The sequence below is a fragment of the Cololabis saira genome, chromosome 5 (assembly GCF_033807715.1).
Source record: "Cololabis saira isolate AMF1-May2022 chromosome 5, fColSai1.1, whole genome shotgun sequence".
Lineage (NCBI taxonomy): Eukaryota > Metazoa > Chordata > Actinopteri > Beloniformes > Belonidae > Cololabis > Cololabis saira.
In genome coordinates, this window is record NC_084591.1 from 50,164,561 (window position 1) to 50,452,918 (window position 288,358).

At 44.0% G+C, this 288,358-nt stretch overlaps 2 protein-coding genes and 1 pseudogene across 2 annotated transcripts in view; all 3 read right to left on the minus strand.

The window, feature by feature from the left end:
• lonp2 (lon peptidase 2, peroxisomal) overlaps positions 1 to 11,835 on the minus strand; it is a 176,563-nt gene extending 164,728 nt beyond the window's left edge. Inside the window, exon 1 of the mRNA XM_061722335.1 lies at positions 11,541 to 11,835. Within this exon, the coding sequence (XP_061578319.1) occupies positions 11,541 to 11,773 (233 nt within the window). The 5' untranslated portion in view covers positions 11,774 to 11,835. The remainder of the gene's footprint in view (positions 1 to 11,540) is intronic.
• A 7,582-nt stretch (positions 11,836 to 19,417) lies between these two features.
• il34 (interleukin 34) lies at positions 19,418 to 163,981 on the minus strand. Its single transcript, XM_061722340.1, has 8 exons — positions 163,704 to 163,981; positions 136,380 to 136,646; positions 89,239 to 89,342; positions 81,382 to 81,459; positions 81,071 to 81,148; positions 61,368 to 61,475; positions 51,236 to 51,419; positions 19,418 to 23,955 (listed from the first exon to the last, which is right to left on the minus strand). The coding sequence occupies exons 2-8, from the start codon at positions 136,423 to 136,425 to the stop codon at positions 23,882 to 23,884; spliced, it is 672 nt and encodes a 223-aa protein (XP_061578324.1). The 5' UTR covers positions 136,426 to 136,646; positions 163,704 to 163,981; the 3' UTR covers positions 19,418 to 23,881.
• A 120,326-nt stretch (positions 163,982 to 284,307) lies between these two features.
• On the minus strand, positions 284,308 to 287,484 carry LOC133444922 (uncharacterized; annotated as a pseudogene).
• Between the last annotated feature and the right edge of the window lie 874 nt (positions 287,485 to 288,358).

A 288,358-nucleotide genomic window follows, 5' to 3' on the forward strand; every position in this document is an offset into this window, starting at 1 on the left:
CTGACCTGCACCTCCCAAAAAATGTACCGTATTTTCCGCACTGGAAATTATTAGTGCACATTATAAGGCGCACTAAATATCTGGTAAAATACTGTACCAAAGTGGCTGGGGTCGATTTAGCATCTACCTGATGGAGCTGCGCTACAGGAAATTCTACAAAATCCTACAGCAAATGCAAAAAAAAACAAGAAGAAAAGTACCGTATGTCAAACTTTATTAACAAAATAAAAACCAGCTTTGCTCCCTCTTGTCAAAGTCTCCATTATGCGAGTCAGCGTCGCTGCTGTTGTCTTGAACGTCTGTGAAGATTCCTGACATTTTTAGCGCCGTTACTTCGGCTTCACCAACTACATTACCCACAATCCCCCTGACTACAGTAACAGAAATTACCGTAAGGCGCACTACATTATAAGGCGCACTGCTGGTTTTTGAGAAAATTAAAGGCTTTAGGTGCGCCTTATAATGCGGAAAATACGGTAACTACGCGTCGAGGCGACGCAGACCGAGAGGGCTGTGATTGGTTTGATTGGTAGCAACGCATTTCCGGTTCCGGTTGGTGAAGCAGTCGTGAACTTTCATCGCTCTTTTCTTCGTGGGTGTGTGTGTGATTTTAATTTTTTGGCTGGTTTTGGTTTCTTGCACAATAGTTGTCCTTATCTCTTTGAAGCTAAACAAAGTATCAACTAGTGTTCTGGGGGGGATTGCGCCACGGTGAAATGGAGTGACGGAGAAGTCTGAAGGTTCACAACGGCGTCACGGCAACGGCGTCACGGCAACGGCGTCACGGCAACGGCGTCACGGCAACGGCGTCACGGCAACGGCGTCACGGCAACGGCGTCACGGCAACGGCGTCACGGCAACGGCGTCACGGCAACGGCGTCACGGCAACGGCGTCACGGCAACGGCGTCACGGCAACGGCAACGGCGTAGGCATGGCGTTGGTTTAACGCAGAACCTTAAATCAGGCTTAAGACCCACAACTACTGCTGAGGCTTTTGATGCAGGACTAAGTTTGGTTTAAGTGGGCATTAACAGATTTTCTGACTGGTGTGAAAAGGCTTTAGGGTTTTCAGTTTTACAAACTGGCTCATATTCCAAGTCTTTTGTCTTCCTTTTTCCATCTGAATCTCTGTGCCTTAAAAAAGTTTGAAAAAATATTTGAGTAAATTATGCAATATGAGACTTCTTGTGGTTTTATCATCGATGAAAAAAATGTTTTCTCTTGTGGATCATGCAGCAAAAAAGAAAAAAAACTATTATGAAGAGTTTTAGTTAATTTGTCCTACTTGAATGTATAACTAAGAAAATGAAGAAAACATGTTCCGTCTTGTGTAACTGTTTCAGCCTGTTTGGAACTTTTTGGATACTACCAAAGAAAAAAAAAGTATCCACCCAGTTACATAATTATGCCTAAAATGGGAAAGCTCGGTTTAAATAAACAAATTTTCATAACCAAACATGTCTTTTGAAAGCAATAATCTACCTCTAATGAACACTACCTTCCTCTAAACAATTGCATTACAAACATAATTAGTACTACTGATTAAATGGCTGCATTCAATTTATTATGTACAAATAAAGGCAACAAGCAGCACTGGTGCCTAACAGCAGGTCTCATAATTTTATTTTGAACACTGCCAAAACTCAAATATCTTATACTTTAACTTAAAACTTAACTAGAATTTAAAATTTGCTTGAGACAAATGAACGTTCAATTGAAACACGTGGGAAAAACACCTAACCTTTTAAGTGATGTGTGTTATCAGGTGTAATGGCATTTTTAGGTTAGAAATAAGAACATTTCTTGGTAAGATCTTTAGTTTTTTGAGTGAAGGCAGTGAATTTGGTCGACTGGTGTAAGTTCAGGGTTTTTAAATGCACAACCATGAACCTACTGGATTATATAATTTAGTTTTAGTAATGTCAATTAACTTCTAACATCTTATGTATATTTATAATTGCTGTTTAACTAAACAAAAAATATGTTTTATCCGATTACTCGATTAATCGATGGAATTTTCAGTAGAATACTCGATTACTAAAATATTCGATAGCTGCAGCCCTAATTGTCTGTTTTCAGAGTCACACTGATAATATTGGGTCAGAGAAATGAAAAGATCATAGTTGGGGAGAAAGCCTGACACTTCAAGTGGAACAGCAATACAGTAGCTAATCACAAAGCATATTCAATTAGCCAATTTCCAAAGAAAGTTTAGAAGGTTTAATGTAAGAATCCAAAGTTTCTTGTTAATGAATAATAATAATAATTATAAAATTTCAAATCTGTCTGGCCAAGATAAATGGGTTTGTATCTGATGTGGCTCCTGAAGATGCTGTGGCTGTAAATAAAAGACAAATGTTTTTATCTGCATCCCTGATTGAAGCGCCCACACTTCATGGCTCTTTATCCCCTCACATCTATGCTGCATTACTAGCTTTAATGTTTCAAGCATCGGAGGCCAACCGATGTAAATTGCATTTTGGTTACGTAACGACGGGAGCAGAATCTTATTGGCTCGTAGATCCACATCACACTGGACGATCATCCGGGCGGCTGGACAGACACTGCAGAATTTGGTTGCTTTCCAACTTCTCTGAGTTGGCAGGCTGAGGGGAGACCACTTTATATATGTTAAAGCAAGAGAAAAACTGTTTTTCAGAATAGGTCCCTAAGTAAAGTAGCCAGAAAAAGGAGAATGGTAAACTACCTAAATATGAGATTGTCTTGAGTATTAGGGCCAGGCAGGAGAAAAATAAAAATAATATTTTAGAGGAAGATTTTTTTTTCATTATGCACTTCGAGAAAAAAGTCGAAATGCTGAGAGAAAAAAGTCAGAATTTCGTGAATAAAGTTGAAATGTTGAGAAAAAAGTTGAAATGTTGAGAAAAAGTCAAAATGTCGAGATTAATGTTGAAGTACAACTTTGAGAAAAAAGTCAAAATGTCGAGAAAAAAGGCAAAATTTCGTGAATAAAGTTGAAATGTGAAAAAAGGCTAAATTTTGACTTTATTCTTGAAATTGTATTTTAACATTAATCTCGACATTTCGACTTTTTTCTCGAAATTGTATTTCAACATTATTCTCTGAAGTTAAAGCAAGAGAAAACTTGTTTTTCATAATAGGCCCCCTTTAAATGAGCGCCTTTGTCAATGATTAAGTTGTTCTTTGGCAACATTTGTGTTTTCCAGTTGTCATGGGCAGTGAGGACAAACTGTCCACATATGTCATGGGCTTGTTAGCAACAGAGAAAGCCAGTGATGACAGAGTAAAGTCCACTGTCTGTGCCTGCTTGTGTTTCTGGTTCTGCATGTTTCTACAACTAATCACTTTGTAGCTTTTTCAAAGAGTAACGTTCTCACTTGAAATTGAATCATTGGATCTAACCTGCTAAAAAAAGGTTATTTGAATTAGTTGATTAAGTTTTCCCAAATTAGGATGATGGATTTGAGTGGGATGAAAACATGTTTTTAAAATTTTTAAACATCAGAACACACTAGTACGTTTGCACGGCCCAAATCACAACAACTGTTTTCCCTCAGAACTTAATTCTCAACTGTAGTTTCTGTGCAGCCTTCAAACTTATGCTGCGTCCCAAATTCCACACTTCCACCCTAATGAGTAGCAAAAACAGTATGTGAGATTTTTTAGTGCGTCCGAAACATTATCCATACTCATTCTGGAGAAATGTATTAGTATGGATTAGTATGAAACTTCCCACAATGCAATGCAGCAGTGTTTGGTTGCTAAGTACTGCGCAGATACGTATATGTCATAAGTATAATATTAAGTATAATATTAGGCCGCGTTCAGACTGCAGGTAAATATCCGATTTTTAGCCCATCCAGACTGAAACTGGATGACTCTTTTGAATTCTGAACAGTCCCAAACCGCATGAGATCCGATTTTTGCAAACCAGATGGAAACCACCTCCAGGAGGTAGTTTCATATCCGATCCATATCGCATTTGGGCAGATGCGTCTCAGTCTGAACAGCTCCAAACACTCAGATCAGATCGGATATGACCACCCGCCCATTTCCAGTTGTGGAGCTACTCATCGGCCCAATCCCAAACTCCACCCTAAACCCTCAAGCCCTGAGCCCTCACAGACTTTCAGTGACGTCAGCGTCACGTGATCAAGTGTGCGAGGGCTCCAAATGGTATAAATAGGAATGGGACACACTTAGCAGAAACCGGAAACAAGTCAGATAAAAACGTCTGTTTTTTTGTTTTTTTTTCAATAAACTTTATTTAAAATTTCAATTTACAAAATTCCTAGTCAGATCAAAATGTTACGTACCGGTATTATAAGTTTAGGAATGATCATCCGGATGTTTGAAAACAAAGTGGTAGCCTATATAAAGGAGCATAAAATTCAACAAAGAACACAATTTAAACATGCGCACAGTACAATATGTATTTCCTTGTTAACATTGTCTTTCTTTCAATCTATACCAGCGCATCCAGTATGCCAGGCTCAATCGCCGAGTAATTTCTTTTTTGTAAGCGCGTGTAAACTGAGTTAAATATTCCAGCTGTGTTATGACCATCTAATATTACTTTCCATTTTTCAGCATGATGTCATTTCATTTTTGTAAGAGAGCGTATAAATTGATGGTAACCTGAGCTAAATATTTCTTATTATGGATTATATTATTACTATCTACTGCAACGTTTTTGTTCAATTTGCTGAAATTGTTTAAATTTTGTGGTCATAAATAAATGAATAACCAAATAACTGCCTGACTTGTTTGTGTTGGATCTAAAACTATCTTGCTAGTATTTACATGTATGCATTTCTGTTAACATAGGGAATCTTAATTCAAACATTGTACTCAGATTAAAGAAAAGCAAGTCTTGTTTATTCAACACCAGCAGGTCAACTGAGGATTTGTCTAATACAGTGCTTCTCAATCCTGGTCCTCGTGGGCCCTGTCCTGCATGTTTTAGATGTTTCCCTGCACCAACACAGCTGATTCTAATTAAAGGTCCTCATTAGCTTGTCACCAAGGTCTGCACAACTCTGTTGATGACACAGGTACTTTTATCACGGTGTGCTGAAGCAGGGTAGCATCTAAAACATGCAGGACAGGGGCCCACGAGGACCAGGATTGAAAAACATTGGTCTAATATAAAATGAAAACAAATGAAATTGAACCTCAAATTATGAATGAAAAAATGATGAAGAAAACTACATTTTGTCCTCCATCTTCCCACAAATGTCAATTAACTTAGATAACTGGTCATCCCTCTTCCTTCAGCCTCTCTTTTTGTCTTTAGTCTTGAAGAAAGTCCAAAATGTCATTTGTCCTTTTTTTTGGTTTTCTTCCCTCCGATTGAATGAATGAATGAGTGAATGAAAAACTTTATATATATTTAAACCAAAGAACGATAGTTAAATAATATGTTTGTTGGTCGCTCCTTGTTTGTAAAGGAAATAATAGGGCCGTTGAAAAATCATCACGGGACAACAGTTTCTGAATTTAAATCACCAGTGCTATGTATTTATATTTACAGGTGAACTTCTTTCGTCTCGCAGTCGCACATGGTTCCTTTTCCTCCGCCCCCTGTTTTGTTTACATTCTCCCTGGTAACCTCCTTTTATGTCACAACGCAATGAACTGTGGGTAATTCCCTTTCCCAAAGTGTGCGGGGATGCTGACTTACGGGAAGGGGGCAGTAAGGGCTCAAAATGGCTACCGGGAGCCCTCGCGCACTTGACCACTTGAGGAATGGGACAGCCCTAAGCCCTTACGCAAGGTGCGGGAGCGCGCACGTAAATCTACGAGTCTGCGAGGGTGGAGATTGGGATTGGGCCATCCTTTCACAGAGAGCATGTACAATATCTGATGTCACGTCAAAAACTATTATTTGTAGTTTAAGTGTTGCAAATTCACATTACAAATCATGTTTTAATAGCAGAAAAAAGACCGCATTTCCACGTACGGTGCGGGTCGCCGCGTACCCTACGCCGTAGGTCTGCGTTGGTGTAACGCGGAACCATAAATCCGCCTTCAGTCGCGCTGTGAGCCTGAACCTGCAGCCCGTCAGCTCATTTGTTGTTCCTTGCTGGTTCGTTTTGTTAACTCTGAGCTTTGTTGGTTGGTTTGTTAGTTTGCTGGTGGTTTTGTTCTGAACACTTTTCTCTGTTTCTCATTTTGCTGGGACGTCGGGTCCCTCCGCCGAGACACAACTTTTGCGGTATGCGTTCATTGTTATGTCTAAAAATTATGCGCAGTGCCGACCCAATCAGAAACGGTACAGATATATATATATATTTTTTTTATATATATATAAAAAAATAAAATTATAAAAAAATAAAGGATCCCCATTACCTTTGATCGGGTGGGCAGGACACAGCCCACCCCTGCCCCAAAACCAGCCTCGAGTTCCAGTAACAGAGGTGCGACGGGAGGATTAGAGTAAGATGGGGCAGTGTCAAACGATTTAAAATATTGCACAGTGTATGCCCAGCTTTACAGGTATGGAACAGCATGTGAGCTGGCTCCATATTGTTTTTTTTTTTTTGATGTCGCAATTACATGACTTCACACAATACACGCGCTGGGTGACGCCTCCGCTCCGGCGTCGTTGCTACGGCAACCCGTCAGATCAGTCAATGTGGCCCAGTCTGAACAGAGCCAGATCCGATTTGGACACTTGCTAAAAACAGTGTGGACAGTCAGCCCTGAAAATCGGATATGAGAAGGAATCAGATATATATCAGATTTGCCTGCAGTCTGAACGCGGCCTTATTATCATACAATATTAATATTATAATATTGGTATATAATAATATTATATAATGTGATCATTTTTGTATGGACCGACAAATAACGGGGCCCCAAAAATGGTAATAATGGAGTAATGGAAACACACCAAATACTGGACCGGACCGTACCGAACCGCTCAGTGGAAACTGGGATTTTGTAATGGTGTCATGAGGAGAAAGCAACACAGAGCTGGCAAAGAATCTCTGGTGACTGATGATATGTTTTCAGTGGTATAAAATACACGGGTGCACCCGGTTCGAATGCAATCAGTCCATTGAATGGGAATTTATCAGTGTAATCAGAGCTTTGAATGGTGTGAGTAGACGGGATACTGTCTACCCGGTAGATTTTTTATCATGATTCTTTGGGTTGATAATGGCTTTCTCTATGCATTTTAACCCAGCTACTAAAAATTTCCAAGAATGCTTTACGTCTTCATTTGCAGACTGAATTTAAAAAAAAACACGGCGGACATTTCTTATTTTTTAATCAATATTTTGAGTTAGTTTCTGCATAAAAATGCGTTTTGAATACATTTCTAGCGACATTTTACTTTCATAATATTCACCGCTCTGATTACACTGATAAATTCACATTCAATGGACTGATAGCATTCGAACCGGGTGAATACAGAGCCTTTTCACATTTAGAGTTGTAAAAACATTCAGTCGGCTGTTGAATCTCAATATATCACTAGTATCAATATGCTGCATAATTACACAGTCATATAATTCATGCAACAGCTCAATAAAAATTTTTCAATAACACTAACCCTGAATCTTAAGAATCGGAATCAAATCGATTCTTGACATTTGAATGGATCCCAGGCCTGCTGGGAAGGATTCCTGCCTGCCGTCTTTTACAACACGGTGTCACTACGGAAGAGTATCAGGGCCAGGCAGGAGAAAAAATATTTTAGAGGACGAAGATTTTTTTTTATTGTGCACTTCGAGAGAAAAGTCAAAATTTTGAGAAAAAAGTCAAAATGTTGAGATTAATGTTGAAATACAATTTCATGAATAAAGTCAAAATTTCGTGAATAAAGTCGAAATTTCGAGAATAAAGTTGAAATACATTTCGACCTTTTTCTCTAAATTGTACTTCAACATTATTCTCGACATTTCAACTTTTTTCTCAACATTTCGACTTTTTTCTCGACATTTCGACTTTTTTTTGCTCGAAATTGTACATCAACATTAATCTCGACATTTCAACTTTTTTCTCGAAGTGCATAACGAAAAAAAAAAATCTTCCTCCTCTAAAATATTATTTTTATTTTTCTCCTGCCTGGCCCTAATACTCTTCTGTAGTATTCCCATATTAAAAAAATATATGTTTCAACAAATGAGCTCTGGTGTAAAAAGAGAATATTTTAGCAGGTGTCGTGGGATTTTATGACCACTAAAAATCGTCCTCATCTAAAATATTATTTTTTATTTTTCTCCTGCATGTCCCTAACTCTTCCGTAGTTTCTCTGAAGAACAACTGCATTTCATCTCCTCTGTTATGCTGTGATCATCCTGAGGTCCGGTGTTCTGCTATTTTTTCTGCTGCTTTGCCAAAAATGCTCCCTAATGGTTTACCACCTTTGCAGAGCTACAATTTTACTGTGTTTTACTCCCTAAACCATTTCCTTTCCCCCAAGTGGTCCTTGTCTCTTGCCAGGCCGTCATTGTAAATAAGAATGTTCTTAATGACCTGCCTGGTTAAATAAAGGCGAATGACTGAATGAATATCAAATAAAGCGATATAATTGTTTTTTTTTTTCTCTCTTTAATGTATAATGTTCACAAAGTGTAATGCAATTCATGTCATGGGTAGTTTATTTTGAAGGATCAAATACTCAACATCCCATATTATCAATAGGGATTGGTCACCAAGGTGCATTCTGGGACGCGGTGGCCGTGTTGGCAGCCTCGTGAGTGTAAACAAACAGCAGTGTAGTAGCACCAAATGAACAGACGGAATGCAAAAAAAGATGTTAAAATGCCAGAAAGGAACTGGAATTTACCGGGATACCTTAAACAAGGAAGCCAGGAACCGGTATATGGAGAAAATGATTATTAACGGTTTGGATCCATATGAAATCTCTATGAAAGCTCCGACGAGGAGCTCCACTCTTTAGTAAGGATTTACTGCTGCAGTTCTGCACAACCCACGTCAACGGCTACCTTGTTTAGGAGTGTTTGGCAGCTGCTTTGGTAAATGTTTGACTCGCCATGTGTTTCAATAAATTTGTATAATAGTACAACATACAGTACATGTTTTGTATTACTCTTACTTTTTTCTTTTTTGACTGCTATATTATGCTGAAGAGGCTCCGAGGCGTGAGCAAATATTTTTGTTTTCCTCGTGGGATTATTTTTTTCCTCTGCAGCTACAAATAGAGTTAATATTTTTTCCTCAACAAACTAGTTTTATCTGAAGATTGGGGTTAATTGCACCGCAGAGAGCTGGCCAGCAACTGCGTTTAGCTGGAGAAGTGGGAATAAAACCTGTATGAATGATCCGACCCCGGTCTGTGTGAGTGTTTGTGGTTTACTGTGGAAGGTTATGTTTGGTCGTTACAGCCGCGATCCCACCGAGCCGACGACTCTTTGTTATCTCAGATACTTGGTCTCCGTGGTTCTGCCTCCGAGCAGGAAAGCGGTGAAAAGTTAAACCATTATTGATCTTTTCCCCACGTCTGTTATGTGTGGAGCTGCTGCAGCTACAACACAGCAACGGGTTACCATGGTTTACAGAATAACGGAAAGTAACGATTACAAATACCGGTAGGCTAAGACAAAACGAAGAGGGAGCACGTCTGTACACAGTGCTCAGTGGTCCGAAGAGCTGCTCAGGTAGTTTCCAACATGGCGGCTCCGCCAGGTGATGACGTCAAGACGACCAAGCCCTATTTAACATCGTGCAAGAAATGATTGGCGTGGCAATCAAACTTTGAAAATCGACTGTGCGCAGAACCACAAAGTAGTATTTCTTGGCAGGTAGCAAGGATTGGCAGAACACCGGGTTAACGACCCTGGGAAGAAAGGATCCTGCCTGCTGCCTTGTACATAGGGTCCCCACCCGTCCCGTAAAATACGGAATTGTCCTTTATTTGAGAAAAAAATGTTGCGTCCCATATTGAACTAATACGGGACGCGATTTGTCCCATATTTTCATTAACGCCCCATACACACGTCTGTCACACACACACACCAACACTACATTTAACAACAATGAACAAAATAAAACACAGGAAACCAGCAAAATCTTTGTGGCGGGACAACAGGACCTGCTGCGCTCTGGGCCAATATCTTTCTATTTTATTATTCTTATTATTATTATTATTATTGTATTATATATATGTGTGTGCCAGACAGCGGGGAGGACTCGGGCTTCACCTCCACGTTGGAGCTGGGAATTGGGAATTAAAAGTTGCGTTCCGTATTGAACCAATTACGGACATATATTATGCTCTTATTTATTGATGTCATTCACAGGTGAAGGTTGGAAAATTTGAATATATTGAAAAACGTCATTCGTAGTAAATTGAACTAAAGATGAAATAAATATATTATTTCCCACTACATTCAAAGTGAGATATTTCAAGCCTTTATTTGTTATGATTTTGGTGATTATGGCTCAAAGTTTATGAAAACCCCAAATAAAAAATAAATTAGAGATTATTTTATGAAATCAATAAACAATTTCATCATCAAAATTATAACAAATAAAGGTTTAACATATCTTGCTTTGCATGTAATAAGACTAGGTAATATATTAGTTTCACATTTTAAGTTGAATTATTGAAATAAATTAACCTTTACACCATATTCTAGTAGAATTATTGAAATAAGTTAACTTTTACACCATATTCTAGTTGAATTATTGAAATAAATGAACTTTTACACCATATTCTAGTTTAATTATTGAAATAAATGAACTTTTACACCATATTCTAGTAGAATTATTGAAATAAGTTAACTTTTACACCATATTCTAGTTGAATTATTGAAATAAATGAACTTTTACACCATATTCTAGTTGAATTATTGAAATAAATTAACTTTTACACCATATTCTAGTTGAATTATTGAAATAAATTAACTTTTACACCATATTCTAGTTGAATTATTGAAATAAATTAACTTTTACACCATATTCTAGTTGAATTATTGAAATAAGTTAACTTTTACACCATATTCTAGTTGAATTATTGAAATAAGTTAACTTTTACACGATATTCTGGTTGAATTATTTAAATAAATTAACTTTTACACCATATTCTAGTTGAATTATTGAAATAAATTAACTTTTACACGATATTCTGGTTGAATTATTTAAATAAATTAACTTTTACACGATATTCTGGTTGAATTATTTAAATAAATTAACTTTTACACCATATTCTAGTTGAATTATTGAAATAAATTAACTTTTACACCATATTCTTCACCTGTAGGTTATATTCTACATCTTGGCTGATGTGGACATACTGTACATATCATAGGAGGATATTTCATTTACTAGTATGGTTGTCTGTACAGTCATGCAAGTTCAATGCTATTAAAGCACTTTAAACTTTAAATTAAAGCATTTTGTTTTTTTCATATAAAATAAACACATTTTTATGCAGTTTAGAAGTTTTGGGGCTTTTTTTTTTGGCTCCTGCGCTGCTGAAATAGGGGCGTCCCTTATTTCTATTTCTGAAAGGTGGTAGCCCTAGGTGTGACAGCTCCACACAGCCCCCCCCACTCTCCAGCCGGACAGCTCTGTGATTTACTTGTGCAGCGCGGGCAGGTCCTCGGAGTCGTGCTGGGGGTCTCTGGTGTCGGGGATCAGCCCGATGATGGTGCTCTTCAGCGAGGTTCCCCGCAGCAGCCGCTGGCCCACCAGCTGCATGTTCCGGGGGGAGTGCACGCTGAAGCGCAGCGTGGAGCCCGGCAACAGCACGCCCTCCTGGGTCAGCAGCAGCGGCAGCCGGCCCGGGATCCGGATCCCGCCGCTGGACGCCATCTTTGTTTGTCGCTCACAGCAACAGGTCACTGTACTCTCCTCTCTGTCCCGGTCCCGTCAGTCTTCCAGGTGTAAACAAACAAGCTTCCGGGTGGAACTTTCAAAATAAACTTCTGATTTACAAAACCAAACAAATTGTTAAATCCCACAGTGAAAAATACACCAAATGTGCGTGTAGCTCTTTTTTATCATTTTCATCACTTTTATACTCCCCGAAAATAGACTTTTCAGTTCAACGTTAACAATCATTCATATTCCTCAACGTTTTTATTTTCATAGGCTACGGCAACAACATAGGGACAAACGTGCGTCTGCTTCCTGCGCCATTCTAGTCAGAGCTTTGTGCGCTACAATGAATGGATTGCAGTGAAAAGGCAAGGCAAGTTTATTTGTAAAACACAATTCAACACAAGGTAATTCAAAGGGCTTTACATCAACATTAAAAGCGGCAGGACATAATTAAACAATAAATAACAAATAAAATGATAAGAAAAGAGGTAAAATAATAAAAAGCACAAGTTGCTGAAAAGAATGGGCAGTAGAGTCCAGCAGGCACACATGTCATTCGTGGTTTTCAAAAAGTATTTAATTTAAGAGTACGCTTAAATAAAAAATAAAATGAAATAAAATGATAAGAAAAGAGGTAAAATAATAAAAAGCACAAGTTGTTAAAAATAAGGGCAGTAGAGTACAGCAGGTAAGTATTTAATTAAACAGTAATGTTTTTATCCTGATTTTAAGGAGCTGACAGTTGGAGCAGACCTCAGGTCTACAGGAAGTTTGTTCCACCGGTGAGGAGCAGAATAACTGAACGCTGCCTCACCTTGCTTGGTTCTGGTTCTTGGGAACCTGGTGTAATGTGGTCCAGTTTCCTGGTGTAATGTGGTCCAGTTTCCTGGTGTAATATGGTCCAGTTTCCTGGTGTAATGTGGTCCAGTTTCCTGGTGTAATGTGGTCCAGTTTCCTGGTGTAATGTGGTCCAGTTTCCTGGTGTAATGTGGTCCAGTTTCCTGGTGTAATGTGGTCCAGTTTCCTGTTGTAATATGGTCCAGTTTCCTGGTGTAATGTGGTCCAGTTTCCTGGTGTAATGTCTGTGGTCCAGTTTCCTGCTGTAATGTGGTCCAGTTTCCTGCTGTAATGTGGTCCAGTTTCCTGGTGTAATGTGGTCCAGTTTCCTGGTGTAATATGGTCCAGTTTCCTGGTGTAATGTGGTCCAGTTTCCTGTTGTAATATGGTCCAGTTTCCTGGTGTAATGTGGTCCAGTTTCCTGGTGTAATGTCTGTGGTCCAGTTTCCTGCTGTAATGTGGTCCAGTTTCCTGCTGTAATGTGGTCCAGTTTCCTGGTGTAATGTGGTCCAGTTTCCTGGTGTAATATGGTCCAGTTTCCTGGTGTAATATGGTCCAGTTTCCTGGTGTAATGTGGTCCAGTTTCCTGGTGTAATATGGTCCAGTTTCCTGGTGTAATATGGTCCAGTTTCCTGGTGTAATGTGGTCCAGTTTCCTGGTGTAATATGGTCCAGTTTCCTGGTGTAACATGGTCCAGTTTCCTGGTGTAATATGGTCCAGTTTCCTGGTGTAATATGGTCCAGTTTCCTGGTGTAATATGGTCCAGTTTCCTGGTGTAATGTGGTCCAGTTTCCTGGTGTAATATGGTCCAGTTTCCTGGTGTAATACGGTCCAGTTTCCTGGTGTAATATGGTCCAGTTTCCTGGTGTAATATGGTCCAGTTTCCTGGTGTAATACGGTCCAGTTTCCTGGTGTAATATGGTCCAGTTTCCTGGTGTAATATGGTCCAGTTTCCTGGTGTAATATGGTCCAGTTTCCTGGTGTAATATGGTCCAGTTTCCTGGTGTAATGTGGTCCAGTTTCCTGGTGTAATGTGGTCCAGTTTCCTGGTGTAATGTGGTCCAGTTTCCTGGTGTAATATGGTCCAGTTTCCTGGTGTAATATGGTCCAGTTTCCTGGTGTAATACGGTCCAGTTTCCTGGTGTAATATGGTCCAGTTTCCTGGTGTAATATGGTCCAGTTTCCTGGTGTAATGTACTCCAGTTTCCTAGTGTAATATGGTCCAGTTTCCTGGTGTAATATGGTCCAGTTTCCTGCTGTAATATGGTCCAGTTTCCTGGTGTAATATGGTCCAGTTTCCTGGTGTAATATGGTCCAGTTTCCTGGTGTAATGAGGTCCAGTTTCCTGGTGGAACATGGTCCAGTTTCCTGGTGTAATATGGTCCAGTTTCCTGGTGTAACATGGTCCAGTTTCCTGGTGTAACATGGTCCAGTTTCCTGGTGTAATATGGTCCAGTTTCCTGGTGTAATATGGTCCAGTTTCCTGGTGTAATATGGTCCAGTTTCCCTGTGTAATGCTGTCCAGTTTCCTGGTGTAATATGGTCCAGTTTCCCTGTGTAATGCTGTCCAGTTTCCTGGTGTAATGTGGTCCAGTTTCCTGGTGTAATATGGTCCAGTTTCCTGGTGTAATATGGTCCAGTTTCCTGGTGTAATGTGGTCCAGTTTCCTGGTGTAATATGGTCCAGTTTCCTGGTGTAATATGGTCCAGTTTCCTGGTGTAATATGGTCCAGTTTCCTGGTGTAATATGGTCCAGTTTCCTGGTGTAATATGGTCCAGTTTCCTGGTGTAGTATGGTCCAGTTTCCTGGTGTAATATGGTCCAGTTTCCTGGTGTAATGTGGTCCAGTTTCCTGGTGTAATGTGGTCCAGGTTCCTGGTGTAATGTGGTCCAGTTTCCTGGTGTAATGTGGTCCAGTTTCCTGGTGTAATATGGTCCAGTTTCCTGGTGTAATATGGTCCAGTTTCCTGGTGTAATGTGGTCCAGTTTCCTGGTGTAATGTGGTCCAGTTTCCTGTTGTAATATGGTCCAGTTTCCTGGTGTAATATGGTCCAGTTTCCTGGTGTAATGTGGTCCAGTTTCCTGGTGTAATGTCTGTGGTCCAGTTTCCTGCTGTAATGTGGTCCAGTTTCCTGGTGTAATGTGGTCCAGTTTCCTGGTGTAATGTGGTCCAGTTTCCTGGTGTAATGTCTGTGGTCCAGTTTCCTGCTGTAATGTGGTCCAGTTTCCTGGTGTAATGTGGTCCAGTTTCCTGGTGTAATGTGGTCCAGTTTCCTGGTGTAATATGGTCCAGTTTCCTGGTGTAATATGGTCCAGTTTCCTGGTGTAATGTGGTCCAGTTTCCTGGTGTAATATGGTCCAGTTTCCTGGTGTAATATGGTCCAGTTTCCTGGTGTAATGTGGTCCAGTTTCCTGGTGTAATGTGGTCCAGTTTCCTGGTGTAATGTGGTCCAGTTTCCTGGTGTAATGTGGTCCAGTTTCCTGGTGTAATGTGGTCCAGTTTCCTGGTGTAATATGGTCCAGTTTCCTGGTGTAATATGGTCCAGTTTCCTGGTGTAATGTGGTCCAGTTTCCTGGTGTAATGTGGTCCAGTTTCCTGGTGTAATGTGGTCCAGTTTCCTGGTGTAATGTGGTCCAGTTTCCTGGTGTAATATGGTCCAGTTTCCTGGTGTAATATGGTCCAGTTTCCTGGTGTAATGTGGTCCAGTTTCCTGGTGTAATATGGTCCAGTTTCCTGGTGTAATATGGTCCAGTTTCCTGGTGTAATGTGGTCCAGTTTCCTGGTGTAATGTGGTCCAGTTTCCTGGTGTAATGTGGTCCAGTTTCCTGGTGTAATGTGGTCCAGTTTCCTGGTGTAATATGGTCCAGTTTTCTGGTGTAATATGGTCCAGTTTCCTGGTGTAATATGGTCCAGTTTCCTGGTGTAATGTGGTCCAGTTTCCTGGTGTAATGAGGTCCAGTTTCCTGGTGTAACATGGCCCAGTTTCCTGGTGTAATATGGTCCAGTTTCCTGGTGTAATATGGTCCAGTTTCCTGGTGTAATATGGTCCAGTTTCCTGGTGTAATATGGTCCAGTTTCCTGGTGTAACATGGTCCAGTTTCCTGGTGTAATGTGATCCAGTTTCCTCCTGTAATGAGGTCCAGTTTCCTGGTGTAACATGGCCCAGTTTCCTGGTGTAATATGGTCCAGTTTCCTGGTGTAATATGGTCCAGTTTCCTGGTGTAATACGGTCCAGTTTCCTGCTGTAATATGGTCCAGTTTCCTGGTGTAATGTGGTCCAGTTTCCTGGTGTAATGTGGTCCAGGTTCCTGGTGTAATGTGGTCCAGTTTCCTGGTGTAATGTGGTCCAGTTTCCTGGTGTAATATGGTCCAGTTTCCTGGTGTAATATGGTCCAGTTTCCTGGTGTAATGTGGTCCAGTTTCCTGGTGTAATGTGGTCCAGTTTCCTGTTGTAATATGGTCCAGTTTCCTGGTGTAATATGGTCCAGTTTCCTGGTGTAATGTGGTCCAGTTTCCTGTTGTAATATGGTCCAGTTTCCTGGTGTAATGTGGTCCAGTTTCCTGGTGTAATGTCTGTGGTCCAGTTTCCTGCTGTAATGTGGTCCAGTTTCCTGCTGTAATGTGGTCCAGTTTCCTGGTGTAATGTGGTCCAGTTTCCTGGTGTAATATGGTCCAGTTTCCTGGTGTAATATGGTCCAGTTTCCTGTTGTAATGTGGTCCAGTTTCCTGGTGTAATATGGTCCAGTTTCCTGGTGTAATATGGTCCAGTTTCCTGGTGTAATATGGTCCAGTTTCCTGGTGTAATATGGTCCAGTTTCCTGGTGTAATGTGGTCCAGTTTCCTGGTGTAATGTGGTCCAGGTTCCTGGTGTAATGTGGTCCAGTTTCCTGGTGTAATGTGGTCCAGTTTCCTGGTGTAATATGGTCCAGTTTCCTGGTGTAATATGGTCCAGTTTCCTGGTGTAATGTGGTCCAGTTTCCTGGTGTAATGTGGTCCAGTTTCCTGTTGTAATATGGTCCAGTTTCCTGGTGTAATATGGTCCAGTTTCCTGGTGTAATGTGGTCCAGTTTCCTGTTGTAATATGGTCCAGTTTCCTGGTGTAATGTGGTCCAGTTTCCTGGTGTAATGTCTGTGGTCCAGTTTCCTGCTGTAATGTGGTCCAGTTTCCTGCTGTAATGTGGTCCAGTTTCCTGGTGTAATGTGGTCCAGTTTCCTGGTGTAATATGGTCCAGTTTCCTGGTGTAATATGGTCCAGTTTCCTGGTGTAATGTGGTCCAGTTTCCTGGTGTAATATGGTCCAGTTTCCTGGTGTAATATGGTCCAGTTTCCTGGTGTAATGTGGTCCAGTTTCCTGGTGTAATGTGGTCCAGTTTCCTGGTGTAATGTGGTCCAGTTTCCTGGTGTAATGTGGTCCAGTTTCCTGGTGTAATGTGGTCCAGTTTCCTGGTGTAATATGGTCCAGTTTCCTGGTGTAATATGGTCCAGTTTCCTGGTGTAATGTGGTCCAGTTTCCTGGTGTAATGTGGTCCAGTTTCCTGGTGTAATGTGGTCCAGTTTCCTGGTGTAATGTGGTCCAGTTTCCTGGTGTAATATGGTCCAGTTTCCTGGTGTAATGTGGTCCAGTTTCCTGGTGTAATATGGTCCAGTTTCCTGGTGTAATATGGTCCAGTTTCCTGGTGTAATGTGGTCCAGTTTCCTGGTGTAATGTGGTCCAGTTTCCTGGTGTAATGTGGTCCAGTTTCCTGGTGTAATGTGGTCCAGTTTCCTGGTGTAATATGGTCCAGTTTTCTGGTGTAATATGGTCCAGTTTCCTGGTGTAATATGGTCCAGTTTCCTGGTGTAATGTGGTCCAGTTTCCTGGTGTAATGAGGTCCAGTTTCCTGGTGTAACATGGCCCAGTTTCCTGGTGTAATATGGTCCAGTTTCCTGGTGTAATATGGTCCAGTTTCCTGGTGTAACATGGTCCAGTTTCCTGGTGTAATGTGATCCAGTTTCCTCCTGTAATGAGGTCCAGTTTCCTGGTGTAACATGGCCCAGTTTCCTGGTGTAATGTGGTCCAGTTTCCTGGTGTAATATGGTCCAGTTTCCTGGTGTAATATGGTCCAGTTTCCTGGTGTAATACGGTCCAGTTTCCTGGTGTAATATGGTCCAGTTTCCTGGTGTAATATGGTCCAGTTTCCTGGTGTAATATGGTCCAGTTTCCTGGTGTAATATGGTCCAGTTTCCTGGTGTAATGTGGTCCAGTTTCCTGGTGTAATGTGGTCCAGTTTCCTGGTGTAATGTGGTCCAGTTTCCTGGTGTAATATGGTCCAGTTTCCTGGTGTAATATGGTCCAGTTTCCTGGTGTAATACGGTCCAGTTTCCTGGTGTAATATGGTCCAGTTTCCTGGTGTAATATGGTCCAGTTTCCTGGTGTAATGTACTCCAGTTTCCTAGTGTAATATGGTCCAGTTTCCTGGTGTAATATGGTCCAGTTTCCTGGTGTAATGAGGTCCAGTTTCCTGGTGGAACATGGTCCAGTTTCCTGGTGTAATATGGTCCAGTTTCCTGGTGTAACATGGTCCAGTTTCCTGGTGTAACATGGTCCAGTTTCCTGGTGTAATATGGTCCAGTTTCCTGGTGTAATATGGTCCAGTTTCCTGGTGTAATATGGTCCAGTTTCCCTGTGTAATGCTGTCCAGTTTCCTGGTGTAATATGGTCCAGTTTCCTGGTGTAATATGGTCCAGTTTCCTGGTGTAATATGGTCCAGTTTCCTGGTGTAATGTGGTCCAGTTTCCCTGTGTAATGCTGTCCAGTTTCCTGGTGTAATGTGGTCCAGTTTCCTGGTGTAATATGGTCCAGTTTCCTGGTGTAATATGGTCCAGTTTCCTGGTGTAATATGGTCCAGTTTCCTGGTGTAATGTGGTCCAGGTTCCTGGTGTAATATGGTCCAGTTTCCTGGTGTAATATGGTCCAGTTTCCTGGTGTAATGTGGTCCAGGTTCCTGGTGTAATATGGTCCAGTTTCCTGGTGTAATATGGTCCAGTTTCCTGGTGTTTGTAAGGACTCTGGCGGCAGCGTTCTGGATCAGCTGCAGCTGCCTGATAGATTTCTTGTTAAGGCCTGTAAAGATGCAATAATCCAACCTACTGAAAAGTAATGCATGAATGCAAAAAAGAAAAGAAATTAGGTATGTGAAACAATACACAGCACTGTGCAAATCTCTTGGAGTGTTGTAAAGATACCCCTTTATTTGATGATGAAAAATTTCCATTTTTATTAATTTACAAAATGCCTAGTGAGTGCACAGGAGAAAAACTCTAAATCAAAACAACTGTGGAAAAAGAACCTGCCTTCCTTTTTTTGGAAAGCTGAGTTCAATTTCTGTTTTGTATTTGAAAACACAATACAAAATGTGTATAAGGTACACTACTTTAAATAACAAAAAAACAGCATTACATTTTGTTAATGAGTTAGGGGTTGCAGGTCATAGATATATTTGCCGCCTCCAAAGCTTCTTGTTTCTCTTGGAGTTTGTTGTTAATACATGTTAAAACTTTACCTGTATAAAAATACTATGTCAAATACCTAGAAAACTGTTCCTTTGTATTTATAAAAAACCCAACAGATTTATACATTATCTTTCAATAGTCTAATAGATCTTAGAGGGTTAAAGTGATTAACTTTGGACTGAAATAGTCATGTGAACAGTCAGAACTTGAAAAAGAGTGGACTCAGCACAGAGGTAGTTGATAAAAATATTGATTTATTTTTGCATTTCTTTTATAAAAGCATTGTCACATAGCATTATACCCCCCCCCCCAAAAAAAATAAAATAAAATAAAAATAAAATAAATATTCAATATCACGTGTATTAAAAAAAAGGTTCAAAAGACATGTTTTTCCTTGAAGCTGTGGGGAATGTTATGTTATTGTCACCATAACCACTTATAACTATACAGTTTCATATGATAAAACATAATAAAAATACATTCTTTAGGATTTTATTAATTTACCAACATGAACCATCCACTCTGCACAACACTGTAATCTCCTAACTGCATAAAGGAACATGTCTGTTTTAATCTAATGCTCTGTATTAACTGAAAATCGTGCTTATTCTTTGACTTCCCAGACTTTTATGTGCACGTTACGGGACGACAGGACTGACTTGGGGAACTGCTGCTGCAATTTGAATACAAACATAAATCTGTCACAAATAGTTACTTTATCCACTTGTTGGAGTAACTCAGGTTTTAATTAGACAAATATATGAATCTTATAAATGTAACAGGTTACTTAAATGGCACAATAAATAATAATTCATGTAATGCAAAATTTGAAAAAATAAATTTCTAGTTGAATCTGACTGTATATTATATTTAAACTCACTTTGAACTGTATTTCACTTTTGATCTATTCAAAAGGAGCATCAGTTACAATGGGATTTAATGAAATTTTTTTTTTTTTTTTACACAAGTTTACTCTTGATAACAATCTTGAAACATGACCAGTTTTTCCTTGTTTGCACTGGGAGTTTTGTACAGAAGATTTATTGGGGCCATGCAGGAGAAAAAATATTTGAGAGGGAAATGTTTGTGCACTTCGAGAAAAAAGTCGAAATGTCGAGATTAATGTTGAAATACAATTTCGAGAAAAAAGTTGAAATTTCAAGAATAATGTTGAAATACAATTTGGTGAATAAAGTGGAAATGTCTCCATCAAATCCAGTTAGCAGAGCGACTGACAGCTCTGCAGCAGCAGCAGCCGTAACTAACTAACTAACTAACCTATACCCTTGGAGTGGAACGTTAAGGGGACGTTTCTGAACTTATGCAACTGCATATGTGTGATATGTGTTTCAAATCAATATCGTAAAGCCAATTCTTGTATTCTTTTTTCTCGAAATTGCACTTCAACATTAATCTCGACATTTCGATTTTTTTCTCGACATTTCCACTTTTTTCTCTAAGTGCATAATGAAAAAAAAATCTTCTCTCCTGACTGGTTGAGAAACGCAAAGTCATTTTTTTTTTAATATCAGAAACAGTATATTTTAGTAGCCAAAAGGTACACGTGCATCTCACACAACTGATGTTGCAAAGCTTTATCAAGAAACAGGGCTATGGTGTAACTTTATATCCTTCATTGAAAAACTTCTTCTGTCAAAATGGTTTACCATCGTCCAATAAGTGACAGAATCTGATGGAATTAACCTATTCATAGATATTTTATGTTAGATGAGGAGACGTTTCTTGCCTAAGCTTACTGCCTCTCAAGTCATTATTTTTAAAAAGACTGTCATAAAATCTATTCCAGACATTTCTCTAGAAATATGACCCAAAGACAAACAACACTTTCAACTCAAGTCTTAGAAGTAGATGAATAGAAACCAACTCAACAAATGAGACTAGATTATTGTTATGTCAAAAATAATTGCAGACAAGTATGAATTGGTGCCTATTTTATTGAAATAACAATCAGTCTGTGTGAAGTGGTGGAGATAAGACTCAGGCTTTATCCACACCAAGACAAAACACTTATATTTCAAAAACCTTCATCATAAAGACACACGTGTGTCAGTACATGAGTGCGTCCACATGAATGTAGTCAATAGGCCCGAAAACGCAGTAAAATGGATGGATGGATGGATGGATGGATGGATGGATGGATGGATGGATGGATACAGGCCTGGGCTTAGAAAGCATTTCATGACACAGAACTAGACTAGTCTTGCTTGATCACGCTCTCAATTTCTCTATCTATCTAAACGAAGAAGACAACAACACTAAAGATACATCTTTAGTGTTGTTGTCTTCTTCGGAGGAGAAGAAGAGGAACCTGGAGGAGATGATAGATGTGCTGCTGGGTCTGTGGCTTGTGTTCCATATCAAGTTAGAAAATGATAGAGAGAGAAGTTTCAAGCGGTGACGCTTTTTTTTTGTTAGTTTGTCTCTGCGCTGCTGAAAAGTCAGCTGGAGCCGTGAGCAGCAATGAAGAGACATATCTCCTGGTAGATCTGATCGTTCCTTATCTCCGTCTAGATCCCTTTTTAATTCTCTCCTCAGCATCAGGTTTATGAACATCTGCACCTCAGAGTTGGACCAGAACAGACTTCTGCTGCCGTTGCTGGTTGAATAAAATGAACCAGAAACCACCGTCGCTGATGTCACATCCTGACTCAGACGTCTGACTCCAACCCCCCGACCAATCGGTGGCCTGTAGTGTGATGCTGTCAGATACAGCCGACTCAGCAGCTTAGAACCTCAGCAGAATAGATACAGAAAAGTATCTACTCGGTACGTTAGACCCCTGGTGGAGAAGAACCAAACCGAGTGGAGGAGAGTCGAGCTGAGTAGGTACTAGTGGAAAAGCACCATAAGGTTGTACTGTACTTACCTCATTTTAACACCTCCCAACATCCAGATGATTTGTACTATGACATGACCTTCAAAATTAGAGAAAAGAGAAAGAGTGTGCACTTTTCTGTTTTTCTGTGAGTAGAGTTGTGAACTGCATGTTGCCTCCTAAACACGATCCCCGGTGTCCACTTGGTGTGAACACTTGATCTTTCACAGGTCAGATTTCTCAAACATAAACTGTAATTCCTGTGCGTGTCCTGCACAGGCAACTGTTGACGGCTTCCCACTGCTTTCATTTTGACGACGGTAGAGAGATACTCCATCCAACCACCCAAACCACCCCAACCGCCCCCCTGCTAGTTTTTTTTCCCTCTCCAGATGATTTTTACAGAAGACACGCAAGTTTAGTATGTTATCCCCCTGCTGCTTCAACGCTTCAAACTTTCCTCATCTTTCAGCCCAAGCGCTGCAAGCAAAATGAACCGAATGACCCATAACTTAGTCGGGCGATGCATAAAGACACCCAGTTGAAAAGGAATGTTGGCAGCTGAAATCCATGCGGGTGAGTACCATCTTACACACACTCAACTTTGCAGTTACATTATTAAAAACATCCAGCAGTTTCCTGCAGCGTCTGGCCCAGGAATGTTGGCAGCAGATCCTTAGGGTGCCCCGGATGATTCGTTGCTAGGCTTGTTCCACCATGACATGAGAGTGGGGGTCAGGTCAGCGACCTGCGACCTCTGCAGGAAAAGCTTTTCTTTGGGGGGAGGGTGCTGTCATTATAGTGCAGGATATCCTAACAGACCTCTCTATTACACCTAGATCATCAAAATAGACCTGGTTGTTTGTCTTTATTCCTCAAAACCTTGGCGGAATTTAAATTTAAAAAAGAAAAACAGATAAAAAAAAAAACCCAACAGAAACAAAAAAGAGCCGTATCAAGAGGCCAAACAGAAACAGAAAACCTGGTAAAACTGGCATCCTTCAAAGTGAAATCTCAGGCAGAATAGGTTGGAGTGAAACGGATTGTTAAGAAGAACCTCCTAACACGTCCTTTTCCTGACAACATGTGGAAAACCAGGAGGTTCAGATTTCGTCCAGTCATGCATGCATTTCCAACATGCTCATACTGTAAATCACAATTTTTGCAATCCATCACCATTTACTACACACTTTTTTTGTTTACCTAAAAAAAATTAAACACAAATGGAATATGACAAACAATGAGCACACTTGTAAAAATGTTTAAAATGATGTTTGATAGCTGAAAAAGGCAGTTTGTACAAGAGTTGCTTGGCTATGGTATAAAGTGAGGTGAAGTCTCTCATGTTAGTCCCCAGAGTGAACCGTGCAGATTCACATCAACCCATTTTTAATGACAAAGAGTCAGCAAAGCCAACACCTTCAGGTGACCTTTGCTGACAAAGATTAAGTAGCTGCTTCTTAAATAATCCATCTTAGAAAAATAATGTATAGATCATACATCACTTTTGTTAATATGTGAGAAGATGAACAGATCTCTTACATAACTAAATACCAGAGTAACGCCACAATACTCCGAAATTGTCAGCAACGAGATGTATCTTAGCCGCCCCTTGACTGGCTGAACTGGAAAATCTTTTGTACTGAAGCGTTTTCTCAAAAATGAGCCGTATTTCAATTTCATAGAAAATCCATATGCTCATTAAGCGATCAGAGGCGCTTTAACGGCGCCAACGTTTTCCGTCCACTTTCAGTGATGGAGCTGTGCCAGGGTTCCAGTCAATAAGACAATCTTGGCTCTTTTTGGTATCTTTGGGAAAAAAAATGTGGATATTCTTTCATTGTGAACTGTTCTTTTACCCTTCCCCCTGTAGCTCGAGGGAGATAGTAATTTGAAAATGGCTGATCAGAATCAGCGATCAGCGATCAGTGAGCTCACTCGCCTGGCTCCACCTCGGTTTCCAGACTGGTCTTCTTTCTGCCTTTCCTCCGATGTGAAACTCCACAGTCTGAAAAACACATGAGATGATTAAGTCAGTTAAACAATCATGAGTGTATTTCTCTCTAAAGGAGATATCAGAATAAATACTCTCTTAGCGACTTTTTTCTATTTTTTTTTTTTTCTATTATTATGACAATTATGACTATAGATTGTTGTCGCTCGCCTTTTGGATATCCAGTCTATAGCCGAACTTGAAGTGAGACGCAGACTTGGCGCAGAGACGGAGCAGAGCAGGGAGCAGAGCAGGGAGCACCTGCGTGCATCGCGTACATATTTAATGCAAGTTGCTTGGCGACCAAAAAAAAGTTTCATAACCATATATTGATAAATGATTCAGTTGATCCTGATATGAGGCATGGAAATGTCATATTTTATTTTAAATTAACATTTTATTGTTAAAAGAGCAAAATAATATCACATTTCTACCACTTTTAAACACACCAGGTATGTTCAAATTCTGGGAGATTTCTGTCTACTTTTGTCCCTTTTTATTGATGTCCCGATAGGCCTGCAGTCTCATCCCACAGCTCCTCACACAGACTCACAGCCAAGATCATTCTTTCTTCCATCTTGATCGTCTCTGATCTACAAGCTGCAAGTTTTTTTTCTCCCTCCGCCCCTCCGCCGAGATGCCGTCACAGGGCGCACGGTGAGATTAAAAAATGTTTCACTAGCAAGGACCACGCCATCAACAGGATACGAAGATGATAACGATGACGATGACGATGATAATGGCGATGACGATGACAATGACGATGATGATGATCTATGGATCGGTCGAAGCGTTGTGGGGAAGCTGGTAGGGAATCCGCCGCAGCGCCCGGGCAACGACGAACCCCCTAGGAATCTATGGGGTAGAGAAAGAGAGGGAAGAAGGAGAAGAGAAAAGGGGTGGGGGGGAGGGGTGCAGAGAACGAGAGCGAAGAGGAACTGAGGGTTAGGCTGGTATTTGAAGGTTTGCCGGAAGAGGCGTGGTGCTCGGAGGAGGCGTGGTTGAGGTGTGGTCCTGCTCCCGAAATTCGCTGGTTAAGCTCCAATTCACTAGCAAGGACCACGCCATCAACAGGATATGTTTAAATGATTTATTGATACGAAGATGATAACGATGACGATGACGATGGTGATGATAATGGCGATGACGATGACAATGACGATGATGATGATCTATGGATCGGTCGAAGCGTTGTGGGGAAGCTGGTAGGGAATCCGCCGCAGCGCCCGGGCAACGACGAACCCCCAAAACCGTGGATTATTTAAGGAGATGAGACTGAGCGGATCTGAGGTCGCTAAGATCTGAGCGAATGTAGCGATGATAGTTGGGAGGACCATCGGCCCATGAGCTGTATGAGGTGCTCTGGGATACGTGGCGGGAGGCTGAAGTGGCGGCTCCGATCCTAAGGTTACTCCAGTTACCGGAGTAGTGCGTTGGAGAGATGCCAGATAAGGAGAGTATATGACGGAAGCGATGGTGAAACCAGAAACCGGTGACGGCTGTCCTGACTCGGACGCAAGGATCTGTCGAAGATGTGCTCTGTGTTTTCCGGAAAGACAAGTGGTTGGCCAGGGTCTTGAAGTATTCAGGGGTGATTGGTCTTCGGGGATGAGAAACGAGAAAGAGAGTCGGTGATGGTGGTGGAGTGACCGGGGACATGTGCTGCACGGAGGATAAATTGATGTATGGCTGAGTGCCAGACTAGACGGCGCATGAATGGCATGATGGATGTGGAGTTGGAGCGTCCTTTATTGATTATGACGATACTTATCGATATGAAGATGATGGCGATGATGGTGGCGAAGACGATGCCGATGATGATGGCGATGAATGATGATAGCGATGACGATATTGGCGATGACGATGGCGATGATGATGGCGAAGACGAAGGCGATAACAATGACGATAACGATGACGATAACGATGACCATAACGATGACGATGCCGATGACGATGCTAATGACGATGCCAAAGATGATGGCAATGACGATGGCAATGACGATGATGATCTATGGTTCGGGCGATACGTTGTGGTATTCGTTTGCACGCTCTGAGGGCCATCCTGCTGCGAACCATCTGCCATCGTAAAAGCCCCCAAAACCGATTGAAGGAGCAGCATCAGTGTATAGATTGATGTCGTGGGGGTGAGCCAGTTGGTCATCATGAAGAAAGTGATCCCCTTCCAGGTGGCAAGGAGGTTGAGCCACAACGAAGCTCGGCACGGCTCGAGTTGTCTGGGGAGATGGGGGACAAGAGAGATGGAACAGCGGAAGTGATGGACGGCAAGTGGGAGATGAAGGCCCGCACTTGGGGAATAATGCGCAGGGCAAAATTGAGGTGGCCCAGGAGGGAGAGGAGTTGGCGTTTGGTGCAGCCTGGGGCTAAGAGGAAATAAGAAGACCGATAAGGTTGAGCTTTTCGGTTGGAAGAGAAGTCTGAAACAGATCCGTATCGAGAGTGATACCGAGGAATTCGAGGGAAGTGGAGGGGCCCACCGTTTTCTCAGCGGACAATGGAACCCCGAGTTCGGAGAAAACGGAAGTCAGGGTGACCAGGCCGGAAGCAGGTGGCGATGAGAGAGGGGTAACGATGAGGAAATCATTCAAGAGATGGACGAGGAAGGAATGCCGTGGTTGTTTGGAGAGGATCCAGCAGAGGGCCTCTGAAGGTGTCGAAAAGTTAGGGGCTGTTCTTGCAGCCGAAGGTGAGCCTGACTGCAAGTAGTATGCACCTCGCCAGCGGACGCTGAAGTACACCAGGCCGGAAGCGGGTGGCGATGAGAGAGGGTGCCAGAAACCCTGGCCGGATCTAGTGGCTGTAGTTGATGGAGGTGGGCTGAGGGGGGCATGGGCATCCCGGTGCCAGTAACCCTGGCTGAAGTTAGCTGTTGTAGGTGCTGGAGGTGGATTAGGTGCTGGAGGTGGGCTGGGGGGGGCTAGCAACCCGGTGCTAGTTACCCCGGCCCCGAAGTTAGCTGTTGTAGGTTTGTTTGTGCAGGTTTGGCCGGAACCGGAGAAGTGCGGGAAGCGAAAGCGTTGGGATGACGGGCGGCGGGACCTGCCGCGGACAGGGCGAAACGAGCAGCTGCCCGCGGGGCCGGAATGAGTCGAGGAAGAAAACCGGGCCGAAATGCGGTGGGAGGGAGGCCAGGCACCAACCCCGATGCCGGTGGCCCCCAACCGAGGTAACCTGCTGGGACTGATGGAGCTGGGAAGCAGAGGATCCTGGCAACCCGGTGCCAAGAGCCCCTTCTAGCGCTGGCGGTTGAGGCTGCTGAATGAGCATAGCGGGGGTTGCTAGCAACCCGGTGCTAGCAACCCCGGCTGGATCGCTGCTGTACTTGCTGGAGGTGGGCTGAGGGGGGAGCTAGCAACCCGGTGCTAGCAACCCCGGCTGGGTCGCTGCAGTACCGCGGCTGGCCACTGGAAAAATCTTCTGAGTGCGAGACCTGGGGGTCGACGTCACGGCGCGCCGTCGGAGTTGCCGTGATGACGTCATCCGGAATAGAGCAGGCGTCGGCGGGGCTGTGGGCATGGCAGGCTGGCATGAGATGGTTGAGAAGTTTTTTTTTTTTTTTTTTTTGTCCACGCGGTGAAAAGGGACTCCTCCACTAGTCAGTGGCCCTATGGAGGGTGGCGACAGTCCAGCCCGAAACACCTATAGAAGGCGGGCCGTCTGGCCCCCCCGCCGGGGCGTGGCGAGACCGCCGGGGATTGCGCAGCCTGCGCTGTTGGGTCAACGGCGAGGGATTGCCCGCGTCCCCGCCGATGACGGAGGCGGTCCAGGGGACGGGGAGGGCACCTGCGGGCGGGCTGCCGCGATCCCGGAAGTTCATGAGAGATGAACCGGACGGGATGGACCACTCGTTTCTGGGTGTGTGTCGCTGGAGCGGGGTTGACAGCGAGCTCCGCAGGTGGCTGAGGGAAAAGAAAAAAGGGTTTGGGAAACACGTGCGTTCCGGAGGAATAACCGCCGCCAGAGCGGCAGCTGACGTCGGAGGTCGGCGGGCTCTTTGGCGGGACACCGGGGCGGATGGGGCGGCTCGGTCTCGCGGCGCGGCACCCCCGGTGGTGGGGGGGGGCGGCGGATTGCGCAACCTGCGCTGTCGGGTCGATGGCGAGGAGACACAGGAGAGGAGTCGGAGATCTGCGGCGACGATCCCGGATGTTCAGGAGAGGTGAACCGGACGGGATGTGGATCACAGAGGATACGGAGCTTGACCGGCTCCCCGGGCGGCCGTGGGGGCCCGGAAGAGCGGCGCTTCAGGCACGGCGACGGCTGAAGAGTTTTCCTCCTCCGGATCCCGATCAGCTGGTGTTTGCTGGTGGTACCCTGCAAACAGATCATTGTCTGATGGCGATAACGACACGAGATCCATGCCGGCCGTCGGGGACCCCGCCGGGACCGGCGGATTGCGCACCTGCGGCGCTTCAGGCATGGCGACGGCTGAAAAGTTTTTTCTCCTCCGGATCTTGATCAGCTGGCGTTTGCTGGTGGTCCCCTGCAAACGGTTGTCATCCGATGGCGATAACGACACGGGATTCATGCCTGAATGGGTGAGTAACGATCTAAGATACGAGCGTGTAGTAGTGTTGTCGTGCTTGCGGTTCTGGTTCGGAGAACGAGAGCGAACGTGCTGCAGAGAACGAGAGCGAAGAGGAACTGAGGGTTAGGCTAGTATTTGAAGGTTTGCCGGAAGAGGCGTGGTGCCGGAAGAGGCGTGGTGCCGGAGGAGGCATGGTTGAGGCGTGGTCCTGCTCCCGAAATTCGCTGGTTAAGCTCCAATCAATTCGCAGCGGCAGCATGGGCCGTCTTGCGTCGTCTTGCGCTCTTGCTGCGACGGCAACCCGGCGGCAACCCGGCGGCAACCCGGCGGCAACCGGGCGGCGTGCGCCCTGTTGCGTGCCGCCGACCTCGGTGCAAAGCCCTGCGCCCTTGCGCAGCGGCAGCACATACACAATGAATGGGAAAACGGCGCCAGACGGAAAAAAACTTTTTTCGGTCGCCAAGCAACTTGCAACGAATATGAGCGCTGTCCTGCGCCGAGTCTGCGCCCACTCGCCACCGACTCTGCTCCACCTGCGCCGACTCTGCGCCGAGTCTGCGCCACCCCGGCGGTGTTGCCGGGTTCTATGTGAAAGTAGCTTTATACTCTTAAATGTAGTCAAATCATATTAAGCAAAAGTAACTCTGCCAATGGGGTAAGAAAAAAATAAATAACAAAAGAATTTTCACTAAAATTAAAAAAACTAGCAAAATAGTCAAACCACTAGACAAACCAAAGACACATTTTGATACTTTTTTCTTACTTCAGGAAGAGAAATCTTCAGAAGTATCTTTGTACCCACTGCGTTTTTTTTTTTTTTTTTTTTTTGTTTTGTTTGTTTATTCCTTTTCTTTCTTTTTCGCTGTATAGCTTCTTTGTTTTGTTTTACTCATTGGTCGCTCCGTGTTCTTTGATGAAAATGTTCTTTTGGAATGTATAATGTGCCTTGCTTTTTTGTAAAATCAATGAGAAAAAAAAATAGCACACACACGTCACTTCCTGCTGAGAAAAAAAAAGAAGAAGAAGAAGAATTTCAAATTTAAATGAAAGAAAAATGTTATTGGACGCTAAATTTCACTAGCAATCCCTATTTCCAATGTTTTTTAAATGATTTCAAAGTTTTTTTTGTTTCTATAAAAAATATTAAGTCAAATAACTGCAAAAAAAGTATTAACCGATATATCAAAGTATGTTTTATTTTAAGTCTCTTCTGAAATGTCGATGCTATTTGCTTTAAAATGACTTACTGTTCCTTTGTTATTAACTTTACTTGTCTATCTTATTTTTGTTTATGTCTCTTGTTCATGATACCTCCCAAAATGTTCTATTTCCTTTTATTATATTTCCTCTACAAACATTCATTCATTCATTCATTCATTATCTTACCCGCTTTATCCCTTGCGGGGTCACGGGGGTCTGCTGGAGCCTATCCCAGCTCATTTTAGGTGAGAGGCGGGGGTTACACCCTGGACAGGTCACCAGTCCATCGCAGGGCCACATATAGACACACTGTTAGACTGTTAGACTGTTAGCCACATATAGACACACATGCTCACAATCACACTCACGCTCACACCTACGGGCAATTTAGAATCACCAATGAACCTAATATGCATGTTTTTGGACTGTGGGAGGAAGCCGGAGTACCCGGAGAAAACCCACGCAAGCACGGGGAGAACATGCAAACTCCACACAGAAAGGCCCCTGCCGGGCCTGGGAGTCGAACCGGGGACCTTCTTGCTGTGAGGCAACAGTGCTAACCACTAAGCCACCGTGCTGCCATCCCTCTACAAACAGTTTGTATAAAATGTGTTTTTCTTGTTTATAAATTGTGTTCAATAAAAAAAAATAATAATTCACTAGCAACAATTTTATAGAAAAAGAATAATCCTAAATCCATTGATAATGTCTACTAAACTACTGTTTTCATTTACAAACATATCTTCTCAACATTCTATGTAAGAAAGATCATACAATATAATACATCACATAAGAGCACAACTGCATGATATGCAATGTTAACAATAAAGAGTGATTTTTAAAAGTTCTAAGACTATGTTTTAAATGTTCTTACACTATTATTTCTTTGAAAACTGTGTGTATTTCCATAACATGACAATTCTGAAATTGAGACAAGGTAGCGCTGCGGGGGCCGGTGTATCTATTGACCACTATCTTTCTTTTTATGGGTATAACTGTCCTACAATCTCATCTTGCTAATTGACAGATTTATCCGGTTCTAGGTTATTTGTTTATATACAGCAATTTACTTTATTTCATTTTTTATTTCGGGCCTACAACGATTTCGTTTTTGGTAATATGTGGATACGACCACATGGGCAAGTGAATACTTGAAAACAAGACAGAGCTGCATTCACAAATACCATTTGAAACTGTCATATGCAAAAAATGAACCCTTATGCGAACTTTGCCCAGACGCAGCGTCGATGTGTCTGGGCCGGGAGGCATCTGCCACGGATCATCACGCTGGAAACTTGTACTGTGGTGAGGTGGAATACGATAAAAGAGCTTTTTCTCAAGAACTGGGCAAAATGTCCTCTGGACCAAAATGAAAGCTGCTATCAGAAACAAGGACACGAACCAGACACCGTGATGGGAGTGGACTGTACCAGTGCCCGTCAAAAGAGTCATTTGCACTCATGACTCAATGGCAGAATCAAAGCAAAAAATCACTTACATATGCCACATATTCCACCACATATTTCCCAGTGATGCCTGTACATTTTTCAACGAGACAACGTAAAACCACATTCAGTCCATCTTAAAGAGGATAATGGCGGTAGATGAGGGTGGTGCTGGCCAGAGCTGACCGTGTACGAGGGATAGGGGGAGATATCGTGAGACAGAACGTCACAATGTCAAAATCATAGAGCATTAAAAAAATAATTTTGAAAGTGTCGCAGCTCTGAAATGCAAAACTTCAAAAGCTGAAGACAAAAAAAAAACATGGTTAATTTCAGAATCACAGCATTCATTTTTTCTTGTTTGCAATATCGCCTTTCATCCCATCTTTTTCTGATTTGGGGGTGTAAAATCTGTTGTAAATTACTGTTGTAACTGTTGTAAATCTGTTGTCTGTTACATGTCTCAACTACACAATTAGTGGCTTGTGGCACCGCCTTTCCTCTGTATCTGCACTTTACATTCAATTTTTTGTGTTTTTCTTTGCAGTTTTAGCCTGTATATGATTTTTTTCAGTTATCATTATTTACATATAAATTAGAAGCAGATTGCAGAAACTTTATTTTACTGTTTCTCGTGAACTTCCTTGCAAATTCATGTGTCTCCTCTTCAGTCTGCCTCTCATTAAACAGACAGCAGCTGGGTGGGGCTGGGGCCGCCACCAGTTTGAAGTTGAGAGAATCTTAACTTTATGCAAATGAGCAGCAGCGACGCCGAGGCAGCGTCCAATCACAGACCGGGATTCCCGAAGCGAGAAGCCTCAATGCAGATTGTACTTTCGTGTACACACAAACCTACACTCATTCACATGCGTACATGAGCATAGCTGTGCACTAACACACTTATTTTATCAGGAATTAATATATTTCATCCAGCAAAATGACATTTTTGCTGATTTGACTGCTGTTTTTACCTGAACTAAATGTTTTTAACTGAACTCTGCTCATGTAACTGAGGGTTGAGGAGCTGGATGGTCTGAACTATTTTATTTTGCTACATCGATCCAATGCAAAATAATTAAAAACAGTGCTTATTAATCACAAAACAGAGTTTAAATAATATGACCAAGTTCCCTACTACCTGGTATGTATCAGTGTTCACCACAGACAGACTGCAGCTTCACCAACGATGATGTTGATGTTGATCCAGGACCGACCTGGTTAAGGATCAAACTCACTCTTATCTACGCGGAAATAAAGCTGTAACCAAGCATCGTAAAAGTGCAATCCATATATATATATATATATATATTGTATATATATTAGGGGTGTAACGGTACATGTATTTGTATTGAACCGTTCAGTATAGCGTGTTCGGTTCGGAACGGAGGCGTAGAGCGCTGCTGCAGCTGCACTGCATAGGCAGTTGCGCTCACACAGAGAAAGTATTAAGATTAAAGAAAAAAGCACTAACTAATGAAGAACTAAAGAGCTAAGCACATAATTGTGACAAGTCCAGTGTTTCCCTTACCATTGTTTAGGCCTGGCAGGGCCGCCAGGCCAACGAGACCCCCGCCAGGCCTAAAAAAAAAAAAACAATGATCATTTACGTTTATGAGCGCCTCTGCAGCGCTGTTCTGCAACGTGAGTCAACCTGCTTCGTTGCCTAGTAAAGCCTGAATTATGGTTCGGCGTTAAATCGGCGTAGAGCCTACGCCGTAGGGTACGCTGCGACGTGCACCGTAAGGCCGCTCGCTGCGTACCCTACGCCGTAGGATCTGCGTTGGTGTAACGCGGCACCATAAATCAGCCTTAACGATGCGAGTACCGCTGCTGAGAGCGCGGGCATATTATTATACATTATGGGATGTATAGAGTTTGTAGCCAGCCAACTATGGTGCCGGCCAAAAAAAGAAAAAATATTGCGGGCGACAGACAACATTATATAAAGAAATGTTTCTGCCAGGTACGTGTGTTTGTGTTTGCATGTGATGCTGCAGAGAAGCATGAAGCAAAACACAGCCCGACGACACACCATGCGTCCGCGGGGTCCTAGTGCCGGCACACGTAGAGCCAATGTTATTTTGTGTGTGTGTAATAAACAACTAGCACGTTTATATTTTGCATTTTGTTTTCTTACTGTACCGAAAATTAACCGAACCGTGACCTCCAAACCGAGGTACGTACCGAACCGAGATTTTTGTGTACCGTTACACCCCTAATATATATATATATATATATATATATATATATATATATATATATATATATATAATCTCCTCCAGTTCTGCAGCTTAGCTTGAAAGCCTCGCCTACTGCCAGCTCCATACCTGCCTCCCTCCCCTGCAGCTCTATCTCCTCATGTCACTATGGTTTCTCCATCCTTCTAATCTACTTATGCATTCTACTCCCAGCCAGTCACTGCCAGATTGTTCTCGTATCATTCCTGACTTTCCAGCGGTTTTTCCTGGACTCGTCAGCTGTTGCCGACCATTCCTGTCCCCAACCTGTCCGCCTGTCTCCGTCCTGTCCCCCGACATGTTGGCCTGTCTCCGTCCTGTCCCCCGACATGTTGGCCTGGCTCCGCCCTGTCCCCCGACATGTTGGCCTGTCTCCGTCCTGTCCCCCGACATGTTGGCCTGTCTCCGCCCTGTCCCCCAACATGTTGGCCTGTCTCCGTCCTGTCCCCCGACATGTTGGCCTGTCTCCGTCCTGTCCCCCCACATGTTGGCCTGTCTCCGCCCTGTCCCCCCACATGTTGGCCTGTCTCCGTCCTGTCCCCCGACATGTTGGCCTGTCTCCGTCCTGTCCCCCCACATGTTGGCCTGTCTCCGTCCTGTCCCCCGACATGTTGGCCTGTCTCCGTCCTGTCCCCCGACATGTTGGCCTGTCTCCGTCCTGTCCCCCGACATGTTGGCCTGTCTCCGTCCTGTCCCCCGACATGTTGGCCTGTCTCCGCCCTGTCCCCCGACATGTTGGCCTGTCTCCGTCCTGTCCCCCGACATGTTGGCCTGTCTCCGCCCTGTCCCCCGACATGTTGGCCTGTCTCCGTCCTGTCCCCCGACATGTTGGCCTGTCTCCGTCCTGTCCCCAGACATGTTGGCCTCTCTCCGTCCTGTCCCCCGACATGTTGGCCTGTCTCCGTCCTGTCCCCCGACATGTTGGCCTGTCTCCGTCCTGTCCCCCGACATGTTGGCCTGTCTCCGTCCTGTCCCCCGACATGTTGGCCTGTCTCCGTCCTGTCCCCCGACATGTTGGCCTGTCTCCGTCCTGTCCCCCGACATGTTGGCCTGTCTCCGTCCTGTCCCCCGACATGTTGGCCTGTCTCCGTCCTGTCCCCCGACATGTTGGCCTGTCTCCGTCCTGTCCCCAGACATGTTGGCCTGTCTCCGTCCTGTCCCCAGACATGTTGGCCTGTCTCCGTCCTGTCCCCAGACATGTTGGCCTGTCTCCGTCCTCCGTCTTCCGTCCAGCCTTCTGTCCCCGACCACGAGTTCTGCCTGAGCGTCTCTGGTTTCTGTTTGCTGCTCCCTGAAGCGTTACCATGATCCTGAGGTCTGAACTCTGCTCTACTGCCTGCTGTGAGCTTTAATAAAGACTTTTACCGAACCCTCCGCGCCAACAAGCGTTGACGGAAGCGACCTGAGTGAACACAGGTCGATTTTTGGTGCTTTAGGTGTGAATCTGAGGTTATTATGAGGCAAAGCCAACTCTCTCTGTGTGTGTGAATTCATCTTGTGATAACTGTTTGTTTTAAAAAAGGTTGCTATATTTGTCTTTGGTCTAAAGACAGAGAGCGCGAGGGGTTTGGTTTGGGACTGAAGGTTATTCTACTATTACTCCCAAGACAAGAAAATAAGTCAACATTAAACCATTACTCAAATCAGAAAATGTAGGGAAGTTGCTCCTTCTGCCACACAGAACAAAAAAGCATATGATGGATCTGTTTTTCATGTGACGGTATTGGGTCTGTTAAAGGCCCAACTCAATCAGTACATGAAGGCTGACTCCTCCTGATTAGAACCAGACAAATGGTTATGTAAAACTAAAGCATGAGCAAAGTGAAAGAAAAAAGCCTTTAAAAAAAAAAAAAAAGAAGCTAATTGCATGTGAAATAGTTTCTCGTAATACGTTCTTGTAACTAAGAACTCTGAGATTAGAATCACAGAAAATATGTTGCAAAATCCTGACTGGAGCTTAAAAATATACAGTTGTGTGAAAGTGTTTGCCCCCTTCCTGATTTCCTTATTTTTTTTGCATGTTTGTTGCACTTAAATGTTTCAGGTCATCAAAGAAATTTAAATATTAGACAAAGATAACACAAGTAAACACAAAATGCAGTTTTTAAAGGAAGGCTTTTAAAGGAGCATGAGGCAGGATTGAGGCAGGATTTATGAAAAAAATTCGTATACGTTTTAAGTTTTCTAGTAATAATGTCAGATGAAGCGTTCCAAACCAAAAAGATTGAGCCCTCTAGTGTATCTCTCTGTTGCCTTGAACAGGTTGCTGCAAAATGTGCTGCAATTGTGACCCGAATTTCCCGCGCTGTCCTGCGGATGTGACGTCACATGACGCTGCATGCACGTTCTCCCCGTTCTCCCGTGCCGGCTTCGTGGCGAAGGGTGGCACTAATGAGTCTCATTTCTTAAAAGGAGCCTCATGCTCCTTTAAGGGGAAATACAAATCCCAACTTACCCTGTGTGAAAAAGTGATTGAATTATCTGTGGTTTATCACATCTTTGGAAAGCTGAGTTCAATTTCTCCAGCCGCACCCAGGCCTGATTACTGCCACACTGGTTCTCAATCAAGAAATCCCTTAAATAGGAACCTGCCTGACAAAGGGAAGTCGACCAACAGATCCTCAAAAGCTAGACATCATTCTGCCGTCCAAGGACATTCAGGAACTAATGAGAAACAAAGTAATCAATCTATCAGTCTGGAAAAGGTTCCAAAGCCATTTCTAAAGCTTTGGGACTCCAGCGAACCACAGTGAGAGCCTTTATCCACAAATGGAGAAAACATGGAAGAGTGGTGAACCTTCCCAGGAGGAACCGACCAAAATGACCCCAAGAGCAGCGGCGCCTCATCCAAGCATGGATGTATTAAAGAACTGGATGGAAGACCAAAAATGGCCACCCATTCATTTCAATGCATTTTGCTCAGCCAGCGCATGTGCCGAAAAAATCTCTGACTTCCGGGTTTACTTCCGCGTACACGGACCCATAGAGCATGCGCAGTTGAGTCACCTCCCATGATGCTCTGGGGCCTCCTATCATGCCCCGGGGCAATGGCGCGAGTATTAATATAATATGTATTAATATAATATATTAGTTCATGTATATTATTACATGTATAGTATTACATATATTATTAATGTATTAATATAATATAATGACATAATATATATTAATATAATACATCCATGGAATGCACGGACACGGCTGTGACGTCAGCTGTGACGTCACGCCCAGAAAGAGACTTTTCTTTGACTTTTCTGGCCGTTATAAAACATTTTTGACGGATATAAAGTCCATGACTTAAAAATATAGAATACAAAGATTAGTAATTGCCGGTGATTCAAAGCTGGAGCTGTCCTGTGAACAGTTTTTTGTTGCAGTACCGCGGCTGGCCACTGGAAGAAGAGAGAAAAAAAAAGAGAAAAAAGGGGGGCCGGCACAAGAAACTACAGGAACGATGGACAAAAATGATAGCTATGAGATATTTATAATAAATAAAAATGGTAATGGAGAAGAGAGGCAGGGAAAAGGAGAGGACAAGAAGGGTGAGAGGCACCGCCCAGTGGATCATGTCACTGCTGAGCAAAAACAACATAAAAGACTCGTCTCAGTTTTGCCAGAAAACATCTTGATGATCCCCAAGACTTTTGGGGAAATACTTTGTGGACTGACGAGACAAAAGTTGAACTTTTTGGAAGGTTTATGTCCCATTACATCTGGTGTAAAAGTAACCCGGTATTTCAGAAAAGGAACATCCTAGCAACAGTAAAACATGGTGGTGGTAGTGTGATGGTCTGGGCTGTCCTGCTGCTTCAGGACCTGGAAGACTTGCTGTGGTAAATGGAACCATGAATTCTGCTGTCTGCCAAAACATCCTGAAGGAGAAAGTCAGGCCATCTGTTCGTGACCTCAAGCTGAAGCCACTCGGGTTCTGCAGCAGGACGATGATCCAAAACACACCAGCAACCTCTGAATGGCTTCAGAAAAACTAAATGAATTTTGGAGTGGCCTAGTCAAAGTCCCGACCTGAATCCCATTGAGATGCTGGGACATGACCTTAAAAAGGAGATTCATGCTAGAAAACCCTCCAATGTGGCTGAATTACAACAATTCTGCAAAGATGAGTGGGCCAGAATTCCTCCACAGCTGGAAAAGACTCATTACCAGTTATGGCAAACGCTTGATTGCAGTTGTTGCTGCTGAGGGAACAACCAGTTATCAGGTTTAGGGGGCAATCATTTTTCACACAGGGCCATTTGGGTTTGGATTTTTTCTCCTTTAATAATAAAAACCTTCATTTAAAAACTGCATTTTGTTTTTACTTGTGTTATCGTTGTCTAATATTTAGATTTGTTTGATATGAGACATTTATGTGCGACAAACATGCAAAAAAAATAAGAAATCAGAAAGGGGGAAAACAGTTTTTCACACACTTGTAACTTTAAATAGTTTTGTTTTAGTTTGCACTTTATATACTATTTTTTAACCTTATATTTCATGTTTATTTTATTCTATCTATCGATCGATCGATCGATCGATCGATCGATCTATCTATCTATCTATCTATCTATCTATCTATCTATCTATCTATCTATCTATCTATCTATCTATCTATCTATCTATCTATCTATCTATCTATCTATCTATCTATCTATCTATCTATCTATCTATCTATCTATCTATCTATCTATCTATCTATCTATCTATCTATCTATCTATCTATCTATCTATCTAAATTAAGACTTTAGTTGCAATAACTAACAGCAGTTATACAAAAATATAATTTAATATAAAGAAAAGAAAAAGGACTGTCTTTTACATTGCTCAGGAAGAAAGATTTCCCTTGGTGCAAGTTTGGTGTTTTTAACTTGCTGAACTGCTGTTAAATGCTGGTATTGTAAAAGAAGGTCTAATAAATCCTGGACTGCTGCAGCATGTCCCACCAACCTAAGTGAGCTTAAAAAACACATCCTGATACGGGCGCTGGATTTCACAACGACAAAGCTGAAATAAAATATTGCGCTGGCCACAAATGAGTTTACTTCGAGTCGCACAAAGACTGGAAATAGCACAAGCAGTCAGAATAGCTCGGCCCAAAGGCTTAAACCTGCCATGATTAGTGTTGCTTCCTGATTGTTGTGTGCCGTTTCATGCTGGTTAAAAGATGCACAGCTTCTCGGCTGAAACTAGCCACCAGGCCAGATCACGTTTCCAGCAGGTTCCTGCTTGTCACATTAATCAGTACCAAGCGGAGCTTCAAAGGTGTTAGCAGGTGGCTTTTATGACTCTTAGAAATACCCATGCGAGCTCTGTAAGCTGTCACTAATGTCGTCATTAAGAGAGAGGAGAAAACCAAACAGTTCCCACATCAGAAATAACGTTTCCCAGGCATTTTTCAAAAGCCCCCCTTAAAGCTAATCTGTATTTAAAAGGTTATCTTGGAAACGATGTCACTTTACACCCGCATGACCACACGCTTGCCTGAGGAATGCAGCTGCCGTATGCGTGCCAGATGTGAAGTAGGAATGGGCCCACGGTCCCCACGGTAAGAATTTGTCATCTCGCGGTAAAAACGATAAATTCCCGTTGATGTGTTTTTGTGTAAAGCCTGATTTACGGTTCTGCGTTAAATCGACGCAGAGCCTACGGCGTAGGGTACGCGGCGACGCGCAACGTACGGTGCGTGTCACCGCGTACCCTACGCCGTAGCTCTGCGTTGGTGTAACGCAGAGCCATAAATCAGCCTTACATGGAGGAAGGCGGATCTGAGAGCGAGGAGCTCGTTGTTAAATGAGGCTCCAGCTCCGTTATCTGGAACTGGTTTGGATTTAAAGAGTGACGAGGAGCAAACATCCTCTATTATATCCAGAGTCTGCAAAAAACAGTGAGTGCAAAGGATGGCAATACAAGTCATTTATTATATATTTTACATTATATATTATTATATATAACATTTTATTATATATAACAGCCGCTGCTGGTGGAGGTCTCCACCAGAGTGGTGTAATAATTGGTGTAGTTTAGTAGCATTTAGTATTCTTTTAGAGCAGTGTTTTGGGGGCTCCAAAGACTGAATGTGGTGATAGATTTATAGTTACAAAGATGGAGTTGAATTGGTATTTTTTTTATCGTCATTTTTATCGTTATCGGGATAAATGCCAGAAATTATCGTGATACATTTTTTAGTCCATACCGCCCATCCCTAATGTAAAAGTCATATATTGCAGACACTGTCACATCCTTACAGTGACAGATCATCGCCGTGTCTGGATCTGCAGCCGGTGCAGGACATCATTCTGACTTCCAGCAAACACAAGCCGCATCTTTATCACAGCAGTCTCATCTTCCCTGGTGTGCTTTCACTTTTATTTTGGGCTTATATTGTAATCATGTAATCATGCTGCCACCAGCATCACCTCAAGAAATTTAAGAAAGTTTATCATTACGCAAGTAAGGGTGCTTTCAGACCTGTGGCCCGTTTGTTTGGTTCCGATTCAGGGACTAAATCGATACAGTTGTTTCGTTGTTCGTTTGTGGAGTTCGTGTTCACAAGGCAACCGTCTGTAGCGGTTCAAAGCTGATAACAAATGCCATGAACCAACTGTTCTCTCATTGGTCAGAAATGAACGCAGAAGGAGTTTCCTCTTCCATACGCCGGGAAAAACAACAATAGTTATAACCCCATTCACATAGAGGGTGGAAAGCGCAGAGCGTCGCCGGCTTTCCCATTCATTGTGTATGTGCTACCGGCGCAAGAGTGGACCGCTCTGCGTCCGAGCTCGGCTGCCACGGCGTTTGCGCCGCGCCTGCCTGCCCCAATTGAACATTTATTAATTTCACTGCGCCGCGCTGTGACGACATCTCCATGCAGCCATCCATGTCCAATAGGAGAGAAGGGAGAAGAGAGAAAGTTGTGTCCAATAGGAGAGAAGGTGGTGGAAGCTCTGCGCCGCTCTACGCCCTACCCGGCGGTGGGCGCGGCGCAAACCGCGATCTACAGTACCAGTAGCAGCTTAAGCTTGAGTTATGGTTCTGCGTCAAATCGACGAATGGTTTATCCGACTTTTCCAGTCACTTTTCCAGTCACAGTGAATCAAAGAGATAAGGACTATTGTGCAAAAAAACAAAACAAAAAAAAATCACACATACACGAAGAAAAGAGCGCTGAAAGTTCACGACTCCTTCAAACTGGAAACCGGAAATGCGTTGCTACCAAGCGAACCAATCACAGCCCTCTCCGTCTGCGTTTGGTCTGCGTCGCCTCGACGCATAGTTACAATTTTCGGGAGGTGCACGTCAGTGACGCCGTCAGTGACGGCGTCAGTGGACAGGTGTGAAAGCACCCTAAGATTTGAGGCAATGACATCTGCAGAAATTGTGGAAAGCAGTGGCTTTCTTCATGTGTTGGTTTAAATGGCGATTGGAATAGATTGTAGGTGTGCGTTGGAGCGTGCATGTGGTTCTGGTGTAAACTACATCTGGCCTTGTGTCGGCTCAGACAGACACTGAACACGATGCAGTAGGTGAAGAAAATCAATGGATCTCAGTCTTGCAAAGATGCATAATAATGATACGCATGGCTTGCAGAAACGCTGACAGATAAGAGCTTTTATCATTCTTTGGTTCATGGTTCATCATCTTTTTGCATGATTTAGAGATTCTACACATTTCCATCTACTTGGTTTGAAGAAATCTGTTATTTACTATTTTTGTGAATTTTTTTGACACAGGCTTTACAAAGTCAGACATCATCTTTCACCGATGAATGAATACCCTGAAGAAGAAATGAATCCATATTTTCATCTAGGGGATTTTTATATAAATATCAGTTTGAAAGAGAACAGATTCAACTCCTACTAGATGCAAAAACAACTGCAGGATTTTAACATTCTGAAGATTTGGGCGCGTGAATGCCGAAGAAACTTTGACACATTATCCAGATGCCTGACTCCCTACTGCTTTCATTCATGTTTATTTATGTTGTGTCTGGTTTAAGTGCTTCCATCTCTGCACAGTGTCAGTGGAAAGCCACACAATGATGGAGCGGTGCGAGCTGTAGTTTGTTTTAACACTAAGAGAGTGCTAATACTATTTAAACTGTACTAGCGCAAATGAAAACATCAGGAGCAAACAATCGTACATTTGGCATAGAGAGGAACGCTTGATAAGTTCATCCAGTTCATCTGTTTTCTCCTTGTTACATCTGACAGAATTGCATAGAGAAAATTATGCCTGAAGGGAAAGAGAACAAAGCTAAACTAAAAGGCACTGCGTAGAGGTGATGGTGTAGTGTCTGGTGTTGTGGTTTTGCATTTGTCTACATGGTTTTTTGGTGTTTGCTGTTAGTATCTTGTTTCGGTTTAATGTTGGTGTTGTTGGGGTCGCCCATATGCCCATGTGAACTCTGAACTTATAAAATGTATGAACATTTTGTGAATGTGTATATTCAACTTTGAAACTGCTCAGCTGAAAATCGGCTGTAATGTGCCTCCAAAAATGGCCGCCTGGCCATGAACTACAACCCCCAGCATGCCTTGCGTGGGGGGGGTGGCGCCTACAAGCGGCGCGCATCCAATCGCAATGAGGCACCGATGACGTCACCGCAGCGCGCGTAGGATCAAAACGCCGCGCTGCTCCTCCATCTTTCTCTTTTTCCTTCATTCAACTGGCGGGTCAGCACGTCTTTCTGGCTTCGGGCCAAAGGGACCACGACCTCCCCCCCCCCAAAGGGGGGGATAAGAGGAGAGGTCTGCAGCGTGGTCTGGCCGGAGGATCAGCGAGGACCCGCGGCGCAGACAGCGGCGCTGCATCCCTCTCTCTCCTTTTTCCTCTCTCTTCCGATCAACCTCTCTTCCTGAGCAGCAGGACCTTTGGCTCCGGGCCAAGGTCCCATCTTCCTTTCTCCCCCCGGCTGGGGGGAGGTGTAAGGCCCCCATCGGGCCGCTCCGTTGGACCTGCAGCCCGTTGAAGCCGCGGTGCGCGGAGCCGCTCCCATCAACTCTCGGTCTCAACTTTTCATCCGGAGCTCCGACTCCTGCTTCACGTGTCCCCGGTCCCTGGGAGCTGGAAAGGGGGGGGAAGCCGCTTCGAAGCTCGGCCGCGGCCCAGGGTGAGACCCGTTCCTCTGTTCTAACCTCTCTCTCTGCTCTTGAGCTTCACCTGAAAGGATCTGTGGACAGCTTGCCCCGTGCAGAACCGAGACGCATCCCGCCGCCCCGTCCCGGGGCCATGCGCTCACCAGCCGACGGGCACCCGCACTCTGAAGAAGTGGACCGGCCCCGCGCGCACCCGAGACGACGTGATAGCCTCCGGACCGGGGGGTGAGCGCCGGCTGCTTCCCGCTGTACCCCCGTCCTCTCGTGATTCCAGAGTCAGGAGGAGGAGCGGGAGAAGCGGGAGGACTCTTGGATCGGACTCCGACCAAAGACCCGGCAGGAACCCCTGATCGGCACCCGGAGACCCGAGGAGGCGTGAGGTTTTGAGACCTGGGTGTATGAGTTTAACTGGGAGTGTTACAGAGCTAAATCTGTGTTCAGAGCTGAGATTACATCAGCATCATTATCATGACTGTTGTCATTAATTTGTAGTCACTACTTTCTGCTAGTCATTCATGCTTTAAAGCGCCGTTTCGCCAGTTGATCACGGTTTAAACCCCGGGATCACCATCCGGTCTAGATTTGCACGTGGCTTAAAGAGGGTTCCACCATCCTTAAAATACCACAGGAGCCCCGGCTTCTTTAAACACTGCAGCCACGTTTGAACTGTAGATGTTCTGTATCATTTTTATTATTGCTTTGATTTCTTTTTTCCATTCCATGCATTTAACTTTCATTTCATTTTTATTGATTGTTGTTTTTCTTAATTAATGGTTTTATAATACTTAAGTTCTGCCATCAGGTTTATTTGGGGTGTTGCGTTTATCATCTTTTGACACCTGTATGTAAATAAATCCTGATTGATTTTTAATGAGTGGTTGTTGTTGTTTCATACAAGATTTGGTCACAAATTGATTTGTTTAAGCAGAACCAGTGCTCGGATATCACTCCTTCAACTGTTATTCTGTAAGTGATAGTAAGATTTGCTGTTCTGCAGGATAATCCTAATCATATGAGACTGATTTTCTGCTGTTTAGTTATCATTTGTCCCCGGAGTAAGGCCCTGGGGTGGTGCCCCTACGAGAATTATTATCATTTTGATAATTCAATTTGATAAATAGTCGACTTTATTAATTATTAATAATTCTTTAATAGAATTATCATTAGCCTTCGATAACTGATCAGCTTAGCTACCTGTGTGGCACAACAGTGTTCTTGGGTCTTGTCTTGTTTTTCTTGCCTCTGACCTCGTCTGTTTCTGTTAACTTCACTTCCTGTTTTACTTTGAAAGTTTACCATCGTGTTATGATCCAGGTCCTGGTCCTGGTCCAGGTCCTGGTCCTGGTCCAGGTCCAGGTCCCGGTCCAGGTTTCTTCCCCCCCCTTATGATCCTGGTCCTGGTCCAGGTTTCTACCCCCATATGATCCAGATCCTGGTCCAGGTTTCTACCCCCTTATGATCCAGGTCCTGGTCCAGGTCCCCCCTTATGATCCTGGTCCTGGTCCAGGTTTCTACCCCCATATGATCCAGATCCTGGTCCAGGTTTCTACCCCCTTATGATCCAGGTCCTGGTCCAGGTTTCTACCCCCTTATGATCCAGGTCCTGGTCCAGGTTTCTCCTTATGATCCAGGTCCTGGTCCAGGTTTCTTCCCCCCCCTTATGATCCAGGTCCTGGTCCAGGTTTCTACCCCCCTAAAGGGGAGTTTTTCTTGCCACTGTTTGGCTTAAGCCTTGTGCTGTCTTTGGGTCAAAATGACCTAATTCTCCTTCCTTCTTCCCTTCCTCTTTTCTCCCTTCCTTCCTTCCTTCCTTCCTTCCTTCCTTCCTTCCTTCCTTCCTTCCTTCCTTCCTTCCTTCCTTCCTTCCTTCCTTCCTTCCTTCCTTCCTTCCTTCCTTCCTTCTTTTTCCCTTCCTTCCTTCTTTCCTCCTGCTCTCTCCTTCCTTCTTCCCTTCCTCTTTTCGGGTTCTCAGTCCCAGGGGAAGCGACGGCGTCAGCGTCAGCCCCAGCCTGCTCCAGCTCCAGCGGTGGTCCTGGACGCATCGCCCCCTGTTCCTGCTCCAGCGGTGGTCCTGGACGCATCGCCCCCTGTTCTTGCTCCGGCGGTGGTCCTGGACGCATCGCCCCCTGTTCTGGCTCCAGCGGTGGTCCTGGACGCCTCAGCTCCTGCTCGAGTTCCTCCTCCGGTGATGGTTCCGGACCCCCCTCAGCCAGCTCCGAGGACCCGTGTTTCCTCCCAGCCCGCCCTGGATGTGGACTGTGGGGACATCTGGGATCTGTCCCTTGAGGGGGGGCCAGCGCCCCGGACCCGGGTACCCCCGCAGCCGGCGCCTCGGACCCGGGTACCCCCGCAGCCAGCGCCTCGGACCCGGGCTCCCCCGCAGCCAGCGCCTCAGACCTGGGTACCCCCGCAGCCAGCACCACGGACCCGGGTCCCCACTCGGGCAGCTCCGGGGATCCTCTGCCCCCCGACGCCGGCTCCCCGCATCCTGTCTGCTCCTGTTCCGGCTCCCCGCATCCTGTCTGCTCCGGTTCCGGCTCCCCGCATCCTGTCTGCTCCGGTTCCGGCTCCCCGCATCCTGTCTGCTCCGGTTCCGGCTCCCCGCATCCTGTCTGCTCCTGTTCCGGCTCCCCGCATCCTGTCTGTTCCGGTTCCGGCTCCCCGCATCCTGTCTGCTCCAGTTCCAGAGTCCCGTCCAGTTCCAGAGTCCCGTCCAGTTCCAGAGTCCCGTCCAGTTCCAGAGCCCCGTCCAGTCCCAGAGCCCCGTCCAGTCCCAGAGCCCCGTCCAGTCCCCGAGCCCAGCCAAGTCCCCGAGCCCAGCCAAGAGTCCCCGTCACGCCCCCCGGCAAGACCCACGCCAAGACCCAGGCCTAGGCCTCGGGGACGCCCCCCTGTCTCGCCGGTCTGCCCAGTCCCGAGGACGGCCCCCGGAACTTTGCCCGTGTGTGGCCTGGGCCCTCCTCCAGGCCCCCTCCGCCCGCCCTGGGTGACTGTTGGGACATCTGGGATCTGTCCCTTGAGGGGGGGTACTGTCAGGGTTTGACACTTCCCCCAGTTTGACTTTCAGTTTCTGTCTTGCCCCGCCTGTGTCCCATCTGCCCTGATTGTGTCTGCACCTGTGTCTCGTCATATCTCGTTATCCCCTCAGTATATCTTGTCTTGTCATTCCTTGGTTATCGGTCGGTCCGTACTGGTTCTTCCTCCATGTCTCCTCGTTGTTTTTTCCTGTTCCTGGTTTTTGTTTATCCTGCTCTGCAGCGCCTTATTTTTTGCCTTTTTGTGGATTAAACCCTTTTTGTTGAGAACTCCTGCCTCCGGCCTCCCTCTCTCCCCTGCACTTGGGTCCTTAGAAAACCACAACCTAACACCTTCCTTCCTTTTTCCCTTCCTTCCTTCTTTCCTCCTGCTCTCTCCTTCCTTTTTCCCTTCCTCTTTTCTTTCTTCCTTCCTTCCTTCCTTCCTTCCTTCCTTCCTTCCTTCCTTCCTTCCTTCCTTCCTTCCTTCCTTCCTTCCTTCCTTCCTTCCTTCCTTCCTTCCTTCCTTCCTTCCTTCTTTTCTCCCTTCCTTCCTTCATTCCTTCCTTCTTTTTCCCCTTCCTCCCTTCTTTCCTCCTGCTCTCTCCTTTCTTCTTCCCTTCCTCTTTTCTTCCTTCCTTCCTTCCTCCTGCTCTCTCCTTCCTTCTTCCCTTCCTATTTTCTCCCTTCCTTCCTTCCTTCCTTCTTTTTTCCCTTCCTTCCTTCTTTCCTCCTGCTCTCTCCTTTCGTTTCCCCTTCCTCTTTTCTCCCTTCCTTCCTTCCTTCTTTTTCCCTTCCTTCCTTCTTTCCTCCTGCTCTCTCCTTTCTTCTTCCCTTCCTCTTTTCTCCCTTCCTCCCTTCCTTCCTTCTTTCCTCCTGCTCTCTCCTTTCTTCTTCCCTTCCTCTTTTCTCCCTTCCTCCCTTGTTTCCTCCCTCCCTCCCTCCATTCCTCCCATCCTACATCTTCCTTCCTTCCTTCCTTCCTTCTTCCTTCCTTCCTTCCTTCCTTCCTTCCTTCCTTCCTTCCTTCCTTCCTTCCTTCCTTCCTTCCTTCCTTCCTTCCTTCCTTCCTTCCTTCCTTCCTTCCTTCCTTCCTTCCTCTTTTCTCCCTTCCTTTCTTCCTTTTTTTCCCTTCCTTACTTCTTTCCTCCTGCTCATTCCTTCCTTCCTTCCTTCCTTCCTTCATTCCTTCCTTCCTTGTTTCCTCCTTCCATCCTTCCATCCTTCCTTCCATCCTTCTTTTTTCCCTTCCTTCCTTCTTTCCCCCTGCTCTCTCCTTCCTTCTTTCCTTCCTCTTTTCTCCCTTCCTTCCTTCCTTCCTTCCTTCCTTCCTTCCTTCCTTCCTTCCTTCCTTCCTTCCTTCCTTCCTTCCTTCCTTCCTTCCTTCCTTCCTTCTTTCCTTCATTCTTTTCATTCTTCCTTCTTTCCTCCCTTCTTCTCTTCCTCCTTGCTTGACCTGAAGACAGCACAAGGGTTAAGGTTTTTCTCCCACTAGGGGAGTTTTTACCTGCCATTGTTTATGTAATAATTACTCGGGGGTTTATGTTCTGGTCTCTGGAAAGATCCTAGAGACAACTTCTCTTGTAATAGACGCTATATAAGCAGACTTGCAGATCTTCAGCAGATCCCATTATTATATAAATAAAAAACCTTCAAAGGCTGTCCTTAGAGCAATTCTTTAAGAGCAACTATTTCAACGATCTATTACAACAGTAGCAAATCTGTATCATATATGTATGAACAATTATAAAAAAAAAACGATTGATGAGATTAAACTATGTCCTTCCTTTAACATACTTTTCTAATACTGGTTTCATGTGATAAGTTGCTGATTGATAGAAGTAACTCGTTCATCATATTTCTCAAGTCAAGTAGGTTTTCAAAGCGCCTGCTTCCCCTTTTTCAAAACACTTATTAGTGGCAAACTTCAGGATACTTCTGTGCAACAAGCCAGCAAGTACGTAAGGTTGCAGATTACTACAACTTTGTAGGAATCTAGAGAGACACAGTTTGTCCAGATGTCTTGGCAACGGGTCCGGCGTGACCCGGGCCATCAAAGGCTGCGAGGGCTTTGATCTGGAGCTGGAAAAGACACTTGAAGCTCACATTAGGGCTAAGAGGCCACGGCAAGAGCTGCATACGTCCCACTCTCACATCGGAGCTGATTTCCTGGTAGTACGTCAATTTTAGTCTTCAGAGTCTTGGTCATGTGATAATGCTGATGGGCTTCAGAGTGCAGACACAAATACCTGCTTTTACCAGGTATTATCTTCATGTGGTAAGTTAATGAAAATGAAACGTGGAATAACTTTTTTATGCATGAACTCTAAACTGTGCCATCTGAGGTTTTATAATCTGAATGAATCTGAATGTAGAAAGATGTGAAACGTTGTACGATTCAACAAAATCATACGTTATTGCATTTAATTTGACTTCAATTTAACTCCAGAAAATATGAATCCAAGATTTAATCGTTTATCTCTTCAACTTAACTTCATTAGTTCATGAATTTAGTTTCTAGTAATAACATTTGAGGCGAAAAAAAATGTTCCAGACAGAGGAAATCACTTTGTGACTGATTTGGTACAAACTTAGTAATCAGGAAACACTGAATTCTTCAGATGCCACTTTAATGTACAAAAAACCCTTCTATCAACCTTGTTCAAAGGTGGCGTTGACGTCTCCGGGCTCGTTTCTGCAGTCTTGTGCAAGTTCATACTTCTCATGAACTAGTTCAAAGTTCAGTTCACATACAGGACTGTCTCAGAAAATTAGAATATTGTGATAAAGTTCTTTATTTTCTGTAATGCAATTAAAAAAACAAAAATGTCATACATTCTGGATTCATTACAAATCAACTGAAATATTGCAAGCCTTTTATTATTTTAATATTGCTGATCATGGTTTACAGCTTAAGATTAAGATTCCCAGAATATTCTAATTTTTGAGTTTTTATTTAAGTTGTAAGCCATGATGATTAATGCAATGATTAATGCAATATTAAAATAATAAAAGGCTTGCAATATTTCAGTTGATTTGTAATGAATCCAGAATGTATGGCATTTTTGCATTACAGAAAATAAAGGACTTTATCACAATATTCAAATTTTCTGACACAGTCCTGTAGTTTAAAAATGAACTGTTCACGTTCATAGTTCACTATTTTCATTTTGAACCAGTTCAAATTCAGTTAATTTCAATATTTTTAGATGAGAAGTACGAATGAAACGCCCCCCTATCCTTAAACTGTTCACTGTAAACTATCATGTTTTGTCCTACTGGCTTTTCAACTTTACTCAGAGGATAAATCTCCAACAATGTCGTCCATTATCAGTGTTTCTACCTGCTGCGTGTAAATCCTCCCCCTGAAGGTGCAGCAGTGGGACTGGGGTCGTTCGGAGCTGTCTTGGTCTTTCCTGGTGACTTTTTTTGATTGTCAAGGACTTGCAGATTAGTGCTGAACCATTAATTGCATTTGCAATAATATCGCAATGTGATAAAACGAGATTTTCTAACCGAAAAGGCTGCGATTTGACCAGTCATGTGATCTGGTCACGTGATCTGGTCACGTGATGAGTTCTGAGTTCCCTGTGAGGAAGGTTTTTTTTGTTCCCTGTGGGAGTTTTTTGTGTTTTTCTATTAAACTACGCCTCGTTTTGGCTAAAGTTTAACCCGGTTTGATGTCGTGTGATTGGGTTCAGAGAGAACGACCCATAACACTCGTCTGTACAGACGTGTGTAGACGTGTTAAAGAGGTAAAGCCACAGATTTGTTTTCTTTATTGTTGTAATCTGTGCTTTAAATAAATCTGACATTGTTTATTATAAAACAGACTGATTTATTGCTTGTGTAGTTGAAAAATACATGAGAACAGGACCTTGAAAAAAATAACCGCATATTAAAACGCAATTGCAATATTGAGGAAAAAAATCGCAATTAGATTATTTTCAAAAATAGTTCAGCCCTATTGCAGATATTTTCTCACACTGGACGGATGCTTTAACTCCACATGACGGTTCTAATGTGAAGTTGACGAGGCAGACGCTCAGACTAGTGTTCTCAGTGCAGGTGGACATAATTTGCACAGAAAGGTTAGATTTTTACCGTCGGACTCTTTGGGAGACGATGTGTAAACTTAACTAGTCTCTTCACTGGACTAGTAAAGATGCACCGGGCTCGGGCCACCGTTGCCATGGAGCTGGTGCCCGTTGCTATGCTAGTGTGCACTGCATTGTGGGTAATGTGGTGTGAAGTCGTCGTCTCGTCGAGTATTTTAAATGTGCTGCCCGCTAGTGAAATGAGACATATACACACACATACACACACACACACACACACACACACACACACACACACACACACACACACACACACACACACACACACGCATGATCATATACATAACACGCATGCACACACATAGACATACACACTGGCTTGTTCACCTGCATGCTGGTTCTGTAGTTTTTGGGGTTAGTTAGCGGTAGCTTAGCTCAGACTGCGATCAGATCTCAAGATTTGGGTCGATTGCTGTTCGTGTTTTGGTCGGCTCCGTGCCGGTTTCGTGTTTTGTTTGTGGTTTTTTGTTGCAGATTTCCAGTGCTTGACGTGTGTCTCCGTGTGTTCCTGCTTTCTGGATTGGCAGTGGATGTCGTCACCAACCCCACCCCCCCGCCCCCCAAAAAAAATCACTGGGTTTGTATGTGTATATTTATGTATGTGTATGCATATGTATGCGTATATATATGTATATATATTAAATACTAATGCACATATATATATACCTTTGGTTTCTACCGTCATGGTATCAATCATTAATATGTGTGCAGACAAGGTGAAAAAAAAAAAAAAAAAAAAAATGAGAAGGAGGATTATTCCGTAATAATTGGACCTAAACAGTGAAGCTGAAACAGTTTGTTGAATGAACGCGTTGATTTGAACTGCAAATGCACATGCACAACACTGCGTATCTGGGATGCACCGACACACACTACAAACATCTTTTTATTTATTATAAATATCTCATAGCTATCATTATTTGTCCATCGTTCCTGTAGTTTCTTGTGCCGGCCCCCCTTTTTTCTCTTTTGTGCATGTTTGCAGGCTGGAGCCTCGGGAGCTGCGTTCCGGCCTGTGTTCCCCTGTGTTCCCCCCCGGCCTGTGTTCCCCCCCCCCAATTCAATTGAATTGAATTGAATCTGTGGTGGTCAGATGAATCAGTATTCCAGATGTTTTTTTTTATTTGTGGAAGAAGTGGGTGTTGTGTTGTTTGCAGAGCACGTTTCTGCCTCTAGCCTACGGGCTACATTAACACTTGCTCCCTCCAACATGTTATCCCCGCCATGCATCTTTCCAAGTCACTGCAAAACCACACATTTTACACACATTACAGTGGGATGATTGAAGAAGAAGATCTGTACTGTTGCACAACTTAAGACGAGGTTGTTTCTTTCCTTTTTTTTGGAGAGAGGGACAATTTAATTAAAATCCTCCATTGTTTAATATCCTCAATCAGAATGTCTGTTGTGAGAAACATTGTAGGTTGTACTAGCTTGACTATTAAAACCCAACGCAAACTTTTTAGGACTGTGTTTCTGGATTTAATTGTGTATATTAACAAATATATATCTTTTTGGTTTAAATCGTATTGCTTTATTTGCATTTTCCATACCTTTCCAACTATTTTTGGATTTGCATTGTATACTGCAGTTATATTACATCTTTTGGGTAAAGAAACACTGGAGGTTCATGTCGTACTCACAATCCTGTTGATCTTCTGTGCTGGCGAAGCACTCGCTGAAGAGGCAGAGCATGGTGTGGCACAAGTTGTCCATGAGGGACTTTGGAGAAGCAAGTCGCCAGCTAGAATCTGCTATTAGGTCGGGCTCTTCTGTTAACTGATCCCAGATGTCCTGGACCGTCTCTGGAAGCTCCTCCTGGAATACCTGCAGAAACAGCAGAGCATGCACATGCACTCAGTTTTCTGGGAGCAAAAAAAGGAGAACATGGATCTGTTATGATCTTCAATGTTGGCGTAAAACATAAATCACTTGTGAATTAACATTTACACTGAGTTTTTCAGAACTTGTCTCTTTCAAAAAGCAAATATGTGCATACATGAGCTCAGGAAAATGCATTTTTACGTGCTTTATTGCTGAGTTTCCGGGCTGAGCTTGTGACTCTCTTGTGACTCTCGGTGCACTCTAGCTTGTTTGGTTCTGATTCAGGGGCTAAAACCATACAGTTGTTTCGTTTGTTCGTTTGTGGAGTTCGTGTTCACAAGGCAACCGTCTGTAGCGGTTCAAAGCTGTTAACAAATGCCATGAACCAACTGTTCTCTCATTGGTCAGAAATGAACGTGGAAGGAGATTCCTCTTCTGTACGCCGGGAAAAACAACAATAGTTATAACCCCTTTCACAATGACTGCGTTTCCATGCATCACTTACCCTTTTAAAACCTGAATATTGGCAATAACCCGAATTTGCACGGCCATGTAAACACCAATAACCCCTTTGAATAACCCGAATTTGCTCATATTCTGGTTTTTAAAAACCCCAATATGACCGCTGGGTTACTCCTTTTAAAACTGAATATTTGGTCATGTAAACGCCAAACGGAATATTATCCCCATCAAACGGAACAGGAATTTGTTTTCTGCACATGCTCTGTTCACAAGGAATCCTGGTCTTTTGAGTCCAGGAAGTTCTTATAAACACGGAGAAACCAAGACCAGGAGGAGACTATCCATCCATCCATCCATCCATCCATCCATCCATCGTCCGCCGCTTTATCCGTTCCCGGGTCGCGGGGGCAGCAGCCTCAGGAGGGATGCCCAGACTTCCTTCACGCCAGACACTTGCTCTCGCTCCTCCGAGGGGAGTCCAAGGCGTTCCCAGGCCAGCCGAGAGACATAGTCTCTCCAGCGTGTCCTGGGTCTTCCCCGGGGTCTTCTCCCGGTGGGACATGCCTGGAACACCTCCCTAGGGAGGCGTCCAGGAGGCATCCGGTACAGATGCCCAAGCCATCTCAGCTGACTCCTCTCAATGTGAAGGAGCAGCGGCTCGACTCCGAGCTCCTCCCGGGTGACTGAACTCCTCACCCTATCTCTAAGGGAGCGTCCAGCCACCCTGCGGAGGAAACTCATCTCGGCCGCTTGTATCCGCGATCTTGTCCTTTCGGTCACTACCCAAAGTTCATGACCATAGGTGAGGGTAGGTGCGTAGATTGACCGGTAAATCGAGAGCTTCGCCTTTCGACTCAGCTCCCTCTTCACCACGACGGTCCAGTACATCGACCGCATTACTGCGGACGCTGCACCGATCCGTCTGTCAATCTCCCGCTCCATCGTTCCCTCACTCGTGAACAAGATCCCGAGATACTTGAACTCCTCCACTTGATGCAGGACTTCTCCACCCACCCGGAAAAGGCACGCCACCCTTTTCCGATGGAGAACCATGGCCTCGGTTTTGGAGGTGCTGATTCTCATCCCTGCCGCATTGCACTCGGCCGCAAACCGCCCCAGCACATGCTGAAGGTCCCGGTCCGATGAAGCCAACAGGACAACATCATCTGCAAAAAGCAGAGATGAAATCCTGAGGTTCCCAAACCGGAACCCCTCCGGCCCCTGGCTGCGCCTAGAAATCCTGTCCATAAAAATTATGAACAGGACCGGTGACAAAGGGCAGCCCTGCCGGAGTCCAACATGCACCGGGAACAAGTCTGACTTACTGCCGGCAATGCGAACCAGACTCCTGCTCCGATCATACAGAGACCGGACAGCCCTTAGTAGAGGGCCCCGGACTCCATACTCACTGAGCACCCCCCACAAAATGACACGAGGGACACGGTCAAATGCCTTCTCCAGATCCACAAAACACATGTAGACTGGTTGGGCAAATTCCCATGAACCCTCGAGCACCCTGCGGAGGGTATAGAGCTGGTCCAGTGTTCCACGACCGGGACGAAAACCGCATTGTTCCTCCTGAATCCGTGGTTCAACTATCGGCCGTAATCTCCTCTCCAGTACCCTGGCGTAGACTTTCCCGGGGAGGCTGAGAAGTGTGATCCCCCTGTAGTTGGAACACACTCTCCTCCCCCTTTTTAAACAGAGGGACCACCACCCCGGGTTGCCACTCCAGCGGTACTGTCCCCTTCCTCCATGCGATGTCGCAGAGGCGTGTCAACCAAGACAGCCCTACGACATCCAGAGACTTGAGGTACTCAGGGCGAATCTCATCCACCCCCTCTGCTTCCTCAGTGGAAGGCATGTCAGTCGGGTTGAGGATATCCTCGAAGTATTCCTACCACCGTCCGACGATGTCCCCAGTCGAGGTCAACAGCTCCCCACCCACACCATAAATGGTGCCGGCAGAGTACTGCTTCCCCCTTCTGTAGCGCCGAACGGTCCTCCAGAATTTCTTCGAGGCCGACCGAAAGGCCTCACCGAACTCCTCCCAGACCCGAGTTTTTGCCTCCAGGACTGCCCGAGCCGCGGCTCGCTTGGCCTGTCGGTACCCATCTACTGCGTCAGGAGTCCCACAGGCCAACATAGCCCGGTAGGACTCCTTCAGTCTGACGGCATCCTGTACTTCCGGTGTCCACCACCGGGTTCTAGGATTGCCGCCACGACAGGCACCGGAGACCTTGCGACCACAACTCTGAGCCGCCGCGTCGACAATGGAGGCAGAGAACATGGTCCACTCGGACTCAATGTCCCCCGCCTCCCCCGGGATCTGAAAAAAGTTCTCTCGGAGGTGGGAGTTGAAGATGTCCCTGACAGAGGGCTCGGCCAGACGGAGGAGGAGACTAATCACTTCATAAATGTAATGAAGGATATGAACATTTCTGCATTTGTAGATGGTAGAAAGTACCGGGATAGACAGATTTACGGTGAGCGAAAAGTTGCGTGAAGCAGCATTTGTTTTGAATTTGGATACAGGAAGAAGAAGCAGAAATGAGGGGAATTGCGTCATCACGTTCTCCGTGCGTCGCTGGTTTGATCCAAATATCTGGGATGATTAATTACCATGTAAACGGAATATTCTGAATGTTTCAGTAACCGGAATATTAGCAATAACCTGAATTTTGACTGCATGTAAACGTAGTCATAAAGGGCGCAAAGCGCAGACCGTCGCCGGCTTTCCCATTCATTGTGTGTGTGCTACCGCGGCGCGAGAGCGGACGGCTCTGCCGCTGAGCTCAGCGGAGCGCGAGAAGGCGCCTGCCGCGGCGTTCGCGCCGCGCCTGCCTGCCCGAATTGAAATTTTTTTAATTTCACTGCGCCGCGCCGTTACAACATCTCGGCGCGTCCAATAGGAGAGAAGGTGGTGGAGGCTCTGCCCCCTACCCGGCGGTGGGCGTGGAACAAACTGCGCTCTATGTGAAAGCAGCTTCAACTGTATCTTAATCCTGCAAAAACGTTTTATCAAAATGATTACATTTTCCAATAGACTCACTAGATCCACCCCATTGTTCCAATGCCTAAGTATTCTCCCTATTTCTGCTGTAAATGTTTTTCAGATTTGTCTTTTTGTCTATCAATCCACAAGCTACTTCCAACCTGTTTTCATTCTTTATTTCAATTCAATTCCCAAATTCATCACTTTAATACTAGGTCTGCAAATAATCTCCATCCCACCTTTTCCAGGTCTACTTTTTCTCAATTTTCAGTTAGTTTCAGAGGTTCCTCTTTATTGGAACACCTTACCACTCAATATTAGAGAATGCTCCAGCACAAATCATTTCAAAAAACAAATCACAACTTTTTTGCTAACCCAGCTTAGCAAAGCTTAACAACTCATTTCCAGAACTTCTCTGCACATCCTCATCAGATTCCTGTTTTTCTAGTAATTTACCTTATTCTCCTTAGTTGTCCTATGTTTTACATATCTCTGTAGATATTGTTTCATTATAGGACCACTCGACAAGCCCTTATGGGTTTTTTGGTTCCTCCTGCACATTTTTTTCTGTTAAATTGTATTTCTTTTTTGTTGTTTCCTTTTCTACATACTGTTTGTCTGAATTTTTGGCGGTAGTTTATTTTTTTATGTGCAAATAAATAAATAAATAAAATAAAATAAAATAAGCTTATGAGTGAGTTGTGTGGGTTCCTGTGTGCATTCTGTTCTCACTGCAAACGAACCGCTCCAGGTCTGGAATGGCAGTGAGCCGAGAACCGAACCCTAACCTCTCCAAGGTGATCTCAGCTTGCTTGTTTTATTGCTGCATCCGAGCGCGATTGCTGTGTTCACATGTACCAAAGGAACTGATCTTTAGGGGGAAACGCTCCCTGTTTGGGAACAACTGCTCCAAACGGGACAGGAGTGAAAGCTCCCAGAGTGTGTGGATAAGATGAATCTTTATTGTCTCCCTTAGGAGAAATTTGTCTTGGACACGAGGCACGGCGACAATCATACTCCAACAAACATATAAACAACCCTGAAGTCTTTGCCCAAACATAGAATCAACCACACTATAATTAACCCACATCAGTTCCCACTCCCAGAAAACCCATTACACAATAGAAGAAGAAACTTATTGCACAGAGCCCGTCTGAACTTATTGCACGGATGTCCACATTATTGCACTGACCTACACAAAAGAACCTACACATTATCACAAAGCCCGACTAAACATATTGCACAAATGTCCACATTATTGCACTGACCCACACAGAAAAACCTACACATTATTGCACATTTCTTTCCTCACGTCACTCCCAATCTCACACACACACACACACACACACACACACACACGTGTGGACGAATCATAACATTCAGAATATTTGCTTCTTTTTTTTTTAGTTCACTTTGCTTCATACTTGATTGTGAAAAGGGAAACCCCTTGGAACTGATTGGTTTTCTGCATTCAATTCAGATTAAATGAGATCTTGATCACAGTCACTATAACAGACAAACACAATGGGCTGATATTATGCAAACGTTTACGATTTCTTTTTTCTTTATTGAGCATACCCATTAAACCTTCGCAGTGCTCGAGGAAAATGTAACTGAATCCTTGGAGTGGATTAACTGGTTGAACTTTCTTGGCAGCACTGCCTTTAAGCATGTGCTTTTAGTAACATTAGTGTGCATTGGACATGCACAAACTTCAGGAGCAATTTCTTTCCTGAACTCCTTTATCTCAGACACATTAGTAGTCTGGTTGAAGCAGCTCTCCTGTTACACCGTCTCTCCGGGGCTGAGGGCTGGGCTCATTCCAAGATGGGTTTTTTTTGCTGTGTTGTGTTGTTTTTTTATAGCCACCCTGCTATTAACCTGCAGGATATTTTGGTAAAATTGGTAATTAATTAACCTCTAATTGATGGCAAATGGTTTGGATCCTGAGACAGCAGAGCAAGTCCACCATAATTCACTGATGGGATGATGTAAGTCAGATGTGCCCTTTTTGTGCCATTCTTAATGCTGAGCATTCTTCCTGAAAATGTCAACTTTTATTAAATCTGTCCACAAAACCCTTTCCAGCAGAAGTGCAGACTGTCAGAGTGACTCAAGTTTGTCAACAAACCTGGGGCAAACAGCGATGTCCTTTTACTTTGGAGAGCAGTTTCCCTAGTGTGACACAGACACCGAGGTAGATTCATGAACAGAGACGTTCCCTAGTTCCTGTCACATCTCCAGGTCTTTCTCTGGAACTCGTGGGTTCATCTTTACCTCATTGAGGATTCCGTGTTTCATTCAACCATGGACTGCTGGACTTGGAGCTGACTGTACTCTCAGGCGTTCTGCAGATCAGTTATTCCTGCTCACGTGTCTTTACAGATCTCCTGTGTGTGGTTCACGTGGGCCGATACTTCCCAACAGCAAACCTTAAATATTTTAGGGTCCTTTATCACACTGGCTCTAAACCATTTCACCCAACTCTTATGGCACTTTTCCACTAGTACCGACTCGTCTCCACTCGCCTCACCTTGCCCTCGTTTCTTTTCAACACCCAGATCAGAAGTAGGAGGTTGGAGTGAAGCTGCTGTGACGTATTTGATTGTGTGATCTAAACGAAGAAGACAACAACAGTAAAGATGTAGAACCTGGAGCGAGGCCGGTTTTAGGGGGGGCAGGGGCGGGCTGTGCCCACCCAATCAAAGGTTATGGGGATGCTTTCTTTTTTTATAATTTTATTTTTTTATATACAGGACTGTCTCAGAAAATTAGAATATTGTGATAGTCCTTTATTTTCTGTAATGCAAAAATGTCATACATTCTGGATTCATTACAAATCAACTGAAATATTTCAAGTCTTTTATTATTTTAATATTGCTGATCATGGTTTACAGCTTAAGAAAACTCAAATATCCTATCTCAAAAAATTAGAATATTCTGGGAATCTTAATCTTAAACTGTAAGCCATAATCAGCAATATTAAAATATTGCTGATTATGCTTTCCCGGGGAAGCTGATAAGTGTGATCCCCCTGTAGTTGGAACACACTCTCCGGTCCCCCTTTTTAAACAGAGGGACCACCACCCCGGTTTGCCACCACCGCGGTACTGTCCCCTTCCTCCATGCAATGTCGCAGAGGCGTGTCAATCAAGACAGCCCTACGACATCCAGAGACTTGAGGTACTCAGGGCGAATCTCATCCACCCCCGGTGCCACTGAGGAGCTTACGAACCACCTCGGTGACCTCGGCTTGGGTGATGGATGAGCACGCCCCAGAGTCCCCACTCTCTGCTTCCTCAGTGGAAGGCATGTCAGTCGGGTTAAGGAGATCCTCGAAGTATTCCTTCCACCGTCCGACAATGTCCCCAGTCGAGGTCAACAGCTCCCCACCAGTTTTTTAATTGCATTACAGAAAATAAAGAACTTTATCACAATATTCTAATTTACTGAGACAGTCCTGTATATATAAGAAAATATCACAACATATCGGTACCGTTTCTGATTGGGTGGGCACTGCGCATCATTTTTAGACACAATGAACGCATACCGCAAAAGTTGTGTCTCGGCGGAGGGACCCGGCAGACCCGCAGGACCCGCAGAGCACTAAATGCTGATTTATGGTTCTGCGTTAAAGAGCCACGCAGAGCCTACGGCATAGGTTACGCGGCGACACACACGCAACCCTACGCCGTACGCGCTACGTCGATTTAACGCAGAACTGTAATTCAGGCTTGAGGGAGAATGAGCCGCGTGGAAAACCCCCTACACATAACCTTAACGCCTCCAGCAACAGATCCACCAATCAGGAGTTCTACATGCTCAAACACAGAAAATGAGAAAATACATTTCAGTGTTTTTTTGTCTAAAAGAAAATAAAGTTTATAATCACTGCCTCGGTGCTCCCGTCTGCCCACTCTGCTGGAATCAAGAAAGAGAGCGGCATCGCCGATTCGCCGACATGCATCGTTTCTTTAAGCAAAAGCCTCCGAGACGCTTCTCTCCAACACCGGTGCGGGTGGCGGTGCTGCGGTGCCGTGCAGGCTCTGGAGCCCCCAGCCTGCACCGGGAACTTTTAAATCCACGCCTACGTCGTAGGGTACGATTGATTGATTAAAAAAAAAAAAAAAAAAAGCAAACCAAAAAAAAAGCAAAAAACATCAAATAAATGCAGCCTCAACTGTGCACAAGCCAATGTCCTATTAGTGCTGGTCCCAAGCCCGGGTAAATGCAGAGGGAAGTGTCAGGGACGGCAATTAGGTTAGCATACTGTTGGTACTGTTGGTATATGATGATAGCATAGTTTTCTATGCATTTCGGGGGTCTGACCCCCCAAAATTTAACGCGGCACAGGCACCCTTCGCACCCGTCGCCCACCCTACATTTCAGTCTGCCCATCTTAGTGGGCCTCGCTAAATCTGGCCCTGACCTGGAGGAGATGATAGATGTGCTGCTGGGTCTGTGGCTTGTGTTCAATATCAAGTTAAAAATGAGAGTGAGAGAAGCTTCAAGCGGCAATGCTTTTTTTTTTTTTTTTTAGTTTGTCTCAGCGCTGCTGAAAAGTCAGCTGGAGTCGCGAGCAGCAATGAAGAGACAGAGCTCCTGGTAGATCTGGTCGTTCCTTATCGCCGTCTAGATCCCTTTTTAATTCTCTCCTCAGCACCAGGTTTATGAACATCTGCAGCTTCACTCCATCCTCCTACTTCTGATCTGGGTATTGAAAAGAAACGAGGGCAAGGCGAGTGGAGTGGAGTCGGGCTGAGTAGGTACTAGTGGAAAAGCGACATAAGTCTTCACTGTAAAGTTTTGAAAATTTAGAAAAGAATCACAGAGCACAAGTCCCACAACAACGTGTTATTATGGACGATCACAGCGCCACACTCTGCTGTCACTTTTTATTTAGCCCCCCCCCCCCCCACAATTTCTGGAGTTTATTAAAATTGTATGACTTTTACAGGGTGTGCATGACCATGGCCATGGAAACTTCCTACCAAACCCCATGAATTAATTTATAAATATGCACAGAAAAAGTAGTACCGTAATTAAAGAAAAAAAAAGGTAGCGCAGATATCAGCTGAGGTAAATGAAATGACAAGTTCCCTGTCAGCAGCTAGAAGAGGCAAGTATTACCACCTCTTTACATTGTTCCCTCTTTGTTTCTTTGCTGCCAATTGCTAAAATCCAAAAAGTTAATTTTGTTTCTCATTAATGTAAACTCAGCACTCCATCTTGACAGAAGAAAAACAGAAATGTAGACATTTTTGCAAATGTATTAAAAAAGAAAAACTGAAATATCCCATGGTCATAAGCACTACATAAGTGTGAACAACTTGTCTCTTCATTCCCAAGAAGATTCATGGCTGTAGTCGCTGAAAAGTAGGCCTGTGTTGAAAAAAAAAACGTTTTTTTTTTCATCATTACATTACAACTTTTGGTATTTCTTTGTTTATGCTTAAAAAAGAACCGTTAGTTGGACACAAGAATAACTGGTGCCATGTTTTTGCCTTTAAATATGTTTAAAGGTATGAAAACATTAAAGTTTTCAGTTATAATTGCATAAATTGTCTATATTTCATTACTTTATATACTGTCTTGGGGTTACATTTGCATAAAATGCTAAAAACCAAATTCTCAAAAAACGAAAAATGGAAAAAATTAAAACGGTATGTAGGAAAAATTAAAACCCATTTCATACGGCCTGTGTTTTCTGCCTTAGATCTAATGAATACTTGCTGTTGAATCTCAATATAACACTAGTATCAATATGTTGCAGAACTACAGTCATATAAATCATGCAGCAGCTGAAAAAACAGTTTTAATAACACTAACCCAAATCAATATTGGACTCGGATCGAATCAAATGTTGATAATCGATTCTGAATCTTAAGAATCAGTAATGGAATCGATTCTTGACATTTGAATGGATCCCCAGCCCTGCTCAGTCTGAATACTTATGACCATTGGATATTTCAGTTTTTCTTTTTTAATAAATGTCAAGATGGGGTGCTGAATGTACATTAATGAGAAATAAAATGAAAGGTTTCAATGAATGAAAAATGTCGAGGTGTGAATTGCAGCCTAATCTTACTGGCTTTAGACTGTTTGCGTGGTTACGAGGCCGTGGTGCCGGTGTAGCGACGCCTCACAGGGTCACTACACAAACTCAAGTAAACCACTCATTCAATACTGGCTTTTGGAAACTGATTGGAATATTGGATTTTTTATTTTTTTTTTCGTTTTAAATACCAGCCCAAATAAGTCATGAGTGAAAAACTAGCAGACAGGACCAGCACTTATTCCCAAATTCACCTTGTAAATTTGCTTCCTGAACTCTAGTTCAATCATAAGTAGGAGCTACTCCCAATTTCCCACTGATAATAGTGGTCCTTCCCATACTAAAAAATAGAATCAGTGTGACATTAGTTACTGAATTGCCTCATTATGATGTGGAAACTGTATCCAGCTGTTGTGCAAATATGTGAACTGGGTTTTACCTCAGAAGGATGTGACTGCACGAAGACTCCCTCAACATCCTTGAAACGCCTTTCCAATTCAGCTGCGTATGAACGCGAAGGATGTCTTTCTGGCAAGACCCGGATGATCTGTAACGTAAACTTGTTTTAATTTATAGCAAAGTTAAATATGTGCCGATTGACCAAGCACAGCAAAACAGGTCAATTATGCTATTAGGTCATGTAAAAATAACCTTGTAAAAATAACCTGTTTGTTTTCCTTTAAAGTCATTATGAAATCAAATTGGGTTTAAGTGTTTTTATTCATATATTATTGAAGTTCAACACATCCCCATGTATCTGGTCACACAATTGTTGCTATAACCTCAATTACATAATTGACGCACGAAAGGTGAAAAAGTGTGTGATGACAATGATGGATTTGCATCTAACTTTCGGTCAGGTGACCTATGAACTGTCAATCATGCATCAAGCTCCACAATTATCATGTTAACATTAAATCAGTTAGATTTGTCTGGGACATTTCTCTTGCGGGACGAGAGAAGACACAAAATCAATGCATCTCTATTATTGTGCATGAATTCATGAGTTTTGCGGGAGTGGATATAAACACTGCGGTAATGGTCAGAAATTCAGCGGGAGCGGGATGAAGAAAACAGTCCCGCTATAGCAGGGCTCTACTACAATGTATAGAGCAGTAACATACAGTATTGGAATAAACTTCCACCACATTTAAAGGAGCATGAGGCTCCTTTTAAGAAATGAGACTCTCTAGCGCCACCCTTCACCACGACGGCCGTTGGGGGTACTGCAGCCAACAGCGAAGCCGGCACGGGAGAACGGGGAGAACGCGCATGCAGCGTCATGTGACGTCACATCCGCAGGACAGCACGGGAAATTTGGGCCCGAATTGCAGCACATTTTGCAGCACACAGCCTGTTCAAGGCAACGGAGAGATACACTAGAGGGCTCATTCTTTTTGGTTTGGAACGCTTCATCTGACATTATTACTAGAAAACTTAAAACGTATATGAATTTTTTGCATAAATCCTGCCTCAAGCTCCTTTAACCATGATAAACAATAAAGCTAGATTCAAAATTAAATTAAGAAAAGCAGAACTTAGCAAGGAAGTCCGTTTTAGTTAGTTGGTTTATTCTGTAATTCTGAGTGTGTAAAATGGAATATTTTTGTTGTTTGGTTCTGGCTGGTTTCAACAATTTAAGGGTTGAATTTCATCACATCTCAGATCATTTTTGTTTACATTTAGTTATGTTTTAATTGTAAGGATTGTATTTTATTGTTTTATGTGTGCAATGTTGGACCCCAGGAAGAATAGTCTTCACTGCAGGGAGGACTGATGGGGATCTGGAATAAATAAATAAACAGTAACTTGGAAAAACTGCTCTCAGGACCATCTGGACAAAATAGCTATTGGATTGGCGAATGTTATGATAAAAAAACAAGTAGTGATCTGCTATTTGTTGTTAAGTATCTCTACGCCTCACCCCATCTAGCCATTTGTGCAACACCGACAAAACCAACACAAAAGAAGTTAGTTTGGATCCTTATTACAAACTTTAGTCTACGGCTGATTTATTCAAGGATCAAAGCATACAATAAGAACCACAGAGGGGTAATATCTAGAACTGATCCAAAGGTGACAACAAATCAAATGCCAGCACAACCAAAGTGCTCCCAGTGGAATCATTCAGACGGAGAGGTGTGCAGGTCCGGGACTTAAAAGAATTTTAAAATGCACTGTGCGTGACCCGACATAAGAGCGAGGCCTTGAGAGCAAGTCAGATTCTGTTACTAATAAACAACATTAACAAAAGTGGGGATCAAAGACAGAGGGGAGTTTGTCAATTTCTACACTTGCGTGTAAAAAGCACAAGTGTCTGTTTATCTTTAAGTGCATTCATGCGCCTGTCGGCTCCGTAAGCATGTGAAAGAACTCACCGGCAGCTTTAATGGACGTGGAGATGCAGCTGGCAAGCTCAGGGGACAACACCACTGCTTTATTTCTGGTTCATGTGACACCTCAATGGCTACATGGAAGTACGGCCAATCATAAAATGATTTTTTTAAAGAATGCTGTCAATAAGCAAGATGACCGATTTAAGGGAGATATACACAAACATGGATTTTTGATCTCTGATCAAACTGAACCAGAAAGGCACATGGCAAGAAACAAAAAGAGAAACTGTAAGTTTCTGTCTAAACAAGACACGGAAAAACGTATTCATGCATTACTTTTCAGTAGGTTGGATTATTGCATCTTTACAGGCCTTAACAAGAAATCTATCAGGCAGCTGCAGCTGATCCAGAACGCTGCCGCCAGAGTCCTTACAAACACCAGGAAACTGGACCATATTACAGCAGGAAACTGGACCATATTACACCAGGAAACTGGACCATATTACACCAGGAAACTGGACCATATTACACCAGGAAACTGGACCATGTTACACCAGGAAACTGGACCATATTACACCAGGAAACTGGACCACATTACACCAGGAAACTGGACCATATTACACCAGGAAACTGGACCATGTTACACCAGGAAACTGGACCATATTACACCAGGAAACTTGACCACATTACACCAGGAAACTGGACCATATTACACCAGGAAACTGGACCATGTTACACCAGGAAACTTGACCACATTACACCAGGAAACTGGACCATATTACACCAGGAAACTGGACCATGTTACACCAGGAAACTTGACCACATTACACCAGGAAACTGGACCATATTACACCAGGAAACTGGACCATGTTACACCAGGAAACTTGACCACATTACACCAGGAAACTGGACCATATTACACCAGGAAACTGGACCACATTACACCAGGAAACTGGACCATATTACACCAGGAAACTGGACCATATTACACCAGGAAACTGGACCATATTACACCAGGAAATTGGACCATATTACACCAGGAAACTGGACCATATTACACCAGGAAACTGGACCACATTACACCAGGAAACTGGACCACATTACACCAGGAAACTGGACCATATTACACCAGGAAACTGGACCACATTACACCAGGAAACTGGACCATATTACACCAGGAAACTGGACCATATTACACCAGGAAACTGGACCACATTACACCAGGAAACTGGACCATATTACACCAGGAAACTGGACCACATTACACCAGGAAACTGGACCACATTACACCTGGAAACTGGACCATATTACACCAGGAAACTGGACCATATTACACCAGGAAACTGGACCATATTACACCAGGAAACTGGACCACATTACACCAGGAAACTGGACCATATTACACCAGGAAACTGGACCATATTACACCAGGAAACTGGACCATGTTACACCAGGAAACTTGACCACATTACACCAGGAAACTGGACCGTATTACACCAGGAAACTGTGTGGTCCAGTTTCCTGGTGTAATATGGAAAACTGGACCATATTGCACCAGGAACCTGGACCATATTACACCAGGAAACTTGACCACATTACACCAGGAAACTGGACCATATTACACCAGGAAACTGGACCATATTACACCAGGAAACTGGACCATGTTACACCAGGAAACTGGACCATATTACACCAGGAAACTGGACCATATTACACCAGGAACCTGGACCGTATTACACCAGGAAACTGTGTGGTCCAGTTTCCTGGTGTAATATGGAAAACTGGACCATATTGCACCAGGAACCTGGACCATGTTACACCAGGAAACTGGACCATATTACACCAGGAAACTGGACCACATTACACCAGGAAACTGGACCATATTACACCAGGAAACTGGACCATATTACACCAGGAAACTTGACCACATTACACCAGGAAACTGGACCATGTTACACCAGGAAACTGGACCACATTACACCAGGAAACTGTGTGGTCCAGTTTCCTGGTGTAATATGGAAAACTGGACCATATTGCACCAGGAACCTGGACCATATTACACCAGGAAACAGGACCACATTACACCAGGAAACTGGACCATATTACACCAGGAAACTGGACCACATTATACCAGGAAACTGGACCATATTACACCAGGAAACTGGACCACATTACACCAGGAACCTGGACCATATTACACCAGGAAACTGGACCATATTACACCAGGAAACTGGACCACATTACACCAGGAAACTGGACCATATTACACCAGGAAACTGGACCACATTACACCAGGAAACTGGACCATATTACACCAGGAAACTGGACCACATTACACCAGGAAACTGGACCACATTACACCAGGAAACTGGACCATATTACACCAGGAAACTGGACCATATTACACCAGGAAACTGGACCATATTACACCAGGAAACTGGACCATATTACACCAGGAAACTGGACCATATTACACCAGGAAACTGGACCACATTACACCAGGAAACTGGACCATATTACACCAGGAAACTGGACCACATTACACCAGGAAACTGGACCACATTACACCAGGAAACTGGACCACATTACACCAGGAAACTGGACCACATTACACCAGGAAACTGGACCATATTACACCAGGAAACTGGACCATATTACACCAGGAAACTGGACCATATTACACCAGGAAACTGGACCATATTACACCAGGAAACTGGACCACATTACACCAGGAACCTGGACCATATTACACCAGGAAACTGGACCATATTACACCAGGAAACTGGACCACATTACACCAGGAACCTGGACCATATTACACCAGGAAACTGGACCACATTACACCAGGAAACTGGACCATATTACACCAGGAAACTGGACCATATTACACCAGGAAACTGGACCATATTACACCAGGAAACTGGACCATATTACACCAGGAAACTGGACCACATTACACCAGGAAACTGGACCATATTACACCAGGAAACTGGACCATATTACACCAGGAAACTGGACCATATTACACCAGGAAACTGGACCATATTACACCAGGAAACTGGACCACATTACACCAGGAAACTGGACCATATTACACCAGGAAACTGGACCACATTACACCAGGAAACTGGACCACATTACACCAGGAAACTGGACCACATTACACCAGGAAACTGGACCATATTACACCAGGAAACTGGACCATATTACACCAGGAAACTGGACCATATTACACCAGGAAACTGGACCATATTACACCAGGAAACTGGACCACATTACACCAGGAAACTGGACCATATTACACCAGGAAACTGGACCACATTACACCAGGAAACTGGACCATATTACACCAGGAAACTGGACCATATTACACCAGGAAACTGGACCATATTACACCAGGAAACTGGACCATATTACACCAGGAAACTGGACCACATTACACCAGGAAACTGGACCATATCACACCAGGAAACTGGACCATATTACACCAGGAAACTGGACCATATTACACCAGGAAACTGGACCACATTACACCAGGAAACTGGACCATATTACACCAGGAAACTGGACCACATTACACCAGGAAACTGGACCATATTACACCAGGAAACTGGACCATCTTACACCAGGAAACTGGACCACATTACACCAGGAAACTGGACCACATTACACCAGGAAACTGGACCACATTACACCAGGAAACTGGACCACATTACACCAGGAAACTGGACCACATTACACCAGGAAACTGGACCACATTACACCAGGAAACTGGACCACATTACACCGGTCATGAAATCACTACACTGGCTTCTAGTGAGTCAAAGGATAGAGTTTAAAATCTTCTTGCTGGTCTACAAAGACCTGAATGGTCCTGGACCGAAATACAAGCTGGATCTGTTAGTTCCTATGAAGCTCCTTCCGGGTCTTTTCGGTAAGATGTACAAAGTTTAGAGTCATTATTCAAAATGTGCACAAACGGGTCTACCGGAAACTGTATCTCCGTTAGGTCCGATATAATCTTTATAACCTTTCCCCAAAACTCAGTGATTCCTGGGCATTCCCATAGCATATGTAGAAATGAGCCCAGTGTTCCGGGGGCACAAAATGTGCAACATGGGTCAGGTGCTAATCCCATTCCATATCTGATTCTGGGTGTTACATCGGCTCTGTGAGGGAGCGGGTGTTAACTATGAGCACTGCTCGTCCCTGGAGCAAAGTGCCTGTGTGCTCCTGACGATGATTATCAAGTACCACATGATCAGAAAATTGTTAAATTATCACATTTCTCACTCGGTTACAGAATGGGGGGGATAGCCCTTACATACATGACCGGTGTCTCCTTTTTCACACTTTTGACCAAAAGTACTGTACTGTACCTGGGAGGTGCAAAAAAATAAATGATCTAATTTCATGCCTTTGTGGAAAGCAGCTCTTTTAGTGACTGGCAAAAGGGGGAAATGTTCCTCAAAAGAAATGCCAGAATGGAAGTACCTAAAGTACCTAAGTTAAAGAAATCCATACCAGCTTGATGTCCCAGGATTAATACAAATGTTTTTTTCTTGTTTTTTGAAGGGGATTGCTGCATTACATATATTTTCTGTCAAAGTCAAAGATTCAATTTAAGATTTAAAGATTTTTATTTCTCCCATGCTTACAAGATGGGCAGTGAAATGAACCGAGCTGTCCACGGGCCGTGTAAAAATGTACAAACCAAAACAAAAATAGTCATATAATTAAATTTAATTAAATAAGTATGAAGAGCAATATTATTAAAAGTAAGAACAATGTAATAAAGAGCAAGTTGAATTTGAAAGGAATGTGTAATATTTAAATCTCCAAAGATATATGTAGTCTGCAACGTGTAAAAAGGTGCTTGTGCATGTTTCATGTTCACAGTTCACAGTTGTGACAGCCTGAAGAAGGAAACTCTCTCTGAGTCTTGATGAGGTGCAGGCGTCTACCAGTAAAAAAATCAGGGGGGAATGTGGATTTTATCATATGGGGACAGATAATTTGTGCTGATTACAAATAATATAATATATTACAAATAATAGCAGTGACCAAAACACCTGCAGAAATACTGCAGGAATGACATAGCAGCAGTTAAATGCAGCCTTCTGTAAGCTTTAAATATCCACTGGGCTTACATCAAATACATCAAAACACAACAATAAAAAACACTTTTCTGAACTTATCAATATGACTCTGTCCTTCACATGATAAGTAAAATGGATCACTGCAAAAACTCACAATCTTAACAAGAATATTTGTCCTATTTCTAGTTAAAATGTCTCATTTTAGTAAAAAAATCTTATTACACTTAAAACAAGACTCATCACTGGAAAAAACAACAATTTTCACCTGTTTCAAGTACATTTTCACTTGAAATAAGTAGAAAAATCTACCAGTGGAACAAGATTTTTTTGCTTGTAATAAGAAGATAAATCTTGTCCCACTGGCAGATTTTTCTACTTATTTCAAATGAAAATGTACTTGAAACAGGTGAAAATTGTCAAATAAGTTATTTTTCTGGTGTTATTTTTCTGGTGATGACTCTAAATGTTGAAATAGCAGTAAAACCACATTCATTGATGAAATGACATAAGGGATGGAAAGGAGGGATGGCAGTTTTACAGGGGGGATGATTTGGACCGTTTTTATTTCAGGGGGGATGATTTGGACCGTTTTTATTTCAGGGGGGGGTGATTTGGATCGTTTTTATTTCAGGGGGGAGGATTTGGACCGTTTTTTTTCAGGTGGGGATGCCATCCCCCCTCATCCCCCCTCAACTCAAGTACTGGTGACTACACCAACAGCTTGGGGCTGGGGTGGTGGGGGTCCTTCCTAATCCCTCCTGGTGTAGGTGTCCTGGAGGGGGGGGGGGGGGGGGGGGGCTCTGCTGACCTCAGCACCCTCTGCAGGGCGCTTTGGTCACAAGCAGTGCTGTTCACAAGCAGTGCTGTTCCCGCACCACTGGGTGATGTTACCAGTCAGCACACTCTCCACCATTCCACAATAAAAAAGTTCGCATGATTTCCAACGAGAGGCTGATTTACCTCAGCTGTCTCAGGTGATGAGCTGCTTCTTCACCTGATTGTCTATGTGTGTTGTACATGTCATGTCCTCAGATACAGTGGGGCAAAAAAGTATTTAGTCAGCCACCAATTGTGCAAGTTCTCCCACTTCAAAAGATGAGAGAGGCCTGTAATTTTCATCATAGGTAAACACCTGTTTTAACTGGTTATCAGTATAAAAGACACCTGTTTTAACTGGTTATCAGTATAAAAGACACCTGTCCACAACCTCAAACAGTCACACTCTCCACTATGGCCAAGACCAAAGAGCTGTCAAAGGACATGAAAAACTAAACTGTAGATCACCAGGTGGGAAGACTGAATCTGCAATAGGTAACAGCTTGGTGTGAAGAAATCAACTGTGGGAGCAATTATTAGAAAATGGAAGACATACAAGACACTGATAATCTCCCTCCATCTGGGGCTCCAAGATCTCACCCCGGGGGGTAAAAATGATCACATGAACGGTGAGTAAAGATCCCAGAACCACACGGGGACCTAGTGAAGGACCTGCAGATAGCTGGGACCGGAGTAACAAAGGAACATCAGTAACTCACTACGATCAGGGACTCAGATCCTGCAGGGCCAGACGTCCCCCCTGCTGAAGACAGGACATGTCCAGGTCTGAAGTTTGCTAGCATTTGGATGATGCACAAGAAGATTGGGAGAATGTTATATGGTCAGATGAAACCAAAATAGAACTTTTTGGTGGAAACACAACTCTCTGTGTTTGGAGGAGAAAGAAAGCTGAGTTACATCCAAAGAACACCAAACCTACTGTGAAGCACGGGGGTGGAAACATCATGCTTTGGGGATGTTTTTCTGCAAAGGGACCAGGACGACTGATCCGTGTAGGGAAAGAATGAATGAGGCCATGTATCATGACATTTTGAGTGAAAACCTCCTTCCATCAGCAGGACATTGAAGATGAAATGTGTCTGGGTCTTTCAGCAGGACAAAGATCCAAACACATCGCCACGGCAACCAAGGAGTGGCTTCATAAGAAACATTTCAAGGTCCAGGAGTTGCCTAGCCAGTCTCCAGATCTCAACCCCATAGAAAATCTTTGGAGGGAGTTGAAAGTCCGTATTGCCCAGCGACAGCCCCAAATCATCACTGATCTAGAGGAGATCATGGAGGAACGGACCAATCACTGCTCTAGAGGAGATCTGCATGGAGGAACGGACCAATCACTGCTCTAGAGGAGATCTGCATGGAGGAACAGACCAATCACTGCTCTAGAGGAGATCATGGAGGAACGGACCAATCACTGCTCTAGAGGAGATCATGGAGGAACGGACCAATCACTGCTCTAGAGGAGATCATGGAGGAACGGACCAGTCACTGCTCTAGAGGAGATCATGGAGGAACGGACCAATCACTGCTCTAGAGGAGATCTGCATGGAGGAACGGACCAATCACTGCTCTAGAGGAGATCTGGAGAACCTTGTGAAGACTTACAGAAAACGTTTGACCTCTGTCATTGCCGACAAAGGGTATATAACAAAGTATTGAGATTAACTTTTGTTATTGACCAAATACTTATTTTCCACTACAATTTGCAAATACATTCCTTAAATCAGACAATGTGATTTTCTGGATTTTTTTTTCCGTTTTGTCTCTCATAGTTGAGATATACCTGTGATGAAAATTACAGGTCTCCTTTTAACAGGAGTGTGTCTTTATGACACACTCCTGTTAAAACGAGTGTGTCATAAAGACTACTACCTTTATTGCAGTCAAGTCGTAAATGTATTTAAGTGGGATAACTTGCACAACTGGTGTGTGACTAAATACTTTTTTGCCCCAGTGTATGTGCACTCCCAGTTATCTGAAGCTGCCTCTACCGGCGTCCCGATTATCCTCAGCGTGCTTTAGTTCCTTTGTTGCTTTTGCCCAAAGTCCATAATCAGCTCCTTGGTTTTGCTGACGTTGAGGAGGTACTTGTTGGTCTGGCACCACTGAGCCAGATTTTCAACCTCCCCTCGTACGGTCGTCATTGTTGTGGACGCACCCAACCACCATCAGAAAACTTCACTATAGTGTTGGAGGAGTTGGTGGCCACACGGTCATACGTGTCCAAGTCCAGGATCCAAGCACACAGGGAGGTGTTGAGTCCTAAGTTTGCCAGCTTGGAGTGGAGTTGGATGGGGACTATGGTGTTGAAAGCTGAACTAAAATCAATGAACAACATTCTCACATATTCCCCATGGGGACTTGGTAAGTAAGTATAGAGGGTCTGCATTGACGTCACTTCCCCACTGGACCAGCCCCCTTACTGACTCTGAGTGGCAAAAACAGCTGCAACTAGTGGAGAAGACGGGATAACAGCTGATTATCGGCTTAAATTAAAGGCAGTTGGACTTGACAGTGACCCGTACAGTTACCCCAAGAACCAGTGGTCCATGGACATTAATATTTGGTACAGTTACCAAGAACCAGTGATCCATGGACATTAATATTTGGCCACCAATCCAGTTTCCTGATATTTATATGTACTTAATTTCTAGGCCGGGGAAATACACGAAGCAAAGCTTGAAGGCTTACAAAAGTCTTGACGCTTGGTCCGACTTCAAGGCAGGATTTGTTGGTGAAATTAAAGTGATGAGGACACCGAACTTTATGATTTGACCGTTTAATGTTAGCTACCCAAAAATCCAACATTACTTGACACAAAATGGGAACCGCAAATCCACGTTTCGGTGCCTGGAATCCAGTTGTTTCTGTGAATTGCAGCGATCCATTTGTCTTTCTTAAGCTTATTTTTCGTTAGTCTGTAAAACGATAACTCTTTCTTGCTAAATCTATGAGTACAGTCGATCGCACAACAGCTCTTTCCCATTTTAGATGTTTTCCAGCTCAAACTGAAAATTTAGGCTGCCACTCAGTCTTTCTGACACTCAGTCTTTCTGCCACTCAGTGGGCTTAACCCGCTGTGAAGTCGCATCTGTGACGTCATGCGCATTCCCTTTATACTGTTCTAATAACCTCTTCTGACTTTATGTAAGATCTAAAAAACACTGTAATGTTTTTCCCATTAACCTATTCATAGAAACACGTATACAGTATAAAACCTTGTATTCATCCAGCACCCGCACCATCAGCACTGGCGCCCCCCAGGGGTGCGTCCTATCACCACTGCTCTTCTCCCTCTACACGAACGACTGCACCTCAGGGGACTCTTCTGTGAAGCTCCTGAAGTACGCGGACGACACCACCGTCATCGGCCTGATCCGGGAAGGTGACGAGTCCGCGTACAGACGGGAGGTGGATCAGCTGGTCCACTGGTGCGGTCGGAACCACCTGGAGCTGAACCCGCTCAAGACTGTGGAGTTGACAGTGGACTTCAGAAAAAACCCACCGCCACTCCCCCCCCTCACCATCCTCAACAGCACCGTCTCCTCCACAGACTCCTTCAAGTTCCTGGGGTCCACCATCTCCCGGGACCTGAAGTGGTCCACCCACATCAGTTCCGTCAGGAAGAAGGCGCAGCAGAGGTTGTACTTCCTGCGGCAGCTCAGGAAATTTAACCTGCCACAGCAGCTGCTGATCACATTTTACACTGCCATCATACAGTCTGTTCTCTGCTCCTCCATCACTGTCTGGTTTGGATCAGCCACCAAACTGGACAGGCACAGACTGCAACGGACCATCAGGACTGCAGAGAGGATAACTGGGACTAACCTCCCATCTATCGACGACCTGTACCGGTCCAGGACCAGGAAACGGGCAGGTCGAATCTCTGCCGACCCCTCACACCCGGGACACAGTCTGTTCCAACTCCTCCCCTCTGGACGGAGCTACAGAGCACTGTACGCGAAAACCTCCAGACACAAAGACAGTTTCTTCCCGCAAGCGGTAGCTCTGATGAACTCTCACAACTAACAGTCTCAGAGTAACCAAACACGTGCAATAAAAATCATCCAGCACCCTCTTTAATAATCATGTCTGCCTCACTCTGCTGCACCTCTCACTTTTGCATTTCCTTTGTATAATTTCTTTTGTATTTTTTGTATAATTTGTCTGTTAAAATTGTATATAGGTTATACTTATACTTATTCTTATTTTTATTCAGAACTGTCCTTCTCACTACCTCAAACTGCTGCACCTTAAAATGTTTATACTGTAGATAATACCACATTTGTTTATTGTTTATTGTTTATCTTTACTACCAAAGAGCGAAATAACCGGAGTCAAATTCCTTGTTGGACAATGTTCGAACCTGGCCAATAAAGCTGATTCTGATTCTGATTCTGATTCCACGCATCTATGTTCAGTATACTACAGGCCCATGTATTGTTGACTAAGAAAATATGATACGGGTTTTGGGTGGCTCATTAGTGTGGCTCTCAGGTCACAAAACTGCACGGATAAAACAAGTGCTGTATACATGTGTTTGTAGCATAAAAACACTTTGAATGGTAAACGTGACTAAAAAAAGCACAATATAATGGCCATCCATTTACTATTTTAAATCACCAACACTATGAGCCTTGTATAACCTTTTACCCACAGGACAGACTCAGAAAAATGCACCATTCAGTGCAATGCTTTGAAATCCAAACTCAACTAGTTCTGTACAATTTTGCAAAATAACTTCAGGCATGCAACCAAAGTTCCAAAGGATATTACAGTTTTCGCAGTTTTCACTCCAATTAAACCTGCTGTTTCTGACATTCAAGCAGAATACAACAACAGGTAATTAAGCTCAATTTATGATGGTCAAAAAAGTGTATGCCGGCCTCAGTGCTAACAGCTGGACTGATGTGCTGCAGCTGACTGTAATGATTGATCAACTCAATAAGCTCTAAATACCAGTCAGTATTAGGTTAAGTGTGCATCAGATGTGGTTGAAGGGTAATATTTTTCACAAGTGGTGCATACTTTCCTAAGTAATTGGTGACGTGTGATTCTAAGTGTGTCGAACCAAAAGTTTGATAAAGAGCTTGTCAGAACAAGAGTCGGCCAAAGGGAAACCAGAATTTCAGTGATGATGAGTCAGATTGTGGAACAGGTTTTTTTTAATATATAATTAATATTATAATTAATCTAGAGTGTGAACTGCAGTGGTGTTTGGTATCAAGGCTATAAAAGGGAGAGCTTACAGAGGACACAAATGTATTCTCTGTGAGACAAAAACCAAGCATGCAGACCGATGATGGAGCGATCATAGAAAAGTTGAATGAGCAGCCTGTGCTGTCAAGCAGCCAAGATTTTCATAAATCTGATGCTGAAACCCTTGTGCTGTCTTCGGGTCAAGGAAGGAGGAAGGGAAGAAGGGAGGAAAGAAAGAAGGAAGGATGAAAGAAAAGAAGAAAAGAAGGAAGGAAGGAAGGGAGAAAAGAAGGATGGGAGGGAGGAAGGAAGGAAGGAAGGAAGGAAGGAAGGAAGGAAGGAAGGAAGGAAGGAAGGAAGGAAGGAAGGAAGGAAGGAAGGAAGGAAGGAAGGAAGGAAGGAAGGAAGGAAGGAAGGAAGGAAGGAAGGAAGGAAGGGAGAAGGAAGGGAGAAAACAAGGAAAGAAGGATGGAAGGGAGAAAGGAGGAAGGGAAGAAGGAAGGAGAGAGCAGGAGGAAAGAAGGAAGGAAGGGAGAAAAGAAGGAAGGAAAGAAGCGAGTAAAGAAGGAAGGAAGGAAGAAAGGAAGGAAGGAAGGAAGGAAGGAAGGAAGGAAGGAAGGAAGGAAGGAAGGAAGGAAGGAAGGAAGGAAGGAAGGAAGGAAGGAAGGAAGGAAGGAAGGAAGGAAGGAAGGAAGGAAGGAAGGAAGGAAGGAAGGAAGGAAGGAAGGAAGGAAGGAAGGAAGAAAAGAGGAAGGAAAGAAGGAAGGAAGGAAGGAAGGAAGGGAGAAAAGAGGAAGGAAAGAAGGAAGGAGAGAGCAGGAGGAAAGAAGGAGAATTAGGTCATTTTGACCCAAAGACAGTACAAGGGTTAAGATAAACAATGAGAGGAATTCATGACGTCAGACTGGAGTCAATAAGGTTTTGAACTTATAATATTATAATATAATACTTATAATATAGTAATGTTACCGTGTGAGTGTAAAGTTTGTGGCTATAATTCGGCTCTGTTTACCCTCTGTAAAAAAAAGATAAAAATATGTTTAATGAATGTAATTTTTTGCATGTAGACATATGATTTGTATTTGTAAAGAAAAAAATTGAGACTACAAAAAGGTGCCAAGAAAATAAGTGTTTTTTTTATGAACATCTGTTCATATAAAACAGAAAACTAAAAAAAGTTCAGAAGTGTCCACATTGTGCGTGATTCCAAAAGAATGTTTACCTTTTTTTTTTTTTAAATCGCTCAAACTGATTGGATAATTAGAACTCAAACGAAAATCAAACTGCTCGATCCGACAGTAGATGTTTTCATTACCTTCAACCGTAATTATGAAATTAAGCAGTTTCCCTTGGTTACTTTCTATTTCAGAAGTCCCTATTTATCTTTTTTTTTCATCTAAAAATAAAGATCTGGATTAAATCCTACAAACTAGGATAATATGTAAACATAAATTCATAAACACAAAGTGAATTCAAATCAATATATACTCCTTAAAGCCACACTATGTAGCTGTTACACTTCAAACAACAAGGAAGAGCGTAGCACAAGAAAGTTCACGTCAGTTTCTGGCAAAAATCACAACAAAGTGAAAGTACAATGTGGTAATTTAATCTGATCGTGTGAATGTGTTTGAATGTGTATGAATGTTGGTGGTGGTCGGAGGGGCCGTTAGGCGCGATATGGCAGCCACGCTTCCGTCAGTCTGCCCCAGGGCAGCTGTGGCTACAAATGTAGCTTACCACCACCAGAGAGGATGTGTATGAATGAATAATGATTTCTGTAAAGCGCTCTGGGTGCCTTGAAGGGCGCTATATAAATCCAAGTCATTATTAATCTCTCCCAGACCGTCCTTGCTCAGTAGCTTCAACAGAGCAAACGTACATCCCACCGTGTGGTCAACAGTAGTATATTAGAGGGGCAGGATTACATTTAAACCCAGAATATTCAATTAGTAATTTATAAGCAACTTTTAAATATCTTGATGGGAATAAGATCTTATTCACAGTGAAGTCAATAACAAGTGTCTCTATAGCAAACAACCCAGATTACTCAGCCATTCACATGGGCAGAGACGTGAATCGGCCTGTGTTTTAGTGCTAGATAGACACATCTTTAGTGAAGTATTAGGGCCAAACTAAGACAAAAAGAAAAATGGAAATTACGGGAAATAAAGTCATAATATTGCGAGAATCAAGTCGTAAAATTATGAGAAAAAAAGTCATAATGTTGCGAGAATAAAGTCATAATATTGCGAGAATAAAGTCGTAATATTACGAGAATAAAGTCGTAATATTATGAGAATAAAGTTGTAATATTACGAGAATAAAGTCATAATATTACGAGAATAAAGTCGTAATATTATTATGAGAATAAAGTCGTAATACTACGAGAATAAAGTCATAATATTGCGAGAACCAAGTCGTAAAATTATGAGAAAAAAAGTCATAATGTTGCGAGAATAAAGTCATAATCCATCCATCCATCCATTGTCCACCGCATTATCCGAGTCCGGGTCGCGGGGGCAGCAGTCGGAGCAGGGATCCCCAGACTTCCCTCTCCCCGGACACTTCCTCCAGCTCTTCCGGGGGGACCCCAAGGCGTTCCCAGGCCAGCCGAGTGACGTAGTCACTCCAGCGTGTCCTGGGTCTTCCTCGGGGCCTCCTCCCGGTGGGACATGCCCGGAACACCTCCCTAGGGAGGCGTCCAGGGGGCATCCTATACAGGTGCCCGAGCCACCTCAGCTGGCTCCTCTCGATGTGGAGGAGAAGCGGCTCTACTCCGAGCTCCTCCCGGGTGACAGAGCTCCTCACCCTATCTCTAAGGGAGTGCCCCGCCACCCTGCGGAGGAAACTCATTTCGGCCGCTTGTATCCGGGATCCCGTTCTTTCAGTCATGACCCAGAGTTCATGACCATAGGTGAGGGTGGGAACGTAGATCGACCGGTAAATCGAGAGCTTTGCCTTTTGGCTCAGCTCCTTCTTCACCACGACGGACCGATACAATGACCGCATTACTGCGGCCGCCGCACCGATCCGCCTGTCGATCTCGCGCTCCGTTCTCCCCTCACTCGTGAACAAGACCCCAAGATACTTAAACTCCTCCACCTGAGGCAGGAACTCTCCCCCGACCTGGAGGGTGCAAGCCACCTTTTTCCGGTCGAGAACCATGGCCTCAGACTTAGAGGTGCTGATTCTCATCCCAGCCGCTTCACACTCGGCTGCAAACCGCCCCAGTGCATGCTGAAGGTCCTGGCTCGAGGGAGCCAACAAGACCACATCGTCTGCAAAAAGCAGAGATGAAATCAAGTGGCTCCCGAACCGTACCCCCTCCGGCCCCTGGCTGCGCCTAGAAATTCTGTCCATAAAAATAATGAACAGAACCGGTGACAAAGGGCAGCCCTGCCGGAGTCCAACACGCACCGGGAACAGGTCTGACTTACTGCCGGCAATGCGAACCAAGCTCCTGCTCCGGTCATACAGGGACCGTACAGCCCTCAGCAGAGGGCCTCCGACCACATACTCTCGGAGCACCCCCCACAGGATGCCACGTGGGACACGATCGAAAGCCTTCTCCAGGTCCACAAAACACATGTGGACTGGTTGGGCAAACTCCCATGCGCCCTTGAGCACCCTGCGGAGGGTGTAGAGCTGGTCCAGCGTTCCACGGCCAGGGCGAAAACCGCATTGTTCCTCTTGAATCCGAGGTTCGACTATCGGCCGAATTCTCCTCTCCAGCACCCTGGAATAGACTTTCCCCGGGAGGCTGAGGAGTGTGATTCCCCGGTAGTTGGAACACACCCTCCGGTCCCCCTTTTTGAAGAGAGGGACCACCACCCCGGTCTGCCAGTCCAGAGGCACTGTCCCCGACTGCCACGCGATGCTGCAGAGGCGTGTCAGCCACGACAGCCCCGCAACATCCAGAGACTTGAGGTACTCAGGGCGGATCTCATCCACCCCTGGTGCTTTGCCACCGAGGAGCTTCCGAACTACCTCGGTGACTTCAGCTTGGGTGATGAATGAATCAACCTCTGAATCCTCAGCCTCTGCTTCCTCGACGGAAGGCGTGTCAGTGGGATTGAGGAGATCCTCGAAGTATTCCTTCCACTGCCCGACGATGTCCCCAGTCGAGGTCAACAGCTCCCCTCCTCCACTGTAAACAGTGTTGGCGGAGCACTGCTTCCCCCTTCTGAGGCGCCGGATGGTTTGCCAGAATTTCCTCGAGGCCGACCGGTAGTCCTCCTCCATGGCCTCCCCGAACTTCCCCGAGTTTTTGCTTCCGCGACCGCCCGGGCTGCAGCCCGCTTGGCCTGCCGGTACCCGTCAGCTGCCTCGGGAGTCCGCCGAGCTAGCCAGGCTCGGTAGGACTCCTTCTTCAGCTTGACGGCATCCCTTACTTCCGGTGTCCACCACCGGGTTCGTTGATTGCCGCCACGACAGGCGCCGGAGACCTTACGGCCGCAGCTCCGGACGGCCTCGTCAACAATGGAAGTGGAGAACATGGTCCATTCGGACTCAATGTCTCCGGCCTCCCTCGGAATCCGGTCAAATCTCTCCTGGAGGTGGGAGTTGAAGACCCCCCTGACAGGGGAATCTGCCAGACGTTCCCAGCAGACCCTCACGATACGCTTGGGTCTTCCAGGTCTGACCAGCTTCCTCCCCTGCCAGCGGATCCAACTCACCACCAGGTGGTGATCAGTTGACAGCTCAGCCCCTCTCTTCACCCGAGTGTCCAAGACATACGGCCGGAGGTCAGATGACACGACTACAAAGTCGATCATTGACCTCCGGCCTAGGGTGTCCTGGTGCCACGTGCACTGATGGACACCCTTATGCTCGAACATGGTGTTCGTGATAGACAAACTGTGACTCGCACAGAAGTCCAACAACAAAACACCGCTCGGGTTCAGATCGGGGAGGCCGTTCCTCCCAATCACACCTCTCCAGGTAACACTGTCGCTGCCCACGTGAGCGTTGAAGTCCCCCAACAGAACGATGGAGTCCCCAGTTGGGGCACTTTCCAGCACCCCTCCCAGGGCCTCCAGGAAGGCCGGGTACTCTGCACTGCCGTTCGGCCCGTAGGCCGAAACGACAGTGAGAGACCTATCCCCGACCCGAAGGCGCAGGGAAGCGACCCTCTCGTTAAGTGGGGAGAACTCCAACACATGGCGGCTGAGCTGGGGAGCTATGAGCAAGCCCACACCAGCTCGCCGCCTCTCACCATGGGCAGCTCCAGAGTGGAAGAGAGTCCAACCTCTCTCAAGGAGCTGGGTTCCAGAGCCCAGGCTGTGCGTGGAGGTGAGCCCGACTATCTCTAGTCGATACCTCTCAGCCTCCCGCACAAGCTCAGGCTCTTTCCCCCCCAGCGAGGTGACATTCCATGTCCCTAAAGCCAGAGTCGTCATCCGGGGATTGGGTCGCCGGGGCCCCCGCCCACGGCTGCCACCCAAATCACACGGCACCTGTGTCCCCTTATGAACCCTCCCGCGGGTGGTGGGCCTACGGGAGGGCGGGCCCACGTCGCTCGTTCGGGCTGCGCCCGGCCGGGTCCCGTGGGCCAAGACCCGGCCACCAGACGCTCGCCTGCGAGCCCCGACCCCAGGCCTGGCTCCAGGGTGGGGCCCCGGTGACGCCAGTCCGGGCGACGTACACTTCCTTGTTGTTTTTTCTTTCATAAGGGGCTTTGAAATAAAGTCATAATATTACGAGAATAAAGTCGTAATATTACGAGAAAAAAGTCGTAATATTATGAGAATAAAGTCTTAATATTACGAGAATAAAGTCGTAATATTATGAGAATAAAGTCATAATATTACGAGAATAATGTCCTAATTTATTAGAACTCTCCCTGTGTTAAAATGAGGAATATTGAGCATCTTGGGAATTTATATTTTGGTATCAGTTTCACAAATAAGGAAATACTTAATCTTTTGGCACATCAGCATTGAATTATTATCAGTATAAGGACTTTAAAGCAATTGTGCAAACGACTGTGTCTATTTCGAAAAAGGAACCACAGACTTGGAAGAAATTGCGTCTTTTGTGGAAGAGGAAAATCTTTATGATCATCCTCATTGTTTCCTGAGAAACAACAAAACCTCTTTGAATGTCAGCAGATGGAACCACCGCTAGTATTCTATACTATACTATACTATACTATACTATACTATAGAATACTATACTATACTATACTATACTATACTATACTATACTATACCATACAGCTCCTCTTCCACAAAAGACGTATTTGCTCTTCCTGTTAGAGTTCTCATAATATTACAACTTTATTCTCATAATATTACAACTTTATTCTCATAATATTACAACTTTATTCTCATAATATTACAACTTTATTCTCATAATATTACGACTTTATTCTCATAATATTACGACTTTATTCGCGTAATATAACGACTTTATTCTCATAATATTATGACTTTATTCTCATAATATTATGACTTTATTCTCGTAATATTATGACTTTATTCTCGCAACATTATGACTTTTTTCTTGGAATTTTAAGATTTTATTCTTGTATCATTATTACTTTATTCTCGTAATTTCCAATTTTTTTTTGTCTTAGTTTGGCCCTAATACGCTTTCCACTTTAAATCATCATTGAAAGAAATATATAAGTACATATGAATATGCTGCAACTTAAAAAGCTGTAAATATACCTTTTTTAACACGCCTTGGTTGACTTGAAACCAGAGCCTCTGCAGAACCAGCTCATCCAATTCCTTCACCTTTAACCTCTGACAAAGAAAGAAAAAGAGAAAGAGAAAGTACAATTAAGCAAGGATCGGTGAATGCATTTCAAGCACCGAGCTGAAAACACACTGTTAATCTTAAAATCTAAAGGTTCTGGTCTAAATCTCTGGTCTTGACGTATATTTGACTGATGGGATAAGTTCACAGACAGGAATCACTGAAGAAAGAAAGGCAAAGAGTCAAAATCAATCATTGTAGTAGAAGGAGAAAGGCTTACCAATCTGCTGATATTTGTGAGTTTAAAGATTTCCTCATGATAAACCCTGACAGAGTAGTTAATGGGAAAGTTGTGCTTCTGTAACAGAGAGCAAGACAGATACAATTGATTAAATGCTAATTAGTAAATTATTATGTTTCAGAGAAATGTATTCAGCATTTAACTGTAAAGTCACATCCATTTAAAGTAACACAAACGGTGTAAAGGTCTAGTAATGATTACGTTTCCATGAGAGTCAAACACAAGCAAAAGTAAAACACGTTAAGTCCAAAATGAAGTTGCATTTCTTTTTTTTTTGACTGCATATATATATATATATATATATATATATATATATATATATATAGATAATGGTTAATACCATGTTGGTAAGAACCTAAGGCATACATGGTAGGGGGTGACATCCGCTGCTAGTCCAAGACGCGAAAAACACAAGGAAACAAAGTTGTACAAGCAATTTAATGGACACATTTGTCACTGCAAACTAAACAGTCCTTTACATACATCAGACATCTATTTCTCTGTTTCTCTTTGTTAGAAAAGTGTCACAAACTCAAAAGTCCAGATAGTAGAAAGAACTCAGAACCTAACAGTTTGAACCGACCTTTCCTCAGAGCTATGGAATGATTGGTGTTTGGCCAGTGGATTGTTCCTCTATTCGTAGGTAAGTTGAAGTTGTCGAGTTGAAGCACGGGCAAAGGATAAAACCATTCAATTTCAACTAGGGCTGGGGATTGATTCAAATATCAAGAATTGATTCGATTCCGATTCTTAAGATTCAGAATCGATTATCACGATCCGATTCGATCCGATTCGATTCGATCCGATATTGATTTGGGTTACTGTTAATACAACTGTTTTTTCAGCTGTTCCATGAATTATATGACTGTCTAGTTCTGCAACATATTAATACTAGTATTATATTGAGATTCAACAGCAAGTATTGCAGCTAATGATGCTGTAAGGACCAATCAGCTCCCAGAATGCTGATAGAACTGCTTTAGGAAACATCGTGTAGGCCAGAATTATCAAACACATCCAGGGAGGAAATGAGATGGAGGAAATCGGTTTTATTTTTTCCCCATTTATGAGAATTTGGTTTTTTTTTTTTTTTTTTTTTTTTTTTTTAAATATTTTTATCCCGGTTTTTTTCCCATTTTTACCACCCCGTGCTCCTACCTACTGACAGTCCTGGGCATTGCCATCCTCTACCAACCCCGGGAGGGCCCTGCACTGAGCTCAGGTCTCCTCCTTAACCTGAGGAGTGAGCAGGCCGCATCTTTTCACCAGACAGGGTGGGGTTTCTCCGGCCGAACGTAGCGCGTGGAAGGATCACGTTATTCCGGCCGGATCCTCCCCACCTCATCTGGCGCCCCGGTTGGCCAGAGGGGGCATGTATAGCCCAGGACTGTGTGCATGTTTTTGTGAGGGTAGCTCCCATTAGCTACCCAGGGGAGCATGGGGAGAACATGCAAACTCCACACAGAAAGATCCTTTCGCCAACCCCACCCATGGTGTGGGCACCGAAGTCATGGGGGAACTAACACGCACTTCAGCACCCACAGCGTCCCCCGGCGGGAATCGAACCCAGGACCTTCTTGCTGTGAGACCGCTGCACTACCAGCTGCGCCACCGTGCCCCCTGAGAATTTGGTTTTTAACATTTATGCAAATGTAACCCCAAGACAGTACATAAAGCAAAGAAATATAGACAATGTATGCAATTATACCTGAAAACTTTAATGTTTTCATGCCTTTAAACATATTTAAAGGCAAAAACATGGCACCAGTTATTCTGGTGTCCAACAAAATATTCCTTTTTTGGGCATAAACAAAAAAGTACCAAAAGTTGTAATGTAATGATGAATTTTTTTTTTTTTTTTTTTTTTTTTTTTAAATCGATCTTTAGACATATGAATCGATTTTTAGGAATTAATATGAGAAATCGATTTTTCACACAGGCCTAATTTCAACATTTGTTTAAGTAGGAAAACACAGCACTGGCCTTGGCAGGGGACGGTTTTCTGACAATACCAGCATTGTTTTAGAACTAAATTGAATTCAATTCAATTTTAGTTATATACAGTACTCGAGTTGTAAAAAAAAGATCAGGGGGGATGGTGGATTTTATCATATGGGGACAGATAATTTGTGCTGATTACAAATAATATAATATATTACAAATAATAGCAGTGACCAAAACACCTGCAGAAATACTGCAGTAATGACATAGCAGCAGTTAAATGCAGCCTTCTGTAAGCTTTAAATATCCACTGGGCTTACATCAAATACATCAAAACACAACAATAATGTTTTCTGAACTTATCAATATGACTCTGTCCTTCACAGGATAAGTAAAATGGATCACTGCAAAAACTCAAAATCTTAACAAGAATATTTGTCTTATTTCTAGTTAAAAATGTCTCATTTTAGTAAAACAAATCTCATTACACTTAAAACAAGCCTCATCACTGGAAAAAACAACAATTTTCACCTGTTTCAAGTAGATTTTCACTTGAAATAAGTAGAAAAATCTGCCAGTGGAACAAGATTTTTTTGCTTGTAATAAGAAGATAAATCTTGTCCCACTGGCAGATTTTTCTACTTATTTCAAGTGAAAATTTAATTGAAACAGGTTAAAATTGTCAAATAAGTTATTTTTCTGGTGTTATTTTCTGGTGATGACTCTAAATGTTGAAATAGCAGTAAAACCACATTCATTGATGAAATGACATAAGGGATGGAAAGGGGGGATGGCAGTTTTACAGGGGGGATGATTTGGACCGTTTTTATTTCAGGGGGGGGGATGATTTGGACCGTTTTTATTTCAGGGGGGGGATGATTTGGACCGTTTTTATTTCAGGGGGGATGCCATCCTCCCTCATCCCCCCTCAACTCCAGTACTGGTTATATACTGTCTACTAGGTGTAATGGTACTTGTATTTGTATTGAACCGTTCGGTATAGCGTGTTCGGTTCGGAACGGAGGCGTACCGAACGAGTTTCCAAACGGACATATTAAGTAGAGGACCGCACGTTGTGGAGCAGAGCGCTGCTGCAGCTGCATTGACATAGGCAGTTGCGCTCACACCGAGAAACAACAACAGGGGCGGGCCTTCAGGAGGGGCTGGAGGGGCGGCTGCCCCTGGGCCAGAGTCTCTAGGGGCCAGGGCTGGCTGTTGATGTTTTTTTTTTTTTTTTTTTTATTTATTTTTATTTCATTTCATTTAGATGTGACGGTCGGGCCCTATCATATTTACAAGGGCCCAGTAATAAATAAGTACATTTAAAAATGTATTTAAAAAAAAAGTTCAGTGAGTTTATGACGCTAGAGAGCAGAAATATTACATCAAAGCGCTTATGTCCCACTCGCTGGTCCTCTCGCCACGATGCGCTTGTTGCGTTGAGGCACAGATATGGAGACATTATGAAGGCCCTTATCAAACTATCCCTTACAAGTGACAAAAAAGATGAGCGTGATGAAGCAAGTGCCCTCAAGAATGCCATAAGCAAATTTTCATTCATATGTTTGGTCAACGTGCAGACCAAGATTTTGGAGGGCGTAAACGCTGCCTCGCAGCAAGCGAAAGACACTGATATCCTCAAAGCATCTACTCTACTGAAAAATCCTGTCAGTGTTTTGATGGAGTACAGGGAGCAATTTGATGAGGTCAAGTCCACCTCTCTTGCTCTAGCCACTAAATGGGGCAGTCAAACACAGTTTGAAAGAAGCAGGACGAGAAAAATTAAGCGTCACTTTGATGAACTCTCTGAAGACAGCCGCCTCACTGACGCAGAGAGCAATTTTAGAGTAAACGTTTTTAATGCCTGCCTGGATATAATCATCCAGCAACTGTCCCGAAGATTCAGCAGCTAATTTGGAACAGCAAACTTGTTCGAGGCCATTCACCCCAGCACTCTGCAGCACGCACAGGATGACGAGTTATACCGAGCTGCCCGGCGGCTTACTGACCACTACATTCGGGATATCGCTCCCAGCTTCCCTGGCCAGCTGCTGTCCTTTAGGACATGTTTCAGGGACATTATGCCAAAGCAAAAAACTGTCACGGATCTAGCCAAGGTGCTGATTGTAAACCATCCAGCGGTGACTTCCACATTCAGCGAGGTTTGCACAGCCTTCATGCTCTTTCTGACTCTTCCCATCACTGTTGCAACCGCCGAGCGGTCATTCTCCAAGCTAAAACCGATTAAAAACTATTTGAGGAGCACGATGGGACAGGAGAGACTGAGTGGACTGGCCATGTTGTCCATAGAAAATGATCGAGTGAGGAAATTGGATATACAGCACATAGTGGATGAGTTCGCGGAGCGCAAGGCACGTTGCGTGCCCTTCAAATAGTGGTGAGTAAGCCTGGGACATTAAACTGCATTAATACAGAATTAAGGCGAGTGGGTTTCAAAATTATGTCAGGGTCCGACGTTATATAGCCTATATATATATATATATCACGTCTTCTCAGGAGGAAGTGCTGAGAAAAAAAACTCTCACACTGATTCATTTACTTTTTATTAATGAACTACGCCAAAACTGACAATCTTCATTGGGTTTAAAGGTCCCGGTCCTTTGCCCCGCCCCCCGGCCCGCCTCTGACTCGTTCCGCTACTGAACAACAAGCAACAGTTGTAGCCGACGTCATGGCTAATGCCGTAAGTATTGGCAATAACCCGTGCTTATTAATCACAAAACACAAGTTAAACATCATGACCTAATCCGCTCCGACCCGGTGCGTCAGTATCAGCGCAGACAGACTGCAGCTTCGCCTGAATTATGGTTCCGCGTTAAATCGACGGCGTAGGGTCGCGGTGCGGTGTGCGTCGCCGCGTACCCTACGCCGTCGGTCTGCGTTGGTGTGACGCGGAACCATAAATCAGCCACCGGGAGCAAAGGCTCGCTGGGTTGATGTTGATCCGCGGACCAAACTTGTTAAGGAGCATCAGACTCACTCTGATCTGCGCGGAAATAACGCTAAAATATAAAGAAGGCGTCCCAAAGTGTGATCTATGGTGAAATAGGAAAATTAAGATGTGTACGCTATGTGTGTAGGCTGTTCCCACTGTTCCCTCCACCTCTGCAGCGCAGCTTGAACGAAGGCATCCGGGCTTGATACGTTTACTACAAAACTTGAATCCATCAGTGTTTCATAATGATGTGCAGGAGATTCTCAGTTATAAACAAATGTGAGCAACAGCTCAAGTTTGCTGCATTCCCTTCTGTCAATGACTGACATATGCTTCATTATACATATTTGTGTGACCTAATAAATATGTCAAAACAAAGCAACTGTTTGTAGAGCCCTACTATAATAGCCACATTAATACATATCACTAACTCTTTTATGATTTAAACTGGACATCTAATCTTTCAAAAATTGCTCTGGTGCATATGTTAGTAACAACTGGAAAATCCCGGGTATGGAAGAGAGGAGAGGGACCACAACTGAGACAGCTGAGAAGCACTTATATGACGTATGAGACAGAAGTCAGCATGAAACACCATATATAAAGGTAACACATAATAATAGTGGTTTTCAGACACGGGTGAACAAATTATAGCTTTTGGTCATTCTTGTTTCAGTTTGTGCTTGAATAGTATAGGAGGAAGAGTATGTTAGTTTAAATGAATCAACGTCGCCCGGGCCGAGGTGGAGGAGTAGTGGCGATCTATAACTCCAGTCTTCAAATAAAATCAGAACCTAAATGTGACTATATTGCGTTCGAAAGCCTTGCTCTTAAAACTCCCGAGCTGGAAATCAGAGAAGCCAGTTTTGTTAGTGGTAGTGTACCGGCCCCCTGCTGGTGCTCATCTCCAGTGTCTGTTTAACATTTTAAACTAGCATTGTTAAAATGCTAGTTTAACAATGCTAGTTGTTAAACTAGCATTAAAGCTTGAGATTATCGCTGTTGACAGCGATAATCTTAAGCTTTTAATTCGCTTCTAGAATCAATGGGCATCTCACAAAAAGCAAACAAACGGACATATTGTTTTATTCACACCCTCGATCTCGTTCTCACTTATGGTGTAGAACCCGATAATCTGTTAGTGTTGCCTGTAAACTTCTTCCTATCTGACCACTATTGAATTCAACATTTGGATTTAACATTGTCAACGTTGAAGGACAAAATAGGAAGTATTACTACATAGTAGATGTTTATTCGATACAGCTATTGCTAAATTGCTAAAATGGAAGGGAAGTCGTACTCTTGTAAGTCTGTAGACGCTTATCGTGAATGGAAAGATAGTCTAATGGTATATAAGAAAGTCCATGAGCAGTCTGCGTGCATAGATTGCACAATAGAGAGCGCAATTTAATAGGCTACAAGACAAAATAATTAGACAGTAAAGTGAAGTCATTAACTTAAATGATAATTAATAAATCCTATTTTGAAAGATTCCGTGCTGACTCTCTCATATGTATTTCTTGCAACATCCATACAAAATAATGCAATACACAGAAAAAAACAAAATGGTGTGAGAGACTTGGTGATGTCAAACTTCATTCCATATATTCAGACTTTCATTCCATACATTCTGTATTTATACTTTTATATACATCTTATTTTCCTGAAAGGCTTGCACTAATATACATAGTATTTTAAAGTGTACACTCCTAGCTTTCATTTAGACCTAGTTTTGGGCCTTCTTGAACATCTTGAACATTCTTGGGACATCTTGAAACTTTGTTTTTCGAATACAAGCCCAGCGTGGAATATAATCGTCATGGAGACAGACGTGCGAGGGAATGAGCAGCGCAGAAAGACCGGAATTAATTTAAAGCGGAATGAGTCTATACATGATCGTGGAATTATTCTATTCGGATTTAAAATCGGAATAAACCAGTTTACTTCGGAATTAAATTTAATTCGGAATGGCCATTTTCATTCGGAATTAGGTGTTTACATGGTCATTTTTACTCATTTTAAATCGGATTTAATTTTAATTCTGAATTAAAGAGGAACGTCTACAGACGCTAAAGCCTGGATTATGGTTCTGCGTTAAATCGACGGCAAGCGTGAGCCGCAGGTTGCGCCGCGTTGAGCACCCCACGGCGCACGCTACGCCGTGCCTGACCTGCACCACCCAAAAAATTTAACTACGCGTCGAGGCGACACAGACCCAACGCAGACCGAGAGGCTGTGATTGGTTCGCTTGGTAGCAACGCATTTCCGGTTCCGGTTCGTGAAGCAGTAGTGAACTTTCAGCGCTCTTTAACTTTGCCAGAGGTAACAGCATAAACTAAATCTTGACCGAAGGAAGAAGTGAACCTTTGTACCCTTGGCGATGTGTTATCACTTCCTGTGGTTTTACCTGTTAGGAGTGTCTGGATAAACTCTACAAGACACAGAGGAATGCAGTTCATTTCTTCCAGATCTGGCACCTGTGGTGGCCGTGCTTGACTTCCTGTTTCTGAATATCATTCTTGATCTTCAGTGCCACTTGTGATATCATATCTCTACCTGTGTTTGATTTGAACAACTTCTGTTAATCTTTAAGCTCCTGGATAACGTTTACAAGTTCATCCATTTTCATATTGTCAGGGTATTGTCAGGGCTTCCTTTTAACTTGTAAGCCTGGTGTGTTTGTTTCTTCAGAGTTTGAGACATAAAATAGTCTAAGCCAACAGCTCAAAGCTTGAAGTTTTCCAGAAAACCCTTGAAGGGTTGTTTTTTTTTTCAAATGAAGCCTTAGGTCTGAATAAGTTACACCTAAACCCTGATATTCTTCTCTGCAGGTCAGGATAACAGGTTTTATTTATGTCCATTGCTTAGACCTCCCCATCTGGTCCACATACTGCTGACCTTCCAACCTCATGCTTGCAAGCGTAACATCACTCTCTCACCATGTACCGTCTCCTGTGGCTGAGACTGTCGTTGAGCGTCCTCAGGGGGGTGCACATCCTGGCCGGGTTTGAGGCCGTCAGGACAGGAGCTAGCACCAGTAGGCCTGCAGAAAACACGAGATACAGATCATGAACTGGACCAGCATTTTCCTTACAATTTATTTATTTTTTTATTTATTTTTTATGTTTATTTGATATGGACATAGCAATTACATTGGACAAACCAGATGCATTGTTTAAGTGTTTTAGCACAAGTGCTAATTCGCAACACTTGTCCATAGGCAGCTTTTGAAAAGAAGAGAGAGCAATAAAATATTAAGATAACAAGAATGGGAAAAAAATAAAAATAAAAAAAATAAATAAATGAAAATGAAAAACAACAACAAAACAATTGGAAAGGAAATCAAAGAAATACAAACAATTTTCAATTAGAAACATAAAAAGACAACAAAGCAAGCAGTCAACAAGTTAAGAACTATTCATGTGTACACTGCTGATTAGATTTTAACCGCTGTTTGAGTCCTTTGTTAAAAGCTTTTGTATCGGCCTCTAATTTTAACTCAGTGAGTAGAGAGCTCCAAAGTTTTGCCCGCTTTACAGAGAGAAGTGTTGCATTGCATACAAACATAAAACGTATCAATGCCCTTCCCCCGCACACACACAGACAGACACAAGCACATCACAATTCACCCAAGTTACACACACAGACACACACACAGACACACTGGTGTATGGTTGTGTATGCTTCCGTGCAAAGGTTAAAATGTTTCCAGCATCTGTTTTTGTGCAATCATGTTGAGACCAGAAGAAACATAGAAAGAAAAAAAATCTGTCGCAGCTATATCAGAATAAGTTGAGAAAGAATCAGCCTATTGCCAAAAAATGTGTGATTACGAACCTCAGGGGACTTCTATCTTTTAATGACATTTGTTTTTATCTTTGAAATTCTAATTGTGGTAGGGTGGAGGAGCTGCAGCCACTCAGGCTGATTAGGGCATAGGTGGGCCCAATCAGCCTCTCCACCCTGCCAGCCTTCATAAGGCAGAGCTGGACAGCAGCAAAGGGGTCGGAGGAGCTGCTGGTATGCTGCTGAGGAGCTGGGTGCTGCACGTGTGTTCTGTGTTCTGTGTGTTGGATGTTTGGCGAATAAAAGGGTCTGCACAAAACTCCGTGTCTCTCCATCCTGTCGGTCGGGCCCCCGTGGCATTCACACTGCTACACTAATTAAGAGGTGTAATTATCTGACTGGGACATGAAAGTCCAAAGACTCCCAGTCAACTATCAACACAATGAACCAACATTCACTAGCATTGATAACCATCAGGCACCGGCTGCAGGATGCCAAGTTGTCTGGTGAACACCTATTCCTTTTTTCTTCCTACAAGATAATATGATGTTGTTTTTTAATGATCACTGGGTGCCCCTTCTAAAAACAACCTTAACCATACATACATTTTAGGTTTCAATATTTCATATTTTGTACAATCAGGTGCAAATATAACTCAATTGCAACGTGTTGAACAACCATGTGAGTTTTTGCCAAAATGTAAACTGAAAGTTTCTCAAAGACAAACCAATGGCTTAATTCACGAATGATACAGCATTTTTCCTATAAAAAGTATATTGGCTATGAAGCCCCTCAGGGGACATACAGTATTAGAAGATGCAGTATATTTCACTATACTGAGTAAATAATAGTTTAACATGTTTTAATTTGCTTTTTTTAGGGCATTCATTGACACACATTGTAAATATCATGCTTGTACAGAGCAAGTTTCAGAAATCAGCCTTGTGTGTGTGTTATAATTTTTTATTCATTTTTTAACGAGATTAGTATTGTTTTCAGTGTGCCGTATGATTAGATCATCACATTTTACAACTGGAAACAAAATAAAACAAACAAGTGTCTGAGAAAATAGCACTAAATGTGCAGCATTAGATATCAAAACCCTTCAAATTCTGTCTTGAAAAACCCTTTGTGTTTAGAGGAATGCTTTGCTTTGCTTTGCATGCTGTGATCCAAGTGAATACAATAAATAAATTAAAGCTGCAAGCAGCGATGAACGGGCCCTCGCACTCATGGCCACCATAAGCATATCAGAAATGACACCACCCACGGCTTCCTATGTCAAACCATTCAAAAGTTATGGCAGAAAATAGGAACTATCAGATATCGACCAATCAGAAGAAGGGGCGGGGCTAATTTGCACCAATTATGGTCAAGGACTCAAAACCATGTCCGATGACACCATCCACGAGTCTTTATGTCAAACCATTCAAAAGTTATTGCGGAAAATCAGAAGTATCACATATCGACCAATCAGAAGAAGGGGCACTTTTGACTGAGAAAAGTAATGCGCGTCGTTGCAGGATGGAGACGCACATTTTGATGAATAACACACCTGGGTGCACGGTAGGGTTCGGTCTTTGAAGCGGCTGAAGGAATGGCATAAATTGTGCCAAAATGACACGATTAATTCAAAATGGCCGACTTCCTGTTGGGTTTCGGCCATGGCGCCAAGAGACTTTTCTTTAAGTTGCGACATGATACAGGTGTGTACCGATTTTCGTGCATGTACGTCAAACCGTATCGTGGGGCTTGAGGCACAAAGTTTTCTAGGGGGCGCTGTTGAGCCGTTAGGCCACGCCCATTAATGCAAACCACGAAATATCAAAATTTTCGCCAGGCCTGGCTTGGTGCAAAATTTGGTGATTTTTGGGGCACGTTTAGGGGGAAAAAAGGCCCTCCTTTTGTCAGAAGGAAAATAACAATTCCTACAGATACAATAGGGCCTTCGCACTGTAAGTGCTCGGGCCCTAATAAAATGAAATAAACCTTTATTCCTCTTGCACAGATCAGCTACATGAGCAGCAGTGTGACAACACTACAGCCAGTAAAGGTTTCCACCAGCAGGAGTTCAGGGTTTGGCCCCTTCGGCTGCCGTGACTGAAAAAATCCCATCCATTGTTCTTCTTTCATAACTGCATCAAATGTGCTCGTAGCAAAATGTTTCTTGTCAAAATGCTTAAATTGTTTGTGGTCACATGATTTAAGTTCAGGCTGAATATAATTTTCTGCTTTTAGAATACCCAATCAGCAGCCCACTCACCAGGTAGCCTCTCTAGGCTGAAAAAAGGCAGTTTTTTGGACCCGTAAAGGTTCCCTGAAGGAACATTACAGGGATGTTCCTGGTAATGGAAACACACGCAAACGCCGCAGCCTGAAACATCTACGTGGAACTCCTGCTAGTGGAAACGGCCCTATAGAGGGAATGAGCATGACATCACAGATGCGACTTCACAGCGGGTTACGCCCACTGGGTGGTAGAAAGACTGAGTGTCAGAAAGACTGAGTGACAGAAAGACTGAGTGTCAGAAAGACTGAGTGTCCGAAAGATCAACTGGAAAACATCTAAAATGGGAAAGAGCTCTTGTGCAATCGACTGTACTCATAGATTTAGCAAGAGTTTTACAGACTGACGAAAAATAAGCTTAAGAGAGACAAATGGATCGCTGCAATTTACAGAAACCGCATAGGCCAGTTGACTGGTGACAGTCAAAATTAAATTACTAAATAAAATGTTACTTCTAAAATGAAGTGTCAGTTCTATCTGCTTGATCATATACAGGACTGTCTCAGAAAATTAAAATATTGTGATGAAGTTCTTTATTTTCTGTAATGCAATTAAAAAAACAAAAATGTAATTATTTTAATATTGCTGATCATGGCAATATTAAAATAATGAGCTTAAGAAAACTCAAATATCCTATCTCAAGAAATTAGAATATTCTGGCAATCTTAAACTGTAAGCCATAATCAGCAATATTAAAATAATAAAAGGCTTGCAATATTTCAGTAGATTTGTAATGAATCCAGAATGTATGACATTTTTGTTTTTTAATTGCATTACAGAAAATAAAGAACTTTTTTTTGAGACAGTCCTGTATTTACTTCTAACATTTTATGAAGTATTTATTCATTTCATAATATTGCATAATTGATTATTTATATACACTACGATATATTTGCTATTGAATTATATGGCATTCATATAAGACCAATGTCAATTCAAGGCAGGAGATGCTCACAATCTGCTCCTCTGTATATTTCTATACAGGCAGCATCATTCAGCAGATTCTGACGTCAACACTATCATCATTCAGCAGATTTTGACGTCAACACTATCATCATTCAGCAGATTCTGACGTCAACACTATCATCATTCAGCAGATTCTGACGTCAACACTATCATCATTCAGCAGATTCTGACGTAAACACGATCATGCAGGTTGTGAAAGACTGGGGACTAACGTGGTTAGAATTTACAACTCTTTAACTGACTCATTGAAATAGTGATTGTGTCATAAATAACCCATAAGTATCTAAAAGCACATGACACGTTGTGGTCTGATAATCCTCTACTGATTTATGTTGCCTTAAAACATCCGTCTTAATCTCAACTGGCTGAATGATTAAATCAAATATCTGGAAAACCTCAGTTAACTTCTAATCCCATAATGATGTCTCCACAAGCACCAGAAATACTCCAAACATATTAGTCTGAGAGACAATCCCAGAATGAGGGATCCACTGTCACAGAGAGAGGCTGATAAATCACACACATATTAAAAAAACAAGAAAAAAAGCTGTTGAAATACCACATCCTTAAATCTTTGTCTCCTTTAAATCTATAAAAATGTTTGAAGACACTTCAGATAAACTATTAATCTTCATAAGGGAAAAACTTTAAACTATCAAAGTTCTTACTTGGACAAATTACACATAAACTAAGATTTATGTTACAACCTTTCATAATGTTTTCCAAGCCAAAAGGTTTCTGTCATTTGTATGGCCCAAGCAGTTTGGCAGCGCCTTCTGCACTCATTTACACACCCTTTGAGTATAAAAAGATTAAATAAAATGTGCTAATGATGATAAACGATGCGTAGATCTCTCAGGGATATTTGACAGGAGCAGCTATATCTCCCTCCACATCAACCATTATGTTTTCAATGAAGAGATAAAGTATCTCATCTGGTAGCCGTTTCATTCACACGCACGCACGCACGCACGCACGCACGCACGCACGCACGCACACACACACACACACAGTTGCCGTGCATGAATCTTGCGCAAGAAGCAACACTTACCAGAATCCACAAAGATGAAACTGTTACCAAACACAAAACAGGAGCTTAAAAAAGCAACAAGGCAAGAAATCCAAGATTACACGATGAAAAAAACATCTAAAACCTTAATCTTAAACTCTTTTTTTGCCCCTGTTCCCTGAACACATATGGATCATGCAGGCAGACGTCAATTCATAAATATGGTTTTTATTGTCGTTTGTCATTTTCATTTTGTTCTGTCATTTGCTAAGAAAGTTGGCCTCACAGGGAATAACTATCTGACACGAGGAGGAAAAAAAGGTCTTAATTTCTTTGATGGTGAGGAATTCTTAGCAGGAAGACCTTTTAACCCTGTTTCTCACAGCTGAAATCTCAACCACATGGTCCACCTTCTGCAACACCTGCAAATTAAAGACATGAAGACATGATAGAACATACCGATAACAAGCACCATATGCTGAGGCTGCATTTGCATCACATTTGGAGATGTTAGGGGGTGTGTGTGTGTGAGGCGCGAAACATGAAAAAAAAAAAACACACATATGGTTGTAAAAAAAAAAAAAAGCTCCTTCAATGTCAAATTTGAGTTACATATCAATTGATTCATTTTATCTGGGCAGTCAAGGCTAGAAAAACCTGACAGTGATGTAAAAACAAACGGCCACTGTTTAATCAGTCATTATAATGTTTGTGTCATGCTTAATGGTTCTGGCTGTTCATGTCATTTTATTCTGGAGGTTTGTCTCTGTAAGCTATTCCCTATCCGTTCTTAATTGTGTCACTTGTACTTTGCCAGGCTGTTTGTGTACGGTATATAGTCCCTTTTCCCCTTTTCCATACAGTATTTCCAGTCTATTTCTTGTTCTCCTCCGTTGAGTCAAAATGTTGTACTTCCTCATACTGCTCTCCTGCTCAGCTTCAATTAGGATTTTAGTTCTTCTGATATTCTGCCGTGGTAGCGTTTATAGTTTGATCTCCTGTGTTTTGCTCCTTCAACACACCTCTCCTCTCCTCCAGTAGGAGAGTTCATCACTTCTTTTAGAAGGGAAGGGGAGTTCTGAGCTCTGGAGAGGAATCATCTCATAATTATAGGACATCCCCCATAAAGGTTGGAAACTGACCTTGTTGCCTATTAGACCTCTTATCTAAAGGTCTAAAAAACACTCTGTTTTATTTTTACCAGGTGTCACCAGCATCATGTAACTGTACATGAAAAATAATGGAATAAACACTCTCATATTCAAGTAAAACACACACACCCACAAACACACCCACAAACACACACACACACACCCGCTCTGTCTCAAAAAAGAACATTTGAGGATTCTACTGCATTATTCTGCACACTCCTCTTATGGCGCTTTTCCACTAGTATCTACTGAGCCCCACTCGGCTCGGCTTGGTTCTTCTCCACTAGGGGTGTAACGTGCCGAGTAGATACTTTTCTGTAACTATTCTGCCGAGGTTCTAAGCTGCTGAGTCGGCTGTATCTGACATCATCACACTACAGGCCAGGAGATAAGGAACGACCAGATCCAGGAACTCTGTCTCTTCATAGCTGCTCACGACTCCAGCTCACTTTTCAGCAGCACCGAGACAAACTAACAAAAAAAAAGCGTCGCCGCTTGAAGCTTCTCTCACTCAATTTTTTTTTTTTTCAAATTCAAATTGGCTTTATTGGCATGAATGATAATAATCATTGTTGCCGGAAGCATACATACAATAAATCACGAGACAATCATACGAAACACCAATACAATTACAACAAATACCCAACATCAAATACCTAACACCTGCATACAATATATATATATATATATATATATATATATATATATATATATATATATATATATATATATATATATATATATGCACATATATAGAGAACTATTTTACATTAATAGGCAGGGAGACTATGGATAAGGAGACTGAGTTGTCTGGTTGTGTTTCTCTCCATCTATGACATGCGCTGATGTATTTAGCGGCTTCTAAAGAACTTTCCTTTTTTTCTCCAATTAAATGTTGGATTTTGTCCTGATCTGGAAGGGAATCAAAATCCTTTTTTTTTTTAAATATTTTTATCCCGGTTTTTTTCCCATTTTTACCACCCCGTGCTCCTACCTACTGACAGTCCTGGGCATTGCCATCCTCTACCAACCCCGGGAGGGCCCTGCACTGAGCTCAGGTCTCCTCCTTAACCTGAGGAGTGAGCAGGCCGCTTCTTTTCACCAGACAGGGTGGGGCTTCTCCGGCCGAACGTAGCGCGTGGAAGGATCACGTTATTCCGGCCGGATCCTCCCCACCCCATCTGTTCCCCAGTTGGCCAGAGGGGGCATGTGTAGCCCAGGACTGTGTGCATGTTTTTGTGAGGGTTGCTCATATTAGCTACCCAGGGGAACACGGGGAGAACATACAAACTCCACACAGAAAGATCCTTTCGCCAACCCCACCCATGGTGTGGGCACTGAAGTCATGGGGGAACTAACACGCACTTCAGCACCCACAGCGTCCCCCGGCAGGAATCGAACCCAGGACCTTCTTGCTGTGAGACCGCTGCACTACCAGCTGCGCCACCGTGCCCCCGGGAATCAAAATCCTTGACTTGTTGTTTAATTTTAGGAAAGAATTTAGATCTAATGTCTTTGTAATGTTCACACTCTAACAGGAAGTTTTGTTCTGTTTCCAGCTGTCTGTGTGGACAGAGCCGACACAGCCGGTCCTCTCTGGGCTGCCAGGTCCTGGTCCTGGTCCTGGTCCAGGTCCTGGTCCAGGTCCAGGTCCAGGTCCAGGTCCAGGTCCTCTCTGGGCTGCCAGTCTGCCTGTGTCGACCCGTCTCTATGGCCAAGCTGTGATCACTGAGTCTGTACATGGTCAAAGTCTTTCTAAGTGTCTGATCAGTCACGCTGGTCAGATAGGTCGCCATTGTATATTGTCTTTTTAGAGTCAAATAGAATTGTAGTTAGCTTTGGGTTTTTGTGGTAGATGTCCAATAGTTAATGTAATTGTCTTTTTCTTTGGCTATAATCTGGTTGGGCCGGATTGTGTGAGGGCTGTCCTGAGGCCTGCTGTTGGTAGAGCAGGTGAGCCTCAGGACCAGCTGGCTGAGGAGACTCTTCTCTAGCTTCTCCTCTTGGCTGTGGAGAGCTTTGTAGTGGTAGGAGTCGGGGTCGCTTGCTTTTAGTTGTTGGTAAAATTTGATGGCTCTTTTTTGTATCCTAATTAAAAGGGGAAATTGTCCCAGTTCTGCTCGGCATCCATTGTTGGGGGTGTTCCTATGGACTCTGAGGATGCTCTTACAAATTTCAGTGTGCAGCATTTCAATTGGGTGTTTGTCCCATTTTTCAATGTCCTGATTAATAAGAGGGCCCCACACCTCACTACCATACAATATAACAGGTTCAATTACAGAGTGGAATATTTTTAGCCAGATTCTTACAGGTATATTTATGCTTGTAGATTTTTTTATGGCGTAAAAAGCCCTTCTTCCTTTGTCTCTGAGGTCATTAATTGCCAGATTAAAATTTCCTGTAGAGCTAATTTCGAGTCCCAAATATGTGTAGTTGTGTGTGTGCTGTATGTCTGTAGAGTCCAGGAGAAACCTGTGTTGGTTCTTCTGACATTTTTCGCTTCTGGAAGACCATGACTTTGGTCTTTTCCAGGTTAACAGTCAGGGCCCAGGTCTGACAGAACTTCTGTAGGTGATCCAGCTGCTTCTGCAGAGCCTCCTTAGATGGAGCAAGCAGTATTAGCTCATCTGCAAAAAGTAAGCACTTTACTTCTGTGTCAGACAGGGTGAGACCAGGGATATCCGACTCCTCCAGAGATTTGGCCAAATCAACAATATAAATATTGAACAGGGTGGGGCTGAGACTGCAGCCCTGCTTTACCCCTCTACTTTGGGGAAAGAGGTCAGTTTCCATGGTTCCAATTTTTACACAGCATTGATTATTTATGTACATTGTCTTAATAATGTCGTAGATTTTTCCTCCAATACCCTTTTCCAGTAATTTCAGAAACAGGCCTTGATGCCAAATTGAGTCAAATGCTTTCTTGAAATCTACAAAACAAGAGAAGATTGTGTTTTTGTTTTGGTGGACGTGTTTCTGAATGAGCGTGTGGAGGGTGTAGATGTGGTCAGTGGTTCTGTGTTGTGGTGTAAATCCAATCTGACTCTTGCTCAGGACATTATGCTCACTGAGGAAGTCTTGCAGATGGCTGTTTAAGATGCTGCAGAATAACCCAGGTTGCTGCTGACGCATATACCTCTATAATTGTCTGGCTCATATTTGTTTCCACTTTTATAGATTGGTGTGATAATCCCTTGGCTCCAGGTGTCAGGAAAATGTCCAATGTTCAAAATGAGATTGAATAATTTCAATATGGCATTCTTGATTTTACGGCTAGTAAACTTGAGCATTTCATTTAAGATGCGATCAGAGCCACTGGCCTTCCTTGGCTGCAGAGCCTGGATCTTCAGTAGCAGCTCCCCTTCACTGATTTCATAATCTAAAGGATTTTGGTTGTCTTTAACGACTGATTCCAAGATTTCAAGTTTGTTGAGCATATTATTTTGGGCTGAATCCAGTGTGAATGAATTGTACAGATTTTAAAAGTGTCTGTTCCAAATTTCACCATTTTGAATAGCCAATTCTTCCTTGTTTGGTTTGTTGAATGAATGCCATTTTTTCCAAAACTTATTTGAGTCGATGGACTCTTCAATTTCTTCAAGTTGGTTTTGTTCATGTTGCTTCTTTTTAGTGCTCAGTGTTTTCCTATATAACTTTAGGGTTTCCCAGTACTGGAGGCGGAGCTCATGGTTGTCAGGGTGCAGATGTTTTTCATTAGAGAGTTTTCGGACTGTTTTTCTCAGACACCTGCAGTCAGAGTCAAACCACTTTTCATTAGCTGATTGGTTTGAATTCTGATGCTGAGATTTGTTCAGATATGATAGAAATGCTGCGTTATCGAATATGTCATTAATATCCTCGACAGCCTGATTGATGCTGTCGTTACTGTGGGGATAAGTGGTGGAGAGAAAATGGTCCAACTTAATTTGGATTGTTGGATGCCCAATTGCTTTCTGGTAGTTATCTTTGCTATTACTTGTCCATCTATAGGGTTGTTTAGAGCGGTTGAGTTTATTGGGCTCTGCTGCATCAGGGTCTGTTGGGGTCTTACTAATGTACAGGGTGATTTTGCTGTGATCAGATAGAGGTGTTAGGGGGCTGACAGTGAACGCTCTTAGATAGAGGGGGTCTAGGTCTGTGATACTATAGTCCACGGTGCTGTTACCGAGAGGAGAGCTGTGTGTGTAGAGACCAAAGGAGTCCCCTCGAAGCCGGCCGTTGACTATGTACAGACCCAGTGTGCGACACAACTGCAACAGTTGATGTCCATTTCTGTTGACAGTTTTGTCAAAGTTGTTCCTGTGTCTATGTGAGGGGTATAAAGGAGGTGGGGGGGTGTTGATCTGACCAGGTATGTGTTTGTCTCCCTGTTCATCAATCAAATCTGGTTCTGTGCCTGTTCTAGCATTGAGATCTCCACAGATCAGCACATTTCCTTGTGTTTGATAGTAGCTGATTTCGTCTTCCAGAATGGGAAACATGTTTTCATTGTAATAAGGGGACTCTGATGGGGGGATATAGGCTGTACACGTAAATATGTCTTTGTCAGTGGAGACTACCTCTTTTTTTATTTTAAGCCAAATTCAAAAATCTCCTTTTTTGATTAATTCTATTGAGTGTGTGAGGTTCACCTTGTACCAGATCAACATCCCTCCTGAGTCTCTGCCTTGGCCACACCTGCCACACCACAGCCTATTAACCCCAAGCCAATGGAGTGTGCAAGCATTTTCACGCTGCACTGCAAGTGGTGCTCCAGGCCAGCCTCCAGGATGATTGCTTGCTGGATCATTTGCCTTGGCCATGGCCAAAACCGAACAGGAAGTCGGCCATTTTTAACATTTTGAAATAATCCCGTAATTTTGGCGCAATTTATGCCATTCCTTCGGCAGTTAATACAGCCCGAACCGTAACGTGCACCCAGGTGTGTTATACATCAAAATGTGCGTCTCCATCCTGCGACAACGCGCATTACTTTTCTCAGTCAAAAGCGTTACCGTGGCAACGCTAGACGCCAAAAAGCGCGCCCCCCCCCTTCATCTGATTTGTCCATATTTGATAGTTCCCCAAAAGTCACCAAATTTTGCATGCAAGCCAGGCCTGTTGATAAATTTGAACTTTTGAACGGGTTGTGATAAAGACTCGTGGGTGGTGTCATCGGACTCGGTATTGAGTACTTGACCTTCATTGGCCTGAATTAGCCCCCCCCTTCTTATGATTGGTCGTTATGTGATACTTCCAACTTTCTGCATTGACTTTTGAATGATTTGACATAAAGACTCGTGGTGTCATCGGACATGGTTTTGAGTCCTTGACCATAATTGGTGCAAATTAGCCTTGCCCCTCCTTCTGATTGGTCGATATTTCATAGTTCCTTTTTTCTGCCATAACTTTTGAATGGTTTGACATAGGAAGTCGTGGGTGGTGTCATGTCTGATATGCTTATGGGGGGCGGTGGCCATGAGTGTGAGGGCCCGTTCATCGCTTTAATTATTCTTTATTTTCCTTCTGCCTGCGGTCCCCCACTCCCCTCTGGTCATCCCGCTGCTGCTTCCACCTGCCTGTCATAACTTTTGAATGGTTTGATATAGAGAGTCGTGGCTGGTGTCATCCGCTAAATGTCCAGGCCTGAAGAATCTACATGCAAGTCATACAAGCTTCCACTGCAGCCTGAACGTGCACAAGGGCGGAGGGCCCGTTAATCGCTGCTTGCAGTTTTAATTTTGTATTTTTTCTGTATTGTTACCGCAGCTCTGTGAGGCAGTGGTGCAAATGCTGTGGGAGCCGTATGCTAACAATACATGTATCCATTAACAAGCTTTACCTACTGTAGCTCCTGGAGTCACCTCAGCAGGCAGAGTTAGCAGCACTTCACGTGCTTGGTTACACATGCATTCATAAACCATGCAGACTACCTGGCTCCAACCAACCCACTATTTATTAACAAACACCCTAAATTGGAGGACCTAGTGGACATTAATACAGTTTGAATCATGTACAAGGCACACAATAATATACTCCCACCCTGCATGCAGGAGCTGTTTGAAGTTAGGGAGTCCAAATATCCACTTAGGGGGTCATGTATCTTTAAGAAAATGGGTGTACGGACCAATACGAAGAGCAACTGTATATCAATAAAGGGGGTACAGCTATGGAATAATTTAGAAAATGAACTAAAACTATGCACTACTGTAACCAAATTCAAAAATAAGTTCAAAAATAAAATATTAAATAGTGAAAAAACATTGATATGATAATATTATAATAATACCATGAAAGTAGCAATTTGAAGAAAGTGTTTGCACGACCGCTCTCCGCGGCCGTTTAGCCGAGAGTTGGTGAAGCAGCACCACATCATACCAGGTGGACCTGGACCAGGACCTGGACCAGGACCTGGACTAGGACCTGGACCTGGACCAGGACCTGGACCAGGACCTGGACCAGGACCAGGACCTGGACCAGGACCTGGACCAGGACCAGGACCTGGACCTGGACCAGGACCAGGACCAGGACCTGGACCTGGACCAGGACCAGGACCTGGACCAGGACCAGGACCAGGACCAGGACCAGGACCTGGACCAGGACCAGGACCTGGACCAGGACCTGGACCTGAAGCAGCACCACATCATACCAGGTGCCCTGTAAGCCACTTGGTATGTTCAATTCTTTTTACACACCCTACTCTTAACCTCTGCTCTCCGCGCTGTACAGTCTCTAGCCAAAAACCACTTAATTTATCACTCCTTGTAATTTATACTATGTTTTTTGTTTTGTTTTTGTCTTTGTTTTTTTTTGTCTTTGCTTCTTGTCTAGATACCTGTTACTTGTCCAATATATCCATTCTTTTTCAATGTTTGAATCCAAATTATTAGTTTTGTTCTGTATAAAACCTCCTGAGTTGAGGTTCATAAAAGGCTAGGCATAATAAGCCTTGGCTTCAGCCTATACCTTTTCGGTGCCATTTAAAATATTGGACTATTTTTATGTTGTATTATGTTGTATCCAAATGGACCGAAATAAAAAAACTCAAAATCAATCAAGATCACACAGTTTGCCTTAAATGCAACAGATTACACCCGCTGTCACAATACATCTCCAAAACTCTTACCTGCCTGGTTATGCGTTAAAATTAGTAAACAAACTGCAAAAGAAAAATAACAAAATGAGATCCTTCTTTTTCCACAAAATTACTTAGATTAGGTCTTAAAATAACACATTTCAATGTAACTTAGAAAGACTTAGGCCCTTTTTACACGTAGCAAATACGGTGGTGTTTTCATGCGTTTCGGCCATTCGTTTACACGAAAACAAAGCTCAAAGTCTCCAAAAACCATCATTTCTGAAAACTCCGGGCCAAAGTGGAGATTTGCAAAAACTCTGTCTTCACGTTTGCCTCTGTATCCGTGATGCGCAGGTAGACTTAGAAACATTTTCCAACCACAAGTGGAGCAGCAAATTTTGATAACACTAAATAATACCCAATCTGCTACGCAACCGTTATTTCTTTTTCTTTCAAGATAAAATAAATGTACGATTTTGATTAATCATTGCCTAAGGTTATATGAATGGCAAATACAAGTGCTGATATGTTATTTTGCCTTTATGCATAAAATCTATAGATGTGCATCCGATATTTTACAGCAAGACATTATGTCAGCATTATCATAGGGTTACAGCTTATTATCCAGACTTAAAAAGAGATTTCCCATCTGTGACCAATTCATGGATATATCAGAAACATATTGTTGCTGTTATCCATAGAGTCAACCATTGTTAAGAAATGTCTTTATTAATCAGAACTTTCAAACACGGATTCATTCCAACAAACAAAACCAATTATAGCTGAATTATTAATTATTATTATTAATAATAATAATAATAATAATAATAATAATAATAATAATAATAATAATAATAATAATAATAATAATACGTATGGGACTAAAGTGTGCTGATAACGCCTCAATAGATGGGCTGATAACAGTCAAATCAGGTGCGGAAACCGTGGGGCAGACCTAGAACACGCCAGAGAGATTAGGTCTCTCAACGAGTTTGGAAATACTTGGATATTCCCATGGAAGAGCTGGAGAAGCTGGGAAGAGAGAGGTCTGGACCGCCTAGTTCAGGCTGCTGCTCCACGGTCAGTCAATTAATAAAGGAATGCTGTTCTTGTAATATTTCAGCCATTTTAAGTGTTATACGGTGAATGATGAAGTGAAGCTTGACTTTCAAACATTATATCGCAAATCAAGTTGCGGTTGTTAGAAATATCACTAGTAGATATTTTCACCAAATCTAAAGAGGTTTATAGTTGGGTCATTTATAGCAGTTCCGTGACCGCGGAGAGCGAAGGTTGGTTTCTCACTGGATTTGTCATCTATGAAGGTTAAATAAGAAATTGAGCCGGGGTGCCCCTCGCAAAAATGTGGGGAAAATTTGTGAGAGCCCTAAATCCAAAATGGCTACTGACAGCCGAGCTGGAAATTAGCTTTTTGATGGTTTGGCCCACAGTGCTGCATAATACATGGTTTCTGAGACTATTTGGGTCAAGAAATTCATAAATGATATAAATTTATTGATTTGACCTATTTTTGACCTTCAAATTCAAGATGGCCGCCAATTTTAGGCTCTTTAAATGTCCATTTTTCAAAATCGTCATAGAGCCTTAATATTAGGCTCAAATTAAAGCTCTGCTCATACTGAGTTCAGTTATGGATAGTAAAATTACAAGCAGACTACACAGAAGTCAAAAAGATCAAGGTTTGTGGTTGATGAGAAACAAACTTTGCTGATGTCCTATGTTTTCCATTAGTTAGCTGAACTGTGTTGATCAATTGGTCCCATCATTTCATTATGAATCAGAAAATAATTTTACACTTCTCAGTAGCATAAAATATCTCTAAAGTTGTCTTCTGCAGTGATTCAACAAAAAATACCTCACTCCCAATCAGTTAGCCCCACATCCATGTGATGTGTGAGCACGCTCTCTCTCTAATGTTTAAATTTCCACACGCTCATGTCACTGGACAATTCCTTGCTGCATTGAGACACTTTGTTTGAGGTAAGTTCTTTATACTCAACATTACTCACTAGTCCAAAGAGAATTGTATCGTTATGAATGTATGACAGCAAAGAGATAATGTTATGTGCAGAAGTCATCTGATAAAATCAACCAAAGAAAATGGGACAGCTTACAATCCAAAGCCAGAAACTGGTCAGGGCTTGACAAATTTGGTCATGTTTACACCACCACTTCGTGGACAGATGGGCCAGGGAATCATTACATACATCAGTCATGCTATATCTCAATCTCATCTTCAGACAAGCTTGAAAAAGCCAGAGGGCGCACAAAGAAAGACAGTGACATTGCTCAGTGTTCAAGTTCTGAAATGCCAGCTCAGAAGGCTCTGTGTGATAAAGAACCAGAGGAACCATCACCAAAGCGACTGCGTTCATCTGTGGGTGGGCCTCTCCACGACAAGACCAAGTGTGTGTGGTGCATGCAAGGTGAGGACATGAGGCACCCAAATAGAGTGAGAAGCAAGCTGTTTAGACTCAACACACAGTCAGCATGGCACTCCTTCAAGCGCCACACAGTCCTCATAGAAGATGAACAGTTGAGGGGCCGTCTCACAAGGCTCATTGAGTCAACATCAGCACTGTCAGATCTTTTTGCAAATGACATCATGTACCACCATGTCTGTTGGATGAAGCACGTCCACCATCCACATTTCAAGCCAGATGATGAAATGCATCTCCAGAATGTGTCGCTTCCAGAGGCAAAAAATTTGTTCTTTAGACATGTTGATTCTGTCATCTTTACTGAGCGTGAGATCCGTTCACTACAGTCTCTTTTAGCAGACTACAAACGCATTGTCAGTGAGTATGGCTATGCAGTGGGCGATGTTAAATCATCTTACGTCAAGGGGCTGCTCATTAATGAGTATCAAGAGAAAATTGACTTAAAGAGAGAAGTGAGCTTAACAAAAGCTATGATGTTGGGGGGGGGAGGTGACTACATCGAGGCTGCAGTCTCATCCCTTGGCATCAGTGATGAGCAGCTCCTCCAAAACTTGGCACCACGGCTATCGAAGGTGATCAAAGACACACCTACTGTTCCCTGGCCACCTCGCATTGATCATCTTGAGGAAGATGAACGGTTGTGCGAGTTGCTGTTGAAGCTTTTGACTTGGCTAAAACAGCCTCAGAGAAAAACAGCCGACCTCAGCCCAGCAACACTCAGTCTGGCCTCCATGATCACCTACCACATTACTGGACAGCGCACTACCACTGCTACCAACCTGGGTGTAAATGTCCATGGCATGACTAGGAGTAAAGGTCTGGTAGACAGTCTACACAAGAGTGATGTCTGCATCAGCTATGCAGACATGCTGCTCCTTTATGACCACTGGGCTTTGATGGATATAGAGGCATCAGCAACCTGCCCACAGGAGATTGCAGATGGCAAGCCAGCTATAGTTATTATCGACAATGATGACTTCAAGATTGACACCCTGACAGGCAACTCAACAGGAGCCCATCGAACAAATGTTATGTATGTACAGCCAGAGAGCTATGAAAAGAAACCAGATAAAGAACCTGCTGCAAGGCTCTCCAAGAAGCAGGAAATCTCTGCACAGCTGAGGCAGAAGTATGCAGAGCTGACAAAGGTACATCAGTACAGATGCCCACCTAGTAGCAGGAGTGAGCCACCAGCTCGTCCAATGGTAGATCCACCAGTGAATGGCACAGTTCCACAGCGTGCTCACTCTGTTATACATGCACTGTCTCGCATACACACTGATGGTTCAAGACCACCACCTCAAGAGCAGCAGGTTCCAGGATACAGTGGTGCTCAGTCCTGCCATCATCTACCATCCAACAAGAGCAAGCCTTACTACCACACAACCTACAATGAACCTCCAAGCAAGTCAGTGGTGCATGACATTATGATGAAACTAGTGAACGCCATGCCCAAGAAGAATATTCCATTTTCCTTTCTTGTTGGTGACCTGCCCACCTACAAGATGATCATTCAGCTCAAGGCAGAGAATACACAAATGTTCAAGGACATTGTTCCAATCCTCAGCGCTTTCCACCAACAGATGTCCTACATCTATGCTATCTACAAGAGATTCAAGGGCTCTGGAATGGCAGACACTCTTGTTACAGCAGGGGTAGTAGTGGAGAGGTCTGTAGACCAAGCACTACGAGGGAAGCACTACAGGCGGGGCGTGCGCTGCATCTTCCTCTGAAAACATAGGACATCAGCAAAGTTTGTTTCTCATCAACCACAAACCTTGATCTTTTTTACTTCTGTGTAGTCTGCTTGTAATTTTACTATCCATAACTGAACTCAGTATGAGCAGAGCTTTAATTTGAGCCTAATATTAAGGCTCTATGACGATTTTGAAAAATGGACATTTAAAGAGCCAAAAATTGGCGGCCATCTTGAATTTGAAGGTCAAAAATAGGTCAAATCAATACATTTACATCATTTATGAATTTCTTGACCCAAATAGTCTCAGAAACCATGTATTATGCAGCACTGTGGGCCAAACCATCAAAAAGCAAATTTCCAGCTCGGCTGTCGGTAGCCATTTTGGATTTAGGGCTCTCACAAATTTTCCCCACATTTTTGCGAGGGGCACCCCGGCTCAATTTCTTATTTAACCTTCATAGATGACAAATCCAGTGAGAAACCAACCTTCGCTCTCCGCGGTCACGGAACTGCTATAAATGACCCAACTATTAGCTGTTTATCTAACAATGATGCAACAAATAAGCATTAGTCAGTTTTTTTAATTGTTTGATTCAATAAAAATAATCTGATTCATATCTATTGGCTCATTTATGCTCAGTGCAGAAGGCAAGGCAAGTTTCAGCACATTTCAGCAACAGAAGCAGAATTTACCATCCAATGGTCGAACAGATCCCTGCTGTCTACTGTGGTTCCTCTTTTTATGTCTCTATCTAATGGCGCTTTTACACTAGTACCTACTTTTTGATTGTGTGATCTAAACGAAGAAGACAACAACACTAAAGATGTAGAACCTGGAGGAGATGATAGATGTGCTGCTGGATCTGTGGCTTGTGTTCCATATCAAGTTAAAAATGAGAGTGAGAGAAGCTTCAAGCGGCAACGCTTTTAAATATTTTTTAGTTTGTCTCAGCGCTGCTGAAAAGTCAGCTGGAGCCGTGAGCAGCTATGAAGAGACAGAGTTCCTGGTGGATCTGGTCGTTCCTTATCACCGTCTAGATCCCTTTTTAATTCTCTCCTCAGCACCAGGTTTATGAAAATCTGCATCTCAGAGTTGGATCATGAAACAGACTTTTGCTGCCATTGCCTGTTGAAATAAATGAACAACAAGCCGCGAGTCGCTCTTTCACTGATTTCCTCATCCTGACTCAGACGTCTGACTCCAACCCCCCGACCAATCGGTGGCCTGTAGTGTGATGATGTCAGATACAGCCGACTCAGCAGCTTAGAACCTCGGTATCTACTCGACACGTTAGACCCCTAGTGAGAAAGCACAAAACCGAGGCGAGTCGAGTCGGGCTGAGTAGGTGGAAAAGCGCCATTAGTTTATTATGTGCATCATCATGATCTCCTCCACCATCACCATGTTTGCTGAAACTACTACTTCTTCCTTTTTTTCCTTCTGGTGTTTTTAGGTGGTTACAAACAACTGGTTGGTGGCGGAAATGCACCACTGCAGTGTCTGAAACTGATGTCAATAGTTGGAAGTGAACTCTGAACTCAGCACTGCCCACTAGGGGATGAATTGACTTAACAACCAAGCCAACATAAAAATCATGGAAATGTGAGGCTGGTGACATATGACAAAGCTTGAAAAAGATGTGCCTATTTACATATGTAAGGGAGTATAAATGTGCCTTCAGTACTAAGGCAACAACATGTGGGTGCAATGAACCAAACGTTTTAAATAGTGGTGGGACTCGATTAAAAAATTAATGTAATCAATTAGAGGCTTTGTAATTAATTAATCGCAATTAATCGCATATCAACATTTGACACGAGAAGCAACATTTTTCAATTTAAATGGATTTTGGTATATGACTGAGTCATTGAATTGACACATAAATGAGCTTAAACAACAAAATTGTGTTTATTTTGATAGCTGAGTGTGGGAGCGTCGTCTGTGCTAGCTGCAACATGTTTGGCATTGAGGTGGTAGCGGAGGCTGGAGGAGCTCCGGTGATAGGCAAATTCTTTCTTGCACAATTTGTACACAACTGTGCTTTTATCCAGGTTTCCACTCGGTAGTTTTTTTAAACTATAATTTCCGCCCACCAAACCCAGCAACAACTTCCCATCGGTTTTGGTTTCCATTGTTGTTTGTCGTTGTGAATACCGTGCATTAGTGTAACGGGTAACTTATACCGGGAACTCGTGCAATGAGAAACGTTCCGCACTGTTTGGAGTGCAAAAATAAATTGCGATTAAATGCACTATTTTTTAGTCGCGTTATTTTTCTGTAATTAATGAATTTAATGCGATAAAGTCCCAGCCCTAGTTTTAATATTTCTGCCCTAGCTGTCGGATCAACCTAGTTGTTTTCTTTAAACTAGATTCCTGTGAAGGGTTCATCTCTTGTTCAATCATTTTGGGTCGAACCCAACATAATCCGCATCTATTCTGTGGGCTGAAACATTATCAACTGGATTTGGCCTCAAAGTCCACAAAGTCAACCTGGTCAAGTCAAATGTATGTTACCAACTCTTAAAATTTATCTCACATACTCAAAATGTAGAGAAACAAAAACCAAATTCCTTGGAAGAAAAAAAAAAGGAACGCGTTCCATATGTGGCCCTGCATTACGTTTGCAGACATCTGTCTGTTAGTACGTTGAACATGGGTTCATCTCCAGCAGGTACAGGATGTGCAGTGATAGAAAACGTCTCTATCCTTCAGCTCAGCTCTCTCTTCATCTGCAAAGACCGGTACAGCCTATCAGACTGCATGTCATCTGTCTGATTTGTTTTACCCCCAATTGTGAACAAAATACTTCCACCACCAACAGCCCAGAGTTTCTAAATGAGGACCATGACCTCACAATTAGAAGTGCTACATCTATTCAATTCAATTCGATTCATTTTATTTGTATAGCGTCTAATACAACAGATGTTGTCTCTAGATGCTTTCCAGAGACCCAGAACATGAACATAAACCCCTCTCATCATCAAGCCAAGCCTGGTGGAGGTCCGGCCCTTGACGAAGCCAATGGGACCAAATCATCTGCATTAGAGGGAATGCGCATGACGTCACAGATGCTTCACAGCGGGTTACGCCCACTGAGTGGCAGAAAGACTGAGTTGTAGAAAGACTGAGTGGCAGAAAGACTGAGTGGCAGAAAGACTGAGTGGCAGCGTAGACTTTCAGTTTGAGCAACTGGAAAACATCTAAAATGGGAAAGAGCTGTTGTGCGATCGACTGTACTCATAGATTTACCAATCTGAGTTATCGTTTTACAGACTGCCGAAAAATAAGCTTAAGAGAGACAAATGGCTGAGAGGGCCAGGGGGGCGGCTATCATTATACATAGGAACGTTTCTTTTGAGCTTGAATCATCTGTACTTGACCCTAACGGCCGATATGTCATCGTTTCAGGCAAATTGCAAAATACTCCCGTGGTTCTGGCTTCGCTATATGCACCAACGGGATGATGACAAATTTATATCCAGATTCTTTTCCACCATACCCAATTTGGATGATCACCAGATTATAATCGGTGGTGATTTTAACCTGGTTCAAGATATAGACCTTGACAGATCATCAAGGAAACAAACTTCTTTATCCAAATCTGCCAAAGCTTTAAAATTTCACGCCAGTCAGCTCGGCTTGGAGGACCCCTGGAGGGCCAGATTTCCATCCAGCAAAGCTTTCTCTTTCTTTTCACATGTTCACCACTCATACTCCCGGATCGACTTTTTTTTACTGGATAGTAAATTGTTACATAACGCTGTCACCAGTGAATATCATAGCATAGTTATTTCAGATCACGCGCCAACCACTGTTGATATTAAGTTTTCTGGTTGCAAAGCTCCCTCAAAACACTGGAAATTTAGCTCACATTTGCTTTCAGAAGCAGGATTCAAATCCTTCCTCACTTCGCAGATTAAATTCTTCTTTGAGACCAATGATACGCCAGGCATCGGATCTGACACGCTCTGGGAGACTTTCAAGGCTTATATTCGGGGGCAGGCTATCTCTTTCGTTTCCCATCTTAAAAAATCTGAACAGACTAAGATGGCAGACATTTCAATTGAGATCCGAAACTTGGACACTCAATACGCAGAAAACCCTTCAGCGGCTCTGTATAAGAAACGGCTTCTGCTGCAATCGCAATATGACGTGTTAGCCTCCAGTAAAGTTGAAAGACAGCTACTACATACCAGACAACATTTTTTCGAACAGGGAGATAAAGCAGGTAAACTGCTTGCATACCAGGCTCGTTCGGCTAGCGCGTCTAGACTGATCCCCAATATAAAATCGTCCACGGGTAATATCAAAACAGACCCCACCGAGATCTGTAATGTTTTCTCCGACTTCTATTCTTTACTCTACTCCTCTGAGTCCTCTTCACAGGACTGGGGCAGCCGTAACCCCTTGGATGACCTTACATTTCCTCAAATCAACTTGGAAGGCGCTGACGATTTAGGTGCACCACTGACCGCAGCAGAGGTAACAACTGCCATTAAATCTTTGCAAACTGGGAAATCTCCCGGCCCTGACGGGTACACTACAGAGTTTTACAAAGCTTTTGCAGACTTACTCACTCCGATCCTGGTCAGAATGTTTAATGACGCTTTCCAGAAAGGCCAACTTCCACCCACCCTGACAGAAGCCTCAATTTCTCTCTTATTAAAGAAAGACAAAGATCCGTTGCTGTGTGGCAGTTACAGACCCATATCCTTACTGAATGTGGATTTTAAAATAATGGCTAAGGTCCTTGCCACCCGCATCCAGAGAGTATTGCCTGCTCTTATTCATCCAGACCAATCTGGTTTTATCCCTGGTAGACATTCTTTCTTTAACACCAGACGGTTATTCGACATTATTTACACCCCCACCGCGGACTCTCCCGAAATCGTTCTTTCTTTAGATGCCGAAAAGGCATTCGACCGGGTGGAGTGGAGGTACATGTTCTATGCTCTCAACAGGTTTGGTTTCAGCGCTAATTTTATTTCCTGGATTCAGTTACTCTACACATCCCCGGTTGCTTCAGTCAATATCAATGGAATCCGCTCCAACTCGTTTCCGCTCTCGCGAGGTAATAGACAGGGCTGTCCTTTATCCCCTTCTCTGTTTGTGCTCGCCGTGGAGCCGTTGGCTATCTGGCTCCGTAATGAGGGTCGTTTTGACGGTATCATGCGCCAAGGGTTAACTCACAAGTTGTCGTTGTACGCGGACGACCTCCTGCTATATATCTCGGACCCCCCGAATTCCCTTCCTGTAATTTTGAACATATTAGAGGTATTTAAGAAAATCTCCGGTTATAAACTCAATCTTGATAAAAGTGAATATTTTCCAGTTAACGATCTGGCAAATGCTCTTCCTCAAAATATTTTTCCCTTTAGGAAAGCCTCGGAAGGGTTCAAATATTTGGGTATCTTTGTGAGTAAATCCTTTACAGAACTAGCTGCCAAGAACTTTGATCCCTCAGTTGAGCGCTGCAAAGAAGACTTAGCCAGGTGGTCCTCCCTGCCTTTCTCTTTAATGGGACGTGCTAACCTGATCAAGATGATTTCTCTACCGCGATTTTTATATCTCTTTCAGCAAATTCCGATTTTCTTACGCAACTCATTTTTTCTCTCTCTTGATAAAATAATTAATTCATTTCTATGGTGTGATAAAAAGGCTCGTATTAGGAAGGAGATTCTCCAACTCCCCAAGGCAGAGGGTGGCCTGGCGCTGCCAAGCTTCCGTCATTATTACTGGGCGTGTAATATTAATAAACTCCTCTTTTGGAACTCCAAAATTGCACAAGCTGGCTTACCCCAATGGGCTCAAATGGAGATATCCTCATCCAGGCACTCACTGTGGTCAGTGGTTTGTGCACAATTACCTCTGCCGCTCAAGGTCTCCATTAACCCGATTGTGACTAACACCTTAAAAATCTGGAGCCAATTCAGAAAGCACTTTGGTTTACATGTACCATCAGGTCTGGCTCCTATTTACCGCAATCATTGTTTTGTCCCTTCTCACTCAGATCCAACATTTCGGGATTGGCATGAGAAAGGTCTACATTCTGTCAGTAGCCTATACATTGATGGGATTTCCCCTCAATTTTCTGCTCTGGCTGCTAAATTCACTCTCCCAAACTCCCATCGGTTTCGTTATTTTCAGGTTAGACATTTTGTTCAGAAACAATACCCGCAATTCCCTAGTCAGCCCCCAAACTCTAGTTTAGACCCGTTTCTATCTCTGAAGACAGACTCTAAGAGGTTGATTTCTATCATTTATAGAAACATTTTTGCGGTTAATCCAACCAGACTGGACTCACTTCGAACTGTGTGGAGTCAGGACTTTGGGACTGATATCACTGATGATCAGTGGGATCATATGTTAGATCTGGTACACGCATCTTCTATATGTGCAAGACACTGTCTACTTCAATGCAAAATCCTACACAGGAGCCACTACACCAATGCAAGATTAGCGAAGATTTACCCAGATAGGGCTGACTCATGTAACAGATGTAAATTATCACCGGCAGATTACATGCATATGTTTTGGTCATGTCCGAAATTGTCTTTATTTTGGTTGGGGTTGTTTGATACGCTGGGGAGGGTTTTGGGTAGCACAATTGACCCCGACCCCCTCACTGCCCTCTTTGGAGTACCACGACACACTGGGATGCCTAACACTGCGAAACGAGTTATAGCCTTCACAACTTTACTCGCTAGAAGGCTCATCCTCCTCAAATGGACACATACGCTTCCGCCCACACACAATAGATGGATACATGAAATCCTATACTGCATTAAGCTGGAGAAGATTAGGTTCTCCCATCGGGGTTCCTTGGAAGCCTTTAACAAAACTTGGCAACCTTTTGTTGACCACATTCACTCACTCAGCATTGATGAAGAACCTGAGGACTAACTAGAAAAGCTGTGAGCAGAATAAACCCCCCCAAAGAACATCCAAAGAACCTTGTTTATTCTCCAGGTCTACATGTCAAGTCTCTTGGATTACTTGTTTAAAAGAAAGAGGTAGGAAAAAGGTAGGGTGATCGATTGACTGGGTGACATCTTTTGATATTTGAACAAATCAGTACAAAACACAGAAAGCAAAATCATCCCTCCAATGCTTCCCAAGAAAGCAGCATGCCCCGTCATGCACCCACCCCACACACACACACACACACACACACACACACACACACACACACACACACACACACACACACACACACACGGCAATTTTCAATTTAACTAAAAAGGTTTGAGGTGTCTTTTTCTTTTCTTTCTTTTTCTTTCATATCTGTCATAACCTCTTCATAAATATTATTTGTTTGACTCACATGACTACCACATAAACAGTAGGATGTTTCTAGGAACAAAATAAGCCCAAAAGTAGGAACGGTTTCTTTGAGACTTCTTTTTATTCCGTCTTTTTATTTTGTTGTTTTCCACTTTCCAATATTGTTCCCTTTTAGCAGCAGTTACTGTTCATTAAAGCCATGTGTACCATTCCTAATAGAGCAACAATATTTACTTGATTTAAAATAAGTCACTGTACTTGGAGTGCATTTTACATTAATGAGATATCATATCACATAATCATGAAAAAACCGCTGCAGAGTATATACATATGTAATATTAATGAAGAGAGAGATTTTTAGGGGTTTTTGGGGGTCGAAACTCCAAAGCAGCCTTTCCAAGTAATCAGAGCGTACGTTTTAAGAGCTGCCACAATGTGACACAGAATCCGTGAGTGTCTGAAATGAAGTAAAAATCATTCCTCAACAAGTTTCTTCTTGAGTTTTTCCAGCTCCAATGTGAAGCCACAGACTGTTAACCTTCAAAGAATCAAATTCTTTTGACAGTAAAATATACACTTGGAAAACATGCTCGGCCCTGTTCTCAATATTTCCTGACAACAATGCTATTCCTCAATCTTCCATCCCCACTCCCACTTATTGTACTCAAGGATGAAACACAGCTGCATCCCATCATAGTAGCCTCAAGGAGGAGGCAGGAAACACACGGAACAGGCCCTTTGACATCCCATAAGCAACATTCACTTCCCCCATATGTGCATTGTTGCACGGGCAGAAGAAAGCTTTATGGAGGCACAATCATCTACATCTGAGAAGAATCAAATCAAAGATGGATGAGATCAAAACATGTCAAACCTTGAGTTAATAAGTGCTAATGTGCTGATATGAAACAGCACCACAGGAATCAAGTAGGCAGACTAGTACATGTTCACAGATGCTGGAGCCCAGAAGAACTACATCAGTCGTGATAAAAATGCATCATCAGTTACCAGAGCTGGGTAGAGGAGCCAAAAATTGTACTCAAGTAAAAGTACTATTAATTCAGAATAATATGACTCAAGTAGAAGTAAAAAGTAGTCCTCCAAATAATTACTTGAGTAAAAGTAAAAAAGTATTTGATGAAAAAACTACTCAAGTACTGAGTAACTGTTGAGTAACGTCTGATTTATTTTTTTAACACAACCATTCAAACAGACAAAAGTACAAAATAATCATCTTCAGGCAAATTCAATCAATAAAACACTCACTCACTCACTCACTCACTCACTCACTCACTCACTCACTCACTCACTCACTCACTCACTCACTCAATCATCTTCTTCCGCTTGTCCGTTGCCGGGTCGCAGGGGCAGCAGCCTCAGCAGGGATGCCCAGACTTCCTTCACCCCAGACACTTCCTCCAGCTCCTCCGAGGGGAGTCCGAGGCGTTCCCAGGCCAGCCGAGAGACATAGTCTCTCCAGCGTGTCCTGGGTCTTCCCCGGGGTTTCCTCCCGGAGGGACATGCCTGGAACTCCTCCCTAGGGAGGAGGGACATGCCTGGAACACCTCCCTAGCGAGGCGTTCAGGAGGCACCCGGTACAGATGCCCAAGCCACCTCAGCTGACTCCTCCCAATGTGAAGGAGCAGCGGCTCGACTCCGAGCTCCCCCTGGGTGACCGAACTCCTCACCCTATCTCTAAGGGAGCGTCCAGCCACCCTGCAGAGGAAACTCATCTCGGCCGCTTGTATCCGCGATCTTGTCCTTTCGGTCACTACCCAAAGTTCATGACCATAGGTGAGGGTAGGTAGGTTGACCGGTAAATCGAGAGCTTCGCCTTTCGACTCAGCTCCCTCTTCCCCACGACGGTCCGGTACATCGGCCGCATAACTGCGGACGCTGCACCGATCCGTCTGTCAATCTCACGCTCAATCCTTCCCCCACTCGTGAACAAGATCCCGAGATACTTGAACTCCTCCACCTGAGGCAGGACTTCTCCACCCACCTGGAGAAGGCATGCCACCCTTTTCCGATGGAAAACCATGGCCTCGGATTTGGAGGTGCTGATTCTCATCCCTGCCATCCCCGCACTCGGCCTCAAACCGCCCCAGCACATGCTGAAGGTCCCGGTCCGATGAAGCCAACAGGACAACATTATCTGCAAAAAGCAGAGATGAAATCCTGAGGTCCCCAAACCGGATCCCCTCCGGCCCCTGGCTGCGCCTAGAAATCCTGTCCATAAAAATTATGAACAGGACCGGTGACAAAGGGCAGCCCTGCCGGAGTCCAACATGCACCGGGAACAAGTCTGACTTACTGCCGGCAATGAGAACCAAACTCCTGCTCCGATCATACAGAGACCGGACAGCCCTTAATAGAGGGCCCCGGACTCCATACTCACTGACCCCCCACAGAATGGCACGAGGGACACGGTCAAATGCCTTCTCCAGACCCACAAAACACATGTAGACTGGTTGGGCAAATTCCCATGAACCCTCGAGCACCCTGCGGAGGGTGTAGAGCTGGTCCAGTGTTCCATGACCGGGACGAAAACCGCATTGTTCCTTCTGAATACGAGGTTCAACTATCGGCCGTATTCTCCTCTCCAGTACCCTGGCGTAGACTTTCCCGGGGACGCTGATAAGTGTGATCCCCCTATAGTTGGAACACACTCTCCGGTCCCCCTTTTCAAAAAGAGGGACCACCACCCCGGTTTGCCACTCCAGCGGTACAGTCCCCTTCCTCCATGCAATGTCGCAGAGGCGTGTCAACCAAGACAGCCCTACGACATCCAGAGACTTGAGGTACTCAGGGCGAATCTCATCCACCCCCGGTGCCCTGCCACTGAGGAGCTTACGAACTACCTCAGTGACCTCGGCTTGGGTGATGGATGAGCACGCCCCAGAGTCCACACTCTCTGCTTCCTCAGTGGAAGGCATGTCAGTCGGGTTGAGGAGATCCTCGAAGTATTCCTTCCACTGTCCGACAATGTCCCCAGTCGAGGTCAACAGCTCCCCACCCACACCGTAAACGGTGCCGGCAGAGTACTGCTTCCCCCTTATGAGGCGCCGAACGGTCCTCCAGAATTTCCTCGAGGCCGACCGAAAGTTTTCCTCCATGGCCTCCCCGAACTCCTCCCAGTTTTTGCCTCCAGGACTGCCCGAGCCGCGGCTCGCTTGGCCTGCCAGTACCCATCTACTGCGTCAGGAGTCCCACAGGCCAACATAGCCCGATAGGACTCCTTCTTCAGTCCGACGGCATCCTGTACTTCCGGTGTCCACCACCGGGTTCTAGGATTTCCGCCACGACAGGCACAACTTCGAGCCGCCGCGTCGACAATGGAGGCAGAGAACATGGTCCACTCGGACTCAATGTCCCCCGTCCCAATAAAACAATCAAATAAATTTAAATTAATAAAAAATGGCTTAAATTAAAATAATCTTAAAGTAAATTCAAGTACTTTAATAAATAAAATAAATAAAACAACAGAATAAAAAAATAAATTAAGCACAAGTAGCACAAAATTTCAAGCCTTTGTACTTTTCTTTTTTAAGCAAGCAGCACTAGAACAACATGAACTCATAGAAACTCTGTGTGTGTGTGTGTGTGTGTGTGTGTGTGTGTGTGTGTGTGTGTGTGTGTGTGTGTGTGTGTGTGTGTGTGTGTGTGTGTGTGTGTGTGTGTGTGTGTGTGTGTGTGTGTGTGTGTGTGTGTGTGTTTGAGTCTGTGTAAATGTGACAAAACATGCAAAAACAAACATTTTTCCCAAAGAATCACTCAGTGATGTCATGAGAGTGGCGCGTACGTGGATAAAAGGGATAAAAGAAAAGTAACAGCTCAACGTAGCCTAATGTAGCGGAGTAAGAGTAACAGTTTCTCCTTCACAAATCTACTCAAGTAAAAGTAAAAAGTATAGTGATTCAAAACTTCTCCTAAAAGTACAACATTTCCCAAAACTTACTCAAGTAAATGTAACGGAGTAAATGTAACTCGTTACTACCCACCTCAGTCAGTGACATCACAAAACACCAAATGTGTTGCGGTTATTACAAAAGCGATAAATGCAATAACCGTTAAGAAAGCCTGGATGAACAGAGCAGGGAGGGCTCCATAGCTGATAAGGGAGGGATAAGAAAGCAGACAACAAATATCAGAGGAAGAATGAAAGCTTGGATTAATTAGACTTGACGTATTCCCTCTGGTGTGGATCTCATCCGTGAAAACCAACCACTGCTAGTTACGGGCACCGTTTTTAACTTTTTTTTTCTTAAAAAAAAAAAAAAAAAAAAAAAAGAAATTCACCCAACCTACCTTCCCTTTTGCTGAAATTTGATGGGATTGGTTTAATTTTGTTCATCTAGTTTTTTTTCGTATACCGTTTACTGAAGCGTACTCTTAAATTAATACTTGTGATTTTTGAAAACCGCGCGAAGTTACACTAGTGATGGATAAGCCCTGAATGCAGGCATTGTGACGGAGAACTGTCAAATTGGTTTGATTCACCACACGAATCAGCACAGATTACTTTTGTAATACTGAATTTGACCCGGTCTTTGTACGTTTTGACTGTATAGAAACGTAATTCTCGTCAGTTGTGTGAAATAAGACCTGGAAACAGACATTGTGGCATAGAATTGTCAAATTGGTTTAATTCACGTACGAATTGTTACAGATTACTTTTGTAATACTGTATTTGACCCGGTCTTTGTACGTTTTGACCGTATAGAAATGTAATTCTTGCCATTGTAAGAATGAGATGTACCTGCTGTACTCTACTGCCCTTACTTTTTAACTACTTGTGCTTTATATTATTTTACCTCTTTTCTTATCATTTTATTTGCTTTTTACTGTTTAATTGTGTCTTGCAGCATTTAATGTTGATGTAAAGCACTTTGAATTACCTTGTATTGAATTGTGCTATACAAATAAACTTGCGTAGCCTTGGCTATATAATTTATGTCTTATACTAGAAAACTCTTCCATAGTGGAGCAGCAGCGCTCCACCCTGATAATCCACACTGATAACAGCAGGAGCACATACTCTGTGACTAAACCTTATTGGATCTTGAGCAGAACCACACAATAATGAAAAAAAAGACAATGCTGTTTTTTCTCAAGATTATTTAAATGTATTTGGAAAGAAGACTCTGTAAGGCTAACTCAGGGCCCTGGCCAACCAGAGGCCATGGGAGGTGGCAGAGACCAACAAACTATTGGTAGTGATCAATAACTGATAAGGGAGACTCATACTTGGATCTAAGAAAGGCCTGGCAGCCCTGACACATGGAGGGGAGGCACAAATGACACTAAAGTGCTGCCTGGACTTTGTTTTTTCACATCAAAACATCAGTGTGACCCAGGAAGAGGCTCTGCGGTCGCCTAGAAGAACAACACCTAATTTAATAAATGTTCTCCAAAACTTTAAACTGTCCACTGAAATTTTGTATTACTCTATGCCTCTAATTAACCAATACGTTAATTAGGTTCAACTGTCTATTTTAATGGTAAATTAAGTTTTTTTGCTTTAAATCTAGGGAAGCCTGATATCTGAGTGGATTAAAGCTGACAGCTTCTCTTTTACAATGGTCATGACAATAAAAAGCATTCAAGTTTTGATGCAATTAAATTACAGCATTATAGCTTTGACTTGATTGTGATTTATAGCATGTTTGCTGTGATGTGTCAGGGTTATGTGAACATAGCAGTGATGATGCTGAAACAAACCTGTTCCACGTACAGCAGAGAAGCATAGAACCACTGAACATAAGTTGGAGCTTAAAGGGTTAATAAGATCATCGCCTCTGACCAAAGATAATACTAGCTGCTCCTCAAAGCCAAGTATGACAACATTTTAATTAAACATTAAATAAACACTGAGAACATTTATATGACTAAAAATTGATCTTCTGACAAAAGTGTTACTTTATATTATTCCTTTTTTTTATTGGCTTTATGCTTTCTCGTCTACAATTAGTGATATATCTCATCCCCTCAATGCAGAATATCTGCTGTTACCATCAGGGCGGAGGTACAGGATACCTCTTTTATACCCTCTAGTATAGCTCTGCTAAATAAATTATAGATGCATTATTCATTTCATAATTCACTAAGTTTGGTGTGAAGCACTTTGGGATCATTGTGTTAACTTATGTTATTGTATAGTGTTGTACTATACTGAACTATACTGAACTTAATCACGTTGGTAATCGTTCTATGTCGAATTGTCTTGTATATTGTTCTGTTTTTTTGTTTTTGACCATGTATTCTGACGGCCACAGATGCAAAAAGAATTTCCGAAAGGACAATAAATTGAAACTAACTAACTAACTAACTAACTAACTAACTAACTAATTACTGTCAAGGGCCAGTCCCAATCCCCCCCTAGTCCTACTCTTCATCCCTACCCCTAAATTGTGCGCGTTCCCGTGAGGGTAGTGGTGTCCCAATTCCTCTTTCCACCTAGTGGTAGTGGCTTAAACGAGTGTTAGGGGGCATCAATCTAGCCCTACAGAGCGTGGGTTTTCAGATGCACCCTAGCTAGAAAAATTTCCCAGAATGCTTTTTGTCGTCATTTGCGGACTGAATCAGAAAAAAAAAACATGGCGGACATTTCTTATTTTTTAGTGAATAAAATCAATATTTTGAGTTAATTTCTGCATAAAAATGCGTTTTGATTACATTTCTAGCGAGAAATATATATTTTACTTTCATAATATTCACTCAGTGAATGTACATAATCACTCGTTTGCCCGTTGTTGCGAAGTCTTTTTCAAACCTCTCCAGAATAAAGGCTGATTTATGGTTCCGCGTTACACCAACGCAGAGCCTACGCTGTAGGTTACGGCGTAGATTACGCCGTAACCTACGCCGTAACCTACGCCGTAACCTACGCCGTACCCTACGCCGTAGGCTCTGCGTCGATTTAACGCGAAACCATAAATCAGCTCCGGAGTTCTCATTCCAAAATTTTCGGAGCAAATTTCTTAACAGGCGTAGCTACAACTGTTAGATTTCATCTATTAAACCAACATTTATCTCCCTAAATGATTTATTTCAGCCAGCGGTAATTCTCCACAGAGCTGCAGGTTTCTCCCCGGGGTATGGAGCTAGAACAGTCTCATAATTGACAAATGCACAGGACAAGTTTTACAAATGCACAGACCGATTTGCAAATACACACACCGTTTCACACCTGCACAGGACAAGTTTTACAAATGCATAGACAGATTTGCAAATACACACACCGTTTCACAAATGCACAGAACAATTCACACATGCGTAGGACAAGATATACAAATGTATTTTTGATGCACACACAAATATAACCTGATTTACAAATGTTTTTTTGTCTGTGAGCTGCGCTGGATTTGCGTGTGACTTTTGAGACTCTTCTGACGTGACTCGATCCACAAATAGGTTTTTTTTAACACGGAAGGATCTGCAACCAATCAGATTAAAGGGGCGGATACACTTGCTGTTTGAACTGCGTTCGCTTAGAAAAGTGATTAATATTTCGAGTTGGTGGAGTAAAGATAAATAAACAGCAACAGGAGATAAAAGATAAATAAACAGGATGGAGAGGAGATCACTGCTCTGCTTTTCTTGTGATCCCACAAGAAAACAGCGCGATCGGAGATGGTTTGTGGGGCCGTTCAACCAGAGCCATCAGGAGACTGCACTCCAAGTCCTGCCGATGCAGCAACTGATGAGAAACAGCGGAGATATTTATGTATTTGCTCCGTTTGGTTTGACTACGTGTTATTGTCCCGCTGATTCAGAACCAGACAGACCGCAGCAGAGAGCTGCTGCGCTACCTGACGGGGACGAGCAGCAGCGGCAGGTGGAGCAGCACGCACATGTCAGGAGATTAATTTACCGAAATATCTGGAGTAAAGTCGGTATCAGTCGACTGATAACCGAAGAACCTCTGTATCCAGCTCAGATGTTTGATGATCGGTGGACTAAACCCCGAACAGCATCATCACCGCTGCATCTTCCCATGAGCATGACTCTGCACCGGGAATGTGTTGATCTGCCGCCGCTGTTTTGACACGTTTGTCTCTGTGTGGTGGAGATGTCACATCATGAATGTGAGGATAACAGCTGCTTGTTTCTGACCAGTGGCGTAGCCACGGGTGTGCCAGGGTGTGCCAGTGCCACCCAAAGAGACAGCTGGCACACCCAAAAATTTGATGCATTTTTTTTTTTTTTTTTTGTATAGTTTTCTAAGTATTCTAAATCTAGGCTAATCTAGGCTATTAGTATGTAATCATGATGTTCAAAATAATTCAAAATAAAAATTATTATTATTTTTGCATGTAAACCCCCGTCAGGCGATGTGTCGCGGCAGCTGGACTGTTAAACCTAAATTATGGTTCCGCGTTAAATCGACGGCGTAACCTACGGCGTTGGGGACGCGGCGACGCACAGGTACGTGTGCGTCGCCGCGTACCCTACGCCGTAGGCTCTGCGTCGGTCTAACGCGGAACCATAAACCAGCCTTCAGACAACTCATCAAACTAAAGGTGGATGGCGGACATGAGTTCCCGTCCATTATTGAAGTCTTAAACTCCTGCGACAAAGATGTTTTATCCAAGATTAAATGTTTGCATCGTGATAGCATTGCCTGTTACACGTTGCTCCGTGGATCCTTTTTTTAGTCGTCAACAGGACCAGAGCCGTCAGAGCGACGACGCTCACAGAGAGACTGAGGAGCCTCTCGTTGCTCATGTTTGAAAAAGATTTGAAGTGTGCATTTTCTGTATTTAACAGCGTTTGTGTGTAATGTATATGATTAATAACAGCAGCACATCATGATTAGGCGCCCCTCTGCTCCTTCACCCGCCCCCCCTCTGCTCCTTCACCCGCCCCCCCGACACACACACTAGTATGAGCTGCAGCTCCAATGCGCGCCCCCGCGAGCACGCGCTGTAGCGCGAGTGTTTTGGATTGACGGTAACTTTATGGAGAGGTAGAAAAAAAGAAGAGAGGAAGAGAGAGAAAGAATCAGGACAGGCAGGGGAAGCCAACAGGTTGGTCTAATATTAGGTGGAAGTGTAGGAAGAGCCACTTGGTAGGCTACTAAGTGATTAATATCTAAATATGATTTATATGGAAAGATTGCATAAGCAAGATTTGCAATTTATTCAAAGCTATTAAAAATGCTTGTTCCACAAAAACCTAGATGCCCAGTTTCTTTTTGAATTTCTGCTGACCAACCTGTCCTTTTGGGAAAATTATATTATTTTATTTTATTATTTTATAATAAAACCATCGGGCCAACCTTAAGCCAAATAGTTGTGTTCTGCCTCTGGTTAAATAGCTTTGTTGATCATGCGTAATGTGGATACGTTATGGCTCTGAGTGCATGAGTGTTATATTTCACTATGTTTGCTTCATTGGGCAGCAATGTGTGTGTGTGGTTATGTTTTTGTGATGTTTTTTTTTTTAGGACATGCATAAAGTGTGGTTATTATATTACTTATTATAATATTATATATATTATTATACTTATTATATATTGATAGCACACATGTGGATATGTTTTGCACTGTTAATAATGTTGGATATACATGCTTTTGAATGTTTGTGGAGGTGTAACGTCTAGTTTTGTTGAAAAAAAATTTGGCACACCCCGTTTTTGCTGGTGCACACCCAAAGTCTCTTTTCTGGCTACGCCACTGTTTCTGACCTCCACGTCTGGTCACTGTGGCTGGTGTCTGACCGCCGGGACCAGCGCCACTCGCGGCCAGAACCAGAACGCGACCTGCAGCAATATTCACCCCCGTCAACAGGCTTGTTCTCCTGAAAGACACCTGTAGTTCAAATACATAAATATCTCCGCTGTTTCTCATCATCAGTTGCTGCATCGGCAGGACTTGGAGTGCAGTCTCCTGACGGCTCTGGTTGAACGGCCCGACAAACCATCTCCGATCGCGCTGTTTTCTTTACCGAGATCACAAGAAAATCAGAACAATGATCTCCTCTCCATCCTGTATTTATCTTTTATCTCCTGTTGCTGTTTATTTATCTTTACTCCACCAACTCGAAATATTAATCACTTTTCTAAGCGAACAGCGCTAACGCAGTTCAAACAGCAGGTGTATCCGCCCCTTTAATCTGATTGGTTTAGAGTAAGTCGTGTTTTATCCACTGCTCTGCGTCCCCCACGTGGGTGCGCTCATATGATTGGCTGGAACAAATGAAGACATCTGATTGGTTGCAGATCCTTCCGTGTTAAAAAAAACGTATTTGTGGATCGAGTCACATCAGAGGAGTCTCAAAAGTCACACACAAATCCAGCGTAGCTCACAGACAAAAAAACTTTTGTAAATCAGGTTATATTTGTGTGTGCATCAAAAATACATTTGTATATCTTGTCCTACGCACGTGTGAATTGTTCTGTGCATGTGTGAAACGGTGTGTGTATTTGCAAATTGGTCTGTGCATTTGTAAAACTTGTCCTGTGCATTTGTCAATTATGAGACTGTTCTAGCTCCATACCGGGACGACGGCGCAGGTTGACCCGGCCGTGAGCTGCTGCTGCTCCGAGCCGGCGGCTCTTCTCCCAAAACATCGCAGCAAATTTCTTAACAGGCGTTATTTGGATAAACTGAGCCCAGGTTGGGGATCTTAACGGTTACTTTTACGCCTGAAAAAATATTAAAACTTAATAAAGTGGCATATTAACAGCTTTATTATTAACAGTAGCTGAAATTAAAACAGCTTTTAGCTCTGGGCTTCCTGATATGGTGTGACGTTTGTGCAAACGTAACTACGCAGTCGCTTACGTACCCGAACGTAAACCACGCAGTGACGTAGCACGCAAAATTTAGGGGTAGTGTTGAAAAGTAGGAGTAGGGGGAGTATTGGGACTGGGCTCTGGGACGATTAGAAGGGCCCTAAAATTTGTGGCTTGAATTTTAGGGGTAGTGGTAGTGAGTGAGGGGCTAGTGGTAGAAAGTAGGGGGGGTATTGGAATTGGCCCCAAGTCTACACAGGTGTAAGACGTGTATCCTGAATCATCCTGGATACACGTCTAGGGGTTTCAAACATACTTGACAAGATGCGTGATTTGAATTGGAACTGTACTTCAGCTATGTCCAACGACATTTCTCAGTTATATAAGAACACAAAAACGGACAAGTAGGAATATTGAAAAAACAAGTCAAGAGTACAATTCATCTGTTAGTATCGTATAGTAGTTAGTATAGTACTGCGTAGTATCAAAAAAAGCACACAGAAATGCTGCAAGCATCTCAGCTCTTTGTAGGTCAAGTTAGGTCAGGGACCGGCAACCCGAAATGTTGAAAGAGAAAAAACAAAAAAACAAATATGTCTGGAGCCGCTTGTACTTGTACTTGTACTTGATGCAGGTGCAATGATACAGATAAAGATGACTGTCTGGAGAAAATCAACACATTTCCACTGATGACGTTTATGTCAAACAAAAAGACCTGAGGAGATGGCAATTAGAAACACTTACATTTTGGACACTTTTCACATTCCAATATTTAGAGATGTACATTTGGTGATTATTAATCTATTTTTAAGGATAACAATATATATCACTACAGAACCAATAAAAGAAAGGGCATATTGGATAAATAATACGACCAGCAAATAGCATCAATCTCAATCTGACAGAATTGATCTGTTAGCAGCTTTATGTGAATGCAGGAGTCTGATTTATGAAGAAGAAGTTATTTTTTTAAGCTGGGCCTCAGATCAGAACCTTTTATCTGTTCCAAGAGCATATTTTAAAATAAAATTAGGGATCCCACTTTCCAATCTACTGGCCCTGGACTATGGAACGCTCTACCGCCTGCTCTGCGTCTGGCCAATACTGTTGACTCTTTTAAAACAGCTGAAGTCATTTTTAATTAAACAAGCTATTGGTTGACTGGGCACCTTGTTTTTCATTTCAATTGTTTTTTGTGCATACATTTTATTTTTGTAATTTTTAATATTCATCTTAGCCTTTGTGATTCAACTAATTTCATTTTAGTTTACTCTGCATTTTATTGTAAAGCACGTTGTGAGGTTTATCTGCGAAAAGCACTATAGAAATAAGATTGATTGATTGAAAAACCAGAGGAGATGCAACTACGTGCTAATAAAAATGCTAATAAACTAGATATGTGTCATAACTTCTTTTTCTCTACAAAACAAAATAGCTGGATGAGCATCCTCAGAGTCGTAATTCCACATTTAGCTTTGACCTTCTATTGCCAACTCAATCTTTTTTTTAATGCTTAAATAGTCAGTAATTATAATCATTTAAATGTACTTTTCAGTTATCTGTGAACAAGACTGTTATCCTGTTTAATATGCGTCGTAACTCTTGAAATCCTTCAACCTCAAGTTGAAATGTGGGAAAAAAAATGTAAATAAATGTGAGCAGACTGCATTTGTAAAAGTAGCCAAACCAAAAAAAAACAATAACTTTATATTGTTTGTACTCATGAATTCAGTGAAAACAAGCCACTGACATTGAAAACACACTGCTTCCATGAGTGGACATTTTCATTTCCAATCTACAAAGTCTACAAGTCTGACTGTGTCTTGTTTTACCATGACATTCTTGAGCAGAAAAACCGCCAGGTCACACTGACCATAAAGCATCAAACATTCACGTTAAAAGGTACCGGGAACTCTGGGCATCAGCGACTACTTGAAGCCCTGTCATAAGTAGCATATGATTGGCTCCAGCTGCAATAGAACTAAACTTAAAACCTTTCTGTTTAGTAAAGCCTATAGTTAGTGTTTAGTAAACCTCTAGCTGGTGTTGGTAAATCCCTATCGCACCGACATGATCCACTGGGCGGTGCCTCTCACCCTTCTTCTCTCTCTCCTCTTCCCTTCCTCTCTTCTCCATTTCCATTTTTACTTATAAGTATCTCATAGCCATCATTTTTCTCCATCGCTCCTGTAGTTTCTTGTGCTGGCCCCCTTTTTTCTCTTTTGTGCATGTTTGCAGGCCGGAGCTTCGGGAGCTGCGTGCTGGCCTGCGGTCCCCAGGCCCAACATCAGACCCAACAAGTCAAAACTCAAAATCAATTGGCCCTCACCTCCTTCCCACGACTCCACAAAAAGTAAACAGCATGGGAGTTTGCCCTCAGGGTTTCAACTAGAAAAGCTTTACGAGGTTAGAAAAAAGAGCAACAAAGTTAGCATGGTGAGAAGGTCGTGGTGTCAAACACATTCCTTTTACCACCCAGGATGGGGGTTGACTTGGTTAGTCGCTGTGTATAATGGTTTCTAGCAGAAAACCTTCAAAGGCGAATTTAAAATGTATGGGTAGCAATCCAATGGTCATCCTCCAACATTCACATTTCCTCGCTTCACTACCATCTGGAAAGTGTCATGGAGGCTTAAAAAGATCTGTGCTTCCCAAACCGAACTCACAAAACAGTTTCAACTCCAAACCAAGACCTGCAATTTAAAAATAACACCTTGGGCACAAAATAGCAAAGGGTTTAGGGATTTAATTATCTAAAGTGCATAACATCTCCAAAAGATTCAGAAAATCTGATAAAATTTGTACCCAAGACACAAAGCTAGAAACAAATGCTGAATGGCTCAGATCTTCAGGCCTAGAGGCAACGTTGCATTGAAACCAGATACATGGAATTGTGCTCAGTGGTACTCAAACTTAAGAGTCTGAAAGGCAGATGATGGAGATAGAGACTTTGAAGATAAGTTTTGACACCCTTTTTAGTTGAAGTATCCCACATGTGTATTTTATTGCCTGTCTCTATGGCAATGCATCCCATCCATCTCAAAACATTTCCAGTGGGCTGTCTCCATACTCTGTGCTTTCATTTATCAGGGATATACTGTATAGACAGACGGCAGACTCAAATGTTTGGGCTCTTGATTATTTATTTGTTATGTTTGTATCTGGTTTTGAATTATGCAAAATAATATCAATAAATCCAGCTTCTCATCAAAGTGTGCATGAGTCTGTTAATGATGTAGTAATTTCAGCCAGGTTTGCAGGGAAACATCTGAAGCGTGGAGAGAAGTGGGTTCTGAGGAACTGGCTGAAAAAACAGTTACTATAATACAATATTTGCCTGACTACAAACAGACAGCACAGTGCCTCACTGCTGCGTGGTATCGCTTTAAACTGGAAGATGATAGGACAAAAGCAGAGCTGCACACCCGGTGCCTTGCCACTAAGGAGCTTACGAACTACTTCAGTGACTTCGGCTTGGGTGATAGAAAAGTACACCGCAGAGTCCACACTCTCTGCTTCCTCAGTGGAAGGCATGTCAGTTGGATTGAGCAGATCCTCGAAGTATTCCTTCCACCGTCCGACGATGTCCCCAGTTGGGGTCAACAGCTCCCCACCCGCACCGTAAACGGTGTTGGCAGAGTACTGCTTCCCCCTTCTGAGGCGCCAAACGGTCCTCCAGAATTTCTTTGAGGCCCACCGTAAGTCTTTCTTCCATGGCCTCACCGAACTCCTCCCAGCTGCGAGCTGTGGCTCGCTTGGCCTGCCGGTACCTATCTACTGCGTCAGGAGTTCCACAGGCCAACATTGCCGGATAGTACTCCTTCAGTCTGACAGCATCCCTTACTTCTGTTGTCCAACACCGGGTTCAGGGCTTTCCACCATGACAGGCACCGGAGACCTTGCGTCCACAACTTCGAGCCCGGAGGAGCTGGGTTCCAGAGCCCAAGCTATGTGTGGAGGTGAGCCCGACTATCTCTAGCCAGTACCTCTCAACCTCACGCACAAGCTCTGCCCCCCCACTTCGAACCCCAATCTGGGCGACCTAACGGCCCCTGATTTATTTTTAACCATGTTTGTTTTGTGAACCGCTCTTAGTCTGGCCGGTCACCTAGGACCTGCTTGCCATAGGGGACCTTACCAGGGGTGTAATGCTCCCAACAACATAGCTCCTACGATCACAACACAAACCTACAATAAGGTGGTGGTTTAAGGAGGAGCATAATACTTCATACCAAACAAAATCAAGTTGTTGTAACAAAAATATCTACTGGAACTGCACACAGTGAATGTAGGTGCACCCGGTATATTCAACATTACAAGCCTTAAACTTAAGGCCTTTGGTCAGTTGCTGTCTATTCAAAATAAATTAAAGCACAATGAAAAAAGGGGATCATAATCCAAACATTTTATAAATGAATTCAGTAAATCAAATGAATACTAATAGTGTGGTCAAATGCTCATTTTTTAGTCATGCAGACAGGGCCAAACTAGGGTCAGATGATGAAAGGTGATTCATCAGAGCTATTTATTGAGTTTCATTTATTTATTGGATCATTAAAAAGTCAGTCCGATCGATATCTGTGCAATTGACTTTAAACATCTACATACATGTACAAGGTTTTAGAAATGTAAGTCTGGAATAAGACCCACACTGTTATCGTTAACTAACAAAAATTTGATTTATATTATGAGCAAAATGCCAGGAACCAATAAGGCATCAGTCTGTCGTGAACTAGAAGCTATTGTAACATCAGGGTTGCTGTTTAATGTCAAGCTAGTGTGACATTGTCTTATACAGAAAGGCAGTTGTTCAGAAAAGAAGCTCCTGCTCCAAAAATACCAGTTGAGCTTGACTTAAGTTAGAGGCCAACCGCGAGGATAAATCATAGACATGGAAAAACCCTTTTACAATCAGATGATGTAAAAGCCAGACGTGAAACCTCAGGGTGGAGGTAGCTTCATGCTCTGGGCTGTTTTTCCACCAGTGGAACGGGAAAGAAGAATACCACAAAATTATTCAGCAAAACTTTGACAACCAGCAAAATCTAAATATCTAACCAAGAAATACCCCGGAAATGTAATACCATCCAAAAGTGTCTAGTCAGGGTCTTATTTACCAAGGGACATTGGACCCAAAATAGTCCCCACCACCACATTCTTGACTTTTTTTTCATCTTCTGAAGATATATGTTCCACAACTATTCCTCCCTGGTCTAAAGAAAATAACAAGAGCTCAAAATTGCTATCGCATCCATGTATATGATGAGTGTATGAGCATTCCCTGACTATAAATGTAAATTCACAATAAATGCATACTTCGAGTGTTTGTCATTTTATTGCTCTATCATTATGGTTTCAGCCCTGTCCACCAGGAAAAACAGCATGGCTTAAAGTAAAAAAAAATCCTGAGCCTGAACTTTTTTTCCCGGAGCGGGGCAACTGGCAATTTGGCAAGCAACAGAAATGAGAACATTTGAACATTATTTTCCTTTTCACTATGGATGCTTTTGATAAAGTTTTGCTAGTTGTCATTGTGTTTGACAGGGTATAAGATGACCTACAATCTAAAATATGAATATTTTAAACTAAAGGTCATAATGTTATAAGGGCAGGTGAAACTCAGGCAGGCTAATTAATTGGTGGGATTATTGATTATCAAACATTTAATTCAGTTAAGGACAATATATGTATATATATCACGTCCACTATTTATTTATTTTTTAATTTGCAAAACGCCTAGAGTGCAACAGTTGAAGAATAAAGGAGAGGAAAGAACCTGGCTGGCCCTGAGGAGGGGGTTGCTGGTTCTCCCTCCTAACTTGTGTGTCCAGTCCAGTCCTCTTTCCCTTCATAACGACACATATGTCCAGTAGAAACTTGTGACTTGTTTCCATTCAAGCTCATAAGACTGCAGGATCTTCTAGTTCCAGCAGAAGTGCTGATCTCCAGATAGTGTAAACTCTAGTGTGTTAGAGTCAGTAGTCATAGTTGCAGCTATAGAACAAAACTATAATAATTAGTCTCAAATATAGCTTCGCGGTAGATATGCTGCTATAGGCTTATGCTGCAGGGGGGGCACCGACATGATCCGCTGGGCGGTGCCTCTCACCCTTCTTCTCCTCTCCTTTTCTCTTCCTCTCTTCTCCATTTCCATTTTTATTTATTATAAATATCTCATAGCTATCATTTTTGTCCATCGCTCCTGTAGTTTCTTGTGCCGGCCCCCCTTTTTTCTCTTTTGTGCATGTTTGCAGGCTGGAGCCTCGGGAGCTGCGTTCTGGCCTGTGTCCCCCCCATCCCCGGTCATCCCGTTGCTGCTTCACTTTTCTGCTTACCAGATGTTGGGGTGTTACTCTGGCCGTATCAAAAAAGTGAACAAGTACTTTCATAATTTTGTCCTGCTCTGGCTGGTGGCTTCATCAATGTTTAATGAAAACACTCTTTTTGAGCTTCTGATAGCCGTTTTTTTAAACTCTGATGCTGTGTGGGTGTATTCATATAACTGGCATGCTGATTAGAAATGGTCAGGTTCGTCAAAGCTTTTTTATCAACAGCTAATTTTTTACATAGATTTAGAAGTGGTTGAGCAACAGAGAAGGATAACACACGGATGTTAACATCACAAACCCGGTGGGCCGTTGGTGGCGGTACGTCAGCTGTGGCTGTGCTGAAAAGCGGACAGCAGCTCTATGAGCGGCATCTCCTTCGTGGAGAGGTACAACTTTTTTCCCGCTACTGGCATACAGCTTTTTAGAGCAGAGCGTGCAAAAGCACCTGGCTCTCTTCTGGCACCAGCTACCGAAACACCTGCCGCCTGCGCCCATTTCTTCCATCCATGCCCAGCGCCATTTCATTTTCAGTCTTTTATCGGCCAAATCATCCTCTACAGACTTCATCATTTTTTTCTCCATCTTGAAGTCGGTGATTGGTATTCCGGCAGGTTGAAACACTGCGCCCTGCTGGCGTCAAAGACCCGCCCCAGTTCTACTTCTGATTGGCTAGTGTTAGTTATGTTAAGCACCAGAGCTGCTTTCCTCTCATTCTATTGGTAGACGAACTCGGTTGACTCAAACTGACAATATCCCGTAGCCTATCAACACATATTTAAATGTAAACGTTAAAGTTACTCATCTTTTCATTTTTTTTTTTTTTTTTTTAAATCAGTCAAACTCAGTCAAACGCAGAGAAAAAAAACCTCCATACGCTGGAGATCCGGAATACTTTAAGCCCTGAAACAGTCGCAAGACATAACTGGAAAAAAAAAAAACATGAAATGATGTCTATTCCCATTATGCATGGTAATATTGGGATGCAAAGTACAGACAGAGATCAATGAAGCCAGCCTGATTTGCAGGCTGGCTTCATTTGGAGTGTCTTAATTTACATGAACATGAATGAACTTGTTCAGCTGCATTCAGATAACTGCATGTGTACAGGACTTACAACTTCATGACTGTAAAACTTGGGCTGCTATGCGACAGACAAAGAGCTTGATGCTTTGTCAAGTCATTTTATATACTGGAGAATACTCTGCATTGGAATGACTTTGCTATTTGCCATCAAGGCACCCTTCAAATATTAAAAATAGATTAAGAAAAGAAAAATCATGTATTAACAAATGCATTCCTGTATCTGGTGGGAAACCAGCAGCAGTCCCAAGATCCAAATGAGGAGCGGCCTCTTTGAATTATCTCAACACAAGATCGTTTGTCAATGGTCCAACCACACAAAGATAAAAATCACACAGGGTGTCACAGCAAGGAGACGAATTAAGGCCCCAACCCCCCAGGATGTAGATAACTGTATTATCAAACTTAGGGATGTGTGAATCACCCATGCGGGTGGGAATGTGCTGTGATCTCAAGGAATCTGGTGGATGTTTGGAAATAAGGTTAAACATACACAGAGCAACCTCAACCAGGCCCTTGACACGATGGATGATGCCGTGTTGAACTTCTGCATCAGACAAGGTCAAAATAGAGGCAGGGAAAAATAAAAGTCTACCTATGACAGAGAAGAAAATACCTCCACTTCCCACGAATACACAGAGCTCTATGTAACAGTGTAAAATCAAACAAACTGAAGGTAAACTTTACTTTGGAATTCCATTACAATACAAAAAAAAATTTCTAGTAAAATAAAAACACATTGTTTCAAGAAAATTTGAAGAATATTCTGGATTATTTTGCTAGTTTTAAGAATTCTAGTCAATCATTTTTTCCCCCTACTCCATTGGCAAAGATTTCTTTGTAAAATAAGACCATTTTGACTAGATTCCTGGAATATAAAGATTTATTTCTAGAGGGTCTGCTTTGCAGTGTAATGCCAACTCTCATGAGAACTTTGCATTGCTTTATTTAAAAAAAAATTTACTTGAATTGGTTTGGCTTGCTTTACGGCGAGTTACATTGAACATCATGGGAGAAATCCCAAACAGACTCAAGACAGAAATGACAGAAGAGAAAACCAGAGACTCATATGCCAAGAGATTGAACAAGATTACATTTCTGACCATGTCATAGGAAATTGTGGGGTTCAGAGTCCTTCCCAAGGGCCTGGGCATTGATGCAGCACTCTTTTAATTGGACGGCAATCAACTTCTTTCAAATAGTGTACAAAAGAAAGTCCTGTCCTATCACAAGTGTTTATTTGTTGTGTTTGTATGTGTCTACGTGTCCAGTTGCTTGCAGCCAACAAGAACTTAAAGTGACTTCCAAGGTGTCACATAAAAGACTGTAGGTGTAGTTCACGAACTTAAGCGAGGGTGCGCTTACATCACCGGCTGACTGCATGAACTAGCTGGAGCAAAGCTGTTTAATTCCATCGCCAGAAGGGTGAAAATAAAGTAATTGACTTGGACAGAAAACAATACCTCAAAGCCTGACTTGTATTCCAGCAACAGTTGAGCAATCCTCCAACCAAATGGTTCTCACAGCTTTCTGTGGGGTGTTCCTCACCACAACAGTAACGATAATGATAGCAATGTGAGGGATATTGTTCTGTATACAACATAACCAAGCACACGCTGCAGCTGTACCCACACCCCAAAATGTTACTGACAAAGAGTGATGATACTCTGCTTTGAGGTTGTGTAACAGGCCCCGTCTCTTCTCACTTTCTCTTCCTCACCCCCTCTGTTTCACTGCAGAAATAGCGGCTGGTGGGCAGGTGTTCATTCACAATCCCTACCTCCATAAAAGCCTGGTTACGGCCTCTCTGGAGAGACTTTTCTAGACTTTTCTAAATCAGTTAGTCACGCTACATCCACTTTATTAAATATCTTTGAGTGAATGTCAGTGTAATTGTATTCGTTTCGTCCTCCGCGTCCGCCTGCCCCTAACTTTGCTGCCTTTGTTGACGCCAGGCAGAGTCTTTCTTTGACATTTACCAGTTTTGTTCTTTAACTGACAAGGAAAAGAACGAAACGAGTCTCTGTGTGAGAGTTCAGTGACATTCTGGTAACTGTTTAAGAGCAAAAACCATGAAAGAAAAACAGACTGAAGGGACACCATCAGGGTCAAAGATGTCTAAGGCAACATCTTATTGGTATCTTGACTTTTTATGTGTCGTTTTTGGCCTAATATTGTGTTTGACTCAGTCATACAAAATCATAACTAAGGATGTACATGCTTGGTGTACATGCTTAATTGTTGTTTTTTTTCCCACCTATGATAATTATCTTGTCTTGTGATTTAAATTTAAATATTTGTCTAATGTTGAAATATGTTGTTTTGCAACTGTGCTGCAGCTGCAGCTACTGCTGTTACTGCTTTGGCCTGGATATCCTTCAGCTACTCTTCCCCTGGCTGAAACTTTAATGTAATTATTTAGCAGTTTATCAGATTAATGAACACCGTGTGTTTTCCCAGTTCCTGTTCTCCCTATGACGAATGCCAATTTACAGAAAATTTTGAAACAGAATTCTTAAAGTTCAAAATGCTGACTTTAAGTTGGTTGTGTTGCTATTTTGCAGCGAACCCAGAGCGTTCTGCTCATCCTCCAAAACATAATTCAGTTACCACACGCGGGGGCAGCAGTCTCAACAGAGATGCCCAGACTTCCTTCACCCCAGACACTTCCTCCATCTCTTCCTCCAGCTCTTCCTCCAGCTCTTCCTCCGTCTCTTCCTCCATCTCTTCCTCCAGCTCTTCCTCCAGCTCTTCCTCCATCTCTTCCTCCAGCTCTTCCTCCAGCTCTTCCTCCAGCTCTTCCTCCATCTCTTCCTCCATCTCTTCCTCCAGCTCTTCCTCCAGCTCTTCCTCCATCTCTTCCCCCCGCTCTTCCTCCAGCTCTTCCTCCAGTTCTTCCGAGGGGAGTCCGAGACGTTCCCAGGCCAGCCGAGAGACATAGTCTCTCCAGCGTGTCCTGGGTCTTCCCCGGGGTCTCCTCCCGGTGGGACATGCCTGGAACTCCTCCCTAGGGAGGAGGGACATGCCTGGAACTCCTCCCTAGGGAGGAGGGACATGCCTGGAACACCTCCCTAGGGAGGAGGGACATGCCTGGAACTCCTCCCTAGGGAGGAGGGACATGCCTGGAACACCTCCCTAGGGAGGAGGGACATGCCTGGAACACCTCCCTAGGGAGGCGTCCAGGAGGCATCCGGTACAGATGCCCAAGCCACCTCAGCTGACTCCTCTCAATGTGAAGGAGTAGCGGCTCGACTCCGAGCTCCTCCCGGGTGACCGAACTCCTCACCCTATCTCTAAGGGAGCGTCCAGCCACCCTGCGGAGGAAACTCATCTCTAAGGGAGCGTCCAGCCACCCTGCGGAGGAAACTCATCTCTAAGGGAGCGTCCAGCCACCCTGCGGAGGAAACTCATCTCGGCCGCTTGTATCCGCGATCTTGTCCTTTCGGTCACTACCCAAAGTTCATGACCATAGGTGAGGGTAGGTGCGTAGATTGACCGGTAAATCGACAGCTTCTCCTTTCGACTCAGCTCCTTCTTCACCACGACGGTCTGGTACATCGACCGCATAATTGCGGACGCTGCACCGATCCGTCTGTCAATCTCCCGCTCCATCGTTCCCTCACTCATGAACAAGATCCCGAGATACTTGAACTCCTCCACCTGAGGCAGGACTTCTCCCCCCACCCGGAGAAGGAACACCACCCTTTCCCGGTGGAGAACCATGGCCTCGGTTTTGGAGGTGCTGATTCTCATCCCTGCCCCGTCGCACTCGGCCGCAAACCGCCCCAGCAAATGCTGAAGGTCCCGGTCTGATGAAGCCGACAGGACAACATCATCTACAAAAAGCAGAGATGAAATCCTGAGGTTCCCAAACCGGAACCCCTCCGGTCCCTGGCTACGCCTAGAAATCCTGTCCATAAAAATTATGAACAGGACCGGTGACAAAGGGCAGCCCTGCCGGAGTCCAACATGCACCGGGAACAAGTCTGACCTACTGCCGGCAATGAGAACCAGACTCCTGCTCTGATCATACAGAGACCGGACAGCCCTTAATAGAAGGCCCCGGACTCCATAGAATGAATGTGTTTCAGACAAACCTTTGAACTGTATGCAAATTATTTAGAATTATTTTGTAACCAAAACGTAAAAAGCAGATCAGCAACAGGAGCAAAAACACACGTACAGACACACATTCAAATGCACGCACACACAAAGATACATCCTCTTACCTAAAAAGCCTCCCAGCAGACACACTGAAGTAGACAGTTGAACCATTCTGTGCGTTTTAAGTCCTCAGCTCCACACTGCTTTAATCAAGAGCCCAGTGTGTATACACAAATACACACACACACACACACGCAACGATGATGTCTCTTCAGCTCTTCAGCATGTGTACTCAGTCGGACACACATGGGTCGGCCGGCTGGAGGTCTTCATGATTGTGGCTTGCCGCTTTTACAGATCTTTCACTTTTGTGGCTTCCTGCTGTTGACAGTCTGAAAATAAATGAAAGAGAAACAGTCAAGGAACCACGAATGGAATCTGGTAAACAATAAAAAAAAGAGAAAGAAATGTGCAAATCATTCCGGAAACAACTGAGGGACAGAGAGACAGAGAGAGAGAGAGACAGAGAGACGGAGAGAGAGAGAGCACTAAACACATTCTGTGTTTTCTAACACGTTTTAATCATTTTGTCGTTCTCATGAAGTAAGAGCTGTAAATGTCTCAATAAAATGCTTGAAATTGTGATTTCTACCGGCAAACAAATGTTATTTTTAGAGAGAAGCACTATTTAGTTAGAAACAGACATGTAATAGTTACATAATGAATGGAAACTTCACACATAGACTTGTTGCTTAAATCTGATGATTGTTAAACACATTTTTCAGGAGCTAAAATTGTGTTTGGCTGCTTGGATAAAAATATGCTCTCCTATCTGCACTCAAGTCCTAATTTATTTAACTGCACTTTTTCTATATTGACTTTCTCTGTACATCTGCCCTGCACTTTATCTTTTCGACATCTAACATGCTTTTGTTTTTGTATTTATTTAATTGACTTATCACTTCACACCAAGGTTTATAACTACACTCTAGCCTGATTGTTGTAAATGAGTAACTGTGACTTTGGTTTAAGACTGTTTAAAGGATAGGTGCTGGAACCCATTTATTTCAGTGTTTATCGCTGCAATAACAGATTAATAACAGATTAATAACAGACCATTATCACGTTCTATCTAAAATGGTTTCTGTTGCATCGGCTAGTGTAGTCATTGTCCCAGGTCATCATTGTAAATGAGAAACTGTTCTCAAGTTACTTACCTGGTTAAATAAAGGTTAAATTAAAAAAAAATATTGTCAGAATTTGTCGGGAGGCTTGAATGTGCTGCCAAAAAAGGTCCCAGTTAGACCAAAGTTCAACCTAACTGAACTTTGACCAAAGCACCGTGAAAAATGATTGTGCAGTCAATAGACATGAGGAATTGATCCAGAATTACTGGAGGAAAAGCTGATTTAGATAGCGAGTATCCTTTATTGCCATCTTAAGACAGAGCCCAGATCAAATGTGCATTGCAAAGCACATTGGCACATTCAGGTTTCACTCTCGGGGGTTCTTGAATTAGAATTATTCTGGGGCGGCAGTAGCTCAGGTGGTAGAGCGGGTCGTCCAATGATCCGAAGGTCGGCGGTTTGAATCCCGCTCTGTCCCAGTTTGCTGTCGTAGTGTCCTTGGGCAAGTCACCTTACCCACCTTGCCTCGTGTGAATGTGTGTGAATGTGTATGAATTATTATTATTACTTGAGGATGAGCAGCTTCTTTTCACCAGACAGGGTGGGGTTTCTCCAGCCGGACGTAGCGCGTGGAAGGATCACGTTATTTCGGCTGGATCCTCCCCACCCCATCTGTTCCCCGGCTGGCCACAGGGGGCAGTAGAGCCCAGGACTGTTGCATGTTTTTGTGAGGGTAGAGAACATTAGCCAGGCCTGGCGATAAATTTGATATTTCATGGTTTGTATTACTGGGCGTGTCAAAATGGCTCAACAGCGCCCCCCGGAAAACTTTGTGCCTCAAGCCCCACAATACGGTTTGACATACATGCACAAAAATCGGTACACACCTGTATCATGTTGCAACTTAAAGAAAAGTCTCTTGGCGCCATGGCCGAAACCGAACAGGAAGTCAGCCATTTTGAATTAATTGTGTAATCTTGGCGCAATTTATGCCATTCCTTCGGCAATTAATACGGCCCGAACCGTAACGTGCACCCAGGTGTGTTATACCTCAAAATGTGCGTCTCCATCTTGCGACTACGCGCATTACTTTTCTCTTTCAAGTGTTACCGTGGCGACGCTAGACGCCAAAAAGCGCGCCTCCCCTTCATCTGATTGGTCCATATTTGATAGTCACCAAATTTTGCATGCAAGCCAGGCCTGGCGATGAATTTGATATTTCATGGTTTGTATTAATGGGCGTGGCCTAACGGCTCAACAGCGCCCCCAAGAATAATTTTATCTGCCATAACTTTTGAATGGTTTGACATAAAGAGTTGTGGGTGGTGTCATGGCACTCGGTATTGAGTCCTTGACCATAATTGGTGAAAATTAGCCCCGCCCCTTCTTCTGATTGGTTGTCCCTATTTTCTGCTATAACATTTGAATGTTTTGACATAGAGAGTCGTGGGTGGTGTCATCAGATTCTGTATGGAGTCCTTGACCTTCATTGGCCTGAATTAGCCCCGCCCATTCTTCTGATTGGTTGTCCCTTTTTTTCTGCTGTAACTTTTGAATGTCCCTTTTTTTCTGCTGTAACTTTTGAATGGTTTAACATAGGAAGTCGTGGGTGGTGTCATTTCTGATGCTTATGGGGGGCGGTGGCCGTGAGTGCGAGGGCCCGTTCATCGCTGCTTGCAGCTTTAATTTACATTTGTATCTTAGGGGGACAGGGAGATACATATGGATGTCATTAAAGCTATATAAAACAACAAGACAAGTGATGCCTGGGACTGTGTAGAATTTAAATGCTGGCACCATGAAGAAAGGACTAGTTTAAAAACTTCAATTTGTGGATTTGTCATAGTTGACATTCAACTTTACATGTAATGATGGAAAAATAGCATAATTACATGTTGTGAAAAAGAGTCTGGGGCCTTGGTTGGAATGTTAAACGTTAAAGTACATGACTGCATTAGTAGCAGTAGAATAAAAAAGTATGGCTGGTTTGGAAAGGTTGCCAAAAGAAAGCTTTTCTCTTTAAAACAAACATGGCAGCACAGTTTAAAGTTTCAAGAAGCATTTTTCTTTTTATCAGTTAGTTTTTATATTCCAATAGCAGATAATTAAAAATGTGTTATGGGATTCATATAGGGTTAGAACGTCCCAACCGGGGAGGTTGGGGCGCTGTGAAAAAAAAAAGAAAAAAAAGAAAAAGAAAAAACATGCCCAAATACAGTCTCTGCTCTCAGTGTGCATGGCTGGTGTTGGGAGCAGGGCCGCCGCAAGGGGTGTGCGAAACGTGCGACCGCACGGGTCCTCGCACCCCAAGGGGCCTCGCGCTATGGGCCATTTTCTTTTTTTTGCAATTTTTTTTTTTTTCGTTTTTTTTTTTCCTTTTTTCCCTTATAAATATCAACAGTCACGTTCCTTTACAGACCTAAATGTGTACTAGTCTGTGCATATCAATAAATATATGTGCAATGATGCGCGTGTCTGTTGTTCAACACAACTGATCAGACCAAGCGCAGACACAAGCTGCTCTGATCCAGACGGGTGGAGTGTGGAACAAACTGTCACACAATGTCGAGAGAACGAGACAGAATCAGGAAATTTCCATCAGGGGATGAAAAAAGAAAAAAACGAAAGAAAATGGAAGAGTTTAATGCCTCTCTGAAAGGCTCGTTTGATAAATTTGTTACAAAAATCACCGATCCGACCGGGTCTCAAGCAGCCGTGGGGCCCCGCGTCGAGGCAAGTCAAATGATGATGAGGCAGGGGAAGGTATCCAGTATTTTGATAATTGGAGTGTTAAAATTGCGCATATAGACACCCGATCCGACCCGAAAAACCCAAAAAATTTCGCGGCCCCCCCCAGCCATTTTGCACAGGGCCTCGCAAATCTCCCAGGCGGCTCTGGTTGGGAGTGAAAGGTAGTGGCGGTAAGTCACCAAAATGTGGCAAAACCTGTGTGGGTGAAAAGTATGTATTTTGAGACAGCTACAGAATGACAGGAGGCAGCAAGAGGTGAAACGAGAGGTGATACCGGTGCAGCATTTGCAACCAAAGGAACACTTATAGGTAGCACTTATAATCAAATGAAAAAGTTATAGCAACCAATAATGGTAGTACCCTAACAAGAAGGTCTGCACATAATCAGGCTACCATCAAGTGTGGGCTAGTGCAAGGCTCGCAATGAAACACTGAGACCAAGGTTTGAATTTAACTGCAGTATATTGTTAAGACGATTAAACAAACATTACAAAAATGACACAACATATAACATAGAAAAAAAAAGACAAAGGCCTTTCAAACAGTAACTAGATTAGTAACTTCAAATACTAGTATTGAAGTTTGTTCAAATGGGTGGTGCAACTTTAACTTCAGTTCTCAACCACGGTCAAAGTCAGTCAAGCCACGTCAGGAAAGTCCAAGTCCATTTCAAAATCAGTCTGCTAATTTTCCAGGCGTCACATTTCAGAACAAAGTCTTATAGAAAACAAAAGTGGAGATATTTGAGCAGAATGCAGTATCAAATAGTTCCCTATTACACAACAACAACAAATATGACTACTACTCATTTCACTCTTGCTTGAAACAATAAAAACAGTGGTCTCTTTTTTTCATATTGTTTTAATGTGTAACTAAATATTTACATGGTAATGTTTGACAGACAAAGCTGATGAGTCTTATGGGAAGCTATGGCAGAAAGGAGAAGCAGGCACCTGCAGTCTGACGGTACAAACAAAACAAAACATCATTGTGCATTTTCTTGTGACACTGAGGACAAAAAGCAATGCTTTTCGGTGGGACATGTATGTCATGTCCAAATCCTGTTTCTATATGTATCAGATGTTTAAAGGAGACCTATTATGGCATCTAATACCTATTTTAAGCAGGCCTTGAATGTCTTAAAAACCAGCTTTTGATTGTTTTTGCTAAATAAATTAGAAATTCAGTCTCTAAGTCTTTATCTTCCCCGTTTCTAAACTCCATCTCTATGCAGGATTCTGAGTGGGCGGGGCTATGATAATGAGGCTCTGTGCTAATTGGCTGCATGACGCGATGACGCGATACACCGCTACGAAAAAATGGCGGAAGCTCCGCCATCTGCTCCTGTCGTGACGTAACGACGGGAGCAGAATCTTATTGGCTCGTAGATCCACATCACACTGGACGGTTCATCCGGGCGGCTGTACAGACTCTGCAGAATTTGGTTGTTTTCCTCCTTCTCTGAGTTGGCAGGCTGAGGGGAGACCACTTTATATATGTTAAAGCAAGAAAAAAACCTGTTTTTCATAATAGGTCCCTTTTTTAAAGTAGCCAGAAAAGGAGAATGGTAAACTACCTAAATATGAGATTGTCTTGAGTATTAGGGCAAGGCAGGAGAAAAATAAAAATAATATTTTAGAGGAGGAAGATTTTTTTTTCGTTATGCACTTCGAGAAAAAAGACGAAATGTTGAGAAAAAAGTCAGAATTTCTTGAATAAAGTTGAAATGTTGAGAAAAAAGTTGAAATGTTGAGAAAAAAGTCTGAATTGAGAATAAAGTTGAAATGTTGTGAAAAAAGGCGAAATTTTGATTTTATTCTTGAAATTGTATTTCAACATTAATCTCGACATTTAGATTTTTTTCTCGAAGTGCACAATAAAAAAAATCTTCCCCTCTCAAATATTCTTTCTCCTGCATGACCCTAATACTCATGTCTTTAAATTCATCCATTTACACTCACTCAGCATTTTCATTATGAATGCACAATAACACTTGTTGTGCACAATTTGTCAGCCACACATTGAAGACCTGGGAAAGAGTAACAGAAGCTGGATTTTTTTTAAAGCAGGTGAGCAGTATGCCAAAAAAAGAGCTCTAAAGATGCAATGTTTGCTTTGAGAATGCTGAGAGAGATGGACAGGTCGATCAGAAAGAGTTTAAATGTGTCTCAGTTTTTATTATAGACGTCCACAAATAAATAGCAAATGGAGGCAGAAAGATTTTTCCACTTGATTGTTACAAAACATTTGAGACAGTACACATCCGCTACGAGCAATGACAAACAATTAAAAATCGACAAGCATGTAATTTACATTTGGCATCAAATAACCTTGAAAAAGCTAGTGTGCTTAAGTTAGTTCATTGGCTGGAGCCAGAGACTGATAAGGATTTATTCAGTTTAAAAATCCGTCATTTGGCTAATGAGTAAATTGTTTAAGCAGTAAGAGACAGGATTATAAAGTGATTAACATAATCCACTGACAAATGACTGTTATACAAACTGTGCTTGACAGTTCTGTGTTCTCCCTGGAGACTGATTTGGTGATTTGAGGGTCAAGTCTCGGATTGTTTTACAATGCAGTTATCCTGCTAACAAAATTACAGAGGTGGCTCGATGCCAGAGGGTCAATTAAAAGAGGAAGACCAAGACAGAAGCAGAATGTTTAACAGCAGAAGGTCTTTGAAAACGAAATAAGTAAAGCAAATGCACCTGTGTTTTTGTTTCTGTAATAAATGCTCAGAGCTCATGGAAAGATCCTGGAGACAACTTTACGTGTTGTAAAAGACTGTCACATTGCATTGTTGATGAGACCCAAAAGCAGGAGAGCAGTAGGCAACTGATTTATTAACAAAAACGACCTAAAAGCACTGCTGAGCAGGATCTACCAAAAACACGAGAGCTAATCACTAGAGAACATCAAAAAACCTGACAGGACACAAGGAGGGAGGAAACAGTCCGGACCAGCAGGGAGCAAGGGACAAGGGAAAGACAAGACCAGAAGGGTTGACGAGACACAGACAAAACCGTGACAAAGACGCTATATAAATAAAATGTAATGTTTTCCTACAAAATATGTGTCTAGTCATTAACTATAGGCTACTGAGCTCGCTCTGAAAAGGAAGGTCAACAAGTCAAAGTAGAGAATGTGTAAGGGATAATGCCCGACGAGGTTATATTATCAGAGATATTTGGACGATGCGGGGGCGTGAACCGTTGACGGTTCACCGTTGACGGTTCTCCGTTGCCGTGGTTACCACCTGGCAGTTGATCCAGCGCAATGATATTCAAGTTATCAGGCAATTTGACCAAACTTGTTTTCTAGGTGTAGATTATCACTGTAGGTTATTACTTATAACCTACACCTGCCAGACAATCAGAATCCAGTAGTCAAACAGGCCGTGGTATTATTAATTATTAATTTTTTTTTTTTCCTTTATTAATTTATAGTATATTTATAAGTATAATAAAACATTAAATGAAACAAAACCTATACAACCCCAATTCAACAAAAGTTGGGATGCCATCTAAAATCTAAATAAAACAGAATGCAACGATTTCCAAATCTCCTAAACCCATATTTTAGAACATATAACATAAACAACATGTTAGGTGTAGAAACAGACATTTTGACATTTCATGGAAAGTATCTCATAAATGTTGGAAATGACTGGAAAAGTAATTGACAGCACTTGATTTAAAAATGGCCATGATTCTCTACTGGAAATCAGTGTATGAGCTCAGGAAGACTCATCATTGCCTGAGAACACAGAAGACATATGAAAACACGAGCTGGAAACACTGCTGCCTCTTCAAAGCTCATATAAGATGACCCGAGGCAAAATGGAAAAGTACTCTGTGGCCAGATCAATGAAATTTGAAATTCTTTTTGGAAACCATGGTTGCCACGTCCTGCGAACAACAAAGGCGGACGACCATCCAGCCTGTTGTCGGCTCAGTTCAAAAGCCTGCATCTCTCCTGGTTGGGAATTGCATTAGTGCTTATGGTGTAGGCTGCTTACATATCTGGAAGGGCTCCAACGATGCTGAAAGGTACATTGAGGTTTTAGAGCAACATCTGCTCTCATCCAGCCAACGTCTCTTTCACCAGGACAGTACATACCACATACTGCATTCATCAGAACAGCATTGCTTTTTAGGAAAAGAGTCCAGGTGCTGAACTGGCCGCGCTTGCAATAGAGGGAATGTTCATGACGTCACAGATGCGACTTCACAGTAGGTTACGCCCACTGAGTGTCAGAAACTGAGTGTCAGAAAGATTGAGTGTCAGAAAGACTGAGTGTCAGAAAGACAGAGTGTCAGAAAGACTGAGTGTCAGAAAGACTGAGTGACGGAAAGACTGAGTGTCAGAAAGACTGAGTGACGGAAAGACTGAGTGACGGAAAGACTGAGTGACGGAAAGACTGAGTGTCGGAAAGACTGAGTGTCAGAAAGACTGAGTGTCAGAAAGACTGAGTGTCAGAAAGACTGAGTGTCAGAAAGACTGAGTGGCAGAAATACTGAGTGGCAGAAACACTGAGTGTCAGAAAGACTGAGTGTCAGAAATACTGAGTGGCAGAAATACTGAGTGGCAGAAACACTGAGTGTCAGAAAGACTGAGTGTCAAAAAGACTGAGTAACAGCGTAAACTTTCAGTTTGAGCAACTGGAAAACATCTAAAATGGGAAAAAGCTGTTGTGCGATCGACTGTACTCATAGATTTAGAAAGAAATCAGAGTTATCGTTTTACAGACTGCTGAAAATTAAGCTTAAGAGAGACAAATGGATCACTGTAATTCACAGAAACAACTGGATTCCAGGGACTGAAACGTAGATTTGTGGTTCCCATTTTGTATCAGGTAATGTTGGATTTTTGGATAACTAACGTTAAACGGTCAAATCATAAAGTTCAGTGTCCTCATCACTTTAATTTCTACAACAAATCCTGCCTTGAAGTCGGACCAAGCGTCAAGACTTTTGTCTACCTTCAAGCTTTGCTTCGTGTATTTCCCCGGCGTAGAAATTAAGTACATATAAATATCAGGAAACTGGATTTGTGGCCAAATATTAATGTCCATGGACCACTGGTTCTTGGGGTAACTGTACCAAATATTAATGTCCATGGACCACTGGTTCTTGGTAACTGTACCAAATATTAATGTCCATGGACCACTAGTTCTTGGGGTAACTGTACCAAATATTAATGTCCATGGACCACTGGTTCTTGGGGTAACTGTACCAAATATTAATGTCCATATACCACTGGTTCTTGGGGTAACTGTACCAAATATTAATGTCCATGGACCACTGGTTCTTGGGGTAACTGTACCAAATATTAATGTCCATGGACCACTGGTTCTTGGTAACTGTACCAAATATTAATGTCCATGGACCACTGGTTCTTGGTAACTGTACCAAATATTAATGTCCATGGACCACTGGTTCTTGGGGTAACTGTATCAAATATTAATGTCCATATACCACTGGTTCTTGGGGTAACTGTACCAAATATTAATGTCCATGGACCACTGGTTCTTGGGGTAACTGTATCAAATATTAATGTCCATATACCACTGGTTCTTGGTAACTGTACCAAATATTAATGTCCATGGACCACTGGTTCTTGGTAACTGTACCAAATAGTAATGTCCATGGACCACTGGTTCTTGGTAACTCTACCAAATATTAATGTCCATGGACCACTGGTTCTTGGTAACTGTACCAAATATTAATTTCCATGGACCACTGGTTCTTGGGGTAACTGTACCAAATATTATTGTCCATGGACCACTGGTTCTTGGGGTAACTGTACCAAATATTAATGTCCATGGACCACTGGTTCTTGGGGTAACTGTACGGGTCACTGTCAAGTCAAACTGCCTTTAATTTAAGCCCATAATCAGCTGTTATTCCGTCTTATCCACTAGTTGCAGCTGTTTTTACCACTCAGTACCAGTAAGGGGGCTGGTCCAGGGGGGAAGTGACGTCAATGCAGACCCTCTATAGAAAATATTTGAGGCATCATGAAACGGAAAATCATCGAATGAAGACCCAGAACTGTTGAGCAGCTAGAATCCTGCATCCAACCAGAATTGGACAGCGTTCCTGCAGCAACTAGTCTACTCCCTTTATATGTTTATATGTCAAAATACGAGTAGATGAGGTGGGTGGCTCAGTTGGTAGAACGTTCATCCGTGAACATCCAACTTTTTGAGATGTGTTCCTGCAATCAAATTCAAAATGAGCTAAAATTTGACATTAATATTGCAAAATGTCTCAGTTTATGTTCAATTGGGAATTAAATATGGTTTTATGAGATTTCCAAACCATTGGATTCTCTTTTTATTCACATTTTAACACAGCAGTTTTTGGAAATCTGGGTTGCACGGTTACAAGTAAAACACACCTGCCTTCATGCATGTCAGCACTTTCTGCTCTTTCTTGCCTGTAACAATTGGTCCAAAAATAGTAGTAACTGGAATACCTGAAAACCCATGCCTTTTCTGTTTTGAAACACAAAGGGCATAAAGTTAATTGGCTATGAGCAAGTAAAATGCCGATTTTTCTTTCCGTATAACACTGATCTTTAGCAGAGGTACAACTGGAATCAGTCACAGTACTAACTAACACACTTGGAACCTGGAGTCTGGAATGAGACGGATGCTTGGGAGACGTTCTGTTATCCATTGATAGACAATGTCCCCAAACATTAATCCAGTCACAAGCATTACAGTAGCAAAGTTCAGAGACCATTTAGGATTTTACAAAATACTTTTCACAAATACGCCCAAGATGAGTTCATATGAATCCATTCAGGGGAGAATTGTGTCATGGCAACAGAGCCAAAGTCAAGATAGCATGAATTAAGGAGTTGATGGTGAGGTTGCTAAATACTAAATACTAAAATACTATTCAATTCAATTCAATTTTATTTACATTGCGTCTATTACAACAAAAGTTGTCTCTAGGGGCTTTCCAGAGACCCAGAACATGACCCAAGACAAGAGCAATTATTACAGAAACAATGGCAGGTAAAAACCACTAACCACTGTAGAAATGCTCAATAATCCTCACGACAAATGGGAGATTCAATCAGTTAAAAAAGCTAAAGCGACTTGCAAATGAGGAACAACCTTCAAACTGGTAGAGTGAAAAACCCTAGAATATGCATTTCATTGTAATTCTATGGATACAGTATACTCAAAAGACAAACTACAAGTAAAACAGACCCAGAGGTGCAACAATTTAACATTTATGGCTTCACCAATCGGTAATAGGCATTTTAGTTGTTTGGACATTGGTCTCTTTTGTTGTAATTTGGTTTCTTTTTTGCTGCTTTTTATTTTTAATTCGTTTAATCTTTCTCAAGCTTTGTTTAGACCTGACTGTTGAAGTCACAGAGGTGAGGTATAATACCTTTATGTATAATGTAAGTTATAAGAAAGTCCTCATAGGATCCTATATTTCTCATAACATGTCATATCCCCACAATATGTCACATTGTAATGTGACATATAGGATGCTCAAACAAAGTTGTTGTGCAAAACATAGTAATAATAAACAAACAAGCTGATAATAAGTCTTTTCTGTATTAAAATTGTGAGGATTTAATACAGTAATAAAGTTGTGAAAACAGATGTGATGTTCTATTTCAGATGAGGACTTCGTCTCCACAACCTGTCCTGTTTGTTAGATGAGAAGCTGCACTGTCCCCATAAACCAATGTATTTTTTCACAACTACATGTTTTTGCCATAAAAATTCATACGAAGAAAACCAGAAACCCGGGACAGACAAAGCTGAGGAAAAGCATCTCGGAAACTGCTTTCTCCAAATGGGGTGAGACTGATCGTATTTCATGTCAGCAACAAGAAGTGCAGACATTAACTTTTACAATTGACACTTGAACCCCCACTGGGCTCACATGTCAAACCATAAATATCTTTCTTTATGTTTGACAGCATTTAGTATCTTGTTACACAGGTCTGTGACCACGACTGAGAACGGTGTAGTGGGGTAAAGACTCCTGTCAGTCTGCAGAACAACAGGCGGTGCGTCTGAAATGCCGTACTAAACAGTTTATACTCAAAAAGTATACTTTAGTTCGGCACACTTTTGAGTAAATATCAGTAGTATGCATTAATTGGGACGTACTACTCAGAGCCACACGGCACTTCCTGCCTTGGGAGGGGGAGTTGTTACCATGGTAACAACTCCTGTCACAGCAGCAGTAGCAGCTGTTACCATGGTAACAGCAGTAGCAGCTGTTACCATGGTAACAGCAGCAGTAGCAGCACCGCTCCGCTCTTTCCTGTTTATCCTGGCCCAAACAAGATGACATTATATAATATTATTATTAGGGCTGTCAAACGATTAATTTTTAAAATCGCGATTAATTGCATGTTGTCCATAGTTAACTCGCGATTAATCGCATATTAATCGCACATTTATTCACACATTTTTTGCTGTTCTAAATTACCTGAAGGTATTTTTTTTTATGTTTTTAATACTGTTAACAACATAAGAAAGGGCAAATATGCTGCTTTATGCCAATGTTTAAAAAAAGCTTTTGACCTGAATGTAACATTCCTTCTTAAATACAAACACAATGTAGTCCCAACTTTACACTTGTAAAGACTAACTTAAGATTCCTGGTTTTTTTAAGCAGCTCAAAGTAAAACAATGAACCATATGCATCACAAACATTGTAAAAGAAGAGCATTGGTCAGTTAAATTTTCCATGTAATTATGTCTAACCTCATGTGGAGGAGAATAAAAGGCTCAAAAAATATCCCCTTCTAAGTGGGATCAAACCTGGGGGATACAAAAAATAAATTACAAACAAATAAAGTGCACAACAGCAGGGAGTAACTCAACCTATAAAGTACAGTTGGGCTATAATAAACTAATACTTCAGATTCTTTGGAACAGATCTCTCTTTGCTCATCTAATGTATTCAGGTGAGGAACCTCCTTCCCTCACATCTATCCAGCGTTGTCTGCTTTTGACGGGTGGGGGACGAGGGGGGCGGAGGGGGGTGGAGCGGCGCGGCGCTCTCTGCATCGGCCGTGTGTTTGGCTGCAAGTGGTATTTGAGACTCCACGTACTTCCATGGTAATTCATTTCAAATCAACAGTACATGCAAATAACTTTAGTCTTTTCCAGCGAAACATCTGCATCTTTTTGGAAGTGAACTAGCCGTTCAAAAGTCCCTTTTCATTCTCCATCTTTCAGTTCACCGTACTTTTCCTCCAGCTACGGTGCCGTCGACCGCCAGAAATTACTGTATATAATGCGCTTTTTTTTTTTTATCCTGCACGGTAATCGCGCGTTAAAAAAATTGTCGGCGTTAAGAGGACTTAAGTTAAGTTAAAGTTAACGCGTTAATAACGCGTTAACTTTGACAGCCCAAATTATTATATACGAATATTATAATATTAATATTATATTGTGGAGTGGAAATCAGCGAGACGAGACACTCTGGTGCGTTTGAGTTTACTTTACTGCATGCTCCCACATCTCAACATTACAGATGCATGATCGGACTCATAACAAACACGCACCAACCGGAAACGGAAGTAACCGCCCGATCACTCTTCCCCCGAGACCTTAAAGGCACAGAACCCGGGTGAATGTCTCTCACCGTACATATATGTGGGTCACCACAGGAGCCCCCCCAGAATTCACCCACAGAAAAGTGCACAAAACCACAACATCAAAAAACATTAGCCCCTAACAGCGAACAGTCCAACGGAATCCAGTCAACGTATCGGGGGACGGATCAAACGGCCGAAACCGCTACGCTTCGCCGCCGGGGGATCACGGGCCGCTAGCAGGGGCGGGGCAGCAACCGGGGGCGAAATCGTAGCGGAGGTACGGCCAACTGCACCGGCACTTCCACATCCAAATGAGCTGGCTTAAGCCGGTCTATAACGACCCGCTCCGGCCTGCCCCCCATGTCCACCACAAAGTTCTTAGCCCCCGACTCCAAAACCCGATAGGGCCCATCATAGGGGGGCTTCAACGGGGTCCGATGTCCGTCATGCCGAATGAAAACGTACCTAGCAGAAGGCAGGTCCCTGGGGACATAGGACTCGGGAAGGCAGTGGTGAGAGGTCGGGATGGGCTTCAGGGCATCGGCGACGTCCTGGAACGCAGACCGCTGAGCAGCAGCCGACCAAGGGGCAGTGGCGTCCGGAAGGAACTCCCCCGGGACCCGGAGAGGCTGCCCATACACCAGCTCGGCGGACGAAGCCTGGAGGTCCTCCTTGGGGGCAGAGCGAAGACCCAGCATGACCCAGGGCAGGCGGTCGGCCCAGTTGCTGTCCGTAAGGCTGGCCCGTAGAGAAGCCTTCATGTCCCAATGAAATCGTTCACAAAGTCCATTCCCCTTGGGGTTGTAGGCTGTGGTGCGGTGCACCTTCACCCCGAGATGATCCGCAACCGCCGTCCAGAGCTCCGAGGTGAACTGCGGACCCCTGTCACTGGTGATGTCCCCTGGCGCCCCGAACCGGGCCACCCAGCAGCCGATGAAAGCCCGGGCCACCTCCGCTGCCGTAGTGGAGGACAGAGGGACAGCCTCCGGCCACCTGGTGGTCCTGTCCACCATGGTGAAAACGTGAGTGTATCCCCGGGAAGGTGGCAGGGGGCCCACCAAGTCCACATTCACATGGTCGAACCGCCTCTCCGGGACGGTAAACGGTGCCAAAGGGGCCTTAGTATGCCGGTGGACTTTGGCCCGCTGGCACGACACGCACGCACCAGCCCAGGCTCGAACGTCCTTCCGCAGCCCCGGCCAAACAAACTTGGCCCCCACCAGCTTGGTAGAGGCCTTCACCCCCGGGTGGGAAAGTCTGTGGATGGTGTCAAAAACACGGCGCCGCCAGGCTACAGGCACCATGGGCCGCGGTTGACCGGTGGAGACGTCGCAGAGTAGAGTGGTGTTGGCTGCGTCGAACACCACCTCCTTCAGCTGCAGAGCGGTAGGAGTAGACCGGTAGTCCTGCAGTTCCACGTCCGTGGCCTGATCCGCCGCCATGGAGGCATAGTCCAGCCCCAAATGGACGGACGCCGCAACCACCCGAGAAAGGCAGTCGGCGACAAAGTTCTCCTTGCCTGCCACATGCTGGATATCCGTGGTGAACTCGGAGATTGCCGAGAGATGGCGCTGCTGCCGCGCTGACCACGGCTCCGACGTCTTCGCCATGGAGAATGTCAGTGGCTTGTGATCCACAAACGCAGTGAAACGGCGCCCCTCCAACAGGAACCGAAAATGCCTGGTCGCCAGGAACAGTCCCAGCAGCTCTCTGTCAAAGGCACTATACTTGCGCTCCGAGCCACGGAGCTGCCTGCTAAAGAATGCCAGTGGCTGCCAGGCGCCGTCCACCCACTGCTCACACACTGCCCCAACGGCATAGTCCGAGGCGTCTGTCGTAAGTGCGATCGGAGCAGAGGGTGACGGGTGAGCAAGCAGAGCTGTGTCCGCCAGAGCTGTCTTAGCGTCCTCGAAAGCGGTGTTCATCTCCGGGGACCAGTCCAAGCTGTCCTTGGGCACCTTGCCGCGCAGGGCCTCGTACAAAGGGCGCATAAGACGGGCAGCGTGGGGCAGGAACCGGTTGTAAAAGTTCACCATCCCCAGGAACTCCTGAAGTGACTGCACCGTGCTGGGGCGCGGAAACTGGTTGATGGCCTCCACTCTGGCGGGCAGAGGCACAGCCCCCTGCGGCGTGACGTGGTGTCCCAGGAAGGTGATGGAGGACTGTCCAAACTGGCACTTGGCCGGGTTGACAATGAGCCCGTGCTCACTGAGCCGTTCAAACAGCTGGCGGACGAGCTCGCTATTAAAATGTCATCCAAAAAAACAAACAAAAACGGCATGTCCCGAAGCACCGAGTCCATTAAGCGCTGGAACGTCTGCGCCGCCCCCCGGAGGCCAAAAGGCATGCGCAAAAATTCAAAAAGGCCAAAGGGGGTGACGACAGCCGTCTTCGGTATATCCTGTGGATGTACTGGCACCTGATGGTATCCGCGCACCAGGTCCACCTTGGAGAAAACGACGGCCCCCGCCAGATGGGCTGAGAAGTACTGTATGTGCGGGACGGGGGTCGTGGCGTTATTCAACCGGCGGAAATCGCCACAGGGGCGCCAACCACCGCCAGCCTTAGTTACCATATGCAGGGGAGACGCCCACGGGCTGTTCGACCGCCGCACAATGCCGAGGCGTTCCATGGTCGAGAACTCCTCCCGGGCGATGGCCAGCTTGGCGGAGTCGAGGCGCCGGGCCCGGGCGTAGACCGGCGGGCCCACGGTGGTGATATGGTGCTCCACGCCATGCTTAGCCACTGCAGCCGAGAACGTGGGCGTGGTGAGGTCTGGAAAACTGGCGAGCAGGCGCTGGTATGGGTCTCCCGTGGCGAGCATGTTAGACAGGCAGAGTGCTCCGCCCCCTCCAAGCGTGCAGGGGTAGGAAGCAAACGACAGGGCGTCAATCAGGCGACAGTTTTTAACATCCACCAGCAGGTTAAAAGCGCAGAGAAAATCCGCGCCCAGGAGCGGCGTGGACACAGCCGCCATCACAAAGTCCCAGCCGAACCGCCGCCCGCCAAAACACACCTCCACGAACCTGGTGCCGTAAGTCCGTATAGGTGTGCCGTTAGCGGCGTCCATCTGGGGCCCATGCCCGCCGGCCACGGTGTCCACGGCCTGCGCTGGTAGAATACTGCGTTGCGCGCCGGAATCTACCAGCAGCCGCCGGCCAGACAGAGAGTCAGAGATGAACAGCAGCTTGCAGTCGCGGCCGGCGCCCATGGCCGCTAACGATCGCCGGCCCTGGCGTTTCCCTGCTGCTTGAAACTGCAGGGTTTGCGACACTGTTTAGCCGTGGCTCCAAATCTGGCGTGGTAGTAGCAGAGCCCGTCGTCGGTCTGGCGGCGGCCCATTACCGCCGCCGCAGTGTCCATGTCCTCCTCCATGGGAGAAAATGGTGTTGAGGCGTGCTGCTGCGGCAACAGTGCGTGGACAAACTGCTGCCTGTTGGCCAGGAAAACCCTCTGCCGCCAAGCCACGGTAGTCCTTGGTGGAGGAGAGAGGGTTACTGGCCAGAGCTGTGCGAACTGGCCCTGGAAGCTGGCGCAGGAAAATGTGTGTGAAGAGGAATGATGGGTCAGCTGATCCCAGAACAGCCAACATCCTCTCCATCAGCTCTGATGGTTTCCCATCACCGAGGCCGTTGAGAGACAGCAAACGGTCCGCCTTCTCCAACTCCGACAGTTCGTACAGTTTAAGCAGGAACGTCTTCAGAGCCTCGTACTTCCCCTGCTCGGGTGGATCTTCCAGCAGCATCATTGCACGTGCTGTTGTTGCAGCGTCCAAAGCCGACACCACATGATAATATTTTGTTGCGTCCTGGGTTATTCCCCTCAGCTGGAACTGGGCTTCTATATGCTGAAACCACGGCCGGGGGTTCTGCTGCCAAAAGTCGGGCAGTTTGACTGTCGCGGCATATATATTAGCGGGCACGTTAGCTGCGGCCGCGGCGGCAGCGGCGTTGTTGTCCTCGTTCATGTCGTTCCGATCTCGTCGTTCCGATCTCGTCGTTCCGATCTCACATCAGGGTCACCAAATTGTGGGGTGGAAATCAGCGAGACGAGACACTCTGGTGCGTTTGAGTTTACTTTACTGCATGCTCCCACATCTCAACATTACAGATGCATGATCGGACTCATAACAAACACGTACCAACCGGAAACGGAAGTAACCGCCCGATCACTCTTCCCCCGAGACCTTAAAGGCACAGAACCCGGGTGAATGTCTCTCACCGTACATATATGTGGGTCACCACAATATAATCATATTTTTATACATGACATATACGTATCTGCGCAGCACTTAGCAACCAAACACCGCTGCATTGCATTGTGGGAAGTTTCTGCTCAGCTAGTGTCCATCAATCCACACTAATACATTTCTCCAGAATGAGTATGGATAGTACATACTATTGTGTACGTACTAATGTTTTGGACGCACTAAAAAATCTCACATACTGTTTTTGCTCCTCAATAGGGTGGAAGGATGGGATTTGGGACGCAGCTCTGATGTTCCTGATGGGAACGCAACGCTCCAAAGCAGCGTAAGCCTGCATGGCTGAGATTCATCTGCCAGCTGCAAATCCAGAAGTTACTCTGCAGGCGACATTAATGACTTGACTTTGTCAGACGCTGGGAGGACAGTGGAAAACAATGAGTCCTTTTAGGTTGACGGTAAAGCAGATTCTTTGCTGAACCATCTGAAGCTTCTGCAGGCGTCTCACACTGCACTGCTAGACCTGCTTGAAGAGCGTTGCGTTACTTGATGTGTTTGGTGGCATACAGAGTCAGATACGTTGCATTGAAGTTTGGGGAAATGCTTGCAAAAATATATATTCAGTCTATTTTCATTTTACAAAAAAAGCCATAAGAGTAATTAGTAGAAAACAATATAGTCATCCTTCAAATCCATTATTCCTTCAGTTAAAACTGTTCAATATACAGAAAACATTTGAAAAAAGAGAAAATAAGTATAACTTGAAAGGAACAGAGATCTTTAAAAAAACAAATTCAGGACAAAATTAATGGAACGTTGTGTTTCTGTAAAATGTATCAGTTTATGGAACAATCTGAACAGAAGCCAAAGAATGCAAATCAAACATTACATTTAAAAGAATAATAAAAGCCAGTTTAATGAAGAAATATCATAATTGTTAAGTTAGGTGGGTTTTCCTTTTTCTCTCTCTCTCTCTTTTTAGCACCATTGTCATATTTTTTTTCTTTGAATCCAAAAAGAATACGACTATCCGTGTTTGACGACAGCTATTTTGTGTTATTTTATAACTTTGTTTCTTTTTTTGTTTCTTTTTTAAATTACGTTTATTGGAAAGTGTTTTTTTTATTGTGTAATTTGTAATTTGTAATTTTTTTAAATGTATTATTACATTAATTGAAATTTGATTTGTTAGGAAAAGGGACAGATAAAATAAGCTTAGTCTTCTTTCAGTTCCCTTTCATTCAAGGAAAGACATTTGTTGTAATTATATTGAACTGTTTTGTTTTTCTTTTAATGAATGAAATAAAGAATTAAGTTAGAGAGGCGCAACACCTCCTTAAATCTTCCTTAAATCCTCCTTAAATGCTCCTTAAATCCTCCTTAAATCCCAGCATCCGTGTCTCTTACAGCCCATGCTGGGGAAATACTTGAAAGTGATGTTTCTAGAGAAGTTGTGTTGGATGGACTGGTGGCTGAACTCAGTTTCCATAAAGTTATTGATACTAAATTAAGTATCAACATTTTTAGAAAGTTGTTTGTGAAATTAAATATAAATAACAGATGTGCTCTAATGTCATTTGTTTCCTCCGTCTCACAGCATGTACAGTATATCCAGTTAAGTTGCAGAAAAGCACAGGATGAGCAAGGAAAACATCAAATATACACATGTCCTGTTGAGCGAGAGCTCCTACGTCAGATCCTGGTCCTCTATTGCTGCTATGAAGCACACCGTTTCTCTATTATAACATCTCTTATCTCTGTCCAACCCTGTCAGATGGAATATTCTCTGCTGATTCACAGGAATTGAGAGCAGAAACCCACTGAACGCTCTCTGCATCTTGTCAAGACAATGTTCCTATTACAATTAAACTCCAGTAATACACAGGAATGCTTCAGATGTTTATGCAGAAAACACAGGTTTCATCGATACAATTATAGCCATAATCTGACAAATATGCCACTTCTTAAAACTTCAGTTCAGTTCATATCTATTTCGAGCGGTACAACATTTTTACAACATAAGTGACCTGCGTGCGACAGAAGATTAAGCAAATACCTTTAACAGTAGACATTCAATATTCAATATTCAAATTAATTCATTAACACTCGAAAGGGAGTGGGAAGAAGAAAATGTATTTAATCCCAGCCCTGTTTCTCATCAATAATTTGATACATTTTTAAGGCTTCTTCCTGTCTTAACATTTAAACCACAACAATGAACAAAAGACCTATATCAAATTATAATAAAATTATTCTACAGTATTTGCATTTCATAACCACAATGTGTGTAAAATTAGGAACAATGTACAGTATATTGTCACCACGGGTGACAGTTAATTGTTAACTTACATTTATAATACATACCAGCACTGGTAAGAACAACAATACCAGAAGATAGTGGACAACTTTGTAAGTCTCGTTTATAATTTTTGTCTTTCTGTAATGGAACATAATGATGATGAATTAATTTAATTCACAAAAATGAAGTTTGTAATATTCACCTGTTTTTCCATAATATATTCTCCTCTTATTTAGAGAATAAATTAACTGAATTATAACTCACTAATTTGTTCTGTTCATTCTGTTTATATATATTAATTCATCTTTTTCCACATTTTCCTTAACTGTATCTCGGTTCCCCTTATGATATACCGGTATATTGTAGTAAGATTTACTCCAGAGCTGCATATCACACTCAAGTAATTAACCAAAAACTGTAATTCACCCCCCGCCCCTTCTCTGTTTCTCAGCACACAAAAATGACTACAACTCTGTGTGCTTTGTAATTAAATCACGCTGCATGTTTGGTTCCGATTTTGGTTCGGATTCTGGTTCCAAAAAGCTGTGAAGAAGTGTCTAATTTTTTTTCTAAGTAGTTTGCCAAATATTTTAACCCTTTATGAATTGGAAATAGTGCAAAGATTGCACGTTTAATGTTGAAACATTTAAATGCTGGCATTGACAATGACAGGATTGAAAAAGACAAACAAAAGGTTGCATAATGTTAAAACAAAAATTAAATAGATGTCTTCCCAACAAAGAAGGTTAACTGCAAACAAATCTGTTACATGATTTTACATTTAAAAATAACCTTTTGATGGTCTGATTATTGATCTTCAGTTCAAAATATCAGCAAAAACTTTAGACCAATGGTGCACACCGTCACCGAAATATTTATCAAATATATATCAGATATTGAAATGAACCAAATTGTAGAGCTTCTCCTGTGCTCAGCGCAAAACAAGTCAAAAAACAACAAGTAAGTAAAAAGTGCAGATATGCAAAATGAATATATAAAATATATACATATATAATTCCAAACAATTCATGGTCATATGAAGGCTTTCATAAACTTTTAGCTTTTAGTTAACTATTACTGTAAATGTGTGGATGCTGGACTGTTCTGTAGAACGTTCTGCTTGTATATTATTCTGGAAAACTTTTTCATGGCTCAGCCGAGAACATCCTGCTCACCATGACAGTCTCTTATCAAACGACCAACTGCAATCACAGTCGCAACAACACGCGTTAACTACTTTCTCTTCCAAACATAGTCATTCCAAACGGGCTTCACTGCATTTCTGATCCACAGAAACGTTTTGGTCCTGTCTGAAGATAGAGAGTGCTCTTTCCCATAGCTGAATGAAATGGCAGTATTGTGCAGAGTACAGCATGGACTTTGTTTTTAAATCACCCAAGGAATCGTTACCAAAATGCTTTTTTTGAAGCACAAATGTTTGTGTTGTATCATTGATGTTAAAAGGGAGCTGGACTGAGATACTCCAGGATCTGGCCCTCTGCCGTTATTTACTATTACCGTGTGTGTTTTAATCAATCAGGGACATTTCTGAGCAAGAAAAATAAAACATTAAATAAAAAAATAAAATAAATATTGGGAACCCTTTTGCATCACTGCATTAAAAGTATACAATTTTCTTACAGAAATCATGGCTTAGTCTTGCAAACATGCCTGAAAAACCATTGTCAGTTAAACACAGTTCATCCTTCCAACCACACAAAACTCTGGCATGCAAGATGCAGACACATTACGGTACACAGTTCCTACAGTACCAGCCCAACCGGATAGAGGCAAAGTGGATCTTCTGTTTTTGATGGATCACATTGCATCCACCACATGAAAGGGGTGAAGCGCCACTCAGCTGGTTATCACCAGTCATCATGTCAAATGTTACTGTAATGCTTAAAGAGCATATTGCAGGTTAGGGTTTTTTCAAAAATTATACCTGACCTTATGTGAAAATGACTATGTGAGAAGTTAATGTAGGATTTAATATTTTTTACAAGACATAAGGGCACGTATTCAGAGGAAAAAGTGGCTGATTTTAGCAAAGCTCCTACAAACGCTTTTTTTTTTCAAACACCGCGTCATATGACGCAGCGGGAGGGAGACGTCTCCACAGCTCTGCCCCATCTGACTGCCCAGACCCCGTACACACGTAGCCGGGTATCTGCTAAACCCAAGATATTTTCCTACGTTTGGACCTGTCATCCACATGAAAACGCAAATAAACGAATGTTTAAAAAAAACTAACAAAGTGAAGATTTTTGAAAACTCCGTTTATGTAGATGCGTGTAGACAGAGACAACCGGAGTTTTGCGTTTTCGAACGTCACATTATGCTCCAAAACAACAACAAATCTGCTCTGATTCTGACGTCTAACGTGCGACCTTTGTTTACTACAGAACTCCAGATGATCCACCATCTGTTCTCCAAGCTATTTATTAAATAAATGGTCTCTGCTCTTGTTCACCGTTTACTGCGTTACACCGACGCAGAGCCTACGCCGTAGGGTACGCAGCGACGCGCAGCCCTACGCCGTACCCTACGGCGTAGGGCTGCGTCGATTTAACGCGACAGCTCCGTGGTGGGACACGGGGGGAAGAACGGATGATCTACAGGTTTGGAATGCTTATGAATGTGGTCGAAAATGGATATCTTCGGTATGTGTGGAAGGTTTTTTTTTTTAACAACGATGTAATGTGGATACAAATTATTTTATAAACAAAGGGGGGTAAATATTCGGTTTTAAAAATACCCGGCTATTTCGGATGCATTTAATCAGAAAAAAGAGAAGATAATAAGCCTGTTTTCTGTTTAGAAAGTACAAATGTAGACAGATTAACAGTACTCACCCGTCTTTTAGGAGTTATTTTCGGAGTTTCTTTCAGGAGCACGGGCGGGTGCTGCGGTAAATAAAGGCTGATTTATGGTTCCACGTAAAATCGACGGCGTAGCCTACGGCGCAGGTTACGCGGCGCACGCAGCGTTCGATGCGTCGCCGCGTACCCTACGCCATAGGGTCTGCGTTGGTGTAACGCGGACCCATAAATCAGCCTTTTAAAAAGCGAGTTTCAGCTGTCAATCAAAAGAACGTGGGGGCCCTAACGGGTTCGTAATTATAAGGCTGTGGCCCGTCATATTGGTGTGAATACACATTCACAACCTCTTCAGTGTCACAACTAACATTAAGATCCATTATTTTTCCTATTGTTGAAATTCACCGCACTCCCTGCCGCTACGTCACTTCCGGTTCAGCTTTTTCAGTTGCGGAAGTAAAATACTCTCACAAAAACAACTGTAGTATATATTTTTGTGTATTTCAATGAAAATTCAGTTCCTACATTGATTGATTGATTGATTGAACTTTTTATTTACGTGTCATGCACATGACGTGCCCAGCCCGAGTGGGCTTACAAGACACCAAAAAAAAAGAAAAAGGAACATAAAGCAAATGAAAGCCAGACAACAGACCCTGTACCAATTAAAAAAATATACAATCCTGACGCTTTCTCCAGGCTTCAGAAACAAAATGAGCCAACTTAAAACAACCCGTGAAGTTAAGATGAAGATGAAGTTAAACAACCCGTCCATTCTATCATCGTCAGAGCACCAGAACATTTCCGGTTTTTTAACAAACATTTCGGTAAATAATGGAGTTCTCAGTTCATCATACAGAGGGCAATATAACAAAAAATGTGATTCACTTTCCACTTCATTAAGTTCGCATAATTCACACAACCTTTCATCTTCGGGAATGTTTTTAAATCTACCGGCTTCAAGATTCCAGGGAAGGATTCCAGGGAAGGATTCCTGTTCTCAGCTGAGCCATTAAAGACCTTTGATTTCTTGTTAGGTTTGCTTTAAGGTTCAGGGCCATAATTGTGCTTGATTTGGATGTATGTTCGTAATTTGGGTTTAAACAAAATCTCATTTAACCATTTTGTCTCAAATAAAGCAAAAAACGTATCACTAATTGAAGTTATGGAACAGGTTAAGTTATTCCTATACATATACTGTAATCCAACCTCTTCAAATAATGCAAATATTTCTTTAGCCCATGGCGAACCATTTAATTTACTCCAAATAAAAACTTTCTTATTGATCCTGTCTTCCGGCATATTAAGTAAACGATTCCACAATCTAATCATCTCACATTTACGTCTTATGGAACCAGGAAGCCAACCCAGGTCACCTTGAACGGCCAAGATCGGAGCAAATTTATGAACCCCCAAGAAACAGCGAGCAGCTCTGTTCTGTATAGAATCTGCAATCTTAGACTCCTTATAACCCCAGACCCCTGAGGCATAATTTAATACGGGGGAGACACAGGCATCATACAGTTGTGAGTAGGTAGAGCATCCAAGAGTTTTCCATATCTTAATCTTGCTGACCACAGACCCTAACGCCCTGCCAGCTGAATCTGCCAACAACTTAATTCCAGCTTTCATCGTCATAAATTCATCAAAAGTAAATCCTAAATATTTATATGTAAATGTGTATTCCAATCTTACCTCCCCAAAACTAATATTCTTATTACTTCTTGGAGTAAGTTTTTTCCTGAAGTGGATAATCTGTGTTTTACTTTGATTTATTAATAATCTGCATTTGTGACACCATATCATAAGTAAATTCAACATTTTCTGTAAATCATCCTCCGATTCAGCTAGGAGAGCAATATCATCCGCGTACAACAGAATCCCGAGAGTAAAATCATCCATGTGTATACCCAGATTTGATTCTTTAATGGTAAGGGCCAAATCATTAACATAAATAGCAAAAAGATTAGGGGAAAGAATATCACCTTGTTTAACCCTAAAGGGAGTACTAAACCAGTCCTACATTATTTTCCTACACATTGATTCACAGGGGTCTCCAACCTGCAATATGCTCTGGACATGTGGGTTTCAGAGTAAAATATGTTGCTGTTAGGGCCCGAGCACTGACAGTGCGAAGGCCCTATTGTATCTGTAGGAATTTTTTTCTTCTGACGAAATGAGGGCCTTTTTGCCCCCCTAAACGTGCCCGAAAAGTCACCAAATTTTGCACCAAGCCAGGCCTGGCAAAAAAAGTGATATTTAATGGTTTGCTCAGCAAACAAACCTAAAGACCAAGATTTTAAATTCTTCACCATGAGATTTTTACAACACTTATACAAAACATCTGAAAATGAATAAGTCAAATGATGAATCAACACAGAGTGTTAACCCTTTTACCACTGTAATTACATTCAGGCCGCCTGGATTTATTTTGATTTTATGGCTGTAGAATTGTCAAATGTGCAAAGAATCAGTGCTCCTGCCCATTCTTTTCCCAAGATAACTTCAACTTTCAATATCTGGCAGTTATTCAATATTACTGTGTGTTCTGACTGTGTAATAACTGTTTAAATTCAACACTAGAAAAGTGTGTATATGTGTCCACTCTTGTGAGTGTTATTAAAACACAATTAAATGAACCCTGGCAGATTGCAGAGAGATAAAGGCATCAGCAGATGAGCTGATAAAACATCAGCAGATGAGCTGATAAAACATCAGCAGATGAGCTGATAAAACATCAGCAGATGAGCGGGCACACAGGCAGACACCGCAGCTGTTCTCACGTCAGATCCCACATACGGATGCAGACACACCGTCATAGTGAACGCTGCCCACCCTGGTTAATGTGTCACCCACATCCTGAGTCTCATTCAGCAGCAATGTGTGTATAAAGCTCATCCTTACGTGAGTAAGGGTCTATAACACCCACACAAAGAAAAAAGAAAAGAAAAAAACCTCAAAAATGGAAGTTCTAAAGCACACACACAACGTTCTGTCCGCTCTCTGGTTCATGTTTACACTTATTTTTTGTCTACACTTCAATTTACACAACTATTCCACATCAGCAACAGAAAGGTCTCTGCAGGCGGCCCGGACGGCCCGGCAGCAGGTCTAACAGCAGGACCGGCAGCGCTGCTGGAAGGGTTTCAGCAGCAGCGGGAGGTCTTGCAGACTGAAAGCCTGAAAGCCTGATGAGCAAACCCCCTGAGGACGGCGTCATTACGCACGGCCTCCATCTATCCCCCATCTATCCTCCATCTATCCCCCATCTATCCTCCATCTATCCTCCATCTATCCTCCATCTATCCCCCCCAGCCGTCGACCAAATACATTACAACGGAATGCTGCGTCAGACGGACTCGCTGGGGGAACTGCAGTCGCTCTCTGACCTTTAACCACGGAGAATATTATATACATATCAGAGGTGTATAGTAACCAAGTAGATGTACTTCGTTACACTACTCAAGTAGTTTTTTTGAGGATTTGTACTTTACTTGCGTTTTTTTTTTTTTTTAATCAGGGCTTTTACTTTTACTTCGCTACATTTAAAATAATCAAAGAATTACATTTTGCAAGAAAGACAGTTTATTTTTTGTGTTGTATTCTATACCACATTTCTTTCACCTGAAAGTAAAATAGAAGAAACAAGGGAAGGATCATTTTTGGTTGTGTTGCTTTTACTTTTGATACTTGAGTATATTTTTTCACAAGATACTTTTGATACTTAAGTACATTTAATGTGAGCTACTTTAAGACTTTTACTCAAGTTATTTTCTTATGGGTGACTTTAACTTTTACCAAAGTCTTTTTCAGTTATGGTATTTCTACTTTTACTTAGTTACTTTTTTCAAGTACTTTATACACCTCAGATAGATAGATAGATAGATAGATAGATAGATAGATAGATAGATAGATAGATAGATAGATAGATAGATAGATAGATAGATAGATAGATAGATAGTAGGGCTGTGCGATTAATCGATTTTAAATCTAAATCGGATTTATTAATCACAATCGATGTTAAAAAAAGGAAAATCGGAAAATCGATTTTCCTTTTTTGCAGCTGGCTGCATTACAGACATAGCCCGTCTAGTCATCTTTGTTTGGTCAAGAAAATTGTAAATGTTGTCACTTTACTAAACTCAAGGAGGATTTACAGTATCTCTCAATTGCACTTCATTCCCAATAGGGAAATTTGTTTGCTATTTTCCTTTAAAAATAAAGATAAAATATTTGAAACAATTTATTCCATTGTCTTTTGTAGTTTTACCAAAAAATTCGAAATCGAAAATCGACTTTTCAGACAAAAAAATCGGGATTTTATTTTTGTCCAAAATCGCCCAGCCCTAATAGATAGATAGATAGAGTTTGTGACTGTGCCGGCTGAGCAGCTCTGAGACTCCGCCAGCATACCTGTACCTGACACACCCCTCCTGCACTTATTAAGCAATCCGCTTCCAAGCATGCCAGACTAAAATGCCAGACAAAAGTGAAAGTGTCACAGAGATCAGGCTACAAAATGCGCACACAACGCGGAGACGGTAAAAGCACACCTGCGCGCCCCGAGAAACGACCTACAATCATACACACACACACACACACACACACACACACACATCTACGTGTATTTTCTTTCTCTAAGAAAAAGTCCTCACCTTTTAAAAGCGTCCTCCCAAAAGAATAGCTGTATTTACACACAGGTACGCCAACAACACCTCCAGCGTCCCTTTGGCCCGAGTTCCCAGGATGCGTAAAAGTCTCAAAAAAACGTGGCCTCAGCACTGAATCCGACATAAAAAGGCAAATCGATAACAATCCATTCACAAACTTGGCAATAAAGGTCATTTGAGGAAGTTGGTTAAAGGTTCCGACCATCCATGGAGCAGTAAAGTGTGCGTGTGCCTCCGGGCGCGCAGCGGGACAGCCTGCAGCTTCTGCAGTCAATGCAAGACTGCGACATAAATACAGGCCGCTTTCAAAATAAAAGGGGGAGTCGCTGTGAGCCTGTCAGCATGATGACACACACACACACACACACACACACACACACACACACACACACACACACACACACACACACACACACACACACACACACACACACACACACACACACACACACACACACACACACACACACACACAGCCCGCCCCCTCCACAACCACCAGCCAGCCCTGATCTGGATAAGTACGTTCTTAGAAAGTAAAAGTAATAGTTTGGGTTTTTTTAGTAAAAGTTCCTACTGGTCCTTTAGAAAGTTCTTGATATGTTTCAGATGCCTTATGATGTTTTATGACAATTCTAACAGTGAATCTACCTATAATTGCCAATGTTTTTTTTTTTTTAATTCCTTAAAATCTAACAGGGCATCAGCATTAAAATCAGGTTTTACAACAGGTTGCAACTGCATTATCCTCGATAACAGTACAGAATATTCCAGTAACCCCCTCAAACACTTGTTTTAAATAATGTATCCACAATCAATGCTTCACTATGTAAAAAACGAATCTGGCTTGCTGGCAGCAAAAAAGATAATTGCAGTAAGATGAAAACCACCACACACTCTTAACATCTCCCATTGGTGTTTGACTTTTCTTGATATCATCTATCTGGAAATATCTACAGCCCCAATCCATAAAGCAAAACAACAACATATTTTATTTTGGTATATGGCAGCAGATCAAATTAAAGATGTATTTAAAAATGATATAGACTACCTTGTTGCAGCTATCCTTGTCCAGTTTTTGATATTATTATGTTTTGCCTTTGTTTTATTTTGTCCTTTTTTTTGTTTGTTTGTTTTTTATTGTTGTATTATCTTTTTTTTCTGTTTTTATTATTATTAATTATTAATTGTTTTTATGGAATGCTTAGGTCCGAGGGGTGGGTTTGGATGGGGGTGAAAATATGTGTATGATGTTTGTTTGACATCATTGTGGATGCCACCGTTTATAATAAAAAAATCATGAAAGATAAAAACATTTGATCACAAAAAAAATCCAGTTTTACACATTTAACCTGCATTTCTTTGGTTTAAAAATGTATTCACGCCTTATATTTACGCCCAGAACATGTGCCTTCTTGCCACCTGAGTCCCACGGTGCCTTTTTCTGCGTTTATGAAATCATATCAACAGTTGCTTGGATCCGCGAAAGCTTTATTTTGAAAATCGTGCTTTAACCGGAATGGCTGATACCATCTAGCTTTGTGGTGGAGTTAATCCACGCGTGGTGCTGCCTCTCCAACAGAGAGCGAGGAGAAACCTGGACTAGAGCCGGGGGGTCTGGAGCCCACGCCAGGTCTCTAGAGGCCACGCCGGGTCTCTAGAGGCCACGCCGGGTCTCTGGAGCCCACGCCGGGTCTCTGGAGCCCACGCCGGGTCTCTAGAGGCCACGCCGGGTCTCTAGAGGCCACGCCGGGTCTCTGGAGCCCACGCCGGGTCTCTGGAGCCCACGCCGGGTCTCTGGAGCCCACGCCGGGGTCTCTGGAGCCCACGCCGGGTCTCTGGAGCCCACGCCGGGGGGTCTCTGGAGCCCACGCCGGGTCTCTAGAGGCCACGCCGGGTCTCTGGAGCCCACGCCGGGTCTCTGGAGCCCACGCCGGGTCTCTGGAGCCCACGCCGGGTCTCTGGAGCCCACGCTGGGTCTCTAAGAGTCCACGCCGGGTCTCTGGAGCCCACGCCGGGGTCTCTGGAGCCCACCCCGTGGGGTCTGGAGGCCACGCCGGGTCTCTGGAGCCCACGCCGGGTCTCTGCAGCCCACGCTGGGGGGTCTGGACCCCACACTGGGGGGTCTGGAGCCCACGTCGGGTCTCTGGAGCCCACGCCGGTGTATCTGCAGCCCACGCTGGGGGTCTGGACCCCACGCCGAGGTCTCTGGAGTCCACGCCGGGGTCTCTGGAACCTACGATGGGGGGTCCTCTGCACCCGGGTCCGTGACCCACGCCACTCGCACGATGGTCATAAATACTGGGAGTGAAAAAGACTAGGACAGGAGTGAACAAGATTAATTTTGTGGGAGCGTCCATCCGCTTTTCTTTGTTCATCAAATAGATCAACATGAGTATTCTTACAAATAAAATGTTTAAACCACAGACAACGATCACAATTTGTTGTATCGTTACAATGTTCCATTTCCTTCTTAAGGAGAAACACACGCCTGGACTCGTCTCATGCCGCAAAAGATTATATGTTAATCTGTTTCCTCGCTCTGTGTGTTCTAGGATTAGTCACCGGTTCCCGAAGGTTCCCACGGGGCTGCATGGTGCATTCAGGTGCACCCTGTAAACTCAGGAATCTGTCTAAGAGGATGCTAATGCTTCCTTCCATCACGCTGTAGGGCACCTAGAGTCCTCTATCCTCTTGGGCAGGGGTTTTGAACCTTTTCTAGCCCAGGGATCCTTGGATGAGAGAAAAACAGAGCAGGGACCCCCGCTTGTAATTCTTATTTTTTTCCCTTTTTTTTTGTTTGTCAAGTTTTAAGTCTGACTTATAATAATTTTTGAATGTGTTTTATTCTGCCTATATCACCTTATTAAAGGGGAAATATTATGGCATTTAATGTATATTTTAAAAAGGCCTTGAATGTCTTAAAAACAATCTAAAGCTTGTTTTTTCTACATACATCAGAAATTCAGCCTGTGAGCCATGTCTATAGTTTTACCGCTTCTAACCCCTTTTTCTGCGCCTCATTCTTAGGGAAGGGGGGGGTATGATAATGAGGCTCTGTGCTGATTGGCTCCCTGAATGACGTGTAGCAGGGGAGGAGCATAAGCCTGGCATTCAGTTACACGGATCTTAAAGCCTGATTTACGGTTCTGCGTTAAATCGACGCGTACCCTACGCCGTAGGCTCTGCGTTGGTGAAACGCAGAACCATAAATCAGCCTTTAGTCACCTCGTCTTCACACAGGAAGGCTAACAACAACACACACACACACACACACACACACACACACAGACACACACACACACACACACACACACACACACACGTGTGTGGTAATTAAAAATAGAGCGGGAGCAAAACTTAGTTTGATTGTGCTTTATTTAAGTTATTACATTAGGGTTAGGGTTAGGGTTAGGGTTAGGGTTAGGGTCCTCCGTTTCTTCATTCATCCGAGCCTGATCAATGAGTCCAGGAGAACTGCAGCTGCGACGGGCAGAGTCTGCAGCTCTCTGGCCGCGCTCCTTCAACAGTAAACGACGGAGCCCGCTGCCCGAGCAGCAGCCGACGCTCGGCTCCCGCTCGGTCTTCGGGCAGAGACGGGTTTTCGGGCCCGCCTCTGCGGAGCAGCTCCCCGGGAGCAGCGTCTCCTTCTCCGCTCCAGGTGCCCCGCCACAGAGCCTACGCCGTAGGCTCTGCGTTGATGTAACGCAGAACCATAAATCAGCCTTTTGCTTGGAAGATCTGAAATGAACAGAAGAAAAATATATTACGGTACCCGTCGGGGCTCCTCACCGGACCGGTCCGTGAGCGGCCCCGGAGCTCCGAGCTAAGCTAAATACTTATCCCATGCAAAGATCATACTTGTAGACAAATATAAATAACATAAAAAAATAACGTTCTTACCGCTGACTCGTGTGCAGTTGCCGGGTCCGTGCTGTTGGTACTGATCCTTTTATAAGGGTAAGTGCAAAACCTCATCTTAACTGTCCCTCGCTGTGGAAACAGCCACCGCTGCTGAACAATGGCTCCAGCGTAGAGAGCTGGTTGTGGGCGTGGTTTCAGCAGCAGGGGCCGACCTATGGAAATGAGCGCCTAGGGTGACGTCACCCTAGGCGCAGATTCAGAATGGCTCAAAAAAAGTCACGTGACACTGGAAGACTCAGTCAGGCGGGGGGAGCAGACCCTGCAGAATTCCATGGTATTTTATCTTCCCTGTGCTGGCAGGGTGAGGGGAGACCACTTTATATATATAACCAGCTCTCTCCGCCCGCTCGAGCTTCCGCCATTGTTTACAAGCGGTGGCTGCTGAACAGCGAGGGAGAGTAGAAATGAGGTTTTATATCGACATTTACCCTCATAAAAGGATCAGATCCCACAGCACGGACCCGGCAACTGCATACGAGTCAGCGGTAAGTTCCGTTTTTTTTATGTCATTTATATTTGTATGATCTTTGCATGGGCTAAGTATTTAGCTTAGCTCCGGAGCCCCGGCGCCGCATACGGAGCTGCGGGGGCTGCTCACGGACCGGACCGTCGAGGAGCTCCGGGGAAACGGGCTCCGGCGGGCCGGCTCCGGGCTCGGGGCTCTATTAGTACCGTAATACATTTTTCTTCTGTGGTTTGAGATCTTTCAAGCACCTGGAGCTGTTCACATTCAGAAGACGCGCGGTCCTTCCTTGATCCAGCAATAGTGCATACATTTTATTTACCGTAGATGACCATTTAGTAGCCCGGGCGTTTAATATGCTAAATCCACTTGGACCCCAGGCGTTTATAAGAACCAGGCGGGTATTTGCACCAGGCTACAATTTATTTTTGCAATGAGCAGCACCAGACCATTACTTACAAAGAACAGATGAGATCACCATAGTACCACTGGAACTAAAATTGTACACACTGTACACAACACCTCACGAAGAGCTCCCGATCACGAATCGTGAGGTCGCAAGAAAATCAAGCGTGTTTGAAATCCTGGTCGCTCCTCGTGAAGGAATCACAGTTGAAGCAGCTGCGACCCGATTTGACTCATCCTTTCACAGAGAGCATGCACAATCTCTGATGTTACGTCAAAAACTATTATTTGTAGTTTAAGTGTTGCAAATCCACATTACAAATCATGTTTTAATAGCAAAAAAAGACCACATTTCCATATATGGTGCGGGTCGCCGCGTACCCTGCGCCGTAGGCTCTGCGTTGGTGTAACGCGAAACCATAAATCAGCCTTACGGCGTACCCTGCACCGTAGGCTCTGCGTTGGTGTAACGCGGAACCATAAATCAGCCTTACGGCGTACCCTGCACCGTAGGCTCTGCGTTGGTGTAACGCGGAACCATAAATCAGCCTTCAGTGTGTGCGCTGTCTGCTGAACTCTTTTTTCTCTTCTCATTTTGCTGGGACGCCGGGTTCCTCCGCCGAGACACAACTTTTGCGGTACGCGTTCTTTGTTGTGTCTAAAAATGATTCGTTTTTTTGCGACTTTGAGGGCGGAGCAGAGCGGTGACAACTTTTGTGAGCGAGGAGCGGAAATTCTCACCGCTTCACTCCGCTCACATGCTCTGATATACAAAGACAGTTTGTCAGTGTAACGGCGACACACGGAGCTGATCAGAGCAGTATGAACGATACTGTACACACAATACAATGCAAATACACTGTTATTACCAGGTTATTACCGGTAGTCGCCCGGGCGTTTAATTGAACCGGCGTTTATTATGCCAAATGGGCTCGGACCCCGGCGGCTATTAGAGCACAGGCGCGTATTTGCGCGAGGGCGACTATTTGGTCATCTACGGTATATATTTTAACAATAAAGTTGCCATTTGGGAAAATTCTGTGTTGTGATTTCTTTACAGTTACATGATTCATTTGTCTTGTAACATAAGAAGTGAAATGATGAGGAATTGGAGTAAATAACCTTGGTGTATCTGTTTAGAATTCAATTCAATCTTCCTGTGTGAATTAGTGTGAAGACGAGGTGACTAAAGGCTGATTTATGGTTCCGCGTTACACCAACGCAGAGCCTACGGCGTAGGGTACGCGTTGATTTAACGCAGAACCGTGGACACGCTTTGCTACGCAGCAGCTGCACTTCTCCTCGGAGCGACGCTTTGTCTCCTCCCCTCCTACACGTCATTCAAGCAGCCAATCAACGCAGAGCCTCATTATCATAGCCTTGCCTCCCCTCAGAATGAAGCACAGAAAAAGAGGTTAGAAGCGGTAAAACTATAGACACGGCCCACAGGCTGAATTTCTGATTTATGTAGAAAAAACAAGCTTTAGATTGTTTTTAAGACATTCAAGGCCTGTTTAAAATATACATTAAATGGCATAATATGTCCCCTTTAAAACAAGAAAAAACTTGTTTTTCATAATAGGTCCCCTTTAACCAATTCCTGACTGGGTTATTAGCTACATTTGTTTATGGTTGATGAAACTTTGTCCTCGTCAGACGTGGAAGAAGTAACGTTAGGCCGAGCTGTAACGTTACAATTTCCAGCTTTAGGCTTCGTTATTGTCACTAATTTATCCATCAGGTCTAACTAGCGTTAAATAGGAAATAGCCAAGTCAATTTTGCAACGAATTTCCATCTCTTAAATAGCTAGCTAGCTTGTTTTTCCGCTCTAAAGTTGGCATTAGTCACATGACTCACGTCATGGGAATCATTTATGTAGAGTTGTAGATCACATATCAGCATTCTGGGAGGTGATTGGTCCTTACAGCATCATTAGCTGCAATACTTGCTGTTGAATCTCAATATAATACTAGTATTCATATGTTGCATAACTACAGTCATATAATTCATGCAACAGTTTTAATAACCCTAACCCAAATCAATATTGGAATCGAATCGAATCTAATCAAAACGTGATAATTGATTCTGAATCTTAAAAATCGGAATCGAATTGATTCTTGACATTTGAATCGATCCCCAGCCCTGCTTGCATGATCCAAAAATTCATAAATGTGTGAGGAACACCTCGAAATAAGTCAAAGTCAAAAGGAAAAATACATTTTCAATGTACATGACATCATATACTGTATCATATATCACAATTAATTTACAACGTGTCAGTTGAGTCACTCTGAGATGAGGTTCAGATCAGAACAATCATCCTAACTTAAATATTCCACCATTAGCTTTTCCCAATAGGATTCTTCATGGCCCTCATTGAGAAAATCTCTCTGAAATCCGAGTACCATCAAATTAGGAGACCCAGTTGTAATCTGCCAAATGTTTGTCATTGCCATTTTGTGTTACATTTTCATTTCAGCTCCGACTCATAATCAATTCAGATTTTTTCTAAAATTAAGATCAAATTCTCATGTTTACATGGGTGAAAATAACTATTATAGCATTTAAGCCTTATTCACTCATTCATTGAGGATTGTCTCTGTCTTTGAATTGTCTTTGAACCGTCTTGCTGCAAGACAACAGTGCTAATCGCTACAATGCCGTGGTATCCCAGTTCCAGAAAAATCTTGGGACAGAAAAAGCCTTCCCCTCCTCTCCTGCGTGTGGATAGAGCAAGTCGTTTATCAGTGACCCAACACGAAGTAAGGATGTGCTGTTAAAGGAGTATGCTGAGATGGCAAGATGGAAATATCTGTGTCCAATTCTGTCCTGTCGTGTCAGTCCAGTTCATTTAAAAAAAAAAGTGTTTGGAGAGCGGGCGTTCTGCTATCAGGCACCGTTACTATGGAACCAACTTCCAATCTGGGTTAAGGAGGCTGACACCACCTCCACCTTTAAAACTAAACTTAAAACCTTTCTGTTTAGTAAAGCCTCTAGTTAGTGTTTAGTAAAGCCTCTAGTTAGTGTTTAGTAAATCTCTAGTTAGTGTTAAGTAAACCTCTAGTTAGTGTTAGTAAACCTCTAGTTAGTGTTAGTAAACCTCTAGTTAGTGTTTAGTAAACCTCTAGTTAGTGTTAGTAAACCTCTAGTTAGTGTTTAGTAAACCTCTAGTTCAGGGGTTCTTAACCTTTCTGACCTTGGGGCCCAATTTTTTCAGAACAGAGTGGCCCGGGGCCCGTTAAATATTAACACTGTATAGCAGGGGTATTCAACTTTAAGAGGTCCATTTAGAGAAAATTTACTCAAGCGAAGGTCCAGAACATCATAATAAATATATATATAAATATATATATATATTCAAGTAGCCTCATAGTTGTATCAACATTTGCATCTGACTGTTATATTAAAAAAGTACATATTTGCCCATTAACATGTTTAACTTCAATTACACATTTTTTCTCTTAAAAATAAAATAGATTTTATTTTATTTTTCAAATGCTATCTTATTTTATTTCTTTACCAGCAGTTTGAATTTCCCCTTTTCTTTGTTAATTGTCTCAACACATTTTTATAATAAATTAATATAAACACATCTTAACAATTGAACAGTTTTGCAGTTTCTCTTTCTTCCCCTTAATCTTATGCCCCCACTTTCTGTCGTTCAGTGAGAGAACTGAGCTCTAACTTCTCCTGTCAGGACTTTAAATCTGGGCTGGATGGTGTCAGGTTCTCATACACATGTGAAGGTGCTCATTGGTGAGCCTGGAACGATATTTAGTTGTAATTATGTTCATTGTGGAGAAAGCTGCTTCACAGCTGTATGTGGACCCAAACATGTTTTAAACATGTCTCTGGCCGCTGCAGCCGTGTCACTTTCCGATGCTTTTGAGAAAGCCCGAACAACAGTCCAGTCCAGTAGACACGTCAGCCCACACATCTACATGTACAATCCTTCAGCAGTAAACGACGGAGCCCGCAAGCCCGAGCGGCACCGACCTCCCCGGCCGCGTCGGGATAAATGATCACCGACCTGCAGACCAGAGGAGGTCTGCTCGCTCGCTCGCTCGCTCTGGGCGCAGACCCAAGTAATCGATCCCTGATCCTGGCGGATCTAAACCTACCTACTCATTACTGCAAAATGAATGATTTTCTCTATAAATACACACCATTTCTCTTACTATTACACGTACAGCTAGCTGAGGGTCTTCTCCTCATTTGGTCGGGAGTTGCTATGCAGTCCCGCGGCCCTCGCGGCCCACACGTACAAAACTGATTTTTTTTCGCGGCCCACTAGGTGGCGCTCGCGGCCCAAGTGTGGGCCGCGGCCCTATGGTTAAGAATCACTGCTCTAGTTAGTGTTAGTAAACCTCTAGTTAGTGTTAAAAAACCTCTAGTTAGTGTTAGTAAACCTCTAATTAGTCTTAGAAAACCTCTAGTTAGTGTAAACTACTGTTAGAGTCAGTAGTCATAGTTGCAGCTATAGAACAAGACTATAATAGTTAGTCTTAAATATAGCTTCATGGTAGATATGCTGCTATAGGCCTATCCTGCAGGGGGGCACCGACATGATCCACTGGGCGGTGCCTCTCACCCTTCTTCTATTCTCCTTTTCCATTCTTTATTTATTATAAGTATCTCATAACCATCATTTGTGTCCCCCCCACCGCAGTCTGGCCTTCAGCAGGAGGGTCCCCCCTTATGATCCAGGTCCTGGTCCAGGTTTCTTCCCTCCCAAAGGGGAGTTTTCCTTGCCACTGTTTGGCTTAACGCTTTTCTCACACTAGGGGAGTTTTTTACCTGCCATTCTTTATGTTATGTGTATGTAATAATTGCTCGGGGGTCATGTTCTGGGTCTGGGTCTGGGAGACAACTTCTGTTGTAATAGACGCTATATAAATACAATTGAATTTAATTGAATTGAACTGAATAAAAAAATTAGCATGATGATATATTTATGCTTCAGCTACTTATTATCAGAGATACAGCGGGGAAAATAAGTATTGAACACGTCAACATTTCTCTCAAAAAACATATTTCTAATCGAGCTATTGGCATGAAATTTTCACCAGATGTCGGCATCAACCCAAGTAATGCACACATACAAGGAAATCCAAACATTTATGTCCATAAATTGAGTTATGTGTAATAAAGTGAAATGGCACAGGAAATAAGTATTGAACACATGAAGAAAAGGAGGGGTAAAAAGGTCTGGAAAGCCAAGAAAACAGCTGGAGTTTGTCAGTAATTAGAAAGTTAACCTGTCCCCTATTAGTGCAAAGTAATATCAGCTGGTTCAGTCCTGATTGATGCCTTTTAAAAAGGTTTCTCACCAGCAAGGTGTTAGACAAGAAGCATTGCATGATGGGTAAAAGCAAGAAGCTGTCCAAAGACCTACGCAACCTTATTGTTGCAAAACACACTGAAGGCATTGGTTACAGGTGCATTTCTAAACTTATGAAAGTTCCAGTGAGTACCATTGGGGCCATCATCCGGAAGTGGAAAGAACACGGCATTACCATAAACCAGCCACAGCCAGGTGCTCCTGGCAAGATTTCAGACAGAGGAGTCAAAACAATCATCAGAAGAGTTCTCCAACAGCCCAGGACCACTCGTGGAGAGCTTCAGAAAGACCTGGAATCAGCAGGTACTGTTGTTTCAAAGAAAACAATAAGTAATGCACTCAACCGCCATGGCCTCCATGCAAGACTCCATTTTTGAAGAAGAAGCATGTTGAAGCTCGTTTGGAGTTTGCGACACAACATTTGGATAAACCCATGACATTCTTGGAGAACATACTCTGGTCAGATGAGACCAAAATTGAACTCTTCGGATGTCATAAGACACAACATGTTTGGAGGAAAAATGGCAGCGCACATCACCCCCAAAACACCATACCAACAGTCAAGTTTGGAGGTGGGAGCATCATGGCGTGGGGCTGTTTTTCAGCATGTGGTACTGGTAGACTTCATATCGTTGAAGGAATAATGACTGGAGAAAAGTATCGAGCCATTCTTGATCAGAATCTGCTGTCATCTGCCAGGCTGCTGAAGATGAAAAGAGGGTGGATCTTTCAGCAAAACAACGATCCCAAGCACACAGCCAAGGTAACACTCAACTGGTTGAAGAAAAAGAAAATAAAGCTGCTAGAATGGCCCAGTCAATCAGCAGACTTGAATCCAATTGAAAATCTTTGGAAAGAACTGAAGATCCGGGTTCACAGAAGAGACCCCCGGAACCTTGAAGATTTGAAGGCAGTTTGTGTGGATGAATGGGCCAAAATCACACCTGAGCAATGTATTCGACTGGTTTCTCCATACAGGAGGCGTCTTGAGGCTGTAATCACCAACAAAGGTTTTTGCACAAAGTATTAAATACATTTCAGTAAGCGTGTTCGATACTTATTTCCTGTGCCATTTCACTTTATTACACATAACTCAATTTATGGACATATATATGGTTCAATACTTATTTTCCCCGCTGTATGGGCATTTAAAAGTCATCTTTCATTACAGCCAACATTTAGAGCAACTTTTAGAAAATAAAAAGGGTTGAATGTAATAGTGTAATAGCCTTACCTCTACCTATTAAAAACAATGAATCCATACTGGCCATGTCTTGCAGCTCTATTCAGGGTGAAGTGGCTGCAAGAGTTTTTGCACGATGGGAGGATAGTTTCTATTAAAGGCGCTAAATCAAAGCCAAAACAGAACCAAAACACCCAAGGCCAAACTTTCACCACAACCACATGTGCATCTGAAAAGTGTCTGCTGAGCTCAGATGGGAAAGCCCACACAAGAGCGGGCCATGCAGGCAGATTCTTTTAAAACTTCATTTCCATTTGGTCATTCAAGGTCACATAATTTTCCCCTTTAGGTGGACCTAAGGGTGACAGATGTTGGCCTAGACAATGCTTATTTATTTATTTATTTACGCACACCACACAGAAATTAGACAAGAGTGAAAACAGGAGACGGTTGGCAGAGGAGCTCTGAGAGCAAAGTATGCATGTTAAAGGTAGAAGGTATAGGACCATCTCCAGTTCCAGTTTCTTGTGACCCTACAAAAAGAAAATGTAACCCCAGGTTATTCAGAAGGATGACCCAGATGGTAGCCAAGGAAAACATTTAAAGATGTTCAAGCTGAGCTCTGAGGTCAAGACCTTTACTTTCTGATCACACTTTGAACAACAATAAGCTCCATGGAAGAAAGCCCAGGATGACTCCACTATTAAAGGGAAAACAGAATAAAACTTCAGCGGAATTTGCTGAAGTGCAAGTTGACAAGCCACAAACATTATGGGAGAATGTCCTTTGCAATCACAAAAGAAAAATGGGAGCATTTTTTTAAAGACCTTGTGGCCCATGTGGCATTTACTGACAATATAGAAACGGGAAAGCAGGGTGGAGATGGAGGTGAGTGTGTGTGTGTGTGTGTGTGGGGGGGGGTTAGCTGCACGAGGACTTCAAGCCTCCTCACTCGGGCTAGGAGGTACTGCAGGGTCTCCTCCAACTTAAAAAGAAATTAAAGCTGCAAGCAGCGATGAACGGGCCCTCGCGCGTGCAATTTGCACCAATTAAGGTCTAGGACTCAAAACTAAGTCCGATGACAACACCCACGACTCTTTATGTTATATCTTATATATCGCAGGATGGAGACACACATTTTGATGTATAACACACCTGAGTGCACGTTACTGTTCGGGCTCTGAAGTGGCTGAAGAAATGGCATAAATGTTGCCAAAATGACACGATTCATTCAAAATGGCTGACTTCCTGTTCGGTTTCGGCCATGGCGCCAAGAGATTTTTCTTTAAGTTGCGACATGATACAGGTGTGTACCGATTTTCGTGCATGTACGTCAAGCCGTATTGTGGGGCTTGAGGCACAAAGTTCTCTAGGGGGTCAAGGACTCAATACCGAGTCCGATGACACCACCCACGACTCTCTATGTCAAACCATTCAAATGTTATAGCAGAAAATAGGGACAACCAATCAGAATAAGGGGCGGGGTTAATTTTCACCAATTATGGTCAAGGACTCAATACAGAGTCCGATGACACAACCCACAACTCTCTATGTCAAACCATTCAAAAGTTATGGCAGAAAATAGGGACAGCCAATCAGAAGAAGAGGCGGGGCTAATTCAGGCCAATGAAGGTCAAGGACTCAATACCCAGTCCGATGACACCAACCACATGTCTTTATCACAACCCGTTCAAAAGTTATGGCAGAGAAAAGTTTTCTATGGGGCGCTGTTGAGCCATTAGGCCACGCCCATTAACCATGAACCATGAAATATCAAATTTATCACCAGGCCTGGCTTGCGTGCAAAATTTGGTGACTTTTGGGGAACTATCAAATATGGACCAATTAGATGATTAGATAGATGGCTTGAGGCACAACGTTTTTTCTTTATGAACCAATCAGATTAAGGGTGGGCGCGCTTTTTGGCATCTAGCGTCGCCACGGTAACGCTTTTGACTGAGAAAAGTCATGCGCGTTGTCGCAGGATGGAGACGCACATTTTGATGTATAACACAGCTGGGTGCATGTCATGGTTCGGGCTGTATTAACTGCCAAAGGAATGGCATAAATTGCGCCAAAATTACACGATTCATTCAAAATGGATGACTTCCTGTTCGGTTTCGACCATGGCGCCAAGAGACTTTTCTTTAAGTTGCGACATGATACAGGTGTGTACCGATTTTCGTGCAAACTGTATTGTGGGGCTTGAGGCACAAAGTTTTCTAGGGGGCGTTGTTGAGCCATTAGGCCACGCCCATTAATGCAAACCATTAAATATCACTTTTTTTGCCAGGCCTGGCTTGGTGCAAAATTTGGTGACTTTTCGGGCACGTTTAGGGGGAAAAAAGGCCCTCCTTTCGTCAGAAGGAAAATAAAGAATAAAGAATAAAGAAAGAATAAAGAATTCCTACAGATACAATTGAGCCTTCGCATTGTAAGTGCTCGGGCCCTAATAAAACCTAATAATAATTAAAGAAGTTTAAGAGGGCGTGGTCAAAACCGTAGAGGACAGAGAGGAGGAGTAGAAAGAGGAGGTTCCAGACAAAACTCCTCGGGCTGTTGGCCATTTGGAAAGGGGGGGGGGGGGGGGCACATAGCCAGATACTGCCCCGAAAATAAACATTTTTCATTATGACTAAAACCGACACACACAAAGCAGATCCAGAGAGCAAAACAGACAGGGAATTGTGGACTGAGTACAGAGGGCGAATGGAAAAGGTGTTCAGAGCAAACAGCAGAATAACATAGGTAGGATAATAATGCGGCTGATCAACAGCAGTGTGAGAAAGTGAGCAACCCCTCCCCTTCTCACCATCACCGGACATTTTTTTAATGTGTGTGGAGGATTGGGTGTGGTCTGCGGGGGAGCAGCACACAGGTGTGCCTGGTTCTGCTAATTGGAGCCCACCTGTGTCCAATCAACATCTCCACCCTGCCTGGGGTTAAAAGCAGCGGCTGGATACCAGAAAGGGGTCGGCTGATTTGGGATAGCTTGTTGCGAGGCTATGCCCCATGTGCCATTTTTGAAGACTATTGTTATTGCCTTCCCCTGTATGTCTTTGTGCTTTTTATAATAAAAAGCCTTATTTTTTGGCATTCTACGCTCTGCAAGGTTTTTTTTACACCTCATCACCAAGCTCCAGTTTTGCCTTGTCCCCTTGTATGTGGGGAGGCCGCTCTGGTTCCTCACATTTGGTGTCAGGAGTGGGATCTTTGGCGCCACCTGAAAACTGGAGAGAAGAGGTGGGAAGCGACGCCGTGGGTTTGGCGGAGTCTGGGAGACCCGGTGACCAGCAGGAGTCTGGGAGACCCGGTGACCAGCAGGAGTCTGGGAGACCCGGTGACCAGCAGGAGTCTGGGAGACCCGGTGACCAGCAGGAGTCTGGGAGACCCGGTGACCAGCAGGAGTCTGGGAGACCCGGTGACCAGCAGGAGGTCTGTAACCGGCAGGATGCGTCCTCGGATACCGGGAGGAAGCGTCCTCGGATACCGGGAGGAAGCGTCCTCGGATACCGGGAGGAAGCGTCCTCGGATACCGGGAGGAAGCGTCCTCGGATACCGGGAGGAAGCGGCCGGCAACCGGAGGAAGTGGCCGACTTCCTGTCTCGCAACGGGGTTGGCGAGACTCCAGAGGGGGAGGGAAGTGTGAGAAAGTGAGCAACCCCTCCCCTTCTCACCATCACCGGACATTTTTTTAATGTGTGTGGAGGATTGGGTGTGGTCTGCGGGGGAGCAGCACACAGGTGTGCCTGGTTCTGCTAATTGGAGCCCACCTGTGTCCAATCAACATCTCCACCCTGCCTGGGGTTAAAAGCAGCGGCTGGATACCAGAAAGGGGTCGGCTGATTTGGGATAGCTTGTTGCGAGGCTATGCCCCATGTGCCATTTTTGAAGACTATTGTTTTTGCCTTCCCCTGTATGTCTTTGTGCTTTTTATAATAAAAAGCCTTATTTTTTGGCATTCTACGCTCTGCAAGGTTTTTTTTACACCTCATCACCAAGCTCCAGTTTTGCCTTGTCCCCTTGTATGTGGGGAGGCCGCTCTGGTTCCTCACAAGCAGCTTAAGATTGCCTGTTTGTAGGGGTCAAGGGAACCCATCAGAGAATGAGTGACCAAATTCATGGTAGATTTGCCCACTGCAGAAGTGACAGTGGCAGAAGGCCCTTTTATAGGTCTCCAGTGGACAAATAAACAATCAAGAAAAAGGCGTGGCACTCACCCAGATGGGAGGGACCATATCAGGTCCTATTGACCACACCAACTGCAGTCCGGATAGCTGAACGAAACACGTGGGTCCACTTGTCCACCAAGTAAGGCTGTAAGACAAGTCTGGTAATAGGGTGGACTCGAAAGGGTAGACCTGAAAGCCAGTGAAGAATTGGATAACTAAAGCTTACTTCCGATGAAGGGTTCCTTATGTCTGGCCCCGGGGGTAACCCTAGTGGCCTGTGTAATAATGGGAATGGTGAAGAGAGCCAGTGGTAGTGGCCTGTACTGGATCCCCGGCGTTGATGGAGCGAGCTGTACAACGGGCAGCGATAACTAAATGACAGCTCAGCTTCAGATCCGATATTAGAGCTGATTGTGGTCTAGTTGTGTGTGTGCCAATAAGTCGTACTTCTGTCCTGACCATCCCCTACACCGGTTTAAGAAATACCTACGGACAAAGAGGTGAAGCTTGGGATCCGTCCTATGGTTGATACGTTATTTTCAGGACAAGACTCACGTGGGACAGAGTAGTGGCCCAGGTGGGAGTAGGGGGTAACTGGAGTTACCTCACTGCATCATATACCGCTAAAGGAATGCGACGGGCAGTGATTCTCACGAAAACAAGAACGAGGCTAGTACTTTCGTTCAATGAATCAGCAAATAACTGGTTGGTGATGGCCCAGCAGGCTGCTAAAGTGTCAAAACCATCCTGTGTGGCTTGTATGGTCGCCAGACCACTCCTGAGTATAGTTCCTGCCCCTGTGTCTGCAGAATGCGTGCGTAAATGTATGACCAATGTGACGGCAGCGGCTACAAACACCGACTGTAGACAGTTCCAAGAAACGTTCCCACCCGTGCGAGATGAGAGGCAAAAGCCAAGGTTCTCCTCAGTTGTTCCTAAAGGAAACTACACCTGCTTTAATAGCACATGAACCGGACCGTTCAGAGGAAGGTTAAATGAGTCCCGGTGCTCCGCAGTAGTACAAATTAATGCATTCACCCCCCGAGTGGCAGATCTGTGGGTACTCTGTCTGGACAATATCCTACGTGCACTAATTTCTCTGATTATGCCAGTCAATGTATATTCTATCAGCGCTGATGAACTCCGAACTGCAGGAAAAAGAAGCACAACTACTCAGTTTATGATAACTAAGCGATAAATTGCTTTGCCAGGTCATGACCCCACATATATCAATGCTATAGGTGTTCCAAGGGGTGTCCCTGATGAGTTTAAATTGGCTGATCAGGTAGCAGATGGATTTTCATCCATCTTTCCTGTCATAGTGGTAAACAAAAATGTGGATCGCATTAACTACATTCATTATAATGTGCAACGTCTTAGTAATCTAACCCATCACGGCTTGAAAGCAGTAAAAGAACAATTAGACAGGGATTCCTTAATGACTTTCCAAAATCGAATTGCACTTGACATGTTAGCCGAAAAAGGTGGAGACCTCCATGTTTGGAGACCAGTGCTGCACATTTATTCCAAACAATACAGCTCCTAATGGAAAGGTTGATCAGGCGCTGCATGGGCTTCGGACCCTCAGCATAAAGCTGAAAGAACATTCCAGAGTTGACACATCCCCATTTGATGCTTTAATGGATTTATTTGGAGACTACAAAGCGTTTTTCATCAGTGGAATGGTTGCCTTGGTTCTAGTTCTGATAATATTATGTGTCTGTGGATGTTTCTGTGTTCCTCTTTTACGAGTAGTAGTGGGAAAAATGATTGCTCAGGGAATGGAACCAGCAAGCACAGCTTAATCTGTTGCGAGAAGGGCAAGACGAACTGCTCTTACCATACCCTGATGGACTAGACGAACTTGAAACTATCATGCATTTAGTAAACTCATAACTGAAAATCTAAGTGAAGTAGTTAGGAAGGGATAATGAATGACAAATGATAAACAGGGGCAGACTGACAGAAGCGTGGCTGCCATTTTGCGCCAAATGGCCCCTCTGACCACCACCAAACATTCATACACATTCACACGGGGCAAGGTGGGTAAGGTGTCTTACCCAAGGCTACTACAACTACAACTGGGATAGAGCAGGATTCGAACCGCCAACCCTCCAATCATTGGACGACCTGCTCTACCACTTGAGCTAATGCCGCCCTTTTAGACACTACAGGAGTACTCTGGTTCAGGGAGCTGAGCGGAGCTACCCGGTGGAGTACTCAACAATAGGGATAAAAGTATTGGAGTACTTTTAATCCAAATAGGGACCAGAGCATCCCGGGAAAGTGTACTTCTGGCAAAAGTACAGGGTTTTGGTTTGGGAGTAGAATCCCAATCAGGGAAACGGGAACAGAGCGTTCCAGGAAAGTGTACTTCTGGAGTACTTTTAATGCCTATCAGAGAACAGCATCCCGGGAAAGTGTACTTCTGGAGCTACCCGGTGGAGTACTCAACAATAGGGATAAAAGTATTGGAGTACTTTTAATCCAAATAGGGACCAGAGTAGGGATGGGAATCGAGAACCGGGTCTTGTTGAGAACCGGTTCTCAGTGTTTCAATTCCTTGGAATCGTTTGCCTTTTTCGCAAACGATTCCCTTATCGATTCCAGTCGGCGCGAATGACGTCACCAAGCACGTTTCTCAACGTGCGCATTCGCGCCCAGCAGGAAAACACGGGGACAAAGCGGCATAAACGCTCGAAAGTTTGGTTACATTTTACCAAAAAGGATGACAACAGGGCGACAATTCTTGCAATGTGGACATTTTACCAAAGGGGAGAAACTGTTAGGACTCGGCCGGCTGATCCGCTGGGAGCGCGGAGTCAGCCGGCGTGTGGTAAGGCTTATTTGTGGTTCCGCGTTACACCAACGCAGAGCCTACGGCGTAGGGTAAGCGGCGACACGCACCGTACGGCGTACCCTACGCCGTAGGCTCTGCGTCAATTTAACGCAGAACCATAAATCATGCTTTAGAAGAGCTGCGCCACGCGGACGAGCCGGGCGCTCCGGCGGACAGCGGAGCTCTCCTGACACAGCTGCAGCTCGTCAGCTCATCTATGGAGAAGTTAAAGAGCATATACCACTAGCTTCTCCTTTCATCAAGGCAGGGAAGAGTATCAGGCCAGAATAGATGAATGTCACCAAGCAGGGACTAAGTTTGTAGTGTTGAACATGTTACTGGACATTCTTGTGCATTTGCTACAAAGTAATTTGTTGTTTTTAGTTAATTTGTACAGAACAATATTTATTTTATTATTATTATTATTTTATATTAAATACATATTTTACTGTATATTACAAATAATTTTGTGGGGACCCCCTGGCACCATCGAGGAGCCCAAGGCTGGGGGCATCTTAAGACCTCACTTATATTTTTTTGTTCAAAGATATAAAAGTTTTATATCTTTGAACAAAAAAGATCAGAGAAACAAAGAAATTGAAACAAAGAAACAATTTTAGTATCAACTTTGTTTTATTAAAACAAAGTTGATACTAAAATTGTTTCTTCTCCTTTTTTCCAAATGAGAATCGATAAGAGAATCGATAAAGAATCGAATCGTTAAGCAGAATCGAAAATGGAATCGGAATCGAAAAAATCTTATCAATTCCCATCCCTAGACCAGAGCGTCCCGGGAAAGCGTACTTCTGGCAAAAGTACAGGGTTTCGGTCTAGGAGTAGAATCCCAATCAGGGAACAGAACGTCCCAGGAAAGTGTACTTCTGGAGTACTTTTAATCCCTATCAGAGAACAGCGTCCCGGGAAAGTGTACTTCTGGAGCTACCCGGTGGAGTACTCAACAATAGCGTCCCGGGTGTACTTCTGGAAAAAGTACAAGGACACTATAGGAGTACTCGGGTTCAGGGAGCTGAGAGGGAGCTACCCGGTGGAGTACTCAACAAGAGGGATGAAAAGTATTGGCAAAAGTACAGGGTTTCAGTGCAAAAGTGCAAAAATAGAGGATCTACTACCGGGTGAATAAAACATCCAGTGAATGTTTTGAGTGAATGAACAGTCAGGTGCCAGCGGAAGGGCCTGACTGCATCTTGGACTGAAGATATTAACTGACTGCTAGTATTCTTCTACTACTGTGTGCTAATAATTTCCCACATTTGCATGAGTAGACCTAATGCAACCCTTATGCTGCTCGTGCCCGTGTAACCAGGGCGTTCCCAAATTAATAAAAAGAGGAGACGAGGCAGAGACGGACAGAGATTAATGGTGACTGCACGTTCTCTGACCTCTCTCCTTGCAAGTATTTAAGCTGAACTGATGTCTCTGTCTTTTGTTAATATCCAGCAGATTTAGCCAAGTTGCTGAGGGTGTCAAAACCTGACACTCGGGAGGATCTTGGAGTCGATGCTCCTTCACTTTGAGAGGCTAAGGTGTTTGGGCATCTGTATCGGATGCGCTGGATAGACTATAGCCCCTTTCACACAGCCAGTTCGAGGCGGGAACGTTGCGCCTTTAAGCCGCCTCGCAGTTCTGTGTGAAAGTCACGGAGGCGGAATGGGGGGGCCAAGTGGCCCCACCAATAAGCCGGCAGCGGAGGTAGTCACAGAGCCGAAACGGGGTCTGTGTGAATGACACAGCCGGCATGCCGGCATGCCACTAGACGCTGACGCTGTCGTCACGCCTCTGATTGCGGAACGCCGGCATGCTGTGTGAATTTACAGACGGGAGCGGCGTTATGCCGGCGTTGTATGGTTCTGTGTGAACCAACATAGGCGGCGTATTGGCAGGACTTCTTTACACCAATATTGCGGAATCTCTGTGTGAAAGGGGCTTATGTCTCTCGGCTGGCCTGGGAACGTTTCGGACTCTCCTCGGAAGAGCTGGAGGAAGTGTCTGGGGGGAGGGAAGTCTGGGTATCTTTGGTAAGACTGCTGCCACCACGACCAGGTAACGGATAAGAGGTAGAAAATGGATTGATGAATGGATAGATGGAATTGACTTTTGATTGAGTGACAAAAGTATTTGATCACTAACCAACCGGTAAGAGTTCCAGCTCGCACAGACCTGTTCAATTCAATTCAATTTTATTTATATAGCGTCTAATACAACAAAAGTTGTCTCCAGACGCTTTCCAGAGACCCATACCCAGAACATGGACCCCGAGCAGTTATTACATAAACAATGGCAGGTAAAAACTCCCCTAGTGGGAGAAAAACCTTAAGTCAAACAGTGGCAAGGAAAAACTCCCCTTTAGGAGGGAAGAAACCTTGAGCAGGACCAGGCTCATAAGGGGGGACCCTCCTGCCGAGGGCCAGACTGGGGGTCAGGGACGGCAACAGCACAGCAGGCAGGTGGAAGCAGCAACGGGATGACCAGGGGTGGGGACCGCAGGCCAGCACGCAGCTCCCGAAGCTCCGGCCCAATCAGCAAGTCCCAGGTTGAGGTGCAGGGTCAGGGAAAGGTTGAAAAGGGGCAGGATTACTGGAGTCAGCCTGGCCCAAAAGGGCCATGGCACCTGTCTAACTGTATCAGAACTATACCAAGCCCGCTGATAAATACTCCATCACTATCAAGGACAATGCTGATGATCTGGCGCACAGTTCACAGGCTTACCTAATCACACAAACACACGCAAATATGCACACAATGCTTTTTTTAAAGGAAAGGGCTGCGCCCTCAAGCACCTGTCAACTCATGTCTTATGTTTTCTGTTTGTTTATTTGTTCTCTTGGATGGGCTGTACTGTACTTTGTTTGCTTGTCATTTTTTTTTCTTTGTTTTTTTTTTTTTTTTAACAATGTTGAAATAGCAGTGTAATTTCTTTCACTGACTGAGCGGGTTTAAAATGCACTATTTGGAGGCATGTAATGCCAGTTCAGTGAAACTCTATATGTGTATACCGATTGAAACAGGCCAACTTTAAATTTACATTAGTCTGGATAGATACTGTTGTACTGATTTTTTTTTTTTTAATATGGACCTGCTATAAGCATTTTATGTCTGATCTTTCAATGAAAGAAAGGATGCTTGACTTGGTTTATTCCATGTAGTGTAATACAGTATATTTATCAACATTATACTAAGTTATTTGTAGCAATTATTTGACAAAAGAATTCAAGGATGTCCATATTTGACCACTTGACATTGAAGTTGAAAAGCCCTGCCTGTGTAACACATGATAGTGTATATCATGTTTGAAATAAAGACTATTGAATTTGACTCATCATTTGAATCATATTACAACCGAATAGTGTTCCAAATGATATCATGTAATGACGGTTTAGCTGCTTCTGAATAAAATAAAGTCATGCATTGTCAAGTTCTGAGCTGTCTTCCATGCGATACCCCACTTGAAAGGGCTTGAGTCATCCAGAGTCATAGAAGGTCCTCAGGAGGCCTCCCTCACTCCGAAGGACCTCAGTCTGCGCAGCAGGTGGAGTCGGCTTTGGCCCTTTTTGTAGAGAGCCTGAGTGTTAACAGTCCAGTCCAGTTTATTGTTCAGGTGAATACCCAGGTACTTATAAGAGTCCACAATCTCTATGTCCGTTCCCTGGATGTTCACCGGCGAGGGGGGGACTTTGCGCCGGCGGAAGTCCGCCACCAGCTCCTTCGTTTTTCTAGAGTTAATCTGGAGGCGGTTCCACTGGCACCAGTCCACGAATCTGTGATGCTGTTGCAAATAACTATACCAGAAAATAAGTATACAAAATACCAAAATAAACACTTCAAAAGTGAAACCCACAGACCTAAATTACAAATTAAACTACAAATTAAGTGTAGATAAAGTTACCCACTGCTGTCAATTGTTAAACATTGTAGCAGGTAAGTATGAATTTCATTACTTTAATATCTGTTGTTGCTTCATAATTTATAATGCATTTTAATTTCAATTATCAACTGTATTTTAACAATTAACTGTATTTTAGCATTCTTACTTTTAACCTTGATTGCACTAGTATTAATTAACTGGATTCTATTTAAATAAAGTGAAGTTACCCTTTACACACATTCAATTCAATACTCCTGTGGCTAACACACAATACAACCACCTCCATTTCATAATTCATCAGGTCAAAGTGATACACTTTACATGCTCTTAATTGATAAGCACAGTTAAAATTTACTATTACCATTTAACATACAATCAGCACACATGGAGCCAGGCTAAGCTAATGCTAGCGCGGCTAAGCTAACGCTAGCACAAACAGCAGGGCTGCCAAGTTTCAGAAAATGACAAGAGTGAGACTTTAGTGTCATGATGCGTTCGGCCGCGGTGGAAAAAAAAAAATTGCCCTTTTTTTTTAACATCGATTTCGCCCGTTTTAACGACAACCAAGACTGATGTCCTCACCTCCATGCCAGCTGCTCCCCCTGCACTGTGGCCTCCCAATTCTAATCTTAATTAACCAGAAATTATAAATGAAAATCGTAACAAGAATTTTGACAAAAATAGATTTATTTGTTAATATTTCATATGCTCCATCCTTTAGCTGTTATGTTTAGCACTTTTGTTGTAAGTGTTGGTCGCTGATTTGGAAGATGTGATGATGGAGGCAGGGGGCTCCCATTTATAGCAGTGGGGCTCGAGGCTTGCCATCTTCACTGTCATGATTGACGACAGGGTTCCTTCGAGGGCCAAGCTGTTGCGTGTCTTAGTCTTATTTAGACTGACGAGAGAGAATACTCTCAGCGTCTGCATTTGAGTGTGGAAGGACCAAGATCAACTTAGCGATTTGTGACAGCCTCACAAATCTGCCCATACTGGTCACCTTTGAAAAATGTACATAGGAAACCTAATTACTCTCAAGTATTTTTGTGTAGTATTGAGTTGATTATGCCAATGGGTATTCCCATGAGTACAGAATAATTCTTACCTTGTTCTTCAGTGTTGCCATGCTCCCCCAAAAGCCCTCACAGTCAAACATGGCTGGGTCTCAGGGCCACTGTATTGGAGCAGGTCAGGAAACCTAAAAAGAACACAATGTACACTGACCTGTTAAAGTATTGTAACTGAAACGGGTTGTTTTTCAGATGTGGTCATCAAACAAGAAAATGTGACCACAGGCTGGTCTTAACCCTGCTCTACTTGTAAATCATATTGAGATACTGTAACTTGTGTTAAGATTCGGCACTATGGATAAAATGTACTTTACTTGATACCGCCACTAACCTGTCGACAAAGTAGAAGGCATCTTCCACGACACATTCTGCTCTCAGTTTGACATCCAGAAACATTGCATGTTTCAACAGAGGCTCTTTCATGGGGAGTTTCTTGATGGCATACTCCACAGCCCTTTCCAGAAACACCACTGCTGCCTGCTGGAACCTCTGCACTTGCTGCGGTGTAATGTCGCCTGCTTCAAGCAGCCTATTGAGTGTGGCTCGAGTAGTGAAGCCAATCACCAACTTTTCTCCTACAAGAGACACAAATCAACAACTTCAGAGGTACTTAACAATGCTGTATGTACCAACATGTCAGTATGGGACGGGAATAAGACTGTGTTGAGTCACTTCAGAACCACAATAGCTAGCTTGAAAGCAACTGTGAGAAAGTGAGCAACCCCTCCCCTTCTCACCATCACCGGACTTGTTTTAATATGTGTGGCAGAGTGGAGGATTGGGCGTGGTCTGCTGGGGAGCAGCACACAGGTGTGCCTGGTTCTGCTGATTAAGGCACACCTGTGTCCAATCAACGTCCCCAGCCTGCCAGGGTTTATAAACAGCAGCTGTATACCAGAAGAGGCTGCTGAAGGAAGCTTGTTGTGAGGCTATGCCCCTTTGTGCCATTCTTGTTAGAATATTGTTTTTGCCTTCGCTTGTATGTTTTTGGCACACAATAAAAAGCCTTACTTTTTTGGCATTCTACGCTCTGCAAGGTTCTTTTTACACCTCATCACCCATCTCCAGTTTTGCCTTGTCCCCTTGTACGTGGGGAGGCCGCTCTGGTTCCTCACATTTGGTGTCAGGAGTGGGATCTTTGGCGCCACCTGAAAACTGGAGAGAAGAGGTGGGAAGCGACGCCGTGGGTTTGGCGGAGTCTGGGAGACCCGGTGACCAGCAGGAGTCTGGGAGACCCGGTGACCAACAGGAGTCTGGGAGACCCGGTGACCAACAGGAGTCTGGGAGACCCGGTGACCAACAGGAGTCTGGGAGACCCGGTGACCAGGAGGAGTCTGGGAGACCCGGTGACCAGGAGGAGTCTGGGAGACCCGGTGACCAGCAGGAGTCTGGGAGACCCGGTGACCAGCAGGAGTCTGGGAGACCCGGTGACCAGCAGGAGTCTGGGAGACCCGGTGACCAGGAGGAGCAGCTTGTAACCGGGAGGAAGTGTCCTCGGATACCGGGATACCTCGGATACCGGGAGGAAGCGTCCTCGGATACCGGGAGGAAGCGTCCTCGGATACCGGGAGGAAGCGACCTCGGATACCGGGAGGAAGCGACCTCGGATACCGGGAGGAAGCGACCTCGGATACCGGGAGGAAGCGACCTCGGATACCGGGAGGAAGCGACCTCGGATACCGGGAGGAAGCGACCTCGGATACCGGGAGGAAGCGACCTCGGATACCGGGAGGAAGCGACCTCGGATACCGGGAGGAAGCGACCTCGGCAACTGGGAGGAAGCGGCCGGCAACCGGAGGAAATGGCCGTTTTCCGGTCTCGCAACGGGGTTGGCGAGACTCCAGAGGGGGAGGGAAGTGTGAGAAAGTGAGCAACCCCTCCCCTTCTCACCATCACCGGACTTGTTTTAATATGTGTGGCAGAGTGGAGGATTGGGCGTGGTCTGCTGGGGAGCAGCACACAGGTGTGCCTGGTTCTGCTGATTAAGGCACACCTGTGTCCAATCAACGTCCCCAGCCTGCCAGGGTTTATAAACAGCAGCTGTATACCAGAAGAGGCTGCTGAAGGAAGCTTGTTGTGAGGCTATGCCCCTTTGTGCCATTCTTGTTAGAATATTGTTTTTGCCTTCGCTTGTATGTTTTTGGCACACAATAAAAAGCCTTACTTTTTTGGCATTCTACGCTCTGCAAGGTTCTTTTTACACCTCATCACCCATCTCCAGTTTTGCCTTGTCCCCTTGTACGTGGGGAGGCCGCTCTGGTTCCTCACAGCAACCCTTTAAATATCTTCATCATATCAGTGATTGATTAAACACTTTATCACACAGAAATGCATCATAGTCAGTTACCAAGCTGTAAGCTCAATACATACAAATTCTCATTTACGCCATTATCAATCAAGCTACTTAATAACAGAAAATGAGGTGTGTGTGTGTGTATGCGCGTGTGTGTGTGTGTCCTCTAACAAACAGTGTGTTGAGTGAGATCAGTGAGTGGATATTGCATGTGCATATTCTGATGTAAAACTTTTACTAAACAATTGCTTTTACTGACAATTACTAATTACCTGGAAGTTGGTTGGATGGCTCCTTAAAGTTTATTTCATGCAGTTCCCGGTGCTGCAATGCTGTGGGCTTCAGAAACTTTGAGAGCAACTTGCCGATGAAACTCCTCATCTAAAAATTTCAGAAAAATTTACAAATTTAAATTTATTTCGTGATAATAAAAAAAGGAACAAAGATAGTAAATCATACTAGCAAACTGTATTCCAGCCTTCCATATTTACCTCATCATGTAGAAGGAAGATGGACGACTTCTCTCTCTGAAGGAGGAGGTTGAAGGTGGAGAAGACTGGAAATGTTGCTTGATAAAAGAGCAGGTACACCTCTGTGATTGGATCAGAGAATGCCTCCACAAGCCTCCTGAACCTTGGCTGTTTGTCATCTGTGGGAAAAAGAGAGCAAGAAATGGTTGTGCATATTACATTTACTTTTCAGTCTGTTCTAATAACCATGCATTTGGATCATTGAAAATGTGACACCTACTTAATGACTTCAAGTAGGCTGCCAGTGGCTTATACTGCTGCAGGATACGAGTCAAACACTTCTCCAGGCTCAACCATCGAACGGAAACAAAGTATGTACAGTATAATTAAATAGTTAGTTTTTTAGTTAGTTTTGTACATACTTTGTTTCTTAAAGGGGACCTATTATGAAAAACACGTTTTTTCTTGTTTTAACATATATAAAGTGGTCTCCCCTCACCCTGCCAGCACAGGGGAGACAAAATACCATGAATTTCTGCAGGGTCTCTGACCCCCGCCTTACAGAGTCCCCCAGTGTCACATGACCTTTTTTTGAGCCATTCTGAATCTGCGCCTATGGTGACGTCACCATAGGCGCTCATTTCCATAGGTTCAGCCTCCGCTGCTGAAACCACGCCCACAACCAGCTCTATCCGCTGCTGGAGCGGTCCTTCCTTCAGCCAGTCGGACGCGGCGCCGCAGCGCCGCGGATCCAGGTTAAATCATCCAGGTTCCCGGGTGGTTTGGGAGCTGGGTCCTCGGGGGTCTGTCCCAGGTCGGACCAGCTTCACTCTCCGAGATTTTCAGCGAAATCTGTCGGTTTGATCCCCGGTAACGGGAGATGCGCCGCGGATGCGCTCCGGAGCCGATCTGTGCGCCCGCCGTGCGGTTGCAGCGCCAGCGCGCAGAATCCGCCGGGCAGATCCGGCTGAAATTCGGTCCCCGGGAGTCCCTGCTACCAGTCCAGGCGGGTTCCTGCGGTCCCGGCCGGTCGGAATCGGTCAGATTCCCCCGTTAAAGCCGCGGTGATGCGCACTGCTCCAGCAGCGCTGCTCCCGGGCGCCCGCCGTGGCTCCGGGGCCAGCGTTCAGCATCCGCCGGGTAGATCCGGCTTAAATAGTGCATAAATGTTATTTATATACAACTCATATTTTATTTTTTTAACAATAAAGTTTCCATTTGTGAAAATTCAGTGTTGTGATAATTTACAGGCTCGGGCTGCTCTGGCGGAGCGAGGTTTATTCTCCTCCACTGCTACACGTCATTCAGGGAGCCAATCAGCACAGAGCCTCATTATCATACCCCCCCCTTCCCTAAAAATGAGGCGCAGAAAAAGAGGTTAGAAGCGGTAAAACTAATGACAGGGCCCACAGGCTGGATTTATGATTTATGTAGAAAAAACAAGCTTTAGATTGTTTTTAAGACATTCAAGGCCTGTTTAAAATATACATTAAATGCCATAATAGGTCACCTTTAACTTATTATTTACCCGTTTACCATATATATCTATACAAAATGTCATTTAACATATTAAAATAATTGAAAAGTTAATATAATACAAGAACAGGGCAACACAGACCGCATGTAAACGCAGTCAGTGTCTCTGAATCTGGCCAAGATTTCATTTCATTTTTATTTATTCTGGTCATGGAAATATACAAAGAAAAGAAACAAGCAAGTAAAATGACAACACAATCAAAAACATATTCCAGAACCAGAAAGGAGCAGGAAGAAGAAAATCTTATTATACCTGCCCCTCCCTCAAAACAAAATTGAACAATAATAACAGATGGTCTGCACAATTACTTAATTAATATCACGTATACGCATACATTATATATTTAGACTATTTCATACATACATTGATATTTTTTTCTCTTTAAATTTATATTTAAATTGAAATATGTTTATACAGCCCTTTAAATCATAATTTAATGAATTCCATAACTTAATTCCAACATTTGAAGTGCTCATCTGCTTTAAGGTTGTTCGGGCAAATAAATGTTTAAAATTAAATTTTCTGCGACTCGTTATTTAAACTGAAAGTAAACATGTATTGTAAGTTTTCTGGTAATAATTTACATTTATCTGTGATGGAATAGAGAAGAGGCAAATAAATGTTACACAGCCGGCGCCTCTTCAACAAATACAGGACAAAATAGTACATTAACTAGGAAACTCAATGAGAAAGAGCGAATCAACAGTGAACAAAATTGGGTAGTTTACCTACCGTCGTCTTCTAGCAAGCAGGAGGTTTTGAATGTCGGCGCGGTGGTGTGTGAAAATGAGACGCAAAGATCGTCTGATTGGCTGATATGGCGTGGTGCCTCTTCCGTGGTTGGTTAGATGTTGGCACCAAGGACTGATGGATTGGTTATGTCGGTCTGTCAATCAAGAGTCTTGAACTACGGCAAGCCGCGAGACCCAAAGTTTATTATCATGAAAAAATATATATATATAGTAGTGAATGGGGAAATAAGCGTGAGGAATGTCAAGTGTGGCGTGTGGTGTGAGAATGGGTCAAATTGCGTGACTGTCACACTCAAAGAGTGAGACTTGGCAGCCCTGCAAACAGTCTTTTGCAGCAATGAGATTTTGTAGCAAGAGTTCACAAGTTCGGCATCTTACCGGCAGCCTCTCTGGTGTTTGTAGAGGCTCTTCTCCACATGTGCTAACCACAGGTTGCAAAACAAGTGAACAGTCTTTTTACCTGCTGCTGTCTGCACACCTTTTGTCTCATCTGCTTCCTGTGACCTGTGTCGCCTTTTTACCGGTCCGGGTTCACACTTCCTAGCCAAAGTGGAACCTTTCTCCGCTCATCCACATACGCTCACAGTTTGACTTGACATGCATGCTTTCTTTCACCGTTTTATTTTTTTTCCATTTTCAATGTTTTTCGGTTTTCAGTAATGAAATATAGACAATTTATTCAGTTATAACTGAAAACTGTAATTTTTTCATACTTTTAAACATATTTAAAGGCAAAAACATGGCACTAGTTATTCTCGTGTCCTGGGGAAGCTGCTCTGCCCCGTACCTAGGAGTAATCCGGTGGTTCTGCAGCTTCTGCGCTGGTTTCCCAGGCGGCCGCTTCGACACGTTTGTTTTTTAAATGAGGGAGCGGGGGCGGGAGGGGGCAGAGAAGCACGCAGTGTCCCCGGCTTTTGGTGACCCTCTTGGAGCATTTTCTGGACAGAAGAGTTCATTTAGTCCAAGAAAAAAAAACTTTTAGGCAAATTGCCGTTCAGTTTTGTTATATTGCGCGTTTTAAGTGAATTCTGTTTTTAATCTCCAATTCCACGATTCCGTGATTGCGTAGGCTATTCCAAATAAAATCAAACCTACTGTGAAGCACAGGGGTGGAAACATCAAGCTTTGGGGATTTTTTTCTGCAAAAAGACCAGGACGACTGATCCGTGTAGGGAAAGAATGAATGAGGCCATGTATGGTGAGATTTTGGGTGAAAACCTCCTTCCATCAGCCGGGCATTGAAGATGAAATGTGGCTGGGTCTTTCAGCAGGACAATGATCCAAACACATCGCCCGGGCAACGAAGGAGTGGCTTCGTAAGAAACATTTCAAGGTCCTGGAGTTGCCTAGCCAGTCTCCAGATCTCAACCCCATAGAAAATCTTTGGACGGAGTTGAAGGTCCGTGTTGCCCAGTGACAGTCCTAAAACATCACTGCTCTAGAGGAGATCATGGAGGAACGGACCCATCACTGCTCTAGAGGAGATCTGCATGGAGGAACGGACCAATCACTGCTCTAGAGGAGATCATGGAGGAACGGACCCATCACTGCTCTAGAGGAGATCTGCATGGAGGAACGGACCAATCACTGCTCTAGAGGAGATCTGCATGGAGGAACGGACCAATCACTGCTCTAGAGGAGATCTGTACGGAGGAACGGACCAATCACTGCTCTAGAGGAGATCTGCACGGAGGAACGGACCAATCACTGCTCTAGAGGAGATCTGCATGGAGGAATGGACCAATCACTGCTCTAGAGGAGATCATGGAGGAACGGACCAATCACTGCTCTAGAGGAGATCTGCATGGAGGAACGGACCAATCACTGCTCTAGAGGAGATCATGGAGGAACGGACCAATCACTGCTCTAGAGGAGATCTGCATGGAGGAACGGACCAATCACTGCTCTAGAGGAGATCATGGAGGAACGGACCAAAATACCAGCAACAGTGTAGAAAACCTGGTGAAGACTTACAGAAAACGTTTAACCTCTGTCATTGCCAACAAAGGTTATATAACAAAGTATTGATATGAACTTTTGTTCAAATACTTATTTTCCGCTATAATTTGCAAATACATTCTTTAAAAATCAGACAATGTGATTTTCTTTTTTATTTCACAATCATTTTCACAATTCACATTTTCACATTCACACTTTCTATTTTACCCACATTCCTCCCCTCCCCATAATTGCCCAGGGGGGGAAAAAACAAACAAACAAAAAAAATCATACATTAAGGGAGAACAAAATTGAATAAATATAAAAAATATTCAAAAAATTAAAATAAAAAAAAAGAAATTAAAAAATGGCAGCAACAGCGATATCAATAAACTATATATATATATATATATATATATATATATATATATATATATATATATATATATATATATATATATATATATATATATATATATATACATACATACAAACATACATACATACAGCATTTGCTTTATTTTCTCATACATACTGTATAGACAAGTTTACGAGCCGTTTCTGCTCTACTTCCTAAACTCCTCCCCTCTAAGCAGTCCACTTCCGTTTTGGCGGATTCCCATTGATTAGAGTGGCAACATTGCTCTGACAAAGAGGGACAAAATGGATATTTCTAAGAAAAAAAGTGGTTCGGGAACGACATGTCTCTGCAGTTGGATGTAAGAACTGGAGGAAGCACCTGAAGGAGTGGTCTGATAGAGAGAGCTGCGACCACAAACCAGCTGCAAAGACACACGTCCATGCGCTGCTTTGTTTACTTTTTTCCGCTGCCTCCCCCGGAGAAAAAACATGGATCTAAGGTAAGTTCAGCAACTTTAGCTGTGAAGCTGACAGTACTGTTAATTATGAAGAAGTTGTCATACACTAACATTGCTACTGGTATTTTTATAAGGCAGTTGATGGTTTTGAGATGGGACGTGTGTGTGTGTGCGCGTGCCTGCGTGTGAAAAAATCTGCCAGTGGAACAAGATTTTTTTGCTTGTAATTTGCTTGTAAAGATAAATCTTGTCCCACTGGCAGATTTTTCTACTTATTTCAAGTGAAAATGTACTTGAAACAGGTGAAAATTGTCAAATAAGTTATTTTTTTGGTAAATACTCTTGTTTTAAGTGTAATGAGATTTTTTGACTAAAAATGAGACATTTTAACTAGAATTAAGACAAATATTCCTGGTAAGATTTTGAGTTTTTGCAGTGCAACGTAAATATAATGCAATTTAGCAGGCTGTTGTGATGATTGTGTGTGTGTGAGTACAATATACAACAAAAACACAAATGGTACAATTTTGACCATTGTGATGTTTTTCTCTTCCCCTTTTTAGATGGTCCTGAAACCTGTCAGCCTGCCTGAGGCCGAGCCTGCTACACAAGTGATGTTGTTCATTAAATAAAGATAAACAACAAATACTGTGTGCATTGTATTTTTTAATATTATATATGAATAGTTTTTATAGTGATGTAATTTTGTGGGATGCTTTTGTATTTTACTATGGAGGTAAGGGAACTGTTAATTGAATTTGTGCACATAAATCAAATGTGTGCATATTCTACAGTTGTGCATAAATAAATAGAAATGTAGGGCCGCTCGGTGGCGCAGTGGGTTAAGCGGCGGCTCATATACTGAGGCTACAGTCCTCCTCCTGCAGCGGTCGCGGGTTCGAATCCAGCCCGCGCACCTTTGCTGCGTGTCTTCCCCATTCTCTCTCTACCCCTTTCCAGTCTGCATCTCAATAAAGGGCCACTAGAGCCCAAAAAAATAAATAAATAGAAATGTAAACATTTAAGTCAAATCATACATATAATATGTAGTGTATTTTCTCTGTGATTAGAAGATTATGAACATGGATTACAGAGAAAATACACACTATATGTATGATTTGACAAATATTTAAATTTTTTATTTATGCATAACTGTAGAATAATATGCACACATTTGATTTATGTGCACAAATTCGATTGACAGTTCCCTTACCCCATATTTTACTTTTTTATTCCTGTTAAAATTAAACATATGAATTTTCTTGTTGAAGCCATTTGTTGAGTTTCCTCAAAACTCAAAATTCATCCATTATTAATGTACAGTATGAGCTTACTATGAACGATGAACTGTTAAAAGACATTGTAGCACTCTAAGGAAGATAAGGCCTATCATTCATGATCGTAGTTCAGTGCAATAATGAAATGAAATTAAGTTTCATCAAACTTTATTTTCACAGTACAAACATCTGTTGGTTCCTAAATAAGGCTGCTCATTTTGGTTTTAAAATGCTGAGATATTTACTGCAGAACTGTAACCTTCCCTCAACAAAATCATCAATTTTTGGGAGTATGTGTGAAAAGTTGGTTGGGTGATGGCGGGAGGCAGAGCTGCAGGAGAATATTCCCAGGGCTGTTCCTCCACTCTTCATGAGTCCTACAGAGTTTCACCTCCTGTGCCGGTTCTGGAGCGGTAGAAGATGCTGTGAAGTTGGTGACGGCTGGTAAAGATCCTTCCTGTTGTGTGTGTATTGTGATAAAGTTCTTTATTTTCTGTAATGCAATTAAAAAAAACAAAAATGTTATACATTCTGGATTCATTACAAATCAACTGAAATATTGCAAGCCTTTTATTATTTTAATATTGCTGATTATGGTTTACAGTTTAAGATTAAGATTTGCAGAATATTCTAATTTTTTGAGATAGGATATTTGAGTTTTCTTAAGCTGTAAACCATGATCAGCAATATTAAAATAATAAAAAGCTTGCAATATTTCAGTTGATTTGTAATGAATCCAGAATGTATGACATTTTTGTTTTTATAATTGCATTAGAGAAAATCACAATATTCTAATTTTCTGAGACAGTCCTGCACTTCATCTTCTTCTGACCAGCATTTCTTTCAGACCCAGCTGTTCTGTCCGTCAGTGCAGGCAAGCCCGGTTTTCCCGTCTCACAGCATTTTCTACCTAGAGAGATATAGTAAAAAAAAAAAAAAAAAGTAGACTATGATGTAGTTTGGATACCAAAAATGAAGACGTCAAATAATCTTGTTACCTTCCATAAGATCGCAGCTGACTGGGAACACGAACTCCAGGTCCAGCAAAACGCACATGACGCAGATCTGACTTCTCCAGCTTCAGTTACAGCAGCCGAGCTTTAAGCCCCGCATTGTTCAAACACTGGCTAGGCTCGACATTTGCTTTCAAATAAACAAAACGATCATGTTTGTATGACATGACAAAACCGACTTTGTCTCTGTGCAGATATTGATAAACCTCAGAAACCTTCAGATTATCCATTGCGGATTGCAGGAAGTAGGAGCAGATCCTGCTGTCAGTTCTGCTGCTGTCATCAGAATCAGAATCAGAATCAGAATCATCTTTATTGGCCAGGTTCGAACATTGTCCAACAAGGAATTTGACTCTGGTAGTTTCGCTCTCTATGGTCTTAAAGGTTAACAATAAACAAATAAACAATAGACAAATGTGGAATTTCTATGTACAAAAATTATAAACATTTTAAGGTGCAGCAGTTTGAGGTAGTGAGAATAATTATGACCTATTTACAATTTCTACAGACAAGAATTATGCAAAAGTACAAGATAAAAAATTAAAAATTTTACAAAAGAAATAAAAAAGTGAGAGGTGCAGCAGAGTGAGGCAACATGAATATTAAAGAGGGGTGCTGGATGATTTATTTATATTTTGATGATTTATTTTTATATTGCACGTGATTGGTTACTCTGAGACTTTGTTATTTGTGAGAGTTCATCAGAGCAACCGCTTGCGGGAAGAAACTGTCCCTGTGTCTTGAAGTCCTGGCGCACAGTGCTCTGTAGCGCCGTCCAGAGGGGAGGAGTTGGAACAGGCGGTGTCCCGGGTGTGAGGGGTCCGAGATTCGACCTGCCCGTTTCCTGGTCCTGGACCGGTACAGGTCGTCGATAGATGGGAGGTTAGTCCCAACTATCCTCTCTGCAGACCTGATAGTCCGTTGCAGTCTGTGCCTGTCCAGTTTGGTGGCTGATCCAAACCAGACAGTGATGGAGGAGCAGAGAACAGACTGTATGATGGCAGTGTAAAATGTGATCAGCAGCTGCTGTGGCAGGTTGAACTTCCTGAGCTGCCGCAGGAAGTACAACCTCTGCTGAGCCTTCTTCCTGACAGAGTTGATGTGGGTGGTCCACTTCAGGTCCCGGGAGATGGTGGACCCCAGGAACTTGAAGGAGTCTGTGGAGGAGACGGTGCTGTTGAGGATGGTGAGGGGGGGGAGTGGCGGTGGGTTTTTTCTGAAGTCCACTGTCAACTCCACAGTCTTGAGCGGGTTCAGCTCCAGGTGGTTCCGACCGCACCAGTGGACCAGCTGTTCCACCTCCCATCTGTACGCGGACTCGTCACCCTCACGGATCAGGCCGATGACGGTGGTGTCGTCCGCGTACTTCAGGAGCTTCACAGACGAGTCCCCTGAGGTGCAGTCGTTCATCACGTTATCCTCCCAGTTCTGCACTGAATTCGGGTGGGGAGAGTAACGCCATCTCCAGTCAGAGTAGTAGAATCGTGTTCCCATGACAAAGACATAGTTGTCGACATTAAAAACTCACGAGCAGCGAGTCTTTGCTTTAGGTTTGTGTCCACGCCGCTGTGTTTACACCGGTAGACGCTGCGCAAACCCCTCCCGCCGGAAATGACATGCATTGATGCAGAGGAATGGCAGCGCCCGTGTTTTGGCGCGTAAACTTGTCTATACATACATAAAATAGAGATACTCATTGGTCCCCCTTGGAAAAGTTCTCCATTTTGAAAATAATGAAGATGAAAATTCTTGATTCTTGCAGTAAATTTTTCCAATGGTAAAAAACCTGACATTTGATCAAAAAAAAACTTGAAAGTTGGAGGGGAATCATCTTTTCAAAGTAAAAGTATACATTTCTTAGCGAAGTATGTGTCATAATTAATATCCTGCTTTTTTCCGGTCTAACTGAAGATCCAGTGTATCATTTAATAAATACAAACTGGAACTTAACTCAAATTCATTTCTAAAACTGATTGTGTGAAGGAATGAATTGATTTCCAGAAACGTATTAAAAGATCACATTCCCAAAACATATGCACAAATGTTCTTTTACATCTTGGACATTTTGAAGAGATATCCTTTGAAATTTTGATTGGAGTTAAATACAGTTTGTGAATAAATGTAAAATTAGCTTCTTTAATTTTATTACTAGTAAATAAGAAAATGTATTTTTTCACATATATTTAACCAAGTATTTTCTTCAAAGACCATCCCCAACTCCTTCTCCCATATGTTCACTAAAGTTTGGAAAGATGACAAACCTCTTTGTGATAAAATATTATAAAAATATTATAAGATTCACCTTTAATTGTATATGAGGTTATAAATATATCCTCTATTTCAGATTTCAGCATTTTATTTGCTCTGATAAGTGATTGACCAATGCTCCGTATTTGTAATTATTTTAAAAAGTGTTTGTCAGTAATGTTGTATTCAGATTTTAAAGAGCATATTGCAGGTTAGGGTTTTTTTTTTTTTAATTATACCTGACCTGACTATGTGAGAAGTTAATGTAGGATTTAATATGTTTAACAAGACATAAGGGCACGTATTCAGAGGAAAAAGTGGCTGATTTTAGCAAAGCAAAAGCTTTTTTTTTCGAACACTGTGTCATATGACGTAGCAGCAGGGAGACGTCTCCACAGCTCTGCCCCATCTGACTGCCCAGACCCCGTACACACATAGCCGGGTATCTGCTAAACCGAAGATATTTTCCTACGTTTGGACCTGTCATCCACATGAAAACGCAAATAAACGAATATTTAAAAAAAACTAACAAAGTGAAGACTTTTGAAAACTCAGTTTATGTAGATGCGTGTAGACAGAGACAACCGGAGTTTTGCCTTTTTCGAACGTCACATTATGCTCCAAAACAACAACAAATCTGTTCTGAGTCTGACGTCTAATGTGCGACCTTTGTTTACAACAGAACTACCGATGTTCCACCATCTGTTCTCCAAGCTATTTATTAAATAAATGGTCTCTGCTCTTGACCACCATTACACTGACGCAGAGCCTACGCCGTAGGGTACGCGGGGACGCGCAGCCTTACGCCGTACGGCGTAGGGCTGCATCGATTTAACGCGGCAGCTCCGTGGTGGGACACGGGGGGAAGAACAGATGATCTACAGGTTTGGAATGCTTATGAATGTGGTCGAAAACACAGATATTCGGTTATGTGTGGATGTTTTTTTTTTTTTTAACAACGATGTAATGTGGATACGAATTATTTTATAAACGAAGGGGGGGAAATATTCGGTTTTAAAAATACCCGGCTATTTCGGATGCATTTAATCAGAAAAAAGAGAAGATAATAAGCTTGTTTTCTGTTTAGAAAGTACAAACGTAGACAGATTACAAGTACTCACCCATCTTTTAGGAGTTATTTTCGGAGTTTCTTTCAGGAGCGCACGGGCGGGTGCTGCGGTGAATAAAGGCTGATTAATGGTTCCGCGTAAAATCGACGGCGTAGGTTTCGTCGCGCACGCAGCGTTCGGTGCGTCGCCGCGTAACCTACACCGTAGGGTCTGCGTTGGTGTAACGCTGACCCATAAATCAGCCTTTTAAAAAGCGAGTTTCAGCTGTCAATCAAAAGAACGTGGGGGCCCTAACGAGTTCGTAATTATAAGGCTGTGGCCCGTCATATTGGTGTGAATACACATTCACAACCTCTTCAGTGTCACAACTAACATTAAGATCCATTATTTTTCCTATTGTTGAAATTCACCGCACTCCCTGCCGCTACGTTACTTCCGGTTCAGCTTTTTCAGATTCGGAAGTAAAATACTCTCACGAGTTTCAGCTGTCAATCAAAAGAACGTGGGGGCCCTAACATGTTCGTAATTATAAGGCTGTGGCCCGTCATATTGGTGTGAATACACATTCACAACCTCTTCAGTGTCACAACTAACATTAAGATCCATTATTTTTCCTATTGTTGAAATAGTAAAATACTCTCACAAAAACAACTCCGGAGGTCACTGTAGTATATATTTATGCGTATTTCAATGAAAATTCAGTTCCTACATTATTTTCCTACACATTGATTCACAGGCGTCTCCAACCTGCAATCTGCTCTTTAAGTCAATGAATGATTTTAATTGCATGTTTGAATTAAGTAAATCTTTAATTGGAGCTTAACAAGCGAATTTCGGGAGCAGGACCACGCCTCAACCACGCCTCCTCCGGCACCACGCCTCTTCCGGCAAACCTTCAAATACCAGCCTAACCCTCATTTCCTCTTCGCTCTCGTTCTCTGCAGCACGTTCGCTCTCGTTCTCCGAACCAGAACCGCAAGCACGACAACACTACTACACGCTCGTATCTCAGATCGTTACTCACCCGTTCAGGCATGGATCTCGTGTCATTATCGCCATCGGATGAGACTTGTTTGCAGGGGATCATCAGCAAACACCAGCTGATCACAAGCTTCAGCCGTGCCATGCCGGAAGCGCCGCAGGTGCGTCGCCTCGCTCCGGCGGGGTCCGACGGCCGGCATGGATCTCGTGTCGTTATCACCATCGCACAACGATCAGCTTGCAGGCGATCACCAGCAAACACCAGCCGATCAGGATCCCGAGGAGAAAAACTTTCAGCCGCCGCCCGAAGCGCCGCTCTCCCCGGCGGCCGCGGGGCCGGCCCGAGCCCCGTCTCCTCAGCGATCCGCGTCCGGTCCACCTGTCCTGAACATCCGGATCGTCGCCGCGGGGCCCCGACTCCTCCTGTGTCTCCTCGCCTTCAACCCGAGAGCGCAGTTTGCGCCGTAGTATTCTTCCGCCGTGCACGTGTTTCTCTAACCCTTTTTCCTCTCTCTCTCAGCCACGCGCGGAGCCCGCGGTTAACCCGGTCCACCAACCCGGTGAGCGGTCCATCCCGTCCGGTCCATTTCTCCTGAATATCCGGTATTGCGGCAGCCCGCCATGGCGTCCTCCCTGTCTCCTGGCCCGCCACGCCCGGCGGGAAGGAAGGGGACGCGCCGCGGACAATCCCTCGCCGTTGACCCGACAGCGCAGGTTGCGCAATCCGCCGCCCCCCCCCACCCCCGGGGGGTGCCGCGCAGCGAGACCGAGCCGCCCCGGTGTCCCGCCAAGAGCCCGCCGACCTCCCACGTCGGCTGCCGCTCCGGCGGTGGTTTATTCCTCCGGAACGCACGTGTTCTCTCCTTTTTTCTTTTCTCTCAGCCACCTGCGGAGCTGCTGTCAACCCCGCTCCAGCGACACACACCCAGAAAAGAGTGGTCCATCCCGTCCGGTTCATCTCATCAACATCCGTGATCGCAGCCGCCCGCAGGTGTGAAGAAAAAACTTCTCAACCATCTCATCTCAGCCTGCCACGCCATCAGCCCCGCCGACACCTGCTCTCTTCCGGATGACGTCATCACGCCAACTCCGACGGCGCGCCGTGACGTCGACCCTCAGGTCTGGCACTCAGAAGATTTTCCAGTGGCCAGCCCCGGTACTGCGCGCAAAAAAAAAAAAAAAAAAAAAAAAAACCCGAAAGCTTTTCCCATAGACCGCAATAGTAAAAGAGAAGCGATCATACAAACCGGACGTTGAGCATTACCTTTACTCACAAGGTCTTTTATTAACATTCTCGTTAAACATAATCTCTGAACAACGTTGCCTCATTGCAGGAACCTCAACTGCACATGAGCGGTCTTTCACCTTAAGCCGTCCGTGTGGAAACATAAACGATTCCATCGTTACACTGCCCACCTCCAGCAAGTACAACAGCTAACTTCGGCCGGGGTTGCTAGCACCGGGTTTCTAGGCCCCCCCCCCCCCCCCCAGTCCACCCCCGGCACCTACAACAGCTAACTCAGCCGGGGTTTTTAGCACCGGGATGCTAGAAACCCCCGCTATGCTCATTCAGCAGCCTCAACCGCCAGCGCCAGAAGGGGCTCTTGGCACCGGGTCGCCAGGATCCTCTGCTTCCCAGCTCCATCAGTCCCAACAGGTTACCTCGGTTGGGGGCCACCGGCATCGTGATGTCGTTACCCGGCATCCCTCCCACCGCATTTCAACCCAGTTTCCTTCCTCAACACGTTCCGGCCCCGCAGGCAACTACTCATTTCACCCCGTCCACAGCTAATTCCGCCGTCCGTCATCCCAACGCTTTCGCTTCCCGCCCTTCCCCAGTTCCGGCCAGTGCCTGGCTTCCCTCCCACCACATTTCGGCCTGGTTTTCTTCCTCGACTCGTTTCCGGCCCCGCGGGCAGCTGCTCGTTCGCCCTGTCCGCGGCTGGTCCCGCTGCCCGTCATCCCAACGCTTTCGCTTCCCGCATTTCTCCGGTTCCGGCCAAACCTGCGCAAACAAACCTACAACAGCTAACTTCGGGGCCGAGGTAACTAGCACTGGGTTGCTAGCCCCCCCCAGCCCACCCCCAACACCTACAACAGCTAACTCAGCGGTGTTACTAGCACCGGGATGCTAGCACACCCCGCCATGTTTCGGAGGAGGCAAACTCCTCAGCCACCGCCGTGCCCGAAACACCGCTCTCCCGAGCCTGACAGCCGCCCAGAAACTTCTGCCTCTTCAGTCGTCCACATTCCACCCGGTTCATCCCTTCTGAACATCCGGCATCACTGCAGCTCACCATCTTCCAGCCTTTCCAGCCCACCTCCGCCATCGGAGGGAAGAGGACGCGGACAATCCGGATCAGCCCATAGCCGTCGTCGCAGGTCGGATTTCCACCCACACCCGCAATCTCCTCACTCCCTCCCCAAGGTCCCTGGCACCGGGATGCCACTACAGCAGCTAGATCCGGCTGGGGTTTCTGGCACCGGGGATGCCACTACAGCAGCTAGATCCGGCTGGGGTTTCTGGCACCGTGATGCCACTACAGCAGCTAGATCCGGCTGGGGTTTCTGGCACCGCGATGCCACTACAGCAGCTAGATCCCGCTGGAGTTTCTGGCACCGTGATGCCACTACAGCAGCTAGATCCGGCTGGGGTTTCTGGCACCGCGATGCCACTACAGCAGCTAGATCCCGCTGGAGTTTCTGGCACCGGGATGCCACTACAGCAGCTAGATCCGGCTGGGGTTTCTGGCACCGGGATGCCACTACAGCAGCTAGATCCGGCTGGGGTTTTTGGCACCGGGATGCTACTACAGCAGCTAGATCCGGCTGGGGTTTCTGGCACCGGGATGCCACTACGGCAGCTAGATCCGGCTGGGGTTTCTGGCACCGGGATGCCACTGCCCCCCCCAGCCCACCTCTACCAACTACAGCAGCTAGATCCGGCTGGGGTTTCTGGCACCGGGATTCCACTGCCCCCCTCAGCCCACCTCCAGCACCTAATCCACCTCCAGCACCTACAACAGCTAACTTCAGCCGGGGTTACTGGCACCGGGATGCCACTGCCCCCCCCAGCCCACCTCCACCAACTACAGCCGCTAGATCTGGCCAGGGTTTCTGGCAACCTCTCTCATCGCCACCCGCTTCCGGGCTGGTGTACTTCAGCGTCCGCTGGCGAGGTGCATACTACTTGCAGTCAGTCACTGCAAGAGTAGCCCCTAACTTTTCGACACCTTCAGAGGCCCTCTGCTGGATCCTCTCCAACAACCACGGCATTCCTTCCTCGTCCATCTCTTGAATGATTCCTCATCGTTACCCCTCTCTCATCGCCAACCGCTTCCGGCCTGGTCACCCTGACTTCCGTTTTCTCCGAACTCGGGGTTCCATTGTCCGCTGAGAAAACGGCGGGCCCCTCCACCTCCCTCGAATTCCTTGGTATCACTCTCGATACGGATCTGTTTCAGGCTTCTCTTCCAACCGAAAGCTCAACCGAATCGGTCTTCTTATTTATCGGTCTTCTATTTCCTCTTAGCTCCAGGCTGCACCAAACGCCAACTCCTCTCCCTCCTGGGCCACCTCAATTTTGCCATGCGCATTATTCCCCAAGGGCGGGCCTTCATCTCACACTTGCCGTCCATCGCTTCCGCTGTTCCATCTCTCTTGTCTCCCATCTCCCCAGACAACTCGAGCCGTGCCGAGCTTCGTTGTGGCTCAACCTCCTGCCACCTGGAAGGGGATCACTTTCTTTTATGATGACCAACTGGCTCACCCCCACGACATCAATCCATACACTGATGCTGCTCCTTCAATCGGTTTTGGGGGCTTTTACGATGGCAGATGGTTCGCAGCAGGACGGCCCTCAGAGCGCGCAAACGAATACCACAACGTTTCGACCAAACCATAGATCATCATCGTCATTGCCATAGTCATTGCCATCGTCATTTGCATCGTCATTGGCATCATCATCGTTATCGTCATCATTATCGCCTTCGCCTTCGCCATCGCCATCGTCATCGCCATCATCATCATCGCCATCATCATTCATCGCCATCATCATCGCCATCGTCTTCGCCACCATCATCGCCATCATCTTCATCGTCATCGTTATCTCCTTCGTCATCGCCATCGTCATCGCCATCGACATCGTCATTGTCATTGCCATCATCATTTGCATCATCATCGCCTTCGTCATCCCCATCATCATCATCGCCATCATCATTCATCGCCATCATCGGCATCGTCTTCGCCACCATCATCGCCATCATCTTCATCGTCATCGACATCGTCATTGCCATCATCATCACCATCATCATCATCGCCATCATCATTCATCGGCATCGTCTTCGCCACCATCATCGTCTTCGCCTTCGTCATCGCCATAATCATCGCCATCATCGCCATCATTATCCATCGCCATCTTCTTCGCCACCATCATCGCCATCATCTTCATATCGATAAGTATCGACATAATTAATAAAGGACGCTCCAACTCCACATCCATCATGCTGTTCATGCGCCGTCTAGTCTGGCACTCAGCCATACATCAATTTATCCTCCATGCAGCACATGTCCCCAGTCACTCCACCACCATCACTGACTCTCTTTCTCGTTTCTCATCCCCGAAGACCAATCTCCCCTGAATACTTCGAGACCCTGGCCAACTACTTGTCTTCCTGGAAAACACAGAGCACATCTTCGACAGATCCTTGCGTCCGAGTCAGGACAGTCATCACCAGTTTCTGGTTTCACCATCGCTTCCGTCATATACTCTCCTTATCTGGCATCTCCCCAACGCACTACTCCGGTCACTCCTTAGGATCGGAGCCGCCACTTCAGCCTCCCGCCACGTATCCCAGAGCACCTCATACAGCTCACGGGCCGATGGTCCTCCCAACTATCATCGCTACATTCGCTCAGATCTTAGCGACCTCAGATCCGCTCAGTCTCATCTCCTTAAATAATCCACGGTTTTGGGGGTTCGTCGTTGCCCGGGCGCTGCGGCGGATTCCCTACCAGCTTCCCCACAACGCATCGACTGATCCATAGATCATCATCATCGCCATTGTCATCGCCATTATCATCACCATCGTCATCGTTATCATCTTCGTATCAATAAATCATTTAAACGTATCCTGTTGATGGCGTGGTCCTTGCTAGTGAATTGGAGCTTAACAAGCGAATTTCGGGAGCAGGACCACGCCTCAACCACGCCTCCTCCGGCACCACGCCTCTTCCGGCAAACCTTCAAATACCAGCCTAACCCTCATTTCCTCTTCGCTCTCGTTCTCTGCACCCCTCCCCCCCACCCCTTTTCTCTTCTCCTTCTTCCCTCTCTTTCTCTACCTCATAGATTCCTAGAGGGTTCGTCGTTGCCCGGGCGCTGCGGCGGATTCCCTACCAGCTTCCCCACAACGCATCGACTGATCCATAGATCATCATCATCGCCATTGTCATCGCCATTATCATCACCATCGTCATCGTTATCATCTTCGTATCAATAAATCATTTAAACGTATCCTGTTGATGGCGTGGTCCTTGCTAGTGAAACTGTTTTAAACCATTTGTCCATTCGCCTATGTTGATATGCTTAATGTTCAGACTTTGATAGATAGTGGAATGAATTGAAGTACAAGTAGTAATACCACTTTTTTTCCTACAATCTCTCCATGCTAACAGGGTATTAAAAACAGAGAAACATTTGTCTCATTTTTTTTTTTCAAACTTATTCATAAATATAAGAGAGACCAGTGGCAGGGGTTTGAAAAACTTTGCGTCCATTTGGACCCACCGAGACTCCTGTCTCCCCAATACCCAAGATACCAGATTCCTTAACTGGGGTGCCCAAAAATAATATTGGAGATTGGGGAGGCCAAGACCTCCCATGGATTCTGGTTTCATTAGGGTCATTAGACTCATCCTAGGTTTTTTATTGCCCCAAATGAATTTTGAGATGCAGCTATGTAATGATTTAAAGAACTCCACAGATAAAAAAACATGGTATCATCTGGAAGAGAAAATTAAATCTTGGTAGAACATTCATTCTAATAACGTTTATGTGCCCTAATAATGACAGTGGAAGGGAAGACCATGTTAACAGGTCTGATTTAATCTTGTGTCCAATTGGGGTGTAATTTTCTTCAAACAGATTATCTAAATTGGGAGTAATATGTATACCCAAATATTTAAAGCCCACTGGTGTCCAATGAAAGGGACAAGATGTAAGCGTTTCTTCTGTTGGTGTCACGTGTAAGAGAACAATATTAGATTTACTAAAATTGATCTTATAACCTGAATAACTTCCAAATTGTTTAATTGTGTTTTGCAAGTGTGATATTGTTTTCTCTGGGTCTGTGATGTATAAAAGAATATCATCTGCATATGAGGACATTTTATGTTCATTATTATTGATCTTTAAACCCTGAATACTTATGTTGTCTCTCTGTCTCTGTCGCCGCCAAAGGTTCGATCACCATTGCAAAAAGCAAAGGTGACAAAGGACAGCCCTGCCTTGTCCCTCTAGTTAAAGAAAAAAAGTCATAGTAGTTATTATTGCAGATTTTGGACAATTGCAAATCATTTTGATCCATTCAATGAAATTAACACCCAAATCAAATTTATATAAAACAGAAAAAAGAAATGTTCACTCAACCCTGTCAAAAGCCTTTTCTGCATCTAAGGATAGAAGAAGAGAAGGCTCCTGGCGGTTGTTGAGAGAGTTAATTATATTCAAAACTCTCCTTATATTGTCAGAAGCGTATCTCCCCTTTATAAAACCTGACTGATCTGGATTGACCAATTTAGGCAAAACAGAGACCACAATGTGATTTTCTGGTTTCTGACTAAATACTTTTTTGCCCCACAGCGGCTTACAGCAGCTACATTCTTTATAATGCTCCCGAACTAACCAGCAAACAAAGCTGCCAGAATATGCCGCATTTTAACAGCAGAAGCTGGGTTCGCTAGGTGGCTAATAAACTGTTGGGCAGACAGCGTCAATAAACACAGCCTAACAACTATTGAAATATATCAAATAATAACTGAACATTATAAATCATTATAAATCACTGATGTTGGCCTTTTTCTACAGTGATCATCATGCTATCTTCAGATAAAAGTTTGCAGCTTGTAATGGACCTATCTCCCCTGTATCTGTCATTTATTATACGGTAATTTAAGTGAAGTCGTAGGGACTGTACACAGCCACCCCCTCCAAAAGAAGGAAAGTCACACCATGCAAGCTTAAGGAGTTTGAAGTTAATTAGACAAAGTATGACAAGATATGATGTCATATTTTGAAGAAAAAAAAATTGACAGACTTTTCCAGATGCCATGTGTTACAGTGTATGTTTATTTGTCCTGTCGAAAGGCATCTGATCCTACAATGTCACTGTCCTAGGACAGTCAAATTTTAATATTTTTTTTAATGTGTAGGTACCAGAAATCGAGAGTTCCCATTCAATGGCGAAGGATGGTGGTTACATTCAGGTTATGACCATGATACACTACACAATCAATAATACGTGCGGATTTCCTCGTGATTGGATGAACGAAACAGGCATTAGAGCACATAATGTGATGAAAAATGTATACCTGATCCACTCCTAACTTGCCACTGTATAGCCCAGGACTGCTGCATGTTTTTTCAGCTGTGCCACCGTGCTCCTCTGTAATATATCTAATGGACTATCTTTAGATACTTCTATTCCAGTTTATTAAGCACTGTCCCGCATCCTTTGTCCAATATCCTTCATTGTTGACCAACCCTCAGGGTTGCTCTCCAGTGCATCCCAGCAAACAATCCTTTCAAGAATAGCAGTTCACTGTTGTTAATTACCTGGAGACGCATGCCAGTGAACCACATGTGAGCAGCTTTTACCCAAAGTGTTGCATGCGTGCCCAATCTGTTGCTGCAAACACGCTGAAACGGCAGTGAAAGTGCCACTGCTGTCATTAACATTGTGTTTTTCTTTTTTGTTTCCCATGGCCGGTATCCATCTCTGGGAAGAATTCTGTCCTGATTTTCACTCCTCTACCACCAACCAGCTGGCTGTTACATGAATTCAGCAATCCCATCTGTGGTTTGCAAGGAACATGAGAAAGACCCCAGAAAGATATGCTGTCCTTTTGGAAAACTCTCCATTTCTCACAATCCTTTAAGAGAACTTCCAACGGTTGGAATCCACCTATGGTATGATATCTGGAAGCTCAGCCCAAATTATGAAAAATACATTTAGCTTCCTTTAAACTGACATTAACTGGAATGTTTTGAATTGGAATTTGACTAAACTTGTCCATAACTGAATGAATGAATGAATGAATGAATGAATGAATGAATGAATGAATGAATGAATGAATGAATGAATGAATGAATGAATGAATGAATGAATGAATGAAAAAAATGTATTGGTTGAAAAATTTTTCTTTTGTCTGACATGTTTGAGACATTGTCCTTATATGAAATACAACAAGCGAATAATAGCTAACAACAACAAAGAGCATATGCACATATACACGCATACCTATCTGCTTATGACGTACCTACACATATATCCATACATGTACATACATATATACAAGCACATTACATATCCACATACATATGTACACTACACATGCTTACAGTTACATACATGCATGTATCTGTATCAGTGCTTTAAGTGGGCCGGTATGGAGCGGTACGCAGTACCGGCACTTCTAAATTGTACCCATCAGCGTACCGGAAATTATTTACTGTGTGCAGCGCATACCGGTACTGTTCTTCCCAGATTCTCCATCAGTCAGTAACTCCCCCCGATCTCCCCAAAGTCTACAGGTTGGATTTGTTGATTAAGGTGTTTTGATGCTCAAAGCTTGCCGTACAGACGTAAAGGCGCGCTTGGCCAACCCGCGGCTCGCGAGCCGCATGCGGCTCTTGCAACTTTATTTGATAGGTGCAGTGAAAGACAGACTCGTAGGAAGTGGGTGCAAAACATGCCGCAACTGAAATCGAACCCGCGTTCGCTGTACGCAAGTCGCCTGCTCATCCCGTTGAGCTATACGGGCGCGCTTGTGGTTGTGACGGAAATAACTTGGAGGGACAAAATGCACGGCCAAACGGAAATATGAAGGTAAACACAGGAGGTTTTTAACAGAGTGGGAGAGTTTAATATATACAGTGTTGGGCAAGTTACATCCAAAATATAATACATTATATATTACTAGTTACTGTCATTTGAAAGTAATTAGTTACATTACAATATTACTATATCTGAATTGTAATGCGTTACACTACTTGTGTATTACTTTTGAGTTACTTTCAACAAAATAGCAAAAAAAGATAAATCTTGTCCCACTGGCAGATTTTTCTACTTATTTCAAGTGAAAATTTACTTGAAACAGGTGAAAATTGTCAAATAAGTTATTTTTCTGGTGTTATTTTTCTGGTGATGACTCTAAATGTTGAAATAGCAGTAAAACCACATTCATTGATGAAATGACATAAGGGATGGAAAGGAGGGATGGCAGTTTTACAGGGGGGATGATTTGGACCGTTTTTATTTCAGGGGGGATGATTTGGACCGTTTTTATTTCAGGGGGGATGATTTGGACCGTTTTTATTTCAGGGGGGATGATTTGGACTGTTTTTATTTCAGGGGGGATGATTTGGACCGTTTTTATTTCAGGGGGGATGATTTGGACCGTTTTTATTTCAGGGGGGATGATTTGGACTGTTTTTATTTCAGGGGGGATGATTTGGACCGTTTTTATTTCGGGGGGGGTGATTTGGACCGTTTTAATTTCGGGGGGGGTGCCATCACATCACCCCTCATCCCCCCTCAACTCGAATACTGCTCACACGGAACTCAGAACTTCTTCATAAATAACTCCCAGAGAGAAAAAAAACACCAGCAAGCTAACAAACAAACCAATAAAGCTCTCAGAGTTAACAAAACGAACCAGCAATCAACAACTCGCAGCTGTTTTAACCTCTCCTCCTGATGGGCTGCAGGTGTGGTTTAAGGCTGATTTATGGTTCCGCGTTACACCAACGCAGGCCATACGCCGTGGGTTACGCGAACTACTGCGTACCCTACGGCGAAAGCTCTGCGTCGATTTAACGCGGAACCATAAATCCGCTCTCACAGCGCGACTGACTGTGAGCCCGGCCCAGCTCCTCGCCGACTCCGCGCTCATATATATTTAATAAATGTATAAAGCCCATATATTAATAAAGCCTCACTTGGCCGAGCCCTAACGCTGAGACCATGGTAGATTTAAGTTACACGCGGACACGCCGCACTGTTGACTTTTCCCTGCCGGCTCTGCTCACTGAACAGTCCCCACACAAACAGTGTCCAGCGGCGCTACGTTCCGCCGCGCGGCCCGCGCCGCGTTCCCAACGCTTTTTTCTGTTGTCGGGATGTCTCGCGGACGCGGTGTTGGTGAATTCTTAAAAAAACAACAGCTAAACGGGTTAAAATGCGTTGTAACGCGCGTTACTTAGATTGTAACGAGTAAAATATTACCGAAAATGTATTAGTAATGCGTTATATTACTGGGTTACAGCAAATAGTAATACATTACTGTAATTGCGTTACTTTTGTAATGCGTTACCCCCAACACTGAATATATATATATATTTACATAGTCCCATATTTGTATGACTGGAGGGGGAGAGTACCGGCACTTATTTTTTCCCACTTAAAGCACTGATCTGTACACACATATGTTAAAAAAGGATTAATTAAAGGGGACCTATTATGGCATCTAATACCTATTTTAAACTGGCCTTGAATGTCTTAAAAACAAGCTTTTGATTGTTTTTGCTAAATAAATTAGAAATTCAGTCTCTGAGCCAAGTCTTTATCTTCCCATTCTCTAACCTCATTATCTATGCGGGATTCTGAGTGGGCGGGGCTATGATAATGAGGCTCTGTGCTGATTGGCTGCCTGAATGACGCGATACACCGCTACGAAAAAATGGTGGAAGCTCCAGTCGGCGGAGTTATTTGTGGGCGTGGTTTCACGCATCGGAGGCCGACCATGTAAATCGCATTTTGGTTACGTAACGACGGGAGCAGAATCTTATTGGCTCGTAGAACCACATGACACTGGACGGCTCATCCGGGCGGCTGGACAGACACTGCAGAATTTAGTTCCTTTCCTCCTTCTCTGAGTTGGCAGGCTGAGGGGAGACCACTTTATATATGTTAAAGCAAGAGAAAACCTGTTTTTCATAATAGGTCCCCTTTAAGTGTTTGTCATAATAATACTCAATGTACCCATCCTTTTGTTTCTTTTCTTTATGACATCATTCCATTACCCGGGAACAAGTCTGTACTGTATCATCATGTCTTTATACCTTTTTTTTTTTAAATTCAACACATTTTTGCTATATTTCAATTCTTCCGGTAATGCATTCCATAACCTCACGCCACAGACAGAAATGCACCTACTTTTCGCCACTGTATTCCAGATCGGTTGTTTCCAGTTGTATTGGGCTCTGAGGGCATAACCCCCCTCTCTCTCTCTAAACATGGTTTGTATGATGGGAGGAAGTAGAATTTTTCTGGCTTTAAACATAAGCAAAGCTGTTTTCTGATCCACCAGGTCCATGAATTTGAGTGCTTTTGACTTGATGAATATACATCGGTGTGATCATAAAAGCCAACATTATTCACGATTCATATTGCTCTTTTCTGTATTGTGCAAACTGTCTGTAGTGTGGTGTTGCAAGCTTTACCCCAGATTTCAAAACAGTAAGTCAAGTAAGGTAGAATAAGCATGCAGTATAGAGTATTCATAGATCTAAAGTTGAAAAAATGTCTGACTTTGCTCAATACTTCTGGAAATTTTTAATCTTACTCGGCTTACCTGTGGTTTCCAACTGAATTTATGGTCTATTATTATCCCCAAAAAGGTGTTCTCGTATACTCTTTCTAAATCAACTCTTTCTATTGTTAAACCTAACTGAGTTGTTAAATGTGTTTTATGGTTTCCAAAAATCATAAATTTGGTTTTATTTAAATTCAAAGATAATTTGTTGACATCACACCACATTTTCAGTTTGCCTAGTCCAGCTGTTCCTTCTCCATTAGCCTCTGTAAACAATCATCTGCACATAAGACAGTAGTATCATCTGCAAAAATTACATATTTCAAAATGTTCGACACTTTACAGACGTCATTTATGTACATAATAAATAATTTTGGTGACACTATCGACCCTTGTGGCGCTCCACATGTGATGTCTGCTGGCATGGACATGGCATCACCCACCTGAACATACTGGCTTCTATGTCTAATGTAGCTCTTCAGCCATTCCAGTCCCTCTGACTCTAGACCTTTCCATCTTTTCCAAATTAATGTCACGGTCGATTGTATCGAACGCTTTCCTCAGATCTATGAAAACTGCAAACTTTTTCTCATCAACTGCACTTGAAAGCTCTTCTATAAGCTCCATCAAAGCCATCGACGTTGATCTACTTTCTCTAAAACCATATTGACAATCAATTAATAATTTATGTTTTTCAACAAAGCTGTCCAGTCTGGCAACAAAACGTTTTTCAAGTATCTTTGAAAATTGGGATAAAAGAGAAACTGGTCTCTAATTTGTGTATAATTTTTTATCTCCAGCTTTGAACAGTGGAATTACTTTTGCTACTTTCATTTTATCTGGGAATTGAAAAGATAGATTACAGATGTTTGTCATAGGCACTACAATAACTGAGATTACTTATTTTACTATAGACATGTCAATCCCATTCCAGTCAGTAGATTTTTTGTTTTTAAATTTTATGACAAGTTCAATAATCTCTTTATCCTCAACTTTTCTCTTTTCTGGCGGTGTTATTTCCCTGGCCAGTTAGGGGCCCAGTGCTTAATTTGTCCATGAAGAGGTCCCGGAACATCGGGACAGGTGGCTCAGTTGGTAGAGTGTTTGCCCATGAACCTGAAGGTTAGTGGTTTGATCCCTAGTTTCTCCTGTGTCCACCAAAGTGTCCTTGGGCAAGACACTGAATCCCCCGGTTGCTCCCGGTTGTCAGGCCAGCGCCGTTGTGTATGGCAGCTCCGCTGACAACCGGTGTGTGAATGTGTGCGTGTGTGGGTGAATGTCTACAGTGTGAAGCGCTTTGGGGCTGTAGGAGTACAGCTGGAAAGTGCTATATAAGTGTAAGCCATTTACCATTTACCATTGGACACAACTTTCTCTCTCTCTTCTCCCTTCTCTCCTATTGGACGTGCCAAGATGTCGTCACAGTGCGGCACGGTGAAATTAAAAAATGTTCAATTCGGGTTGATTGACAGAGGAGGTGCCGGATCCAATCAAATAGGTACCGGATCTTGTTCCGGCAGGATCCGGCACAAATTAAGCCCTGGGCACACAGATACAAAGAATGTATTAAAACCTTCTGCCACTTCATTCATGTCACTGATAACTTTTCCATTGTCAATAAAATGACTGGGGTAGCTTGTGCTGGAAGATTTATTAGAGATAATTTTATTTAATATGTCCCATGTTCCCTTAATGTTGCATTTATTAGGGCCCGAGCACCTTCAGTGCGAAGGCCCTATTGTATCTGTAGGAATTTTTTTTTTCTTTCGTTCTTCTGACAAAAGGAGGGCCTTTTTGCCCCCCTAAACGTGCCCAAAAAGTCACCAAATTTTGCATGCAGGTCAGGCCTGGCGAAAAATGTGATATTTAATGGTTTACATTAATGGGCGTGGCAAAATGGCTCAACAGCGCCCCCCGGAAAACTTTGTGCCTCAAGCCCCACAATACGGTTTGACGTACATGCACGAAAATCGCTACACACCTGTATCAGTACACAACTTAAAGAAAAGTCTCTTGGCGACATGGCCGAAACCGAACAGGAAGTCGGCCATTTTGAATTAATCGTGTCACTTTGGCGCAATTTATGCCATTCCTCACTCACTCACTCATCTTCTCCCGCTTCATCCGTTACCGGGTCGCGGGGGCAGCAGCCTCAGCAGGGATGCCCAGACTTCCCTCACCCCAGACACTTCCTCCAGCTCTTCCGGGGGGAGTCCGAGGCGTTCCCAGGCCAGCCGAGAGACATAGTCTCTCGAGCGTGTCCTGGGTCTTCCCCGGGGTCTCCTCCCGGTGGGACATGCCTGGAACACCTCCCTAGGGAGGCGTCCAGGAGGCATCCGGTACAGATGCCCAAGCCACCTCAGCTGACTCCTCTCAATGTGGAGGAGCAGCGGCTCGACTCCGAGCTCCTCCCGAGTGACCGAACTCCTCACCCTATCTCTAAGGGAGCGTCCAGCCACCCTGCGGAGGAAACTCATCTCGGCCGCTTGTATCCGCGATCTTGTCCTTTCGGTCACTACCCAAAGTTCATGACCATAAGTGAGGGTAGGGGCGTAGATTGACCGGTAAATCGAGAGCTTCGCCTTTCGACTCAGCTCCCTCTTTACCACGACGGTCCAGTACATCGACCGCATTACTGCGGACGCTGCACCGATCCGCCTGTCAATCTCACGCTCCATTGTTCCCTCACTCGTGAACAAGATCCCGAGATACTTGAACTCCTCCACCTGAGGCAGGACTTCTCCACCCACCCGGAGAAGGCATGCCACCCTTTTCCGGTCGAGAACCATGGCCTCGGTCTTGGAGGTGCTGATTCTCATCCCTGCCGCGTCGCACTCGGCCGCAAACCGCCCCAGCACATGCTGGAGGTCCCGGTCTGATGAAGCCAACAGGACAACATCATCTGCAAAAAGCAGAGATGAAATCCTGAGGTTCCCAAACCGGATCCCCTCCGGCCCCTGGCTGCGCCTAGAAATCCTGTCCATAAAAATTATGAACAGGACCGGTGCCATTCCTTCGGCAGTTAATTCAGCCCGAACCGTAACGTGCCCCCAAGTGTGTTATACATCAAAATGTGCGTCTCCATCCTGCGACAACACGCATTACTTTTCTCTTTCAAAAGCGTTACCGTGGCGACGCTAGACGCCAAAAAGCGCGCCCACCCTTCATCTGGTTGGTTCAGACAGAAAAAACTTTGCGCCTCAAGCCCCATAATACGGTTTGACGTACATGAACGAAAATCGGTACACACCTGTATCATGTCGCAACTTAAAGAAAAGTCTCTTGGCGCCATGGCCGAAACCGAACAGGAAGTCGGCCATTTTGAACATTCTGAATTAATCGCGTAATTTTGGAGCAATATATGCCATTCCTTCGAGAGTTAATTCAGCTCGAACCGTATCGTGAACCCAGATGTGTTATACATCAAAATGTGCGTCTCCATCCTGCGACTACACGCATTACTTTTCTCTTTCAAAAGTGTTACCGTGGCGACGCTAGACGCCAACAAGCGCACCCCCCCCTTCATCTGATTGGTCCATATTTGATAGTTCCCCAAAAGGCACCAAATTTGGCATGCAAGCCAGGCCTGGCGATAAATTTGATATTTCATGGTTTGCATTAATGGGCGTGGCAAAATGGCTCAACAGCGCCACCCGGAAAACTTTGTGCCTCAAGCCCCACAATACGGTTTGACGTACATGCACGAAAATCGCTACACACCTGTATCATGGCGCAACTTAAAGAAAAGTCTCTTGAAGCCATGGCCGAAACCGAACAGGATGTCGGCCATTTTGAATAAATTGTGTCATTTTGGCGAAATTTATGCCATTCCTTCGGCAGTTAATTCAGCCCGAACCGTAACGTGCCCCCAAGTGTGTTATTCATCAAAATGTGCGTCTCCATCCTGCGACAACACGCATTACTTTTCTCTTTCAAAAGCGTTACCGTGGCGACGCTAGACGCCAAAAAGCGCGCCCACCCTTCATCTGGTTGGTTCAGACAGAAAAAACTTTGCGCCTCAAGCCCCATAATACGGTTTGACGTACATGAACGAAAATCGGTACACACCTGTATCATGTCGCAACTTAAAGAAAAGTCTCTTGGCGCCATGGCCGAAACCGAACAGGAAGTCGGCCATTTTGAACATTCTGAATTAATCGCGTAATTTTGGAGCAATATATGCCATTCCTTCGAGAGTTAATTCAGCTCGAACCGTATCGTGAACCCAGATGTGTTATACATCAAAATGTGCGTCTCCATCCTGCGACTACACGCATTACTTTTCTCTTTCAAAAGTGTTACCGTGGCGACGCTAGACGCCAACAAGCGCACCCCCCCCCTTCATCTGATTGGTCCATATTTGATAGTTCCCCAAAAGGCACCAAATTTGGCATTCAAGCCAGGCCTGGCGATAAATTTGATATTTCATGGTTTGCATTAATGGGCGTGGCAAAATGGCTCAACAGCGCCCCCCGGAAAACTTTGTGCCTCAAGCCCCACAATACGGTTTGACGTACATGCACGAAAATCGCTACACACCTGTATCATGGCGCAACTTAAAGAAAAGTCTCTTGGAGCCATGGCCGAAACCGAACAGGATGTCGGCCATTTTGAATAAATTGTGTCATTTTGGCGAAATTTATGCCATTCCTTCGGCAGTTAATTCAGCCCGAACCGTAACGTGCACCCAGGTGTGTTATACATCAAAATGTGCGTCTCCATCCTGCAACTACACGCATTACTTTTCTCTTTCAAAAGTGTTACCGTGGCGACGCTAGACGCCAAAAGGCGCGCCCCCCCTTCATGTGATTGGTCCATATTTGATAGTTCTCCAAAAGTCACCAAATTTTGCATGGAAGCCATACTTGGCGATAAATTTGATATTTCATGGTTTGCATTAATGGGCGTGGCCTAACGGCTCAACAGCGCCCCCTAGAATACTTTTATCTGCCATAACTTTTGAATGGTTTGACATAGGAAGTTGTGGGTGGTGTCATCAGATTCTTTATGGAGTCCTTGACCTTCATTGGCCAGAATTAGCCCCGCCTCTTCTTCTGATTGGTTGTCCCTTTTTTCTGCTATAACCTTTTAATGGTTTGACATAGGAAGTCGTGGGTGGTGTCATGGGACTTTGTACTGAGTTCTTAAGCTTCGTTGGCCTTAATTAGCCCCGCCCCTTCTTCTGATTGGTTGTCCCGATTTTCTGCTATAACTTTGGAATGGTTTAACATAGAGTCGTGGGTGGTGTCATCAGATTCTTTATGGAGTCCTTGACCTTCATTGGCCTGAATTAGCCCCGCCCCTTCTTCTGATTGGTTGTCCCTTTTCTCGGCTATCACTTTTGAATGGTTTGACATAGGAAGTCGTGGGTGGTGTCATGGGACTTTGTACTGAGTTCTTAAGCTTCGTTGGCCTTAATTAGCCCCGCCCCTTCTTCTGATTGGTGGTCCCTTTTTTCGGCTATCACTTTTGAATGGTTTGACATAGGAAGTCGTGGGTGGTGTCATGGGACTCTGTATGGAGTCCTTGACCTTCCTTGGCCTGAATTAGCCCCGCCCCTTCTTCTGATTGGTTGTCCCTTTTTTCTGCTATAACTTTTGAATGGTTTGACATAGGAAGTCGTGGGTGGTGTCTTTTCTGATATGCTTATGGGGGGCGGTGGCTGTGAGTGCGAGGGCCCGTTCATCGCTGCTTGCAGCTTTAATTGATATTTAATTTCTTTTCAAAAAACTCCTTTTTACTTTTTCTGATATCTGTTAATTAGGGCCCGAGCACTGACAGTGCAAAGGCCTTATTATTGTATCTGTAGGAATTGTTCTCGTTCTCGTCGTTTTTATTTTAATTTTTCCGATGAAATGAGGCCTTTTTTTCCCCCTAAACGTGCCCCAAAAGTCACCAAATTTTGCACGGCAAGCCAGACCTGGTGAAAAATGTGATATTTAATGGTTTGCATTAATGGGCGTGGCCTAATGGCTCAACAGCGCCCCCTAGAAAACTTCGTGCCTCAAGCCCCACAATACGGTTTGATGTACATGCACGAAAATCGGTACACACCTGTATCATGTCACAACTTAAAAAAAAGTCTCTTGGCGCCATGACCGAAACCAAACAGGAAGTCAGCCATTTTTAATTAATCGTGTAATTTTGGTGAAATTTATACCATTTTCACGTGTCGTACTTCAACAAACTCCTCCTAGCAGGATTGTCCGTTCAACATAAAACTCGCTCAGGAGACACAAAAGACGTTAACGATGAAATGTTATCAAAATCGTGAGTTTTCGTGAAATGGCCTGGCCGTTAAACAGGAAGTGATACTAGTAGTTGAATGGTCGATATTTAATAGATCCTATTTTCTGCCATAACTTTTGAATGGTTTGACATAGAGAGTCGTGGGTGGTGTCATCGGACTCAGTTTACAGCTTATCATGATGTTTCTGTTCCTGCTTATATCAATCTCAATGGTTAGGCATTCACAAACATTTTCCACAGCTACTGTCAATCTGTCCACTACACTGTATTTTAATCTTCTGTCTACAAACAATGCAGTATGCAGTAAAGCCTCCTGTTTTTCCTGTTCTATTTATGTGATTCAACTCATATCCTGGAATTTCATAATCCTCACATCTACTGTCCCCAATCCAAGTTTCGGAAATTGCAATACCACTAAACTGCCTATTAAATTCCCTTAGGTAATCAACTATGTCCTGGAAGTTCGTATTCAGACTACGGCTATTGAAATGAATAATTGAGATGCTGTGCTATGCTTTAATGCTCATTTACTTGGACATGGTTAGACTGTAGGAACTTAATCAGTTGCTGTTCTACTGACTGGTTGTCCTCCTGGTCAGACTCTACATTTTGAAAATTTGCTACAGCTTTAGCATAACTCTGCACAAGTACTCTGAAATGAATTTGATTATGGTTTTAAGGTCTATAAAAAAACTGAACTGAGTAACCTATGTAAGCCCAGCGTGCAGAGAGAGGCCCACTCCAAGCCAGAAAACTCTCACAATCACTTGGTGGGATCCCAAATCATAAAAATAAAATAAAATGAAATGTTATTTTTTTCATTTATTTGGAATTTAATTTCTTCAGACGGTATGAACAGAAGACGTTTCGCCTTCAATATACTTTGATTTATAAATATGCATCCATTTCTACATTTCAGGCCTGTAGCGTATTCCGAATTGCAAATGGAATACAAAAATACGATTTCAAATGGTTTATGTAATGTTGATTTGGTCCAAAAACAGTCAGAGTATTTGAGGAGCAGAGATGGGCAGATGATCCCAATTTTTTCTTTAAAGAAATGAGAAAATAATTGAAAAATGTTGAAACAATATTTGTCCTTCCACAGTGTACATTACTACAATAAAAATCCAGAAATCTGGAGGAATTTCAGAGTGTAAATGCTCATGCCTAGTAATCCTTTGAAGTGTGCAGGACTCTGCTAAAGACCTTTTATAACTCTGTACCCTCCGCCCTTTTCTATGCAGTGGTGTGCTGGGGGAGCAGATGCACCGACAGGGACAGGAGAAGAGTTGACAAACTGGTGCGAAGGTCTAGCTCTGTACTGGGATGTCCTCTGGAGTCTGTGATGGTAGTGGGGGAGAGGTGGATATATATTTAGATAAGAATATAGGTATGTGTGTATGTGTGTAGAAAGAAGGAGAAGCCGTTTCTGATTACATTGTGGCCTTGAGGCAATTTTGGAGAGTATGTAGATGATGCCCTGAGATATCGCTTTGGGAGTGGATTACAGTCTGATGCAGTGCAACGCAGACTGTTGTCTGAAAAGGACCTGACTATTCCCCACGCAAGATTGAGGTCTCGATGGAGCTTGCGGCCTAAAAATAGAATGGAGTTTTCTGGACACAGAGGACCTCACCAGGTAAATGCCCTGTTGAGTGTTAGCACTTTTTTCGAGAAGGAGAGGAAAGGACAGTTCAGATGGAAAGATTTTAACAAAGCAATGGAACAAAAAGGAGGTAAAAGAGACACGGGGTGCAGCAAACATGTTACAGATGTGGTGGCAAACACTCAGCACGTGACTGCAGATTTAAGAATGAAAAGTGTTATGCCTGCTCCAAAGTTGGACACATTGCCCAATATATCTGGTCTTGTCTTTCCTTTGCTCCCCGCTGGTCCATACTGTTTTCCTCCCTCCGTGTTTCCATGTCAGGTTCTTGTAGTTTTTTATTTTTTGTTTAAGCTCTTGTTTTTTGCATTCCTGCTCAGCAGCGCTTTTCGTTAATAAATCATTGTTTTTTTTGGAACTCCTGCCTCCTGGTCTCCTGCATCTGGGTCCTATTCTAACCATTTCCTAACAAAACGGACCAGCCATCATGGACCCAGCAGGAGAGACTTTTGATTGGTGGGAGTTCTTCTACCCTGATAGAAGGGAGTTCTTTCACCAGGTGGTGAAGAGGACAGGGAGCTGTTGGCAGGAGCGGGATTCACCCTTCTGGGGAACACGCCTGGCTCGAGGCGGGCCAAGGTGTTTTGAGCCTCAGGGGAAACTACAATGGCGGCGGCAGCCACAGCCCGTTCCGGTTCCCGAGGTGGTCCTGGACGCACCTCCCAATGTCCCGGTGGTGGTCTCGGCCCCCCCCTTCCCTGTTCCCGAGGTGGTCCCGGACGCACCTCCCCATTCCAGTGGTGGTCCCAGACGCCCCTCAGCTGGCATCGAGGACCTGGTGTGCCCCTCAGCCAGCACCAACGACCTGGTGTGCCCCTCAGCCAGCACCAACGACCTGGTGTGCCCCTCAGCCACCACCAACGACCCGGTGTGCCCCTCAGCCAGCACCAACGACCCGGTGTGCCCCTCAGCCGGCACCGAGGACCCAATGTGCCCCTCAGCCGGCACCAACGACTCGGAGTGCCCCTCAGCCGGCACCGAGGACCCAGTGTGCCCCTCAGTCGGCACCAAGGATCCTGTCTGCCCCCAAGGCGCCCCCCCGGACTCTGTCCGCCCAGTCCCGAGAGCGTCCCTCTGACCCATCAGCCCGGCCCCAAGGACGGCCCCCTGAACTGTCTCAAAAGTCGGTCTGACAAAAGTAACCCACGTTTTCTGTTCAGCACTGTAGCCAGGCTGACAAAGAGTCACAACTCTGTTGAGCCGTGCATTCCTGCAGCTCTCAGTAGTGAGGACTTTATGGGCTTCTTCAACAGTAAAATCGCGAGAATTAGAGAAGAAATCAACCAGCCGGTTGTAGGTGTTTCTTCAGCTTTAGCGACTTCCCTAGGCTCTGACTTGTCTCTAGACTGTTTTGATCCTATAGACCTCCCGGAGCTGACTTCACTCGTTAATAGAGCTAAGTCAACCACATGTATGTTAGACCCCATCCCGACTCGACTATTCAAACATATTTTTTCTCTTATTGGTACGACAATACTGGACCAAATTAACTTATCCCTAAGTTTAGGATATGTACCACAGGTTTTCAAAGTCGCAGTAATTAAACCTTTATTTAAAAAACCTTCTCTTGACCCAGACACCTTAGCTAATTATAGACCAATTTCCAACCTTCCATTTGTGTCTAAAATTCTGGAAAAGGCAGTTTCAAGCCAGTTATGTGACTATTTGTATAGAAATGATCTGTTTGAAGTCTTTCAGTCAGGGTTCAGAATGCATCATAGCACAGAGACAGCACTTGTTCGAGTCACGAATGACCTCCTTATGGCCTCAGATAAGGGATTAGTGTCCATACTGGTTCTACTGGACCTCAGTGCTGCTTTTGACACTATAGATCATGGCATTTTACTGCACAGGTTAGAGCATGTTGTTGGGATTAAAGGGACAGCTCTATGTTGGTTTAAATCATACCTATCTGACAGGTTCCAGTTTGTTCATGTACATGAGGTTTCTTCAGAACAGTCAAGGGTCTGTTATGGTGTTCCGCAGGGTTCAGTGCTAGGGCCAATCTTGTTCAGTTTATACATGCAGCCGTTGGGAAGTATAATCCAGAATCACGGCATACACTTTCATTGTTATGCTGATGATACGCAGCTCTATTTGTCTATGAAGCCGGATGAAACAGAACCGTTAGTTAAACTTCAGGCATGTCTTAGGGACATCAAGGACTGGATGTCCAGAAATTTCCTGCTTCTAAATTCAGATAAAACAGAGGTTATCATTCTTGGTCCAGAGCATCTTAGGAAGGGATTAGATGGTGTTGCGATGGCTTCCAGTGCAACTGTGAGAAATCTTGGTGTTATTTTCGATCAGGATTTGTCGTTTAAACCATATGTCAATCAGGTTTGTAAAATAGCCTTTTTCCACCTCCGTAATATTGCAAAGATTAGGAAAATCCTCTCACAGAGTGATGCAGAAAAACTAGTTCATGCGTTTGTATCTTCTAGACTAGATTACTGTAATGTGTTGTTAGCAGGATGTCCAAGTAATTTGCTGAATAGGCTCCAGCTGATCCAAAATGCAGCAGCACGAGTACTGACAGGAATTAGCAGGAGAGACGTCTCTCCAGTGTTAGCGTCGCTCCATTGGTTACCCGTAAAATTCAGAATCCAATTTAAAATTGTATTACTTGCGTATAAAGCCCAAAACGGCTTAGCTCCGCATTATTTGCAAGACCTGATAGTGCCTTATGTTCCTGTCAGAGCTCTCCGTTCTCAGAGTGCAGGTTTACTTGTAGTTCCTAGAGTATCTAAATGTAGATTTGGAGGGCGGGCGTTCTGCTATCAGGCGCCACTACTATGGAACCAACTTCCAATCTGGGTTAAGGGGGCTGACACCACCTCCACCTTTAAAACTGAACTTAAAACATTGCTGTTTAGTAAAGCCTATAGTTAGTGTTTAGTAAACCTCTAGCTGGTGTTGGTAAATCTCTAGGTAGTGTAAACTTTAGTGTGTCAGAGTCGCTCCTGTGGTTTCTTGTGCTGGCCCCCCCTTCTCCTCCCTTTTCTCTCTTTTGTCCATGTTGCAGCATCCTTTGCCGGACACCGGAACCTGCAGGTGGTCGTGGGTGGCTTGTAGCTTGCATTACGGAGCACAAGTCTTTCCCTGACCCTGCACCCCAACCTGGGACTTGCTGATTGGGCCGGAGCTTCGGGAGCTGCGTGCTGGCCTGCGGTCCCCACCCCTGGTCATCCCGTTGCTGGCCCCCCCTTCTCCTCCCTTTTCTCTCTTTTGTCCTGCAGGTGGCCGTGGGTGGCTTGTAGCTTGCATTACGGAGCACAAGTCTTTTCCTGACCCTGCACCCCAACCTGGGACTTGCTGATTGGGCCGGAGCTTCGGGAGCTGTGTGCTGGCCTGCGGTCCCCACCCCCGGTCATCCCGTTGCTGCTTCCACCTGCCTGCTGTGCTGTTGCCGTCCCTGACCCACCAGTCTGGCCCTCGGCAGGAGGGTCCCCCCTGATGAGCCTGGTCCTGCTCAAGGTTTCTTCCCTCCTAAAGGGGAGTTTTTCCTTGCCACTGTTTGGCTTAAGGTTTTTCTCCCACTAGGGGAATTTTTACCTGCCATTGTTTATGTAATAACTGCTCGGGGGTCATGTTCTGGGTATGGGTCTCTGTAAAGCGTCTAGAGACAACTCTGTTGTATTAGACGCTATATAAATAAAATTGAATTGAAAATTGAATTGAATTGTCTCGCCTGTCTGCCCGGCCTAGTGCCCAGGTCTCCTGAGCTCTGACTGTGTGTTGGCCTGGGACACCCATTCATCCATCCATTCATCCATCCATCCGACCCGCCTATAGATAGATAGAAAGAACTTTATTCATCCCCGAAGGGAAATTCAACTGTCCAGCAGCTCATCAAAAAATAAAAAATCAACCACACTTCCACTCAGACAATAAAAGCACATTAATTAATGTTAAAATAAACATGAAATATAGGGTTTTAAAAATATCATGTAAAGTGCAAACTAAAATATAGTCCAGTTGTGGCAGAGGTGAGTGTGTGAAACTGAGTTCAGGACGAGTTAAACATCCTTATTGCTGTGGGGACGAAGGATCTCCTGAATCGCTCCGTTCTGCAGTGCAGTGATCGGAGCCGACCGCTGCAGCTGCTCCTGCTCCTCTGTTGCTCCAGGAGGCTGTGGAGAGGGTGTCTGCTATTGTCCATAATAGCACTCAGTTTGTTCAGTGTGCCCCTCTCCACCACAGATCTTAGCGGGTCCAGACTCCTGCCCAACACTGAGCCTGCTTTTTTGACCAGTTTGTCCAGTCGCCTGGTGTTTTTGATTGCAAGGCTGCCTCCCCAACACACAGCAGCAAAAAAGAGTGCACTGGCCTCCACCGTGTGGTAGCACATAGTCATCATCTCCACACACATCAAAAGACCTCAGTGTCCCCAGGAAGAACAGGTGGCTCTGCCCCTTCCTGTAGAGGGCGTCGGTGTTAGGGGACCAGTCAAGCTTGTCATCCAAGAGGACCCCGAGGTATTTGTATGTGTGGACCACCTCAATGTCCCCCCCCCCCTGTATGAAGACTGGTGATTGGGGAGGCCACTTCCTCCTGAAATCCACCACCATCTCCTTGGTTTTGGCTGTGTTCAGGTGGAGACAGCACTTATTACTCCAGTCCCTGAAGGAATCCACCAGATCCCTGTACTCCTGCTCCTGACCACCCCTGATACAAGCCACAATGGCTGTATCGTCAGAATATTTTTGCATGTGACAGGACTCAGTGTTGTATTGGAAGTCCGCTGTGTAGAGTGTGAACAGGAATGGTGCCAAGACAGTCCCTTGTGGAGCACCAGTCCTGCTCCTGACCATCCTGGAGACACAGCTCTCCAGCCTGACATACTGAGGCCGCTCTGTCAGGTAGTCTGTGATCCAGGAGGTCAGGAAGTGATCTACTCCCATCCCCTCCAGCTTGTCCTTCAGTATGAGGGGCTGGATAGTATTAAAAGCACTAGAAAAGTCAAAAAAGAGAATCCTCACACAACATCCCGGCTCCTCCAGGTAGGCGTAGACCCGATGTAGCATGTACAGAACCGCATCATCCACTCCAAGATGCTCCTGCTAAGTAAACTGGAGTGGGTCCATTGCATCAGTGACCTCTGACCTCAGGACACGGAGGACTAGCCGGTCCAGAGTTTTCATGATGTGTGATGTTAATGCCACTGGTCTGTAGTCATTTAACTCCGCCGGGTGCCCCACCTTGGGCACTGGTACGAGACAAGATGTTTTCCACTGCACTGGGACCTTGCCTGTTTGAAGACTCCAATTGAAGATCCACTGGAGGGGCTCTGCCAGTTGAGCTGCACAGTCTTTCAGGAGCCTTGGGCACACTCCATCCGGGCCTGCAGCCTTCCCTGTACGCAGTCTCTTGAGCTCCGCCCCCACCTCGTCTGCTGTAAAGGACAGTGGTAGTTGGCTATCAGTAGTGGATGATGTAGCTGTAACTGTGGCTGCCAGCGTGGGGGAGGGGCTACCTCCAGGAGACAGTGGAGCAGGGGCATCAGCCGGAGCAGACACAATGGTGGGGGGGATGGATGCAGGGGTAGGGTGGACACAGCCCCTTCCATCAAACCTGTTAAAAAACAGGTTAAGGTTGTTGGCTCTGTCCACATCTCCATCTGTGGCCTGGCCATTCTTCTTAGAATAACCAGTGATGTTCCTCATTCCCTTCCACACCTCTCTGATGTTGTTCTGCTGCAGCTTGCTCTCCACCTTTCTTTTGTAGTCCACCTTTGCCTGTCTCAGTCTGCCCTTTAGCTCATGCTGAACCTCCCTGAGCCTCTCCTTATTGCCCTCCTTGAACGCCAGTTTTTTCTGGTTGAGAAGCTGCTTGATGGTACTATCGACCCAGGGTTTATTATTGGGGTAACAGCGAACGGTCTTCACTGGCACCACAGTGTCCCTACAGAAGTTCATGTATTCCGTGAGAGTGTCCACCCTCCTATCCACTTCCATGTTGTTGTCCTGTGGCTCTAGAAGTACAGTCCAGTCTGTACAATCAAAACAGTCCCTGAGAGCCTCAATTGTCTCCGGGGACCATTTCCTGACTGAGCGGATGGTAACAGGAACCTTTAAAACACAGGGTTTGTATATGGGCTGGAGAAAGACCAGATTGTGATCAGATCTGACAAGAGGCGGTAAAGCAGCCGCAGTGTAGGCTTCCTTGGCATTTCCATAAAATAAGTCCAGTGTCTTATTTTCCCTTGTGGGACAGTCCACATACTGAACAAACCCTGTCAGATGGGAGGAGGGGATAGTGTTGTTAAAATCCCCCGTTATTGCAATGAATGCACTAGGATGCTTGTTCTGAATTTTAGCAACAGTTTCATGAATGACGTCACACGCCACGTCACATGCGGCCCGTGGAGGAATGTAAACAACAATGGCGACGATGTGTGAAAACTCCCGTGGTACATAATACGGTCTAAGACCGACTGCTAACAGTTCAATATCATGACAGCAGATCTTGTCCTTCACTGTAACATGACCAGGATGACACCATCTATTGTTGACCAGCAGCATCAATCCCCCGCCTTTGTTTTTTCCGGTCGTCTTGGCGTTCCTGCCCGCTCGCACAGTAAAGAAGCCAGGTAGGTTCACACAGGAGTCAGGTATGTTGTCATTCAGCCACGTCTCCGTAAAGCACATGAGACTGCACTCCCTGTAGAGTCTCTGGTTCCTCACCAATGCCAGCAGCTCGTCACACTTGTTGGGGAGCGAGTTGACATTCCCCATAAGGACCGTCGGCAGAAAAGGCTTATATCTCCACCGCCTAGCCTTTAGCTTAGCTCCTGCTCTGCAGCCTCTGAACGGCTTCCACAGTTCATTCGGTATCGTATGTCTGACTCCGAAACAGGTTCTTCTCAAAGCCAGAAGCTCATCCCTCGTGTACACAGCTTTACCCAAAGCTGTGTCCATCACGGAAAAAAAATTAGATACGATTCAATACTCTCAATACACTAACAAACAAACAGGAGCTACACAGACTTGCTGCCACTCTGCGGCGCATGCGCACGAAGACATGGATAATTATTATCTCCCCACTCCCATCTCCCCATGGAGCCCCGGCACAGGCCAGCAGCCCCCTCACCCCATGTGGCTATGACGGTAACGACATTTAGCAGTGTCCCCTCCTCCAAAGACCCCTACGTGAAAGTGTCCTTGTCAGGTGTGTATCTGTTGAGTGGAGAGATGTCTAAGATGTTAATAAAAACTGAGGAGCAGGCGGTCCCAGGTTATGTAACACCCTCCAACCCCTCTGACCTAATGCCACTTTTCCACTAGTCTCGGCTCAGCCCGGCTCGGCGCGGCTCGACGCGGCTCCACCCGTGTGTTTTTGCACAGTCAGATGAGAATTGGGGGGGGTGTGGTGAATCTGCTGTGACGTACTCGATTGCGCAACACCTTTGTTTGTGTCGGCGCAGATGAGAAATCAGCTGAAGCCGCGAGCGGCTGAGAAAAAAACAGCCCGTCTACATCCCTTTTTTAATTTTCTCGACAGCCACCAGGTTTATGAACATCTGCACCTCAGAGCTCGATCACCAAACAGACGTTTGTGCTGTATAATAAAATCGCAGCGAGCCGCGAGTCGCCTCGCGCTGACTCCCGCTTCCTGATTCAAACGTTTGACGGCCCGCCCCCCCGACCAATCAGAGGCGTGGAGGGTGATGACGGCCCCGCCCCCCGACCAATCAGTGGCGCGGAGGGTGGTGACGTCGGAAATAGTCCCTGCTCAGCCCTGATAGAACTTCGCCAGAATGGTTACAGAAAAATGTATCGGCTTGGAGCGGCTCTACCCGTCTCAGCCCGAGTGCAAAAGCGCAAAACGGGGCCGTGGCGGGTAGAACCGAGGTGAAGCGACACTAGTGCAAAAGGGCCATAAGTGAATGTGTGCATTAGTCATGTAGGGGAGCTGGAGGAGGAGAAGAGCATGAAGCCAGGATGCAGGGCCAGAGGTACTGGCCCAGATAGGCATCCACGTTCCCCACAGGCCACTCCGGGGCGGGGGGCCCCAGTCGATCAACCCCGGTCAGCACCATGCTGCACCCCCAGAAGTTGACCCAGCTGCTGTCAGAGCCCCCAGTGTGGAGCGGGACATGGTACAAACAGTCCATGAGAATGAGCCCCCAGCTGCCGCGTCCACCACAGTGCCCCCCCACAGAGCGGACAGCCACAGAGTCCCCACAGACGCCCCAACAACAACCGCCCATGGCAGCGATGCCCCCCCTGCGCAGGCAGCCACCCCCCACCCAGGCAGAGCTCAGCCCCCCGATGTAGAAGCTTCAGACCCACACCCCAGCCCACACCGGAATGGTCTGGAGAACCGCTCAGGCAAGTGGCCGCCACCCAGACCCCACAACACAATTTAAAACATCCCATACGACCCCACCCCCCACCCCACATGCATACGCACACTCACTCACGCTCATACACATGTGCACACACTCACACACACACACACACACACACACACACACACACACACACACACACACACACACACACACACACACACACACACACACACACACACACACACACACACACAGTAAGTGGACTGGTGACATGGCTTAGCACTAACGATCCAGGTGAGGAAAACACTACCGATGGGTGGCCGTCCACACCGAGAGGCATCACCGACCACGACCACAAGGAGCATCGCCACAGAGACCCCCCCTAACCCGGACAGACCTGGGCAGACCCCACACAGAAGGTGGAGTCAGGCCTGAGGGACCCCCATGACGACACCCCCATTGGCAGAGCAGGCACACCTCCCAGTTTGGACGACCCCCCTGAGGAAACACTGGAGCTAAAAACTAAAAGATGAAAAGAAAGTAAAAAATGCCTAAAAGTATAAAATGTTTAGACAAATCTATACAAAACCTAAGATGAATAATAAATAACATAAAATAAAATGAAAGTCATTAAAAATGGATTAAAGGTTTAAAGATAATAAAAGAGCTAAATAAATAAACACAATAAATAGCTGAAAGGACTAGGTAAATGAGATCAGATAAAAGCCAAACTAAAAAGGTGTGTCTTGAGCCTCCTTTTAAAAATATCAACGTTCGAGAGGGATTCCCAGGGCAGCAGAGGATTCCCAGCAGCAGCGAACGCACCACGAGATGTGGTAGTATCGCGAGAACGAGGCAGCAGAATCCAACATGGCGAGGTAATACTTTCGTTTTCAATAAATGCTTTAAAAACGATTATATTCTCAGTTTAAAATAACGAAAGGGTAGTTTATAGTTAGATTATATAATTCCGAACCCAACCTGGAGCAAAGCGAATCTTTAGACGCATCTATAGACGAGTATTTTGAGAGATTTGTCATGGTGAAGAAGTCTGGGGGCGCGTCCTCCGGTGCTTCCTCCGGCGCTTCCTCCACGCCCAAGCGTTCCCGTCCTGAGGATTCCCCTGGAGCAATCTCTCCTCCAGGAAATACCACCGAGGACATTCTGAGGTCCATTGACACCCGCTTGGCCTCCCATGACTCCCGTTTATCCCTGGTGGAAGTCCTGCACAAGGAATTCCAGTCATTAAGAGAAGCTGTGGAATACGGTAACCAGCAGGTGGAAAAATTGATGGCTGAAAACACCAATCTGAAGAAGTCGATGAAATCCATGTCAGAGGGTTTTAGCCGACTCCAAAATGAAAATAAATCTTTAAAGGAGGCCGTTTTAGACCTTCAAGCTCGTTCCATGAGGGACAACTTGGTGTTCTCGGGGATCCCGGAGAAACCTGATGAAGATCCTGAACAATCCGTCCAGGATTTCATCCGGAACCACCTGAAGCTTCCAGAAGACCTGGCGAACTCCATCACGTTTCACCGCGTCCATCGCCTAGGAGGAAGAAGACCCGAAGCCCAGAGACCCAGGCCCATTGTTGCTAAATTCGAACACTATAAAGACAAAGAGCTTGTGAGAAGACGGGGGCCACAGCTACGCGGATTGCCGTTCTCCGTGAACGACCAGTTCCCCCGGGAGATCCTGGACCGTCGCCGAGTCCTCTTCCCGGTCCGGAGGAGGTTCATGACGGAGGGATCTCGTGCTGTCATCACCGTGGACAAGCTGTACGTGAACGGACAACTGTACCGCGACTCCAACATCACGCCCTGGCTCTTCTAAAAAGGATGAGTACAAAATTTACTTTCTTTTCCTCTCTTTCTTTCTTACTAACTGGTGATTAGGTTAGATATAGTTACATAAACACTTGGTGATTAGATTAGATATAGTTTCATATAAAAATATTATACAGCTCTCCCAAGGCACGTGTAAGGACAAATGATCAAATCTCTACAAGTTTTACCTTGCAAAGAGGCACTAGACAGGGTTGCCCTCTCTCTCCCTCATTATTTGCAATATTTATTGAACCTTTAGCAGCAGCTATTAGACAAAATCAAAATATTAAAGGTATACAATGTAAAATATTAGAGCACAAAATAAGTCTTTATGCGGATGACGTACTCCTCTTCCTCCAGAACTCACGATCTTCACTATCACAGACAATTGCACTTATAGAGGGATTTTCATCTCTGTCTGATTATTCTATTAATTGGTCTAAATCCACTGTTTTGTGTGTTAACTGCAATTTTAGGAATATAACCAATACTCAATTACAATCAGGGAACATTAGATATTTAGGCATAAACATCTCCCCTAGGCTGTCAGAGTTAATAAAATTAAATCATGTTCAGCTTATAAAGAAAATAGAAGATGATCTTTCCAGATGGAGCTCTCTCCCCATTTCGCTCATGGGTAGAATAGCCACCATTAAAATGATGGTTTTACCAAAAGTAAATTATTTTTTCTCAATGATACCATGCAAACCCCCTCTTTCCTGGTTTAAATCGTTGGACTCATATGTATCAAAATTTCTGTGGAAAAATAAAACTCCACGTATTAGTTTAAAGACATTGCAAAAATCCAAAGAATATGGAGGTTTAGAATTACCTAATTTTCAGTATTACTTCATAGCCAGTAAGTTACAGTATATTGTAAAATGGTCAAAAGATCATCCTTTAGATAGTCAATGGCTGGACTCAGAGCAAGTGTTTTGTAATGAACTAGAAATCTCAGAGTTACCATTTATTAGTCAAAGTATCAAACGTCATCAATGTTTCAAAAGCATTAATATTAGCACAACTTTATCAGCTTGGTGGGAATTTCTTAAAATAGCTAAAATTTCACTTTTTCCATGTGACCGTACACCCATATGGAACAACCCAGACATCGTGAAAAATGATAAAAAGATGGTTAACTTCGTTCAATGGAGAGATCAAGGAATACGGTACTTACAGCACGTAATTGTAGGAGGACAGTTTGTACCTTTCAATACACTTATTGTTCAATACGGAGTTAGCAGGAATACATTTTTAGAGTATCAACAACTTAAGGCAATAATAAATAAAACATACAAAATTAGCCAATTAGATTTACAACTTCCCGCTAAGATAATAGATTTATTGAATCTAAGCACTTTAAAGTTGTTATCAAAACTCTACAGGTTAGTGTCTAAACTGGACGATTCAGTCTCTCTCCCGATCTCTAAGTGGGAGGCGGATCTCTCTCTTAATACCGACCAGTTTTCTTGGTCACAAATATGCTTAAATACGTTTACTATGACTAAAAACCCAAACCTACAACTTATACAGTACAAAGTTCTTCATAGAATACATTATACTGGACAAAGGATGTTCCAGATGGGCTTTGTCACCTCTAATATCTGTTCACAGTGCACAGAGAACACCCCAGATAATTATATGCATGCTTTATGGTTCTGTACACCGGTACAGAGGTTCTGGAAGGAGATTTGTGAGGATTTATCCACATGGATCAACCACAGAATCCCAGTGTGCCCCACGGTATGTATATTAGGTCACCTGGGAGACACTCAAATAGATCCTAATTGGACACACCGGGTTCTCACTGCCTTATGTATCGCAAAGAAAACCATTCTAGTAAATTGGAAACAAAAATCCAGTTTATGTATCAACCATTTTAGGAATCTTTTATCAGATCATATTAGTAGTGAGATAATGTCTGCCTCCACTGAACAACATTCGGCTGAATTGCACTCTCTGTGGTCCCCGTTTATTGGCTTCGTTACCTAGTGGGGGCGGGGGGGGTGGTGATCTCGTAGCCCTTGGGGTTGGGGGTCGGCTTGGGGGGTCTGGGGCGCGGGCCTCTGGTGGCCCCTGGGGGGCGGTGGGGGGGGGCCGCGGGGCCCTGTCCCTAGCCGGTGGGGGCCTTGGGGGCCTGTGGGGGGGGTTACCTCATGGCGGTGGGGGGGGGGTGGCTGGGGAGGGCTCGGGCGGGGGGCTGTGGCGTCTCCGGGCCTCCCGGGGGGGGCGGGGCCGTGGACGTGGGGGTCCCACCCGGAGGGCCCGGCCCTGCCTGGGTGGGGGGTGGCTGTCTGCGCTGGGGGGGCATTGCTGCCTTGGTCCTCCGTCGCTGGGCGGGGGCCAAGTGCCCCTGCGGATGTGGGGACTCCGGGACCCTTGGGGTGTCTGCCGGGGTGGCCTCGGGGGGGGGGTGGGGCCGGGTCCGGGGAGCGGGCCTCCCCTGACCGGGGGGTGCACGGGCGGGCGCGACGGCGGGGTGGCACCATTCCCAGGTATCTATGTCTTATGTTGTCAGTATGAATGGGAGGATGTTGGACCGTTTCCGCCTCCGTCTGGGGGCTCCGGCGGCGCCGGAGGCGCCCTTGGAGGTACGGTGGGGCCCTTGCCCGGCTCGGGGGGCCGGCCCCCGTCTACTGGACGGCCGGTGGGGGGACGCGGGTGTCTTATCAGGGCCGGCTTTGCTGGTCCTGCTTCCTGGCTTCGGCCTCCGCTCCCCCTCTTGCCCCCCCTACACGATTCATACGCACATAGGCGAAAGGCGGGGGGTCCGGGTCGTGGGGGGCACTGTCCCGCGGGGCCTGGCACTCCCCGCCTCACGGTTTTAACAGCAAAATAGACACTGCACATTCAACACTTAATAAATACATTTGACAAGGACACGTAGTTCGGGAGGGGGGGGGGGTCTGTGTCAATCGATACTTGGCCCTCCCTCCTCCCTGTTTTTATGGCATTAATCACATGCACTCAACACAAGGGGCGGGAGGGGGTCCCACATCACCCGCGTTCCCTCACCGGCCTGGGCCTGGGACGGGTGGGTCGGGTTACCCGGGCCTGGCGGGGCCCGCCGTGCAGCCTGGGGTGCCTTCTGGCGGTGCTGGATCCCCCCGGGGAGGGGGAAACGGTGCGTGATTGTATGTCTGTGTCGGTGAGAATGCGGTATGGAAGGGTCCTGCCATGGAGGATTTGAGCCTCCATTGGCAGGACATCAAAAACTTAATAATTTATCAATATTATATTATACAAAGATGGTTATTATTATTATTATTATTAGTATTATTATTAGTATTATTATTATTATTATGTATAGTATATTATATTATTATTAGTATAGGTATCGGATAGGTGAATGGATGAATGAATGGGATGCCTGGGTCTGGGGCCCTCCGTTGTCGGGCCTGCGCGGGTGTCGCCTTGTTGGGGGGTTCCCTCTCTCCGGGCCCGTCTCCGGTCCCCCCCGCTGCCTCTACGGCGGGGCGCCCCTCTGGTCTTGGAGGGCCACTTTCGTGGGGGACGGGTGCGCCTGCCCGCGTCGGCGGCCGGGGCGGCTCTGTCTCTCCGGGCAGGCTGGCCCCCTGCCGGGTGGGGGTCGTTGGCCTGAAGGGTGAGGGCCTCCTGGCCGCGTGTCCGGCCCGGACCGGGTGGCCGGGGATTGCCTGGGTCGCGGTCCGCCGCCGCGGGATCCCTGGCTGCTTCTTTCCGCGCCGTGGGGGCCCCGCCCGCGGGCCCCCTCGGCCGCCGCCGGGTTGGGGGGGGGGCTCGCAGGCGGTGGGTTGCCTCCCTCCTACTTCTCCCCTCTGTGGGGTTGCCGGTGGCCTGGGTTCCGGGCTCTTCCTTGTCGGCCTCTGGTCTCGCGGGTGGCGGGGTTGCTCCCCCCCCTCCCCCACTATAGATACACTTCAGGTGGAGCTTTGTTTGGTTTATTACACACACACACACACACACACACACACACACACACACACACACACACACATATAGTCATTTAGTCACATGCATACACACACACACACACACACACACACACACACACACACACACACACACACACACACACACACACACACACACACATGCATGATCATATACACACACACACACACACATAGACATACACACTGGCTTGTTCACCTGCATGCTGGCTCTCTAGTTTTTGGGTTTAGGTAGCGGTAGCGATAGCTTAGCTCAGACTGCGATCAGATCTCAAGATTTAGGTCGATTGCTGTTCGTGTTTTGGATGGCTCCGTGCCGGTTTCGTGCTTTGTTTGTGGTTTTTTTGTTGCAGATTTCCAGTGCTTGACGTGTGTCTCCGTGTGTTCCTGCTTCCTGGATTGGCAGTGGATGTCGTCACCCCCCACCCCCACCCCCTCCCCCCCCCCCAAAAAAAAAAAAAAAAAAAAACCACTGGGTTTGTATGTGTATATTTATGTATGTGTACGCATATGTGTGCGTATATATATGTATATATTACATATAGTAATAATGCACACTTTTGGTTTCTACCGTCATGGTATCAATCAATAATATGTGTGCAGACAAGGTTAAAAAAAAAAAAAAAAAAAAAAAAAAATATCAACGTTCTCTGCAGCCCTGAGGTTCTCTGGCAGTCTGGCAGGGCCATAATGGCTGAATGCAGCCTCACCGTGGGTTTTGGTCCCGGTTCGGGGAATGGTTAATGGTGCCAGAGGACCTCAGGGTCCATGAGGGTTGATACGGTAAAAGCAGATCAGATAAATAAGATGGCCCAAGACCGTTAAAATCAATCCTGAAGCGGACGGGGAGCCAATGCAGCGATTTTAAAACAGGTGTAATGTGCTCCCGCCCTCTGGTCCTCGTCAGCACGCGAGCGGCTGAATTCTGTAGTAATTGTAAGTTCTTAATACTCTTTTTAGGAAGACGAGAGAGCAGAGCATTACAATAATCTAAACGACTAGAGATAAAAGCATGCATCAGCACCTCCATGCTGGCCTGAGAGAGAAATGGGCGGACTCTTGCTATATTCTTAAGATGGTAAACTTATTACTGGTACTTATTATGGACTTGAGTTGTTGGTATTCTAAAAATGTGTTACTGCTAATCAGAGTTGGGTAGTAACGAGTTACATTTACTCTGTTACATTTACTTGAGTAAGTTTTGGGAAATTCTGTACTTTTAGGAGTAGTTTTGAATCACTTTACTTTTACTTGAGTAAATTTGTGAAGGAGAAACTGTTACTCTTACTCCGCTACATTAGGCTACGTTGAGCTGTTACTTTTCATTTATCCCTTTTATCCGCGTATGCGTCAATTTCATGACATCACTGAGTGATTCTTTGGGAAAAATGTTTGTTTTCGCATGTTTTGTCACATTTACACAGACTCAAACACACACAGAGTTTCTATGAGTTCATGGGCTTGTTCTAGTTCTGGTTAAAAAAGAAAAATACAAAGTGCTACTTGTGCTTAATTTATTTTTTTATTCTGTTATTATTTTATTTATTTTATTATTTATAAAAGTACTTGAATTTACTTTAAGATTATTTTAATTTAAGCTATTTTGTATTAATTTTAATTAATTTTATTGATTTAATTTGCCTGAAGATGATTATTTTGTACTTTTGTCTGTTTAAATGGTTGTGTTAAAAAAATAAATCAGACGTTACTCAAATCAAATCAAATCAAACTTTATTTGTAAAGCACCTTTCATACAAAAAATGTAACACAAAGTGCTTTTCATAAAACATAAACATAAAATGTATTAATGCCCCCCTCCCCCCCTCCCCGCACACACACAGACAGACACAAGCAGACACACGGGGTAGACATGTATGTAATGGCTGAGCACTGAGGATCCAGGTGAGGAAACGGTAATAGGGAGCCGTCCAGGCCAGGAGGTCTCATAGCCCGCAGCTACAAGGGGGGGGGCCCACAGAGACCATCCCGGCCCGGACGGATAGAGGAGTCCACACCACAGCGGTGAAGCTGTGGTGAGGAGTTTTTCCTTGCCACTGTTTGGCTTAAGCTTTTTCTCCCACTAGGGGAGTTTTTACCTGCCATTGTTTATGTAATAACTGCTCGGGGGTCATGTTCTGGGTATGGGTCTCTGGAAAGCGTCTAGAGACAACTCTGTTGTATTAGACGCTATATAAATAAAATTGAATTGAATTGAATTGAATTGAAGCCGTGGCGTAGAGCTCCACCACCATCCAGGCCAGAACAACCCCCAGGACGACCCCCTGCAGGCCAGAGTCACTCCCAGCATGGAGGCTCCCCATGAGGAAACACTGGAGATAAAAGCTACAAGAAAGCAGGATAAAATACACTAAAGGAGTTTAAAAAGTATAACATAACGTAAAATCCTAAAAGTATGTCTAAAAAGCAAGACATTAAAAACTAAAGGAATAAGACAGTAAAATGTATAAAATAGACCATAAATAACGACTAAAATATTCAGATAAAACAATGAAAACAAATCATGATAAAAAAAGGATAAACTAAATATAAAACAGAGCAGTAAGATCCAATAAAAATAAGGGTGAGCATAAAAAATGTAAAAGAGTTAAATGAGTCAGTTAAAAGCCTGATTAAAGAGATGGGTCTACTCAACAGTTACTCAGTACTTGAGTAGTTTTTCCACCAAGTACTTTTACTTTTACTCAAGTAATTATTTGGATGACTACTTTTTACTTCTACTTGAGTCATATTATTCTGAAGTAACAGTACTTTTACTTACAATTTTTTCCTCTGCTGCTAATTCCATATTGAATAGTGAGTGTGTTAAAAGGTACAGCATTTCCATTCATGATTATATGTTGTAAACACTTTATTCCTTGATCTCTCCACTGATTGAAGTTTACTGTCTTTTCATCATTTTTCAGGATGTTTGGGTTGTTCCAGATGAGTGTGCGATCAGATGGAGAAAGTGAGACTTTGGTTATTTTAAGGAAGTCCCACCAGACCTTCAGAGAGGAGCTAATATTAATAAATTTATGATGCTTGATGTTTTGACTGAAAAATGGTAAAAATTTCCAAATCATTACAAAACACCTGTTCTGAATCCAGCCATTCACTATCTAGTGAGTGATTTTTGCACCATTTTAAGATACTGTAACTTATTAACTAAGAAGTAGGACTGGAAGTTGGGTAAGTCTAAACCTCCACAGTCTTTGTTTTTTTTTTGTAACGTTTTTTAAGGTAATACATGATGTTTTATTTTTCCATAAAACATTTGATACGTATGAGTCCAGTGATTTAAATTAAGGTTTGAAGGGTATCATTGGAAAAAGATAATTTATTTTTGGTAAAACCATAATTTTGATGGTGGCAATTCTCCCCATGAGTGAAATGGGAAGAGAATTTAATTTTTTTTTAGCTCAGACAGCCCAGGGCAGGGCTATTCAATTGGCGGCCCGCGGGCCACATGCGGCCCGCCAGGAGCTTTTATGTGGCCCCTGGTCATATTTCAAAAAAGGGTTGTTTGAAAAAAAAAAATACAATTTTTTTTTTTTTTTTTTTTTTTCATTTCAGATTTTTTGCCAGTGTTGCACAGTGTTAATGTTTGTCACATTATTATTAATCTCCGTTGTACAGAGGACTTGTTGACATCATTAGGCTTCTAGGATTGGCCTGACATTTTTTTCATTTGAATAAGTGAGGACTTTTCATTTCAGATGGAACTTCTAAGCCTCCTATAATTTCATGTGATTGTTTTGTTTTGCTGATATAATGCACAGATGTGTCATTAATAAAGGAGCTTATGGCTGCCCAGTAATATTTTTTCAGGTTAGGAAGATTTAGGCCTCCATCTTGTTTTGAGCATAACAGTCTTTTAAATTTAATTCTGGGTCTTTTGTTTTGCCAAATAAATTTAGATAGCCAGCTGTTAATTTTTTAAAATGTAGAAATGGGGACCTCTTTGGGGAGGGACTGAAACATAAAGAGCAGCCTGGGTAGCACATTCATTCGAACAGTTTCCACTCTTCCTATTATGGACAGAGGGAGGATTTCCCATCGTGTAAGATCGTTTTTAATTTCACCCAACAATTTACCATAATTAGCCTTAAACAATTGCGATACATCAGAAGTTATAATGATTCCTAGATATCTGAACCCTTGGTTAGACCATCGAAATTTAAAGCTTCCTGCCAAACTTGCTGGCCAATCCCCTACCAACATCATTGCCTCAGACTTAGATTGATTAATCTGATAACCAGACACTTCACCATATTCCTTTAAATTTTTTATCAATGCAGGGACAGAGGAGATTGGGTCACTGATGTATGCTAATAGGTCATCCGCGTAGAGCAAAATTTTGTGTTCTGTCTGACCTTCATCTTTTATGCCTTTTATAGTTTCATTTTGCCTAATTGATGCCGCTAGGGGTTCTATATTTATGGCAAAAAGCAGGGGACTGAGGCAGTCCCCCTGCCGGATCCCTCTCTCAAGGTTAAAAAAGTCTGAACAACAACCGTTCACTCTAACTCGCGACCTTGGGTTTGTATATATCACCCTTACCCATTCTACAAACTTCTGGTGGAATCCCATCGCGGCTAATGTTTTGTACAGAAATTGCCAGTTAACGGTGTCAAACGCTTTCTGTGCGTCAAAACTGATTAGCATAGAGGTTTGCATGTGCTTCTATAATATTCAGTGTTCTCCTTATATTATTGGTTCCCTGTCTTTCAGGTATGAAGCCTGTCTGATCCACGTCAATCAATTTTGTTATAATCTTCTGCATCCTCTTTGCCAGAATACTGGTTAATAATTTTTGGTCGTTACATATTAAACTAATGGGTCTATATCCTTCACAAAGTGTCGGGTCCTTACCATCTTTGTGGATCACTGAAATAATAGCTTCCGACCATGTATTTGGTGGATCGCCTTTGGAGAGAGAGTGGTTAAAAACTTTTGTTAGTACTGGCACTAAGTCATCTATGAAGCATTTATAAAATTCTCCAGGGAGTCCGTCGCTCCCTGGGGATTTGTTGTTTTTTAGTTTTTTGATGGCTTCCCGAATTTCCAATTCTGTTATATCTGATATCATGTGTGATGCTTCTTCTTCTGACAGTGAGGGTAAGTGTAAGCTGGCCAGAAAAGATTCAGCATTGTCATCTTTTGTTTGTAATTTAGGCTCTGAATAAAGGTTTTTATAGAATGATGCAAAAGCATCTGTTATTTCTTTTGGATGAGATACTATTTTTTTCATTGAGGGGTGCATAATCTTGGATACCCCACGGCTAGCCTGAGATGTCCGGAATTGAAAAGCTAACAAGCGGCTAGCTCTGTTCCCCATTTCATAATAACGTTGTTTAGAAAATCTTAAAGCCCCTCCGCTTTATATGTGAGCAGTTTATCTAAGGCCTTCCTAGTTTCTTTAAGTTCTAATAGGATATTATGTGCCCCAGTGGTTTTATGTTCCAATTCCAGCTGCTTTATTTTGCTTTCTAACTTAAGTTGTTCTTCCAATCGCATTTTCTTTAGTCTTGATGCAATTTGAATCATTTTCCCCCTTATTACTGTTTTAGCTCCCCCCCACAGGATTGATGGTGTTACCTCTCCATTATCATTTATCTCAAAATATTCTTCTAGGTCACGTTTCAGCTCTTGTACTACGCCTGTATCAGTCAGTAACGAAACATTTAGCCTCCAATACCTAAAAAAGTTTTCTCTACCTAGAACCACATTTAAAACAACAGGTGCATGGTCGCTCAGTGTTATTGGTTCCATGTGGCAATCTGTTATTTTATATAAATGTTGTCGGGATACACAAAAGAAATCGATCCTGGAATAGCTGTTATGAACATTTGAAAAAAAACTGAAATCTCTCCCTTTTGGATTTTTAAATCTCCAAGGGTCAACGAGTCCTGATTCTGAAATTACATTGTTAAGTATCTTTGTTTTTTTAGTTTGGGGACCGCCCTCCGCAGGTATTCTATCTAATCTTCCATCTTGTATGGAATTAAAATCGCCCCCGACTATTAGCATGCCCTTTGCGTTGCTAGCAATAACGTTTGCTATTTCCCTGAAAAAATTTTGATCGCATTCGTTTGGAGCATACACGTTCAAAATGGATATCTCCATCTCCCCTATTGTACCTACTATCATGACAAACCTCCCCATTTTATCCTCAATAACTTTTTCTAAAGAAAAGGCCAGTGTCCTATTAATTAAGATAGCTACCCCCCTCTTTTTTCCTGATGAAGCACTATATACTTGATTTACCCACTCCCTCTTTAAGTTTCTATGTTCTCCCTCTGATAGGTGAGTATCCAGTAATAAGGCAATTGAGCAATGCATTTTTTTTAGCTGGTTATGTATCTTTTTTCTTTTGATGGGATGATTCAATCCACGGACATTATAGGTGACAATGATCAAGTTATTCATTTACATATGAGAAAAAGTTAAGTTTGTCTCTCAGTTTTGTTCCCCCACAAATCTTCAGCTTCAACATAATGCACCTATTGAATGTCTGCAATACGACCTCTGACTGCACACTTAAAGTAATAAGAACAAACATCGAACATGATGTAAATAATGAACATACACACATAGAAAGGCAAAAATTGACTTCCAAACATCCAACTGGTTGAAAACACATAGCCTACTAACCAGTTTCCCTGAGGACAGAGAGTGACTATAACCTCTGGGTAAACGCACGTAGTGCTGCTGCAACTATCTAACAACCAATTTGTGATTAGCGTTGCATATTTGCTATAGCAAAATAAAACAAAACAATAAAAGCCCTTTCTCAACCGAGGGGGGAGAAGAAAAAAAAAACAAACCCTGTTACTTCTTAAAAATGTTTCTTCCTTTTTTTTTTCCTTTTTTTTTTCCTTTTTTTTTTTTAAATATTTAACAGTCTAGCCAAATGTATCTCTTAGATGCCTGGTCCATAGCCAGCGCAGTCTTATTTTTTTCTTAAACAGTTTACTTACATCTCAGAGTTATTTGCCTTTTATTTTTCACCCTGAACAAAAGTCCGCAGGTCCGCGTTTGTCATCCTTTGCGGCTCCTTTGATGATGCCGGCGCCTTAGATGAAGAGCCGCGCTGCAGCAGTTTCTCCTGAAGAAGCTCCCATTCATCCATCTTAACATGTATTCCCATCTCCTTGAGAACGGGGGCCGCGTCTGCGAGGGTGGAGAAGGTCCTGACGCCGGAGTCCAGATGTATTCTCAGCCGGGCAGGGAACGGGGATTGCGCTCTGACGTTTCTCTCCTTCAGTTGTTTGATCACCTCTCGCACCTGCTTGCGCTTCTTCTGCACGTCTGATGTGTAGTCCTGATAAAAAAAAACCTTCTGTCCCTGATGAGTCACACCACGTTTTTTCCAGGCAAGTTGGAGTATCTTGTCCTTAACTCTGTAGTCAGAGAATCTGACAATGATAGATCTCGGAGGGAGCGGGGTCCTTTGGTTTCATGGTTAGTGCGCGGTGCGCTCTCTCCACACACAGGTCTGTCTCCTCCGGGAGTTCAAATGAGGTGCGCAAAAAGTCCGTAACGAACTTGGCCATATCATTCCTTTCCTCGCCCTCTTTCACACCATATATGCGCAGGTTGTTCCTTCGTGCTCTTGACTCAAGATCGTCGCATTTGGCGGACAGTTTAGCCTCTCTCTGAAGTAAATGGTGGATGGCCCTCTCATGACGCAGCGTTTTATCCTCCACATCGCTCACCCTCTGCTCCACGTCGGTGACCCGCTGCTCCAACATAGTCGTGCGCTCCAGAACATCCCCCAGGGTGGATTCAACCCTGGATAAGCTTACTTTCGTGTCTCGGGTTTTTCCCCCGCAGCGTGAGAATCAGGCAGCTTCTCCTACCATGACATCACCGGAAGTCCATCTCCTCGTTTACTTTTAATTGATTGTCTAGATATCTCCCTGATCTATTGGCATGTTTAAAATTCTCTAGACCTAGCCTTTGTACCAGAAACTGTTTTTGTACGCGCGCCATACAAAACATACAGTTTGGAATGCGCGCGCAGCTCCCGCGGGGGGAGGGGCTGGTGTTCAGCGCGGCCGCCATCTTGGTCAAGGCGCCGCATTGACTGCCTGAGAACATCGGGCGTGGCCGCCATCTTGGATCGGTTTTTTTTTTTTTTACTTTATTTAAAAGAATTATCACAAAACAGTATACACGAACAGTATACAAATAAAAAACAGAACATGTGCCAGGGGTGATGTTTGTTATTCAAGAAGATTAAACATATAACACAAGTCTACGGTTTTAAAAGCCTTTTCATTTGTTGATTTTAGGATTAATTTCAAGTAAGGTTCCATTTCTTTCTGGAAAACAAAAAAACAAGGGGTTTTCTTTGAAAATTTACTCTTATGAATATGGAATTTGGCAAGAAATAAAAACAGATTTATCAAAAAGTAACATTTTCCTTCTTTTTTAGAGAAACAATGGAAACCAAAAACAACATTTTCCCAATATAAATTAAAATCTATACCAAAGGAGTCAATAATAAATTTGCTACTATCTGCCCATAGTTTTTTCGAATGAGAGCAAAGCCAAAATAAATGGACAACTGTTTCTGGATGTAAATTACAGAAGGAACAATTTGTATTAATGTCCTTTTTAAATTTCTGCATGTAATGGTTAGCAGGATCATATTTATGTATGATTTTGTAAGAGACCTCCTTAACCTTATTTGTGATTAAAAACTTGTTAGGAAGCATCCAAGTTTTTTTCCAATCAATATGATCTGAGAAACGATTCCAATAAACAGTAATATTAGGGGTAGCAACAATATCTTTTTGAAATAAGGCACGTACCCTTTTATTATTATTCTTTTGGGTCAGTGAAAAACATATTTTACCTATTGGGGAGTCAGTTGAGAATGGGACAGACACATTTCTAGACGAGGAAGTACAACTGTTTTTAAAAAGCATTAAGGTGCCTGATGGAATAGCATTGGCGACAACTGAGAATTCTTCAGGAGTTACTTGAAGACTATGTCGTGATGAAAAGTCTCCGTAAGACAGCACAACTCCTTCCTCATTTAGCAGCGGACTCACCAGCCAGATCCGGTTCTGAAACCAGGTTTAAAAAAAAAGGGATTTATTTCTAACTAGGATATCTCTATTGTTCCAAATAATATAACGGTGGGGTGAAAAGTTATGCTTATAGATAAGAGTCCATGCAAGGAGGACCTGTTTATGAAATACAGATAACTTGACTGGAATTTTTTCTACATTATAATTACAAGACAGTATGAAATGAAGGCCTCCAAAACGAGAGAAAATATGGTGGGGAATAAAATTCCAGATTGAGGTTGGATTCTTCATAAAATTTTTCGCCCAATTAATTTTAAATGTATTGTTTAAAGTTTTAAAATCCAGGAAATTAAGCCCTCCAGATTCATAAGTATTCATGACTATACTTTTTCTAATGTAATGTATACGATTTTTCCATAGGAAATTAAAAAGCATCTGGTTAAAAGTTTTACTAATTTTATTATCTAAATGTAGTGAGATAGCAGCATAAGTTAGTCGAGAAATTCCTTGGATCGGTATCGCTTTGACTCCAGTGCGTTCACTTCTATTGTGGAAGGAGGTGTCTGCATAAGTAAAATAACTATAACTTGCTTAATTTTCAACCGATTTTCACGCAGTTTTCTTTGTTACAAACGGCAGACATGTAGCTAGACATGTAGCGTTCTGCAGGTAGTCACACTACTGGTTATGCTATTCAGGTATACACACACACACACACACACACACACACACACACACACACACACACACACACACACACACATATATATATATATATATATATATATATATATATATATATATATATATATATATATATATACACACATACACAAACACACACACACAATATACACAAAACAAAATACAGTATAGCATATTAATGAATGTATTAATATATTTGAATAACAGACATAACAAACTTAAAAACAAAAAACATAATGGATGACAGCATACAATTGTCATAATGGAGCAAAAAGAAGAAACATTTGGAAGGAGTGTGTGTGTGAGGAATTGTATTTTAGTGTTATAAATGAAATTATATAATAATGCAATCGCTATGATATATAATTTTACAATATAATACAGTCAAAAATATATGAAATGAAGCAACATACAATATAATAATACAATATGCTATATTACTGGGTACGCTAATATGATATAACAACATGTAATATAATATGGTATAATAGATTAATATAATATCATACATTCTGGACCATGAGATACAGCTGTACTGTATGATCGTCGTTCATTTGAGTGATCTGATTTTAACTACTATCCTCTCATCTGTACCGCCATGATTTTCTCTGTATGTGTCTTTCTTTCTTTCTTTCTTTCTTTCTTTCTTTCTTTCTTTCTTTCTTTCTTTCTTTCTTTCTTTCTTTCTTTCTTTCTTTCTTTCTTTCTTTCTTTCTTTTTATTCTTCTGACGAAAGGAGGTCCTTTTTGCCCCCCTAAACGGCCCAAAAAGTCATCAAATTTTGCACCAAGCCAGGCCTGGCGATAAATTTGATTTTTATGGTTTGCATTAATGGGCGTGGCCTAACGGCTCAACAGCGCCCCCTAGAAAACCTTTCTCTGCCATAACTTTTGAAAGGTTTGACATAAAGAGTTGTGGGTGGTGTCATGGGACTCGGCATTGAGTCCTTGACCATAATTGGTGAAAATTAGCCCAGTCCCTTTTTCTGATTGGTTGTCCCTATTTCCTGCTATAACTTTTGAATGTTTTGACATAGAGTCGTGGGTGGTGTCATCAGATTCTGTATGGAGTCCTTGAGCTTCTTTGGCCTTAATTAGCCCCGCCCCTTCTTCTGATTGGTCGTCCCTTTTTACTGCTATAACTTTTGAATGGTTTGACATAGGAAGTCGTGGGTGGTGTCATTTCTGATATGCTTATGGGGGGTGGTGGCCGTGAGTGCGAGGGCCCGTTCATCGCTGCTTGCAGCTTTAATTATTATTATTATTATTCTCGCCGTAAATAAATTGCCTTTTTGGAGGCCTTAAAATGCTCAAAAACTCACCAAATTTTGCACACGCTTCCAGAGTCGCGTAAAATTACGTATTTTATGGGCGACAGGCATGGGTCCACAAGAATGGGCTCTATAGGGCCACCTATTTTATGTTTTTTGACGAGCCCCACAATATGGTTTGACTTACAGCAATGACCTTTATGTGTGTATTATATTAGACAAAGAGCTACAAAAAAGTCTTTTGGACCCATGGTCTAAGTTACACAGGAAGTCCGGCATTTTGAACAGAAAATGTCATTTTTCATGAATTCTGATCATTTCTAGGCCTCGTACTTTAATGAACTCCTCCTAGAGATTTTATCGAATTTGCTCACAACTTGGTTTGTACAATCTAGACACATGGCCGACGCTAAATTGCGAAGCTTTTAAGTTTTCACCAGAGGGCTTGACCGTAGTCATTCGGCGAAGTTTGAGGTCATTTTTAAGCCTCGCCATGAAACATCAATTGGCTGTAATTCAGCAATACATTATTTTATGTGGCCGAAAACGTATGTGCATGATTGTAGGCTGAGCCTGAAGACATATGTGGTGGAATATTCAGGATCGGTTGTAGCGCCACCTGTTGGCACCAGGAATTGTCATGTCTTCTAGTATGCATCTGTGCTCCAAGCGAGATGAGATTAATGATCTCAAAGTTGGTCAGATAATAGGTAAGACATTGACGATGACTGACAGAGAAAACTGTACGTTCTTATCGAAGGGCGTGGCCGTTAGAGGTAGTAAAATTTCGGTGTCTCGCCATGAACATAAAAGTTGTTGTAACTTAAACATAATTGGTCAGAATTAACCCAAAATCAATACATGTAATCAGGCTTCCATTCTGAACAAGTGGATATGACAATCTTGGATGAACTCCATAGCGCCACCTTTTGGTCAGGTATACATTTTTCATCAAATTATGTGCTGTCATTGCTGTTTCATTCACCCAATCACAATGAAATCGACACATATTATTGTCATAAGCGTCCTTATTAACTGTGTTGAGTATCGTGGTCATAACTTGAAGGGAACTGCCATTTTACGTCACTCTGAATTTTTTGGTAAAATAATAATTTAAAATCATAGGCTTGGTCTTAAGACAATAAAATGGCAGTTTCAGATAGCTTACAACAGGATTAAAAAATCATACGCTGGTACATATCGCTTTTGAAGAACTTTGTAACTCTCTTTTTCCAAAAATGTATTCATATACAATTAAATCATATCTCTGTCATGCCATGTCCAATTAACTTCGTAAACTTCGTAAAAATATTGTTTACTGTGATGTGAACATATATTTTGTGCGTACAAGGCGGGATTTTTAATCAATATTTATTTAAATCCATTGGATTTAAAGCAAACTGGCTCTGTGTGCCGGCCCTGCAGCGGAGCGGAGGCCGAGGGAGGAGGGGGGGAGCGGGGGGACGTTGTTGCGTGCTCAGCGTGGTGACGTCACTCACACGACATGACACCTCGTGTTTTCACGAGCCCGACTCCATGGTCCCGAATCTGTAAGTATTTTTTGTTGTGTGCATAATTGTAGAGTAGTCTTAAGACATCTATGGTGTAATAATCCTGTGGAATAGTTTTCACCGATGTATTTCGGCGGCGCATGTCTGCTCGATTTGTTCATCTCTACCGAGACAAAGACCACTTAAATAAAACCACACTGATTTTGAGTCAAACCCGTCTTTTTACATTCAATTTTTATACAGAAAATAATTACAGTGCATGTATTACACCTTATTGCACAGCAGCTTTGCAATTTTATTATATTATTATCGGCTTTCAGCCGAGATCTGGTCGGCACCGCGCAGCGCCGCGGAGGAGGTGCATTCAGGGACCGGTCGGAATTCTAAAATTACAGATTATCCTACTGGTGCATTCAGGGACAACTGGAATTTACTGTATTTGGCGAGAATTGCTTCATTTGCTTAAAAATGATTTAAAGGTGACCTATTATGGCATTTAATGTATATTTTAAACAGGCATTGAATGTCTTAAGAACAAGCTTTTGAATTTTTTTTCTACATAAATGAGAAATTCAGCCTCTGGGCCATGTCTTTATTTTTACCGTTTCTAACCTTCTCTATGAGGGATTCTGAGGGGAGGGGGGGCTATGTTAATGAGGCTCTGTGCTGATTGGCTGCCTGAATGACGTGTAGCAGGGGAGCTTTAAGCCTGAATCACAGTTGTGTGTCAATAATGTATTAGGCCTTTGAGTTATTTATCTCAAAATTAATAGATTTCCTTAACAAAATTTATATTTTAATAAGTATCAGTAATTAAATTAACTTTTCAAGAAAGATAGACTCATATGTCCTTTACTTTTTGAAAACCATTTTGAAATACATTTTATCTATAATGGAAGTGTCACCCTCATAAAGCCATTTATGCATACTATACCAATGATTTATATTTATTTTAGATTTATATTATACCAAAACTGATAGACATTAAATTTTGAATTTGGTACACAATTGCGATTCGTTGGTTACCCCACATGACGGGTGGTCGCCCCAAATGATGAGAAACAGCAGACAGTTTGATTTGAGACAAATTTAAAGACAAATATTAAAGAATCAGCATAACTATGTCATTGTATGTTCCTATGTTTTTCATAATAGGTCTTCTTTAAAGAGGGATAACCTTCATTTATAGTTAGAAGGAGAACCATGAACATTTTCAATATTTTTTGCAAGACGTGGAACCACATTTATAAAGAAATCATGGAATTTATTAGCAATTTGTGTATGCTCTGTTATCTTATGCACCATCCTGAAATGTAGACTGGGCTGGAATAGATGATTTTTTTTCTTGTTGAGTGATTCTTTCAATATTATCCATAGATCATTTATTTATTTCTAATAAGGTGGTTGTATTTATTCCTATAATTTTTGTATGTAGCACAATTTAAAGGACTAGGACTTTGTAAATGCCTTTTATGAAGCTTGTTTTTCTTTAAAGCAGATTTCCTAAGTTCTATAGTAAACCATGGTTTGTTAAGGTTTTCAGAGCTTCCTTTATCGTCCTTTATCGGTACACACCTGTATCATAGCACAACTTAAAAAAAAGTCTCCTGGCGCCATGGCCGAAACCCAACAGGAAGTCGGCCAGTTTGAATTAATCATGTAATTTTGGCGCAATTTATGCCATCCCTTCAGCCGCTTCTTCGCCCGAACCGTAACGTGCACCCAGGTGTGTTATACATCAAAATGTGCGTCTCCATCCTGCAATAACGTGCATAACTTTTCTCAGTCAAAAGCGTTACCGTGGCGATGATAGACGCCAAAAAGCGCGCCCCCACTTCATCTGATTGGTCCATACAGATAAAACTTCGTGCCTCAAGTCCCACAATACGGTTTGACGTACATGCACGAAAATCGGTACACACCTGTATCATGTCGCAACTTAAAGGAAAGTCTCTTGGCGCCATGGCCGAAACCGAACAGGAAGTCAGCCATTTTGAACATTTTGAATTAATTGTGTCTATTGTATTAATTGTGTGCAAGCCAGGCCTGGCAATAAATTTGATATTTCATGGTTTGCATTAATGGGCGTGGCAAAATGGCTCAACAGCGCCACCCGGAAAACTTTGTGCCTCAAGCCCCACGATACGGTTTGACGTACATGCACGAAAATCGGTACACACCTGTATCATGGGACAACTTAAACAAAAGTCTCTTGGGGTCATGCCCGAAACCGAACAGGATGTCGGCCATTTTGAATTAATCGTGTCATTTTAGCGAAATTTATGCCATTCCTTCGGCAGTTAATTCAGCCAGAACCGTAACGTGCACCCAGGTGTGTTATACATCAAAATGCGCGTCTCCATCCTGCAATAACGTGCATAACTTTTCTCAGTCAAAAGCGTTACCGTGGCGATGATAGACGCCAAAAAGCGCGCCCCCACTTCATCTGATTGGTCCATACAGATAAAACTTCGTGCCTCAAGTCCCACAATACGGTTTGACGTACATGCACGAAAATCGGTACACACCTGTATCATGTCGCAACTTAAAGGAAAGTCTCCTGGCGCCATGGCCGAAACCGAACAGGAAGTCAGCCATTTTGAACATTTTGAATTAATCGTGTAATTTTGGCGCAATTTATGCCATTTCTTCGGTCATTAATACGGCCCAAACCGTAACGTGCACCGAGGTGTGTTATACATCAAAACGTGCGTCTCCATCCTCCGACACCACGCATTACTTTTCTCTTTCAAAAGCATTACCGTGGCGACGCTAGACGGCAAAAAGCGCGCCCACCCTTCATCTGATTGGTTCAGACAGAAAAAACTTTGCGCCTCAAGCCCCATAATACGGTTTGACGTACATGAACAAAAATCGGTACACACCTGTATCATGTCGCAACTTAAAGAAAAGCCAGGCCTGTCGATACATTTGATATTTCATGGTTTGCATTAATGAGCGTGGCCTAACGGCTCAACAGCGCCCACTAGAATACTTTTCTTTGCCATAACTTTTGAAAGGTTTGACATAAAGAGTCGTGGGTGGTGTCATGGGACTCGGTATTGAGTCCTTGACCATAATTGGCGAAGATTAGCCCCGCCCCTTCTTCTGATTGGTTGTCCCTATTTCCTGCTATAACATTTGAATGTTTTGACATAGAGAGTCGTGGGTGGTGTCATGGGACTCTGTAATGAGTCCTTGAGCTTCTTTGGCCTTAATTAGCCCCGCCCCTTCTTCTGATTGGTTGTCCCGATTTTCTGCTATAACTTTTGAATGGTTTGACATAGAGAGTCGTGGGTGGTGTCATCAGATTCTGTATGGAGTCCTTGACCTTCATTGGCCTGAATTAGCCCCGCCCCTTCTTCTGATTGGTTGTCTCTTTTTTCTGCTATAACTTTTCAATGGTTTGACATAGGAAGTCGTGGGTGGTGTCATTTCTGATATGCTTATGGGGGGCGGTGGCCGTGAGTGCGAGGGCCCGTTCATCGCTGCTTGCAGCTTTAATTAGGGTCCGAGCACTGAAAGTGCGAGGACCCTATGTTATCTGTGATGTTTATTATTATTATTATTATTATTAGGGCCCGAGCACTGAAAGTGCGAGGACCCTATTGTATCTGTGATGTTTATTATTAGGGCCCGAGCACTGAAAGTGCGAGGACCCTATTGTATCTGTGATGTTTATTATTAGGGCCCGAGCACTGAAAGTGCGAGGACCCTATTGTATCTGTGATGTTTATTATTAGGGCCCGAGCACTGAAAGTGCGAGGACCCTATTGTATCTGTGATGTTTATTATTATTATTATTATTATTATTATTCTCGCCGTAAATAAATTGCCTTTTTGAAGGCCTTAAAATGCTCAAAAACTCACCAAATTTTGCACATGCTTCCAGAGTCGCGTAAAATTACGTATTTTATGGGCGACAGGCATGGGTCCACAAGAATGGGCTCTATAGCGCCACCTATTTTATGTTTTTTGACGAGCCCCACAATATGGTTTGACTTACAGCAATGACCTTTATGTGTGTATTATATTAGACAAAGAGCTACAAAAAAGTCTCTTGGACCCATGGTCTAAGTTACACAGGAAGTCCGGCATTTTGAACAGAAAATGTCATTTTTCATGAATTCTGATCATTTCTAGGCCTTGTACTTTAACGAACTCCTCCTAGAGATTTTATCGAATTGGCTCACAACTTGGTTTGTACAATCTAGACACATGGCCGACGCTAAATTGCGAAGCTTTTAAGTTTTCACCAGAGGGCTTGACCGTAGTCATTCGGCGAAGTTTGAGGTCATTTTTAAGCCTCGCCATGAAACATCAATTGGCTGTAATTCAGCAATACATTATTTTATGTGGCCGAAAACGTATGTGCATGATTGTAGGCTGAGCCTGAAGACATCTTTGGTGGAATATTCAGGATCGGTTGTAGCGCCACCTGTTGGCACCAGGAATTGTCATGTCTTCTAGTATGCATCTGTGCTCCAAGCGAGATGAGATTAATGATCTCAAAGTTGGTCAGATAATAGGTAAGACATTGACGATGACTGACAGAGAAAACTGTACGTTCTTATCGAAGGGCGTGGCCGTTAGAGGTAGTAAAATTTCGGTGTCTCGCCATGAACATAAAAGTTGTTGTAACTTAAACATAATTGGTCAGAATTAACCCAAAATCAATACATGTAATCAGGCTTCCATTCTGAACAAGTGGATATGACAATCTTGGATGAACTCCATAGCGCCACCTTTTGGTCAGGTATACATTTTTCATCAAATTATGTGCTGTCATTGCTGTTTCATTCACCCAATCACAATGAAATCGACACATATTATTGTCATAAGCGTCCTTATTAACTGTGTTGAGTATCGTGGTCATAACTTGAAGGGAACTGCCATTTTACGTCACTCTGAATTTTTTGGTAAAATAATAATTTAAAATCATAGGCTTGGTCTTAAGACAATAAAATGGCAGTTTCAGATAGCTTACAACAGGATTAAAAAATCATACGCTGGTACATATCGCTTTTGAAGAACTTTGTAACTCTCTTTTTCCAAAAATGTATTCATATTAGGGGTGTAACGGTATTTGTATTCGTCCCGTACCGTCACGGTACGGGGGTCACGGTTCGGTTCACGCAGTCATACGGCGAATACGTCTGACTGAGTTAAAAAAAAAAAAAAAAAAAAAAAAAAAAAAAATCAATCGTTTTTTTTTCCCTTATAAATATCAACAGTCACGTTCCATTACAGACCTAAATGTGTGCTAGTCTGTGCATATCAATAAATATATGTGCAATTCATATATCATCATAAATTGTAGGCTATAATAACGACAGAATGTTCTAATTCTTAATTTACAACTGTCCTGAACGCATCGGCGCCGTGAGCCAAAGCGGGTTGGCTGTAAAGCCTGATTTATGGTTCTGCGTTAAATCGACGCAGAGCATACGCCGTAGGGTACGGCGCAGTCTACGGCGAGGTTATGCGGCGACGCGCAACCTTCGCCGTAGGCGCTGCGTTGGTGTAACGCGGTACCATAAATCAGCCTTAACAGTCACAGCAAATTGTGAAGGAGATTAGCGCTAAAGTTTAAAACCTACAAAGTTTTGAATGTTACCCCGTTTTCCACGTTACCTGGATTATTTTGGGTTATGGAAGAGTCAACTGTCATTGGTGAGTCAGTGTAACCTTCTTAAATAATTTATTTATCAGAATGTTGTGGTATTCTTGACCACCTGCTTATTTGAATGTGCTTGTGTTGTTTTCAACTAGACCGCCGAGTCTATTCTCTGTTATAGAGCTCAGAAATGATGTTATAGACCGCTGTGTCTATCTATCTAAATAGATGTGTAATTTAGACCAGTTATGTTTTTTTTTTTGTGTTTAAGCTGTATCAAAGATGGAACTGAGTCTGTGTGTGTGTGTGTGTGTGTGTGTGTGTGTGTGTGTGTGTGTGTGTGTTCTTCTGAACAAGTTTGTGACTTTCCTCTGCTTTCTGCAGCATAGGCCTATAGGCTTAGCTCAATAAAAGTGAGAATAAATGTTGTTTGAGGGGTAGGATGATGTTGTTGAACGTTAAAATGACTATCATAAGGGCCCATGGAGAATGCTCCGCCCCCAGACGGCTCTGCCCATTATTCTATTTATTTTACACTTTAATAAGAGATGCTTTTTAGTTTTGTAGCCAATTGAACAAACTTTAACTTTCAAATGCTATGATCAAAATAAAGGAAGAAAAAACTCGTCTTATACATTTGGGACTTTTTGTATTTTTTTTCCCGTTGTACCGAACCCGTACCGAACCCGTACCGAACCGTGACCCCTGTACCGAGGTACGTACCGAACCGTGACTTGTGTGTACCGTGACACCCCTAATTCATATACAATTAAATCATATCTTTGTCATGCCATGTCCAATTAACTTCGTAAACTTCGTAAAAATATTGTTTACTGTGATGTGAAAATATATTTTGTGCGTACAACGCGGGATTTTTAATCAATATTTATTTAAATCCATTGGATTTAAAGCAAACTGGCTCTGTGTGCCGGCCAGTTCCTGCAGCGGAGCGGAGGCCGAGGGAGGAGGGGGGGAGCGGGGGGAGCGGGGGGACGTTGTTGCGTGCTCAGCGTGGTGACGTCACTCACACGACATGAATCCTCGTGTTTTCACGAGCCCGACTCCATGGTCCCGAATCTGTAAGTATTTTTTGTTGTGTGCATAATTGTAGAGTAGTCTTAAGACATCTATGGTGTAATAATCCTGTGGAATAGTTTTCACCGATGTATTTCGGCGGCGCATGTCTGCTTACCATGGATGTATTATAGAAACGCTGCTTACAGACATGCGCAGCTCGCTTTGTTCATCTGTACCGAGACAGAGACTACTTAAATAAAACCACACTGATTTTGAGTCAAACCCGTCTTTTTACATTCAATTTTTATACAGAAAATAATTACAGTGCATGTATTACACCTTATTGCACAGCAGCTTTGCAATTTTATTATATTATTATCGCCTTTCAGCCGAGATCTGGTCGGCAGCGCCGCGGAGGAGGTGCATTCAGGGACCGGTCGGAATTCTAAAATTACAGATTATCCTACTGGTGCGTTCAGGGACAACTGGAATTTACTGTATTTGGCGAGAATTGCTTCATTTGCTTAAAAATTATTTAAAGGTGACCTATTATGGCATTTAATGTATATTTTAAACAGGCATTGAATGTCTTAAGAACAAGCTTTTGAATGTTTTTTCTACATAAATGAGAAATTCAGCCTCTGGGCCATGTCTTTATTTTTACCGATTCTAACCTTCTCTATGAGGGATTCTGAGGGGAGGGGGGGCTATGATAATGAGGCTCTGTGCTGATTGGCTGCCTGAATGACGTGTAGCAGGGGAGCTTTAAGCCTGAATCACAGTTGTGTGTCAATAATGTATTAGGCCTTTGAGTTATTTATCTCAAAATTAATAGATTTCCTTAACAAAATTTATATTTTAATAAGTATCAGTAATTAAATTAACTTTTCAAGAAAGATGGACTCATATGTCCTTTACTTTTTGAAAACCATTTTGAAATACATTTTATCTATAATGGAAGTGTCAGCCTCATAAAGCCATTTATGCATACTATACCAATGATTTATATTTATTTTAGATTTATATTATACCAAAACTGATAGACATTAAATTTTGAATTTGGTACAAAATTGCGATTCGTTGGTTACCCCACATGACGGGTGGTCGGCCCAAATGATGAGAAACAGCAGACAGTTTGATTTGAGACAAATTTAAAGACAAATATTAAAGAATCAGCATAACTATGTCATTGTATGTTCCTATGTTTTTCATAATAGGTCTTCTTTAAAGAGGGATAACCTTCATTTATAGTTAGAAGGAGAACCATGAACATTTTCAATATTTTTTGCAAGACGTGGAACCACATTTATAAAGAAATCATGGAATTTATTAGCAATTTGTGTATGCTCTGTTATCTTATGCGCCATCCTGAAATGTAGACTGGGCTGGAATAGATGATTTTTTTTCTTGTTGAGTGATTCTTTCAATATTATCCATAGATCATTTATTTATTTCTAATAAGGTGGTTGTATTTATTCCTATAATTTTTGTATGTAGCACAATTTAAAGGACTAGGACTTTGTAAATGCCTTTTATGAAGCTTGTTTTTCTTTAAAGCAGATTTCCTAAGTTCTATAGTAAACCATGGTTTGTTAAGGTTTTCAGAGCTTCCTTTATCGTCCTTTATCGGTACACACCTGTATCATAGCACAACTTAAAAAAAAAGTCTCCTGGCGCCATGGCCGAAACCCAACAGGAAGTCGGCCAGTTTGAATTAATCATGTAATTTTGGCGCAATTTATGCCATCCCTTCAGCCGCTTCTTCGCCCGAACCGTAACGTGCACCCAGGTGTGTTATACATCAAAATGTGCGTCTCCATCCTGCAATAACGTGCATAACTTTTCTCAGTCAAAAGCGTTACCGTGGCGATGATAGACGCCAAAAAGCGCGCCCCCACTTCATCTGATTGGTCCATACAGATAAAACTTCGTGCCTCAAGTCCCACAATACGGTTTGACGTACATGCACGAAAATCGGTACACACCTGTATCATGTCGCAACTTAAAGGAAAGTCTCTTGGCGCCATGGCCGAAACCGAACAGGAAGTCAGCCATTTTGAACATTTTGAATTAATCGTGTAATTTTGGCGCAATTTATGCCATTTCTTCGGTCATTAATACGGCCCGAACCGTAACGTACACCCAGGTGTGTTATACATCAAAATGTGCGTCTCCATCCTCCGACACCACGCATTACTTTTCTCTTTCAAAAGCATTACCGTGGCGACGCTAGACGGCAAAAAGCGCGCCCACCGTTCATCTGATTGGTTCAGACAGAAAAAACTTTGTGCCTCAAGCCCCATAATACGGTTTGACGTACATGAACAAAAATCGGTACACACCTGTATCATGTCGCAACTTAAAGAAAAGCCAGGCCTGTCGATACATTTGATATTTCATGGTTTGCATTAATGAGCGTGGCCTAACGGCTCAACAGCGCCCACTAGAATACTTTTCTTTGCCATAACTTTTGAAAGGTTTGACATAAAGAGTCGTGGGTGGTGTCATGGGACTCGGTATTGAGTCCTTGACCATAATTGGCGAAGATTAGCCCCGCCCCTTCTTCTGATTGGTTGTCCCTATTTCCTGCTATAACATTTGAATGTTTTGACATAGAGAGTCGTGGGTGGTGTCATGGGACTCTGTAATGAGTCCTTGAGCTTCGTTGGCCTTAATTAGCCCCGCCCCTTCTTCTGATTGGTTGTCCCGATTTTCTGCTATAACTTTGGAATGGTTTGACATAGGAAGTCGTGGGTGGTGTCATTTCTGATATGCTTATGGGGGGCGGTGGCCGTGAGTGCGAGGGCCCGTTCATCGCTGCTTGCAGCTTTAATTATTATTATTATTATTATTATTATTATTATTCTCGCCGTAAATAAATTGCCTTTTTGGAGGCCTTAAAATGCTCGAAAACTCACCAAATTTTGCACACGCTTCCAGAGTCGCGTAAAATTACGTATTTTATGGGCGACAGGCATGGGTCAAAAAGGATTAGGCTCTATAGCGCCACCTATTTTATGTTTTTGACGAGCCCCACAATATGGTTTGACTTACAGCAATGACCTTTATGTGTCTATTATATCAGACAAAGCCCTACAAAAAAGTCTCTTGGACCCATGCTCTAAGTTACACAGGAAGTCCGGCATTTTGAACAGAAAATGTCATTTTTTATGAATTCTGATCATTTCTAGGCCTCGTACTTTAATGAACTCCTCCTAGAGATTTTATCAGATTGGCTCACAACTTGGTTTGTACAATCTATACACATGGCCGACGCTTAATTGCGAAGCTTTTAAGTTTCTACCAGAGGGCGTGATCGTAGTGATCCGCCGAAGTTTGAGGTCATTTTTAAGCCTCGCCATCAAACATCAGTTGGCTGTAATTCAGCAATACATGATTTGATGTGGTTGAAAACGTATGTGCATGATTGTAGACTGAGCCTGAAGACATCTATGGTGGAATATTCAGGATCGGTTGTAGCGCCACCTGTTGGCACCAGGAATTGTCATGTCTTCTAGTATGCATCTGTGCTCCAAGCGAGATCAGTTGATTGATTTCAAAGTTGGTCAGATAATAGGTAAGACATTGACGATGACTGACAGACAAAACTGTACGTTTTTATTGAAGGGCGTGGCCGTTAGAGGTTGTCAAATTTCGGTGTCTCGCCATGAACATAAAAGTTGTTGTAACTTAAACATAATTGGTCAGAATTAACCCAAAATCAATACATGTAATCAGGCTTCCATTCTGAACAAGTGGATATGACAATCTTGGATTGGAGTTTGCGCGCGCAGCTCCCGCAGGGGGAGGGGCTGATGTTCAGCGCGGCCGCCATCTTGGTCGAGGCGCCGCATTGACTGCCTGAGAACGTCGGGCGTGGCCGCCATCTTGGATCGGTATCGCTTTAACTCTAGAGCGTTCACTTCTATTGTGGAAGGAGGTGTCTGCATAAGTAAAATAACTATAACTCACTTGATTTTCAACCGATTTTCACGCGGTTTGCTTTGTTACAAACGGCAGATATGATTGATGTACGTTAAATATGCAAGCTTTCATGCTAAAATACGTTCTGCAGGTAGTCACACTTCAGGTATACACACACACACACACACATATATATATATATAGAGCTCGCTCACTTTAACATTGTGTTTAATGGTGCCTGTACTGCAAAACAACCTTAACTTGCTCAATTCTCAACAGATTTTCAAACAGTTTGGTTTGTTATGAACATCAGAGATGTAGTTATGACACTGCATACTTATAATTATAAACATTGAAAAACGTACTTTTATATGAAAATAACCAGAAACAGATAGCTATGACATGGTATTTATATTAAATCAATATTTCTATAGTATTCTTAGTAACATTTATATTTACATTATAACATATATACATATATATATTATTAACATATATATATATATATATATATATATATATATATATATATATATATTATATATATTACATTATAACATGTTTATATATTATTACATTATGATGTATTTATATCATGACATTATAACATCTGTGTATATATATATATACATGTTATATGGTGACCTATTATGAAAAACACGTTTTTTCTTGTTTTAACATATATAAAGTGGTCTCCCCTCAGCCTGCCAACACAGAAAAGATGATACCCCATGAAAATCTGCAAGGTCTGCTCGCCCCCACCCTTACAGAGTCCCCCAGTGTCATGTGGTTTCTGTGAGCCGTTTGGATTTGTGCATTTTCTTTACGTCACCAAAATGCAAACCACGCCCTCGGTCTCCTCCGCTGCTGAAACCACGCCCACCACCAGCTCAGCCGCTCGAGCTCCGCCATTGTTCAGCAGCGCTGGCTGTTTGAAGAACGAGGGAGAGTAGAAATGAGGTTTTGCATCGACATTAACCCTTATAAAAGGATCAGATCCCACAGCACGGACCCGACAACTGACAGGAGTCAGCGGTAAGTTCCGGTTTTTTTATGTTATTTGTATTTGTTTGATCTTTGCATGGGCTAAGTATTTAGCTTAGCTCCGGAGCCCCGGCGACGCGTACGGAGCTGCGGGGGCTGCTCACGTACCCGACCGTCGAGGAGCCCCGGGCTCGGAACTCCGAACCCGGAGGTCCGAGCCCGGAGATCCGAACCCGGGGGCTCCGGGGGGCCGGAGCCGGCTCCCCCGGAGCCTACGGCGTAGGGTACGCGTCGATTTAACGCAGAACCGTGGACACGCTTTGCTACGGAGCGACGCTTTGTCTCCTCCCCTCCTACACGTCATTCAAGCAGCCAATCAGCGCAGAGCCTCATTATCATAGCCCCCACCGCCCTGAAAATGAGCCACAGATTAGATTACCGGTAGATTGTTTTTAAGACATTCAAGGCCTGTTTAAAATATACATTAAATGCCATAATATGTCTCCTTTAAGCCTGAATTACAGTTCTGGGTCAATGATGTATAAGGCCTATTTCTTAAAATACTTAAAATAAAGATATATTTGGCCATTTTCCAAACATTTGGAATGTAGTGTGCATATATGTGAAAACTTAAAACAAAGGTATTTTAGTGTTTTTAAACCTACATTAATAGGGCAACGACCTTAAAAAAGTCAGTTGGGGCGACCCTTATTTATCTCAAAATTAATAGATTTCCTTAACAAAATTTATATTTTAATAAGTATCAGTAATTAAATTAACTGTTCAAGAAAGATAGACTCATGTGTCCTTTCATTTTCGAAAACCATTTTTAAATACATTTGATCTATAATGGAAGTGTCACCCTCATAAAGCCATTATTTATATATATATATATATATATATATATATATTTTTTTTTTTTTTTTTCTCTACAATTCATAAAACTGATTTAAAATGTGTACAAGTAGTATCCACTTATGCATACTATACCAATGATTTATATTTGAACCAAAACTCCACGTGACAGGTGGTTGCCCCAAATGATGAGAAACAGCAGACAGTTAAGATTTGAGACAAATTTAAAGACATTTTATTAAAGAATCAGCATAACTCCTGGGGGGGGCTGGGCCGTGGACGTGGGGGTCCCACCCGGAGGGCCCGGTCCTGCCTGGGTGGGGGGTGGCTGTCTGCGCTGGGGGGGCATTGCTGCCTTGGTCCTCCGTCGCTGGGCGGGGGCCAAGTGCCCCTGCGGATGTGGGGACTCCGTGACCCTTGGGGTGTCCGCCGGGGTGGCCTCGGGGGGGGGTGGGGCCGGGTCCGGAGATCGGGCCTCCCCTGACCGGGGGGTGCACGGGCAGGCGTGGCGGCGGGGTGGCGCCATTCCCAGGTATCTATGTCTTATGTTGTCAGTATGAATGGGAGGATGTTGGACCGTTTCCCCCTCCGTCTGGGGGCTCCGGCGGCTCCGGGGGTGCCCGTGGAGGTACGGTGGGGCCCTGGCCCGGCTCGGGGGGGCGGCCCCCGTCTACTGGATGGCCGGTGGGGGGACGCGGGTGTCTTATCAGGGCCGGCTTTGCTGGTCCTGCCTCCTGGCTTCGGCCTCCGCTCCCCCTCTTGCCCCCCCTACACGATTCATACGCACATAGGCGAAAGGCGGGGGGTCCGGGTCGTGGGGGGCACTGTCCCGCGTGGCCCGGCACTCCCCGCCTCACGGTTTTAACAGCAAACTAGACACTGCACATTCAACACTTTATAAATACACTTGACAAGGACACGTAGTTCGGGAGGGGGGGGGGGGTCGGTGTCAATCGATGCTTGGCCCTCCCTCCTCCCTGTTTTTATGGCATTAATCACATGCACTCAACACAAGGGGCGGGAGGGGGTCCCACATCACCCGCGTTCCCTCACCGGCCTGGGCCTCGGACAGGTGGGTCGGGTTACCCGGGCCTGGCGGGGCCCGCCGTGCAGCCTGGGGTGCCTTCTGGCGGTGCTGGACCCCCCCGGGGAGGGGGAAACGGTGCGTGATTGTATGTCTGTGTCGGTGAGAATGCGGTATGGAAGGGTCCTGCCATGGAGGATTTGAGCCTCCATTGGCAGGACATCAAAAACTTAATAATTTATCAATATTATATTATACAAAGATGGTTATTATTATTATTATTATTATTATTATTATTAGTATTATTATTATTATTATGTATAGTATATTATATTATTATTAGTATAGGTATCGGATAGGTGAATGGATGAATGAATGGGATGCCTGGGTCTGGGGCCCTCCGTTGTCGGGCCTGCGCGGGTGTCGCCTTGTTGGGGGGTTCCCTCTCTCCGGGCCCGTCTCCGGTCCCCCCCGCTGCCTCTACGGCGGGGCGCCCCTCTGGTCTTGGAGGGCCACTTTCGTGGGGGACGGGTGCGCCTGCCCGCGTCGGCGGCCGGGGCGGCTCTGTCTCTCCGGGCAGGCTGGCCCCCTGCCGGGTGGGGGTCGTTGGCCTGAAGGGTGAGGGCCTCCTGGCCGCGTGTCCGGCCCGGACCGGGTGGCCGGGGATTGCCTGGGTCGCGGTCCGCCGCCGCGGGATCCCTGGCTGCTTCTTTCCGCGCCGTGGGGGCCCCGCCCGCGGGCCCTCTCGGCCGCCGCCGGGTGGGGGGGGGGCCTCGCAGGCGGTGGGTTGCCTCCCTCCTACTTCTCCCCTCTGTGGGGTTTGCCGGTGGCCTGGGTTCCGGGCTCTTCCTTGTCGGCCTCTGGTCTCGCGGGTGGCGGGGTCGCTCCCCCCCCTCCCCCACTATAGATACACTTCAGGTGGAGCTTTGTTTGGTTTATTACACACACACACACACACACACACACACACACGTACACATATAGTCATTTAGTCACATGCACACACACACACACACACACACACACACACACACACACACACACACACACACACACACACGCATGATCATATACATACACACACACACACATAGACATACACACTGGCTTGTTCACCTGCATGCTGGCTCTCTAGTTTTTGGGTTTAGGTAGCGGTAGCGATAGCTTAGCTCAGACTGCGATCAGATCTCAAGATTTAGGTCGATTGCTGTTCGTGTTTTGGTTGGCTCCGTGCCGGTTTCGTGCTTTGTTTGTGGTTTTTTGTTGCAGATTTCCAGTGCTTGACGTGTGTCTCCGTGTGTTCCTGCTTCCTGGATTGGCAGTGGATGTCGTCACCCCCCCCCCCCCCACCCCCTCCCCCCCCCCCAAAAAAAAAAACACTGGGTTTGTATGTGTATATTTATGTATGTGTACGCATATGTGTGGTATATATATGTATATATTACATATAGTAATAATGCACATATATACACTTTTGGTTTCTACCGTCATGGTATCAATCAATAATATGTGTGCAGACAAGGTGTAAAAAAAAAAAAAAAAAAAAAAAGAATCAGCATAACTATGTCGTTGTATGTTCCTATGTTTTTCATAATAGGTCACCTTTAAAGAGGGATAACCTTCATTTATAGTTAGAAGGAGAACCATGAACATTTTTAAGATGTTTTGCAAGACGTGGACCCACATTTATAAAGAAATCATTGAATTTATTAGCAATTTGTGTATGCTCTGTTATCCTATGCGCCATCCTGAAATGTAAACTGGGCTGGAATAGATGATTTTTTTTTCCATAGATCATTTATTTATTTCTAATAAGGTGGTTGTATTTATTCCTATAATTTTTGTATGTAGCACAATTTAAAGGACTAGGACTTTGAAAATGCCTTTTATAAAGCTTGTTTTTCTTTAAAGCAGATTTCCTAAGTTCTATAGTAAACTATGGTTTGTTAAGGTTTTCAGAGCTTCCTTTATCTTTAGAAATAAGATAAAGGTTGTGTTTAGAATTGTACTGTGTGGCACGAAGCTTTCATCCAACCAGTGTGCTGTTAAACTTAAAAGTAAAAACGTTTTACTACCTGCTCTCGAGACACTGAGCCAGGCCTGGCAAAAAATGTGATATTTAATGGTTTGCATTAATGGGCGTGGCCTAATGGCTCAACAGCGCCCCCTAGAGAACTTTGTGCCTCAAATCCCACAAAACGATTTGACATACATGCACGAAAATCGGTGCAAACCTGTATCATGTCGCAACCATATTTGACAGTTCTTACTTTCTGCCATACCTTTTGAATGGTTTAATATAAAGATTCGTGGGGGGTGTAATCGGACTCGAGTCCTTGAACATAGTTGGTGCAAATTAGCCCCGCCTCTTTTTCTGATTGGTCAATATTTGATAGTCCCTATTCTCTGCCGTGACTTTTTAACGGGTTATGATGAAGACATGTGGGTGGTGTCATCGGATTCGGTTTTGAGTACTTGACCTTCATCGGCCTGAATTAGCCCCGCCCCTTCTTCTGATTGGTTGTCCCTTTTTTCTGCTATAACTTTTGAATGGTTTGACATAGGAAGTCGTGGGTGGTGTCATTTCTGATATGCTTATGGGGGGCGGTGGCCGTGAGTTCGAGGGCCCGTTCATCGCTGCTTGCAGCTTTAATTATTATTATTATTATACTTGCCGTAAATGAATTGCCTTTTTGGAGGCCTTAAAATGGTCAAACTCACCAAATTTTGCACACGCTTCCAGGGTCGCGTAAAATTACGTATTTTATGGGCGACAGGCATGGGTCCACAAGAATGGGCTCTATAGCGCCACCTATTTTATGTTTTTCGACGAGCCCCATAACATGGTTTGACTTACAGCAATGTCCTTTATGTGTCTATTATATCAGACAAAGCCATACAAAAAAGTCTCTTGGACCCATGCTCTAAGTTACACAGGAAGTCCGGCATTTTGAATAGAAAATGTCATTTTTGATGAATTCTGGTCATTTCCAGGCCTTGTACTTTAACGAACTCCTCCTAGAGATTTTATCGGATTGGCTCACAACTTGGTTTGTACAATCTAGACACATGGTCGACGCTAAATTGCGAAGCTTTTAAGTTTTTAGCAGAGGGCTTGACCGTAGTGATTCGGCGAAGTTTGAGGTCATTTTTAAGCCTCGCCATCAAACATCAATTGGCTGTAATTCAGCAATACATGATTTGATGTGGTTGAAAACGTATGTGCATGATTGTAGGCTGAGTCTGAAGACATCTATGGTGGAATATTCAGGATCGGTTGTATCGCCACCTGTTGGCACCAGGAATTGTCATGTCTTCTAGTATGCATCTGTGCTCCAAGCGAGATCAGTTTAATGATCTCAAAGTTGGTCAGATAATAGGTAAGACATTGACGATGACTGACAGAGAAAACTGTACGTTTTAATCAAAGGGCGTGGCCGTTAGAGGTAGTCAAATTTCGGTGTCTCGCCATGGACATAAAAGTTGTTGTAATTTAAACATACTTGGTCCAAATTGACCCAAAATCAATACATGTAATCAGGCTTCCATTCTGAACAAGTGGATATGACAATCTTGGATTGAAATCCATAGCGCCATCTTTTGGTCAGGTATACATTTTTCATCAAATTATGTGCTGTCATTGCTGTTTCATTCACCCAATCACAATGAAATCGACCCATATTATTGTCATAAGCGTCCTTATTAACTGTGTTGAGTATCGTGGTCATAACTTGAAGGGAACTGCCATTTTACGTCACTCTGAATTTTTTGGTAAAATAATAATTTAAAATCATAGGCTTGGTCTTAAGACAATAAAATGTCAGATTTAGATACATTTCGACATGACTAAAAAATCATACGCTGGTACATATCGCATTTGAGGAACTTTGTAACTCTCTTTTTCCAAAAATGTATTCATATACAATTAAATCATATTTTTGTCATGCCATGTCCAATTAACTTCGTAAAAATATTGTTTACTGTGATGTGAAAATATATTTTTGGCATTAAGGTGCGTAAAACGCACGATTGGTAATGAATATTTATTTAAATCCATTGGATTTAAAGCAAGCTCGCTCTGTGTGCCGGCCAGCTCCTGCAGCGGAGCGGAGGCTGAGGGGGAGGGAGGAGGGGAGGAGGGGGGCAGCGGGGGGACGTTGTTGCGTGCACACCGTATTGACGTTCCTCACACGACATGAATCCTCCAGTGTTTTCACACGAGTCCCAACCTAATCTGTAAGTATTTTTTTATTGTGTGCATAATTGTAGAGTCGTCTTAAGACATCTATGGTGAAATATTCCTGTGGAATAGTTTTCACCGATGTATTTCGGCGGCGGATGTCTGTAATGCAGCTCGCTTTTTTCATGTCTTTCATGTCTCTGTCTTCTACCGAGACAGAGACCACTTGAATAAAACCACACTGATTTTGAGTCAAACCCGTCTTTTTAAATTCAATTTTTATACAGAAAATAATTACAGTGCATGTATTACACCTTATTTCACAGCAGCTTTGCAATTTTATTATATTATTATCGGCTTTCAGCCGAGATCTGGTCGGGACCGCGCAGCGCCGCGGAGGAGGTGCATTCAGGGACCGGTCGGAATTCTAAAAAGCCGATTATCCTCCTGGTGCGTTCAGGGACAACTGGAATTTACTGTATTTGGCGAGAATTTACCGTTGCTTCATTTGCTTAAAAATTATTTAAAGGTGACCTATTATGGCATTTAATGTATATTTTAAACAGGCATTGAATGTCTTAAAAACAAGCTTTTGAAGGTTTTTTCTACATAAATGAGAAATTCAGGCTCTGGGCCATGTCTTTATTTTTACCGTTTCTAACCTTGTCTATGAGGGATTCTGAGGGGAGGGGGGGCTATGTTAATGAGGCTCTGTGCTGATTGGCTGCCTGAATGACGTGTAGCAGGGGAGCTTTAAGCCTGAATCACAATTGTGGGTCAATGATGTATAAGGCCTTTGAGAGGCCTATTTTTAAAATACTTAAAATAAAGATGTATTTGGCCATTTTCCAAACATTTGGAATGTAGTGTGCATATATGTGAAAACTTAAAACAAAGGTATTTTAGTGTTTTTAAACCTACATTAATAGGGCAACGACCTTAAAAAAGTAATTGGGGGCGACCGTTATTTATCTCAAAATTAATAGATTTCCTTAACAAAATGTATATTTTAATAAGTATCAGTAATTAAATTAACTTTTCAAGAAAGATAGACTCATGTGTCCTTTCATTTTTGAAATACATTTTATCTATAATGGAAGTGTCACCCTCATAAAGCCATTTATGCATACTATACCAATGATTTATATTTGAACCAAAACTCATAGACATTAAATTTTGAATTTGCGGATTTCCTAAGTTCTATAGTAAACCATGGTTTGTTAAGGTTTTCAGAGCTTCCTTTATCGGTACACACCTGTATCATAGCACAACTTCAAGAAAAGTCTCCTGGCGCCATGGCCGAAACCCAACAGGAAGTCGGCCAGTTTGAATTAATCATGTAATTTTGGCGCAATTTATGCCATTCCTTCAGCCGCTTCTTCGCCAGAACCGTAACGTGCACCCAGGTGTGTTATACATCAAAATGTGCGTCTCCATCCTGCAATAACGTGCATAACTTTTCTCAGTCAAAAGCGTTACCGTGGCGATGATAGACGCCAAAAAGCACGCCCCCAATTCATCTGATTGGTCCATACAGATAAAACTTCGTGCCTCAAGTCCCACAATACGCTTTGACGTACATGCACAAAAATCGGTACACACCTGTATCATGTCGCAACTTAAAGGAAAGTCTCTTGGCGCCATGGCCGAAACCGAACAGGAAGTCAGCCATTTTGAACATTTTGAATTAATCGTGTAATTTTGGCGCAATTTATGCCATTTCTTCGGTCATTAATTCAGCCCGAACCGTAACGTGCACCCAGGTGTGTTATACATCAAAACGTGCGTCTCCATCCTCCGACACCACGCATTACTTTTCTCTTTCAAAAGCGTTACCGTGGCGACGCTAGACGGCAAAAAGCGCGCCCACCCTTCATCTGATTGGTTCAGACAGAAAAAACTTTGCGCCTCAAGCCCCATAATACGGTTTGATGTACATGAACGAAAATTGGTACACACCTGTATCATGTCGCAACTTAAAGAAAAGCCAGGCCTGTCGATACATTTGATATTTCATGGTTTGCATTAATGGGCGTTCCCTAACGGCTCAACAGCGCCCACTAGAATACCTTTCTCTCCCATAACTTTTGAAAGGTTTGACATAAAGAGTCGTGGGTGGTGTCATCGGACTCGGTATTGAGTCCTTGACCATAATTGGCGAAAATTAGCCCCGCCCCTTCTTCTGATTGGTTGTCCCTATTTCCTGCTATAACATTTTAATGTTTTGACATAGAGAGTCGTGGGTGGTGTCATGGGATTCTGTAATGAGTCCTTGAGCTTCTTTGGCCTTAATTAGCCCCGCCCCTTCTTCTGATTGGTTGTCCCGATTTTCTGCTATAACTTTTGAATGGTTTGACATAGAGAGTCGTGGGTGGTGTCATCAGATTCTGTATGGAGTCCTTGACCTTCATTGGCCTGAATTAGCCCCGCCCCTTCTTCTGATTGGTTGTCCCTTTTTTCTGCTATAACTTTGGAATGGTTTGACATAGAGAGTCGTGGGTGGTGTCATCAGATTCTTTATGGAGTCCTTGACCTTCGTTGGCCTTAATTAGCCCCGCCCCTTCTTCTGATTGGTTGTCCCGATTTTCTGCTATAACTTTTGAATGGTTTGACATAGAGAGTCGTGGGTGGTGTCATCACATTCTGTATGGAGTCCTTGACCTTCATTGGCCTGAATTAGCCCCGCCCCTTCTTCTGATTGGTTGTCCCTTTTTTCTGCTATAACTTTTGAATGGTTTGACATAGGAAGTTGTGGGTGGTGTCATGGGACTCGGTATTTAGTCCTTGACCATAATTGGTGAATTTTTTTTTTTTTTTTTTTTTTTTTTTTTTTTTCCTCCCCTTGTCTGTACACATATTAATGATTGATACCATGATGGTAGAAACCAAAAGTATATATATGTGCATTATTACTATATTTAATATATATACATATATACACGCGTACACATACATAAATATACACATACAAACCCAGTGATTTTTTTATTTATTTTTTTTTGGGGGGGATGACGACATCCACTGCCAATCCAGGAAGCAGGAACACACGGAAACACACGTCAAGCACTGGAAATCTGCAACAAAAAACCACAAACAAAGCACGAAACCGGCACGGAGCCAACCAAAACAATAACAACAATATCGACCTAAATCTTGAGATCTGATTGCAGTCTGAGCTAAGCTACTGCTACCGCTACCTAAACCCAAAAAACTAGAGAGCCAGCATGCAGGTGAACAAGCCAGTGTGTATGTCTATGTGTGTGTGTGTGTATGTATATGATCATGTGTGTGTGTGTGTGTGTGTGTGTGTGTGTGTGTGTATGCGTGTGACTAAGTGACTGTGTGTGTGTGTGTGTGTGTGTGTGTGTGTGTGTGTGTGTGTGTGTGTGTGTGTGTGTGTGTGTGTGTGTGTGTGTGTGTGTGTGTGTGTGTGATAAACCAAACAAAGCTCCACCTGAAGTGTATCTATAGTGGGGGAGGGGGGGGAGCAACCCCGCCACCCGCGAGACCAGAGGCCGACACGGAAGAGCCCGGAACCCAGGCCACCGGCAACCCCACAGAGGGGAGAAGTAGGAGGGAGGCAACCCACCGCCTGCGGGCGGGGCCCCCACGGCGCGGGAAGAAGCAGCCAGGGATCCCGCGACCCAGGCAATCCCCGGCCACCCGGTCCGGGCCGGACACGCGGCCAGGAGGCCCTCACCCTTCAGGCCAACGACCCCCACCCGGCAGGGGGCCAGCCTGCCCGGAGAGACGGAGCCGCCCCGGCCGCCGACGCGGGCAGGCGCACCCACCCCCCACGAAAGTGGCCCTCCAAGACCAGAGGGGCGCCCCGCCGCAGAGGCAGCGGGGGGGACCGGAGACGGGCCCGGAGAGAGGGAACCCCCCAACAAGGCGACACCCGTGCAGGCCCGACAACGGAGGGCCCCAGACCCAGGCATCCCATTCATTCATCCATTCAACTATCCGATATCTATACTAATAATAATATGATATACTATACATAATAATAATAATAATAATAACCATCTTTGTATAATATAATATTGATACATTATTAAGTTTTGATGTCCTGCCAATGGAGGCTCAAATCCTCCATGGCAGGACCCTTCCATACCGCATTCTCACCGACACAGACACACAATCACGCACCGTTTCCCCCTCCCCGGGGGGGTCCAGCACCGCCAGAAGGCACCCCAGGCTGCACGGCGAGCCCCGCCAGGCCCGGGTATCCCGACCCGCCCATCCCAGGCCGGTGAGGGCCAAGTATCGATTTGACACCGAGCCCCCCCCTCCCGAACTACGTGTCCTTGTCAAATGTATTTATTAAGTGTTGAATGTGCAGTGTCTATTTTGCTGTTAAAACCGTGAGGCGGGGAGTGCCGAGCCACGCGGGACAGTGCCCCCCACGACCCGGACCCCCCGCCCTTCGCCTATGTGCGTATGAATCGTGTAGGGGGGGAAGGAGGGGGAGCGGAGGCCAAAGCCAGGAAGCAGGACCAGCAAAGCTGGCCCTGATAAGACACCCGCACCCCCCCCCCCGGCCATCCAGTAGACGGGGGCCGGCCCTCCGAGCCGGGCCAGGGCCCCACCGTACCTCCACGGGCGCCCCCGGCGCCGCCGTAGCCCCCAGACGGAGGGGGAAACGGTCCAACATCCTCCCATTCATACTGACAACATAAGACATAGACACCTGGGAATGGTGCCACCCCGCCGCCGCGCCCGCCCGTGCACCCCCTGGTCAGGGGAGGCCCGATCCCCGAACCCGGCCCCACCCCCCCCCCGAGGTCACCCCGGCGGACACCCCAAGGGTCACGGAGTCCCCACATCCGCAGGGGCACTTGGCCCCCGCCCAGTGACGGAGGACCAAGGCAGCAATGCCCCCCCAGCGCAGACAGCCACCCCCCACCCAGGCAGGGCCGGGCCCTCCGAGTGGGACCCCCACGTCCACGGCCCAGCCCCCCCCGGGAGACCCGGAGACGCCCAAGCCACAGCCCCCCGCCCGAGCCCCCCCAGCCACCCCCCCCCATCGCCATGAGGCAACCTGCCCCATAGGCCCCCAAGGCCCCCACCGACCAGGGACAGGGCCCCGCGGCTCCCCCCACCACCCCCCAGGGGCCACCGGAAGCCCACGCCCCAGACCCCCCAAGCCGACCCCCAACCCCAAGGGCTACGAGATCACCACCCCCCCGCCCCCACTAGATAACGAAGCCAATAATCGGGGACCACAGAGAGTGCAATTCAGCCGAATGTTGTTCAGTGGAGGCAGACATTATCTCACTACTAATATGATCTGATAAAAGATTCCTAAAATGGTTGATACATAAACTGGATTTTTGTTTCCAATTTACTAGAATGTTTTTTTTTTACACCAAATTCTAGTTGAATTATTGAAATAAGTTAACTTTTACATCATATTCTAGTTGAATTATTGAAATAAGTTAACTTTTACACCATATTCTAGTTGAATTATTGAAATAAGTTAACTTTTACACCATATTCTTCACCTGTAGCAATATTCTACACCTTGGCTGATGTGGACATACATAGCATAGGAGGCTATTTCAGCTGCCATATGGTTGGCTGTCTGTACAGTTATGCAAGTTCAATGCTATGAAAGAACACGTTTTTTCATATAAAATACAATTTTATGCAGTTCAGAAGTTTTGGGGCTTTTTTTGGCTCCTGTGCTGCTGAAATCGGGGCGTCCTTTATTTCTATTTTTGAAAGTTGGCAACCCTAGGTGCAAAATATGCTTTTATACTGACTCTACAGACTAACACGCACCATAATTTGTTAATTCATCTTTATAAGTGAATAAATATTGTTTTGCCTATAACTTTTTCCTGCATCCCTCTTTTATCGATCCGGCGAGACGGGTCACCGCGTTTTTGGAGCCCCAAGTCACATATCCAGGGGCTCCTCTGAGCACCAGACCAAAATAATTATGTGCAGCCCTGTTTATAACCTATATTGCCTTTTTTTTATATAACTTTATTTATAAGGTTTTTCCATATTTTTTAAAAACAAACAACCCCACATATATCAACCCCACCCTCCCCAGTTCCCACATACAAAGAAGATAATAGCAATAAAACATAATATGTAAACAAGAAATAAAATAAATTAAATAATTAAATTAAATTAAAATTAAAAAAAAATAAAATAAATAAAGTACAAAAATAACATAACATTAGTAATAATAACAGCAATAATGATGTTAAAATAAATAAATAGATGAATACAATTCAATTGAAAAAGTACAATTGAGGGTTTCCACAAATCCGAGTAACACTGTAAACATGACAAAAATAATACTACATCCCTACATCATCGAAAGACAGTGTATGGACAAAGTCTAAGAAAGGGGACCAGGCCTTTATAAACTTTTGGCGAGATTTGAATCTGTTGTATCTGAGCTTTTCTAAAGGCATAAAAGATATCACATCTTTGACCCATTCTGTGAATGTTGGGGGTTTATCAGATTTCCGATTGCGGAGGATAAGTCTCCGGGCTATGAGAGAAGAAAATGCAACAAAATTAGCTTGAGGAGAGGTAACTGGTGCATCATCCGTAGGAACTCCAAATATAGCAGTCATAGGGGTTGGGTTCAATAATTATATGACAAACGGTGGAGAAAGCATCGAAAATATTCTTCCAAAATGACGTCAGAGACGTGCAACCCCAGAACATATGTCCAACAGAGGCAGGCTCCAGGTGACATCTTATACAAGTAGGATCAACATCAGGATACATTTTAGACAGTCTTTCTCTCGAGAAATGCAAACGATGAATTACTTTAAATTGAATCAAACAATGTCTAAGACATAAAGAGGTGGTATGAATGCGCCCCAGAGAGCGTTCCAAGATCCCTTCTTTCAGCTGTAAATGTATATCTTGTTCCCAGGCTGATTTGGTCTTGTCCAAGAGAGGAAGGCCAATATCCTGTATAGTCATATATATCTTTGAAATACTACCCTTGTTGTATGGATTCCAGTCTAGTATAGTGTCTATTATGCTCTTGTCTGACATGGTTGGGAATGAAAAATGTTCTCTAGCAAAACTACGAACTTGGAGGAACCTGAAAAAGTGAAGACTAGGTATCTCATGGACATTTTGAAGGGTTTCAAAAGAGGCAAATGTGCCGTCTTTATATAGGTCACTAAAGAAAATCAGACTCTTGAGGTGCCATGTCTTAAAAGCCGAGTCCGCCTGTGAGGGCGGAAAGAAATTATTGTCAGTCAAAGGCATATGGCCACACATATTATTAAAGAAAAAAAAGTGTTTTCTAAATTGGCGCCAGATTTTGAGGGAGCTATTAATCTAGTCCCTATTTTTTGCCATAACTTTTGAATAGTTTGATATAGAGAGTCGTGGCTGGTGTCATCCGCTAAATGTCCAGGCCTGAAGAATCTACAGTACATGCAAGTCATACAAGCTTCCACTGCAGCCTGAACGTGCACAAGGGCGGAGGGCCCGTTCATCGCTGCTTGCAGCTTTAATTTTCCTTATTCTGTTAAGGATGTGTTCATCTACAGAGGCCCGGTAAGCATCCTCCAATGCTTTAATTTCACATTCTAATTCCCTTATTTTTAAATGTTTTCTTATTTGAAGAGAAAGAAATTATTACTGCTTTTCCTGCATTCCCACAGAACACTTGCTGACGTTTCAGGTTGGTCATTTTTTGCAAATATATCTCCATCCATCCATCCATCGTCCGCCGCCTATCCGTTCCCGGGTCACGGGGGCAGCAGCCTCACCACCCTGCGAAGGAAACTCATCTCAGCCGCTTGTATCCGTGATATCGTCCTTTCGGTTACTACCCAAAGTTCATGACCATAGGTGAGGTAGACTATAGGTGAGGTAGACCGTAGGTGCGTAGATTGACCGGTAAACCGGATCCCCTCCGGCCCCTGGCTGCGCCTAGAAATCCTGTCCATAAAAATTATGAACAGGACCGGTGACGAAGGGCAGCCCTGCCGGAGTCCAACATGCACCGGGAACAAGTCTGATCTACTGCCGGCAATGCGAACCAGACTCCTGCTCCGATCATATAGAGACCGGACAGCCCTTAACAGAGGGCCCCGGACTCCATACTCACTGACCCCCCACAGAATGGCACGAGGGACACGGTCAAATGACTTCTCCAGATCCACAAAACACATGTAGACTGGTTGGGCAAATTCCCATGAACCCTCGAGCACCCTGCGGAAATATGCAAATCCCATTCTTTTATTTTTTTAATTAACAAAATCGGAATCTTTAAAGAAGATTTAGTGCACACTTCGTGACACGAGGTATTAAAGTCGATCCTTGGTTGGAAACGGGTTGCTACATCAGACAACGTTACATAACTAAGCTGGCAACGATGAAAGTATGAGAAGTATGTAGTATGACGCTTACCTCCTCCACTTTTCATTTGTGGATTCCTGGAAGATGAATGATTTAAAACGTGAGTGACTTACCAGACTGTTTTGTTTATATATGTTATATCATGCGCCTTAAAACCTGGCGCACCTTATGTATGAAAATAAACCTGTTCGTTGATATTGCACCTTATAATGAGTGCGCCTAGTGGTCCATAAAAATAGGGTATTATAGTGTAAATATTTTAGAGTCCAGTAGACATACTGGACTTTACAATTCTAATATTTCACATTGCTGCAATATGATAATGTAATCACAATTCCTCAAAAAAAGTAAACATTAGAGTCTCGGATTTTTGGTTTAAACTGGATAAGTGAATTTTCAGAAGCAATTTCTTCAATCGTGTTGGTAAAGAGGGTCATTCTTCATTCAAACACCACCTTTTGTAAATTAAGATTTATAGGGGTTTGAAAGTCATCAAAGACAGTTTGAGAATGTGTGAATGATGTGTTTTAACTTTTGAGATCTAATTTATTTCTGTTGCAACAGGAAAACTGTTAGTTAACCAATTTCTCGATCCTTGAAACTGACAAAGATTAAACGGGTAATTTCCGCATCGGCCATAACACTGAAATGCTTTTTATCTCGCTCTGGAGCCTCTCATTCAAAAACACATATTGGCTTTGGTTTATTTCCAAAGTGCAAAAACATAGTTGTATTTTGAATAATAAAGGCTATAAAACCATTTTAATGATCAGTACTCTTGGTTATTTACTTCTACCTCCTTGCAATTATTTTTTGTGGATGTTTAAAGTGGAAACATTAATTTGTTCAGACTTTTAGGAAGTCATGAAAAAAAAACTTCCATGTCACATTTTTAATAGAAAAATATAGGTATTTGGAGCCCTGAAATTAAAATCATTATATTGCCTTTGTTGAATTTTGTTTTGTGCTCTGAACCGTCATAGGTACACATGGAGTAAAGGCAACAAAAATAATACCGTTGCACAACTGTTAATGCAAACACAAGTTCCAAGTGATTTACCAATAGTTATTACCACAATATCAAAATGATTAAAGTTTAAAAAGTCACTTTAATTGCAGGATTTATTGCAGTTTTCCATTATTTGATCTCAGCAGTTCAGCAGGAAAAGGCAGGCCAGGGGCTTTACTAAACAGAAAGGTTTTAAGTTTAGTTTTAAAGGTGAAGGTGATGTCAGCCTCTTTAATCCAGATTGGAAGTTGGTTCCATAGTAACGGTGCCTGATAGCAGAACACCCGCCCTCCAAATCTACATTTAGATACTCTAGGAATTACGAGTAAGCCTGGACTCCGAGAACGGAGAGCTCTGCCGGGAACATAAGGCACTATCAGGTCTTGCAAATAATGCTGAGGTAAGCCGTTTTGGGCTTTATACGCAAGTAATAACATTTTAAATTGGATTCTGAATTTTACATGTTGCAGGTTAATGGAGCGACATCCTGCTAATAACATTACAGTAATCTAGTCTAGAAGATACAAACGCATGAACTAGTTTTTCTGCATCACTCTGCGAGAGAATTTTCCTAATCTTTTTTAATTCAAGATCTTTTTATTGGAATTTTCACAAAGTAAAAAAAGGTGAAATGCTGCATGTCGATTACAAATATTTTGAGTAGGCATGGGCATGTTAATCATAGCATACACCAGTGTACAAAATATAAAAAACAATTAAACAGTATGAAAAAATATAAAATAGTAACAAAAACAAACTACAGACCAAACTAATCCCTCCCCTGTCACTGCCAGATTACTAATCACAATATGAGGTCACTCTATCATCAAAAGCCTGCACTAGGAATACAAAAGAAATATGAAGTATAGTTCACAGGGTCTGGAATGCTTCTAGAAAAGGTCCCCACACTTTCTGGAACTTATTTGATTTCTGAAGCGAGTATCTAATTTTCTCCAGTTTTAAGCAGGACATGATGTCTTCCAGCCATTGTGCACGAGTAGGAGGGAAGGGATCCTTCCACCTGAACAGAATTGCCCGACGAGCCAAAAGGGAGGCAAAAGACAAAGTGTGCCCCTGTGCAGTGGTTAACTTCCTTCCTCCCTCCATGACCCCAAACAGGGCAGTCAGTGGGTTTGGTTCTAATCTGATTTTAAGCACCAGAGAGAGAGTATGAAATACTTCCATCCAGTACTTATTTAGACATGGGCAGGACCAGTACATGTGGATGAGAGAGGCTTCGGCTACTTTACATCTTACACAGTATGGACTAATATCTGGGTACATGGAGGATAGCTTTGCTTTGGAAATATGAGCCCTGTGTACCACTTTAAACTGAATTAAGCAGTGACGTGCGCACAGGGAGGTTGTATTAACCAGTTTGAGTATGGACTCCCAGGTATCCTCTGATAAGGGAAGCCCTAAGTCCTGCTCCCATGCTGCTTTGAGTTTATCTGTAGGGGCACTCTTAAGATCCAGCAACATGCCATAGAAAGACGAAATGAGCCCCTTTTTGAATGGGTCTGTGGCAAGAACTTTGTCAACTGTGGTCAAGCCTATCGATGCACCAGGGCTGGGTGTCTGGGAAAGAACAAAATGTCTAGCCTGAAGATACCTAAAGAAATGTGATTTTGGAAGGCTGAATTTACTACTTAACTGCTCAAAAGATGCCACGGTGCCGTCTATGAACATATCTTTAAAACGAATCATACCCCTCCTGTGCCATTCCTGGAAGGTGGGGTCCTCAAGGGATGGTTTGAAAGAGTGATTTGATGCAATGGGGCTAAGAAGAGAGAAGCTGTGAAAACCAAAAAACTTCCTAAATTGGGCCCAAATTCTAAGAGAATGTTTAACCACTGGGTTTTTGATTGATTTAAGTGAAGGAAGTGGAAGTGAGGAGCCGAGTAGGGCAGGAATTGACAGGTCATCAGTTGGATGTAACTCCATCGCCACCCAGTCAGGGCGGTCAGCGCCGTCGCAGTGGAAGGACCAAAATGCAAGGCAGCGCAGGTTAGCAGCCCAATAGTAATAACGAAAGTTTGGGAGGGCCAGACCACCTGCAGACTTAATTTTTTGAAGGTGAGTTTTGTTCAAACGTGGCCGTTTACCTCGCCATAGGTATGAAGATATAACTGAGTCAAGGGACTGAAAAAAAGAACCAGGAATAAAGAGTGGTAAGGTCTGGAAAAGGTACAAAAATTTAGGTAAAATGGTCATTTTGACTGAATTGATGCGACCCACAAGAGACATTGACAGGGGTGACCATTGTGTAATGGTTTGTTTGGTCTCATTTAACAATGAGATAAGATTCTCTTGGAGCAGGTCTTTGTGTTTCCTTGTCACCGATATGCCTAAATAGGAGAATTTGTCATTTGCGATTTTAAAGGGAAAATTGGAAAGGTCTAAAGCATGCGATTCGAGATTGGTAGGGAAAAGCTCACTTTTGCTGAGATTCAGTTTATAGCCTGAGAGTTTCCCAAACTGACTGAGAAGTGACAGCGCAGGGGGTAATGAGGCCAGAGGGTGAGAGATGAAAAGCAAGAGGTCATCGGCATAAAGCGAGACCTTATGTTCCCTGCCACCTCTCCAGATACCGGACACATCCTCACAAGATCGGAGCGCTGTGGCAAGCGGTTCGATAGCCATGTCAAAAAGCATGGGACTAAGGGGGCACCCCTGACGGGTTCCACGATGCAGATTAAATGGTTTTGACCGTTGAGAGTTAGTACGAATTGAGGCTGTTGGGTGTAAATAGAGAAGTTTAATCCACAGAGCAAAGTTCGGACCAAAACCAAACCTGTCCAGCACAGCAAAGAGATAATCCCATTGGACGCGATCAAATGCTTTCTCCGCATCCAGAGAGACAACGCATTCAGGGATAGCCTCAGAGGCAGAGTAGATAATATTGAACAGTCGCCTTGTGTTGAAGTAAGACTGCCTACCTTTAATGAAGCCAGTTTGGTCTTCAGATATAATTGTGGGGAGGACATTCTCCAGCCTATGGGCTAGGACTTTAGCTAGGATTTTAGCATCTGTGTTTAAGAGGGAGATTGGCCTGTAGGAGGCGCATTCAGTAGGATCCTTCCCTTTTTTAGCTATGAGGGTGATGCAGGCCTCCGAAAAAGAAGGAGGGAGGGAACCGTGGCTGAAGGATTCTGAAAGAACTGAAGATAGCAATGGGGAAAGCAAATTAGAAAATTTCTTTAGAAATTCCGCCGGGAAGCCATCAGGGCCAGGACATTTACCCGACTGCAGTGAAGAAATGGCTCGAGTAATTTCCATCAGGGATATCGGTTCTTCTAATGTCTTCCTTAGATCTGGTGAAAGACTGGGAATACTAAGACTATTTAAAAAGTCTGCAATCTGAATTTTCCTAATCTTTGCAATATTATGGAGATGGAAACATTTTATTTTACAAACCTGATTAACATATGGTTTAAACGACAAATCCTGATCGAAAACAACACCAAGGTTTCTCACAGTTGCACTGGAAGCCATCGCAACACCATCTAATCCCTTCCTAAGATGCTCTGGACCAAGAATGATAACCTCTGTCTTTTTAGTTTTTTTTCAACTTTATGTTTATTGAGCAACATTTTCATACATATCACACGTTTCAGATGTCACACGATCTCCTTTTCATTTTTACATTTTACTTTTAAACCAGAAAAGGAAACAATAGCAGTACTGGTCACAAACAACAAGATATAAAACACGTCATTCTTTTCCTCCAACAGCCACTTTGTGTTTAAAGACTGTTTGGTATGGAGCCAAATCAAGGCCAAAAGTTTTGCTAATTTGAAAATAAAATTTGAACCTGAAAATTCTTTTTTACAGTTTCAATTTTATTTTTTTCAGTATCAGATCTTTTTTTCAGTTTCAAATCTTTTTATTTCAGTTTCAAATCTTTTTTTCAGTTTCAAATCTTTTTTTTTCAGTTTCACTTCTTTTTTTTTTCAGGTTCAAATTTTTTTTTCAGGTTCAGACTTTTGGCCCCGATCTGGCGTGGGGGGCGTGGCATCAACTGAGAGGGGCGTGGCATCATGAGTGACAGCAGAAAAGAAAAGGCGGGGGACGTTCCTCAGTCATGTTGCCTTCAGGAAACGTAGGTTGCAGAAGTTATCAGTAGAAGTTTGATTCAACACTGTATATACACTATATTCACGTGATTGGCAGTGGAAAAAACTGATATTAGTGACACATTTCTGTTTAAAAAGCTGTTTTAGACCGTACTTGGTAGTATGTGGAAGTGGGAAATGTCAAACTTTAAAGTGTGGCTGTTGAACTGTACACAAGTGTGTCAAGTACGGTCTAAAACAGCTTTTTAAACAGAAATGTGTCACTAATATCAGTTTTTTCCACTGCCAATCACGTGAATATGGTGTATATACAGTGTTGAATCATACTTCTACTGATATCTTCTGCAACCTACGTTTCCTGAAGGCAACAGGACTGAGTAACGTCCCCCGCCTTCTCTGTTCTGCTGTCACTCATGATGCCACGCCCCTCTCAGTTGATGCCACGCCCCCCACGCCAGATCCGGGCCAAAAGTCTGAACCTGAAAAAAAAATTTGAACCTGAAAAAAAAAGAAGTGAAACTGAAAAAAAGATTTGAAACTGAAATAAAAAGATTTGAAACTGAAAAAAAGATCTGATACTGAAAAAAATAAAATTGAAACTGTAAAAAAGAATTTTCAGGTTCAAATTTTATTTTCAAATTAGCAAAACTTTTGGCCTTGATTTGGCTCCATAGTTTGGTTACCCAAAAAAAAAAAAAACGAACAAGCCCAACAGGCTATAGAAGATAAAATACACACCAAAGTTAACATAAGACAACAGCAGCCGCAGATTCCCATCCAATCCCCAGTGGATCACCCAACTGTTATGTCTGGTGGTTCACAGACATACTCTAAAAAGGTTCTGTCATTTTAAGAACGGTTTCTGTTTACGACACACCCCGTTCCGGTTTACGGGAGTCAGTGGGTTTTTTCATTCATTCATGTTCTGGGTTTGAAATAAATGGAGTCACGTCAACTCCGACTTGAGTTACGTGTCACGTTATCTTTTGCAACATAACATTGGCGACGAGAGATGGCTGAAGCGTTTTCCTTACCACCACCCGCTCCGTTCCTGGCTCTCCCGGGGGAACCACCGGTCCCATGGCACCGCTGGATCTCCGCGTTCGAGACGTACATCCTAGCTGCCGGCTTGACGGACGTGTCCGGCGGGAGGAAACGTGCACTGCTGCTGCACTGCTTGGGAACTGAGGGGCAGCGGGTGTTCGGAACACTCGGCGACGCACCGTCATACTCCCTGGCCGTGGAGTTATTGAAAGGACATTTTGCGGCTCCACAGAGCGCTCTGCTCCGCCGGGTTCTGTTCCGGCGGCGACATCAAAGGCCAGGAGAAACAGTGGCTCAGTACGTGGCGGACCTGCGGGGTCTGGCTACTTCCTGTAAGTTTGGAGGACTGCGGGACGAAATGGTCAGAGACCAACTGATATTGCACACGAGCTGCAACAAAATAAGAAGACTGTTGCTGGAAAATGATGATCTGACTCTGGTGGCAGCAATAAACCTCGCGGTTCAGGTGGAATCTGCGCTGGAGTGCGCGGCGAGCTTCTCTACTCCCCCGTCCTCACAGACACAGGCAGCGGGCGCGCTCACCTCACAGTCGCCCCTCCTTCATGTGAGCGCAGACAGCGGGGAGGAGAACATCCTACTGGCCGCTCGGCCCCGCGATCAGTACCATCAGCAGTGTGGGAACTGTGGCTCTTCTGCACACAACTCCAGAGCCCAGAACTGCCCTGCCCGTGGTAAAACCTGCTCCAACTGCGGAAAATTAAACCACTTCCACAAAGTCTGCAGGTCTGCCCCAGCTCGAGCCTCTCAGCCATCCACTAACACCACAGTCATCCACAACGTGAGCTCAGCACGAGCACCGTTCAAAACATGCTCGTTAATCGTTGGAGATGTCACTCTGCCCCTCCTCCTAGACACAGGGGCCACAGTGTCTCTCTTGAACCTGGCGACTGTTACACAGTTTTTCCCCAGCGAGCCACTTGGACCGGCCACCACCACCCTGCGTGGGTACGCCGACTCCAAAATTGACATTGTGGGCTCCCTCCAGCTGCCCGTAAAATACGGAGATAAGACACTGCCCGTCTTTAGGTTCAATGTTGCACGCCACGGGACCAACCTCCTGGGCCTCGACCTCTTCACCAGCCTCGGTTTCACCCTGCTGGACACCACCGGCTCGGAGATTAACGCCGTTGTCATCCCCTGGCAGCAACAGTGGCCTGCGCTGTTCAGCGGGGTGGGCTGCCTCGTGGGTTTCGCCCACCAGCCCCTGTTGGACCCGACTGTGATGCCTGTCATACAGCCCCTCCGTCGTTCTCCCCTGGCGCTCCGTGACGACATCTCTGCTCAGCTGCAAGGTATGCTGGATGACGACATCATTGAGCAGGTGAACGCGTCACCCTGGATCTCCAACTTGGTGGTGGCCAGGAAGAAGTCTGGGGGGCTGCGACTCTGCGTGGACCTGCGAGCGGTGAACAAGGCCATCATCCCCGACAAATACCCCCTGCCAACCACAGAGGAGCTCACCGCCCAGTTCCACGGGTCCACCGTCTTTTCTAAACTGGACCTCCGCCAGGGTTACCTCCAGGTGCCATTACATCCCGAGAGCCGCAACCTCACCGCTTTCATCACCCACAGAGGGGTGTTCCGCTACAAACGCATGGCGTTTGGGCTAAGCTCCGCCCCCAGCTGCTTCCAGAAAATTATGGCCTCCGTTTTCGCAGGTATACCAGGTGTGGCCATCTACCTGGATGACATTGTGGTGCACGGGGCCACGGTCGAGGAACACGATGAGCGCCTGCACAGGGTGTTCAGTGCAATGGCCAAGCATCACCTCACACTCAATGGCGAGAAGTGTGTCTTCGCCGCCCCAGCCATTGACTTTGTCGGGTTCCGCCTCTCAGCGGGTGGCACGTACCCGCTCCACTCCAACACAGAGGCCATCCACCGTGTCCCGGAGCCGACCTCAGCCGCTCAGGTAGCCTCTTTCCTGGGCATGACGGCGTATTACCTCCGTTTCCTGCCACAGTACTCTGCCACGACTGCGCCACTGCGTAAACTGCTGAAGTAGGATGAGCCCTGGGTCTGGACACCGGCATGTTCCAACGCTGTGCGCCTACTGAAGTCCCAGCTCACCTCTGCACCGGTCCTGGCGCACTTCGACCTGGTCAGCCCCACCTTCGTCACGTGCGACGCCTCTGCCCTCGCCATCGGCGCTGTGATGTCCCAGCTGCAGGGGGGCGTCGAGAGACTGATTGCCTTCGCCTCGCGGGCTCTCAGTCCCACAGAACAGAGGTACTCGGTGGGGGAGCGGGAGGCCTTAGCGTGCCTCTGGGCTTGTGAGCGCTGGCATATGTACCTTTACGGGCGTACATTCACGCTGAGGACCGACCACCAGGCCCTCACTACCCTCCTGGCAACGTCAGGCACCGGCCACAAACCGCTCCGCCTCCATCGTTGGGCTGACCGACTGCAGCAGTACAACTTCCGCCTGCAGTTCACGCCAGGCCGCGACAACGTGGTGGCTGACCTGCTGTCACGTGCAATCCCTAGCCCGCCCACAGCCCAACCTTTGGCCCCCGAACGGGACCAGGCCGAACAGGACCTCATCCAGCTCCTCCACTCGCCCCTCCACGAGACGGTGTCGCTGCAGGAGCTTCGGGACGCCTCCGCGAACGACCCCATCCTGTCCACACTCTCGACCTACGTCAGGCAAGGCTGGCCTGGGAGGGTACCCAACGAGCTGCTTCCCTATCACAGGGTCAGGGAGGAGTTGTCATGCTGGAACGACACCTGTGTCGCCCGTGGGCTCTGCACTGTGGTCCCTGGTGACCTCCGGGCGCGTGTCCTTGCTATGGCGCACGAGGGTCACCTGGGCATAGTCAGGCTCAAACAAAGGTGCCGTGATGTCGTGTGGTGGCCGGGCATCGACAGGGAAATAGAGGCCCTGGTCAGGGACTGCACTGCTTGCCTTCTTAGCGGCAAGACCAGGGCCCCGGCCCCACCCCCGCCCATGCAGCCGTTAGACTGGCCATCACAGCCCTGGGAGCACCTGCAGCTTGACATCTGTGGTGAGCTGCATGGGGTGCCGCATCACCAGAGGTTCCTTGTCGTGGTTTATGACCTCCACTCCAAGTGGCCGGAGGTGGCACCCGCGGGCTCCGTCACAGCCAAGGTGCTCATTGACATTCTGGAGTCTCTGTTCACGCGTTGGGGTTTGCCCAGGAGGATCACGACTGACAATGGACCCCAAATGGTCTCCGATGATCTGTCCTCATACCTGGCGGGGAAAGGGATTCGCCACATCCGCACGGCGTTCTACAACCCGGCGGCGAACGGGGGGGTGGAACGTTTAAATCAAACGTTGAAAAACGGGATCAGGGCTCATTTGGCACAAGGGTGCACACTCACCACCAGTCTCCTACAGACGCTGCTGCACTATCGGGCCACCCGACACGCCACCACAGGAGTTTCTCCAGCCTCCCTCATGCTGGGACGGGAGCTCCAGCTGCCTCTGGATAGGCTCCGCCCCACACTGGCTGAGGTTCCAGTTCACCCGGTTCAAGCCGCAGTCACTACCCGTCAACGCCAGATGAAGGACCGCTTCGACAGGACCCGACGGGTTAGACCACCTGCCATCGCTGTCTCGGATTGGGTCAGGATCCGACGACCTCATCGTGGCGACAAGCTCCAGTCGTTCTGGTCAGACCCCGTCCAGGTTACCAAACGGCTTGGCCCAGCTTCATTCAGGTTAGCCGATGGCACTCGCTGGCATGCTAACCGCCTGCGTAAGGTGCAGGCCCCACCCGGGTCCGGACTGGGTGTACCGGCCGTTACAGCCCTGCCGGCTACACAGCTTGATGTGGCAGCCGCCCCAGCTGTCCAAGCACAGGCCGCAGTCGAAGAGCGGCCACCAGACATTGCTGCTGCACCCGAGGGTCGCCCAGCTCGGGCTCGCACCAGGCCTAGACACCTGGGGGACTTTGAGACTGAGTATCACACCTAGGTTGTGTGAAGGGGGGGGAAATGTTATGTCTGGTGGTTCACAGACATACTCTAAAAAGGTTCTGTCATTTTAAGAACGGTTTCTGTTTACGACACTCCCCGTTCCGGTTTACGGGAGTCAGTGGGTTTTTTCATTCATTCATGTTCTGGGTTTGAAATAAATGGAGTCACGTCAACTCCGACTTGAGTTACGTGTCACGTTATCTTTTGCAACATAACACCAACATGCAAGATTGTAAGATTTGGTAAGAGGTCTCTCCCGCACTTGCCCATCACCAGTCGTCTCCAACCACCTTCAACCAAGGCGCCCATCGATCGGTAAACTGTACATTTTGTAATCTCAACATACATGTTATATTTTCCATTGCATAAATTCCTTTAACTACTGTCTGAAACTTGACTATTGTTGGAGGGTCTTTCTTAAGCCAGTTCTCAAATACACCTTCTGGTGCTACCTAAACACATCATCAGTGTTGTATCCTGGGGTCACGGGGTGTTTCTGGTCTCACAACAGACACCCACGCTCAGGTGACCCAGCCGGGGTGATCAAATCCCCGGTGTGCCTAGGTAGCTTTTGTGGTCCATGGATCGCCCCGCTTGATCCACAGCCATCTGGACACCTTCTCTGCTGCGTCGGAGATGTTTTTGATGGCTTTTCTGTGCTGCAGTCCCTTCACTCCCAGCGTCTTGAGTGCCCTGCTGAGAGACTGGCCGGCAAATCCTCTGCAACTGACCTCAATGGGGTTGCATCGGGTCCTCCATCTCTTGCTTCGGTATTCACCTGCCAGCTCCTCATACTTGGCCCTCTTCCTCTCAAAGGCCTCCTCCATCCGGTCTTCCCAGGGGACAGTCAACTCCAGCAGGACCACCTGTCTTGTTGACTCTGACGCTAGGACCATGTCAGGCCTTAGTGTGGTCACTGCAATGTTCTCCGGGAACTTGAGCTGTCTCCCTAGGTAGACCTTCAGCTGCCAGTCCAGAGCTGTTGCCAGCAGCCCCCTGCCTGACTCCGGAGCTGCTGGGGCTTCTCCCCAGCCCTAACAAAGGCGATGTACTGCCTTGATGGTTGCTGGCCTTTACTGGTGGAGATCCCTGTGCAGATGGCCTCTGCGATGACCCGCAGCACTTGGTCATGGCGCCAGCGGTAACGGCCATCACCCAGTGCCTTAGGGCAGCAGCTCAGGACATGCTCCAGCGATCCAGTTCTTTGGCAGAGGGGGCAACAGTGGGTTCTCGGCCAAGCCCCAGCGGAAGAGGTTGGACGGACTCGGGAGTACGTCGTACACTGACTGGATGAGGAACTTAATCCGGTGTGGCTCAGATCGCCATAACTCTGTCCACGTTATTTTCCGGTCAGCTGCCTCCTCCCATCGGGTCCACGCCCCCTGCTGCTGCATCCCTACTGTCCTACTGCAGCGGGCTTCCTCCACCCTGCTCGGACCTCCTCCTGGATCAGTAGCCGCCTTTCCTTCCCCTGGGTCTTGTTGTACGAAGGTCTTGTGTTACTCCCGAGTCCTGCCCGTCCAAAAGCCACTTTTCCAACCAGCTCGCTGTGCTGCAAGCGGGACTGGTCAACCGCCTCTTGAGCCCTCCACTTCCTGCCGGTCCTCACTTCTATGCCTACCGAGGAGACTTTGGTGTCCCTGGAGTCTCTGTACAGCAGCACCTCTCTTGCTCGGGTGACCATAAACTCCTCCATCAGACTACTGAAGGGCAGCTTCAGCTTGTTGTTCCTCCCGTACAAGGCGATGCTGCTGAGGCTTCGTGGAAGGCCCAACCACTTCGGTAGAAAGGAGCTGACCTTCCTCTCGAAGCACTCGACGGTGGTCATCGGCACGTCGTAGACCAGCAGTGGCCAGAGGAGTCGTGGCAAAATGCCATGCTGGTAGATCCAGGCTTTAAACTTTCCTGGTAACCCTGACTTATCCACTGCCTTCAGCCAGGATCCCAACTCCTCAGATGTTGCTTGGAGTGCTGCGGTGTCCTTCAGGGTGCAGTCGTAGATCTTACCCAGACTCTTAACTGGCTTCTCTCCCACAGATGGAATCTCGGTGGCCCCTATTGAGAAGCGAAACCGGTCTGTAACCTTCCCCTTCCGCACCACCAGGGACCTGGACTTGGAGCTGGCTTAAAGTCCAGCTAATGAGGCGCTCGAAGGCCTTGAAGGATCCATCTACAGCCCGGGACTGATGTTGTGGTCACTTTCAGATCATCCATAAATGCTCTGATAGGGGGCTGCCGCATACCTGAGTTGGTTAGTGGGCCTCTGCACTCCACCTCTGCTGACTTCATCAACATGTTCATGGCCAAGGCAAACAATATCACAGAAATGGTGCATCCTGTGATAATGCCCTTCTCAAGCGGATGGAATGTGGATGTTACTGTTCCAGAAGTGACTCTCAAACTGAAGCAGCTGTAGTAGTCCAGTATGACTTCTTTGATCTTTCCTGGAACGTGGTGTCAGTCAAGTGAGGTTTCCACCAGCTTGTGTGGAATGGACCCGTAGGCGTTGGCAAGGTCGAGCCAAAGGACTGCCAGATCTTCTTTGCCCTCACGAGCCTCCCGGATCAGCTGGGTGATGACTCCTGTATGCTCGATGCATCCTGGAACCTTTGGGACTCCCCCTTTCTGCACAGAGGTGTCGATGTACTGTACCTGTTCCTCAGGAGGAACTCCGTCATGCGCCGGGCAACAATACTAAAGAATATCTTGCCCTCGACGCTGAGGAGTGAGATGATCCGGAACTGCTCGATTGTAGTTGAGCTCTCCTCCTTCAGAATCCAGACACCCTCTGCATGCCTCCACTGCTGGGCCACCTTCCCTCTTCTCCAGATGACTTTGAGGATCCTCCATAGTAGCTTCAAGAGTCAAGGGCATCTCTTGTAGACAACATATGGCACTCCACTGGGGCCTGGCGCTGAATTGGATCTAGCTGCCTTTACAACCTCCTCAACTTCCTTCAAAGTTGGCTCCTTGGTGTTAAATGCTGAGGGGAGTTCTGGCGGAGCTATGAATGTCCTGCATGGCCCCAAGTATTTCTCTCTTGCACTGTCACTGTAGGTGGCACTGAGGTACTTGTTAACCTCGTCTTCAGTGCAGGCAAGGTGGTCACTTCTTTTCTGTCTTCTTGGTGAAACCAAAGGGATTGGAGATGAAAGCTGCACGTCTCCTGGCTCTCTCCCTGCCCCTCCTTCTATGCTACTCGGCTTGACGGAGGGTGATGAGTTTTTTCCTCAGGATGTTACGGAGCTCTGCCAGCCCAGCCTTCTCCTCCTCCTTTGCCTGCTTAAACTGCCGACCAAGCAGTCTAAGCTCCTGCCGTAACTGGCTTATCTTGACCTCCCGCCTGTTTGGCTCCCCTAGACGTCTGGTTGGCTGCTGTTCTTTCATGCCAAATCTTTCAGCACCTATGCTGATGATCATTGCCGACATTGTCTGCAACTTCTGGTCAGCAACTCCCCTTGCTGTAGAGTCAAGGACTTGATCCAGGTCTTCATCAAACTGGAGCCATTCTCTTTCCTTGTTGGCTGAACGCAACATGACCCGGCGATGTTCGGACTGCCTGACATAGGGCGGGGCTTGTGGAGATTGGAGGGTCTGGGCACTGTGGGTTGACTCCCGGCAGTGCTCCTCCTGCATCTCACCAGGTACTTGACCTGTGCGTTGCACCACAGCGTCCCTGTCAAACATTTCATTTTGGTCTGGTGGATCTTCAGACCACGCGGGTTCTTGCAGACTTTGCCACATGAACAGACTGCATTCATCGTCATTTTTTTCCATTAGCATGGGTCGTCGCCTGGTTGTCTGTCCTGTTGGGGTGCTCATCCTCCCCCCCTCTCGGGCACCCCTGGGGGTATAATACAGTAGGGTTTTCCGTAGCTTGATTGTGGGTGCACCCTCACGGGAGCTGCAGTTCAGGGTTATTGCCTTTTTGGTAGCTGCAAACAATATATGCAGCAGGTATATCTTTTTTATGCTCATCCCTGCATCAGGAATAACCCCCAGGATGGCCAATAGTGGGTCCCTGGGTAGAGAAACAACAAATACTTTGTCCAATAAGTCAAATATCTCACACCAAAAGTTGTGCAATCGGGGGCACTTCCAAAATATATGTGTGTGGTTTGCAAAGACCTCCAACATTCACTTGTTCGATTGGGGTCTATTTTGGAAAGGATACCAGGGGTTCTGAAGAATCTATGGACTATTTTCCACTGGTATTCTCTCCATAGCTTTGCATTAGTTACTTTGTGTATTTCTGATGTAATATTGTCCCAAACCTCCTCCCTTATTTCTATTTCAAGCGCTGCTTCCCATTTTTGTTTGATATGTAGGGTGTTTTCTTGTTTCATGGCAGACAGTATTCGGTATACATTAGATATTGGTCTCCCTATGTGCTCTCCATTTTGAATTTTTGTCAGGTATAATTCAATCGTGGAGATTTTTTAATGCAGTTCCAGTCTGGGTGTTTAAACAAATAACTTCTTATCTTAATATAATATTGAAATCCGATCTTGGTAGGTTGAATTCATTCATCAACTGTTCGAATGTCTTCAATTCCTGGTCCTCAATGAGCTGGTGGATGTAGTTAAGATTTAGATGTCCCCATCTTTTGTA

Coding starts and splice junctions, on each gene's coding strand:
- il34 (XM_061722340.1), bottom strand. CDS start 136,425: ATGGTTCAACTGTCTACTTCAGTGTGTCTGCTGGGAGGCTTTTTAG. Junction 81,149..81,381: donor TCACAAATATCAGCAGATTG/GTAAGCCTTTCT, acceptor TTTCTTTGTCAG/AGGTTAAAGGTGAAGGAATT. Junction 23,956..51,235: donor CACAGAAGATCAACAGGATT/GTGAGTACGACA, acceptor TGTGTTTTTCAG/ACTGTGGAGTTTCACATCGG.